Raw genomic sequence first — 284207 nt, 5'->3', positions numbered from 1 at the left:
TACGCATGAGGCTATTCTCACTAAAGACCTTGTGTGTGCCAGAGACACAACAGCCATGATGACATTACAGCTCATTTTGTTTCATTAATAAACCGTTTTTCTTCTAAATGATAACAGCTCACGCCAAACACATTCAGGTCATTTGTTAAAATAATGGAGACGTGAGTAACAGTAGTGAGTGTTAGTATTGGCTCTCATCAAAAACAAAACTAAAAAGCTTTTCGTCACTTCAAAGCATCCTCAGCTTGCTTTATCCCCTTAGCAAGTAAGTACATAAAAATACTCAAATTGAATCTTGAACATGTAGAGAATGAATTTAATACTCGCGCAACGAGCACTGATCGGAAAACAAAAGGCTAATGCTCTAATTCAAGAGGACTTACGGTAAGATTCACCAAACTCAAAACGGCTCAGCATCACCATCACTAATGTCGTGAAGGACAAACTGCTTAACAGATGATTCAGAAAATGTGATTAGACACCAGAGGACTGAAATACTTTGTTTTACTACCATAATCAAAACTTTTATGTGTCAGTTAACAGTCCAGCCAATACTGCTGATTGCACATGAGGGACCAGTGCAATATGGGCACTTCTTCAAATCAGCACGAACATAAACAAGCACAAGGAGCAAAGTCTGGAGAGTTTTTAAGCCTGTCCTTAAGGTGCATCCAGCCTTTAAGTGTCTCTGCAGGATCCCCCTATCCAGTTCACAGGACACTGAAGATGAGAAATGATTTATGGAAAGAACCATCCAGGATTGTTATCGTTTCTGTTGCATGTGTTAAACTATATTTACACATCCGTGTTGAAGGGAGTGTGGGTGTTTCTCAGGAGATGGTGGAGAACTCTTTGAGCAGGACGTCCTGACTCAGCGTGTTCAGGGAGACGTTCTTCCTCACATTCAGGCTGATGGAGCGCACCTGGAGACACGCACATTTATTACAAGGCTTTATGTTTGTGTAAAACATCTCACTACACTCACAACAACCTCTCTTCATCAGTTATGCCTCTGTGATTTCCTGCTGAAGTTTCAACACATTAACGACAGCGACAAATTAATTTATGGCACTGACAATAAATACATCATCCATTCATTTTCTTCCACTTATCCAATTCAGGGCTGCGTGAGGTTGGAGCCTATCCCAGCTACGATAGGGTGAGAGGCAGGCTACACCAGTCTAACACACTTATGTACTCACTTTAACACACATGTGCAATTTAGATTCACCAATTAACCTAACCCCACTAACTATCGTCAATAATTGGGAGGATTTTGGTATCACTCCATGGTCAAATGAGCTTGCAAAGAAAAGCGTCTGGACTTCTTTAAGTTACTTGAAGACGTTTCACCTCTCATCCGAGAAGCTTCTTCAGTTCTAAGGTCAAATGGTGGAGAGTCCCAGATATAAACCTGGTGGGAGTATCCCCCCACAGAGGGACAAAAGGACCCCCTGATGATCCTCTAATCGCCTGAGCCAAGGTGTGAAACTGGGTGTGGGTCCCAATCAGCCAGGGTTTCGGGTGAGCTCATTGTGAAACCTGGCCCCACCTTATCATGCAAATTCCTTAGGTCAGATGGCCCAGGATGTGAGTGGGCATTAAGGCGTCTGGGAAGGGATCTCAAAACTGGATTATAGATGGCAGAGAGTTGGTGTCGTAAACCACCGCCTCTGTTCAAAGATGGTCGCTCACATGGCACAACACAGAAGAGCCACCTCCACAGGTCAAGACTCAGCTGTCCATCTGCATCTTAAGGACAAAGGTCACTCTTTCGAGGATGCCAATGTTCACATTTTGGACAGAGAGGACAGATGGTTTGAAAGAGGAGTGAAAGAAGCATCTATGTCCACTGTGAGCGACCATCTTTGAACAGAGGCCCACTCACATCCTGGGCCATCTGACCTCAGGAATTTGCATGATAAGGTGGGGCCAGGTTTCACAATGAGCTCACCCGAAACTCTGGCTGATGGGGGGGGGGGGGGGGGATACTCCCACTAGGTTTATATCTGGGACTCTCCACCATTTGACCTTAGGACTGAAGAAGCTTCTCGGATGAGAGGTGAAACGTCTTCAAGCAACTTAAAGAAGTCCAGATGCTTTTCTTTGCAAGCTCCTTTGACTACGATGACCTGGATGACTGAGAACCTTCACAGACGTATCACTCCATGGAAGGTGTGTTCTGACCACCTGCATTTGCCAGATATTTTCACACAGACCTCAACTACTGCACAAAACAGGCATAAACTTTTCTTTCCACCCAACTCTAACATGGAGCATTATCAGAACTGCAGTCCTCTGAAGGCTTCACAGTTTCCAATCCCAGAAGCGGTGCACTGGGCGAGGTGAAGCAGGAGCTGTAGTATGTTTGTTTTCCCTTTAGCATGCACAAGCTGTGCACCGCGAATCTGATCAGCAAGGTAGCACTAACAATGTTAAGTTATACTGCAACATCCTGAGGAATCTGAGGGACGACATTCAGTGCACGCAGACCGCTTTGCCTCCTTTTGTTATTTCCCCAAAATGAAATTAGATCCAGTGTGTGTCGCAGAGGCTCGCAAGAGCACAGAATGAGGCATTCACAGAGCAATATAATAACTGTACTGAAAGTGGTCAAAAGGTACACAAGAAGATACCTTGAAGAGGAGATTGTCCCTGTTTACATCAGACAAGATGCTTAATTTTTTTTGATGGGAGTCCTAAAACTTTATAATTGCCTCTTGTCTAAAAAAAAGAAATTAAAACCTCACTAACAGTGCGCTGAGCAATCACCCTCTACCTTCTAGTTGTTGTGTCAATGTGCACTTTTTCTGCTACTTCTGCCTCGTGTCTTGTACTTTCTCCATTAATTTTATAATGAAACAAGCCGGCAAGTAATGGTCTTCCCTAAAAAGAACACAGTAAAATCTGAGAAAATGTTTCTAACACTCCTGAGAGACAGATTTTTGATAATTCTGAGTGAAACGCTGCTTGAGTCAAACATTAGACTGGATGCACTTGAGAAAGAGTTCAAATGGAGTGTATAAAACCTTGAACACTCAAAACAAACCACCCTCCCTCTCTCTTACCAGCTCCTTGAAGAAAGCAGCCTCTTTGGGCTGCTCAGAGTATCTCTCAAACTGGTCCAGGCCATCCTGCAGTTTGAGGGTCAGTGTGTCATAGTTGGACCGTACCACCTCCAACACCTTACAAAAAGATCAGACAAACACAAAATGAAATTAAGTCTCATGTGATTCTCTCAACTGGCTTTTGCATTGTACAGCGAACACTGGGAATGGTTACAGAGCAGTCAAAAATTAATTAGTGTTAAATACTTTATTCCCACACTTTTATTTATGAGGGATCAAGTCGTGTTTCAGAGTTGCAACGTAACATTTGGTTCCTCTCCGACTTTTTCCAGCGATAATGTGCCTCACTGTAATGAAATGTTTCACGTGTCATTTAGAAAAACGAGGTTTTATTGACAGATTTCACTTAATTTAAGTTGTATTTCTTCTGTCCCACTTTCTCAGTGCTGTCCGCGCCTTCAGTTGGGACTCTAACAGGCTTATTCAACTGCAGCTGCTTAATTACTTTGTTGTTGAGCAGACTGTTAAGACTCACGGATTAAAAGCATTTTCACAATGAAAGTTTCAAGCTATGAATAACGCAGAATCGTCAGTAGTGTGTATAAACTGTGGTTACATATGCAGAGGAAAGAGTTGCCTCAGCTAATGTCTAGCTGAGATAAGAAGGCTGGCTAAAATCAGAGGTAATTATACAGAGATTCTCCACACCTTTCAGCTGTGAAATCGCCACTAAGCAGACCTTCTTCATTTCTTTTATTAATGCTCCAGAAAGACTCCACACGGCATGAAAAATTCACAGCAAAGAACATGAGCTGCACTTTGTCATGCTTCTCAGAAAGGCTCCACAAACATGAACGCTCATACATTAAACACCCATATGTTAACTTACATTTAGGTCTTATTTCATTTATGCATAACATAATTCTCTTTTAGCCATGGCAGCTTATTTACTATCCAGCTGAATCAACATTTTTAGACTTATTAAAGGCTGAGACCAGAGGAGCGTTCTCTAATAAATCTACGACTCTGCTTGTGAATAAAAAGTGCTGTTGTTTTTACTTCAACCTCTGGTGGTACACTGATGAAAAATTCATACCCATATCTCTCTCTCGCTCCCTCCCTCCCTCTCCATCTCCCTCCTCTCTGTATGAAAAAGTGGTGGTAGGTTTGAATAGTAAACCAAACGAATGCAAAAAGAAAAAGTAAAGAAGAAAAACATCGAACGATATAACAAACTGTTCAAAAGCAAAAATTTTGATAGAAAGTAAAGGAAAAAAGGGGAATTAAAGGAAAGTGTATGAGGTTGTTAGAAGGGGTTGTTGCTTGTGCAACTGTTTCAGTGTCTAAGCAGATACAATTGTGTGCACACAGTTGTCACTGTCTTTATCTTGATGCGTGGACTAAAAAAGCAGGCTTTTAATGTGTTTTAACTCTAGTATTGTAGTCCAGTTTCGTACTTTGTGTGAGGAACAGAGCGTACAGCAGCTTGTTTCAATGCTGCGTGTCTCTGGAGGCCATCCGTCTTCTGGTGTCACTGTAGAGAGTGAAGTCGCTCCAGAGGGCTGGAGAGCAGGGGGTTTGTGTGTGTCGGTGTGTGTGTATGTGTGTTTAGGACAGTATGCCAAAAGACTGAGGGATCAAAATTCAAAGTTTCTTTCAGTTCATTGAAAAACAAAGAGCAAGGGACAGAAGCAGACAAGAGAAAAGAAAAGAGCTGACTCTATAGATGTCATGTGTTCCTGCTTTCTTTATCTCTATTCTGCTGCATATATGTGAGTCACCGGCTGCATACAGCTACTGAAAAGCAGCCCTGGCTGTGGCTGATCTTGTAATTTACAACCAGAGTAATTATTCAGCCGGCATAAACACACTAACCGAAATATTAATCCCAATAGTGACCATGTTCTTTCCTCCAGATTTGAGTTACAACTTGTAATTACTTTGTGCAGTGAAAGCACAATGGGCATTAATTTTAAAACATAAAAACACATTAAATTATATTAATGGCCTTTTATAATGTTTTAAATAGTATCCTGCGGAGGTCTGCACAATGTTGTTATGACAAAGCTGAGTCAGACGGTTTGGACAGGTCTTGGCATCTTCAGCCTCTCACTGTCAGCGCGTGTTCATGCTGCTCTGCAGTTCATTCACTTACAACCCAGAAACGTGTTTTGGACAGCTGAGACGTGATGTGTTGTGCTTAAGCCAAGCCAGCCACATGTGTACAAAAGCAGTTAAAGCCTAAAATTAGGAGAAGACGAGTAAAAGAGGTTTTCTCCAGCGTTACTCTAAAGAAAATCATTTTTAAACATTTCCAGCTTTCCTCTATCTGTATCAATTTAACCATAGTGGACAGCTGGAAACTGTCAGCTCTTAAAAACAATCAACTGACAGACAACCAAACACGATCACATCCACACCTACCGTCAGCTGAGAATCACTGATCTGAAATGCCTATTTTATAGACTTTCAGAAAGGCAACCGTAGGGCTGTGCGATATGACCAAAATCTCATATCCCGATATAAGAATTCTATCGTCCGATAACGATATAAATCACAAAAATGTAACATTTTCTGTAAATTCTGTGAATCTCGGGCAGCTCGACTTGCGGGAAGTGTTCCTGCTGCGCGTCATGTAGCTGGAGTTGAGTGTTTTAACACATGCATGAAACGATACATTTTTAGACATAAGTTGTAACAGCCGCCGTTTTCTTTGTGAGTATTTATTACACGGCGTGCTGCGGGGAAAAGCCTGTTCTAAGGTTTATTTTTTAGCACCTGGCGCCTCTTTTTTTTACTTCTCATCCGTAAATAATCTGCTCTTTCACGTGATTCAGTTTATTTTGAAAAGTCTCAACGGGATCTTGAGCTTTATTGTGAAAGGTTTATGTGGAACATAAACAAGCGGACACGCGATGGTGTTAACGTCGTTGTTGCTAACCACAACGCATAAAAACAGGCGCTTGTCCGTCGGTAGTGTGGTTATATTAAATATAAGAGAAATAGAGAACTTAGAAATTAATATAGCCACTACAGTGACCATCAAAACGATGAAAATATATTACCGTAAACAGTTTATTTTGCGACACCATGAAATAAACGATAGCGTAAAATGAAACGATAGACGTTTTTATATCGTCATCTGATATATATCGTTATATCGAACAGCCCTAGACAACCGCAGCTTCAACCCAATCTTTGCTGTTCAACCCCTTGCATCTAATGAAAAGGCTGTTAATACCAAAGGTGAAAAATAACATAAAACCAGCCGCAGCTCATTGACACCTGAGTTACCCTCTGGCTTTCCTCTTTGTTGTGAATAAATCTAGTAGATAAAAGCAGAGAGGTAATTGGAGAGAATAATGACCAAATCCATCACTTCTTATCAAGTACAAAAAAAATAAAGTTTTTTTCCTGCTGTTTTCCATCGCGAAAGACTTCACACGAGTCTTAAATGGAGCTTATAGAGCTCATATCAGTTCAGCCTCCTTCCAGTCCCGGCTCATGTATTTCCAAAAATTACTGTTTCAAAAGTCGCCCAAGCGCTTCTGCTTAATGACTCGATCCACACTCTGTTTGTGTTTGCAAACTATGTGGAAAAATTGTCATTATTTCTACAAGAGCAGCTGCAGACACCAGAGAAATGGCAACATTTGTTGTATTTGATGTACAATAAAATCTCAAATGAGAATAACTCAAGCCTGCCTTTCAGTGTAATGTTTCCCTGAATCTGCCATGATGAGTCTGAAGCTCAGCGATGTGTGTGATAACAACTGCTTTTCTGTGCGTCTCATCACCATAACCAATGTTTGAGTCATTCATTTCTGCCACACTGCTGTAACTACGTCTTGATGAATAGGCTTTTTCCCCCCCAACACAAAACTCAGTGAGCTTTTCCTCAAACACTTCAGCCTTGTTCACTGTTTACTGAGAAATTCAGATTTTCTTCTGAAAGAACAAGAGTGACATGTCACTGGAGTTCAGCCCAAACGGCCCCGAGACGATATGGAAGTTCAATTTTATTCACATGCAACTTTTAGTCATGCAAAGTGTTTACCTGCTCTTCTGACAGCTGAGAGATGTGGTTCACTGCAGCGTATGACTCAATCTTGGGGTTGAAGTGGTTGATTATGGCCCTGGAAGAAAAACGCAAAATTTTTTTTAAATAAGCCATGGGAGATAAAGGGGATATCTATGCGCATGTACAGTGGGGCAAAAAAGTATTTAGTCAGCCACCGATTGTGCAAGTTCCCCCACTTAAAATGATGACAGAGGTCAGTAATTTGCACCAGAGGTACACTTCAACTGTGAGAGACAGAATGTGAAAAAAAAATCCATGAATTCACATGGTAGGATTTGTAAAGAATTTATTCGTAAATCAGGGTGGAAAATAAGTATTTGGTCAATAACAAAAATACAACTCAATACTTTGTAACATAACCTTTGTTGGCAATAACAGAGGTCAAACGTTTACTATAGGTCTTTACCAGGTTTGCACACACAGTAGCTGGTATTTTGGCCCATTCCTCCATGCAGATCTTCTCAAGAGCAGTGATGTTTTGGGGCTGTCGCTGAGCAACACGGACTTTCAACTCCCGCCACAGATTTTCTACGGGGTTGAGGTCTGGAGACTGGTTAGGCCACTCCAGGACTTTCAAATGCTTCTTACGGAGCCACTCCTTTGTTGCCCGGGCGGTGTGTTTTGGATCATTGTCATGTTGGAAGACCCAGCCTCGTTTCATCTTCAAAGTTCTCACTGATGGAAGGAGGTTTTGGCTCAAAATCTCACGATACTTGGCCCCATTCATTCTGTCCTTAACACGGATCAGTCGTCCTGTCCCCTTGGCAGAAAAACAGCCCCATAGCATGATGTTTCCACCCCCATGCTTCACAGTAGGTATGGTGTTCTTGGGATGCAACTCAGTATTCTTCTTCCTCCAAACACGACGAGTTGAGTTTATACCAAAAAGTTCTACTTTGGTTTCATCTGACCACATGACATTCTCCCAATCCTCTGCTGTATCATCCATGTGCTCTCTGGCAAACTTCAGACGGGCCTGGACATGCACTGGCTTCAGCAGCGGAACACGTCTGGCACTGCGGGATTTGATTCCCTGCTGTTGTAGTGTGTTACTGATGGTGACCTTTGTTACTTTGGTCCCAGCTCTCTGCAGGTCATTCACCAGGTCCCCCCGTGTGGTTCTGGGATCTTTGCTCACCGTTCTCATGATCATTTTGACCCCACGGGATGAGATCTTGCGTGGAGCCCCAGATCGAGGGAGATTATCAGTGGTCTTGTATGTCTTCCATTTTCTGATGATTGCTCCCACAGTTGATTTTTTCACACCAAGCTGCTTGCCTATTGTAGATTCACTCTTCCCAGTCTGGTGCAGGTCTACAATTCTTTTCCTGGTGTCCTTCGAAAGCTCTTTGGTCTTGGCCATGGCGGAGTTTGGAGTCTGACTGGTTGAGGCTGTGGACAGGTGTCTTTTATACAGATGATGAGGTCAAACAGGTGCCATTCATACAGGTAACGAGTGGGGGACAGAAAAGCTTCTTACAGAAGACGTTACAGGTCTGTGAGAGCCAGGGATTTTCCTTGTTTGAGGTGACCAAATACTTATTTTCCACCCTGATTTACGAATAAATTCTTTACAAATCCTACCATGTGAATTCATGGATTTTTTTTTCACATTCTGTCTCTCACAGTTGAAGTGTACCTCTGGTGCAAATTACTGACCTCTGTCATCATTTTAAGTGGGGGAACTTGCACAATCGGTGGCTGACTAAATACTTTTTTGCCCCACTGTATGTGTATGTTTGTTGAATGACTTAATAATTCAGCTTCTGTCTCTAGCTGTTTTATCCACCTAATACTTTGTTACAGTACATAACTGAGCTGCTCTATAGCAAGTTTCTTATCCTGTGGATTAACTCCAACTTCATCATCATGCACTGCAGCTGCTGATCTTAGCCCTTGTCTGAAGCCTTGGCGAGTTCTGTGTAGCGCCACATAAACCAGTTCTCCACCTGCTGCAGCAGCTGTGAGCTTGAGTGCCAGGTGGAGATCCAGAGCTGAAGGACTAAAGAGGCAGGACTAGCACAGCAGGCAGCAATTATGAGCTACAATCAAATAAATATTCCACACTTGTTCCACTGTCTGGGACATGGGGAAAATAAATTAGATGGTTTAATGTGGAAGAATCTTTCTAAGCTAATAGCAAAAAAGTTGAAACTGAGACCGTCCGATGTTGTCCCAGATTAAAAATGACCAATGCAAAAGAGGTTCAAAGATGGGAGAAAACAAAATGTTTTGCATGATTTAAGAGGTAGCTCCTGCCACAGTCTATCTGAGTTATGTCAAGAAAAGCATGTTTGTGTGATGCATCCTCCAGATTTTATCAAGGGCAGCTCAGAATGGAAATACACAGCAGAGGAAGAACAGCTGTGCCTCTTGGCCCCAGTTCAATAGATATAATCGGCATATAGGCTACAAGGATCAAACCTGACATCCTTGACAGGTTGTCTGAAATCTGCTGAACGCAAGGATGTCCAAATACATTTGGCTATGATATGTGGCACAACATCTTATTTAGATTCAAATAATAATTGATAATTAAATTATATTAAAGGTTTAAATATCTGAAATTTGTATTTTTTGACAAAACGTGTCCTAAAAAATACAATTTGCAGAGTGTCTGTTAACAGAAAAGTCACTTCTGATACGTGTCACTGTCTCCTTTATATTGTTTGGATACACCAGGGAATCAAATCTAAATTCAGAGGCAATCTTCTCCATCATTAGCATTTATTTCCGAGAAATAAACTGCTTTATAGCTCAAGTATGAGTTGATGCACTAAGCACAGCTGAGAGATTGAATGGCTTATTTTGTACTGGCTTTGGCTGCGTCATATATCAAACAGATTATAGTGACAAACATGCAGAGGATTCTCGGCAGTGGTAATTCTGCTGTCATTTATGTATGGGAAGCCAGCCTAGAGTGGAATAAACAAACTGAGTAAAATGGGTTTGGTCCTTTCATTTAAGTTCATTATAAGACCATCTTCTGTGAATTCTTTTGAATTCTGTCTTTGTGCATTTATTCATCCATTCTTTCAACATTTACTCCTGTTATACTCCCAGCCTGCACTTCAGCTCTTCTGACTGCCTTTTTACACAGGGATGCTGTTCTATCAAGAGCCCACTGCACTCGCTAAATCCTCTAGGACTATCCTGTTCATACGGCCGACCTCTGGGGCCTTCGAGCCAGGGTGACCTCAGAGGATCATCTCCCCGGAGAAGATGGAGGAGGAAAGGGAGATTACAGGGAAAAGATTTGAGGAAGAGACCAAGTACAATATCTGTGTGAGGTTGGGGTGAAGGAGATAAAAGCTTAAAATTTATAAAATAGAGGGGCCTAGGGGACTAAAAAAAGTCAGATGGTAGAGAACCCAAATTACAGCTCCGAAGACTTCGCTCACTTTCAGCTCCCTTCAATCCAGCATGACTCATTTCTCCTTCTTAGGATACAGAAATCAGAGTAAAGAGTGTGAGTGCGGGTGTGTGGCTGTGTGATTACCGAACATTGACAAGGGCATGCGTGACTTTACTGGCTGCCTCCTTCCACTGGCCTGTGTTAGTTGAAACTCTCAAAACTGGAAAGCAGAATGACAGAAATACACTAAAATAGGATTTTAGGATTAAGGTTGTATAAAGGTGGCTGTGCGTATTAAATAGTTCAGGAATGCTTTAAAAAAAATTATTAAAAACTCAAGCATGAGGTTACGTACCCATGCAGTAGAGGTTGTCGAAGACCTGATGCATCCGTACGATTTCGTAGTACAGCTCGTCGTAGCTGTTGGAGGTGGGCAGGAATGTGTCGCCGTAAGTTATGAACATGTTGAACAGGTTTACTACCTGGATAAAGAGACACACACTAGGATTAGCTGAACGTTACATTTATAGAAAGTACCCAACAAGAGAAAAATAAACCAAAAAGAGGATTTATAAAGGGAAATTACATTTACACCGCATCTGTTTGGTGCTTTTAATCTCCTTAGACAAACATAAAATTTGTTTAGATTCGTGGTTGAAGCGCCACTACTAGAATCTGTCTTCTTACTAACCCTTACACATACAGCATCTCTATTAAACCAATCCTCACTGTGGTTTGTGGTCTGGTCTTGTGCCTCCATGTGTTTTTTTTTTAACAGTGTATGATTCTCACCAGCAAGGCCAGATGAAAGATGTTGTGCTTGGCCAGCAGTGTGGTCTCATTTGACAGCAGGAACTTCAGCAGGTTGATGAGAGCTAATGCAGAGGGAGACATGCTTGCATTAATGAAATACAGAGGAGTGTTGCTAATCGTCTAGCAGCAGAGGCATATGGCGGCAGACTGCTTTCCTTAGTGTGCAGCTTTATTAAGGTAGATAATGGAATCACAGGAGGGGGGGGGTGCAAATCTAGCCTCTTCATGAGCTTTTATTGAGGCAAACAATCCCACGAGAAGAACCAAAATGTGCACGCACGAAAAAAGCTCCAACACGAGTTGGCACAGCAACATGCTAAAAGAAGACAAACGATCGAATTCATTTTTCTCTCCAGTGTCATTTCATGGTACGCTATTATCTCCACCAGGAAAAGAGAGTCGGGGTTATTCAGGGAATTAAGCTGATTATTGGTCTGATTAGAGGAATCTGTATTCTAATGAGACACAGCGCGATGAGGCCATTACAAGCTGAAATGTTATCCTATTGTTTGTTGACCAGGCTGAAAACAAGGCCACGAGGATGGATTGTGCTTTCTTTAGAGACTCATTATCTGGTTTCAGTGATGCAATACATTTACAAAACAACACTTTAGAAGGAAATTGTGTTTGTTTTGCAAAAGCAGGAACTATTTGCTCAGCTCGTGAGGTGATATATATTTAGCAAATCAAACATTTTAAATTAGTCATATGTTGTCTCTCAGGTCATTTAAACCTAGGATAAAAGTAACCTGTTGAGCATTTACTTATTTTCTGGTATATACATCAACAGTCATGTGAAAAAGAACTTTTCACAGGACTCTAAGTAAATACACCCAATAATTCAGTAGCTTGTAAACCCACCTTAAGCAGCAATAACTTCAAATTCATTTTCAGTTTGACTTTATCCATCTCTCAAATCACTGTGGAGCAATTTTGGCCCACTCTTCTTTGCAAACTTGGTTTGGTTCAGTGAGGTTTGTGGGCATTTGTTTATGCACAGTTCTCTTAAGCTCCCACCACAGTATTTCAGTTGTGTTGAAGACTCTTTTCTTTTTTAAGCCATTCTGTTTTAGATTTGCTCCTTGCTTGAGATCATTGTCCCGTTTCAAGAACCAAAATGTTTAACTGTTGGGCAGAAGTCCCTACATTTGACTCTAGCGTATGAATACTGTTTTATACAAAGGAGTTTATGGTTACTCGACAACCGCAAGGTGCCCAGGTCCTGTCCCTGCAAAACAAACCAATATCATCATCCCTCCACCACCATGCTGACAGTTGGTATGAGGTGTTTGTGCTGACATGCTGTGGTGTTGCGAATTACGACCAAACATCCCCACTTTAATCTCTTCTCTTCAAAGAACATTGTTCTTAAAATCTTTGTTCAGATCCAACAGATGCCACGTCACCATTTCTCCTGGTAATCCCTCTGAATAATCCATATTTGCACAGTTTTTTTCCAGCTGCACTGTCGTGAACATTAACATGCTACCTGAGGCCTGATCTTGGGTTAAATCTACTTGAACGTTCATTCGTGGAAAGACTGCGGTATTGTGTTAACACACCTGAATGCGCCATGCAAGCAAATAACTCAAACTTCTGCTGTTATAGAGGTGGTCATGCTTGCAAATGATCAACAATCGAGTGCATTTGATTAGCAGCACCTGGGTGCTACTTACCTTCTTAACTCTAAAAGCAGTAAGGGTGTATTTATCTACTATCTAAAACGTATCTACTTATTTCAGTGAAAAGGTCATAAATTGGAAATTGTTTTTCAAAGCTCTGAGGGACTGTGCTTTGAGCTAAATGGTATTATCAGCTCACTAATTCACAAAAACTGAGATGAAAATGGAAAAGCTGAGATTGACTCTAAAATACAAGGACACTGGGATTTAAATTATGAGATAACCTGTGATATATAAAAAACAGCAGGCATTTTCCCTGAGAAATAAATCCTATCTGAATGGGGCTTTTTGTCTGACAAACAGTACATAAGCGAGAAGATGAGGTATCATTACCTGACCAAAGCTCTCTCCAGGTGTAGTGTAATCTGATTCTACATTTCTTTTGGTAACAAAGGAGTTTGTGGATGATCTGCACACAGCGCCTGCACAGGAAATAAGACAAGAAACTCTGATTAAATCAATTTGATGATGGATGGGTCATAAAATGTGTAATTTAATGTGTTCTCACAGGTATAAATCCATGGGGAAATCCTTCATCATGTGAGTAACAATAAACTCCACCATCAGATCTGCACAAAAGATAACTGTTAAAATGCATGACCTTTGACTGCGATGAAGTTTAATTGATGCAAAAACTCAGAAGTTAGGCCTTATAGCTAACAGATATCATTGCTGATTTGAATTCATAGTAAAAAGTTAAAACACTCTTCTTACCTAGAACAGCACACACCAGCGGCCGCGACGGGATGTTCTTGTCCACTGCTTTTTTCCTGTGCCTCATAGGCTGAAAAATATAGAAATAGAAAAATATGTTAATATGCACAGATACTCTGTAATTTTAATAATTATAATTGTACAAGACAAGCCTACTTTGCAGTTTTGGAAACAGTTTTTACAGCTGTATGTTATTTATTGTTAAGTGACACAGAGCAGATAATCAGCAGACACTAAATAACAGTCACAGTCAGAAACTGACAGCATCTGCACGGGTATGTAATCCTTCAAAGTACAACTTTTAAGAGAGTAACTCATGTTTTTCCAGATATCTCACTGGCCAGGTTGCTTTTGTGCTATATTTCAATTTTATTTAGCTGTTTTCACAAAGAGGATTTGTGGGAGGTACTCCAATTCTACTGTTTTGAACTGTCAGCAGTCCTCCTTCTGGTCTGGAGATCAGTGAGCAAGAGGGCCACACTAACCAGAATCTGTAGCAGTGGGCAATTTTTCCATGCACCGCTATTCTGAGCTCACAGAGGCTGCAGAGAAGGTCTACAGCCGCCAGCTGAAGTCCAAAATGATGGAGTCTGAGTTTAGCTACAGAACGAGATTCACTCAAGAAGGAGCTGATTATATGTTTCAGTTGACAAAACTAAAACAGTTGATACCTCCAACCAACTGCAGAAACCATATACCACACCCAGTGTCCACACTTGAAATGCTCCTATCTTTCTATCTAACTATCTTTGATGCACAAGAGGAAGCAATCAGAGGGAGTAATATCAGGCGAGGGAAGACAAGTAGGGAGTTAAAAATATCTTAGTAGGGGGAAACGAACCAGCGCACATTTTTAAAGTGTACAATTCACTGTGCCACTGTGTAACATTTAGATTCATCTGTGCTGCAAGATGTTATAACAGAACATGCAGTAAAAAGTCTGACCCTAGGGAATGAATTCAGTTTTCAACCCCCGGGAACAATCAAAAGAGTGATGATCACGGCCTGGGTCACCATCCTGACCTGATGTGTCCCCTTAAAGTGAAACATCTTCCACTGACAGTGCAGGTTTATTACATTTACACTGTGCTATTCAAAGAGACCATACAAATGAGAAATGTCCACACACAAGAGGTCATAAAAACCTGTTTAACGCAGATCCCAGTGTTGACCGTGCACTGTCACACAAAATCCTGACTCAGGAAAGTTACTTCTCACACCTGTTCATGGAAATGACCATGATGTACGCTAATCACGCATAACAGAAACAGGCTGGACTTTCGGATCGCACCTTGTAATTACTTCTATCCTCACTGAGTGTCACTCACACGGCCATGAACTCACCATTCGATGGAGACTGACTCTGAAGTTCATATTGTCATCATGAAGAAAGGCATCAGCATACTGGTCCTATCGTACAGGAAAGGATTAAAAACAAAGATGGTCAGGTTGATGGAGAATGCGGTCGGTGGCATTTGTTGCAGGACGGTGGGTTCTCATACCTCGGCTATGCAGGTGAGAATAATCAGGCACAGTCTGGCGCTGTTGAGTCGGTGCTCATCTTTGAAAACAATAACAGATAAAAGGACTAAACATAAACAACCCACAACATGATGACAGCTATAACAGTATAATAATAAGGGGGGCACTTTAGGACAAAGATGAAATTAAAATGACCAGAATGAATGATTATAAGAAGGTAGAGTAGCAGAGACCAAGAGAAAGAGGATTTAAATCTTTTTGTTACCTTTTGTATCCTGCATTACAATGGAAGCATACTTGAGGAAGGTGATGAGAAGGTTGCTGGTCTGCAGGTTAGGATCCAGAGGCAGTTCTGGGTTGCTCATCACTATAATGCAAATGTAGAAATGACAGTACAGATAAACATCATCACTAGGGCAAAAAAAAACACACACACACACACAGTCAAACTAATTTCCAAAGTTGCAAAAAAGTCAGAAATTTTGAAGTTAGTCCCAGTCTTTAAATTATGGCTCTCCATGAAACCTGAGCCCATCTTAAAGTCACCATTATCAACAGCATGACACTGAAACAACAGCTGTCTTGATGCATTCTCAATCATCCAGGTAAGTTAATCCCAAAAGGTTGATTCTGTTCATCTGGACGTAACTGTTTGACCTCACAGCCCAACTGTTCCTTCAGTGGGCTGGTTTCAGTCATTGTGCAAATGTACTGTTTATATGGTTGGAGAAACCTGCAGTCAGCTGAGACTGAAGAAATCACTTGGATGAGTGACAAAACGTTTCTCCCACTGAAATTGCTACGTCCAGATGAACAGACTCAGCCTTTTGGGATAAAACAGCAGCTAACTTGTTTGGGTGAACGGAGTGTTCATTCAAGCACAAAAAGTAATGTGTTTTTGCCATTACTGTAGCTACTGTATTTAACTGTGCAGTCTAGACAAGCATTTTCATCCATTTAAAAATCTCTGCTCTCTGAAACATCCAGCTTGACTCATGGTTAAATGATGAGCTGGTCATGTCCCTCCACCCCACAAAACCCTCCTGTGTTTCCTTCTTCCTCAGCACACAGCAGGCATACCACCAAAAAAACCAAAAACATTTCACACCATCAGTATACTATCGTGTGAGGCTCGACTGTAGAAGGAAATGCATATTCCTGACATGTGATTACAAGGCACATGTATGTGCTGACGCTCTCTCAACTTTTCATGATGCACACTGCATGTGAAACTCTCATTTGTATTTGAAGCTGGAGGTTAATATTTTATATAGAAAATGGCTCTTGGGTTTGAAGCTAGCCAGAGATAGAAACCTGTACCTTTTAACAGTTACAGCACATGTGCATGCCAAATGAGCTGCTTTTCAATGTGCCAGCATCAACATACACCATCCACAAAAGCTGAAGTGGGAGCTATAAACTCCTTTTCAAAGTGAGATTAGTAAGCAGCTGAAGTAGTATTAATAATTCACTTATTAAGGTGTAATAAATCGAGTGTGTATTAGGAACTCAATTCTATCAGGTAAAAAGCACAAACTGTATTTTTTATTTCTGCCTCTTTGCTTTTGAGTGTTTAAAAGAAAACGTGAACAAAAGCTGCCAGATTTAAAGGGAGTGTTTAAAAATGCATATTAAAAGTTACGATTAAATGGACGCAAAGAAGCAGAGACCATTAACACCCCACAGCTTTAGAGACCTTTGCAGTGCTCTCGGCCTATTCAGGTGCTTTGAAGGGTCATTTTTTTATATCAAAGAAGACAAGGTTACATTTTTTTAGGTTAAAAAACCGAATCCTGTAACTCAGTCTATTCAATCAATTTTCAACCTCCAGACAACGCCTTTAAAACAGTCTGTTGACTGACTACTGCGGTCAACAAATATTCTTTCTAGAAACTTTAAAATGTGCTCCCAAACAGTGATATAAAGCCAGTGAGAGTTGCCCTCCAAAACCAACGATTAATGCCCCTGACATCATGTAAGCTTTTCTGAGTCTACGCGTGTCTGAATCAAAATATTAAGTGTACGGCTTACTGTCAAGGGAGGGCGGCGTTGTGCCAAGGGGCGTCGTAGGGGTGGTTGGAGTAGTGGTGGTAGGTGTGGCGGCAATGTCGATCTCGGGATGGCTCTGTGGAAAGACATGACACACATAAAAACACCTCATTAACAGTGATTAACCTTGCCTAGAGTCTCATAATGTAAAGAAAAGCTGAGTCAGTGAGAAAACAAGAAGAGTAGTAGAGACCGATTACGTTTAGGAGAGTGAAACATCTACAGAACGATGCACTAATCAGTCACCTAATCTCTTCATTTACCCTGAAATATGCAAATAAGCACAACACTGCAAAAAAGCAACACATTTGTGAGCTGGTCCTGAGGCTGCCATCTTATCCTTATTTAGGTTGTTAGCTCAAACGCTTTACTCTTATCAAGTCATTTATACTAAAAGAGCAAAACACATTAAATTGCAAGCAACTCCAATCTTTTCACTTCCGAAGCCTTTATATACGACAAATGCATGTAATTAACTCCCATAGTTAGTATCTTCTCTTCTCTTTTTTTCTCTCTTCTATTTCACTCACAGCCCAGCCAGTCACAACACATGGCCGTCCTTCCCCGGGCCTGGTTCTCTTAAAGGTCTCCTCATGATAAAACAGTTTTTCCTGTGCCCACTTATACATAAAAAGTGATGCCTGTTTCCACTCTTAACCACTGGTCTGCGCATCGGTCGTTATTGGCAAATCATCTCACAGATACCATGTGTAGCAGAAGATTTAAGATTAAAAGGATTTCAACCTTGAGAGGAGGTAAATGATAAGGTTTGCTAAAGATTAAATCATAAAACTCAAAGTTTTCTGAATTCTCATTGCAGTCTGAGAACCTCAGGAACTTTTGGACCTGAGGACCTTTGCTTAGCCTGAGGACCACCTGTAATATCTCTTTAAATTAAATCATAAATGAAGACAAGGTAGTTTCTTACCAACTTTCTGTGAGTTACAATGCAGGCAAAAATGCATCAACACACAAAATTACAGAAAAAGTAAGGGGTGGAATAACTTTTACTTGACCTCTAACATCCAAAAGCTGTGAGCATAGAAGAACACAAAAAAGTGTTGTATGTTACCTGTGCTAAGACAGTGATGAAGTTGCGGTTGAGATGCACAGCCTCATAGAGCGCCAGCAGAATCGCCTCATTTGTCCTTGAAATGAAAGTTAAGTTAGAGAAAACACTTTTTTAAATTCAATAAATATCCAAATTTTCACAAAATAGTGGACTGAGCATTCCAGCCTTTGATCCAGTCAAGCTCAAGGAACAACTGGAAAAGCACTCTGCTGCTCAAAGTTTCTTAACAACGGCTTCACGCATCAGCAGGTCACTTTTTTAATTTTCTGTGTCATTAACTACTGCACAATGTTTGAACAGAATAATAAATCACTTCCCAAATCCCCTCGTAATGCACCGTCCATTTTTATGTTGATAGAAATTGGGACATTAGTCATGTAAAACAACAGTGAGTATTTGACTGCAGTTTTAAACATATTAAGTTAGTTGGCCTGAGCCAAACTGTCCGTACTAAACAATGCAACAGTTTCTATCTTCTACTTTCTTCAAAAACATCATACCACATAAAAGTTATATTGTCTACTGCTATATATTTTCCCCCGTCAGTCTAGACTAAATAACTCACAGTGAAAAAGTGATTATATACCAAGCCAAGAAGTCCAATAAACTTCCTACAACATCTGCTATAAAGTTGTGGTGAGGAATAGACCAGAAGAAGCGTACAAATGATTTATAAACCCACAAACACAGCAGCCCAAAACCTGTGAGATGCAAGAAATCTGAAACAACAAAACTTTTCCTTGAGTTCAACATTAACTCAAAACTCAAACTAAATAGTGAAGTAAAAAAGGTGTAAGAAAAAACCCGACCCCTAACCCTAACGCAGAGATCAGAGAACCTCCTGAAGGAGGACAAAGCATCAGGCCTTGGTGGTAAACCAGCAAGACTGAAGTGACTGAGAGAATTATACAGCAGCTGACTATATATATCAGACTGATCTCAACACTCAGTTTCACAATGTTTTTTCTACTTTTAGATCGGCATGATGTCACAGAGAGCGTGTATACCTACTATGGACATCTTAAGCACACATCTATGTCTGCGAGCCCAGAAGCCCCACCCACCTGTTGTAAAAATGTTCTGTTTGCAAGGGGCATCCAATGAGAACGAAGATGGCTTGGAATGGAACTTATTTCAGAGACAGCATTAACTGAAATGCTAAACTAAAGTCCAGTATAATACAAAGACTTTAAGTCCTGCAAGACTCTAATATTGAACTGAAAATGAGCAACAAAGCAAGAGCAAACAAATCGTCTAATCTGATGACACAAGCACTATTTCAGAGGAGCACTCGGTCTACTCATCACCTGAAAAATGGATGCAAATGGAGCAAAAGCAAAATTATAGTACCTTTATCTAAGTGGTTTAGACAAAGGCCACACTCAAATGCTTCTGTGTTATTATGGCTTACTGGATGTGGACTGATGGGCAAAAATAGTGATTTAATTCCATGCAAGTCCATGCATCTAAATGATGAAATAACATGGCGCGATATCTAAATTCTACCAGATAAATCTTGTTTTTATTAATGAAACTGAGGTTCTGACAAATGGACTTAAAGATATTAAAAACTCTATGTAACACATTGTAAATATAACAGTAAATACTGGGTTAAACTTATTAATATCTGAGTGTCTTCCTTTTGTTTATAGTATTTCAGCCAACCTGTTCATTCGTACTCCAATTCTGTCCTGTTACTTTTAACTTGAGTATAAAGAACAATGAATCTGTCTGATGTAGGAAGTGAAACGGCTTTGCACTTACTGTACGGAGAGCTTCTCGTCAGCATCTGCTATAAACATGCTGCCCACCATACTAGTGAGGGTAGAGAAGAAGCCACCCTGGTTCTCCTCCTCTTTGTCTTTGTACTGCCTAAAAAGAGAAAAAGACCAGATGGACAGAAAGTAGAAAGAACAAAAAAAGAGGAGCGAATGACAAATTAATGAAAGGCAGGAAAGCCACAAAAGAGAGCAATAAAAACAGCCATGCCTAACCTAACACACATTTACCTAACACCTCCTTTTGCTCTCTGCAGTTTATTATCTACGGGCAATCAGTTTATACACAAAAACAATGAAGTGCATTGAGCTACCATCCATCATTTTGATGTGTCTGTCTATGCACGCAGACAGACAAGACCTCCTTCACACACAGCATTTTAATATCTGAACCTTCCCTCATCCAAAAAACATTACAGACTCCCAAAGAAAGCTGTCAGATATAAATAACTAAAGCTATGAAGGCCTGTTTTCTTTTAAGGAGAATAGAAATAGAACATTTGCAGGATACATCAAACTAAACTGATGGTACCAACACTCTCAGCACACTATGTATTGCATCATTAAAAACACCTTTTTGACAGATGGACGTTTTAAATCTCACCTGTTATATTCTGTCAGAGCTTGGTGGACAACCATACCCATTCCCTGGAAAAGAAAAACATCCAAGGTGTCAGTGAAAGCTTTGATTATCTGTCTGATGTAAAGACCACCTACATCAGGCTGGCTATTTATTATTCTGCAATTACAAAGAACAGCTAGTGACAGCATACTTACATCTAGTGTTGGTTCATCATCCACAATGGAGAGCTTTACAATATATGGATTCACAGACTATAACAGAAAAGGAAAAGTAAATACTTTATTATTAAAGACCATGAAAGACCATTCTTTATTTATTATAACTTACTAACTCAAGAGCCTCCTTTCCCAGTACATACACTAACAACCTGCAACATTTAACTGGTCAGGCTAAGCAATGCAATGTTCAGAAATGCAAATAAAAATACATCATCCTTTTTGAAGGTTATTTTTCTTTCTAGAGGGTGAAAATATGGCGTCAAGAAGGGCTTTGGTACAAAAAAATAATGTTTTTAAAATATATACCAAGTGCAGAAAATGGATGCTGGAATATTAATTTTGTCCCCGATGCACCCAAGATGGCATCCCAGTAAGACTACAAATAGAAACAGTCAGCCTGTAAAGTCACCCTGATGATGCACGAAGACATTGTTTTACCCCTCATCCACACTGGCTTAACTAATCAAGAGTGTGGCACCATTAATATTCTGGAAACATGATTTAAAACGCCCAAGTTATTTTCTTCCTCTGAGTTATTTTTACCTATTATTCTCTACTGTTGCTGTGTTCAGAGACTAATAATTGCCTTTAACATATCTTCTAATTTTTAGACTTTACAGAAGAAGATACATATCAGTTTCCAGAAGGAGATTCGTCGGAGAACAGGAGGTTGATCTTTGCTTTTGGATACACAACCCGGTTCAGTCTCACATGGGCTTTATACTGGAGTTCATGACTATTGTAGAAAAAGCTTTATATGAAGAAACACTAGCACAGTCAAAAGTCAGCATATGCACATCAAACAGACCTCATATTTTCTGTAGTTCACCAGGAGAGCCAGAAGCACCACAGCATCATAACCATGCTGCCCTCTGCTGGATGCATCTGACAGAATCTGAGCAGGAAACAAACGGAGAGCAAAGATGAATAGACCAGAGCGGAGGAGAGACTATTTCAAAATATAACTGAAAATCACAGAATTATATTTTCTATTCAAATGGTTTACCTGAAGAATGGCTTCAAAGATGCTATTGATCATCACATATTCTAGTATAGTGTTCTGGCTAATGTTGTCTGTTACCTGTAACACAATATTTCAACAGCTGTAACATTTTGTGTAACAGCAGAACAAGCGTATCAAATGATAATTATCACACATGCTCCATCTCACCGTCACCAAACACAGCAACAGTTTGAGGCAAAGGCTCTTGAGACTCTCTGAGCTGTCTCCACAGAGAAGGCTGTCCAGTCTCTCCATCAGGTCCTGCAGGAGACACAAACAAAAGGAAGTGTATGAATGAGTAAAAAAAACAACTCCACCCAGCTATCCCTTTACATCTTTATTTACTAATCGATTTCACTCAATTTTTCTTTCTATTTTTGTTTAGAGTCTAACATACCTTCATCCTTTGCTCAGCCTTATCAAACCCCATGAGCATGTTGATAATATCAAACCCGGACGCCGACTTGTTCTTCTGGTGGACCCCTCGGAAAAGTGCACAGAGAGTCTGGAAGTAAAGGAGGACACATGGGCTGCTTAACAGATGTTTCATGAATCGGCACGTCTGTAAAGCACCTCACATCATTTTGCATTGGTAATATTTAAATGTTATGCAGATTTTTGAAGATTTACAGCAAGGGGGGATGTCTCAAAGGTGTGGAACATCAGGTAAATATGTACTATATATTTGAGTAGATAGAAGTCATACTACACGGTAATGACTCTGCTGTGTTGTGACAGATCTATGGGCTTTTTGAGTGTGCTGTTTTGATTTTGGATTTTTTTTTCCATGCTTGATGGTGTTTATGGTGAACTCTGCTATTGCTCCCTTTTCTGTTTAACCCAGCTTTTCAACCGATCAGCATTCAACTGCTACATAATGTCAGTGCCACCAGGCTACATGGTGTTGTTTTTTAAGGGCACTGCAGGTGGGTACTTCTGCGTTGGTTGCATACTTAAACTTCACTCTGAATAGAAAAAGACCTAAAAAGCAATACTGATGCCCATAAATCCTGCATGAGACAACAACAGTCATGGGATGATATTGTCGCTGTTACTGCATCAAGGAGAAAAATAGTTTTAGTATGTTTCATTATTTAAAAGGGTTAAGCTTTAATACTGTAGTTATTATAAAATGCAATCATAACACCTCTATGCATATCAACACACTCATTATAGAATGCCATTAACTAGTCCTGCCTAAATATTTTTTATTTTTTTAAAACCACAACACACATTTCCACATTTTTGTGAAATGATATTATAAAATAAAAATATAGAGTCAAGCTAACATAATTTATCAGTCAAAAGAAGCTAACAGCCTGATCAACATACTTAGATTGCTCCTAATGTGATGATTATATACACAATGTGCACGCAGTTGAAAATCCAGGTGATAGTTACCTGCAGGGCATTGACCACTTTGATCTGGTGCTCCTCTCCCAGAGCCTGAACGCAGTGGTGAAACAGAGAATTGATGTTGTCTTGAATGCGCTGGACGTCCTCCCCATCCACACTCTCCAACTTTGACTCCAGGTACTCTAGGTTCACCTGCAGGAAAAAAAGATAAAAGTGTTGAGTGAAAGGCAAGGAGAATTAAACGTTAAGGGTGCATAAGTCATATAAAAGATTCACTTCAAAATCTCAGACTACTCTCCTGTTAAAAAAGCAACAGCCTAACCATTCATAGTAGAGAAGTATCACAATAAATGCAAATTATACTGCCTGGCAATCTTCAAAGTCCTTATCTCTGCAGTATTTGGTTGCAGTGTATTTGATTTGAGCATCAGTACTTCCTCTTTTCTAAAGTATGCATTCTTTAAACTATGTGCATCACATCACTGCTGCAGCTTCACATAACCACAGAGTGCACTGTGAGAGATTTCCTGTTATGCAGCACACTTCTTTCTCCTTACCTTCATAAGAAACAGCTCATCCCAGAAACGAGGGTTATTTTTTGCTGGGTCTTCTTTCTAAATCAAGCAGAAATGACACTGTTAGCACTTGAACATAATGCATTTCTCAAAACTCTCAACATCGACATTGTTTGACTTTCTATGATACTCACTGCAAAAATCTCATCATACATGAGGACCACCTTCTCTTTCAAGGGCTTTTTAGAGGATGATGTCCTCCTCAGCAGCCCTGCCTTCTTCTCCACCTGAGACATGATTAAGTCTGAGAAGATAACCACAGTTAAAAGACATATATATTTACTGAGTATTTGTCTTCTTTTTTCAGCTGCTCCCTTTAGGGGTCACCATAGCAGATTATCTGCTTCCATCTCTCTGTATTCCTAGCTTTTTCCTTCGTCAAACCAACTCTTTGCATGTCCTCCTTCACTACATCCACGAATTGTCCCCGTGTTCTTCCTTTTTTCCCACCTGGTAGCTCCATAATCAGCATCCTTTGTACAATGTATCCAGCCAGCACTCTCCCTTTACCATTCATAGTTCCAACATTTAAAGTCCTCACCCTCACCTCCACACTCTTGTCATTCCTTCTTTCTTGCTGTACTGAATATGCCTCCCCCCTCTCCAGCACACAGTTTTTACCTGTACCCTGCTGGCCAACAGCACCAGAGGTAGTCCTTGTTAACCCAGACTCCCCGACCAATCCAATATGGAAATCTCATCCTTCAAAATCTGTATGTTTGATTTGGCAAAGGATTTTATGCCAGATGTCCTCTGTGACCAAACTTAGGACTGGCCCTAGGAGTGCACTGGCTTGTGGCCCCACAATCGTCAATTGATTATTATAAAAACAAGGCTAAAAATATTCTGTATTGTTTGATCAAAAGAAAAGATCAGAAATAGATAATAGTCTGACCTGTTTTTCAAGATTTCATGCCTTTGTCCCACACCCTTTTTTATAATGAACAGGTTATGAATGTAAGTATACAGTTTTTATTTAAGAAGAAGTTATTTTCCCATAATCAGACCGAGCAATACGTTTAAAATGAACTTGCATTATCAGTTTACATTGCCAACATCTTATGGGCTTGCATCAATTGATTATCTGAGTATCATATATCATATTGACATTTGCTCACACTGATCAGTATTAAGCCAACTGGACGTTGAAGTACTAGCTTGTCAGCTAACATTAGCTTACTAACCACTGCCACCTAACTTGGTGGGATCAAGCAGTAAACAACAAACGGCAACACATCATGTAGCATGCACTGTTGTCCAGCAGACATCCAAAAAGCACTTTAGCGGTTAGGTCATTAAATGTTAATCTAATAAAATGCCCAGATTCCTCCCAGCTAAAGCTAACGCTACGTAGCTTAATATTTGTCACACAAAGATATTAACAACGATTTGGCTGTCAGCTGATATCTGAAAGGGATTATTAGCAACTTTACTGTGTTGTGTTGTTTAGATTGGTGGCTGTCGTCTGTTCTTACCTCTATTAAAGTTTTAAAACCTATGCTGCTATTGCAGTTCATGAATTCTTGTAACAACAGTATCTGCTAGCATACAGTCAGTATCTGCTAACATACGGCTGTCGACACTCTCCTGCTTATCTGCAGGGTCCTAGCGCTACACCGATTGCAACATGTTTACGCCATAGGGCAGCTTTTCCGGGCAAAGGACACCGTGAACATTTTGGCAATTTAACGGAACCGATTCAAAAAATATGCAGCAGAAAGGACAGATGTTTAGCAATTACGAAAAAAACTGGAGCATGTTGTGGTTCACAGAAAAAGTTTTGTTGCACATATAAGTGACGCACAATCAAGCCAAATAGCAGTACAGACCTATTTCACTGGAGATTCATTCATAAAATGCTGTCTTTACTTGTGAGGACATTGCTGGATGGTGGCTCCCAGTTACAGGCCTACTTAGATATGACTTTGGTTTATTCCTGTCAACATGGTAGACAACTAAAAGTCTATTTTTTGCTTGTGTTTTGTTTTGTTTCATTTTTGAAGTGGTGACAATGTTAATTAAACAAAGAGTCTAAACGTTATTTTTACATTTTCTGTAGTTATAGCCAGTGCACCTTTACTACACAGCCCCTTCTAGATGATGTTGATCCCACATCAACCTGGGAAAACAACTATTTGCTTTAATATATCACACAATTTTAGCCAAAGATTCTAAATTACAAAACAAATAAAGTGTTAAAATGATTACAGTACTTTTTATGATGCGACAGATTTGTGTATTCTATTAACACTTAGATGTTTGTGACGATTTATTAAATTCTGTTAAAACTGTGTTTATAAAGACGTTGAGTGAGGCAATAATACACTTCCAGAAAACAGCAAAGCTCATACGTGAAATGGTCACCTGACCTCTTCTCTGGCAGTCATGTTGCTTTTAAACAAGGCAGGAAAAGCAGCAAAACTACATAATCAAACACCCTTTTTTCAGACAATGAAAAGATCATTTTATAAGTCTATTCCAGTTAATGTCAAATTAGTGATAGGAAATTTTAGGTCCATAGAAAATTGAAAGTTTCACTAAGCATTTAAGAGTATCAATGTGTCCAAGCCCCTGATGAGTAAATGTAAAAAATAATTGACACAGCAAATAAATGTTTAAGAGTTTTCTGGCATATTTTCACATATCTCAAAGGTTCAGAGAGAAGAGCATACAGTCTGAAGGGTTAAGGCTTGTCTTAAAGTATGTAACTTTATTGTTTGCCCAGCTCATTTCAGCTTGTGGCCTTTATTACAGTCCAACTATTAAGCTCTTCTTTATACCACAAGGATTGCTTGCGGTAGCAGAAATAAACATTTACCCACCTCTGACTGTAATTTATTTTCAGTACATTAAAATCCCGGAGCTTAATTTCACATCTTAGTTTTATTTCTGTAAAAGTTACAGTCTTTTAATGGCTTTTCAGCAGCAGTTTTCTGTCATATTTATGTGACTGCTTCCTATGGAGTTGTGTGGAAATTATGCAGTGAGTTGAGATGAATGGACTCCCTTTTAACTACTTCATACTGCACGTTCATTTTGTCTGTATCTGTGAATTAGAGCAAGTGCTTTGCCGTCTTTATGGTAGACCTGTTTCTCAGGACCGAGATAATATATTTCCCAATGGTTTTGGCTGTAGTTCAAAGCAGCAGTTAATGCGTCCATATTTTGACCTCATGCATTTTTGGTAAATTAACTTTTACAATCAAGGGGTAATATTTCTGGTAAGGAGTACATGGACCACCTCAATTTCCAAAATAAATTAGACAAGCTCTGCTTTTACTGCGTCATTAGACAGAGAGGGAGACGAAGGAAGAGAGTGGAAGAAAATCAGAACCTAATGAGAAAGGAGCAGAGGAGAGAAACTGGGTTTAAAGAGAGTGAGAGAACATTAAGAAGGTTTTAACTTTGCAGGTGCTCATTGCTTGAAACTCTTTGTTACGGTTAAAATTGATGATGAAACAGAAAGGAAAGTTAAACACTACCGCAGTCATTTCTGTCTGCCAGCCACTTAATGCCAGCACAGCTCAATAGTTCTGTTGTAACACATCAGCAGACATAATGACCTTTGAAAGAGAGTGTTTCACTAGATTTCACGCTAATGAACTGAGTTTTAAATGAAGCTGTGGGCAGCGTCAGACAGCTAATAATGCAAAAATACTATGATATATCTCAAGATAATCCAATAACACAACAATATTGTAACAATGTAGTTAATAAAGAACAAGTACAGAATTAATCTGGAACTGTTTGATGCATCATTCAAAAGTATTTCCCTAATAACTGTTAAAGAGGGGTCTAAAATGTTCTGTACATCAGAATATTATAAGATCCAAATATAAATGCTTGCATGGTTGTTTGCCAGCTTTAAGTCATAGTCAGAATCATGTAAGTCGAGCATTTACACACCCGAGTCACTATTTATTTACTGGGTTCAAACTGCTGAATAATCACAATGAGCTTTATCAACAATCAAGAGGGAACTTGATAAAGAATCAATAATCAATAATATCTTTTCATTATCAACCAATACGTCATAGACAGTGAGTATGTAATAGAAAATAACTAATTACTAGAGATCAAAGTGAGAGACACTACATTAGTGAATCTTTAGTTAATGATTAGTTCATAATTATCCTGCCATAGAGCACAATGATTCATTTTATTCATGAGTCATTTATAATTAAGCCTGTTGCAAACAATGAGCCTCGCAAAAGACTAATACTCGTTATTACTAATTTCTTTAACATATGTTATTCTTTCTATCTGTCTGTCAGACTTGTTTCACTTCATCCACATGCCGATTTGATTTCATGTGTGCTACGCTAGTAAAACCATTCCATAATTATGGGATAAAAACGCCTCACACCCCATTGTCTTAAAACTTTATTTTTAGGGCATTATTTCTTTTTTAATTGTTTTCTATTATTACATAGACAAGTCTGAGATGTCCCAAAAAATAAGTGCAGTTTGAAAAGTAATATTTTAGTTTTTAAATTAAGTAAATGAATGCACATTTGATGTGCATTAAAGGAACACAGTAGAAAGGCGCAAAACTTTCACATGTAGATGTAAATAAACCAAACTAGTATTTTTTAATACAGCAGCCCATTTTACACTTTGCAAAGCCAAACACCAGGCCAGCTCAGGGCCTCGGTTCCAGCACATGTTTGTTTGTTTGTTTTTTGGTCTCCCAACTGTGCATCGTCCCAATCAGTCATACATAAGTTTTTCTGCTGGGACTTACAAAGATAATTTACTCCCCCCAAATCTTCTATTCTGTCCCAACTGTGTGCTCTTTGACCCGGCAGAAGATCAAATGATAGCCTTTACAGCTGTGAAGGTACCACATGGCACAATAAGAGGAATAAATACCTGTTTAAAAATAATGATGGTAGGTAGGCGAAGTGTATGTAAATGTCTGAAGGATGTTGGTAACCCACAGTGAGCCTCTTGATTTGACTTCTGTAAATACAAGTGGAAACAATTTGGAAAAAAACAAAAAGCTTTTTGGTACTGAATGGGTGAAGAAGGCACATTATTGATGTTGATTTGGGGGGTTTTGTTACATAAACAAAGGACTGATGATGAAAGACCTGAATGACAGAACTGTTGGTTGCTCCTCTGATAGGATATGAAATCTGTCTCACCAATAAGGGCAACATTTCTGGTTCCTTGATGTCAGAAGCCTACTGGTTCTCTCTTTTCCCCATCAATGTTATTTTAGATGTGTGTTTCAGGGCACATGTAGACTTGATAGACACCCATTAACCACCCGGTAGGGCAGAATACCTGCAGGCTTTGGACACCCAGAAGGACAGCTTCAAGCCTGTGAGACAGACAAATTCACACTGACTTCTAGAACAGGGTTGGGTTGAGGGATCTGTTTCAGAAAAAACAGAGGGATGTACTATAATTCATAAACTACCGAGGAGACAGGCAGGAGAGCAACAAAAATATTTGTCATCAACGCTTTCTGTTTTTCACCCCAGGCATCTATGGCTACTGTATGAAGGTAGAGAGGACGGGTTCATGATTGTTGTATGCAGAAAACTCAAAACCATTGCTTTTGTTTGTTTTGTTTTTGAGATGTTTCACTAATGCAAAATAATCTTGTGAAGATTTGGAGGGTTTTTAACACTGACAACTACAAAAAAAAAATTGCTACCATTTCTAAATTATTTTTTTATTCTTGCGCCACAAAAGTAAACAGCATACTAAACATGTGGAGAGGCTGTTAAAGGCAGTTTACATGAAGGAAACCCAGAAAGGTGCATTTTTATGGGCTTCCAGAGAGGACATGCTCCAGGTTCTAGGTAATTTAGGTAATTTAACATAAAGTTACATAACGTGATATACCAGAGAACCTGCCCAATAAAGTGTCCAGTTAGGGCCTCTAGTTTTTTAAAATAGTAATCTTGCACAAAAGGGCATTGTTTTTTTTCCCAGTGCATTTTTACAACAATCTAATGCCGCTTAGTCTTCGAGTTGTGATCAAAAGCGGAAAATATGAAACATATTGCTGTAACTGCACTTTTTCTAAACCAGGCAGTTAATCATGTGTTTGGTGAGTCATTTTCTTATGCTTATTAGCTAATATGGTCTCACTTGTCTTGAGACGAAAGCGGATCAGTCTATGTAACACACAAAGTAAAGTGTGTATGTTTTATCCAAAAATAAGCTTTCAATAAACAGTAACCAGATATGCAACAGGGTTTAAGCTGGTTAAGCTGTTTTGCGTTTGCCAAATATTCACTACATAATGTTGTTTAAAATTATGTAAGTCAAAAGGAGACAACATGCAACTAAAACAGTGTCGGCTTAAATAGGTTTGAGTGTAAAATTTAGAAAAATCAACTACAAAGAAGCTTTTTAAAGTGAAAATGTATCTTTTTATTGGTACCATACATTAATTATCAAGGGCAGAAACTAACCAAATCAAAAAAATATATATCAAACAATGATTTTCCTACAGGGTCTGGAGAAGGTACAAGTCACCATTCAAACTCAGTCATAACTGCTGCTGGATTCAACAGTAACAAAATGGAAATGTACAAAACAATGACAGAGCTTCAGCTGTTCATTTATTAGACTTTACAGACTCAGCATTGCTACCAAATATGCAGACTGAACTCAATGTGAGGCTGGTTTAAGAAGATGTGTATGATTCTGGTTATGAATACAAATAAAGACAATTTAGACAGAAAACTTCTTAAAACAAAAAATCTGTTTAGCCAGTGACGAAACATGAAAGTCACCGGATAACTAAAGTTCAGCGAGCACATTCACTTGACATCAAGTTGTAATACACAAAATTGTGAATGTTAAGTGAAAAAAAAAAATCACTTTCTGTATAGATGAATACATGACTGAATTTCTGAATAAATTAAAGAAAATAAACAGTAAAACCATCTCTCTATGGTGGCATTGTACCCCCAGGGGGAGTTGTAATTTACATTTTTAAAAAAGAGGGAGGAGGAAAGAGAGCAGGTGGGAAGGTAGAGGGAACGGGTTCATGAATTTTGTCCTTTTTCCTATTTTTGTTTCTTTACATTAGATTGGGATGGCTTTAGGTAAATCTAAGTAAGAATACATTTTATTACAGTCAGACAGAACTTTGCTACTACCTTAAATATACAAGCACAAATACACAAAAATTCAAAATCTCAAAAGGAAAAAAAAATAATAAAAGGAACAAAAAGACAAAATAAAAACATCCACACTAAAGTATTTCTCTTTTATAAACATAAAAGATAAAAACAATATATTTTAGAGGGGGAAGGGATAAAAGTCCTGTGTTGCTCCTTGGTCTGTAGCTTTTTCAGTATTGGTAGAAAATAAAAAAGTAACAATTGAAATGAAGGCGTTTAATACAAATTAAAAAACATTCTAGGGAAATATATACTGTATAAAAACTCTTAAAATGTGTAACTGTGTGTGTGTGTGTGTGTGTGTGTGTGTAAGACTGTGCATGTGTATGTGTTGTCAATGTTCTGTTTGAAAGACTGCATTCACTGTAGTCTAATCAGAGATATTTGGGCACTAGGGGGACTCAAAATCCTTCAATCATTATGTGTGGTTGTGTGTGCGCGCGCACGCGTCTGTGTGTTTGATGTTTCCCTAGTGCCACATTTCACCTCTCTTATTAGTGTGTTCATTTCAAATGGTTTTACATACCGATTCTAAATCCTGGTCCATCTGCTTCAGCAAAGCCACCATTAAACTCACGCTGCTGCTTTTCTCCTCTCAAAACTTTCACAAACACACACTCACATGCATGCAAGCGCACACACACACGCACACACTCTATTAACAAACGTTATGGGCGACCCGCACATCAGCAGAGCAGACCAGAATCCAGAGGCATGTTTAGCGTAGGAGTGGACGAGTCGTCCCTAAGCGACTCGCCACCATCTTGAAGCCCGACTGCCACCTTCCCCTCCACCCCACCTGTTCCTACATGTGAACTTCAGTATGGATACTTTAGCGTGCACAGTTCTCCCCTGGACTAAATCATCACTCGTGCTACCCGGTTGCCATCCAAAACTGAAAATTGGCAAGAGCAGATGGGACTTTTTGTCTATGAAATGACGAAAAGGGAGCGAGAGGTGGGACACAGTGCCTAATTATCAGGAAGTCACCGCAATAATCGAAATTGTGAAACTTCCTCCAGCTCGGCAAAACAGTCCGAGCCCCCTCGGGCTACCTGTGCTTGAATCTGAGCGCTACAGTGGTGTTTGGATTGGAGAGCAGATGATGGACTGTTACTGTTGCAGTCATGGCTATTGAGGTGGGGTGGGGGCCTAGGAGTGACAGGGAGGGGTTAGGTTGAGGATGCGGGGCTCTGGGCTCTACTGTGATGCCTGTGAGGTGGGGTTGTCGCTCTTGCTCTCCTGGCTGGAAGGAGCCTTGTTGTTCCAAGGCGAGTTGGAGCCCAGCGCCGGAGAGTTGTTGAAGCTGTCCTCGTCATCTATGCCATTGGCAGCGTCGAACTGTGTGTTCTCCAGCCGTGTGATCAGGCGCTCATCCTCGTCGCCGAACTCCCCTCCCATCAGAGTGGGCTCTCCCACCACCATCACATCCTACGGAGTTACAAAACAGCACCAACAATCAGACCACATGAATATCTTAGAACAGATGGCATACGATTTTATATCATACAAGCGATGCATTTAGTGCCTCTGAATCCCCCCCTGTAAAGCCACCTCTCATTTGCACCTGCTGTAGTTTTGGCAGGAACTTTAACCAACCAGCTGTTAATAATAAAGATGTATTTACTGTTAAAACACTTGCTCTGACCTGATTACAGTCAAGCAACATCTAAAATGTTAATTCCAAAAGTAATGGCTATAGACTAATGACAACAACTGAATTTAAAGAAAATTAATACATTTTCTACCATGAAAATGAAAGTATGGAACTCACCCAAGAGTCATAGCACAGTGCTTTTATTTTCCTGGGTTGCTATTAGTAACTTTTCCCAGCTATATTAAAAATGCATTAAATGGCACAAGTTTATCTTCCAGTTAAACAAAACAAGAATGAACCCTGATGAGGTGTTTGCAAAAACTTGAGAGGGTTTAAAAGTGACATTTGTACTTCTACTAGCTCAGTCAATAACAAGACGTTTCAACTGTGTTTTAGTTAGGGTTAGATTACAGAATCTGAGTCAGTCCTCATATTTTTGTACACAGAATGACTTTGGTTTATTGAGTCCCGCTTTTTTGTTGCCACGATTATCTGAACTCACCTTAGCAAATCCATGGAGCAGTTTATCAAAGAGCAAAACGATAATGTGTGCTCAAATGACGGACACTAGATGGCACCAGAGCACTCACCGGAACTTGGCTGGACAGTGGGAAGCCACTACCAGGGCTCTTCTTTTTGTTGTTGTTGTTATTGTTAGTTCCTCCTCCTCCACTGATGGTGCTGCCGCCTGACATCCTACGCTTCCGCCGTTTGTTAGGGGCTTGTCTTGATGGCTCAGCTACAGATAAGGAATAAAGAGAGAAAGTTACACATCCAGTTGCCACATATCAACGTGTCTGTGTGTCCTATCTAATCATGCGGTTCACCTACCGGGTGGTGCCACCATCCTCTGCCATTTCTGGAACAGACAGGTCTTGAGGCAGTCTCTGGGGCTGAGGCTGTAGGTCTTGTGTCTGGACATCAGCTCCTGCATGGGCTCCAGAATCACACACAGCTAGAGGAAGGAACAGAAAGATGCCACAGGTTAGTGATTACCCATTTTTCAAGGTAATTAGAGATGCTCCGCTTGATTTATTACCAGCATTATCAGCTGGTGTTCAGCATTATTAGCATCACTGGTTGACTTGAAAGTTTGAGATCAGACAATGCGATGGGACAAAACATCAAGCAAAACAATTTGTTATCACTTCGCGGCAACGTTAGAGTGGCTTAATCACTACAGAGGCATCTAAAGCTCATGTTCCAATCAATTTTCACATGGATGTGAGGTGGTGCTGCGTGCTGTGTTTAAAATGAGAGGCACGCCAGATGCAGAAAAACAAACAGCCTGCTAGTATCCAACTGGGCCTGTTTGTCAAGCATACAAGAACATTTAAAGCATTACTGTTCTGCAAGGGGATGTCACCAATAACTAAAGAGGCAGTATTTTTCTCATGTCTCACACACAAAATTTAATAAACAGCTGTGATTATTTGCACAGTCGGGTAGAGGATGAAGAGCCTTTTTTTTTTAGAAGAAAATGGGGAAATAGCTGTTGAATGAAATGTAAATTATGCAGACATAGATGCTAGTAAAATGATGCCAAGACGATGACTTATAATATCCCCTTAAAGTTTTAAAGGTTCCTGTCAACAAGCAGCAGCTCCACGCTTGTAAAACAAGAGACTCAAGCAAAGCAATGCTCTCCAGAGCCACTACTAGTCAAAAACACTCTACATACAGGGTCAGTTTTTAGTAATAAACCATTTCAACCATTCTTGTATCTTTACTGTACATGAACACAATGTGCTTATGTTGGTTGTCACCCCACAGGATCTGTAAAGCGTCCAAAAATAAAGTCTCCAGTTTGTACACACCTTGACTACTACATATATTCATTTATAAACCAGAAGGTAATCATTCAAAGTGCTTTAAAAGCAGGAACTGTTCTAAACAGTCTTCTCACTCTACTCAGTGATGCTGTATATAGCATATGCTGCTGTTTGGCAGGTTACTCAATGTCCCTAATTAACTGTTTAACATCCTGTGAAGTTTTCAGAGATGGAAATGTTTTCTTACGAAACTACATCTGGACCACGATCAAGACACAAGGAAAGAACATTTTTCCAAATCCAAATGTTGCACATGTACTGTACTCACTCGGAGGTAGTTGAGGGTGGAGTTCGACAGGCCACATCTTGTTATGTTTTTGGACAGCTGGTCCAGCATCTGAGAGTCTTGGGCCTGGAACATATGGAAAGGAGATTAGAAAGCTAGCAAACAGCGTGTGCCGGTGTGGGTGCCTACTTCCTCTGCATTCACTCACATGCATGGCCAGTATACTACGAGGAATGAGTTCACGGTGTTGTCGGATACTGAAGTGCCACGTCTTTATCCTCATCATGTCGTCAAACATGAACTCCAGGTACAAGCGCCCTTCTACACACACCTGCAGAAGATCAGAGAACTGGAGTTAGTACACAACCGAAGAGAGACGAATAGAATCTATGCAGGAGTGGGTACATGTTTACACATTTAAAGATTACAGTGTTTTTTGCAGCAGGGAATTCATTAAGAAATTTTTCAGAAATACTTTTTAAAATAATTCTTGTTATACAGAATATCAGATTCTCACTACACGAGTAAAACAAATCCCTACGTTGTCTGCAGAAAAGGACAATGATATGAGCCGACTTCATGATCAACAAAGTTGCATGTTGCCTTCCATTTTTGGGACAGTAATTATACTCAAAATAAGAGTGGGGAGAGGTGGAGAGAGAAGGTCACATCTATCATCAATGCAATGTCAACCAAGTTAATAATCACTTGCGGAGAGCCTGGGACGGAGATTCTGTGCACGACAGAATGCACGAAACACTCATAAAATCGGATTAAAACGGCAACTAACCACGTCCTTAATGCTGTGGTAGCATGCAGGTAACTCGAGGAGACGACCAGTTTTTGATCTGCACAATCGGTTTTATTATTTTTTTATTTTATTTCTAAACTTATGTATCTGTATGTTAATAAGAGGAAATATTCCTGATACGTTTATTTCAGGGACACAGCTCTAAACCCAGATGCTCCAATCAGCTGTTTGTAATGGACAGCCAATCAGATGAAAAGTGCCTTAAAGTGAGAGAAGCTAAATTTACATCTTATTGAGTATTAGGGCCAAATTAAGAAAAAAAAACATGTTGATTACTTTGAGAATAAAGTTGAAATTTCGAGATTAAAGATGAAAATCTATTCTGAGAAATAGTCAAAATGTGGAGATTACAGTTATTGTTTCAAGACAGATTTCTATACCCTTTACAAAATGCCTTATTTAGATGAGTTGGTGAAACAAATTGATCAGCTGTCTTGTGATACAGCATACATCCACTTTATTGGATGAGGGTGGAACTATTAATATCCTTGCATCTGTCCACTGCCAGCCATTACATTTTGTGAAAATCCACTCTTCCAAGTGTTTTTTTTTTCCTTCTGCAGCTGCAGCTTCCTGCACCACCTTTTTTGACGTCTACGTGCTAAAAGAAAAATTGTTTCCTTCCTTTTTACTAAAGTTAATTATAAAGTACGATTCCACCGACCCCGTTTTTCTTGAAACAACTTTAATGTCCATATTTCAACTTTATGTATTTAAACTTTTGTCTCAAAATTTAATTACTCTGATGGACATAGACAGAAATATCATCTTTAAATATCACAGTTTTTAGAAGTACCAGCTGTATTTGTCCCCAATACCTCCGCAGACATCCCCTGCACATACACACCTGTGTGAACATGGGTTTTCCATTCTGTGTGACCATAGTGCACTGATCACAGTCGAGGGAGACAAAGTTATTGTGGAAGGACTCCTTGGGATGTTTCAGTACATAGTAGAGCTCAGTGGCACCGCCCTCAAATATACTCCGGAAGTACCTCGGGATTAACGTCCGGCCAATTGCTGTAAGAAGAAATCGGAATCTGAAAAATCTGATTCTGAAAATCTGAATCGGATTTGTGTCATTCAAACAGCTCCCTACTGTAACGTTTGGGTCCATCCTCCAGACAGAAAGTAATGGTCAGCATGGCATCGTCCTCAAAGAACTCTGTAGTAAATGCATCCCACCACAGGTTGTCGCACTCCTACGTTGTAGAGAGGAGAAAGTTATCCATTAAACACCTTTTTGGGGGCGTTTAGCGTCCGTGTATGTGGCTGTGTATGCACACAAACCTCTGTCCAGTTCTGTAGTCGTTTGTTGAGCTCATATATTCTGTAGTCTGTCTGGTTGCCATATGGTGTGTGCCTCCTGGAAGAAACAAATTGAAAAGAACACAAAAGCTGACAGTCATCAAAATGCAGTAGGGTTACAGCTCTCATAGACTCTTTAGATTTAGCAGGGTTTAACCCAGTTGAGGCTTACAGTCTTACTGCAAGATCTCTAGGCAATTAAGATAAGGAAAAAAAAATCTCACAATCTTATCTGTATTTGTATTACTACAGTTTTTAAACCTGTCTTGAATAATGGGAAACAATGTAGTCTTACCCTATTCCTGGCTCCAAGTATGTGGGAGGGTACATTGGAGTGGGGCTGTAGAGAAACAGGAGACAGAAACATTATTACATTCAGCTATAGTGCTAATATGCTCTCCTCAAGGAGCTAGTCTGCCTTTACAACCCGGGGACATGAGCCAAACATGGCAAAAATTGGATGAGACTGTAAATATCAATTCTCAAATGCACAGACACAATCAACAACTGCAGCCGATTTATTTATTTATTTATTGCAAAATGACAACGGGTGGAAAAACAACCAAAATAAAAAAAACCAACTATATTCTCCAACTTTACTGAGCTACACAATTCAATGCAATTTTTTGGCTGTAAATTTTCACCTCATACAGCAGTTAACAGTTTAAACATTGCTCACAGTAGCTCAGCAGGTAATTGCCTTTATAATTCATGGCGTAAACGATGAATGAATAACATTTTTCTACTCTGGATTACAGCAGTACTGATGCAAATGTTCACTCAATGACAGAAGATCAGCGGGCCCCCCTTTACTTAAATACAAGGAATAAACCTTCATATATTAAAGGTGTTTTACCAGTGCGTGGTAATATTGTACAACGTATGCAACACTTTGAAAAATGGCTTATATTTAGGATCTGATACTGGAAGGTAGCATCACTCGGTTATTACATTATTATGCCAATAGATGATCTCAAGGCTTGATGCTTTTTTAAAGCATAATGCATTTAATTATTAATTGAGGTTTGCATGTTCTCCCAATCCCTGTGTGCGTTCTCTCTGAGTGCTCCGGCTTCCTCCCAGAGACCAAAGACACGAATGTTACAGTAATTGGCGAAACTAAATTGGCCATAGATGGGGACGTGAGTGTGTCATCTCTCTGTGTTGCTATGTGATTGACCATTTCAGCTGGGATAGGCTGTGCCCCCTCGCCCGTAAGTACCATAAGTAACTAATAAAAATGGATGGATTAAATAAATATTGAACTAAAGTTTCCCAGGAAAATTCACGCTTCACGCCAGCTTCACTCTAATATAACACACTCTTGCAACACTGATGTGCTCACAGTCACACCTACTGCATGAGCTCATCTCTCTACACACTTTGAAATGAATGTGCAAGCATTGAGTGGCTACACTGATCCCTCACAAAACATGGGAAAACAGACTGAGGAGGATTTCTATCTGTTGGTTTGATTTTAAATTAAAGGCTTAAAGTAATTACGCAAAGATACAAGATTTCCTTCGCCGTGTTTGTAGAGCGGAGCTGAGACAGCTAAAGTGAGGATAATGCTACTTAAGTTGATAACTTATGTTATTGTAAACGCACTGCAAAAACTTTGTGACAACACTTTGAATGCACAGAAGCATTTGAAAAACATTTGACAGCTAACAGAAAACATACTTTAAAAACAACACAGTTGGCCCCATAAGCAGTCAGCTAGACTAATTTTTGGCAAGCTTTACAAACACAGCACAAAAATGAAACTCACCCCACGTCTCTGTCCAGCATGGTGCCGGGGTGGAAAGGGGGGAAAGTGCTACCGTTGGGGGGCTCCTTGGGGGAGTACAGCTTGAACGACTTGGAGGAACAGCCTGGAACAGAAGTGACGACAAATGTTGAAAAAGAAAGCTTTGTGTACGGGGTTCAAATATATTACTATATATATATATATATATATATATATATATATATATATATATATATATATTTGTAATATATATTATTATATTTAACTTATGGCAGATGAAAACTTGTGACCTGACGGAGGACATGACGTGTGTATAGTAAGTATGACAAATTTAGACACAAAAGATAAAAAATTTATTAACTGAAAAAAGTAAACTTTTCAATATCAATAAAGCTGAGGTTATGGAGAAAAAAAACAACAAAACCAAAGATGATGATGTCGAACAGGGGCTGCACGAATCTGTAATACTGAGATTGAAAAGATGCAAAGGCCCACGATACGGCATCAGATCTTGCCTTACCTACTTGAAGCATGCTAGTATAGTAAAGTTGTCATGTTTAAAGATTATCTGGCTAAAAACTGAAGCGGCGATACATAAATACATAGTTTCTTCTTTGGTCCATGATCCAATCATGATTGAATAACTGGACCTGTGCTAAAAATTGTTTTTTTGAAAACCAAAGTAAAAAGTGGAGAACTGTTACACCTCTGATGCCTAATCAGCCTGAAATAACCAGTATGGTCCAGTTTTAACTGCACTCATTCCATGGTCTTCCCTGAATGGCTCATTTTTGGGGCATTAAAATATAAAACAACACAAAGGAAGAAGCCTCATGCTGCACTACCATAGAAACTGCTGCCTTACCATGAAGTACTAAACAGTAAGTCAGAAGGAACCCCAAACAAGAGAGAAAACATACTGATGACACTGACACACACACACAAATAAAGATCCAGTCCCTGTTCTACTCTAATTGCCTGGCTCTCTTATAAAGGCCATCCAGGCGTGGCGGCCTCTGGGTCACGACCTCTGCGTCACCATGGTGAAGCCCCACCTCCTTCATATCTCTCTGTGGTGTCTCTGCATATTAAACATATTTATGTCACTGTATGTCTGAAGGAAAGATATAACCAAAGACGGGGACTTGTCTCAGAGGAAAGTTTGTTATGAAATGAGAACACAGTGACGTAAGACGTATAGTAAACAGTTAAACCAGTAAAAAGTACTAGTAACACTTCATAACACATGTCTGCAGACACACTGTGGTGAGGTGGGCAGACAGAGGCTGCCTAACCTTTAAAGTCACACACATTAGGATGTTGTTCCCATAAATCACTAATCTATGCATCCTTATGAAATCCATTCTAGTGAAAGGAGGAATTGCATTCAAATATGTTGTGAATAACAGCAGCCATCACAGCTTTTACAGAAACATAGGTAAATTAATAAAAAAAAAAGTTTTCCATAAAGAGTATAGAGCCATAAAACATTTCCATCTTTCTAAAAAGTTAAAAAGAAAAGGCAATAAAACACTCATCTATTTGAAACCCTGGCTTCAAATCGAGTTAAAAACAAGCTGTTTACTATGTGCAACACTATGCTATGGGCTGGATGCACCACTAGAAGACTGATAAATAAATAAATAATCGATTCTTTGTGTGTCCATTAGTTGTTGAGAGCTCCATTAGCTCCTCTCCTCTCCCGTTAGCGGTTAATGACAGGCAGTCACAATCACATCAGCTGGACTCCACTTCCTCCACTGGGAATCGTGTTCCTCTCTTTTACAAGCACACAGTACACAATGTCGACAGAAACATACACATTAAACATACACACATCTGCTTGTGGACAGAAACTTTTAGAGCAGATCATCTGTCAAACTGGCACGGTTGCCAAAAAACACTCAACTATTGACTTTTCTTCATGCTCAGCCGCCAAAAATCCACCCAACATCACAACATCAAGTCTCCTCTAAATGGGGATATAACCTGTCGTGGTTGTGCACTCCTGCCACTCAAGACTGCCACCATGATTGGTATAAGGGACAAGATAAGGGACAAGTATCCAAACGGAATTTGTGAGCCGAATTAACCTGAACCATATTGTTAAACTTTGAACGTAAAGTGACACCGGTTTAGGTTATTTCGGCATCTATGCTTCATAAATTTAACTGCTAAAGAAGATTGGATGTAGAGTTGCTACAAAGGCAATTAGAATGGCACCAAGCTAGCATACAGTTGCTAGCTAGGCTAAATTTATTACGGGACTCGAGCGAGCTTAACAACAAAACGCCAAACAATAATAATCTGAAAAGCAATACATTTATGTGAACAAACAACACACAATACATAATCCCGATCCCCTCAACCACAGCGACGGTGACTGTGTACAACACTGCCTCGTAGGCCTGCAGGGTAGGCTAACGTCAGCTAGCCAGAAAACTGTTTGTAACCAGTTAGCTGGTTTTAGCCTTCCTGCTAACGCCTTAGCGTTAAATCCCTTCGCAACGAAAAAGCACTCAAAAAGAGGAGCAATTACACCGGCGGCAGTTCCTACACCAACTGTAAACGCTAAAAAAGCTAAACGTTAGAGTCGAGTAGTGTGTTTGGGGGAAAGGCGACCCTTTACCTGCAAAGAAGTCCAATCAGAAAATTGATGTTTACAGATCCGTGCTGATAGACCGTGTGTACGCTCCGTGCGTAAAAACGGATAGGCCCGCTGGACGGCGGTTGGCTGGACGCAACGTACCCACACAATACGTCCCTTTGAATTGGATCAATAAAAAAATCTCCAAACGGAATAAGGCCTAAATTGCGGGAGTCGGTCGGTTATGTTTTGTCCCGCATGAGGCCTTGTCAGTGGGCTGAAGCCTGCTGTGGGTTTACATATGGACCCCGATGAGCCCTTTGTTCACGGGAGGACATGAACAATAGCTGTAGGCCCTCCTCCTCCTCTCCCTCTGCAATGCATTTGCTCCTCTCTCCTCTGCCCAGCACCGCCAGCCGCCCTCTCCCACTTCTGCTCCTCCTCCCCCCACTAATGCACAACTGCACATAAAGGTTGTCTGGTAAGCATTTTTCCCTTCCTCCTCCCTGCATCCCATATCCCTTCCTTGTAACTGACACAGATGAGAATTGTCCTAATGCAACTCAGTGGAGATGAGCGTGGAGACAAAGATCATGCTGACTGCAAAGTGGCTGTCATGTTTACCTAATTAGTGAACATAGGCTTGCTGCAATCAGCTTGAGCTGAGGCAGTGACAACCAAGACCCTGGGACCAAGCAGGATGCAAACGTGATGCACATACATTTGCAGTGGAGTGGAGCAGTCCCATTGGTCAAAAGTACACCAAGATCTTATAAATTTACACTTAAAGACAGCAGAATAAGTTTGTCAATTAATTCTGCCTCTCAGTTTGTATGCTGAACTGCCCAAGGTGGACGAGTAAATCCCTTAACATCAGGAATCTCTACCCTCTTTTCCTCTCTGAGTCTGCGCGCGCACACACACAGATCCACACACACACACAAAGCACTAAGCCAAAAGGAGAATCCCACAGGCTTCTAAATCTGCTTAAATCGCCTCAAATAATAATCAGATATCCAGATCACAGCCAGCAGAGATCTCACCCATATGTCCAAAGTTGTGATATAAAAAGAACAAGCAGTATTAGGACAGCAATTTTTCCATATTTATGCAAGCGTCATATCTAACACGCAAACTATTTGATCTACAGCATCTAACCCCAAAGGACAGAAAAGACAGATTATCCCATATCGAGGATGTAAAGTAGTTTCCTTTCACCCACTAAAGAACTTTCCCTTCCTGCTGCACTCTTTAGGTTGTTACAGCCACCAGCACGAACACGGTTCTCATTAATACACCACCCATGCACACTGGGAGTGAAAACAATGTTTCATAAATGATTTATTCATAAATTAAGCCGCTGTTGCGAGCTGCTCAGTAAACAGGTCTTCACAGAGGGAGTGAGACTAAACACTGGTGCTGATCAGTAATATGACATTATTGCAACATTATAATAACATTTATCATCATCGCCGTTATTATTATTATTATTATTATTATTATTATTATCATCATCATCATCATCATCATTATTAATACTACATTCATCTTCACCTTTTAACTGCACTATAGATAACACATATAAATGACTGGAAATATATACACCAAAGCGGACATGAGTAGAAATGTGATTTTTTTTTAAGTTTATTTTTACACATTTTGGTATGCAGAACAATTTAAACTTCAAGCATCAGTTAAACAAGTTATTTCAGTAGGTTATGACTTGCTGCCTGTGTCTGATATTTTAAATCCCATTTGTTGTTCTGATGGTGTAATATTTTATCCTGAACCAGACTTGCACCGTGGTGTATTTCCAGTGGTATGCAGTTTGTGAGCCCGTATACATGTTGCTCCATGATTCTTTATTACATTGTACACATGATATAAATACATGATAGTTTTAATGCAATAATCTAATTCTCAGTTACTTATAAGTCATTTAAATGTGTGCAGTAGATATAAGTAAAGATGCAATTTTTGCACATTTTTTAAAACATTATTCTCACATTTTCATCCAGATTATTTTTTACTATTATTACTATGTTATATATTTTAATTCATGCCGGCATTTTGATACACTGAATCTAGGTGTAATACATTTTATTGTATTTTTATTTTTATTCTTTTTTCCATTTATACATTTAAAATACTTGTAAATGTTTTTCAAGTGATGGATCTGTTTGTTGGACATCTATCCCGCCGGGATCTGCTGCTCTCATATGCCCAAAATGAAGACAGCAACTCAAATATGAACCTCTTTGTAGACTCTGATGTATGAAATCCAGAGTATGGTGAAGTGCACTGTCTCCCAGAGCCAGGCATGTAGAGAGGATAAGCCTCTATAAGGCCTGTCTCTCACCCGACCAGCAACAAAGATGCCCGGGCTGACTTTATGTATATTGGTTTGACCATGGTAAGCCTGTGACATGAGCTCTTCACAGCTCACGAGGCTGCTGTCAGTCCTTTGGCAGCATCTTTGTGTGTCTAGTACCAGGGGGAGGTGTAGTCTGTTGTAGCTAAGAGTGTCTGTTGTGGGTGACTTATGTGGATTTGCCTATCTTACATTGGCTGGCCCCTGTCACTATGGCAACATGAGCAATCATTGCTGACACAACCAGAGAGAGAGGCTAAGAAACATCCATGGAAATGGACACACAAGGGTTAATCCTGTGTGTGTGTGTCTCCCCAAGCTCACCCATTGAAATGGTACATGACGGGGTTAATCCCCCGTGCGTGTGTGCGTGGTGGGGTGATGGAGAGGAGGTGGGGGTGGGAGGTGTGTCAGGATAAGGCTTGAAGGGCTTACACACACCATCTCCTTTGCTCTCAGGCATAGGGACAGCCTTATCTTCAACCAGCACCCCAACCAGTGAGGCACACGGGTACACTCACACAGATCTGCCCAACCCTCGCTTCGTCAGCTTGCCTCATTTTCCTGCAGTTAAACATTCACACCTAAAGCCATAAAGCCATGTATAATAAGTGCTCAAAGCGGGCACACATGGTGTTTTCACTAAGCCTACACTTTAAACCCACAAGTGCAACCTGTTTAAATTGACCTTTGTTAAAGTCAATAAAAAGAGAGTAAGAGACTGAACTTGTACAGCATTTTGGTATAAATATGCTGTACTAGTTATTGCTTTTAAATAAAAGACGAATCAGAAATTCTTCTTTTCGACCGTTTTGTTTGACCTCAGAGGTTCTTGTCACCTCGTCAGCTGTGAGAAAGGCAAAAAGGAAAAAGTCAGCAAGACAGACTTACCTCCTTCAGACTCTAGCTGTTCTGACATCGCCATTTTGTCACCTACAAATGCACTTTCACAGCTACACACTGATCTAACTCAGAGCCTGAGTCTGTGTTTTCATGCCTCTCCCACTCTCTGATATCTTCCATGTCCAGACTGTCAGGCTCAGGGGCACGAGGAGGGGGAAGGAGGATGCCTGCAGTCTGTGTGTGTGTGTGTGTGTCTGCCTCGCATGTGCATGTGTGTGCGTGCATGCTATCGTGCACATGTGCAAATGTGTGCAATGTGCCACTTCCACTTACTAGTCCACAGGAAACTCAACTGCACATGCATCTGCCAGAGTTCTGATAAGAACCATTCCCGCCAGCCTCCCTTCAGCACAATCCTAAGCACTGATCTCAGGACAGTTTTGTGTCGGTTTGACTGCAGAAAATGCCCTGCCCGAGCTGATCCCAGCTCAAAGATGAGTTCCAACTGCAGAATGAGTGACATCAGTTAAGTGCTGTTTTTTCCGTTTTTTCCCCAAACAGGAATGAAAACAGAACCACTCCTCTTTTCATAGATAGCATTCACTGCATTTCTTTCCCAAAGCTAAAAGCATGCCTACTGTTTCTCGACTTTTCCCACTTCACAATATTAAATAAGTACTTTAGACACATCAGTGGCACACACTGTCCACACGGAAGCGAGCTACATGTCTCTGGGGCTCGTTTCACTGGTGTCTGCCTGCCAGATTTGATACATTTGGCAGCTCTGGCCTCTTTACTCCTTTATTGGATCAGTTGGGGGGGACAGAGATCTCTCTGTCTGATTCAGCTCTGATAAAAGATCCAAAAGACAAGCTGCCACTTTTTGGAGGAATGAGCTCTAACAGTGGCCAGCTTTAGATCAAAGAGACTGTGAGCCAGAAGAGCTGCAGACACTTAACTGCAGCAGAACTTCAGCTGTAGTTATTTTAATGGACTCAAGGTTTAGGGTTAAAGCAAAATGTCTTATCTCAACAGAGAAACGTACAACAGAAGAAAGTAGCATTCACGTTAATTAGCAGCATGGTGGCTCACAGCAAGAGGATTTCTTTGTGGAGTTCAAATGATCTCCCTCAGCCTGGGAAGGTTTTCTCTAGTTACTTCTGCCACTGAACAGCATCCCATCTGGGCCCAGGACACGCTCACAAAAGAGATTCCTAATCTCAAGAGTTGTTCTTAGTTATTACATAAGGGCAAAGTTGGACAATATGACAATACTGTGAGATTAATAGCAGTCTACTGTCAGTTTTCTTGCCACACTGTTATAGTGTGCCGTTGCTTAAGTGTACTTAAGTGGGATACAAGTGTATCTTGTGCAATATACACTGCTCAGACAGTTTGTTGGGCACACCTTGCTAGTACTAGGTTGGACCCCCTTTTCCCTTCAGAACTGCTTCAATTCTGTATGGCACAGATTCAACAAGGTGCTGGAAACATTCCTCTGAGATTTTGGTCCATATTGATATGATAACACATTTGCTGCACGTCCATAATGTGAATCTCCTGTTGCACCACATCCCAAAAGGGCTCTGTTGGATTTAGATTCTATGACTGTGGAGCACATTAGAGTACAGTGAACTCATTGTTATGATCAAGAAACCACTATAAGATGATTTGACTTTGTGACATGGGATGATATCCTACTGGGAGCAGCGATTAGAAGATGGGTAGACTGTGGTCATAAAGGGATGGAGATGGTAGGCTGTGGCATTTAAACAATGCTCAGCTGCTAGTAAGGGGGACAAAGTGTGGCAAGAAAATATGTCCCACATATTACACCACCAGTAGCAGTCTGAATTGTTGGTAAAAGGCAGGGTGGATCCATGCTTTCATGTTGTTTGTTGTTGCAGCAGAAACAGAGGCAATGTTTTTCCAATCTTGTATTGTCCAATTTTGGTCAACATGTCCAAATCAAAGCCTCAGATTTCCTATTCTCGTCTGACAGGAATGGGTTTTCTGCTGCTGTAGCTCACCTGCTTCAAAGTTTGGCATGTTGTGCATTCAGTGATACTCTTTGGCATTCTTTGGTTGTAATAACTACTGTTACTGTTGCATACATATCAGCTTGAACCCTTCTGTCCATTCTCCTAATATTTATCAGGGCAGAGAACTGCTGCTCACTGAATATGTTTAATGTTTAGAGGATTTTTTAACATCAGTTCAAGATAATACAAACATCAGGTTCTGCTTCTATATCACCTGGTCAAAGATGTGCACAGGTAGCCTCACTCTAGAATTTTAATCACAAAACAGCTTTACTATATATTGTTGGGTGTTTTTGTAATCTTTCTTTACATGAACAACCACTGGAATCAAAAGTTAGAAATAACTGTCTAAAGATAAGTAATTTTGACTTGTGTATTTAAATCACAGGAGACCCCAAAAAGAGGGTGTGTGTGAAAAGCAATATAGGTAATAACAATCAGGGCTAAAAGTTGAAAACCCTTACATTTAAGAACCAGTATCAAATGGTCTTATGTATAAGAATTTTATCCCTCCAACCTCATGTAATACTAATACTGCTGAGTTTGTCAGCTAGTCTGTGCAAAACAGTGATATTAAACTAATTTCAGTGGCGCTTAAGTCCCAACTGGGTCTTATTTTTCTCCCTCTGTGTTCAGATTTAGATAATAAAAAAGATATTGTAAAGCTCAAAGCTTGAATAAGCTTATTTTATCCATTCAGAAAATTATTTAATTTAAAAAAATGTATAATAGGATTAATATTAATAAATTATTAATTTCTCTCTTTATTAAATCATAGATAATGTTAACATCCCCCGTCCAAAATAATGAAGCTTAACACAGGGACTATTGATATTTTGTTCGGAAAAATAAATAGTTTTTAAATACTATAAGTACATTTTTTTAGTGAGGACTTTTACTTTGAAAGGACTTGGCTGCTTTTACTTAAACGATCTAAATCTCTTGCACCCTACAGCTCAACTGTCAGACGGGAAATTGTTATTGATGCGTCTCGTTTGAGAGAGAAAACAAAAGTGCGACAATCAAAACAAGCGACACTGAATATAAATGGATCTGCTGTTGCTCAGCAGAGATCCATCACTCATTCGTCTGCTTTACAGTCAGGAGAAATCACTGTGGAAAATTCGGACTGACCTACAATCTGCAGCTTGTCCTTTGATAGCAGCGCCCTCTCGTGGCCACAGTGAGCCAGTGTCTTTGTTTTCATGCTGCCCTACAGTTTTGTTTTTTTTTCTCACTCACTGGGTGAATTCCCTACTCAGGGTCTTTTTTGGCAGGCAAACACAGACACACTGCAACCTGGGAAGTTCAGCAGCAAGTGCGTCACATGTTATAACAGGCCAAGAGGTGAAGGGATTAAATCGGGAAAAGGCTCAGCCGTATATGAGTGTGTTACTTTAAGTGTCAAAAGAATCACGCATGTGCTGTAGTAACTTAATGATCTATATTATTATCCATCATCTTCACTGTTGCACTCCACCCCCCCACCCCCACCCCCCCGACACCGCCACCCCCTTTTCTCCCTGGCATTTTGCAGGTAGCTTAGATTTAAGTGTGTGTGTGACAGATGTGCGTGAGAGTGTGTGTGGCGGCGGCTGGTGTCAGCTGGCAGCTGTGTGAGTGGAGATGACAGTGCCCTGATGCTGCGTTCTCTGTTCTCTGGGAGCCATTTTGTCTGTCTCTGATCTCAGAGTCAGGTCTGCCCCCCCACCCCACACACCCTCAGCCAATCACGTCACCGCTCAGCCTTGCAGAAAACATAGAAACACAGTCTGATCTCTCTCTCTCTCTCACTCTGTCTCACCCACTCCATCTCCCTCCCTCTCCTACAGTGTTCATCTCCTACTTGCTTCTCTTTTCTTGGCTCTTCTGCCCCCCCCCCCATCACCTCTTCTCCCTCCTTTCTCCTGCTTCCTCCTCCTCCTCCTCTTCCTCCCTTAATCCACATCTTTCCTCGGTGTCTGCTCACTCGCTCTCTCTTCCCCTCTGTCACACCCTCCTCCTCCTCCTCTCCAGACTCTCTTGTTGTGCAACCCGTTTTTAAACAGCTCAGCCTTTGTGCGTTTTTGTCTGTTGCCATTTCAGCCAGAGCTGCAGTCTTTACTCATTTTCCTCCAATCAGGGACACCATGTGACTCTCTGCATGAGAGGGCACAGTCCCTTCCCCCTTCTCTCTCTCTCTCTCTCTCTCTCTCTCTCTCTCTGTGGCTCTCTCTCCTTCTCTTTCCCTTTCCCCGTCTCCCTCCTTACTCCTCCCCACCGCTTCCCCCACTCTAGCCAGCCAGCCAGCCAACATACGCTAGCAATCAGAGGAGTCAAAGAAAAAGAGGGAGTGAGGGGAGGGTGAGAGGGGAAAGAAGGATGAAGGTATATACACAATGCAGACTGAAACTGTGTGGGAGAGGGGAGACAGGGGAGGTATGGGGGGGAGATGTCACAGAGGTGAGGGGGGCACAGAGTAGTGTGGATTTTACTGTAAGGTCAGTGTAGAATAGCATGAAGTCATCTAATTGATCACCAAGCTGAAAACACAATAACCATTGAGTAAAGTTATTCCCTCACGCACTTTGGCTCACTGTTTATGTCATCCACATGTCAGGACACATGCTGTGTGTGTGCATCCAGACGCACACACACACACACACACACACACTCACGTACAAACTGTGAGCCCACACAAGAAGGGGGAGGATCCTTGCGCGTTGAACACGGCTCAGGAATGTAAACAACAGAGAACAAGACGAAAGCGACCGAAAGGCAGAAATTATATTGTTTCACATTTTACATGCTGTTGTATTTAGTCAGCCTTCGCAGAGTCTCTGATCGTGTTTTAATCATATAAAGAGGGTGGCAACTTAAGCGTGTAAATTAACTAGCGTCACTTTAGGGTCAAGCTTTGGGTTCATTTGAAGTTGACTTGAATGAATGGAAGTGATTGTTCTGTTTTAGGACGCAGTGTTTACATTGGTTTTCAGTTACCTCATGTTGTGTATACATGTGTATCTGTGTGAGTGGCTGAAGCTGTATTAATCACACGTATTCTTTAAGGTCACCAGATGTGCACGAGAATGTAAGATTGCACAGTTGTGTTGTCTTTTTAAAGTTTGGGTTTTGCTAAATATGTGTCGACATCTATGAAGCCAAGAACTGAAAAGTGAAAGATGTCACCAGACAAGAAGCTACTTTGTCAATACTATTTTTTTAAGTGAGAAAAAAACAGAAAAATGAGGAGAAAATGAAAAAGAGAATACAAAAGGAAATAGAAAAAAAAGCCAAAAGCAAAAAGGGGAACACCAGAGAGAACAATACGAGAGCAAAAGTGGAGCGCAGAAGAGTGCAGTCATACGTCTTTTTGGAAATTTCCATGACCACGTTGATTAAGTATGCAATCTGACCACAAGATAGCTAAGGCCCGGTTCTAAACAAATGCTCTCGCCTCTGCTGTGCAGGCTTGTTTAACGGCTGAGGTGGCAGCGTTTGCCTTTGTAACACGGAGCGCTGCGCAGAGATTGAAAACACATGATTGAACACACACACACACACACGAGCGAAAACTCTGATGCACCATATTCCCTGTACCATTGTGCGCTCCAGACAAATTGTTATCTGGTGCGTCTAGAGAGTTTGCCCTTGCTGATACCAAATCTGTCTGCCAACACGTTTCTATACTATCCAGCTTTCTGATCCCGTCATCCTCGGTCGTGTCTCTTCCTATTCATCTGTCTACAAGCTGCAACTGTACAAGCCAAGACGAGCTGACATTGTCTCTCGGTTTGCTTCTCCGAAACTTTCCGCCTTTAAAATAATCTGCAATGCTAAAGAGTTTCCAGACCGCAAAACATGGGACCAGTTAGTGCTCCGTCTCTCTAATGACTAAAGTCGAGACTGGCACCAGGGAAATACGATACTCGATGAGCGGTTGGCTAAATTTCTTTATCCACATCCCGGCTGTTTGAGGGTTGACCACTGTGGCCGCTGCGGCCTGGTAGGCAGGAGAAGAGAGGAGGCCACGTCAGGGTTATGCAGCACCCTACACGCACATAAATACACACGGCAGCTCACAACTTTATCACACTTCCTTCCTCCTCTCCTGCTGCTGAGAATTATACAGCAGCAGATTCTGAGAGCATCTATCATGATTATGAATACATTCGCAGCTATAGGATTATATTTCATGTCCTACACATCCTATCAGGAGTGCTACATAAATCGCTGTAACACTTAATAATATATTGCCCGAGGCTGAGCAGTGCAGGGTTTATTTCTAGACCTTTATTTCTCTTGTTCTTTCCACCTCTGCCTGATTAAAGTCAATAACACCAGAAGAATTATCTGTTTGCTGTCAGGCGTCCCACACCTAAACACAACTGTTTGGGGACTGCGGGGAGTTCCTCAGAAGTCGCACACCTCTCAATATGGTGGCCTAATATGACGGATATTACTCCCTCCAGGTCGCTCTCCGTGGCTCTGTTCCCAGAAGCCCTGTAGCCGACACTCAACTTCAACCAATTTTAATAAAATGGTGACATACAACAGTCGGACTGCGGGGCTGTTTTGTTATCATGGCGCAAAATGAAAACGGCCTATGAAGCTACGACTGTGGCGATATGACTGACACTTCTTCGACCCCAAAGACAGATATTTAACATGAATGAAGAAGCCTCAGATGTCACAGAAAGCAGCAGCGAACAGAGAGAGGTGCAAGTAATTGTGTTAGAGTAAGATCAGCGTCTGCCCTTCTCCCACTCGACTGTGCACTTGCTGACCTCGTTTTGTGAACTTAAAGAGAACTTCTAGGTAAAAAGCTCCCTAACAAGGCTATTATACATCCATGCTTTGGCTAAAGAACAAGACTTGAATCTTTAAAAATCACGTCCCACAGATGTAGCAGGGCACTTTCTTCCCCACTTTGATATCAGTGATAAAAAAACTGCTTCTGTACCTGCAAGAGGAGCATCCCCTCATCTCCCTCTTCACATATCCTAAACAGCATACTCCTGTGTGAGCTACGAAACATCAAGCATTCATTAGTAACTCTTCTGTGAGAAGAGGAGCAAAATCAATCATGCAAGCCTTTGATTCATGCCACTGATCTTTGCCCTTTAAATGTCACACTTTGATCCCTTTTTTCCCCCTCCTCTCTTCTTTTCCGCTACCTCCGCTGTCAGATTTCCACTTTGGATGAGAGAGTAACTTATAAAGGACTCTGTTGTTAACCTGGGCCATTAGTCAGAAAGCATCAGCATCATTAGCAACAGCAGAAACAGCAAGAACAACAACTGGTGGAGGAAGAGGAAGAAGTTGCATTAGTGGCGCCACTGCAACAACTTCATGCACAGATGTGCGCGCCGCGAGCAAATATCTTCAGCATTTCATCTTGAAACTAAAAGAGTACGATGATAAGAAGAATGCATGTTTGCTGCATATATCCTAGTATTTTCTTTGCACTTCATCAGCCATCGCAGAGGGTGACCTCCCATGAGCCTTTGCAAACAGAGCCCTAGGGCCTCGGGGCACCTCTTTCCCCATCTCTCTGCCCCAGTTGGTCACGCCACAGCAGCCGCTGCACTCACCAACCAAAATACAACAACAACAACCAGAAAAAGTCAGCGGCTGGCAACAGCAGCAGAGGCAGCAGCGGCGGGGCTGTCGTTACAGACAACCATCACCACGGCAGCTACTTACCGGGACACGCGCAGCCGCCCACGGACATCTTCTCACATGTCTGGTGTGAATCCGATCAGAATGATGGTGGTGGTGGCTCTGTTATCCCTGCTCTCTTCCTCTCCTCTTCTCTCTCCTCGTTCTCACCAGTCACTGCTGCCGCCACTGAGGCTGCTCACATGAGCGTCTGTTATCCCCACGGTTCACACACACAGACACATACACACACATATACACACCGCCAGGGAGCAGAGAGAGAGAAGAGGGAGTGAGTGAGTGAGGGAGGGAGGGAGTGAGTGAGTGACGGCGAGGGAGGAAAAGAGAAAAGAGAGAAAGAGGGGAAGAAAAGGTTAAAAAAAAAAGAGCACACACAAACACACACACACACACACACAAAGGATCAGATTCTCTCAGTTGTAGCTGTACACTGTGAATCACACTGCGAGTGTGTGTCCAAGTGTGTAAGTGAGTGCGTGTTATCGAGTGAGGAGAATACTGCTCCTGCCTCTGCTCTGCCCTCACCCTCATCAGCCCTGCAAATTACAGCTCAGGTGGGAGGAGAGAGGGAGTAAGAGAGAAAGAGAGAGGGAGGGAATGAGTGGCTGAGTGCTAGAGAGAGAGAGAGAGCGGGAGAGAGTGTGTGTGCGAATGTGTGTGTGTGTGAGCGAGCAAGCGAGTAAGCTAGGGCGAGAGAGAGAGTGGACTGTCAAAGTGACCTGAGAGGCAGATTTGAGAGAATAACAACCATGTGATGTGGGTCCCTTTTTTCCCTCCTTTAAATATGTAGAGACTGTTTTTTTCCCTTTTTTTACTGCTGCTGCTACAATGACACACAGACACACACACAGACACACACACACACACAGACACACAAACAGACACACGTGAGCACACACACGTAGAGAAGTGAAGCTTTAAATGATCCTCAGGAAATCTGGCTGTGTGTGTGTGTGTGTGTGTGTGTGTGTGTGTGTGTGTGTGTGTGTGTGTGTGTGTGTGTGTGCGCTGCAGCTGTCTGAGTGGCTTGTTACCATCCGGAGAAGGTCTGCTACGGGCAGGGGGAGGGAAACGGGTGAGGAAAAAGGGAGGAGGATGCAACTGACATGCCTCCTCTCTCTCGCCCTCTCTCTCGCCTCCCTTTCTCACCCATCCGCTCTCTCGCTCCGTTAGTCTTCCTGTCTGCAGTATGTCACACAGTGTTGCTCTCTCGCTTCACTCATCTTCCTGTCTCCTCGGCCATTTATCTCTCCTGCCCTTCCCTCCCCCCTCGCTGTCTCCCTCTCTCAGTCCTTATTACTCTTTCTTCCATTCTACCTTTCCCTCCCACTGCCTCCATCTCGCCCTAATCTTCCCTCCATCACTATGTCATTTCTCTTTCTCGGTCAGACGCTCAAGTTTGTGTCAGGAGGAGAGAGTAGTTAGGCCCACATTAAAAGCGACATGACACCTGACCGCTTAAGGACACATCAGGTACTATCCTACTCTAATTGCCAAAATAAATAAATAAAAGACAGGACTCTGGCAGCGGGTTGTTGCGATTAACAAGTATTTTTTTCCACTCTGCCAAAGAACTATTAAGCTACATCATTGAGCCATGTAGTTATACACGAGCTCTGCAGTTTATCCTGAGTGCACTTCCCTGCTACTCCAAAATACTCAGTTTGTAACTAAATGCGTATTAATCCACAGCTGACAATAGTTCCCAACAAATGTACATCTGCTTTTGATCAAAGCCCCAGAACCCAGTAATTTGAGGAAAATCACATTACCTCTCTTTTGTAAGTTTAGATAGATATTATACTTAAACGATTTAACTTGGAACAAATTGACTTTGTGGCTGAGTGCCACCGACATGGATGGTTGTGGTCTTTTCCTGGCATTTGATATCTTGTAAACTTGTGGTCCCTAGCCAGGGTGCTATTTCAATGCTGAAAAAGTGCCAAAAACTCCAGTTCCTTGTATGACCACTTGAGACTGGCTCCTGAATCAGGTCTGATCCCACAGACTTGCATGTTCAGCCTTTCGCCACAAATAAGTTTGCAGCCTGGCGCGTAAAATATTATTAGTGACAGGTCTGCTTTGATGTAGATGCAAACATAGGCCGCTACAGTTAATGGAGGTCTGCTACACTTCACCTCAGCTAATCTAAGTCACTGAAATGGACTTCTCAAGTGTGGGTGTTGCCGCCTTTTGGAGCACTTTAAGGCAAATGCAATTATAAGACAAATTAATTGTACTAACAAGCTGTCCAAGAAATCTGTGCTCGGGTTTGACATGTGAAGTTCTGTCATTGTATTTATAAGTTACTTACCACTAATTAGCAGTTAGCTGGTTTTATGCCACTTATTAGTTCATAACTTAAGACTTGCAAGTTGGAAGCTTAGGAGCTTAGAAGCTTATAGTGTGTGGCATGCAAATTAACCATTTACTTCCACACTAAGTCAACCAGCTCTGGTTGCTACTGTAGAATTTAGTTACCCAAATTTATCTTTATTTCCATATTCATAATTTTTTGCAGTTATTTTCTCGTAAAATACTGGTAAAATCTTTCTTGTTGACCTTAGAAATAAAATAAACGCCTACTCACCGATCAGCTACACTGCTAAACCAATTATAATATGGTGCTGCAAAAGCAGCTCTGCCCATCAGAATATGTGGAGTTTTCCTGCGATGTCTGACACCTGGCAGCAACTTTGGGTGCTGGGTTGGTCTTGTTCTGGTGCATCCCAAAGATGCTCATCTGGATCGGGATCAAAACATAGGGGCTCTTTATTGTGTTCTTCAGCCATTCCTGAGGTTGGGTTTGGGGTGAGGGCAAGGTCTCTGAGTAGAACGCTGCATCGTAACAAGACAATCAATGTTGTTCACTTCACCTGTCAGTGCTTTTAATGGTTGTGGCTGAGCAGTGTATAAATTGTGCTTATTCAGGGATTTTAGCCATTAGAAAGGTCATGACCCCCACTGACATCCTAAGACTGAATACAACACATTCTGCACATACGCACATTCCTGAGATGTCTAATTATAAACAAGAGCGTGCCGTTTCCCTCCAGAATGACATCACAGAGTTTTGTTAAATCTGGTTCTCTCTTTACATGCAACACAAGTCTGCGTAGATTGCCTCCCCCACATATTCCTACTTGCCTTTTTTAAGACACTTGCTCTTTGTCCCCCCCCCTCCCTCTCTTCCTCACCCTCTGTCTCATTAGGCAGCATCTCATTTTGAGGAGGAGAGCGTTAAGCCAATCAGAGAGGGGAAGAAAGAGCAGAGGAAGGAGGGAGAAGGAGAGAGGGAAAGACGGCGAGGTTGCAGAAGGAAGAGGGCAGAGATGGAGTGAGTGAGAGAGGTGGTGAGAGAGAGAGAGAGAGAGAGAGAGAGAGACGCGAAGGAAAAGAGAGGGAGATGGATGGAGGGAGGGAGGGAAAGAGGGAGGGTGAAAGAATAAATAGCTCTGGCGCACTCGTCCCCCATTACCCCGGGAGGGCACTGTCGCCATGGCAATGTGGCAGAAAAAGGATAGCACAAGCATGATGAGCTTCTACACGCGCAATTTTATAAATGAAAACTGTGATTCACACATGTATCTGCCCACATTAACAGTTTCATGGAGACATATTTGACAAGTTCATACTTTCACGGGCAGAAAGCACGCCGTCTTAAACTCTACAACAATCATTTATACACAGGCATGCGCACGCATTAACAATTTGCCAGTTTGCAGATAGTCAAAGCCTGCATAACAGAGAAATAACCGAGACAAAGGAAGCCGTGGAGGGAGATTACAGCATAAAAGACAGGCAGTCAACACAAAACAAGAAGGTGAAGAAAAGGCACCGGAGAAGAAAATAACAAAGGAGAACAAGAAAGCAGTTTTTTAAATACCTAATCAAGTATCACCGTTGCCTGCTGTGTTGCCTTACAATAGACTTTATTGGATTATGATGCGCATTTCCTTTAACTTGTTTTTTTCTTCTTACCCCCTTTTTTCTCACTAATCTATAAAACAGTTCAGTAAACCCAGCATTAACTGATTATTTGGCGGAAGCCAAAAACAATATTGACAAATTATCACTTCAATAACTTGTTATAGCTAATGCATCAGCAAGCAGTTGCCAATTTATGCACCCCAAAGATGCAAAGCAGCACTAATGTTCATTTGAAATGTTTTTTTGTTTGTGTGTTTGTTTGTTTTTTTGTCCACCTGATGAATGCTAGCTTAATATTTAATCATTTTTTTTTGCTCCCCCGTGATGCCCGACAGCTCTTGAGGGAAGTTTCTCTAGGCGGTCAACATTTTGCTGACTCTGTGTGTGGTGCACAGCAGGTAGCATACAGCAGGTATATCAGGAATTCCCAAGCTGACACCACAAGAGGAACAAAACTGATGAAGTTGCCAGAAATGCTCCTGTGATGGTGATTTTCACAGCCCCACGACTGAAATAACAGGTTGTTAATCTTCATCACCCTCATAAATCCAACATACAGATTTATGGTTTCACACTCTCCCACATCAGCACTATACTTTATTTCTGTTTCACTCTCTGGATTTACAAAAAACTTTAGGTTTGTTTAGTGAAGTTCTAAATAATTGTATGCACAACTGGTTTAGACTTGTACTGCTCTGCTTGTATGTATGTTGAGTTCTTCCTCAATAAGTCAGCTTATTAACTGACCTACTTAACAGGCCCACTTGTACTTGGGCACTCAAAGGCCCTAATACAGCAAGTCTCATTCACCCATTTGTGCAAGCGCTTTTTTTCTATAGAAGTGCTTTTTATCTAGCATTCACACATATTCACACTCTCATGAAAGCAGTATCTTGCCCAAGGATATTTCGGCACGCAGACTGGAGCAGCCAGGAATCGAGCTTAGTTCCTATTAGCGGATAACCTGGACTACGTCCTCAGCTACAGCCACCCCTAAACGAAAAACTAAAATTGCCCGTTCTTTTTCAAATATAGGTTAAAGAGTGTGTTACAGCAACAGCAACAGTTTCTTATTTGTGTCGCATTACTTAAAAAGTATTAAAAATGTTGTTGGAATACGTTTAACAGTAGCTGAAGTCAGTATGCTGCTAACATACTCGTGTAAAGCTGATGTAATGTTTGCCATCTTAGAAAATGCTCAAGTAGATTTTGACTTGTTCTGCTTTACCTCACAGGATATAGCCCATCAAACATTAATATACCAAGTCCTACTGAACCTCTATCATGTCTCTGTGACCCTCTGTGACCTGGATTAAACACGCCACGCGCTTAGGTGCTGCCAGGTTTGACTATAATCAGTATGTGCGCAGCAGCAAAGACAAAAGTTCATTTCCCAGGTCATTAGTCATGCCTGTTAGAAACAAGCCTGTTGCAATACTTTAATAATGTAGGAACCAGCAAATTAGCAGCTACAGAAGCGCTGCTGAAAAATTTTGCTCTAGAGAGTAAAACAAATCACCTAAAGTCAGTAGACTGAAGTTAAAAATGGCTTTAGTGCCACTCTCATGCCTTTGTTGCTGCATAGTTATCTGTTAAAGTTGTTTGGAAGGCAAATGTGGTGGTTAATTAGCTCAAGAAATCTTGTGTGCATCCAGCCTGAGGGCAAAGCAGAGAATGAAAGAGGCTGTTCTGAGCGAGCCAGCCGTCTGTAAACTCTTATGTAAGGCAGAAACTGCATCCTGTTTCTCTCAGCTACATTATTGATGTAGGTTTCTGTTACCATGCCGAGTGTGTTTGTATGCATACGTGCACGGAAACATGTGCACCTGTAAGTCACTATCTCTCGGATACCTCTGGATAGTCTCACCTCTGCTGATCTGCAGAAAGGGTGGTCTCCCCCAGCTGAGGTCTTGTCACTCTCCCTCCTCCCCTTTCCACCTCTCCGCATGCTCTCCTGTTCTTTCTTCACCTCCTTTCGTCTTCTGTATTAATGTAAGTCCCCTTGCACCACCTCCCCCTCCTTCTCTTTCTCTCTCAGGCCTTCATTTCTCACTAACAGATGTTCTCTGAACCATGTGGGAGGGCATTCCTCCACTCTGCTTTGAAAGCAAAGAAAAAAGAAGACTTACTTGAAGCAAAGAAGAAAAAAAAAAAATCAAACGAGGACGAAAGCAACAGAGCTCCCCAACTCAGCAGTCTCCAAAGTAATGCCTGTGTGTCCTGCTTTTCCCCCATAGAGAAGGTGTCAAGTTAAAGATCAGAGTGCTTTTGCCTTTTTATAACACACTGCTCCCAGTGTTACACAATATTTGAAAGGTCACATAAGAGGCACGTAAAACATTGCATGACCGAGCAGCCAAGACGACTGGAAGTCATATAGACAAACACACACACACAGAGAAATGCAGCAAGTGTGAGTTAGAGTGATAAAGGAAAGCTTATACCCGACTCCTTAGACCTCACGGGTTCTTTAAAAATTCAAACATGCCAAAAGAGCACCGTGGGAGTCTTCCTGCAGGTCAAGAGTGAGGAAAAGATGAGAAGTACAGGACAGATGAGGCATGAAAGAAAAGCAGGAGAGCTTTTCTTCCCACCAAAAATGAAAGTGAAGGCTGGCACATAAAATAACTTAGTGAGTGAATTTTATATTTCCCTTATTTTTAAGGAATACATTTAAAAAGGGATAAAAAAAAAATGAAGAAGAAAAAGGATAAAAGTGGGGGCATGTGGTGTGTGAAGAGTGGGTTAAATGTGGGTGTTCGTGATTGTGGGGACATATACTGGCAGGGTGGCTGTGCGCTGGATGCGGCAGTAAGGTGACCCACTTACACAGAACTGCCTCTCCTGACACACACACACACACACACACAAACACTTGCCTCTGCACACTCCTGAACACACTCACACTGGAGACTGGAGGATGTTTTGGCCCCATTTCAGGCAGTAATGTGTTTCAAGAGTTGTGGAAGATGAGGTGGGAGGTCGTCGGTGTGTGGCAGCTGAAGAGACCCGAAGCAACAGAACAGAAGCAGACAGGGGATTAAACTATATAAAGCAACAAAAAGAGTGGGAAACAGGCGACAAGCTGAGCAGACTGCAAGGTAGACATGACGTACAGTATGGGTACATATCGGGCAGACTTATAAATGAGCAGGCTATGTGTGGTACCCTGTTAAAATTGTATATCAGAGAGTACATTTTTCCTCCCTGCTAATCTGGTGCAGCCATTGACTCCACCATGACATTCAGCAGAAAGGTCAGCTCCTTCCTGGTATGCACAAGATAACAGGACAGACACATCCACAGTCCTCCACAGGAAAAAAAAAGACAAGATAATACGAGATAGCACAAACAGAAAGGTGAACAACCTTGACATTTATAATGCAAATGCCTATGGCAATTTAAATAGCTTTAACTGTAGGTGGCTGGTATGGAGTTGAGAATGAACTGATTCACAACTTCTGATATCCAATAGAAAACAAAAGAACGAGTGGAACGTAATAGCAGGTGTACAATATCACCATCTAGTGGGGGAAATACATTGCAGCAGTGGAATATTTCCACCTCCATGACCCAAAACTAGGAACATGAGATATTTCTCCCTGAAATATATTTAAATAGCCAGGACCTAAATTATGTCAGTCACATAAAAGTGTAAAATTAATGCTATAAAATTAATCTGTCTGACTTTCATTATGCTGAGTATTCAATTCAGCTGATTTCAGTTTAATTCTGTTTTATTGATTTAGCATCAGATCACCAACTAAAGTAATCTCAAGGTGCTTTTTATTGCAAGTAAAGCTTCTCTTATATCAGAGGGGCAATCCCAACGATCAGGTGATCCCCTGTGAGCAAGCAGGAACAGACCTCCAGCAGAACCAAGCTCAGGGAGGAGCATCTACATGCAACTTGTGGTTGTTGTTGTTGTTGATTGACAAGAATAAGAGGTGAGAAAAAACAAGAGCACAGAGAGACCACAAACAATAAACACATTGGGGAGTGAAAATAACTTCTCAGTACATTATGGGAAATCCTCCAGCAGTCTGAGTCTATAGCAGCATAGTTAAAAATGGTTTACAGTCACCAGATTGAGCCCTAAATATAAGCTTTATTTAAAGAAAAAGACAGCTGAAGCCCCATTTTGAAAGTAGTGAGGGTGTCTGTTTCCTGCAGCCAAACTGGGAGCCGGTTCCACGAACAGGAGTCTGATAGCTGAAACCTGCCTCTCACTCTATTTTTGGAAATTCTGGAAAACACAAGCAAGCCTGCAGTCTGGGAGAGATGGTGCTCTATTGGGATAATATGTTAGAAGAATTAGCATCACACTCTCAAGGAAATACAGCATGACAACTTGTGCACAATTTTTAAAAAAGGATCTGATGTGTGCACAACAACTTTGACCTTCAGCTGCATATCTCTCCTCTGGCTTGTACAGAGACGAATAATTAGGCAGTTTATCTTAAAACCACTGGATCTCCTTTACGTAAAATATCCAGTCAGTTATGAAAAGCTCATAGCGTGCTTCGTCGCATAGGTTTTGTGAGTTAGTTCAGCACTTGGATGGGTGGGCGTTTAGCTTCTTCTCACCTGGTGGAGATCTAACATTTACATTTACAAAAGACCTTTGTGTTAAATCCTGCACTTAGTGCTAACCAGGTGAATAAAGTGAATAAAAAAGTGAATAAAGATCTCTATTTTTAAAGCTTAATATTTATTAGGTAATAAGAGTCCAGGTCTCTTTATTTCATTTCCTCTTCTCAGCTTATTCACATGCAATGAGGCAAATGGCTGGCAGAGTCAGACAGATGAGGGAGTTCCTTAATAAACTAAAAATCTAATATAATATAGCCACACCTGATCAGAGTCTGAAGCTTCGTGTATTTGCCATCACATGCAGGTGAAGACTCACGCAAAATGGGGAGACATTATAACTACTGACGGTCAGCCTCATCTGGTTATGGTGCAGACAGAAGCAACAAACAGACAACAATCTGTTGGTAGATCAAAACCAAGCAAACTCTTCAGCTCCTGCAGAAATGATTAAGCAATGATTGGCTCAACTTTATAATCAAATAGAGACAAAGTGTAACAGTAAATAGAAAAGGAAACAAGAGGAAAGCACATAGTTGATGTACTGAATATGCAAATGTAATCAACCACAGCTGAAAATACTGATTTGAGCAGTTGTATTTATTACTCAGACGTATAATAACAATTTCTCATATATGACTTAACATGATGTGGAGCTGCACAAGATGAAGAGGAAAGAAACAAAACAAAGCACCAATCACACCGAACTATATGAGTAACAAGCAATAAATACAATCAATCAAACTCATTTAAAGCTTTCTGTGACCTCGAGTCCATGTGAAGACTAAACTGGAAAAACTGGAGCTCACAAAGGTCCCATTTCAAGTTAAACAAGTTAGTAAAACTGTTGTTAATCTCTAACGGAAAGTACTGGCAAAGCAAATATTGTGATGTCTGAACATGCGCACAATCAGTTAGTCCGTTTTGTAGATGGGGCAGAAACCAGGAGGTTACAGTCACCATTAGCTTATTATGGTATCTAACATTTTATGAAGCTGCTGATGCCAAACATTTGCACTGATATTTTTACCACACTCTCAGCAATTATAACACCAGCGATAATAAAGCACTAGAAGATAACTCCCACTTACACCATTAGTGCTCTCTCCATCAAAGCTTCATGCCATAAAACAGATTCAAACAAATGTCAGGCAGCCTGAGCTGTATCCGACTGTTTCTGCCTTTATTTCGCTAAAATGCTACTTTATAAATTATACATATTTGTGTGGCATGTGTCCTTCTCTGCACAAAGTGAGATCTTTTCTCCAGAGCCAGCAGGGAGCAAGAAGAGCAGCGAGGCCAGACTGTGGAGGCTGTGAGGGTGGGTCTTCTTACAGCAGTGGTAGGGTACCTCATGAAATCTTAATGCAAAACCTCAGGAACAAATTAAGAAGAAGAAAGGTATCAGTTAAAGAGCCAGAAATCCTGAATAGTGTTTTCACTTTGCTAGATACTTCACTAGATAGATACTGATGTGAATCAGGTATATTTTATATATTTCACTTATATTCATATTAGAATAATTTATTTTAATTTAACATTTCACTTTGAGTGTATTGGTTTTATAACTTGTTTTTTTATAGAGTTCACATTTTCTATCACTTATATCTATATTTGTACACAACATCTGTAACAAGACTCTTCCGCCACAAGGTGTCTCTTTGAGCAATAACTAATGAATGAAATTTTTAAACCTGTAACAAGAATCAACTTTTAATAAGTTAATTTTTACTTATTTGGTTGAATTGATTATAATTGGGAATGAAAGCAGTCCAGAAACATTTAAGTGCTTCTGAATACGATCCTGTAAAAAGAAAAGAAAAACGATTCCTTTATTAAGCTGCCTTTTATTTTACCTTTCATTTTCAAAACATGCTTCCTTTATTTGTCCCTAATTCGTCTCGCTTTGTGGGTCACTAAAACTATTTTTTAAGCTAAAACTAATTAATAATCAATGAGAAACGTGACGAGCAGATAGCTGACCTGGGATCTGATTTCTACTCGCGTCCTCGCTCTGATTAACGGAGTTAAATCCGATCTCAGATCAGTGCTTTTCGCGCGCTTCCAACCGGTGACCACGTGTCTCCCTCCGGCCTGCCAGCGGACCATGTGGAGAAGCAAGATGGCGGCGCGGTGGAGGGGGAAAGACGGGGAAGTAAATGCCGGCAACAGCGACTTTATGGCCAGCAACACCCCCAACGAGGTACCGGTTTCCTCACTTTAGCTCATCGGTCATAAAATACTTCGCATAGTGGCGGGTTTCGGTGCATTAGTCGGGCGTGTTTCCCCTGCGCTCGAGGCCACATGCGCGAATAACGACACGTGGCTGAAACGAGCTCGTAGTACTACTCAGGTAGTGATCAAGGAGCGGATCGATCCGCCTGTCATTTGGACGGTTTGGATGCGGGAAATGCTAAATGACAAGCTAGTTAATGATGCTGTTCGTGTCTAGTTTGATGTTTATTAGTTTAGACGTTTAAACGGAGGGAAGCCGGTGAGTTCCCGCGAAGGTACGAGATGTTCAGATAAGGCAGCGCCCTCCGTACGACCCACGCTGCTTTACTTCCCTCAACTATCCCTCAGCTGCTGTCCTTGCATGATTGCCGGAAGCCTAATTTTAACATATTTCCAGGCACAGAAATGAACCGCTGCCCTGTCAAGCAAATGCTTGGTTAGAGGAGTGCAGGAAATGAGAGCTGCTTCACTTCCCAGAGGTGCTGTACAGATGTTACACCCGCCTCTAGGGCCTTAGCCGGCTTCCTACTCATTCATCACAACTTGATCTTAAAAACTGAGGTTTCGCTTTCCTGTTCTTTCCTTTAAGAGAAAATCCTTTGCTGTCTGACTGAGTGTCCGCTCCTCTTTGTGTTTAGTTATAGTATATGTATTAACCCCCCAGCACAGTTCTTGATTTAATAGCATGAGCCACATAATCACATTTAGACCCTAAAATAGTTGCAGGGGTCTTTTAAACAGCGGCCACAAAAAATAGGCAAAGTTTGTTAATAACATGAAATACTATTAAACCAAAGATGCGCACTCCTGCTTCTCAGTGAGTTATAAGTGTGCTGTCACAGATTTAAATCTTTAAAAGATAAATAGTATTTTAATGGGTTTCTTAGGTCAAATTATTAGACCCAGTATCCAACGTAACACAGCCACCTTTCCTTTCACCAGCTTCTTGATTGAGCTATTCGTTGTATAGTAATGAGGCGGTGGGTGGGAGTGGTTAAGGATGGCTTCATTTATGTTTAAACTATCCAAATATGCAATTTTAAAAAAAATTTATTTTGTGAATAATGATGTAAGAAAAACACTCATGAAATATGGACAAAAGTACTGGTACACCTACAAATGAAACTTACAGTAAGTGCTCTGGCATAAAAACCAAAACCATGAAGCTGCTGGTGGACGTTCTGGTGCTGATGTTAATGCCAGAGGAGGTTTGGTGCTGTGGAGTTACTGAGTCAGCAGAGCACGTGAGACTTTTGTGCCCTGTGCACCTCAGCGACCCGCTCTGTAACTTTATGTGGTCTGACACTACGTGGCTGAGCTAAGTTCCTAAATGCTTCTACTCTGCAGTAATACCATTTACAGTTGATTGTGGAAAATCTAGGAGAGGAGAAATGTCACAAACTGAGTTGTTAAAGGTTTGCATCCTATTATAGCAGCTCACTCAAATTCATTAAGCTCTTTACAGCAAACTGTTCTTCACGAATGTTTGTAAATGTTTCGCTAGATACTTGATTTTCTGCACCTTTGGCAGAAGGACTGAACCTGAAGATTAAGAGATGTGGTCCATTACTATTGTCCATGTGATGCACTTTTTTTCACTGGCCCACAATCATTGAGATGTTGGTTATGTTAAACCCTGAAATGGACAACATTATGGACAATCTTAATATTTTAGTCACAACCGCTGTATTCCACAAACTAATAAACAACTTAGCTGCACCACCATTCAGCTGCTCTAATGCTACAGATAGTGCTGAGTGCAGTAAGCAATCAAACTATCATGTTCTGTAAGAACAGCATTTCATTTAGGACGATACATAAGTGAGTATGGGTTTATGTGTGATAGACAAGTACTCGCTTTTTAAACACAATTCAAGTATCAGATCTGATCACAATTTTTTGAACTTTTGTCAGAACTGGGACTTCCTGTTTTCGCTCTGGAGTTAGAGTCATGCTTCCTGATCTTTTGGTCACACCCAGGGAAATGGGTGTTTTGGGTTTTTTGTTTTTTTATTAAGCAGGAGGTGTAAATATACTAATGTGTGTGCATGCAAATCAGTATAACATGGACATGGAAGTGTCATGCCTGTGTTTACAGCCAGTCCTGAGCAGGGCAGGTGTGGAAGGCGTGGACATGGACACACAGTCCTGTGTGGATCACTCCATCCTGGCCATCTTGGAAGACTCCACTGTTGCATCGGAGGTCAGAGTCAAAGCAGATTCATCTAAATGATTTCACTCAGTCACACTGGCTGTGTATGTATTTTGATTTGGCGTTCTCGCTTCAGTGCAAGAGCAGAGCTGAGGAAGAAAGCGAGCGCCTGCTGTCCGCCCTGACTGAGATGCTGGATTGTGTGGAGGATGACGGCAGGACTCTGTCTCCTTTCGACACCCTGCCAGACACCAAGTTCCTCAGCCAGGCAGAGTACAGGGACAACACCGTGGTGAGTAGAAACTAGAATAAAGAATTACATGTATTGTCCACAGTCCGTTCTAGTAATCAGAGAAGAAGTAGGAGAAGCGTTTCGACTGTTTCATCATGAAACGAATGATGATCAGCTAAAGTGGAAATTTACAAAGCAGGATTAGTGTGTTAGTGAGGTGTCTGTAAATAAAATAAAGATTTTTCGGCGTCACAACTTCAGCTCTTTTAGATCACCATGGTAACATATGTTTAGGTAGGAAGGAAGTGACATGTTACTCGCAGCAGTTGCAGATTTTGAGACTCCTCTCTCTCATTTTTAATAGGGATCATCGTTTGCTCAGAGACTTAGACCAAGATCTAAAACACCAACTACAGCATCCACAACTCACAGTGATGGGGAGAAAGGCAAGGAGGGCAAACTAGAGAAAAGCGGTCTGTCACAGATGTTTAAGCTACAAGGCCAGATGTTTCATCCCAAAAATAAAAAGGCAGATGCCGAAGTCGAGGTTTTTACCTCGACTTCTCTCGTCAGCCTGGTGAAGCTCATGCATCCCTACTGTCTGAAGCTCCGTGTGGAGGAAGGGGATCAGCCGAGGACACATCCCACCATATTCTCCCAGGAAGAGGTGTGGAAGTACGAAAGACCAACTGGAGACAGTGATGAAGAGATAAACGTAGTATCTGATGACGAGGCGCCTGTAAGAGAGACCAAGATGCGAGATGAGGTAGGTGAAAGAAGAGATAGCGGGCAAGTCCTGAAGAGCGTGCTGTTGAATGGAAACTCCAGATCACCCCCATCCAAAGGGAAGAAAAGAGTGAGCTTTGGCCCCGTTCGAGTGGCTTCATTGGATGAATCGGAAAATGGATTAAATGAGAGCAATCCCACAAATTGCCACACTAGTGAAAGTGAGTCACTTCCACTGAACAGCACAAACACACTTGAAAATCCAGCAATTGAAGCCTCAGCAACATCCTCGGAGGTGAATTATAACAAAACTGAGGACCAGCAGCCTAAAGCTCAGACAAAGGCCAGATCACTCAGCCTCCAACAGTACAGACAGCTGCGCCAGAAGAGACAACCCCTGGTAGAGAAACAGGGGAACTACACTACCAAGTGGCCTTCTGTTCCTGAGCCCCCTAAGGAGCTGACCCCCATCCTCTGTTTGCAGAAACAAAACGGCAGCAAACCTAAGATGCCGCATCACTACCCAGACCCCCGTAAACCTGATCTCAAGTCATCCCATCTTGCCTCTTCACCACGCAAGCTTCACTCCTCAGAAGCCAAATCTTCCACTTATGTAAGTCACAGCAGACTAAATCACCAAAGGACTGAATCCAAAGTCCTCTCGCCTGCCAGTCCACTGCCGGACATTCTTCATGAAAGCCAGAAAAGTCCAGTGAAGAAGCCAACAATACTTAGTAGTGACCCTCCAAATCCTGTCCTCCTTTCCCTGCCAGTTCTTCAGGCAGCATCACAATCCACTTCCAACTCTTCATCAGCACCTAAAGTGGAGTTTCTGTCCAGGGATTCAAGCCTGCAGAGCAACAGACAGCCTCAAGAACTCCACACTGAATCCTCAGCTTCACCTCTTCAGAGACAGACATTTTCCTCAGAGCTAAATCCCCAGGTGTCCCCTCTAATCAAAGATTATAGCCAAGAGAGCATTGCACCGCTTCAGGATACGAAGACAGCATTTAGTGAAATAGCAGATGATTCCTATATCTCTCAGGAACAAGAAAACTCACAGGGCATAAAATCACACTTTCAAAAATGCAGTCTGAGCCCACCCAAAGGACCCCAGCACTTACCAGAAACTCCACAGGCACCAAGTCCTGACGCACAGAGACCAGTAAAATGTTCCTCTGTCAGCCCACATTTCAGTCAGCCCCTCTCTCACATAGATTCTGGAGCAGTAACCGAGGTCCTAACCCACAGTATGAGTCCTCCTGAGGAACCACCGCCTCCTCAATCCAGGTGCAGAGTGCAGGGAGCAACAGCTGACTCAGGTAAACACAAAGGAGTAGTTTCACATTTTAGGAAATATACAGAAGTTGATCGACTGTGAAATAAATGTAGAAGCAGCCAGTTAGCTCGACTTGAAGACTGGAATCTGAGGAAAACATTTTCAAAGGCAAAATATGCCTGATTTAAAACAACAGCTATTTTTTATGTTTTGTGCCAGGAAGCATACTTTCTCCTTTCTTGCTAGTATATACGATGTTGCGATCGCCACAGTGCGGCAGTAGAGCACTTATAAGCTGTTTGCTTTCCACAACGAAAGCAGGAAAGGAACATGTTGCGAACTGCCAGGAAAAACTGGTAAAACTTGTGTGTGACGATGACGTGGAGACAGGTGTGCAGACAGGAGACGCATGCAAAGTTAAAGGCTGTCCAAAGAAGATAAGAAGATGGTAGATTTGTGATAAACTCTGCATACTAGAAGATTCAATCTTCATTTTTACTGTTTTCTCATAGAACAGTGGTTCTTAACCTGGGTTCGATCGAACCCTGGGGGTTCGGTGAGTCGGTCTCAGGGGTTCGGCAGAGCCTCCACCGTGACATGCACGGCTCATTTTGTGCACCAATAAAAAACATATCTATGTCTTGAATTTGAAAAAAATCACATTTTATTTTTCACTAAAGAGGGGTTCAGTGAATGCGCATATGAAACTGGTGGGGTTCGGTACCTCCAACAAGGTTAAGAACCACTGTCAAAGAACATATTAATAAGAAAGCCCAAGGATTTTGAGCTTACATGGTGTTGTTATTATTTTGAGTTAAATGTGATGATGATAGGAGTGAGAGAGAACTAAAGGCGAGCGTCTTCCAAAGCGGTCTTTTCACGTTTGTTCTTTCCTTCATCAGGAATTGAAGCGACTGATCTGACCAGCTTGTTGGAGCAGTTTGAGGAAACACAAGGTGAATTTTGTCAGATTACTAGCAGCGGTGTACTAATGGAGGCTCGCGTCCTGTGATACATAACCTCTTTTTATTTTTCCTCCTCCAGCTAAAGAAGAGAGAGTTTGTGAGAACGAGCCCGCGCTTGTTCGTGCTGCTTCATTAACGGCGATGTCCTCTGTGGGACCACTTGAATCTTTAAGCACTGCAGAAAGTCAGAAACTCCAAGTGTTGGAGGTTGTGGATATCCCTGAGCCCCTCAGCACTGAAATCATTCTGAGCACTAAGCAGCCTGCAAGACGGAAAAATCCTCCATCCAAGGCTATTCAGATAATTGACCCCCGTCCTCTGCCGTCTAGGAAGACTCACACAACTCAGTCAGAGTCAGCTGCAGCTCTTGCTTCTTCTCACATGTTTGCGCACGTATCTGCCGATCACGATTACTGCGGCTCTGTAGATCATTCTCCTGTAAATGCTTCTCAGCGTAGCAGAGCTAAGCCTCCTTTACTCAAGGATGCTTCTCAAACCACAAATGAGCACCATGTGATGACCCAGGGCTCGCAAGCTGCAGGTGAAGAGAAGAACCAGATTACAACTGTTAAAACACAGTCTGTGCTGCAGCATCAGTTCAATCAGCCCAAGGCCAGATCAGAGACCACAGACAGAGCTCTGCAGTTTGCAGACTGTGCTGCCAAAGAAGATCGTGGGAGGAGTGAAGACAAGACCGCTCCATGCACCTTCCCGACACCTCCACCCAGCCCTCCTGTCAGAGGCAGAGAGAAGAGGAGATACAGGAGAAGATCACCACGGTCCGACTCAAGCTCCAGCTCCCGGTCCTCTTCTTCTTCCTCATCCAGCTCTGCATCTCGCTCTCCAAAAAGATTAAGGTACTCATCTTCTATCATTCACGTTCAGCCTGAGCTTTTGCCTTTTGTGGCTACAATATGTTGATCTTGCAGGCTCCATCGCAAGCGTTCAGAGAGCAGCTCGTGTTCATCGTCCCCCTCTTGCTCCGTGTCCCGATCCCCTCCTCGGCGGTACAGGTCAGGGTGCTGCACACCAAGATACAGCAGATCACGGTCCAGATCTTGGTCCCGGTCCACATCCCGGTCCCGGTCGCCATCTCCACAAATATGCCGTAAGCGGTGGAGAGACTTTTGCAGGTCAGTGAATATTGTTGATGAGCTGTAACCATCCAGTTCAGATACAGTGCAGTCACTGCTAACTTCCAAAGAGAACTAGTGCGAACTTTTGACATAAGGAACAATCGCACTGACTTCTCGTTGCCCCTGATTTTATGCGATAACTGACACATTCAGTGGGAGCAAAATCTCACTCTCCATTTTCTTCGTCCGTGCAGCAGCAGAGAGTCCAGGAAGCTCAGGAGAGAGCACGAGATAAGGATTCAGAAACTGAAAGCCATAGTGAGTAAAAATCATCTGATGTACTGATTTTTTTTTTACTTTTCCAGTGGGCGGTAACTATATCGCATTTAATTCTTTCACACAGGACGAGCGCCGGGTGGTGTACGTCGGCCGCATCCGCAAGTCCATGACTCACGATGAACTGAGAGAACGCTTCTCTCAGTTTGGAGAGGTGGAGTGTGTGTCACTTCACTTCAGAGATAGGGGGTAAGCATGCACCATTACAGTTTAACACGTTTTTTATTGGCTTTACAGTGAAATGGGTCACCATTAAACTCAACATCTTTGGTTCCCACAGTGACCACTATGCCTTCGTTACTTTCTACAACATGGAAGATGCTTTCGCAGCCATCGATAATGGTGGGAAACTACGGCAACCTGATGAGCTGCCCTTTGACATCTGCTTTGGTGGAAGAAGGCAGTTTTGTAATACAAACTACACGGATCTCGGTAGGTCTAACAAGCCAGCCAAGACAAACACTACACTATAGTGAAAGGAGAGAGTTACCGGACAAACCGATAAAAAAAAAAAAAAAAAAAAAAAATTTCTCTGAAGAAGACTTAAAAAAATTGCCCTAAAAACCACTGTGTTATGAAACAGCAGGTGAACCTACACACGCTGTATCCTTCAATTTGTTATGACTGTACAGACAGTATACTGTGTATTCTGCACAGTATAAGAGCGCCAGCAGCACATGCAGGCTTCAAGCTAAGGTCTACAAATATAATAAGAACAACTACTCATCTGTGGCGTCCGCAAGGGAATAAAAGCCCGGCCTTATAATAATGTGTGAGAATGGACAGGCTGAAACACGCTTGGTTTATTCTACCAGAATAAGGGAAAAAAAGAAGTTGAATGAAATCATATTAAATGTAGCCAGACAACCAAAAAAAATAATTGAAGTGGTAGAGATGTGACATTGTGACTAAATCCAACAGATTAAAATTGAAAGTTGCTCTCGGGCATTTAAAAAAAAGAAAGAAACCACAGTACTCGTTCAGACATGAGGCTGAGATGTTCAGCACAGGAAAAAGGAGGTTTATACTAGGGCTGTGCAATATGACCAGAATCTCATATCCCGATAAGAATTCTATCGTCCGATAACGATATAAATCACAAAAATGTAACATTTTCTGTAAATTCTGTGAATCTCGGGCAGCTCGACTTGCGGGAAGTGTTTCCAGCTGCGCGTCATGTAGCTGGAGTCGAGTGTTTTAACCGATGCATGAAACGATACATTTTTAGACATAAGTTGTAACAGCCGCCGTTTTCTTTGTGAGTATTTATTACACGGCGTGCTGCGGGGAAAAGCCTGTTCTAACGTTTGAGTCTAAGGTTTATTTTTTACTTCTCATCCGTAAATAATCTGCTCTTTCACGTGATTCAGTTTATTTTGAAAAGTCTCAACAGGATCTTGAGCTTTATTGTGAAAGGTTTATGTGGAACATAAACAAGTGGACACCCGATGGTGTTACCGTCGTTGTTGCTAATCACAACGCATAAAAACAGGCGCTTGTCCGTCCGTAGTGTGGTTATATTAAATATAAGAGAAAGAGAGAACTTTAAGAAATTAATATAGCCACTACAGTGACCATCAAAACGATGAAATTTTTTTTGCCATAAACAGTTTTTTTTGCGACACCACAAAACAAACAATAGTGTAAAATGAAACAATAGACGTTTTTATATCACCATCCAATATATATCTTATATCAAACAGCCCTAGTTTATACCCAACACCTTTTGTTTTTGCTCTCTAATTGCAGAGCCAAAGATGCCACCCCAGAGGTGTCCCAACCCGTACAGTGTGGGTCATCTCTTTGGGTTGGGAATTAAAATTGGTGTCATATATGATAATTGTACACATTTAATCTGTTTCATTACAAACAGAAACCAACTGCTAAAACACCTCATGACTTCCCAGCAGGACTAGCATGTTCGATTCGAGTCTATCATGACAGTCCCCTCACTTCTGTGAGAATAGAGCGCTCCAACAGCACCGCTGTGTACAGCTGAAAACCTTAATCAGAAAGTTGAAGGATGATGATGTAACTAGTGTAAGTTATAAATCGATTAGATGAGTGATTTTCTAACGTTTTGTGGCCGAGGCACCTCGTAAAGGTGAAGGTGCATCTGCAGCTCTAGTATTTCTTAGAAGGGCTGTTTGGTTTAAAATAAACATTCCAGGCTTCAGGGAGGAGAGCCACCCAGCAACTAATCCCTATTGACTTTTGTAGAGGGCACACATCCTCTCCAGTGCCCATAGAAAAGAATGGCCACACAGACAGGCTGAGAGGGAAGGAGGGCAGAGTGGGTATAACGCAGCCTCCGCAGACAGATGAAGCACTTGGATTAAGGGCCAGTGTCACTGCCGGTCAAGAGTTACAGTGCAACAGTGTTATCATAAACGGAAATTTTGAAGCTTCACAAAAGCTGTATTTGCTACAGTGCTCTCACACTATACTGTAATACACATCGCGGACACCCTCCTCACCTTGTTGAACACAGCAGTGAACATGTGCACATCCCTCTCTTTCTCAGATGCAAACAGAGACGCAGAAGCGTCTCCTTCCAGGACCAAGTTTGAGGACCTCGACTTTGATTCGTTGCTGAAGCAGGCTCAGAGAGGATTAAAGACGTAGCAGAGCCGAGAGGACGAACGGCAGCACAAACCTGGAAGAAAAGATGGAAGCGTTTGCTTTGGGGGGGTTTTCCACAAACCTCAGAGCATTGTGCTCATACTGGCATGGGAAAAATTTGTTATGAGTTTTCATGTTTTGCTAAACTATATTGTAAATGCATGAAGGTTTTTATGTGTACAGTTTATATGTACAAATATGTAGCACTTGTATGCATGCAGTTATTCGTGTGCAAAGTTGACATGTAGCACTTGATGTGAGACAAGGTTTTTATGGCATTCCAGAGCACTGAGAAAAGTTTGTATATGAAACAAAGGCAATTTATTGTTTTTCTGTTTACTTGGGATAATTTGAGTGATTAGATATTTTCATGTAGATATTTTCCTCTGACAAGGAGCTTTTGTTATTGTGTTGATTTGTGTTTCTTTGCTGTTCTGGACTGATTTAAATGAACGTTTTTGAGGGCTTGGACTAATGTAGAAGGGGTTCACTTTTCCAGTAGGTCCACATTTGGATCTGTTCTAGTAGTTTATTAGACATTTAGGATTATATCTTCACAAACGTAAACCAAACCTAAACAAGAAAAATTGGGTGACATCATATTGATGTTGAACCAGATCCAGATAATTGTGGCAGACAGTGGTTTGCTCCACTGCTTTACTTTCCATTGGTGAGCTTGAAATAAAGGGTGTGATATATTGCTCTTTATATAGAATAAACAATGTTTATGGCTGTAACCACACTGTATTACCTCAGTTTCATCTTGTGCATTAATCTGGCTGCTATGTTTTTCAGGGGGGTCTCCTTAATTGTTGGTTGACAATTAAAATCATAACCTGTTGAATTTTCAAGTGATTGTCATCAAGTGTGAAATTTATTTCTGATAATTTAATGATTTCCCGTGGGCCCACACAAGTGATTCTTTTGGTCTATGCAGTGACCCCAAAAGTCCATAAAAAACCTCTGATTCAAACCTGTGATTCTGGACTGCAGCATGGCATATTAAAAAAAATCTACATCTAGAATCACTAGAAAGCACCGGTTATCTGTGGAGACTTGATATATTGAGATTTTGAGCTCCCGAAGGTGTTTTTACTGTTATAGACTGTTCAAATATCTTAACATCATCACAGTACTTAGGATTAGACTTCGTTTCCGCCGCCACAAAATCCTCTCCTGGCTTCAAAAAACTAGGGCCAGCAATTTTGTGGACAAAAGTAAAATTAGCCTGATGATTCATTCGCAAAACCACACACTCAGGAGAGGGAGTGGGAGTTCTTTGGGTGATCTCCTAAGAGTGTGCTGATTTATATGCAAAGATCCAGGCAGTTTATTTCAGTAATTAACTACCAAGAAGAACTGCAATTTGTGCCTCAGAAAAGATAAGGGAGTGTGATATAAGGCCATTGATCCATCCTGTCATTGATACAAGACTTGCTGCTTTCATGCCAAATTCTGACGCTACCATCTGAATATTACAGCAGAAATTGAGACTCATCAGATCGGGTAACATTTTCTCAGTCTTCTATTTTCCCATTTTTGTGTTTCCCTACTAACTGTAACCTCGGTTTCCTGTTCTTTGAGTTGACAGGAGTGGTGCTGCCGTGGTCTTCTGCTGCTGTAGCCCACCTAAGTTCAACAGGTTGTCTGTTCAGAGATGCTCTTCTGCATACCTTGGTTGTAACAAACTGTTATTTTTGGCCATCCTCCGCTGACTTTTGCATTCAATAAGGCATTTTCACCAAGAGAGCATCCCTCTAAACCAGGGGTCTGCAACCTTTTACACCCAAAGAGCCATTTGGACTCGGTTTCCACGCAAAAGAAAACACTGGGAGCCGCAAATACTTTTTGACATCTAAAATGAAGATAACACTGTATATATTGTTTTTTACCTTTATGCTTTGTGTGAACAACTAAGGTGTGTTGCTTGTGAAATCCTTGAAGTGCTACAGAGAAAATTACATTTTATTTATGTAATTAACACATTTTGAACTCTTAAAGAAATATAACAAAAGGAAAGACACCGAGCTGAACTAAAATGATCCATGTAGCAAACAAAAACTGTTGTCAGCCACCACCCTTATATCGCCTTTGGGCTGTTGGAGCCTTGACCTGACTTTTAAAAAATAATTGGTAAAAAAGCACTATGCTGCTGAAAAATTAAAAATAGATATTTGCAAAATTCTGCCTAAATATGTATTTACCAGGTTAATGCGTGCGGCGGGGCGTGGTCTGCAGCGCCGCTGCAGGGGAGGCGGACGCACCTGAGCGACACCCGCAATCACGCCTCGCTGCCTTTACGTCTGCGCTATCTGTGCTGTTGTGTTGTTGGTGGTGTATGTCGGGCTGTGAGGTGAAAAGCTACAGCCGGCTGTATGCGTACAGCAACCGTGTGTGAAAAGTGGTCAATAAATAGATGCTGAAAAGCGTGTTCATGCAAACTTCGTCGGTCTGCCGTGATATGTTTACAATAAGACTTATGGTCCCGAACCTCTGCGCACAGCGTCTGCTAATCGGGGCTGTACGAAGTCAGTTTACGCAGGACTGTAAGCTGTCATCTGTCAGGCGTGAGCGGTGTTTGTCTTTAACATAGTTCACGGTGGAGAATAGCTGCTGCTGACATAATGTGGATCCGAAGATCTATAATTGGCCTGCCTGGGGTCGAAAGTCTCGATAAATGCACGGCGTTTCGGCGGGTACACCGGCTTCCGCGACCGCGAGTGTGACTCTTATTTTGAGCGATGAAAAAATAATAGAATATAATTTTATTTTTATATTTCAATATCACAATAATCTTCCAATTTAGAACTACAAGTTAAAAAGAACTAACATAAATAAAATACACTTCAGCTAAATACTAATTTATTTTCCCAAACCACGCGGAGCCGCAGTATAAGGACTAAAGAGCCGCATGCGGCTCTGGAGCCGCAGGTTGCCGACCCCTCCTCTAAACCCTCCAGGTGTTTGTGTGGGAAAAATTACCAGCACTTCTGGCACAACCAGCCATGTTTGAACTGTTGCTCAGTCTGAACTTCAGAGGGTTGCCTTGATTGTGTCTAGAGGCCTAAATGCATTGATTTTCTGCAGTGTGATTGGCCATTTACATAAACTGCTGTGGAATACTACAAATTTTGGTATCAATCTGATACCAAGTAAATACAGGGTCAGTACTACCAATAGCGGTACCGATACAGATACTTTTAATCTATAAACGCAGCTTATCAATGTGCCAGCATTGTGTCATGATTTATGGGATCACTGATGTGCAAATTCTGAACACATATTAAGGGTAGGTGATTTTTACTATCCACAATAATTATTGATTAATACAAAAACCACACCTTTCACTCTTTCTGCTTTACCTGGAATATAAATGTGCCTTTCTCTAAATCACTTTGGGTCAATCTGTAAATGTCTTATAGGCTGTAAATAAAATAGATGTGACAATCAACACAGAAAGTTTCAGACGTTGTTCATATCTTGAGTTAGATGTTTTTCATTAAAAAAAAGAAGAAGAAGAGTAAAACCATTTATTTAAAACTCTTTAGTGGGCTACATGCTGAACTTCAAAGATAGAAACAAAATATAGATCCTGTCACGTTAGACACCAAGACCAGCTTTGGTATTGATGCTTGGATCGATTCACCCAACTTTACAAGCAGCTGCTGGACAGGTGTACTTAATAAGGTTGCTTGTTACATATTTCTATAATTAAGAAGACTAAATTATAGAAATATAATTATTATATTTCTATAATTTATAAATACTAAAATCTAATAAAACCTAAGCTATAAAATAAAAAAAATTAGAGAATAAAAACTAAAACGAAGCAAAAAAAAGAAAGAAAAACCTTCTCGAAACTAACTTAACAAACTATGTTGAAATTAAAACTGTAAAAGTTAGTAGAAGATACTGAACTCCTGTGGCATCCTGCTTGGTTTTTTTTTTTGGTGTGTTGTCCCTTTAAGTTGTGGGCACGCTGTCCCTTTAAGACGTCCACCCGGTAGTCAGACACATGCGTCTGAATATGAGCTGAACTTCAGTTATCCGCACCAAACAATAGCTGCGATTCTGTTTCGACCATTTACAGCTTTGGACATTTATTGGCGTTAGCGCGATGTTGCGCAATGCTGCAGGTGTTTAACCCGACTGTTACTGCGCAAGCGTGAGAATAAGGTGCAATAAATGCGAATCAATTCAAAGGTTGGCGTGCAGAAGCATGACTGTCAGTATCGCCGTGTCACAGCTGGGGCTGCAGACTGAGCATTGTTAAAGTCAAAAAGCAGGAAGAGACTGAATATTACAGGAAAACATGTCGAAACCGGACAGTACCAAGCGACAGCCCGTCACCGGGACTGGGCGCTTCATCAGCGGCGTAGTAGAAGGTGAGCAGACCCGGAATCAGGGGCCCAAACACCGCGGCTCCACTAGATTACAGGTTCTTAAATGCTTCCAGCTACCCGCTTTAAAATGCATCTGATTAATCAATCATGCATTGGTCACTTTTGGTAAGATGACGCGTTTTGTAAGTCGACCTTTGCTTGTTACAGGCTTTTATGGGCGGCCGTGGACTATGGAGCAAAGAACAGAGCTGTTTAAGAGGTATGTGGCACCAAGCGAAGAACTGGAAATGATGAACCCATTCCTGAAAGTAATAACAGCAGCAGCTGCTTTTGACATATGTAATATAGCTGTATTCACATTCATGTATTTATTTATTTTTTAAATATCCAAAACTACAGTTGCGCTGAATCATTTGCATGAATGAAATGACATGCAAGTGATTTGCATTGATTTTACCACAGTTTCTCTTACACTGGCAATTTCGGTTGTTATTTTCTGTTATTACTAAAAGCTTTTATTGTGATCAGGATGCGCACCAACATTTAAAAATGTTGCACTGAGAATTTCTAACCTCTGGCATAATGTTTTGGTTTTGCAGGGAACAGAAGTGGGGTTTGAACACATACCTGTACGCCCCCAAGGATGATTACAAACACAGGATGTACTGGAGAGACTTGTACGCTGCTGAGGAGGCCGGTGAGTCTCACCGTATCACATTCATAATTCAAAACCACAAAAATCTTTCTGGTCTTGGAAGCAGATGAAATTCAGTTGCACCTGTCTTTAATTTTAAAAGTAACACTGACTAATTCCCTGATTTATTAGCAGAGCAGTTGTGCCTCCATGCATAGTCCGCTACCTTAACAAATGCCCATTTAAATAAAAAATCTGTACTATATTTCCTCCTCAGTATGTTAAACAACTTACTAATTTGCAACATCCAGTTAACTGCAATGAAACTGAAACAATGTGTTTCAATTTACGTGTGCATATCTGAGTCTTCATTCAATAGTCGTTCAAAACTCTGGTTATAAATTGAGCCCCAAACAATAAAAGTAAATTAAAACACATAAAATGATAAAAGTTTGGTCATTTTGCAGTTGTCAGCTCTTCTGAACTCATCCTTTTACGACTCATTGTTATCTCCTCAGACGTGTTTAAAGTGTCTTTGGGTCGACTGTCTAGATGTTATCAAAAGAATTACAGTCTGAAGTGCAGTGAAGACGATTTGATGTTTAACCTTTTTCAAACTATCATGTCTTTGATGACCCCTCATCAAGTCAGTGGACTTCAGACCCACCTGTATATGCTCGTAAAGATTCCCTGCAGAGACAAAAGTAGCTAAATCTAAGGTTAAACCATGTCACTTCAACTCTTTGTTTTAAATTTGTTCATTGATGGGAAGTAAAGGGATCATTAACAGAATTTGGTAACTGCATCATCAAATAGCATTTGTTCTTTCTCCCTTTTTCTTTTCATAGAACAACTAATGAGCCTGATATCAGCAGCGAAACAGCACGATGTCGAGTTCGTCTATGCAATCTCACCCGGTCTGGACATTACTTTCTCCAACCCTAAAGAAGTGGCTGCCCTGAAGAGGAAACTAGATCAGGTAGGACTTTGGAAGCAGAGGTGATGGGTGCAGCAGGAAAAAATATAATATAATTTATAATTGGTTGTATCTCACTTTGTGGCTCTCCGAGGGTTTGGACAGCACATCACTTAGCAGTAAAATGGATGCATTTAAAGTGGGGTAGTAAAATTATACAGAGGCTGGTGTAATTCTAGGTGGAATAGCCTTTTTTATGTCATTGGCTGTAAGCAAAGCGGTGCTAACTTTCACTTGACCCTGTTCACTGACGGAAATTACATTTGTTCCTTAGGTCAAGGAGTTTGGCTGCAGGTCTTTCTCTTTACTCTTTGACGACATCGAGACTGAGATGTGTCCAGCTGACAAGCAGGCTTTCAGCTCCTTCGCCCACGCTCAGGTGGCCATCACTAACGAGGTGTACATGCACTTAGGAGAGCCCGAAGTCTTCCTCTTTTGTCCTACAGGTCAGACAGCAAAACAGTCCAGTCCAGTTACAGTCCAGTTAAACAGGGAGCGTTGTGGTAGAAAATAATACACATTATTCTAACAGTTTCTTAATGATTCACTCTTTATCTTCAGATTACTGTGCTGCCTTCTGTACGCCCAGTGTAACCCAGTCCTCGTACCTGAACACGGTGGGAGAGAAGCTCCTGCCTGGCATTGACGTACTGTGGACTGGTAAGATTACACTCAGCCAGAGCCTGAACCTGTTTCCATGATCTTGAATTTCCCAAAGGTTAATTATTCATTTGTTTTTACTTTTTTTTTTTTCCATTTATTTAGGTCCAAAGGTAGTATCCCACAAAATCTCAGTTGAATCCATAGAGGAGGTATCCTCAGTCCTGAAGAGGGCACCAGTCATCTGGGACAACATTCATGCCAATGATTATGATCCCCAAAGGCTTTTCCTTGGACCCTATAAGGTTATTTTTTCTCTTCTTTATTTTAACAGTGTTAGATTGTGTGTATGTACCAGTATGACTCCGGTGTCTATATATTATTGTTTTTTTCAAAAAGGATAGACCCACTGATCTGATCCCAAAACTGAAAGGAGTGCTCACAAATCCCAACTGTGAGTTTTACCCAAATTTCGTGGCCATTCACACTCTGGCGACATGGTGTAAAGCACCTGCCGAAGGAGCACCGAGGGATGTGGAGATGGGTGAGTTTCTGTTAGTCATGATTTAATAAATGCATTTTTTTTTGTCTTTTGTAGAAGGTAAAACATTACAGGACTACCCTCAAGTGCATTCGGCAACTGTGTAGGAAGTAATTTGCAACCATAATATAGTGAACCCAACCTGCTCTTGATGCTTTCAGAAGTGCTCAAAGCCAACAGTCTGGCCTTTCTCACTGGCATCAACAAGGTTTTTTCTTTTCCTTTTTTCCACAAAGAGTACTTCAGCCTGCCTGACACCAACAACCACGTCATGACAGTCAGACGTCATATTTAAAAAGAAAAACATGCACTTTTTGGAATATTTTGAATAGTATTTTTTGCTTCATAAGGCCCACCCCGCCTGAATCACTGTTGTCTGTGGAAGCAACATCAACATCTATTTATGGTGCCGATTTTTTTTTCCAGTTTTGACAGGAAATGCTGTCAGCGTTGTCGTTGTGTTTGCTGGAATCCACTCCATGCTGTCTGTGAGGTCACGGAGCTTAAACCTTGTCTCACTTTCTCTGACCTTCACCTCCAGGTGATGAAGAGCAGGATCCTTGCTACAGCCCACAGAAAGCCCTGAATCTGGCCCTCACTGACTGGCTGGAGGAGTTCATGAGCACAGATCAACCAGGAGGTAGAGTCTTATTAAATATGGTTTAATGATATTAAAAGACATGAACGGGTGGTTGTCACTTTAATACACGGTATGTCTGTGCTTCCAGGCCCTTGTCATCCTCGCCTGAAGAAAGAGTCATCAGAAGAGGAGCCCATGCAGACAGACATGGGTGAGAGCCCCTACGTTCCTGGTCCCGGGGAGAACCCATTGTACACAGCTGAGCCTCTGACCCTGGATGACCTGAAGCTGCTGTCAGACCTCTTCTATCTGCCCTACGAACACGGTACCACAGCCAGGGTCATGCTGCAGGAGCTGGACTGGCTCAAAAACCAAAGTCAGGCAGCAGCTGCAGAGACAGACAAGGTAGTATTTATATACAAACGCAGATCATTTTTCTACATGTTGTCCTCCTACAGCTGTTTTCTGTTTTTTCAGACAGCAGAGTGGTGCTCAAGAGCCCAGCAGTTCGATAACATGTGTGAGGCAGTGGTGCAGATGTTCAACCGCCTGTCAAATGCCCCGAACCGCAGCATCCTGTACGATCTGTACAACTACATCTGTGACATCAAGAGTGGGGTCGGTCTGGCTCGAGCCTACGTGAAAACACTAGGTGAGAAAACGAATATATTCCACTCATATTGCAAACCAACACTGAAAGACGTCGCAGACCCCTTAGTAGCAAAAATTTCCATATCACAATATGGACAAAATAACACTTGATAAACAACAATAAACTCAAATTTACATCTATATAAACAAATATTTCTTGAATTCTTTGAAGAATTCTGAAACTAAGAAATGCTGGAGTACCTCTTTCAGTTTGTGTGATTTTCTGCTCCCACTGTTACCTGTAATAAGAGATGAGCTTGTAAGCATTTTTTTTCCAAACAAAAACTGCAGCAGCCATGAAAATCAGCAGGGAACTGCATTTAGATTATCAGCTCGATGATTAATCCTTCCATCTTTTTAAAAGAAGTGATTATGCTTTGGTTAAATGAGGCGTGAAAGTGTGAACTGAAGCTGCTTACTGTAGCTTTTAATATTTTGTTGTGTGTTGCCTTCCACAGGAGGCCACAGCCAACCCTCAGCCCAGTTATTGAACGATGATCCTGAACCTTGGGGCTTCAGAGGAGGCCTGTCTGGAGAATTCCAGGTAAACAAAGCAGTGCAGTGAGTTGTTATATAAAATCACAGCAGTGATAATAATCAGTAACAAGGCAGGGCCTCCAGCTGATATTTTGTGCTCCATATTTTATTTTTGCACTCCACTAGAGTAGCTTTGCATTATTCACAGATCAAAATAATGCATCTTTATCTTATACTGAGTGCAGCTCCTTGGTTCTTCTACTGTCTCAAACAAGCTGCTTTATATCCTCTTCCTTCAAGCCAGCTTTCATTTGATTGGCTGCCCTTCATAAAGGTGGGCGGGGACTCCAGTGCTGTGTGCCTTGACATCATCAAGGTCCAAGAGTTAAAAAAAAAAAAAACAACTAAAAACAAAAACTGTCTGTGAAACCAAAAGCAATCTGATGTCTGAGCTTCTGGCTACAGTGATTATGTGCACAAACGTTTATTTTATTGTTTTCATGTTTAACGTTACCATCCATCTGTAGTGCATACTATATAAGCACCACCTTGTGATGCTAGATCCACCTGATTTTTAAACTTTGGGTTTATGGTGTCTGTTTTCTTCCGCACAACAGAGAATGCTGCCAGGACATGGAAACAGAGACCTGTTCAGACATCCTCCCATGACAGCAGTTTACTGCATACGACCTTACTGCCCTGAGGACAAGGTGAAGATGCTGATCATCAGTGGTTTAGTTTTCTCTCGATTAAAATTTAGGAGTGTTGTTATGGAGTATTTCTTTTTCTTTCTAGCCAGAGGTAGAAAGGATTTTCAGGGAGATGCAGAAAGCAGGAGGAGGCCACTCTGCTCTGATGGCTCAGTCTCCACTTATCAGCGACAGGTAAGAGTCAGCTACTCTGTTAGTGATGTGACCTCACTAACCACTTTCCTCATGTTGATTTTTGGAAACTGTGGTCCTCGTTATTAAAAGTCCGCGTGATTCACAAGTTGCACAAGCAGGAAGCATGCATCACTCCTCGAGTTCTCAGGAAAAACCGCCCCTCACTTTGAATGTCTATTTTCAAAACACCAAGATGGTAACAAGTGATGTCACGATGGCTACAGCAATCTTTTATATACAGCGGGTGTATTGTTAAAACGCACTTTAAATTACTTGGGATGATAAACCTTTTTTCTTCTGTGAATGTGATCTTCCTCTTCATCTTATTTTTTTTCCCTGGGGCATTGCAGCCTGTCAGCAGGTGAAATCTGTCCTTCCCCTCTCTGTGGTCTTATCCTGGAGGATGACCTCGGGCTGTGTGGTTATGCACTGGCCCTCACTGATGCCAAACCAGCTGCAGCCAAGATCCAGGTGATTCAAAGCAAAATGTGAAATCTTTTCTAGAATGCAGTATAACCATAAATGCTGTCACTTGACTGTATTCTATTTCCAAACTCCAGAGGGCAGTAAGTGGTTCAGTGTTTGAAGAGTTCCCCTCAGTGATTGCTCTGGAAATGCTCCCTCGGGTCACTGATCCTTCTCCAGCCAAGCGCATGATTGGTCAGCTGTTGTCCTCCATCAGGAGCAGTGGTAGGTCAAGATTTCACACTGTGAACTTGATCGTTCTGGATGAAGCTCATCTAACTGCACATGTTGAGGTTTATGAGGCAGAAAATTAACCACATGGGGGAGCAATATCATTCTATATCTATAGATGTTTATAATATAAGCTGCTTTGCTGTTTAAGGGCCCTGTTATGGTCTTTTCCAACTCCACGTGTTTGTTCTTGGGTTCCAGTAGAGTGGCTTTGCTTGAATCACAGTTCATAATAATCTTATGCTGTGTTTCAGTTCATCCTGTATGAAATAAGACATTTAGCTCCTCTTGTCTTTAAAGCTACCCTCAATTTAAGGCAACTTTCTTCTGATTGGCTGCCCCACTCAGAAAGAAAGTTTAAGCAGGAGATAGGTGGGGCTTTGACGACCATACTAGGGATGCATGCAGTCACCAACATCATAAAGAGAATCTGTAGGAAACTGAGTGTTTTGAGCAGGTTGAAGCCCACGCTGTTAGCTCACAGGGGTTACTTTTACACATGCTGACCTTATGATTTGAAATGCGTTCCAAGATTGTGTGTATCCACCATTCTAACAGTGTATGTATGAAAGAAAGTCAGGAAAAGCATAATGGTCTCCTTTTAACACCCCCATATATACCTAATTATAAAGTTAGTGTCAGGATATTTGCATCTGTGGAATACTTCACATAAAGCTTTTACTGCTCCTTTTATTACAAAACTCCAAAGTTACCATTGTTGTTTTCCTTTCAGGGTCCAGAGGAGCCTTTTGTGAGTTGAGGCAGAGCAATCGGAGGATGCTCGACTTTTATTCCAAACTGGGCTCCTTCAAACTCGTACAGATGGACGGGCTACCGCAAGACATCCTTGTAATGGCAACGAGCCTGTGAAAAAGACTGCTCATGAGTACTTTCCTCAGGTTTGAAATGAGGAGATAAACATCTGCTATGTGACCAATCGCTAACTTTGGAGCATGTTAAACTGATTCAAAATGTTTTCACGTTAGGCGGTTAATCGGTGTGATCCTGCACCCATTGCCAAGTCTTTGAAAGGCCTGATTAAATCTGAATACGAACTAATGTATAGTGAAAAGTGTAATGCGTTACTATTGATTTTGTAGACATGAAACTGTAAAATGTATAGGTATTTTTTAGATGAATTTGTTGATTTAATCAAGTTAAATAAATGCAACGAAATACCACAGCAAATGCAACATTAAGATTTTGGTTTCTTGTTTAAATCACGATTCACACGCGAACATTTAAAGGAGAAGAAATTTTATTAATATATTTTCAGGGGATACAGGGAATATATTAATGATTAATTATGGTTACATTAAACAGCTGGTGATTCACATGTTCTCTGGCTTGAGAAGCTTATCATAATTACTCAACACATGTGAGGCAACATTTAAGCTGAGGGGTGTAATAGGAAGCAAGTTTGGTTTAGTCAGGCTTTCTTTGCATAAGCTGGTTTGACAAAACCTTCAGTGACAATTAACGTGTGTGTGTGTGTGTGTGCTCGCTCAGACAAGCTTACACACAGAACATGTGGACAGTACCCCTCTGATCTGAAAACCTTTTATTTCAATGGTTTGTGCAGCAGTGAGCAAAGCACATGTGGAGTGCAAGATCTCTTGCTGGCACCACGGTCAAAGTTAAAAAAAGATGTAGAGCCTGACCACCAACCAGCCAAAAGAAACCAAGAATCCATTGGTTGTGTTCTGATTGGCTAACAGAAAATCAAAGAAGAGGTTATAGTGTGTGTGTGTGTGTGTGTACAGAACTGTACACCTGTTTGTAACTAGACCACATGATTAAAGGCCTTATACATTTCAATCCAAACAATCAATAAGTCTACAGGTTTACTAAAGCTAAAGCGGTAACAATGATACGAAGTAAAGAAATCAGAGTGACATCCTGCTGGAAGATCTGAAAACTGTGAAAGCAGCTTTAGGCCTTTTGCTTCAGGCTCTGTGCTCACTCACATGAAAGGGGGGCATTTGATGTCCTTTGACTCTCTTCTGCACAACATAAACCGATGGAGTGCCAATCAGCAGAAATGGGTCATGAAGTGATATGAAGAACATAAAATTTTTTTCCATATAGTGCAAACTTCATGCTGGGGTTTATTTCTAATATGACAGCTGCGTATTACAGCTTTTAAACTGGATCCATTTAAACATTCAAACTGCATTTGAGTCTGAGAGTTCCTCATAATGAAGACGATATGGGTCACTCAGTCTTTGGTCCGAATTAAAGTGAATAATTGATTTTCTTAAGTGAATATTTTTTTTAATAATTACAGACTAATCAATTCTCTGATTGGTCTTCTATCAGGATGTCATACTGACAGTGTAAACTAGACTTAGTAACAAAGTAAGACCAAAGAAAAACACCTATTTATGCATTTTCTGCATCACTAAGTTGACACAGTTTGTGCCACAGTAACTTTACTGCACTGTTGTTCAGTAGTACCTGAACAAGTTCTATATAAAAATGTATCCCCTCAGACGGGAACGTGTCACTCTTAGAGCATGTCATGAGAGAACAAGTGAGTAAAGCATGCTGGTCTGTAAAACCCAGATTACATTCAGCATAATGATCTCAAACGAAAGTAAAAGAGAAGTCACCTTTGTGACACTGAAAACTTTGACTCCAAACTCAACATATCTCACTACCTGCTTAATTTTGCTGCATAGTACACCCCTCTAGACTTACGTAGCACAACTTATCATTTACAGAACAGCCGATATAAAACACGTGAACATGTTTGGGCCTGTTCTGTTTCTATTATGACAAAACCTCAGTGTATCCAAAAGGATAAATAAAATCCAAAGCAACAAGTGACCTTAAATATTTCAAGTAATGTAAGAACATTAACTTTTATTTTTTTTAAAATGCTCCTTCGTCTCATTTCCCTGAGTGTCTGACCAGCAGAGTTCGGCTGCAGGAAAGGAGATCTACATCTTATCTGGTGTTTAACAGACTCAGTAGTGTCAAACCAGGAAGTTTAGACAGCAATGTAGCAGTGCTTAAATTAAGTAGTAATGCCTTTAAAACATTTGTTTTTTGGCTGCATCAGTCAGCCAGTCTGTGGTTGGCGACACACAGCTACGCTTCAGGGTTTCCCTTTTAACTTTTCTTGTGTCTCTCAATAATTGTGGTTATATAATCTCTGAATCTGGTCACATCATATTGCACAGGAATGCTGCAGATTCAGCACTGCCTCTTTCAAATAAACTCGAGCCCTTCATATTTTACATCTCCTATCTTTGTCTCAGGCAGCAGCACCTGGCCGTCTAGTGTAAACGCTATGATGTAGGTGGCAATCTTGCCTGCATCCTCCTCTGATTTTAGGGCTAGGATGATTTGATCATCTGTGTCTGGGACAAATTTAAAAGAGGAGAAGCCACGTGTGAGGTTGAGCGGTCCGACGCGCTGCACGCTGACGGAGCGGAAGTCTGCAGGGCAGGACAACAGGAGGTTGGTGGCACGCCGCTCATCTGCCGTCTCTTCGTAACGCTCGTGACTGGCCCGGCGAGGGAGGAAGAACCACCGCTGGAGACGCTCACTCCAAGCTGCTGATTCGTGGATAAGGTAGCCTAGAGAACAAAGACAGGTAACGGAAATGAATGCAAGGAGTTGTGGTTAATTTTCACATTTCACAATGTTTTGTCCTTTCCCAAATATTTTGGTTTCAATTATTTTTTAAGCTCTTTGTTTTGTGCTTGAATTTGGCTTTTATACATTATCAAGCTTCCCATTAAGCCCAGTTATACCAGAATTCAAACCCAATTTATGCTTAAAGTCTTTAGTCTCTATAAACCAATGTATAGCAGTAGCTGTGGGCAAGAGACGGGATTATTGGCACGACAAGGATTCAGGTTTTGGTTTCTAGTTTAAATCACATGTGAGAGCAGGCCATGTGGAACGCATAAGGGGAATAAAATGAAACCCTCTCACAATTGTCTGAAGACAACTTAGCTTTGTATAAATTTTTTTTTGTCCTCCAGTTAACCTTGACATTCCCACAGAACAGAAAGTCTTAGCTCGCATATCTAGTTGACTACATCAGAAGACAAAGTGTTGGGAGGACAAAAGTGCAACTTTCTCTGATGTTTAGCCAGTTCGTGAGAGAGAAGTAGTTGACCTCTTACTTAACAAGTGCTGACTGTTACCTGTGTGTTACTGTTCTGTTACATAACCCATAAACCAAATGTTTTTGGCTGCACAGAAGGTAAAAAGAGTAAAAAGTTGGATTAAGCTGGGTTTTTTGGTAATGTACAACTTTGTGGACTGCTGTTGTCATCATAGCAGCCATGCTGGCTCATGAGAGGATTACAAAACATTTCCTGTCTCCGTCTGCATTTCGCTACACTAACAGGGAAAACGGGGCCAGCTTGATTTTGGTCCGACTGTAGTTTCAGAAGAAAACTGCAAATACTAGTCCTAAAAAAAAGATATGAAATCTGTATTTAACAAAAACAAACAAAAAACCTCAAAGCAGTAAATCAGTGATTTTTGTTTTAATTAAATAGGCAAATATAACATAAGCATTTAGCAAAATTTATAGGTTATAAGTTGGTCTACAAGAAGTTTAATAATAAATAGAAATAAAGCCTGATTACTAATTCAGACTGTACTGAAAAACAAAACAAAACAAAAAAACCCAAAACACACCCAACTGTACCTGGTGGTTTGATCCCCGCTGCACTCCGTAGGGCGTTGTAGTGCGGCACCCAGTTTTGATGCTCCACCTCCCCACTGATGCCAACAACTTTTACCCACTCGGGATTGTTGTTGATGACGTCCCCAGAAGTCGTCGTCCATTCCTTCCCCAGGCCTCCAACAAACAGGTGCTCATCCTTTACTGCGAGCCACTCTGCCTTGAAACCTGCACAAGCAAACAAAAGACACATAAGTGAGACATTTTTGGTTGTTTATTTTCAAATGAACAAAGAAAAACTGTTTTGACAGCACCAGTGTTTGACTAACCAAGTGGACTACCATGCAGTGGTTTAGTTTCATCATATTTAATTTATTGCCTAATAGTGGATTTACATGAGCAGTGGTACGCTGAATTATTGCTAAATAAATGGACCATTAACATCCAATGGAGAGTGCATCACAAGTCTCATTACAGCAGTCTCTCTATTGCATTATAAACTGGTTTGAATAGTCTCAACAGGGTGACTGTTCCCTGAAATGATCCCTGAAGTTTTGGAGTCCGTGTTGTGTTTTTAATTTACCAACTTAATTGGCCATCTTTACTCCACCTTAGCATATCCACAGCTGCTGTTATCTGTCTTTATTTCATTAAGAACCATATTGTGTTGTTTAAGACCAGCATATTGTTCAGATTGTTTTCCTCCTCTGGACACAAAGATCCCTATAAACCCAGTAATACATTATATTTGAAAGCGCTGCATTCTGGCACGTTTCAGAAGTCTCCCTGCAGGGACACTTCCTGGTGTATTTTTTCAACACCAGGTTTATCTTTCAGAGAAGCCAGATCAAGTTTCACAGAGCAGGTGCAGAACATGGCAGAAAGATAAAACGAAAACAAAAAAAAACAGCGAATAAACTATTTGCTTCTGAAATGCTCCCAGTGCCGCCTGAAGCTGTGTGAAGAGCACTGTGGAGTTTGTGAGTTGAGACTTCAGGAGTTTTGAAAAGGACTCACCTTTGGAGACTGAGCCATCACCATCAGGTAATATAACCCAAGGAACTGCCTGGTTGCCCTCAATCCTGTACACCACACCTGTACGGTCGTCCACAGTATACAGGTGACCATTGAATGCTACCAGCTCAGATAGCTCCATACCTGCAGAGGAGTTAACACACGTAATTTTAAGCACAAAAACAATATTTAGATGCAACTATAAATCTGAGTTCCTTCACTGAGTTCACGTACCTCGTCCTTTCTCAGCCAGATGACTCTCCAGGGTGACCGTCTCCGCATCCCATTCCACTTCCAGTCTGTCGCCGGAGGCTGAAACAGTCAGGTGACCTCTTTTCATGTAGCTGAACCACGTCTGATCCTTTGAGCTCTGTGATGCTTTGTCCAAGTCTGCAATCACTCCTATGCGGTAACGGGTGCCGTGCAGCGTCTTCTCAGGTGGACTCAAAGGATATGTGTGATTGTACGGTTTTTCCCTCCTCTGCTGGCGGCCGGGTTTTCGTGCAACTTGTCTATTGGTGTCCCTGAATAAGTCATCCTCACCCTCATCGACCATTTGAAAGCTGTGAACTCTGTTCCGGTAGAAACCTTTGGTTGGACGCTCCCAGTCCTCTACAGTCCGGTGCAAATATAACATGAGCACTAAAGCGAACAGGGTCGCCACGGCAATCGCTCGCCATTTTGGGTGGAAGCGCGTGTCGGAGGTAGCAGTTTGAGTCATGGATGCTAAGGCCAGTGGGAGGCCTCGCGCAGCCATGCCAAAGGAGGTCATTGAAGTATCCTTTTCATCCTTACTGTCTGTGGTCTGGGGGTGATTATGGTCTGGAAATGAACACAAAGAGGATTATCAGCAGAGGGGCATGATGGAGGATACATTGTAAAAAGGAAATATAAAAAGTCAAAATCTGACAAAGAACAAAGTGCTTGGAAAAGAAAACGGTTCCTACATCAAACTGCTCAAACCAAGCTTTACTGAATATTTGTGTAACTGCGTTTTGATGTTAAAAACAGAAACTGATGATGAGCTCTCCCTTTCCAACAATGGAAACAATAAACAAATGATATCTACACATATCACGTCAAACATTTCATGTGCATTATGAGGTACTGTAAAAAATGAAAGCTTATAATCAAATTTGCAACTTTGATCAATTTTCAACAAAATATTTAAGTAAAATTTGAGTAGAAAAATGACTAAAACTTGAAATATATAGAAAGAATGAACAAAGGGCAGAGGACGACCAGAAGGAAAACTGGGCTCTTGTTCCTATTGTTCTGTATACACAGCAGGTCTTTGTTGTGCTGTTCGGGCAGAATACCGAGGAGGTAGCTGACCCATCCTACGTCCTCTGAATGGAGGGGGTGCCAGTTACCAGATCTTTGCTCCGTTTATTTCATCCGTTTATTTAAAAATGAAAGCACTGGTAAATATTATTGGTACATATGAGCTATGTGACAACGATGTTTAACCATGTGGAGCTGCCATCCCTGGTTAGACATTTAAGACTTTAAACAATCAGTTTAATAGTAACATAAAACAGAGGCAACATAAAACAACAAGGCAGATTTATCAGACTATATACAGGAAGCTTTTGTGCAATTTAACTCCCCCCCCCCAAAATGTGAACCTTATGTTTCTTTTGTTACTCTCAACCAGAACAGGAACAGGACAGAACAGGAGGGTGCAGAATAAAGGGACTTACAGGCTAAAAGTTAACATTTTGTATGCAAATACGATTCAGCAACATATATCACATCAGGAGATGTGCTAGGATCTGGGTGGTGGTACAGGATGTACTACACTAAGCAATTAAGCAATGTCCCTCTGTGGTTTCAGAGAAAAGCTCATCAGATTACAAGAAAAATGCAATGTCATCCAGTTACAAGCAAGGCTGGGATGCTCAGTTCCTGATAACACAATTTTTTAGTTACTCTGTGACACAAAATTATCCTGGTAAACATTTTTATGATGCGTAGAGGTGTGGTTGTATCAGTTTGTCATCTTCTGCTGGTAGTACATGAAGTGAATGAATGTATTAAAGCTTGACACCAAGAAAAAAGTTAAACAGTATGCTCAATAAACGTTGAGTTCAACAGTAGTGACTGTTTTAACAAACCACGGTCTACTCAGTTAAAAATGGGTACTTGGATCTGCTGCGCATTTCACAAATAGTTAGTAAGTTGCCTGAAGCACAAGAAGTGTGTTTGTTTTGTAAAAGCAAAGGGTGCCAAGGTGACCCTCGATAAACCGGCACAGTAAAAAAAGCTGCACCACTAAAACAGATTGTGCTCTTAATAAAGTATAGTAATAATGTGCCATTATCATAACTATAAAAAATATATTTAGCATACATCTTAAAAGATTACCTTATTTGCTATACAACCATTTGCAATCCGGCAGAACTTAATCCTAAACAGTGAACATTACTACAGCTATAAATTAAACACTGACAGCAGAAATAAATAAAACAAAATTATAGTCAAATTATATCAGCATCATTACAGCAGCATCAATAAAACTCTGTCTCTCTCTCTGTTAAAGAGCAACAACATTAAACAGGAAACAAGCCTATGCTTCGAAAGACTCGCATCTGAAAATTTGTGTAAAAAAGCAAACCAGAAAAGACTTGGCAACATCCTGTTTCGTGTTATTGAAATACTTCACATAATCTCCCACCACAGTTTTTCCAGAGAACTGCCTCTTGAACAGTTCTCTAGACAAGTTCAGACCTCCCGATTAACATGCTCTCCAAACCACATACACAAATACACACATGTCAAATTAGCAAGCACTTGGCTATAAAACAAACCCTTCATTGTTGCTACTGACTATACGGCCCATAATTCACATCCCTGGAGAGCCAGACACAGCCTCACTGTACGCTGTATGAAGTGTTCAATTATTCACCCTTGCCTCGCCTCTTCACTCCTGAACACGCCACGACTGTCATGTTTGTTCTCCTTTGCACGCTTCCCATAATAAACTCCCTGTCCCCCTTCCGCCAGCCCTCGTTCAACATGACTATCTGATCTCGCAGAGTCTCCTCCTTTTCTCTCCTTGTCGGCTATCTCAAATTTCTCCCCCTTCCTGCAGAGCCAAGAAAGTTTCAATAATGAATTGAGGAGAACAAAGGAGCCCTGGTCAGCAATTACAGATGAGTAAGCTCAATGAACTTTTAGGTCATCCTGAAGCACTTTGAATCAGGACCAAGCTTTGCTTTCCAACAATATATTGGTTACATTTTTAACAAAAGTAATGAACAACAGGGAACCAAGAAAGACAAATAAAGGTAGGCACAAAGGTTGGCAAACTCCATTTCTACTTTGATCTTTTTTTTTATTGTGTTCTGTAAAGGACGTTGTAACCATGTTTTATAAAGTGTCCGAATGACAAAGTTTATTTTCTTGACTTTTACTGCTTTTCAACGTCCAATAAACCCTGGTCATTTCTCAGCTGTGTTAACAAAGCTATCACCTAAGAAGTACACCCTGTTTTCAAGGTCAAGATAAAAACCTTTCCGAGCAAATGAAGGAAAATATCATTTTTTCTCTAGTTACCAATCATCAACTTCTTCCTTATCTTATTTAAGGCTGAATAAACAAAGCTGGGCTTGGAACCATGAATGGTACGAAAGATGGGTGGAGTCAAAGTGTTATCACCCACTGGTTTGTGGTCATATTGTGAATTCCTGTTATACAATGTCTTCTGATTGACAAATCCTTAACCAGTGACGATATCCTGGGTAACCCTCCTTTCTGTTTCTCAAAATGACCATAATTATATAAAATAGACTTTGAGTTTTACTCAGTATGACCTAAAAGGAAAAGGGTTGACTGAGGTCAGAGCATAGGGGCAGAGGGCCGTTTTCAACCTGAAGTCCTTTTGCAATCACCTGAGTTGCTTCCTGGTGCTCATTAGAAACAATGCAGTTCCATTTACCACGGGATGGACCATAAAGTTACAACAGTCTGAGGACGTTAACATCTCTGTTGTGAGATCACTAAACAAGAAAAATGAGCTGCACAATTATTAAGTTTGATATATCACAAACTGGGCAGATTAAAGGTTTGGCATCAATAATATATTGCATTGTATTTAATTGCGATTTCTACTTCTTAAACTCATAAATGCACTCTGTTACACCGAACTACGTGTTTAATAACCATTTAATATTACTGTATATATTTTAACTTTAAATTATTTGTATAAGATATAGATAATATAGCCTTTTTTATTCGTAATGACCTTTATCGCAATCTACTTATTAGAGCTATTCAATCTATTCTGTTTAGGTTGTGTTCATTATTTAACATCTATAACAAATCTGAGAGTTTCACAACTTTTGGGATAAATACAATATATCCTGTTTGTTTTATGGCCTTATATTACAGTTTTGTAAACCTCTGCGTTCACTTATTTACTGTAAAGACTAGTTTAGCTGCTCTCCTTTCTGCTCATCATCTTAACAACTGGGACAGATCAGCACATCTCTTTAAGCTAGTAAATACGTGGGACACTGTTTAAACGTGTAAATAAGCACAAAATAAAAACGCTGAAGTCCCAGATGAAGTGAGGTATCTCTCACTAGTTGCCTGTTGAATAACCAACCCCCCACCCCCCCGTCGCTTGGTGCCGACCTGCGTCCACACGGCCACGAAAGCGGAGATAAGGCGACCTGTAAAAACCCAAACAAATCACCCCCTGGCAGTTTGTAAACTTTGCCCGACTTTCTCACACAAGCACAGCCGTAGACTGGAGTCTCAAACTGTGAAAACCTAAAGGATTTAACGTATTTAAAGTAGCCACATAAGAGTTGGCTAAACACTTTATGAGAGTTAGAAACGCACCGGCTCCCGTTAGCCACGCAGCTAGCATCGGCTAGCATCTTAACGTTACTACCAACATTTATTCCTCGGATTTAAAATCAATGAACTTCTTCAAGGGTTCAATAGGTCGAGTTCTTCGCTGAGACTCTGAGGACTCACCTGGTGTAGACAGTCTGTAAATCAGCCCGGCTGTCCATCTTTGATGGGACTGTTCGGTTGGAAGTTTCTCGATGATTAGCTCCTCCTGTTCCGAGACTCCGGAGCAGCTAAACTGGGCGTCTGCACATCCAAATTATGACTCAGTAATCACCATGACTACTAACTTACTAATGATATCCAGTTGACAGGGGGAATGTCATCATAACCACTGTAATCATCACGATCATCGTTTTAAAAGGCTTCAAGATCCACACAAAGCGCTCCTGAACCAACCGAGTACACAACAATTACCCACACTATTACGTCAGTTAAAACAACACACATTTGTGTTTTAAAATATGTACTTTAACTTTTTATGTATGTATTTATGTTTTATTTATGGCATGATTGTGTTATTTAAAAGAGAGCAGGGCGGCTTACAGTACTGCAAGTAATATTAGCATCAAACTACCTTATTACTTTAGTACTCAATATGTGGAATTATTTACATTATAATGTGAAGTTTTTTCTATAGCCTAAACTTAGGTTTTCAACAATACACAAAAAGTATGGTACTGACTGTTTAAAAAAAATATAGGCAGAGCATTTCAAGGGAGGAAAAACAGCATTTGGTGATGTCAATGACTTCAGGCTGTACAACACTGCAGGTTTTCATCCAAGGGTCAAAACAGTCCTAATATTGTGACTTAATCTAGTTGATCCATTTTCTTTTAAGCCTCTGAAAATGAACAGCTATGTGAAAAACAATTGCTGTAATCCTTAAAGACTTTTGTTAAAGACCTTGAATTAAAGATGCAAGTCTGCACCTCAATCACTGCTTGAGTTAAAATCTATCACTATCCAAAATGGGCCAAACTGTACAGTAAAACTGTAAAACTGTTGCTGGAACTGCCTTTAGAACAATAAAACAGCACTGATTAGTTGCCATTTATAGTTTTCAATATAAATGAAGTATCTGTAATATTTTAAAATAGAATATTGCATTAGTTATACTGCACGAACATGTAATTGTTGTTTTCCAAGTAGATTTAGAGTCCCTCGCTACCTTTGCACACTTGTATCCAAGTTTAAATCATTTCCTAAACAAGAAAACAATAAACAAAGATAAATTTGACTGACAGCATTATCGCTTCTCAAATATAAACATTTACTGGTTGTTCTCTTTATAAGTAACGATAAACAGAACACAGTGTACATAGTCATGTAAACAGTTTCGTCAGATGTTAGAGTAATGGCCATAAGTAGTGATGTGCATCAGTTTCAGTTTAGTTGTATATGCAATTTAAAATAACACCTGAATATTCAGATTCTTGAACTAGATTATAATCAAATAAAAACTGCAAAGACACATTATTTTCCTTATCAGCAACAACATATTAAAGTTCCCTGGGTGACATGTAAGCATTGTGGAAGTTATAATAAAAAGCTACATTCGGTTTCATTATTGTTGACATAAGCTCCTATTGTTGTCCCAAAAAAAAGAAATACAATAAAAATTCACAAACCAGACAGACCCCCACACACACAAACACCGGAAATATACCAAAACTAACAATCGACTTTGCAAGGTACGAGACAGGACAAACATTTTAAGAGATTACTTAACAGCTATTGTGCAAACTGAATCTAAAATTATAGTTTTACTACCATTGCCATTTTTATGTGACTTAGTTTTAGGCACACAATTTCATAGCATGGTGGCTGAAACATACAAAGCTTAGGCCTTAAAAAGAAAAAAAGAAGCAGTAACTACAGTGAACAAGGTCATAAATAGTGAAACTAGACATCAAAACAATCCACGGCACCTCACTGACAAAGGATCCAAATGGACACAAAATGTAGATTTACCAGAGTACAAATCTGAAACAATGCATATTTCAGTCAGTGTTGCTGCATGATGGCTCTGTCCAGAGGTGTTCGTTGATACCGAGGTATGTTGATATTAGATGATGGATAAAACACCTCAGCTCTTCCCCATCATCTTCAGGAGAAGCTACAAAGAAACCAGGAAATTAAGATGATGACAAAACGTATAATCCATAAACATGTGCAGAAATTAGGTTAAAATCAACTACATTTGTTGAACATTTGATGAAAAGATAATCTACAGAGATACTTTTTTGACTTGTAAACTTTTAGTCTTTTTAGTAAAAGAGCGGCTGAATGTTAGGAGGTGAAATTTGACTAGGCTATAAGTTAATACAGTATATTGATCTCATAAAGCTTTGAAAGACAGGGTGAGTGGTAAAAAAAGCACTGACATTAATAATCATTTTCAATAACTTTGGTTTTGTTTGCATATTTACCTTTGTTAGGTGATACTCTCCGTCAACCAGCTTCTCAATAATACTGAAGTGATCTGTATTCGCCACATCCTCCATGGTGACATTCAGCCCTGACGCCTCCAAAGTCTTAAAAGGAAATACAAGAGGTAGCAAGAAAAAGAGCAGAGGAAATATCAGATTTGCATAACAACATATTTAGAAAGTATATTGATGTTTCCACCAACAAAAGAAACCCCATGTTTCCGAGTCAGGATATAATGGTTGTGATTTACATCTTAAAAGATTGTTGCTTGTTGGGTGGAGACACCAAATCACCACAAGGCCAGCAGATGATTTAACAGAACATTTTAGGAATACATTAAATGTTGTTTACAAGAACAATGACAAGCATTTCCTAGCTTGAATTTAGATTTTTGGGAGCTTTTCTTGTATTGCAAATTGAATACGAGCTCTAATTGAAAATTGGACAATACAAGCAGTGGAGCAAAGAAAAGGCGTAACAAAGCATCAGAGTTTTAAAGGCTAAATCATTTATCTTGAATTATTCTTATACACTGATCATTAACTGCATCTGTTCTCAGACACGGGTACTGACTTTGTAAAATTCCTCAGACTGCTTGCGAAACTCTGGCGAGTCGTTCTCAGCAACAGCCACAACAATCTGACAGCTGCAGGAGGAGAGTTTGAGCTGAGGGACCAGCTTGCTGGGGCTGTTCCTAACTGCCACCTCCCTGCAAACAGCAGACAGCCACGAGACAGAGGAATGAGGCACTGACTGGCACCACAGGCCAACGGAGGACACACAGACGAACGCCAGGACATTTACACGCACAGTTTCTCCTTTGTGTTGAGCATCATGACATTCGTTCACACAATGCTCTTTACGTCACACGGACTGGCACTTAGAGCCAAATGCAAATGGTTTATTGCAGGAGTCCTTGTACTCATTTGGACAATGAAAAATGAGTTTAAGGACTTACACATTGAGAAGGAAGACAAATGTGCACATCAACCAACCTCAGCTACCAAGTTTGAGAAAGTAAGATATTTAAATTGGGAAATTGCATAAAGTGTTTACAAGTTGTGAAAGTCTAATTACTTTTTAAACCCAACTTCAGTTTGTAAACAATGGGATTACACCACTAAGCTTCCAAGGCAACCTCCAAACATTCAGGTGTGTTAGCACCAATTAATGTAGCCTCAAGAAGAGAAGCAGGCTAGGTCTGGTAACTTATTTCTAACTACACTGCTGAGGTGGTTAAGTGATTGGTTCGGTTTGTGTGTTAGAAATAAATTTTCCTAAAATAGTAAGAACAGAAGTGAGGTTTAACCAAACTTCAAGTGACTCAGTTTTGCAGTTGATCCTGATCCGGGTCTGGATCCAGGAATTTCAGATACGATTATTTACAATTATAACAACCATTACATAAAACACAAGACAACAAAGAAGTTAAATAAAAATTTTGAGACATCATATAAACGTTCTCTAGAACATACTCTTATTATGTCTGCAGCACATGCAGTAGAGTAGGACAGTTTAAGAGGTAGGTTGCTAGCTAATTTTGAAAGGTTAAACTGTAACACCATAATTGTCCCGTTATTCATAAGAGTCCAGCTTACTTTATCTATATATGTAAATATGAAGATACTAGTTAATAACAAATTTTAAAGGGCTTTGAGGCCTTAAGCGCTCATAATAAACAATCAACTGAGCAAAACTGGTGAATTTGGCCTTTATCGGGGCATATTAACTTAGATCTGTTTTTGGTATAATAACCAACTAGAATGTAACTTCAACATTAAAGGGGAAAAAAAATTCCCAGTGATTCACTTTTATTATTAGATCTGGATCATTTCCCCTTTGAATGAACAATGTTGCTGGGAATACATCTGCTGGACTACCAAAAGCACTACAGAGTCCAAGACAGGGCTTCAACAGATGTTCAGTTGCGAGTATACTATGATACCACATTGCTGCATCATTTGCTTTGATTAATTTATTAACTTTTTGAAACCCACCGTCTTTAAGTATAACTACTGTTACCAAGCACAGGGTCTATGTTCACATTGGTGTTTCTAAATTCAGATAACTGTAAAAAGTGAGTCGCAAATGGTGTATGTAGTTGTACTAAAGAAGCTATCCCGCAGTCTGTAGTGTAGTGAGGCACCTACTCTGTCATCTTCAAAGGCTCGTTGACGTAGGTGGACAAGATGGGCAGGAGGTCATAGATGCCACTCACAAGAAAAGCACCTAAAACACAATCAGAAGACCAAAGTGTATCATGTTTTAACCTCCTATTTTGTTAACACTAAATTACTTCTGCCTTATTATATTACTGATTACATGTCCCGTTTCAACTGACAGCCTTCACCTTTAATCTGGGGAGTGATGCTGTACTGCGACCAGTCAGTTGAGAGGACCATTGCGGCCAGGTGTGCCCCAGCAGAGTGGCCACACAGGTACAGACCGCTGAGTGAATCATCAGAACGACACACAGTGCGTTTACAACAGAGACAGTGACATTTTAGTCAGCTGCAAATAGAATTTCATTAGATTGGGAGGCTTTAAGATGACATCCTTCAAGCCTGACATTCTTCATAATCAGGTTTAAAGAACTAAAGAAAGAAAGAAATACAATACAATACAAATATAAAAAACAAGCAATGCTACCTGATGTGAGAATACTGCTGAACGACAGAGACAATACTCCTGCGAACTTGTGATACCATCAGGTCCATGTTACCTGAGAAGAAAGGTCACAGTAGGAAGCTGACATTTTTCAGTTCATATTCTTAAATCATCCTTTTTCACCTGAGAGACGGGAAACAATACTGTCAAAAATGAAAAGACTACCTTTGGGGGCAATGTCGTAACCGACTGCAACCACCACTACACCTTTATCAACAAGCGGAACAGCCATGAACCCAGACTCCTCTTTGCTGTGTGATCACAAAAACCCAAAATGAATGACCCAGAAATCTAATTATGGTTAGAAATGTAGAGATTCCAGCAACATCACAGACCTGAGAAACTGCCAGTAGCCTCCATGTATGTAAACAACAAGGTGGACATCTGAAAGAGAGAGGATGAGGCCTGTTAATGCTATACCAGCTTCTCTGTACCGGGAGGATAACAGTGTGTGGGGCAACGATGCATGTCCGTACCCAGAGAGTTGATGTTGGGTATATAGACGTCCAGTTTCTCTCCATCTCCCTCCCCATATGGGACATTGAGTAAAGTTTGAGCCATGCCACGGGCTCGCTCCGTACCTGAACAGCAGACAGCATTAGGTACAACGCCATGATTACAGATACAAAGAGACCAAATGCATGTTTGTCTACTGCTGACAAATTAACTAGAAATCATTCTGAGCAATGCTGCGAATTTTCATATCAGTATATATATTTTACCACTTAAATTAAAAACATTTATCAAAAATGAAAACAGGCAAAAATGGTGATTTCTATCAGGAAAAAGGTTTCAGGTTTAAGAAAAAATGCCCCAAATATGTTTATAGCCCTTAAAACTACATGTATAATGACAGAGAGACTTATTAGCATTACTTATTCACTGAGGTTTTGTTTTTAAAAAGTACTCACACTACATTAAATATCCAAAATACGTAGTTTTATGCGTAATATGCACAGGTGTAGGATCTTGTAATCTGGCAGATTAAAGAGTAAGTCTTAGAGTAAGTCATTAAGCACTCTGGGTGTTTTTATAAATGCTGCACAATGAAAAAAAATGTAGCTTCTCTGTCAGAATATGTGTCAAGGCTTCAAAGTAAGGCACAAATAATCGACCCGGACACAAATCCCCGAATATCCGACATTTGGCACGACACCTGTGTTCCTGCTGCCCTGCCTGTTCGCCACAGCCGGGTTTCACAGTCGTGTGTATCCAGCTTCACAACAAACCCACCTTCCTTTAAAGCCTTCACGTGGGCTTTGATCACGTCGTCGGCCGACATCCTGGGGGACCACCTGCTGGGGGAATACTGCCTCTCGAGCTCCTGCAAGACAGAGAAACTCCTGAGAGCTGCGCGGCCATGAAAGAACAGACACCAACCACCATCAGCCGGCGACCAGCGACGTAAATACGGTGAACAGCGCCGTCTGCTGCCGCAATTACACCGCTGCTTTGGTGCTTATATTACTCCAAGTTCTTTTTATTGTTATCAGAATGGGAGTCCTGTGATATAGTTGTGACGAAAACATTAAAAAAATATATTTGGAAGGTGAAATAGGTGAGTGAAATTACACCAGGACTGCTAAAAAAGAAAGGAAAAAATGCTACTGAATATTATTAAATGCACACTGCAGGAACTGTCCACAACAGTTAGACTGTGTATATTGGGCATTGTTATCTGACAATTACTTAAAAAAAAACTTTTACAAACTATAGTAATGTACGTGTTATTCTGTTTTATTCTGTTTTATTTTGCTTTGTTAAATTTATTTTAGTAAGGAAGTAAAATGTATTTATATAGCACTTTTAAAGACAGCAATCTATTACAAAGTGCTTTACAGGGAATATAAAGACATGTCAGACACACCAACTTTATAGAGGCACTTCATCACATTATATTCAGCTTTTTATATAATTTCTGTATATTTCTTTTGTTGTAGTTTATTTAAATTTTTTATCAGTCTTTATTACACTATTTAACAGAATTCTTTTTATTTGAATATTTTACCTTATTGAACTATTTTGTTGTGTGACTTTGTATTTTTTATTGCTCTATTCTTTTTTTATTAGACTATGTTGTTGTGGGTTGTGTTTGAGTTTTGGCTGCGATATCGCAGTAATTTCCCAACTTTAGGGATCAATAAAGCATATCTTACAGTCCAAAGTACCAGTATCCGGGTGTTTGCCCTCTATGGGGGATTTAATTGCGCACTCCATTTTCTCATTACACGGAAGATTAAAAAAATAATAGCAGAAAAATATGTCTTATAGGTTTTATATTACTGCCCAAGTCTGTTGTTTCAGTAAGCCAGGTAATTTTGCAGACGGTTCCTAACTCAATCCTGTGCAGGGTGGGTGATCTCTCACACTGAATTAAGACTGAACTAATCCTAATAACACAGAAAAAACAAAAATCATAAAAATTAAGCTCTTACGTCTTTCTTCATCTCTGTCCAGTGCATTATTTTTTCTCCTGTGGTGTTTAAAGTCGTCGCTGGCTGATGAATACAGAAGACGTGCTCTCAACTGTGGACTGAACTTCAGACTGAGACTGGTTTTGGAAAAGTAAACAAATCAGCGATGTCTCTTGTGGACGTGGTCGTTTATAGTTCAGAAATGTTTAACCCGAACATGTCAGACAGGTAGTGGTAGAGGCTTAAAACCGTATTGTTTACTTTACAAAAATGGGAAGTAACGCTTGCTAAAAGCTACATTTTCTTTATGTGTATCTATAGTTCCGGGATTTGATCAAACATGTGACCTAAAGCACAGCTATACAGGAAGTACAGCTTAACAAACAGTGCAGATGACACTGTTAATGTAATGTCGAATAAACCTACACTACAATGAGCCATAGGACAAGTAATAGCATAAACTATAAATTATTCAAAAAAGCTGACAAAACAAGGAAAACAGAGGGTAGCTGGAATCTATTTAGCACAGTCATTTGGATGACCCATGGGGCAGCTGATGGAAAATACAGACTGTGCATTGAATGAAAATCGGATGTTTAATAAATTAAACCTAAATAGATATTAAACCAAATGAAACATTAAAAAATGTTACAGTTAATAGTGGTGAGGTTATTTCTTGAAGAACAGAGATACATGCTTAATACATACACATACAGATGAATAGCATGTAAATACTGTGGGTCTTTAGCCTTGTGAATAAATACTTTGGCCAAAATAAGTAAACATAGGCCCACTGTTTTGTTTCATAAACACCAAAGATAATAATTACTAAACTCCATATACATATCATTGTTTTTATAAAAGGGATGAAGACAAAAAATAAATAAATAAACAAGCTTTGTAATAAGGTGGTGCCTAAATGATGCTCAGTTGCTACTAAGGGGGTCAAACTTCGTCAAGAAAATATACAATATAAAACCATGGATACAAGGCATGCATCCAAATTCTGGCCCTATCTGAATCTCTCAGCAGACAAACGAGGCAGCATTTTTCCAATTCCATTTCATTTTTTCTTCTATTGTCCAATTAAGATGAGCCAATGTGAACTGTAGCTTCAGTTTTCTGCTCTTAGATGAAACAGGGTTGCCCGGGTGTGGTCTCCTGCGCTAGCTTCCACATGTTGTTCATTCAGAGATGCTTTTCTGCACACAGTTCAGTGGGCTGGTTTCAGTCATTATGCAAATGTACTGTTCATAAGATTGGGGAAACCTGCAGTCAGCTGAGACTGAAGAAGTCACTTGGATGAGTGACGAAACTTTTCTCCCAGAAAACGCTACGTCCAGATGAACAGAATCAACTTTTGGAGATTTATTTTCCTGGATGATTGAGAATGCATCAAGACGTTTTCTGCACACATTGGTTGCAACGAGTGGTTATTTGAGTTGTATTTCCTATCACCTTGAAGCTGTCTGGCCATTGTCCTCTGACATCAACAAGGCATTTTCACCCAGAGAACTCCAGTGGATATTTTCTCGTTTTTGAACCATCAAAGTAAAAAAAAAATCCCAGTAGACCAGCAGTTTCTGAAATACTTATGATCACCTTTCTTTGAACTTTCTTTGAACAGGTTGTCTTGACCACCTTGCTTCCATGATTCAATACTTGTGCAAACAACCAGTTGAACCGTTGTACTTAATAAACTGACAAGCCAGTGTATATTACAGTGAAATGTCATCAAGTGGCCCTGCAATTATATCAAACGAGTAAAATTAACCTCATGCATCTACAGTAGATACTCCTTGTATGTTAATGCATAAAATATATGAAACAAAACCTTTTGCTTTTATACTCAACTTACAAACATTACTTACATTATTTTACGTAAGCGCATAGGGGTCTTACTTTACAAATATTAACATAAAACTGTAAATTATTAAATCTCCAAAAGTTCATCTGTTCATCTCGACGTAGCGTTTTCTGGGAGAAACGTTTCGTCACTCATCCAAGTGACTTCTTCAGTCTCAGCTGACTGCAGGTTTCCCCAATCTTATAAACAGTACATTTGCATAATGACTGAAAACAGCCCACTGAAGGAACAATGGGCTGTGAGGTCAGTTCCTTAATCTTAATTATGCAAATTCTCATGACCATTGATCAACAACCACTGACCAAAACCCACTGATCAATTGCCATGAGTACCATTCACAAAGAGTTGGGGAATGGCTGCAATCACAGCATTGTAAGATGGCATTGTATGAATTTGCATAATATTATGCGCTTTTAGCCTAAAAAAGAGAACTTTTCTTTAGCCCTCCATTTTTTAGGCTAACGAAACACCCCTCTTGGCTCTGATTGGTCAATAGTGGCAGACATGAGCGGTTGAGCCTGTTTGGCGCAAACTATATCACGTGACTCTGTGCTGATTGGTGGAACTGTGGATAAATCCTCCGACAACTGCCGGCGCGGCAAATTCAACTTCTTGTTTTCTGACTACGATATCGTTTTGTTGATAGTAGCGGTTGTAATTACCTGGTTTTTTTTGTCTTTTATTTTTTTTTATTACTAAGTTATTGTGTATTTTAAATGAACATGGACTGCGTAGATTTTCCAAGAGTCCTACCAAACTCACCGAGGAAAGCCCGGGGACAAATTCAGGTAGGTGTATACAACAGAAATTACCCTCAGGTAATTAAGAAAATATAAATAACTTTAAACAGTGCATACCTGTGGTGATAAAAACTGTTATCTAACCGACTTCCTAACGTCGACTCTTTGTTGTCGTTTGCAGGTCATCTTTGGACCGATGTTTTCAGGCAAAAGGTGGGTTCTTCACTTATAAACCTAAAGAAAGCATTTTAGAAGCGTTAATTAGCCAGCTTTTTACGTGTCCAATGTGTAAAATTATGTTAAAGCAAACTATATCAAGATTTTCCGCGCAAATCAAAACTTCCCGCCAAATTCTGCATTGTTTATCCGGCTCCCATTCATAAAAACAGTTCATGTTACTGTACAGCGTACAGTTGATACACATTAATACAGCATATGGTACATTTTAACGACCAGTGCACTGATTTTTGCACTATTTTCATACTAATCATGTCATGTAGCATTCGTTACCGCGCTTACGTGTATAGTGTCTGCACTATAGTTTTATGTCCATGTAGAAAATAAACATCGGCTTTAAGTGATGTTTGCAAACTTTATTTATTCTGCAGCACTGAACTGATGAGAAGAGTGCGCCGTTTCCAGATAGCCCAGTACAACTGCCTGGTGATCAAATATGCCAAAGATACGCGGTACTCCGACACGGGCATGGCCACTCATGACAAGTAAGCCTCGTTTTTTCTGTTTACTTGTTGTTTAGCTGAGCTGTTCATATCCACAGAAATACCCTCTGGTTTTCATAATAGGAGGAAGAGGAGACATTAGCCCAATGCAGTTTTGCTTAGTAGTTCATTTTTAATTTGTGCACAGCTGCATGCAATTTTCCGACAAGTACACCTTAGGCTGGAAGTGCTCTTCCTGGACACATTAGTTCTTAACAATAATTTTGTTGTTATACAGCAGAGGTAGAACACCTGAAAGCATAATCCTACTTATTGTCTTCATATAATAATGAACATCAAACGAATACAGCAATTAAGTAATTCTCTAAAAGGTGAGTTTTAATAAAAATAGAGGAGAAGCTGCGTTTGCTGCTTCCTTTTACCTTAATCCAAGTTATGACACGTTAGCACCAGCTGACCTCTAGTGGTGAGACTTCTCAGATGTGCATTTTCCTGTGGAGGAGTTAAGTGTGCAAATGGATTGTGTAAATATTTCAGCAGGTCAGTCACAGCAAATGCAATGACTGTGCACATCATCTGTCTGAAGTTAAGTTTCTTCTCTATGGTACATCTTTTAGAAGCACAATGGAAGCTGTACCAGCAAATTGTCTGAAGGATGTGCGGCCTCTGGCACTGCGAGCTTGTGTGATTGGAATCGATGAAGGACAGTTTGTAAGTCTTTCTATATATTTACATTTTACATTTACCCCATTGTTTTTTGTTGTTTTTTTTTTTTCCTCTCCTTTTTTGAAAAAAATCCTATACTGCTACCTTTCTGACTTTAAAATAAAGTCCTTGTTTTTTATTAGATATTTTGATAGACATTTACTTTGTTTTTATTTAATTTTTCCATTTTAACTAATATATTGGGTTTATTCAGTTTTGTTGTTTTGGTTTCTTACACTCTTAAAATTTTAATAGCCATTGTGCTATTTTTTTTCTTTTTAATTTTCTCTAGCCTTATTTTTAGTTATTTTTTTTAATATATTTTTACTTTTTTCAGCCATTTTCTTAAACTTTGGGATTTAAAATATTTAAAGTAATTTCTGAATTTCATTTGATATGTTCTTATAGGCTATTCTAAACTTACATTTTAGCTTATTTTCAATTTATTTAAAATTGGTCATCACTGAATCTTGTTTTGTTACTTTGTCAGCCATCTGAGGAATTACAGTTGCACTAGCCTGAATGACCAGAATTCTTTGATTTAATAGGTTTTTACTTCCATAGAGACCTTCATTAAATACTCTCTGCTTCCTTCATGTTGCAGTTCCCAGATGCTGTGGAGTTTTGTGAGGAGATGGCTAATTTGGGGAAGACAATCATTGTAGCTGCCTTAGATGGAACCTTCCAGAGAAAGGTGAGTAGTGTCCACATGTCAGTGTGATACAGGTAGACTGTGGCTGCTGCAGGGCAACACCAAGCACCGCTCTGGAAAAAAGGGGTAACAAAATGTCCCAGATGATGAACATTTTTAAGGAAACGCTGAACAATCTGCAGGAGCAGCACTGATGCAGACGGCTCAATGCGCTCATTATTCCACACTACATTGTGTCTATTCTTTTCTTGTAATGCAATTATACCTCTGTTCATTCAGTGATATTGACTGTGCCTTTCTGCTGCCCTGCACATTCTTGTAGGCGTTTGGAAACATCCTGAACCTTGTTCCTCTGGCGGAGAGTGTAGTGAAGCTCCACGCTGTCTGCATGCAGTGTTTCAAAGAAGCTGCCTACACCAAGAGGATAGGAGCTGAAAAGGAGGTGAGGAGGCATAACTAAGGCTGTGATAAAAGAACTCTTCAAAGGGTGGTGATGAGACAGACTTAGTGTCTGTATGTAGTAAATATATTAAAAACAAAAGTGTTCACTTATATTTAATTAGTGATTCTGGATTGAACTGGCACTAACCCTTCTTTGATGAGCAACGAATGAAAATATGCCATAGAAAATCCAGTGATATAAAATAATGAGAATTTTTCTCACCATTTCCTGTATTTTCTCCAGTGCTTTAGAGTTGGAGATGGAGAGTCTGCAATAAATCTGTTGTATACTTATCAAGTCTTGTCTGTGTCACAGGTGGAAGTGATTGGTGGAGCGGACAAATATCAGGCGGTGTGCAGAAAGTGTTACGGAGGTCTGATGGTTGACAAAGAGAACAGTTCTCCCTTCAGGAACGAAACTCCACAAAATGCCCTCATAGGAAAACTCGTGGACAGCGGTGTTCCCAGGAAGCTCTTCTCCTCTCTACACCTCTGAAGACGAAACAAACAAAGACTTGGTGCACAAGTTGAGACATTTAATTAAGTGTGTGTGTGTGTGTATGTAAGCAGATTGCAGAGTAAATGGGTTTTACTCTGCAATATTTGAAATAACTGAATCTTTAATTATTTGTATGTCTGCTAAAGAATTTGATCAAATCAGATTATTTGGTTTGTATTTGGTGTCTATTTGATAGATATATATATTATTTACTTGACGCACTTAATAACCTTGAATCTAAGTAAACAACCTGCTGTCACAGAATTCAGTGTTTTGGTGATATCTGTAACATTTGTTTAGGTTGCCTTTGACATCTTGAACTGTAGCATTAGTAAATGTAAGGTGTTTAACAAATGTACTGACATTCACAAGGCCATACTCAATGGAAACACAGACTCAACGTTTTACTATATATTGCAAGTAAAATGTGTGGTTAAACTCTTTGCCATTTCTGCGGAATTCTTTGCTTTTAAGATGTAAATGTTTAGTGCATACTGTGATATGTAATTAAATACACTCACAAGCATCTGAGGCCTAAAATAACCTGTTTAAATCCTGGCAGAGTCAAAGGCTGTGCTGTGAGCCGTCAAGTTGGGATGGGAAAGTACAGCATATCCTCTGCCAACTATATTAAACTTGTACTACTGCAGCATATGAATGACGCAGCATGCACAAGATGCCTGAACCTATGACTTTATTCAACAGTTGTGCATCTGTGACGTTGACATGAAGGCAAAAGAACAAACTGAAAAAAAACAAAACAGGAAATGATAGAAAAACCAATGAACCAAGCACAATTTGATCAGTGTTTATAAAACTTGCAGACCATGCAAATCAAACCAGTCTCGCATCTAAAACATGAGGCTATGTGCGTTAACCCAATTATGATTAACGTTTAAGCAAAAGCACAAATGCAGGATACTTTGTACTTGATATGTGCAGCAAATAATCACACTTTACATTTTTGTCACTGAGGCAGATATGGCTTACTTTTGAAGCTGCAAATAGGAAATAATGTTAAAGAAAAAAATATAGTTGAATCATTTCAAGCTCCTTTCACTGACAACTACAGGTTGCCAATTTTGATTTCAGAACTTTCAACAGTATGGAAATTAACAAAAATCATTCACGCACAGCAGTGAGGGCAGCTGTGATGCACAGCTGCTTAACCTTAAAATAACTTCAAGATTTAATCACCATCTTACATATGTCATTCAAATTTCTCCCTTTGATGCACAAATGATAAATAAGCAATGTTTTCATACAGTTGGCTTCAGTAATTTATGCACATTTTTAAAGGAACAAACCTTATTCCCCATCCACAGATATAAAAGCAGAAGCATAAGAACAATGTTTAGTGAGTATGAGCCCATCCAACTGACAATTCAGAGTTTGCACACCCAAAACTGATGCCAGGCCAAGTTTTGAGTGTAATCAGATCGACAACAGCTGAGATTAAAAACCAGCAAACATTGTTGGGCACAAAGCAACATTGCAAAACCCCAGATTTTCTAAGTGTATGTGGTGGATGCACATGTTGCAAATTAAGCACTTATTCTGTAACTATTCTAACACACTGGGTATATTTCCTCTCCCACAGTGTACACCGAGAAGCAGATAATAATCAGTGTTGAGGAAACAAAATGTCACTGAGACCTTGGAGGAAGTGTGAGGCTGATCTGTTCACAGGCTAGCAAGAAAGCATTGTAAATGGCAGTTAATAAATTACTCGTCTGTATTAGGATATGGTAAATCTGTTCAATGAATGCATAGTTGTGTGGAGTCTCCTCCCTCTTCTCTATCTTAAAGGTGGGATCAAAGTCCAATGAACGCTGCTGCAGGCTGGAAACATTTAACCAACTTTTTACAAACACAAATCGGCTTTATTTGCCTCAGTCAGACTTGATTAAATTCAGGGAAAAGAATAAATTTATGGATAGATAATTTTATGGTTGTATGTAGACTCCCAAGTTTCACAAAATACAACTCCGTCAGAATTTGGCTTTACAGTAGTTTTTCACACTAACAGTCAACTCGCATTTGCTAATTAAATTAATACCTCGTAAACTAGTTGCATTTCCACAGGATTAATAAATTGAACAAACAAAACAAAACGTATGACCAAATAAGAAAATATAATCAGGCACATACAACCATGAAAATGGCAGTTTTACTTGTGAATTGTTTGTATAAATGCATATCCTCAAGTTCCAACAGATTCATGAGCAACACATTAAATGCTGGCCTCTTCCACTTGTGGCTGTCATAAGCACTCTTCATAATGTCACATTATGTGACCCTCTTCTACCTCCAGGATCTGCTCATTTGAGGTAAAAGTTGCATCTTCGCACAGGGGTCAAAGGTCAGATTACCCAATCATCAGCACTAATCTCAGCAGTCAGCCTGATGTCTTAAGACCTGATCACAGACCCACCGACGTAAACAGCAGTGTTCCTCTTCTCTAACATGGAGTTGCACTGCTCAGGCTCCGTTAAATCGTTAAATCAGCGTGAAACCACATCAATATGATATAGCTCTGCGGGTGTGCAGTGCAACTGCAGTCAGTCCATCGATAGACGAACACCACCTGGCCCATGTAACCTCCCCTCTGTCTCAGTAGTTGGGCGGCTGGTAGCCGGCATCTACCTTGGGCGGGAGGTTTTGGGCGAGAGGAGGCTGCTGTTGGATGTCAGGCAAATTGCTGGGATAGGCTGTATAAGTGGTGGGGGTGTAAGTAGTGGGATTGTAGGAGGTGGGGGCGTAAGTAGTGGGATTGTAGGAGGTGGGGGCATAGGTTGGAGGATAAGGGGTGGCAATATCCGGCACCGTCTCCGTGTAGGTAGGGATGGCAACATCCTTTATACCATGGCGGAAACGACCCAGGGCGAAGTATGTTAGGATTCCCTGCATGATGAGAATAAAAATGTTGAAGTCATTCAAGCTTCTGTGAAAAATGTGCAAGTACCTAATCACACGAGAGGCCGATGAGCAATTTTTCAGCAATAACAGAAATAATGCAAATTTTACACAAGATTAAAAAATTAATGGGAGACACTCATTATGGACTGATGAGCCAAAAACACTGAGCACTCCTGCCTAAAGTGTTAAACCTCTGTTTTCTGCCAGAAGCAGCTCTGACCTGCTGAGGAATAGAAATACAATTTGAAGGGGCTCTGTGGTATCTGGCACCAAGATGTAAGCAGCTCTTTAGAGTGGACTTATTAGGCTTTTCCTTATCCTCTGTCATTGATACACCGTTATCTTAATTTTAATGAAAAGCTACAAGACTGGGGTTAACAAACACATCTAAGTCTTGGCAAGGGAATCAGTACATTTTCTAAAATGTTAAATCACTCTTTTAAATCAGAAAAAAGTACAACATCAAGTACACAATCAAAATATCGACAAAATACTTTCAAAACGAAATTTTACTGAATGATAAAGTGACTAAATCAAAGCCGCAATCCCACTCACCCAGGTGGCGATAGAGAAGAACGAGAAAGCGATGGTGGCACGTGCGGCGTCTTTGGGGATTGAGTGGTCATCGGGAGTTTTACTCCACTGACTGGCCAACAGGCAGAAACACACAAACCACAGGAAGGTCCACACTCCTAAAACAAACATCCAGAGAAACAGACGCACAAATGATCACCTTTTCCTCACTGGATGGAGGAACAGAAGGGTTCAGCTGAAAATACAGATATGAAAAGATAAACAACAGGATTCCCCCGTCTCCATCTGTTCACACGAAAACGCGCCGTTTTTCCAAACTAACACTCTTTTGTTTTCCTGAAGAATGGCTGACTGTGGAAAGCCGATGTCTGTTTATTTTCATCTGAATATGTGAGGTCATACTCCTCCTCCACCCTGCAGCTCATTCCACGTCTAATGTTGCAATGATGAATGCTGCGTTATGTCAGGAAAACAGTCAGCAGCCTGTCCCAGATTACACCAACACTCAGAGGCTTTCGACATGAAGACGTTCACGCTTTAGGAACAGCTTGAATGCATGAATCACTCGCTTTCTTGCGTTTTTGACGATGGTGGTGAAAACACTTCAATCTATAATCTCCGTAAGATGCTCAATTAGTTTGCGATGTGATGACTGCAAAGGCTGTAGCCATTTAGCTCACGCCAAGTGGATGCGAGTATCATCTTGAAAGAGAGCACTCCCATCAGGACGCAAATGATTCAGAGAACCAAGTTTAACTGCACATTTAAAATCCCTGAGTTATCTTTAAAAAAAGACAAAGAAGCGCCATTTCAACAATACGTCTCAGTTTATCTACGTCATTGAAATGAATGAAAGAAGAAACATATTTCTGACCTCAAAATCGGGAAATGTTCTGTTATTTTATTGTTTATCTTAATTTGGTGTAGTATGAATGGCAATAGGAGAGCTCTTTATCCGTAGAAAAAAATAATAAATCTAAAACCTATGTAAACACAGTTAAAATGCAAAAATCTATGCCTTCCACATTGCACACTGTCCAAAGCCATCCAGTGGGCCAGACTTGAGTCTCTATTGGGCCCATTCTGGTCACTGGGCCTTTATGTTTGACACCCTTGCACTATAGGATTAAAGGTGATCACTAAGCGCTACTTTGTATTAACATGTAGCGACCCTTCCCTCTATGTCAGGAGTGGGTAATTCATATTCCCAAGGACAGATGCTCCAAAGGGAAACAACAGCACAAACAGAGTCGAGGGTACAGTTGGGGCGATCGTGGCTCAAGAGTTGGGAGTTCGCCTAATCGGAAGGTTGCCGGTTCGAGCCCCGGCAGTCTCGGTCGTTGTGTCCTTGGGCAAGACACTTCACCCGTTGCCTACTGGCGGTGGTCAGAGGGCCCGGTGGCGCCAGTGTCCGGCATCCTCGCCTCTGTCAGTGCGCCCCAGGGTGGCTGTGGCTACAATGTAGCTTGCCATCACCAGTGTGTGAATGTGTGTGTGGATGGGTGAATGACTGGTTGTGTAAAGCGCTTTGGGGTCCTTAGGGACTAGAAAAGCACTATACAAATACAGGCCATTTACCATTTTACAGTTCGGTGACTCTAATTAGCAAAGGTGAGGCCCAGGAGATAGCAATCACCTATAGCCACCTGTCAATCAAAGCAGCCAACTTTAACTCTTCACAGAATCCAAATGAGTGAGTTATAAAAATGGTTTCGCCCTCTTTACAGCTGCTACGAATAGATAAATTACATCTAGAGGCTGAAACTATGTTTGCACCAGGCTGTAAACACGCTTCTGCAAACACACAAACCACTTTGCATCACCACCAATTATTTTGCCTGTCATTGCCTCGGGTTTTTCTGTCAGTCTCTTCTTCCTTGTGCAATCTTTATAAAAAATAAACGTTCATGCTCACCAGAGAATCCCAGGTCAGCAACGACAGCAAACCTCCTCTCCTCTGCGTTGCTCATAAAAGGCAGGTAAACGTCCAACACAAGGAAGGCCACACATGCCAGGAAAGCAATCACCCCGATACCGACTGCATAATGACACGCCGAGTCGTTGTGATTGAAGATGCATTTGGCTTCAGCTTCGTAGGGGGTGTTGACGTAGCCCTCTCCTGTGATACAGGCAAACACCACCATGGCAAAAATCTACAGAAAAAGAGAAAAGAAGGCGGGCATTAATGAAAACGAATGAAGAGTAAATAAATGTGGAATTGTTGGTAAAAGCTGATGTTTGCGCCGCTCAAAATATCTCAAACTAATCAGGGTCCAGACATCCTCCTGGACTCAATTTATGAATGATGTGTAGGGATATCTCAGCCCTGGCAGAGGTGTCCAGTCTTACGCTGATCTTGTTTGACTTAATGTACATATAAACTTGTGACGCTCATAGCGAATTCAATAAGCTAAGAGTCAACAAAAACAGATATTTTTCTATCATGTGTAACATGTGCCGCAAATCCACCAGTATAATATTGTTGTTTAAAAATAAAATTCATCCAATGTGATGTTCGGCATGTACAACTATGCCCTGGAGAGCTACAATAGGCTAGACGGAGATACTGTGTGAGCAGTTTAGAGATACTTTAGGTTTGTTAAACCAACAAGTTCTACTTTTTTCTTCGTGGTTTAAAATAGAAGAAAAAACCCCCCAGAAAACCCGATAAAAATGCAGCTGCAGCTCTCACTGTCAGCTTCTCGCTCGCTCTCTCTTTAACATTTCTCAGGGTTATTGTCAGTTACAGTAACATTATCATCCTTTACTTGTCTCCCATCATGCACACGGTGAAACAGACCAGAGGAGAGAAACCAGCATGACTTTAAACGACAGGAAAACGCAGAAATGACTCTCATACCAAACTACAATGACAAAAAAATACAAATAAGTTTTCTTGGTTGTACTATGCATTATTTAAGTAACTGATGAATAGTTACATTTATGTATTTATTTACTTGTTACATTTTGTTTCAGTCATTTTTTATGCCATGTCTGATGTTAGCTCATAGTTAGGAATAAAGTTTATGAATTTTACACTGGTATAGGATCGACACTTTGTATTGCCAAGAACCCAACAACGACATCAGTGTCAGTACTAAAGAAGTGCTGTATCACTGTGTGTCTGTGTCTCTGCATCAAGCAGAGGTTGGATATTTAGAGTGAAGGTCACCAAAATTGGCAAAATGGATGAAAAACAACAATCTGCTTTTTAGATATGCTGTTGTTAATAAACATAAAACCCAGAAAAGATCTTCACCTGTCTTTGGATCTGTGAGTTCAGTGTAGCTTACAGAACGTTGGCGTGCAGATCAAAAATTAAACCTGTTGGGCAAGTAAAGAACTTTGTGCTTTCAAGTGTTATTTGTTTTTCAGACCTTCAAACATGTGAAGGTGTTTAACTCTTTGCAGGCATTACATGACCTTTTCAGCTCCTTCCAGACAGCCGTTGTTCTAACTTTATGAAAAATTAAAGTTCCTAAAAAATACATAATGTGCTGTAGCCATGAAGACAACATGTAAAATACTTTTTTAAGCAGCCAATTCTTCAATAATGTGTTTTTGTATGCAACAGCTGGAAGTAGGATCAAAAAGAGGCCTTGTTTTAGAACTCATGTGAGAAAGTTAGCAAACACCCCCAGGTTTGTCTTGTCTTCACACCACATCTATCAAAATGAAATGACACTATTTAGCAACAACAAAGTCACAAAAGCAGGTGACTTTTGTGGGAAATGGACAAGCTACATAATTATAACATCTTTTCTTACTATCAATTCTTGAAATATGGATTTTCCTTCATGTTAGTATGTGGAGTGTTTATTCCCTCTGACAGGCTGTCCCGTGGTTGGCTTCTCTGTGCTCTGGTTACCCACCTAACCATGTGACCTACTTCTGAGTGCAGCTGCCTGCCATGTGATTCCTGAGATGCCACCAGCTTCCTAACATTGCTTATAATGAGATCTGGGAGGAGGACAGAGAGAGACTGTTTAACTGGTGGGAAGGGAAAGAAGGCCAAAGTCCTGCTGGTGGGATGAAACCAACGATACAGAAAATGAGCTGCAGACAGAGACATTGGAGAAGTGAAAAGCGGGGAGGGGGGGTTCCCTAAAATGGAACAAAAGTAAGACGGGGACTTTCAGAGGAGTAGATGGAAATTTTTGTACATTTTTAAAAGAACAGAAAGTGTTTGTCCAATGAATAACAAATGACGCACAAGTGTCACATGTTGATTCTAACTTTCAGTTGTCAATAAGCAACACAAATAAGATGTGTTTGGATGACTTGTTTTTGCATTAAACCTAAATGACGCGCATTTAGTTACATAAATATACTGCAAATATACTGTGTCAGGGAAGGTGTAGCCGCTTTTAATGGCCAGGAGCGAGTGTATGCCCTTTTTTGTTTCAGGTAAGGCTGTTATAGCCCTTCCACCCAAAAAGCAAACAAACAAAAACCCCAAAAACAAACAGGTGTGCAAAAATATGTAACAATACAAGTGATCAAAATAACAAAAATATAAAGACTCTGTGGAAAAGAAACAACTGGACATACCCTTTATACAGGAAATGTCTTTAGTTTGTGGTCAGATTGGTCAAAACTGTTATTTAAACAACAGTTGCTGTTCATACTTAGAAAGGTCTCTCAATCATATGGAATTATAAGTGCAAACTCAGGAAGGCATGCAGGAAGTTTGCCCTGGAGAAGCTACGAAAAGCAGTAAGATGACTGAATGTAAGGTGAGTCATATTTACTAAGAAAACTGGTATAAAATAGGAAGATAAATTCCACAATCATGTTGTTGGAAAGTTTTGAGGAACTGGAGGCGTTTCGCACTTCTCCTTTTCCCATGTTTTGGAGCACACTATGTGGTAATGCGGTATTCCAATAAAGGTTAAACTGTGTTGAATGATATTGCAAAAGTTTTTGTATTAAAATTTTTTTTTGCCTAGTTACAACAGCCGGGCAACATATTCCATTCACTGGTACACAATTCATTTGTTACACACAATTCTGCAATCCATGCCAGCGTTAATGGAAAATGAAAGAAAAAGTTAAATAAAAACTATGATAACACTGGTCCCAGGACCAGGTGTGCGACTCTTATGTGCAATCATACATGCAGGTGTCATTTTCTAAGATTAAAATCACCAGAGATACACAGTGATCCAGCCTGGAAGAATCTGAGATGAGCACAGCTGCACTGCATATGTGTGCGAGTCAGATGGGGAGATCAGTAGCACACATTTACCAAACATAACAGAGTAGGGGGTGTCACCTTACCTGCCTGTTAGCCCCTGTTTACCACTGACACACACATGCACACAGACAACAGCTACAGCCAAGGGCACAGTCTGTCCTCATCTGCCACACTAAAAACTGTTCACTCTGCAGGTTAATGTGTGCGCTCGTCTTTGCCCGGGCCTGTCCTTCACGGGAGAATATAAATCTTCATTTACAAAGCACACGACAGTCAAGCTTAGTACATTCTGTGGAGACGTAGTAGCTCGATTTCAACTAGGAAGTGTTCAAGGACAAAAAAAAGGTCCTTCGGTGTCTGCTCAGTCACTCAGGGTTGCACAACAGTATGTTTTTCACTATATCGACGGTCTCATTGAGATTCATTTAGGACTTTGCGCATAACAAATTCTGCGTGCCTCAAGATTTACCCAGCAACAGGTGATTAGGGCTGTAAAAGTTCCGAGAACTTTCTCTCAGCACGATTTCCCCTTTTTAATGCAAACACCACCTACTCTGTCGCTTCAGCCTCGAATAATAAAGACTTTTAAAAACATCGACTTCCATCCGCTGTGTGAAGTGAAATTATGAGAATGTAATCTCGTGGATTATAAGGAGATAATTATTAATGCCGATATCTGGCAGGTAGTGTTTTCCCGGAAGTGCAGTTTTCAGTCAGCAGCAGCGGGGGTGACCTGCGGCGCTGTCACGGAGAGTCTTGCTGTAAATACGACGCCCGCCGGAGGAAGCGCACAAAGCCGACCGCTGTCCCGTATTAACAACATATCCCATCTCTTCACCTCTGTGCGCGGACTTGCTCACATACCCCGCTGGACCTTCAGTTTCAAACACAAACAGCACTCACCCAGCTGAGAAAGCGCACGATGGTCTGAGGCTGGCGGATAAACTTGTAAAAGTCGAAACCTCCTCCTGCGAGCGCAGCTCCGTACGCACTTACACCGCCCGTCTCCTCCATGTCTGCCATTCAGCCGATCCTCCGGTGCGAGTAGACCTAAGGGGAAAGCAACGCTTCGGTCACAGTCGACTAAAACTACCAGCTACCGCCGCCTCCTGCACTCAAGTGGGACCAGCTCGGAGACACCTGAGCTAGCGGCTGTGCGCAGAAGGGGCGGAGCTACACAGAAAACTGTGGCCAAGTTACTCTTCAGCGGAAAATACGTCGTAACAAAACTTGGTGGCGAAGTATACTATTAGCTACTGTGATTGGTCCGCTCAGGATTACCGACGCTTACTGCGCGTTTTCGGCTATTTTTTCACTGGAGTCTTCAGCGAGAGAACAACAACCATCGCGATAATACGATCATAACAACTATAAGAATGATAATAATAACAGCGTCAACATAAGGACTCAAAAACGCAGACAAACTATCAGAACTGATGAGATATGGAAACGCCAGCGGGACAAATAAGTTTGCCTCTGAAAAACAAACAAACAAACAAACAAACACACACACACACACACATTCATACATCCCATTACTTCAAGTACTTTTTGCACAATGCTCAGTCTTTTTGCACAACCCATTGTTGCACTTTTCTGCTGCACTGTTGTGTGTCTCTATCGTTCAATGTTTGAACACTTGCACTTCATGTAGTTCTGTGTGGAGTACATGAAGTGTCACACACACACATACTTGCCTTTTATATCTAAGTGAGTAAATCTAATTGACATAATGCGTTCCCTAAACCTAACCATCAAAAATGAATGCCTAACCTTTAGCCTAAACCTAACTAGAACCTATCTCTGACACTAAAACCACATTTTGAGCATCAAAAATGCCTTCAAACTTGTGTGGCTCAGAAATTGGTTGGTTACTTATATTAGTAGATAGACCGTAATGAACATGATTTATGAAGGGGTTATACATAAAATAAAGAAATAACTTGTTTTGAAGTATTTTTTAACTCTGCATATTTGTGCCAATATTGTCATCAGTCCAGTCATTTTTGGTTACTTCCAGTAAGTTTTTAGAACTGTGATGTTATATTTGTTACAGTTTCTGCTGCCCCCTTGGCTAGATCTCTCTTGAAAAACACATTTTTAATGTCAATGACACTTTTTACCCAGATATATAAAGAATAAATAAAAGTCTGGTTGCAGCAGCTGCTTTTTGATAGGAATGCTCTTTCTGGCTCTAAATTACTTGATGTGATCGATAGTTTTAGTGATATGACTCACCTATTTTTGACAGATTTTAGGTCAAAAAGCCATTTATAACAGCTTAAATTCCCTCAATCATTTTTTGGCAAATACCGCCATGGTGGTAATGGTGTTGGGGTCATGTAGATTTTCCACTGAAGCATAATTCAGGAATGACCCTGTTTACCTGTTAAAGCTCTACAGAGTTTCCCTGCAGAAATCTACATTTTCTGAGAGCCATTACTTACCAGAATTTCTAGAACTGGACCAATTACACCTACCGAATGGTTCTGCAGAGTTTGAAAACTGCAGTTAATGCACTGGTTCTTATATATAACTGAGCACTCAAAGCGCTGTTATACAATTTGCCTCATTCACCGATTCACACAAGCACTTTTTTCTGTGCTTTTCATCTAGCATTCACACTCCGATAGATGCAGCAGAGCAGACTGGAGCAGACAACCAACCTTCAGATTGATAGGTGACCAGCTCTAGCTCCTCAGCTACAGCCACCCCATTGTATCAAATATGTATTCAATGTTAAATGTATGTTTTGTTTTATTTTAATGTAGTGCATTTTTTATTCCAGGTGTGGTGAGGCTAAGAATAAAGAAGCTTATTTCAGACACAAAAGAAAGCCAACTATAGGTCAAAATCTTGTGTTATTATCTGAAAATTTCACAGCAATGACACAAAATTTAAGTTATTATCTAATTTAGGAAAATACATTTTAGATATTTGAATTTTTAAAAAAGTAGATAATAACCCCAGATTTTTACTCATAGACGAGGTGTAGGTGGCAAAAAAAAGTATTTTTTTCCAGTGGTAGATACAACCTTTCACAAATGGCGGCAACATTGTGCAGAACAGAAAGTGTGCATTTGTCAAGTAACCAAGTGGTTTTACTGACTATAATGGACATAAGCTCATTCATGTACACTTTCCTTCATGTATGACTAAAATTCATAAATTTTATAATGTAGTCAATTATGTGTTTCAAAAGTCTTTATCCAGAAACGAGTTAAGACAAACACGAACGTACAAACGAAAGACGATTTATTTAGAGAATTCTTGTATTAAACGTTTTACCATTCCACCTCCCCCAAAAAATAAAATAAAATTGCTATGCTAAATTATATGCTATCATCATTTTTCACTCCAAAATATAGATGAACTGATAACTTTGTAATAGTTTGACCAACAAATAATTACAATAAAATCATCATAGCCCAGCTGTGTTTTCGTCCTTTCTTCTATTTCGGAAGAAATCTATTTCGGACACAGTCTAAACAAATTTGTTGTTTTTAAATATGTAATATTTAATATTTTCTGCAACACTCGGAGCTTGCTATATCCTGGTCTGTTAGCCAGTTTTCACTGCAAAACATTACAATGTAGAGGTTACGAGTGAAAATGATGATACAAATAAACAAACACATTAATTACCCCACATAACTTTCCTTAATCCGTGCATACAAATCGCCCAATTCCTGTAAAGCATAAAGAAAAGCCGTGGAACAAGTAAACTGACAAACTCATGTTAGAAAATAATTTTGCAATCAAAAATTATCACACAGACACATATAAATATACAACTGGGGTCAAAAATGATTCCACTGGTTAAAGAGAGTTCTTTCTTTCTTAATTTTGTTTCCCTCATCCTCATCAGTATTAAGCTTGGCACCTCTGACTTAACTTCTCCTTCACAATGTTTTACAGATAACTGGTAAAAGTGCTCATGCTGTAAGGATGCTGCAGCACTGACCAAATGTTTATTTCACTACAACAGTTCACGTTTAGAGAGCAAACATCCACGTAGTTCTTTAAACTGATTCATCCTTCAAAGTCTTCTTCTGAATCTGGGGCCATTCATCTTCAGAGGATTCAGATGCCTGAGGGGAGAAAACAAACAAAATACTTCAACGGCTTGTTTATCTCTAACTGGGTGACGAAAGAAACTTATCTGGCCTCACCTGATCGAATTCATCCTCTCTCGCTGCTTTCAGCAGATCAGAATCGTCACTGTGGACTGAAAAGTCCTATAAGAAGACATTATTGAGTGGTGCTTACTGTGCTGGGAGTAAAGTGGTACAATACAATCAGTATGTCATTGAATGCACTAAAGAAATCGCCACTTACCAGCTCGTCCTCATATACAGCTTTGCTTCTCTGCATCTCCAAGCTCCACCTGCAAAGTGACAAAATGCATATGTAGGCTGCAGCTGTCGTAAGAATGATTAAGTGTGCAAGCACAGACATTTTTACAGTCCCATACAAGGGAAGGAGAGAAAGGGGTGTGAAAAAAGTAACCAAATTCAAAAGAACTACAGTTACTTTAATCCCCCAATGTGATTCAATCCCCACAGACTTCCATGTTATTCATTTTATTTCATTCATTATTCATATCTTAAGGTTGTTGAAAGCTGACCCATTTTAGTGAAGTCAAAAATAAGTAAGTAGCATTTCATGTGACATTTTTATAAGACACATTGATCACTTGTTTCAGTTCCATTATCATAAAAAACCCAATTTTTCCAAATTTCCAAAACACAGTACCCCATGTTCAATCTTAGCTCCCCAAATCTAACATGTCATTAAAGACAGGATCGCAAATATACTCATAGCTCTCTGGTAGCACTGTGATGGTGAGTCTTAGCTGTAGACAAGAAGGGTGTAGCATCTAACATACAGTAGAGTTTTTCCCTTGATAGCTTTAATATTTAACCACAAACAAATAAGGATCTGGGCTTGAACATTACATTCATTGTTGCTGTTCTTTGAAAAGCTGCTGTGCTGCAAAAGGAAAACAGGAAGCGGGGGCCACTTTACTTTGTTACTTATAGTCCACCATTGTTTCTTTCAGTGGCCTATGGTGGATAACACCCCAATAAAAACAAAGAAAAACCTGACTCTGGAGGAAATAGCACAGTTCCCTTCACATAGGAAGCATTGACATTATAGTTACTATACTTTTCAGCATTTTCAGAATTAAACAAAGAAATAACTCACAGAGACTTTTCTCCATACTGCCTCTTCCCTGAAACAAAAGTGAATAATGTTATTTCTCAGCAGCAAATGCAAAGGCTGCAAAACGAGATGAGAGAAAAAGCATCTGTACTCACTGAAAATCACTCCAATCCAGCAACAAGCAGACATCAGGACAATCAAAAAGGCAAAACTTCCAAATACAACTCCCACTACAAAGTCAGGAATGCGGTTCAGCACTAGAGGGGGAGGAAGATGAAGAGATGATTCAAGCTGTCACCTGGTATCTGTATGTTTGACTCAAATCAACTGTACCTTCTTTATCCAAATATCGCCTCTTGCTGCTTATGGCGGTGCTGTTGTCGAAGCTGTCTGATACTTCACAGTAGTACGTCCCGGCGCTTTCCCTCCCCACAGATAGCAGGAGTATCGATCGTTGTGGCATCTGGTCCACCACATAGTAGTAGGTTCCTCGATCCCGTAGGAGGGTTTTGTTGTGGAACCACTGATAGTGTGGATGTGATCCCTTCTCCGCTTTGCAGTAGAACCTCAGGCCAATTACAGCGTAGTTTTCTCCAGTGTCGTAGTCATAATGCATTGTCACAGGTCCACTAACAGGGACTGTTGGATGCCAGAAAGGGATGTCAAGACAAATAGATGTTAACTGTAAAAACACATGCTTATCTCAGTAATTTGTTAACAGTTTTAAAAACATACCAACATGCAAGGGCAACCACTGACTGTATGTGGTCTGTTCTCCGTTGCTCGCATGGCATCTGAGAAAGCCTAAGTGGCGGTCCAAGACCAAAGGAAGCTTAAATACGTAATGTCTCTCTTCCACTGTCATGTTGATGACCTGCTCTTTCCCACGGTACAGCGAGTAGGTGATAGGCAGATCTCCTCGTGTTGAGTTACAGACAACCATCGCAAAATAATTTTGTGGCTCTTCCTTTAACACAGTGAAGGAGATGTCAGGGGTTGACACAAACTCTGAAAGAAGAGTAAGAAGAGTGATGTTATTTTGTTGATCTGCTGTCAAAAAAACAAACCATGATGAATTTACAAAAACATGACCAGGAGGATTTTTCCCCACAAAATGAGTGCTAACCTTTGACTGTGATTTCAATTTCAGAGCTGTTGGAGGTGAAGACTGTTTTGTTGAAGACGTTGGTAGCCACACACTTGTAGGAGCCACTGTCTTGAGGATTTGTTCTGAGGGTGACAAAGAAAACTATTCCTGTAATATTTGAATTTATTGTTTCCATAGACTGTACAGGAAAAATAGGTGTCAATATATAGCCAGCAGGGAGCGACTCCTCCAGTTACGTAAAAGAAGTCTAGAGGAGTTCTAGAGTCTATGAGAGATTGACTCTTAAATCATTTTCTGATAAGTTTATGGTCTAATCACACTAGTTTCAGGTCCCTGTTAGTTCCTGTTAGAGTCAAAAGAAGAATATCAGGTATGCTTTAGGGTGGGCCTACCTGGTAAATTAAAAACATTGTATCTGTCAAAACATTTGGTCTGAATGACTGTTTTGTAAATTAGCTGATGATTTCTTAATCAGTCTTAAATGATTATTCTTAATGGTTATGCAATGTTTTCTCTTGTATATACTGACAAACAGGAACATCTACGGTGGCCCTGAGAGGCCAAACGGACTGCAACTTAAGAAAACACCAGCAACAAGAAAAACGCTGCAAAAGCACACAAAACACAACGGAAATAGGAAAAAAGAAAACATAAATAGGAAAAAACAGATTTCCAAAAGCACAAGGGAAGTGTTTCTGGGGAGACAATAAGCCGACGGACCAGTTGCAGGAACCAAAATAGGCTAAGAATTGCGCTGGGAGACACTTAAAAGAAGTGGAGGATCTATCGGTTTTGTGAGGAAAGAAAAGATGAGAGGTAAGTGTGTTAGCCTAACTATTAGCCTAAAAATCCATCATCAGTATTATATGAATCATGATAAAACACACCTACCATGTTTTGGGTTCCTGCAACATGTCCGTCGGGTTATTGTCTCCCCAGAAACACTTCCCTTGTGCTTTTGGAAATCAGTTTTTTCCTATTTCTATTTTCTTTTTTCCAGTTTCCGTTGTTGTTTTTCCTGTTTCCGTTGTGTTTTGTGTGCTTTTGCAGCAAGTTGCAGGCCTCTCAGGGCCACCGTAAAACATCAGACATTTTAGCCCATTCTTCTTTAAAATACTACTTGATTTCATTGAGTTTTAGTAGTATTCATTTACGCACAGCCCTTTTAAGGTCCTGCCACAGCATTTAAATCAGAGGTGTGGACTTTGTGCATTTGCAGCACCTTGATTCTTTTCTTTTTCAGTCATTCTGTTGTAGATTTGTATGTATGCTTGGAATCATTACATGACCCAGTTTGGGCAAAGCTTTAGCTGTTGGACAGATGGCCTCACATTTGACTGTGCAATACTTAGAGATGAACAACTCAATGACTGAAAACATCTGTTGTTGCAAAACCAGCCCAAATCATCAGCTCTCCATCGTGCTTGACAGTGAGTATGAGCTGTTGGCTGTGTTTGTGTTTCACTAAACTTAAACTTGGTCGCACTTGGTGATGATCAGGTAATCAAGTGCATTTGATTTGCAGCACGTGGTTTTTTAGATAATCCTATGCTGTCAGAAGCTCAAATGTAAGTGGACTGTTGATTATTAGTAACATGCACCTGCTGGATTGCTTCATTTGATTGTCACTAACCTGTAGATCGTGAGCTGGTTGTCATAAATACGACGGAGGGAAGACGGCAATACAAGCTGATCATTGTGCAGCCATTTGTAGGAGATATAATTTCCAGCGCTAAGTTGACAGATTAGCTGAAGTGTTTCTCCCTCAAAGAAGTCATCTGGACCAGAATTGATGATCTGTGCACCTTTCACCGGCTCTGCAGGACAGACACAAGAACAGGCTGAGATCCTGGTGCACTTTCTGAACAACAGTAATGCTTATTGATACTGACTACTTTTTCCCCAAACTTCAGCCCCCAACTTCAAAAACAAAAGCAGTTATGTTGTTTTATATCCATAGCAGTACAGGGTGAAACACAATGAAACAGTTTTATTAAAAAAATAATTAAAAGAGAATAAAGACAACACAGAGTGATAGTCAGCAACTGTTTATATGCATATAAATAAAGGGACTCACCGATAACCTTTAAATAGTGTAGGTTGCTGGATGTGGAATTAATATGAGAGATAGAGCGGTTTTGTACGCTAGCCACACACTTCAGATAGCCGTCATAACGCTTTTTGATAACCATGGGAATGTTTGCGGGCTCCCCTTCCAGTGAAGTGTATTCACCCAATGCCTTGTTGGGGTCATCCTCCCTGTAAAAAGGGTAGTAATTAGAAAAATTTCATCATTTAATGTAATGTGTCTCACCACAGTGGTTAAATTGAATGTACCCACTTAAATATCTGCAGCAGGATTTCGTGATTTATCGGGTGGTTCGGCACTTCACATTGAAACTCTACATATGTTTTCACCAAAGCCTCATTGGGGCCATACAGTTGTGGATGCCCCAGAAAAAACTGACCTATAAAGAATAGAAAGAAAGACAATGAAAATATCACAAAAAGAATCAACAACAACACAATTAAAATACACACACTACACACATACAAACAGTAACGCTCACTTACTGCTTTCCTCGAAGCAGCAGCACAACCCTGCAGGGATGAAAAAAGAGAAAGAAATTAAAGAGATTAGAAGATTTTAACATTGCGAAATATTAAGTTTACTGTGGTTCCCTTTGTGTTGCTTACCCAGAATGACCACAAAGAAGGAAGCAAGCATCTTCTGGAAAAACAACAGACTTTAATACAACATTAGTCCTTGAAAATTATTACAGGGAGCTGCTGTCAGACACAAGTGTGACAAATTTTGTCAGTTTTAAACTGTGTGTTCAGGCAATGCATATGGAAAAGTACGCACACACCCTCTTAGAAACATGTGCAAATAACTGATAGTGTTACTCTGGACCTCCCTGCCTCTGTCATATCAGCTTGCTAACTGGTGTTGTTTGCTATGAATATCACGTGAAACACAGTGTAAAGTAAAACTGAAAGTAAGATGTGTTTTTGCATTATTTTAATTAAAAAAAAGCAAAAACATCAGAAACAAAAAGTAATCTAATCATTAAAAATTTATTTGCATCAAAATAACAGTATACAGGAGGTAGGCAATGCAATTTCGCACTTGTCTACAACTGAATGTTCCAACAGTGCCACGTAGAAAGTTCAGTAACCCAAGAACATTAAATATGAACATAATATAAACATTTAAAATTAACTATTGTATTAGGAGGTGAAGGAGTCTTGTGCATCATACGGTGACCTCAGTGATCTGAAAGAGAGAGAGAAATATGTTACAATCACATCTAAGGGAGCTGATTTTAGCTTAAATGGAACTTTTTCTGCTCACTTTTTTCATTCTTGGATCCAGAAAGAACAGTTTTGCATGACTGACAGTTCAAAATAAGTGCCTTTGTGCAGTCGCACATCTAAACACACAAACACACGAACAACAGAGAGCGGGGACCCTCAGGAACTGTTTTTGTTATTAGCTGGCACCACACATGAAACATCAGGGCACAAGCACACATACCGGTAGTTATGCAGGACACTGGTGTTGTGCCAAAAAGTGATTTCCAATGTCTTTCTGTGTTTTTTTTAACGTCTAATATCGTCGCTTATTTTAGTAAATAGACTGTAGTGAACAGGAGTTATGAAGGGATTATACGTAATATAAGGAAATGACTTGTTTTTAAAGTATTTCATGACTCTGCATATTTGTACCAATATTGTCATTAGTCCAGTCCTTCTTGTTTACTTCCAGTAAGTTTTTAGAACTGTGATGTTATATTTGTTACAGTTTCTGCTGCCCCCTCGGCTAGATCTCTCTTGAAAAACACATTTTTAATGTCAATGACACTTTTTACCTGGATAAATAAAGGATATATAAAAGTCTGGTTGCAGCAGCTGCTTTTTGATAGGAATGCTCTTTCTGGCTCTAAATTACTTGATGTGATCAATATATAGTGATATGACTCACCTATTTTTGACAGATTTTAGGTCAAAAAGCCATTTATAACAGCTTAAATTCCCTCAATCAGTTTTTAGCAAATGCCAGTGTGGAGGTTATGGTGTAGAGGTTAAGAACTGACAAATAAATTAATGTTTTGTTGTTACAGTTAGGAACCATTGGTGCAGCTCACTAGTCTGTGGGTTTGGCATCTTCAAAATCTTCATGTAGTTTACACAGTTTGAGTCTGAAAGCTTATGCTATATATTTATGTCTCCTGTACACTGATTATTTGTTATCGGTTTGTTCAAGCATGTGTGATTTCCTATCAGATTCCAAAAATATCCCCCTGAGAAAAATATAGATTTTGTGCTCAGAACAGGAAAACTGACACACTAAGGAAAGTGGAGGAAAAACGTGTTCCTTGTTTTATGTACCAACTGCAGTAGTTCTTTACAGAAATCCTTCAGTAAATTTACATATACTTATTTCTTAATTATAGGAAAGAAAGGGACATTAAGAGTGTGACTGGACACTAACATTTCACTGATCCTGAATAGTAGTATTATAGTTTTTGCTTGCATACCTGATTTTGAACATCGCAATCTGTAGCAGTAGTATCAGCCATATTTCCCCCTGACTGGGGCGTCAGTTCAGACTGAAGTGCATCAGAGCTGGGGTGAGATGGCACAAACATTTATGAAGAGGATGATGTTGCTAACAAAGAACCCTTCCTTAGCGTTAAACAGTTTATAAAAGCAAATATGTAAAGAATGCACATGCAAATAATAACACAACAACAAAAGAGCCATATCAAAGTCCAAAGATTTTAGATATGAGCCCGTTCATGGTTAAAATATTTTTAAAGGCCAGAATATCTATATTCCATCGAAAAGCATAAACTTTGAAAGTTTCCAAGCAATAAGCAATAAGCTCAACTCTGCACTGATCCCTTTGAAAGCACATTCGGTTCAGGTCATTTAAAAAATTGAGCCACTTTGCAGCTGAATCGAACCCGTCTGACTCTTCAGAAATTAAGTCGAACTCCAAGACGCTTTGACTGTAACAGCTTACCTATGGAGGTAAAGCTCAGTGACATTTGAATAATTTTTTTTAAAGCATACAGACTTGCTTTAATGTCAGTATTTCATTGTAAGGTTACTGTATTTCAGCTGTTTTTATTATTTTCTGTTTCATCGTTTGTGTTTTCTGTCTTTTTTTGTTATTCTCTTTCCAGATTTTTACTTATTTTTACTTTTTACTTAATCAATTTAGCTGCAGGGTCTTCATGTAAACTCTTTCTTTAAAGTGTTTCATGAATAAAACAATAAATAAAAATATTTGTTATTATTATCTGTGTCCCCCCCCCCCCCCCCCCCCCCCAATACACTGCAATGAATTGCATGATACATTTTTAAGGAATAAACTGCAAAATAATACCACATGTAGCAAATATGATACAAATTACAACTCTTATATGCAAATTAATATTTAATTTATTTTTTTTACTTCATCAGAAAGTTTGCTAAATACTCCATTAAAACAAGAATTTTCTTGCAATTATTTCATTTTTCAGGCTTTAAAGAATTATGTAAATATAAGAATATCACACTTAGTTATAGTTGGAGTGTTTCAGGTGTAAAACTTACTTTGCTGGAACACTGTTGGTATGAGCTGGAACAACAGATAAGATGACAAGAAGACAAGAAGTTTTAATAGAAATTCCTGCGTTTGTACCAATCAGTGGATTCCTGGTTCTCACACACACCTTGCTCGTTTTCAAACATCTTGTACACGCAGGCAGAACCCACTGCTAGCATGAGGAGAAGGAAGCAACAGAATGCGATGGTGACAGCTTCTGTGATGTTCATGCAAAAACCTGAAAAAGATGAGACAAAGACAGTTTCACACTCTGAGGCAGCACACAGACTGCTGCACAAAAGTTTAGGGTCACCTGTGACATCTACAAGTTTGAATGAACTGCATATTTGTTTTGAAATAAAATAGTATAAACTGTACCAGAAATGTTGCAAATGACAAGCAATAAGCAATAAAACGTTATCAATCAATCATTAATGACTTTTAAATGACAGTTACATTTTTATGCAATTTGTTTTCATTAAAAAGGCTAAAGGCTATTCTAACAAAGGAAGAACATTCAATGCTGGAAACTTGCAGGGCTGAGCAAGAATACAAAGAGTCTCCTGACAGAGACACAAACACCTCATTGTCTCCCTTTATCAAATGTTTCCCACAAACCTCGAGCTGCAAAATTGCTACAGATGTCCAAATGTGTTTGGATTAAAAAGAAGAAAATTTGTGTAAAACAGAACAAATCTGTCAAGCCTAATGGAGGAAATGTTCTGGTTTGGGGTATGATGTGGAGGTAAAGATAAGATTTGTGCAGATTAAAATGGATTTAGCTGACAGACGTTTAGGATCGCTCTTGTCGGGAGCTTCCTCGTACAACAGGTCAATCAGCACAGATCCAAAATATGCAAGAATTATGTAAGAAAGAAACAGCTGGTTGCATGTCTGGCTTGGCTACCAAACACATCTGTTTTTGCCTATTGAGGTGATGTTTTTGCATCTATTCAGTACTCATGAAACCAGTCTCGCTTGTAGGTGGTGCTTCGTGTACAATGGAGTTCACAAACAAAAAGCCTGCTGAAATCCACTTTCTTTTAAAAAGTGCAATGCAAAAAACTCAAAATCTGAAAAAAGGGGGTGAGAGCAGAAGATCGCGATAGAGACTGCACTAGGATCAGAACAGGAAGTTTCACTAACGCTAAACAGCCAAAGCAGGTTATGTCACACAGACAGGCAGAGCTACAGAGGGGTTGGGGGGTGGGGGGCGCAGGTGAACACAACTGACAACATGTGAGAATAATGAGGACTCAGAAGAAGACAACAGGAAACAACGCTGACACAGGGCATAGGAGAAAACATCCTTCAAAGTAAAAGCAGAGAATAACCCAAAGAGACTGGCAGGCATGAATACTGACACCTACTACTAACAAGATGACACAGCACCCTCTTTTAATCCCAAATGCAAGAAATCACAAACCAAAACTTATTACTAAAAACAACAAAGTAAAAACAAAACCAGACCTAAGATTTGTAATACACTAGAATAACAAAGGAAGCATAACAGGAATCCTAACAATAAACATAAAAATCAAGACTTTGGACACTGAAAAAAGGGTGGAAAAAAAGAAAATCAAAGAGTTCAAAAAAAGGAATTACTGACAATCAATGAAGACTGCAATGCTGTAACTCTACTCCTTGGACAAAAGTAGAATTTAAAGGGCAAATTAACTTCAAATTCATTATTTAATCGGCTGTATTTTTCATCACTCTGCACTTTCATCTAATAAATACAAATATTTTAAAATATTTCGATTTTTTTGTTTGCATGACCCCAAACTTTTGTGCAGAAATAAGATTAATAAAACAAACAAAATATTTTTACTTTGACTTGGTGGCGTTTCGGTTGAGGACGCTGCTTGAGACATGGAGTTGACTGAAGGCATAAAAAGTGCAGAAACCCACAGGAAGACACATTTATATTAAATGATGCGTGTGAACAAAAGCCTGGGTTGAACAGAAATCCTTTTTAAAGCATAATTTGGCCTTCTTGGAGAGAGCTAGACAAAAAGCTCAATACCACACTCATGTCTGGACTGTGGCATAAAGATTCAAGGGACGGTCTTAAGGTGGAAATGATCTATCATGGCTGCTTATTTCAATTGGTACTGTATGTTTTCTTGCAGATTAGAACCATTACATGGAGTTTATAAACCTCAATAATAAAGCAAGTTAGTATACTTCCCAAAATGACTACTCCACAAGTTTTACTCCTCTCTTAGTCCTGGTCTTTCACCTGTGACTTGGACCAGCTCAGCTGCACTCTCCACCCAGGGCCCTGAGTCATCGTAGCTGTCCCTGGCCCTGCAGCGGTAATACCCAGACTCCTCAGGGCTGAGCTTAGTGAGGATGAGGGATCGTCTTCGGTCAGCGAAGGTAATGTGAGGCAGGATGGGCTGAGTGTGGGAATCCGGATGAGACTCAGAGGGAAGGACAGAGTCGTTGAAGAGCCACGAGATGTAAGGAAAAGTTCCTCTGCTGACGTGACAGCTCAGCCTTGCTGTAGTCAGTTTGGAATCAGCTGTGTACAGATATTCCACCTCTACTTTCACTTTTCCTCCAACTGGAACTTGACAGACAAAGAAGAAGAAAGAGAGGGTCACAAATCACATAAAATATAGACTTCATGTAAAACATATCAATGCAGAGGTGTCTTAAACATGCAGTCTTTCTAATGGCCAGCAGGGGGCGTTTTGTCTGGTTGCAAAAACAAGTCTACTTGTTTTTGGACTTGTTTTTTGTTAGGTTTAAATCCACTTGTCTTGGTCCTGTGTCTGTCCTTACTTAAGAGTTTTCCTCTTTGTGATTTTCCCTATTCTTGTAATTCTAGTTTCTTTTTTTTATTATGTGTTTGAGCTTTTTATTTTTATCATAGGTTGAGTTTTCAGTTTGTTCCCATGTCTTGTTGTTAATTCTTGGTCTGTGGGAGCCGTGTTTATGTTTTAGTTACTTCCTGTTTTATTTTGGCAGCCTCTATGTATAGTATTTAGTTTTACTTCTCTGTCTCTTCCAGGTGTCTCTCACCTCTTTGTGGATATAGTCGCTGCCTCCCTTTGTCGGCCTGTTCAGTTCAATTCTCCCTATGCTTTATGAGTTTTTCAGACATTTGGATTTATTAGTTGATTCTCTGTTGTGGATTTTCATAAACTTCAACTAGATAACGGTCAGTGTTTTGTTTTGGATCCTTTTTTGCATCAACACTTACTGAAAGCAACTTCAATTCATTTCAGTTTTATTTAGATAGTGACAAATCACGATGGAAATCCTAGATAATCCCCCTATCTGAATCGTTTACACATTGAACTTCATATTGTATTGTAATGTAAGCATCTCTAATGGGCAACAGGAGAAAGAATGATTTCTGGGTTGAACAGAAATCCTTTTTAAAGCATAATTTGGCCTTCTTGGAGAAAGCTAGACAAAAAGCTCAATACCACACTCATGTCTAGACTGTGGCATAAAGGTTCAAGGGACGGTCTTAAGGTGGAAATGATCTATCATGGCTGCTTATTTCAATTGGTACTGTATGTTTTCTTGCAGATTAGAACCATTACATGGAGTTTATAAACCTCAATAATAAAGCAAGTTAGTATACTTCCCAAAATGACTACTCCACAAGTTTTACTCCTCTCTTAGTCCTGGTCTTTCACCTGTGACTTGGACCAGCTCAGCTGCACTCTCCACCCAGGGCCCTGAGTCATCGTAGCTGTCCCTGGCCCTGCAGCGGTAATACCCAGACTCCTCAGGGCTGAGCTTAGTGAGAATGAGGGATCGTCTTCGGTCAACGAAGGCAATGTGAGGCAGGATGGGCTGAGTGTGGGAATCCGGATGAGACTCAGAGGGAAGGACAGAGTCGTTGAAGAGCCACGAGATGTAAGGAAAAGTTCCTCTGCTGACGTGACAGCTCAGCCTTGCTGTAGTCAGTTTGGAATCAGCTGTGTACAGATATTCCACCTCCACTTTCACTTTTCCTCCAACTGGAACTTGACAGACAAAGAAGAAGAAAGAGAGGGTCACAAATCACATAAAATATAGACTTCATGTAAAACATATCAATGCAGAGGTGTCTTAAACATGCAGTCTTTCTAATGGCCAGCAGGGGGCGTTTTGTCTGGTTGCAAAAACAAGTCTACTTGTTTTTGGACTTGTTTTTTGTTAGGTTTAAATCCACTTGTCTTGGTCCTGTGTCTGTCCTTACTTAAGAGTCTTCCTCTTTGTGATTTTCTCTATTCTTGTAATTCTAGTTTCTTTTTTTTATTATGTGTTTGAGCTTTTTTATTTTTATCATAGGTTGAGTTTTCAGTTTGTTCCCATGTCTTGTTGTTAATTCTTGGTCTGTGGGAGCCGTGTTTATGTTTTAGTTACTTCCTGTTTTATTTTGGCAGCCTCTATGTATAGTATTTAGTTTTACTTCTCTGTCTCTTCCAGGTGTCTCTCACCTCTTTGTGGATATAGTCGCTGCCTCCCTTTGTCGGCCTGTTCAGTTCAGTTCTCCCTGCTGATTATGCTTTATGAGTTTTTCAGACATTTGGATTCATTAGTTGATTCTCTGTTGTGGATTTTCATAAACTTCAACTAAATAAAGGTCAGTCTTTTGTTTTGGATCCTTTTCTGCATCAACGCTTACTGAACGCAACTTCAATTCAGTTCAGTTTTATTTAAATAGTGACAAATCTCAATGGAAATCCTAGATAATCCCCCTATCTGAATCGTTTACACATTGAACTTCATATTGTATTGTAATGTAAGCATCTCTAATGGGCAACAGGAGAAAGAATGCACCTTTAAGTCACTTTTGCATTGGCTGCATCCATCTACAGTCTATGGTAAAGACCGAGATCATTCACACATCTTCATACCTACTTCCAGGTTCACGGGCTCACTTGTGAGGTCCTGATTCTCGGTTTTCACCCGGCATCGTGCCTCTCCCATGTCCAGCTCGGGTACTACGACTACAAGGAACCAGGCAGCCAGAGTCTGAGCTGCTGTGACAGAGTCCACTTCTTTACCGTCTAGTAAAAGATACAAGTTCACTGGAGGGCTCCCTCTTGTTGACCAGCACGTCACATTGCCACGGTAACTGGTTCCCTCTTTATGAACGGAGAAGGAGATCTCTGGCTTTGAAACATAGACTGGTGCAGGAGGAAGGAGGAAGAGTTTTTTTTAACTTCACTTAAATATAAAAAATATCGATCCCTCAGTGCTCATTAAAAATGCCCTCTGGGAACATTACAATGGACCTAATTGTATGCAAATCTTTTCAGTAGTTCATGAGATATTTCTGAACTAAATTGGCTGATAGCACCAAGTAGCTAACGTAGTATTTATAAACTTTGTAAATTCTGTTAATATGTACCTTTGATTGTCACCTGGATCTCTGTGCTGCTGGAAATCCTTTTGATCTCATTCACGCTGGACCAAGCACTGCAAGAATAATTTCCAGCATACTCAGGAGTTACCCTCTCCACCAGCAGCTTGTTTTCCACAAAGTGGAAGGGGAGAGAAGTCGAAGATGATATTTCCTTCCTGTTAAAAAACCAGCTGTAGGAAAGGTTGGATCCCATTTCAACGTCACAGCTCAGGGCCATGCGTGACCCCTCGTATGCAACTGGGGGGAAGGGTTCAGAGGTCACTCTGGTATATGATGGTGGAGCTGAAAATCAGGGAATAAAAGACAGTTGGTGAAGAAAAGGGGAAAGTCAGTTGAGTAAGCTGTAATGAACTACCCAGCATCCGATACTCACTGACTACTCTCAGCTTAATGCTGTTGCTGATTTCTCTGGTTCCTCCAGCTGTGGCCCTGCAGTGGTATGACCCTTCTGACGCTGCAGTTACTTTGATAGGGAATGATGCACCTTGGCCACCTTGAAAATCTCTATTGCGGCCAATTCGCCCATGTCCATCCTTTATCAGCTCATAGATGACTGGTGGGGAGACGTTAGGTGCAACACAATGGAAAATCACCTTTGGGCCACTGAAGGCCAGGTCAGGACCCGTCAGCACCGGGTGAAGAGAGCTTGATCCACCTAAAGGAGCAAATGAAACATCTGTGCATGCAAACTTGAAACTATAAAAAAATTTAAAACTATGCTCAATAACACCGGCTAAGTACCGTTCAGTCTATGTTGCTACTCTTACCTGTGGCCTTAAGCTGTGTGTAGTGACTGAAGGAAGATTGTGGGTTGAATTGTAGAAATTAGGTTCTTAAAAAGGGTGACTGGGGTCGGCCTCAGAGACAAGGTGATGAACTCTATTATATGTTTGCTCAGCGTAAAGATGCTATTCAGCATCAACATGCAGCGACCTAGGTAAGTGACTTTGAGCATACAATTGTGGTCAGAAGTTTATTTACAACCTGCGTGGGCATGGATTTCATTGTAATATTGGACTTTTAATGATTTATTTGAACTGTTTTTCCCAGGCTGTAATGTTAGTACAACACTGGTACAAAATTATAGATACCTTTGATGTATGGGAAAAACATGTATGTGGAATTTTTTCCCCCTTCCTGATTTCTTTGTTTTGTTTTGTTTTGTTTAATATTCGTCACTCTTTAAAGTTTCAGATAATCAAAAACATTTTTAATGTTACACTAAGAAGTAAATGCAAAAGCTCTCCAAACCTACCTGGACCTATCTGGAAAGGTAATTTCCCCCGCTTGTTAAATCATGAATTATTTGGGAATTTTTAAAAAGCTGATTTCATTTTCACTAGCCACACCCAGGCCTGATTACTGGCAGACCTGCTGCATCAAGAAATCACGTAAATACAACCTTTGAGATGTGATGTTAGAAGAGATTCAGATTATCTGAGGCAACTGTGTGATGATATCATGTCAAAATGGACCAAAATCTCAGAGGGATGTTTACAGCACTTTGTGGAATCACAAAAGCTTTTCAGGCCATGTTAGGAAAAATTCAATGAGTTGTGAAACAAATTACAAAAAACATTATTTTCTTTAAAATTAAGAGTAATATGTAATCTATTACTTTTCTTTTAGTAACAACCCCAGAAATGGTGATTTGAACCTTACAGGGACCAGACTTTAACTGCTGTTGGCAATTTTGTACATCAATAATAATAAAAAGGTCCTAAATCACATACAGGACACTCATTAATCCATTTTGCTTTATAGAATTTGAAAAGTGTTTTTCCTGGTATTACCAACTACTGACTCATATCTGTAATTACAGCCAGCAGACACAGGAAAAAACAAAGACACATTAGAAGTTTTCTGTTGTGAAACAGCAGGGATAACCACAGCACCACTATGCTGCAGATGTGAAAGACTGATACAACATGAAACATATCAGACATTATTGAATGCTTTTCATTAAAGTGAACAGTAAAACTTTAAAATCCAAAGAAAATATCAACTTTCTTGTTGTTTTTGTTCGAACACTGACTGTCCACATTAGCTTCAATTAGTCCCAGGAGGGACAGTCATGCAGAGTCTTAGTGTAGGGACAGAAGTGGGTTATTACTGTAACCTTGTTTCTGAGAGTATTTTTAAGAAGCAAACATCTGAAAAGCGTGAAGATCTCTGTCATCTTAGCCACATATCTTAAGCTCCCAGTTAACACACTTACTTATCTTGACGAGGAAACTTGCCACAGCTGGAAAAAACAACACACACATTAACAATATTATTCAATAATAATAATAATAAATTTTCCCAGTTTTACATCAAATTAATCGACTCACCCAAAACTGGCAAAAAATTAAGAGCCTGACGTTTCTCCATAACCCTCTCATGTACCTTTGGGCATGGTTTCTTCAGCTTGCCAAGGCTTGCAAGGGTGTTACACATGTGTTGCAAGCAGATAACATACTGGGCTGTTAACTTCATTTTAAGGGTCTCTGTGGTGTCAAATGCAAATATAGCTAAAATGTGCACAAAGATTTTGATCAAATTGGGGAAAAACATGCACAGTCAATATTAAAGGACACGGTGAGGCCACAGTTAAAGTCTTTGAGTGACCGTGACCTCCATACTTTCAACATATTTTGTTTACTGTACAAGTGTATGTGCATACATTCCTTATGTAAAACAAATTGTATCCATAACCTGCATAAATCCACACTACACCCAAGATGTTAGGAGAAATAAAAGAATGAGACTGCTTCCTTTTGATGAATAGTTTAAATGCTTTTGATTAACATGTCAAAAACATTCAATACAGTTAAAGTGGTAAAAAGCTCTGATATAAGTTTTTCATTCATCTTCCATGGGAATAAGTTTATTTATTTAGCTTTTGGTATCGATATTTATTTGTTTATTTAAGAGGGACAGTGCACATTAAGGGACATCAGCAAAAAAGATGCAAACAGGCCAGATTTCAGAAAACTGCTCCGGACATGGGACAGTACACAGATATTGACGTTTCTCCTGTGACATCATGCACACATTGCTCAGGTGTTTTCCACCATACTGGGTGTGATATAACCGTTACTAGAGAAAAATGTGTTTTCCCCGACTGTTTGGCAGTGGTTCTGGAGGTTACTGGCTTTCATCGGGTGAAATCGGTTACAAAGAAGGTGCTGCACCAAAAACCACCTCCAGATTGCGTTGATTACTACCTGGTTGCCTGTAGTTTTCCACGTTTGTCTTCAAACATCCGCTAAGTATTAGGGGTAGTAAAACCTAAAAAAAAAGTGTGACGCAACTGGAAATGGTGAAAGTTTGCCTTCAAGGTATAAAATTGTGCCTTAGAGCTCCAACATGTTTCAAAAGAAAACTTTTACTGTGAAGGCCAATGGTCTCCAGATTATATCCCACTTTTCACTACAGCTCTGAGTAGCTGGACAGTGTTTATAGACAAGTCTATCACTTCCATTTAAACTACCACCTCAGCAATATTCTACCAAAGGGCACGGGTTTTTGCCAACCAGTCTGGAATACTTTTTTTCCCCCTGACGACTGGTGGTTGGCAGCTGATCAACCACCAGTATGACTAAGGCTTTATTCACTTGGCTCTAGAATGGCTGACAAGTTAAGCTCATGTGGTTAGTGGTCACATGTCTGCAAAACCTAAATATAACAAAACTCGCATAAAAACAACAATGCAAAGAAGTTACACAAAGTTAAAAAATTGTCACAGATCTAGTTAGCCTCTACACGGCTCGAATATACCGATTTAACGAAGGCATATTTTTTTACCTACATTGAAAAAAAGCCTTATAATTTAGCAACTATAATTCTTGTGAGTGTGGTGTGTATTGTCAGCATATAGCAAGTACCATATAATGGTTTAAAACACCATGTTACATTTGACCTCTGACCTCTCCTTCAGTAGATTGATCTGAAGGTCAAAGTGATAATAATCTTATATAGAATTATTTAAAATGACATCAAGTGTTCAAACTGATAAGAACATGTTCATATGGGATGCTCTGTAAATATCGTTTATTTATTTTATTATGATGTTATTATGTACAGTAACAGGTTTTAACCGTTTAAATACATAACACTTTGACTACGTGTACAGGGTTCCCCAATAAGAATTTTTTTGGGGAAAACAAACTTGTCCTCAAAAACTTTTTTCACTTGATATTTCTGCCAAAAATGTAATTGAATTTTAATAACTGCAAAATGAGCATGACACATGTAACATATACATAAATAAAAAATATACACAAAATTATGGAAAGTAGATTAAGGGGGAAATAACAAAAGTCCACACTTTGTACTTGTTTTTACTGCACTGCAAACCTCTTGAAGTATGTTTAAAAAGAACAAAGAAAACAGGATGGACAATGTACAAAATACAATACTGTTCCTATAAAAGTAAATACTGCCCAGAGAGTGAGACACCTTGGTGGAAGTTTGTGCTCTGAGAGTGCTTCTTGTTTTAAAGGGCTTTACTCCCATCTGTACTAACACAGTGATGCTCATTAAACCAACTTGTGTCACTCAGGGTGTTAGGTACTTTCAGCTGCTCCCTTTATTTACCCAAGGAAATAATTTGGCAACCCTCCCACTGATCCAGACTTGGGACCGGCACTACTTCGTGACCACCTGAGGCTGGGTTTGTCTCCTCCTGGAATTAAACTTGAGATCCTTAACAGATTAACAGATAAAACAGCAACAAGTTAGTAACATAACATGCCTGGTATTGTCCGTGAACGCTCCCACTGTAATCTGGACTCAGGAAACATCTGTATTCATGGACAAGTGCTGTTGTTTTGTTTGGCTGTCTTCCCTGCCCCGAGGCAGCAAACCCACGCACATTTTTCTGTTTTTATGTGTTAAGCCCACTGAGTTTATATGTAATGAAATGTGCTATAGAAATAAAGTTGTTGCCATTAAAAGGAGGAAGGTTTTTATAGTTAAAGTATTTACAATATAAAAAGGGGAAAAGATTATATTTGTGGCTCTTATCTTTTATAAAGCAAGAGTTAGCCTGCACTTTCATTTTTCATTTGAGCCACCTGACACCTCGGCCTGGCTGTCAGCAGCCAGAACCGTATTTTAGTTTTAAAAGGAAGTCTGTGGAGACCAAAGCCACTTTTTAAAAGCATAGATGGGATGTTTTTAGTGACTGAGCGTGACGTCTTCTTCAATGACCGCAGAAAGAGCTCAGTGGTGCTTATTTCGCTGTCTCAGCATCGTGGCGTGCTGCTTCACCAGGAAACGCTTATCAGAGCTGCTCTGTGGGGGAAACACATACATGCAAATTTTTAAACATTTCCAGTTAATATTTGTACAGCTGCTGTTATTGTGTGTATATATATATTTATATTTATATTTCTTCATACATTCTTATATATTTCTATACTGTGTATTTTGCTGTACAGTTATTTTATTTTCAACTTTAATTTATATATTTTATCTTATTCTTCCCAGTTAAATTTACCCTTTACCCTTCATTCTAATTTGTGTTGTACAGTTATCTCATTCTTAACTTAATTTTTATATATTTTTTTTAATTTTTATATTTTATTTTATTTTATTCCTTCCTGGTTAAATTTACCCTTTTTTATTTTCATATTTATTTCCTATCTTATTCATAGCCTTCTCTTTTTTTCTTTAGGTCACGAGCAGTTGTCCAAGCATTTCACTGCATATCGTACTGTGTATGTGACAAATAAAAATTTGAATTTAAAGAAATGCTTGAATGGCAGTCGTTCAGGAGCCTTTGATGCTCTCGACCTAGCTAGTAATGAGGCATATTGTCATGTAACTTTGCACATGTGCAGTAGAAAAGATTTTATGTAGTTGTAGATATATGTAGATGTAGTTTCTTTTGTTCCAGTGAACACTAAAATAAAGTTATGGCTCTTAAACCATTCACTTATTTAGGAGCTTTAAAGTAACTAGCCTGAAGCATACCAGCTTCCACTTACCAGCCAATATGGTGGAGGGACTGGAAGGATTTTGGACATGTGCTTACCATAACTAGCATGTCTTTCAGTCTCTCAATGGCCCTCTGATTGGCTTGTCTCCGAGACACATACGAGGTTAAGAATATGCTGAGGAGACAAAACGAAAAGTGTTGAAACAATCTTAAAAGAGGGTGAGCTGGTAAAGGTGAACACTACAAATACAGGTTTGATATTTGTATTGGGTGCGGGGTTATTTGCATACTTACATCTCTGCTAGTATTAGTGGTAGGGCGAAGGCCTCAGAAGTCAGGTAGCGGATAGTGGTCTGGGCTGGGCTGGGGAGACTTTTCACACAGTCTCCAGTCACAGTGAACATTGTTTGTTCATTTCTAAATGGACCGCAGGAGGTCCTTGGGATGGCAGAGGCAATGCAAATGAGCAGGAAATAAAGATAAAATATAAATATGGGTTTAATTCTGATCCTAAAAGGTTTCAAATTAAAAATAAAAGAAAGAAGGACGGGCGGTGTTAGATGCAGTTGGAGTGAAAACCTTACGCGTTTCTGCCCTCAGTTCTTTGTAGCGGATAGTGGTTGAAGCCCAGTGTTGCTGCACACATGAAGAGACCAAGCAGCAACATGAAATGGAACAAAACTGAAGAGCTGGACCCTCGAAACATCCGCTGCTCTGGCACACAACACCGCATGACACTGAACTGAAGACACAGAGGTAGAGCAAAAAGGTTTGAACACATTTTATACTAAAACCAGACTTCTATATAGCCATTACTTAATGTACTCCACTTATTTTATCCCCAAATCAGTCAGTTTTTCCTTCAGATTTTATTTGCCAGACGGTTTTGTTTATTTCAACTCACCTGAGTACATCTTATCTATCTCCTTGAAGCTTTTTCCCCCCTGCTGACCTGTTTGATGCTTCTTGTTTGCTTAAAGATCGTCTTCATTTGTGCCTATCTGTTAACAATATTTTTTAAAATCTGATTTAGGATACTATTTTAGTAGGGTTGCTCAAAACACTGGCTGGATTTGCATAAAAACTTTACCAGATGTGGGGCTTGGACTGGAAAGCGATTAACCTTTGGATCTGATGTGGAAAGGATTTATTTTAAAGATCTTTACTATTATAAGAAAGGGCAACATTTTGTGTTACAGCTTCCCAAATGTCTGTTAAATTGTATCAATTGCCTGTGTCATTGTGTTAGCCCTGCGACAGACTGGCGACCTGTCCAGGGCATACCCTGCTTCTCTCCCCGAGACAGCTGGGATAGTTGTTTTCCATCTTTTTCTTTTACAGATTTATTTAACCAATTTACAGATAGAAAATAATAAAGTGAGGAATATAAAGAGTTTATAATAATCTAACCTTTTTAACGTAGAACGTGACAACCAATGAAACGATTCCTATGACAGGCAGCAGAGGGCAGTAATAGACTCCCACCCAGGATACAGTCTGACTGTAAACAAGGTCCAGCACATTGAATGGTATCAGGAAGCGCTGTTTCCCTGATATTCGGGCCAGCGAGGATCTTGGATACGTCTCTTGTACCAACCTGTTAAAGATAAGGGAGATGGCTTAGATCGAATCTGTCCTGCCATCTACTAAGGAGAGACATTGCTGATCTTTCCATTCAAACCACAAAGATGACTGAGAAAGAAAGAAACAGTTAATGTCAATCAAACCCACTTCCTGGGGTAGTTAAAGAAAAAGACACTGAAGAAAGTTGCGAGGAAGTTGAAGATGGACAGCTTGTACATCTCTCTACCAAACTGGTTCTCCTTGCACTGAAACAGTGAAGAGACACAAAGATTTTGTTTAAAATGGATTCAAAAAAATTTAAACCCTTGATGTTGTGTCATTAAAGCTCAGTCTGTACCACCTTGGCATCTTGCTCTGTTGTTGTGAAGACAAAAAATAAATAGATCCCCAAGGAGGCCAGCTTTAAGAAGATGCTCCTGAAGAAAAGAAACAGTAAATATGCAAATACATGTGTGCCTGTATGTAGAGTAAAAGTTGATGTCTCTTTTCAGCTTACCTCAAAAGCGTGACATTCACCTGCATGGTGAAGGAGTAGTCTTCAAAAGATGAGATCTTACGGAAGATGTGGGGCAGGACTAGATTGACAAAGGTGATGGTGATGGGAGGAAAATACTGGAGGAGAAGACTGACCAACCAGTGGTGTCCAGAGTTGTCCTAAGACACACATACATTATCAGCTATTAAGAAAATTCAATAAATACGTACTTGAACAAAGCAAGAATATTTATTTACTTTAGGCATGAGAAAACCAAGAAAGACAAAAGTATTGTTTTAAAAAAGCATATTTGTTAGGCGTTAAAGGAGAGAGGGCCCAAATTCAAGACATGGAAGCACATTAAACAACAAAAAGGCAAAACTTTTATGGCTGTTATTAAAAAAAAGAAAATGGAGACACAGAAAGTCGGCTTGCCTTAAAAAAACAGCTGACATTTAACAAGGGACTGCACAGAGGGCTGATTAGGCAAAGGTGGAAACAATGAACACATGTGGAAATTAATATGGGGCAAACAAGCTCTAAGAAGGGAAAATAGGAGCTAGAGACACAGAGAGTATGTGTGAATAGAAAGTATCAATTAGGAAGGTTAGAGAAATGACTCAGAATTAACTGCATGGCAGTCATAATAAGAGCTGTTTGATTTCTCCAAATACCAAGGATACTGATTCCTTTATTAACTGCTGCAGCATAGGAAACACCAGGTCACCCTTTATGAAAGGAGATCATCCCACATGCCATCCCACAATAATAGTGATGTGCTATCCAACTATTTATGAAAACAGTTAACATAATTGACCAAGTAGCACAGGTCATGTAAATGTTTAAAAAAAAGCAGATAGAGGTAATCTTTTTGGACTATTTGAATGTACCTGGAGAGAGTCCTCAACAAGATAAAACAGGGAGGCTATACCATAGACAAAACAGAAGTAGACAAAGACAAGTGCGGATAGAAATACTAAAGCAATACTATTGCTTTAGTATTTGGCAATACTTGGCATCAAACCATTACCTTTTTCAGAGATGTTTGTGTGGCAAAGTAGATGAAGTAAAAGGCTCCACCAAGCAGAGATAAAGTAATCAGGTTCAGGACGATTCTGAGCAGGTAGAGACGGACCTTCTCTCCAAGTGTCCTTTGAGCCGCCCTTAAAGAGAAACTCTGCTCCTCCAGGAAAAGCTGTAGAGGAGCAGAAACTATTATGATGACCATATCTGATCCACACCGCTACCCGAAGACTCCAGCAAAACATCAGAAGTACAGTAAACACATACGGACCGTACAGAGCCCCTAAACTGTCCGCAGCTTTCCTTTAGAGAGTGCTGACCACTGTGCCACCATGCTGCACATGATTTTACCCCACGGGTGTTAAAGGATGTTTGTGAATGCGATAACTTGAGAACAAGGAGCTGTATTTTGAAATTCAAGTGCATCTACTAATGAGTTCAGATCTCAGTGATCTTGAGTTTCCAGTTTGGATTTGGGAGACAGACACTATCTCTACTTTTAAAATTAGGCTTAAAACTTTCCTTTTTGCTAAAGCATATAGTTAGGGCTGGACCAGGTGACCCTGAATCCTCCCTTAGTTATGCTGCAATAGACGTAGGCTGCCGGGGGATTCCCATGATGCATTGAGTTTTTCCTTTCCAGTCACCTTTCTCACTCACTATGTGTTAATAGACCTCTCTGCATTGAATCATATCTGTTATTAATCTCTGTCTCTCTTCCACAGCATGTCTTTTATCCTGTCTTCCTTCTCTCACCCCAACCGGTCGCAGCAGATGGCCACCCCTCCCTGAGCCTGGTTCTGCCGGAGGTTTCTTCCTGTTAAAAGGGAGTTTTTCCTTCCCACTGTCGCCAAAGTGCTTGCTCATAGGGGGTCATATGATTGTTGGGTTTTTCTCTGTATCTATGAAGCGCCTTGATGCGACTTTTGTTGTGATTTGGTGCTATATAAATAAAATTGAATTGAATTGAATTGAACCTCAGGGTCAAGGTCAGAGGTCACGTTTTGTGAAAATCTTGTGAATGTGGTAAGTCGAGAAGGAAGTCAGGTAGGATTTTCAAATTGATACAATACGTGCATCCAGTAGGAGGCTGAGGGGGCGGTCACTGGTGGTCTTACTATTATATTTATTTCGTTTTATTCTTCTCTGAGGCGTATGTATGAAAACATAGTTAGACTTAAAGACTTCACAAACTTTTCAGAAACTTTACCAGCAGTTTGGCTAATTTACTATGAGGGTGTCAGTGCCTCGCCACTCACCTTGAGGTCATTTCTGATGAAGCCGTGTTTGAGAGCGGCAGCAGTGGGATCCTGGATGGTGAAGTCCCAGCCACAGAAGATCTTATAGCTCACGTTCATGCTGTAACGCTTCCCGAGCATCCAGGTGTGCTTGTAGCCGACTGTTGTTCTATCACAGGTGAATGTACGTAAATAAAACATAATTTTGACCTCTTATGTTGCATTGTTGTGGATCACTTACCTGCGGACCACCAGAATGAGACTTAAAAATATGACTGAGAAGATTCCAGCGAGGTACAGCAACGGTGTGTTCAAGCACTTTAATTCCAGGGATCCTCTTGTATAAAAGCCATAGAAGACAAGGGAACGATTCACGTAGCCCTGCAGAAAAGACAAGGAAAAGATTATGGGAAACATGTGGGGCTATTGCTAATAAATACTACACGTAGATTAGAACACAAAAGCTTACTGTTCCCAAGAAGAAATCTAAAGCAGAGTCATTTTCTTTAAATGTCAACGGTTCTGTAAAACCAGAGAGAATAATTATTTTTAGATGTCAGCTCCTAGTTGTGGTTAATTTGCTGCCATCTGTTGTCGCGGCTGACTTACCATACTCGTCAGTGCGATAAAATATTGATGGACCCACAATGAAACCCCCGATAAGAACGCAGTGTAGCAGGTTCAAGTAAATCAGATATCTGAGGAAAACAAAATAGGACTTCACCCCAACTCCAAACTTGCCTGCAACAAATAATTAGGTGAGTTATAGTTGAGTGGTTCAGTCACAGCACATACTAAGTTAATTCACCACAAATCTATCTCACCTTCGATGGTCCGGAGGGTCTGCCGCCATGGCACCAGGCCAGACAGAGCTTCTTTTATCTGTTCCCTCACCCTCTTCCTGTTGGTGCTCTGGGTTTTCCTCCAGGACTCCCAAAAATTAATATCATTGTTTTCAAGCTTCCTCCTTTCCCTAGAAAATAGCATAAACATTGCATTTAACAAACTCCTGTTTAATTTAACATGGCAGTTTTAGAGGTTAATCATGATATATTTAATCAGAAATAAAACATGTATATAAGCTATCAGACAGTTTATGTTTTAAAGAAATCCAACATTTGTTAATGCATAGCCTCTGACCAAGTACCAGTTAAGTGTGTCAGCAACTGATTGAGGTCTGTACAAAAAAAAGTGCTCACTTCAAACACTTTTTTTGTTGTCTTAATACTTCTGTTAACACTTGTAACTGTCGTATGGTTCAAACTTGTTTAACAATAGCATTTCTCGACCGCAGCTGTAATGTGTTAAGAAGTTTTAGTCAGCTAAGAAGGCTGAAACAGAAATTAAAGAGGAGGGTTTGCTGGACTGCTACTGTTATTCAAGCACCAGCATATGATAATTATGATTCAGTAATGGGCTTTTACTTTAAGCTATTCCTTGGTGCTAATACTTAATTGAGTGATTACTTGGGTAAAAGTTCTAAGAACTTGTTTTGCTTATTTGCTAAACAGCTATTTAGTGCTAATGGTTTTCAGGGCCATGTGTAATACCCTGAAAACTGAGCATGAGCACAGGCGGGCTGAGCATAAGCCTGAAAATCAAGCCGACGGTTAGGATATCACATCCCTGTTTTTTCCAAGATCACCTCTGTGCTTTGATAAAAATCTGGAAACAATCCTGGTAGGTGGCAATGAAATATTCCCTACAGGTGTGTGGGATCATAAGCATAATTCTACTGGGTCTTAAGTAAAAAAAAATGTGGAAACAAATGCTCAAAGACGTACAGACGCAACTGTAATATGTTTCTTTAAGTAAATCAGTAGTATTCTATTTAAGTAATAAGTTAACTGCATGTTTATGCTTGTATGTCAAAGTAAGACGTAGATAAAAAATAAGCAGGTTTGGGAAGTCTGTAAAAAGATTTACTCACTTGGCACCCCTCTTTCCCTGAATACACGTGGGCAAGTTTCTGAGTGGCTGCATAGATGTTTTGTCTCTGGGTCCTCTGGACAGCTGGCCACTCTTTTCCCCGGCCTCTCGGCCACCCTGGTTGGTCTCTTCCGAAAAGTCATGTCTGTTCTGCTCAGGTCGGGAAGCTTGAATGCTGGGCAGCAGGTCAAATATCTCAGTCTGATAGTACTCACATGAGTCTGAAGACAGGGTGGACACTGTGCTTTCCTCTGGGGTGAACACAGAAAAGTAGATTACAGTACAAGTTTGTAAACAAGCTGCTGTACTGTTGCTTGCTCTGTCTGTAAGGTAAGAAAGAGCTTTAAAAATGACTAAAGTAACTTGTTCAGAGTTAAGTTGCTTGCTTTGTAACCAAAGGTATATTTAGCTCACAGTAGAAGATCCTAATGCACATAATACAAACAACGCAATATAACAAAACACGATATGTGCACAAAGTTCCTGTTAACACAAAAAATCCCATAAAACAAACATAAAGTAACTAAAAGGAATCAAGAAAACATTGTTTCTGCACAATCTGTGCAACTTGGATATCTGAGGGATTAAGTCTTTAAATGTCTTATCTTTTCAGCCAGCAGTGCAAAAAACAAATATGCTGTATTCAGTTTTCAGTGAGATAATAATAATAATACATCAACAACCATATCAGTTATTTATTAGTTTGCACCTCCTATTGTTTTGCAAACTTGGAACAGTTTACTTTTTTCTCTGTCGCTTCTGTGTTTGAGGTAAGAATCAAGAAGTTGAAGAATTGTTATTTTTGGACGCCCAAAACTTATGTTTTACAAGATTTGTAGTGCTGGATGTGACCTGTGTTAGATTAACACCATCAGGGAAACCAATCAACTGGCAGTAAACTGCCAAGGGACCGTGTACCGAGCATAGTACAAATGGTCAGTTTGCCATTAAGTCTCACACACTCGTACATACTGTGAGGACTGACACCATGTTAAACAAGCACAGCATTTTGTCACATACTCACACAGGCACATTTGTTTTTTTCATTACCTGACATGAGCCTCATAAAGTCGGCACTTTCGTGCGCCTCCATTTTCCCCTTGAACTTCCTCTTTAATCAAAAATGAAATATAAAAGTAAAAAGTATCCAAACTTCTTACTTCATCTAGATAGCATTTCAACAAGCTTCTCCGTGCAAGATGCAACTTAAGGTTGTGTGAAGAGAGAAGTTACTTCCTCAATCCGCATTAAAAATATCACACACATCGTCACGCTGAAATGAAGACCTCTGAATGGCTGGTCAGGAGTTTGTTTGTTCCTCAAGCTCTCTGTGTCTGGTTGACTGTTTTGTTGCAGGTGACATATGTCAGATCTGTTCACAACGAGGGCGAACGTAACAGCTTCAGGAAATCACATGACAGGATGCACTCCCATCTCACTGGACTGACAAACACTAAGTTGAGAAATTTTTAAGGCAGGCGTGTTAGTGGGTGACAGGCGTGATAAAGCTTTGGCCTGAGACAGGACATGTGCTACAGAAAACCTTTTGGTGTTGTTTAATGTGTTGATATCCACAATTTCATTATTTTTCTAATACTTTCATACATTTTCTAATTTTAAGTACTTTCTAATGATTTCTAACACAGTTCGATCTGTTTACAGCTGATTGCGCCAGTGGAATCCACCACAGTGCAATGCGAAGCAAATATTTATTTTAGGCTAAATTTTAGACTTTGTTTACACAATATCTTTAAGCTATCAGTGAAATAATTGGGTAAACAGTCATCATTTTCTTTTTTCAGTTAGTTCTTTACTGACTAATCAGCTGCACTTGGAAGTGTTGCACCCTTTGCTCTTAGGCTTCTGATTGCCGTAGCAAAGAGGCTCTTTACACCCACTCACCACACATCTAAGTCTTCTGAAATTTCCAGTCAAAACCATTTACAACGAAACATGAGCATGAGCGTCATTTCTTATGCACTCTTTCAACACCACTGGTTTCAGTTCAGTGGAGACTGTAACACTTAGAGTTGATTTTCATTTGTACTGACACACTTTTCAGTTTTATGTGGTGTTACTGGGTTATTATAACAATTTCAGGACTCGTACTTAAAGCACATTTGGATTTATAATTAATCTCCATTGCATCATAGGAGCAGTGTACACACTTTTAGGATGTAGACATTGCCAAGGACTAACACATGGCACACTAAAATGTGCCCATTGCTACTTTTTTCCATTAAATTATAGAGGAGCATCACCTTTTCAGAGGAATATCAAATGTAAAAATCATGATAGAGTTCAAATTAAACTATCCTATGAAACTATGACAAAAACTAGTATGCAAAATACTGAGGTATGATCTAGAAACTGAACCTTTTAAATGAAGATTAACCAGTTCCCCATAGTGTGCTTTACTTAGACATGCTTAAGCCAGCTGAGAAAACCACCAGAAAACCAAAAGAGAGTGGAGGAAATAAAAGATAAAACAACCCAATGTACACATATAAAAACCTATGAGGAAAACAGTTTATGGGTTATAGTTCTACAGCAAAATAAAAAGACAGCTGTGCAAGTGTCTCAACAGCTGGGGGGTGGTAGTTTGTTATTAAACTGAGTCTGCAAATAAATTTATGTACTGCTTTCTATACCCAGATTTGTCCACAGTGGCAGCAAGAGGTCGCATATGTGATCTTCTTAAAACCCAGTTATGTGTTAAGTTAAGTGACATAAAATAAAACTGTCATTCAGTAAAGAGCCTCACGCAGGTTATTTTACAGATGTTTGTACAAGTGCGTAAAAGGGTAAGAATAGATCTCTAAGTCTTTGAATAGTTGTTAAGTCACAGCTAGGCTAGTAATGTTTGTATTTACACTTTGAAGGCCATGTAACAATTTGTGCATGTTCACAAGGAGGCACATGTCCGGTGTGGGGGCACCGAGCCCTCGACAAACACATGATTGACTCTCTGATGCTACATTATGAACATTATTGGGCTGGACTATTGTTAATCTGACAATTTCTGAAACCACTGGCTGAAAGCATGGACGTTTACATTACTTAGGTACAAGTAAATTATGCTGCATTACTATAGATCAGACATCCCAGCATAATATAAATAATTAAAATCAACCAATCTTTAGCTGCACCATTAGAGTGATATACATACAATTAAACAATAATTACGATCCATTATGATACCTGTCACTCAAGACATTTTACATAATGGGCACTTTTAAGTACTTTAAGGATATTTTGATATAACTATTTGTATAACTTTTGTATTATTTAGTAGGAATATGACTTTTAAGTAGAGTCTGAATAAATATTACTTGAAAAAACTTATTTAGTGACACATTTTAGTGCCACATTCAATGCACGTGTATTTGCGCGTTTGTGCGCCAGTTTTCTTCACTGTCTTTATTTCCCCATCATTCACGACCTCATTCTCTCCAACCACATCTACTAGGATGTTCTTGGTGCCCAGCCCTGCCCCACTGAAAAAAAAAAAAAACAACCTGTAAAATTGCGAATAGGACTGAACCAAGAGTGCCAACTCTGTGGGGGGTCAAATTTACATTACGTTGTTACGGGTCTTACAGATGAGTATGTTGAATCGTTTGGAAATCATATCACACAATAAGGTATTAGCTTGGTTTTTCGACGAGTGAAGTAATTTATATTTTATAATTTTACTAGTTTTTATATTAAAGTAGAACCCCAGCATCCTTTAATGGTTTGTCCCCGCCGTCTAGTTTAGCGTGCCGAGTGTTTTGACTGACAGCGGTCGGTTACTAAAGATAAGCGGGTTTGTTACGATTCTGAGTAGGTGAGTGAATACGTTTGGGGACTCTTTTTTGAGAGTTTAGCTGCTGTTTATTTTCATTTGCTCCTGTTTGTAATTTCTATTCAACTTGGTTAAAGTTCAACTTCGGTCTTTGGCAACTTGTCGACCGCCTCTTGTTAGAGTTTAAGCTAACCGACGGCAAAGAGAGAAGTTGGTGTTTTTAAAGGGCTCTGTGACTCTGCTCTTTTTGTTTCTGTAAGCTGTGTTCAGCAGAAAAGCCTGCGGATGTAATTACAGCGTCGAATCTCTGAATAAGCATTTTGTTGTGTGTTGTGTTACGGCAGATTTTTTTTCAACGGTCTCCGTTTCCCAAATTGGCAGATACGTTCAGATTAAAAGGTTGAACTGTGTTTCAGTTTGCAGTTTGGAGCTTAAAATGTTCTCACAGATAGCGCTGCTATGTTGTCAGACCAGTTGTCTGTTTGTCGAGAAGCTGATAATTGATCGCACAAGGTTGGGATGAGTCGGAGCAAGTTTACCATTTACTGTGCTGTTTAAAAAAAAAAAGAAAAAAGTTGGATCTAAAAATCCTCACCATAATTTCTTATCTCCATTCATAATTAAGATCAAGCTTTTATACTAGCTTTTTAATAATTTAGTAAATAGACCTCAAAGTACATTGCACTTCTTTGACCACTCAAAGTGCTTTTTAAGTATTCAGACATAGATACTGTGAGAGATGATAAACAAACATTTTTTCTATATCTCCCAATCTTTCTTTAACAATGAAGAAGTAATAGGTGCACTACTGGCATTCATTTAAATCTGTGTTGTAGTTTGCAGTTTCTGTGATGTAGCCAGGAGTAAACCTATCATTTAGAGTCCTCTGTTCTGAATTAAAGAGACTATTGTGGGCCTAAATAACAGTGTGACTGCTGTGTGTTCCTGTTCCTGCGTGCATACCTGGCTTTGTTAATTGCATGCACATTTGCAATATTGTCTATTACGGTATGATCTTTACAGTTTTTATTGCTCAACATATGCCCATTCGCCCAACCTTTATTTCCTTTACAGTTAAGCAGAGTTGCTGCAAGAAAATCTACCTCTCTTTCTCTCCACCCTTTCACGAGGCTTCACTCAAACTCTGAGGTATTGTAATCCAAGTCTTTGTTTTGCTGCCATGTTAACTGCAGCTTTGGACTTTGCTGCTGCCTCTTGTTGGCTTTTCTCAGTACTCACTTCTCTTTTTGAAAGCTGGAAGGGTGGAGAAATTCCTTTTTGTATACTATCAGACCATTTTATGATATCATACAGTGTGTTGATTTTTGGAGTGTGGTGTCTTCATTGTGACTTGGTTAAACTCCTCTTCATGGCCCTCCAGTTGGATCTGTCCAAATGTTCGTGCTACTTTTTGAGCTTTGTAAAAGACCCTAGTTTTGTCTTTTAGCCCTTCCTGCTTTGCTTTCGTTACTCCAAAAAACCCAAATTCCATCTCCTCAGCTTTTACTTGTGCCTTTGTATTCAGTTCAATTACAGTTGCATTTCAATCTGCATGAATGATTGTTCATATTGACCAAAACATTTGTACTTTACTCAAGAAACCCTACATCAAACTCCTTGTGTGCATTTTTCTCTGGCTTATTTTGTTTGGCTGTCTTTAAGATCAACTTTGACCTCCCTGCCTGGCTCTCTGTTTGAGCCATTCCCACGGTATCCTGCACTGACTGTACGCTCTCAGAGGACTGCCTTAATATTAGTTGCACTTAGACATTGAAATAGGAGAAACAGTATGACAAAATACAGAGAGTGACTCAACCTGAGGAGTGTTGTTTGACCCTGCTTTGTTTGCTTGTTTGCCCTGCAGAAGTGAAAATTTGAGATAGAAATATTAGTTGCATAACAAGCAATGCGCGTGAAATGCATATGGAAAGAAATGGGTGCAGAAACATGATCCTGGAAACAATTTGGTAATTGGAAAAGTATGTTTGAAAGGGAGGGAAACCATATGTGTGCAGTAGATTGTCCTAACAGAGCCTGAAAAGAGCAAGCGCAGTAAAAAAAAAAAAAATTAAAAAATTGGTAATTCGGCATTTCTCAGCCATGGAGTCATTTAGTTGGTGACCGGACTGATATGCAGAGCTCCTCCCAACTCTTTCCATGCTGCATATGTTCACACAGAACAAAAACCAAGAGACCCAGCAATCCAGGTCTTGTCTTTTATGTTTGTGGATCATCATTCATGTGGAATGATTAAACTAAGCACCCTTTGTTTGTTGCTGGCCCAGCAGTACAGTTTCAAAGTGGCAATCACATTAAACCAGTCGTGTCCACCTCTTTTCTGCCATGCCTTACATCAGAAGCTGACGAAAGGATGCACCCCAAAGTTTTCATTGTTATAATAACAATGAAAAATGATCAATATTGAATTTTACTTAAAGATGCATACCATTATTGCAGTAGCATCATGTTTGTTTAGTTTCATTTCATATATTCTGGTTATCTGTGTCAAAAGTTAAGAAGTCGTTTGACATATTTATATACGTCATATTAGGAAAATAAGATGATATGTACTGATTTCAGTGGCTAATATTTATCTTCTGTGTCACTGCAGATTTGCTCTGGCTAAATATGCTGGAATTGTTGAAAGAGTTGAAAATGATCAGAGTGAAAAAAGCACTAAAGAAAAGGGGGAAATGGGGGGGGGGGGGGTAGAGCGTGCACCCAGTGTAGTCATTCCTGATGTTCTTACTGCAGTGATCTGGGTCAGGACAGCCATTTATAATGTGTGTGTGTGTGTGTGTGTCCCTGTTAGCACTATACTGGCTCATCAAGTTTCCCTGAAGAACAAACAATATTGAAGGCCATTTATTTACATGACCGGATGTCACCGGATTAAAAAGTGTGGCACATGACTGATTTTCTGGGTTGTATGTGACAAGGGTAAGCAGCTTGGTAGAGAATGATCTCTCTGGTGGTTGAGCAATAGATTAGTTTGTGGGGATTTCTGAGAATGATTGGAACCTAAGTTTGCTCTTGTGTGGGTTTTGATAGCTTATTGAATGATAACCTTTGCATTATCTGCTAACTGATCTCCACAGAGACATGCAAAGGAAATACTCATATGTATCATACTAGAGCATTATAGTCTTAGCAAACCAGCTCCAGCTCAGCTGTTTTTTATATTTGCTTATCATGAGCACTGTTGAGCTAATGTTTCTAGTGTGGGAGCATGTAAACAGGAAGTGGATCTAATGTTTGATGGAGTTGAAATTGTTTTCACAGATAGCCTCTGTTATGTTGTCTGTTGTTTGAGAATCTGATAATTGAACCCATAAGGTTGAGATGAGTCTGAACAATCTTACCATTTACTGTTGGTTGTTTTGTACTGTTGGTTGTTTTGTTTTTTGTTGTTGTTGTTTTTAAGTTGGCTCTAATTGTAATTTCTTATCTCCATTAATAATTGAGATACATTCAAGCTTTTACAATGGCTTTTAAATCATTTAGTAAATAGACCTCCAAGTACATAGCACTTCTCTAACCACTCAAAGTGCTTTTTAAGTATTGTAACACAGATATTGTGAGAGATGAACCACAAACACAATTTTCTATATCACCCAATCTTTCTTTAACAAGAAAGAAGTAATAGGTGCACTGCAAGCATCCCTCAAACCACTGGACCTCATTTGAGGGAAGTAATTAAAGAATAAGGACAGATTATGCTCCAAAAGTGACAAGTATGTAATAAAAAGCTGTGAACCAGAGACAAACTGACAAAACAAACACCAACATGTATGGGTTTGCTGTTTTGTTTTTTACCACAACTATAAATATGTAAAATATGAAGACATTGTGGAGAGGTGTTTCTATTTTTTTTTTATTATCCTACATTTAATTTTCTGTAAGTGTTATTAATAAAGCTTAGGTATAATTTAGATCAGTTATAATAATGGATAGAGAAGGGTTAATCAGGGACTTTCTTGGCAAATTATTAATCAGAAAATCTTCTAAAATGACATATTAAGCATTAAATGTCAAGAGAAAGTTAGCTTTATAATAAGAATGAGGAAAAATCATTAATTATTGACCAAATTTAGATTGTAAATTGTCAGTCACTGTTACCAAAAGTCAAATGTTTTAATTTATTTTTATTTATTTTTTTAGTTTAATATTACATTTTATCTTCCCAGATGTGTTGTGCCTCCTAGCTTTGAAGTAGGTGGAGTTTGTTTTTACAGTCAGCTATCATGTCCAAAGAGCAGAATTTATAGCTGCTCCAAGGTTAGATTACCGTATGAAGCAGTTGCCCAGAAATAAAAGTAGAAAATCAAGTGAACAATGTTCCATTTAAATGGCAAACAAGCCATCGAGCATGCTTCCTCAAAATCTCTTATATGACACGATCTGATTGAAAAATCGTACAATGTGTTAGTCTGTCTCTGTTCATGTGTCATTCATAAATATTCATGTCACTGGTGACACAGTGCCATCTGACTCTGGCCACAGGCCTTATTATAAACCGCACCACAGTGGAGCTTTCAGAATTGTAGACAAAGTGACACAGTTCCCCACAGCAAGTCTCCCTGATGCATCATGCAGGTCACTTTATTCTCTTTGTAAAGGCCAGGGAATGTTGACAGTGCAGTGACACTTGATACACATTTGCACTTAAGCACACCTGTAACTTTAATAACCTTTCAGGACAAGCAGCAACAAGACCAGGGCAATCAAATTCCAAGCAAGTGCGCTGGCATTTTCTTCCCCTTTATCTCTAACACTAACGCCCCACCTTCTAATCCTCCCCCCCCCCTCCTCCCAGGTAGAAGATCAAACACCATGGTGGAAGTAGAAGGCAGGTCTGAGCAGGCGCGGGTGTGAACCTGAGAATTACACCTGGATACATCGAGACTGTCGGCAGAGAAGGAAAATGTCCCGAAATGTTAACTTTGACCTGAGCCACCCGCTTATGGAAGCTGGACTGGAGTAAGTGTCACTGTAGGGCTCTGTGTCACTTCATGTTACTCTTGTTTTGTTTTCACACTCTTCATTTTGATTTTGTCGATATTTTTTTCTTAGCGTGAAGGCCGTGAGAGTGGGAGGGAAGGCTTAAATGGGAAGGCAGATCAGACTGTACTCTGGTGCAGAGTTTTTGTCTGGTTTTTTCTTATCCTTTTCTTTTTTTTAACAATGCGACCAGCTGCTGAGCTCCACTTTATTGTCCTTGTTTCTGTTTGGTTGAACAGATCATGACTGTTTGCATGCTTGCTTCTTTTAATTCCTGTGTAGAAGTCAAAGTGAAGGGAACTTGCTGTTTGTACTTCTAAAAAGACAAACGGTCTCTCTCGCTGGCTTAGGCGTACAGTATTTAAATCAGGAGTAGGCAACTTTTTTTTTTCTTCTAAGAGGGCCTGACTGACTGGGATACAAGGCAAGGAACCACAGCCCCACAGCAACTAGTTAGAGACAGGACATGGTGCTGAAATATGTTAAAACTAACTTTGTGTCAGTCTGGCATACAGTCAACGTAATGCACGCATTAACTTTTATTATTTAATGCATGGCTGCATGAGTAAATGGAAACAGATAAAATATGAACAACATGGTCACATTTGTGAGTGTGAATTGTCATATTTGTCTGACATTTCTTTTTTACCATCTATGAAACATTTTGCGTATGAAAAGTTTCCCCAGACACAGACTGGTGCCCGACATATCCTCCTCTGTGTGTTTCATACTCGCCGTTGAACCTCTCTCCTGACCTCTGTACATGTCTAATTTGGATTCATTGCTCCATAAGACATGTTGTCGCTGACTTTCATTTCAGTTCCTGTGTAATCTGGCATACCATCCCCTGTTTCCTTTACTTAAGAACAGCTCAACACCCTTCCAATTAAATGATTTCTGATGAAGTTTTGAACAGTAAATGGTACAGTTAAAGAAGCAGATGCAACAATCGTGTTCCGTGGCAGGTCTTTTTTGTTTGTTTGTTTGTTTTTGTAAATTCCTGGCATTTCTTTTGTCCTGTAATTTTCCTGAAAGTTCTATGCAAATCTATGCAAAGTTTCTGGCTTGTAGCTCTTTGGGAATCACTTTGTAGGTAATTTTTGGCATTTTTGAAAGACCTTCAGAAAGCTTGAAGAACTATTACTCAAGACAACTTAAAAAAACAAACTTTGGCTCCTTGGAAGCAAAAATGAGAGATGACTTGAGACTTTTAAACTGGAGTGTGTATTGCGCTTTGTGGTTTGTTTGTTTTGCCCAAATGTGATATAGATGGTGCAGGAAGAGGCTCGCAGCCTCCCACTCCCACCAGGGCCACTGATGACTAAGTCAGAAAGTGTTTTATCTGTAGGTTACTCAGTGGTCACTGGCCCTCAGAGCACTTTGAAGCCTTTGACTCTAGCCTAGTCTGTACCACCCTATTTCCTTTTTTATTGGTCCTCAAGCCTGTGCGTCTCTCTGTCAGGAGCCCGGCAGATGAGGAAGGTGTTCACGATTCATTTCAGCAGCTAATTGCAGAACACAGTGACAATGGAGCAGCATCCAGTGCCTTGGAGCTGCAGCAGCTGCAGAGTGATTTGGATGAGGAGAGTCGAGGTAAAAAGAAAGACTGTTTGCATGTGATGAACTCTTATTTTTCATTTATATAAAAAATATATATTCTCTTTCTTCATGCCTAAAATGTCTTTACCACTTGTAACACCTTTCAATGCTGCGTTGAATTGCAAAGGCATCATTTTCTGTCTATTTGTTTTTCTATCCTCAGACAATATGCCATTGTGTGGCCCTGAACATGAGCATAGGAGGCAGGGGGCAAGTGATTTGGAATGTGATGGCGCTGAAAGAGAAATGGACCCCATCCAAGGTGAAGGCTGGTCCTCGGACACCTTGAAAATCCTGTCCTCCATGCCCAGTCGCACCATTGGTGAGTCCTGCAACAAGCAACTATTAATCATGAGGAGAGCATTATACATAGAAATAAATAAATTAGTTTGTTTTAAAACCTTATGAGCACACTCATCTGGATTACTTTGTGTGTCTAACATGTGTTTTAATATAATTTTGACACTCCTCTCTAGGATTTCTGACACATGCTGATTCAGTGTGGTGACTGTTCATGTCGGGCATGCAGTGCAATCCATCCAGGACTAATCACCAATAGTGTGTTGGCTTAGTCAGATTTAAAACTATGTAACAGCTGCAGAGCTCTAAGTCAGAACATTTTCACGTTTCTTTTACTCTTTAACAAATGTTCTTACAACTAACTTAAATCATAAACAGTCTCACACAGTCTATATGCTGTTTTCCTTTTGTTTTTACATTATTGAAAAATATCAGACTTCTCAAATAGTTACCACAGAATGAGAAATGAGAATTGTTACCACAGTTTGGTTTATGTTGAAATCCAGTCAAAATCCTTAATGCAAAGTGTTCTAGAAGCATGTTCGCCGTAGTTTCTGAGAAATATACAGACCTAAAACACAAAATACTGTCTGAAAGTTGGTCTTGTTCAAAGAGCTTTCTTATCCTTTTTTTTTTTAAAATTAAAAAATATTTAAATTAAAGAAAAAATGGATAAGATCGTCTTTATCTTTCCCAAAAGTTTTTCAATGGCCGAAACATTAACAAAGCCTGTTTTTTTTTTTTTTTTTTTTTTTGTTGTTGTTTTGTTTGTTTGTTTGTTTGTTTTTGTGGGGTTTTTTTGTTTGTTTTTGTTTTGTTTTGTTTGTTTTTTTTCCTTGGGGGGGGGGGGTTGTTTTGTTTGTTTTGTTTTGGGGTTTGTTTGTTTGTTGGAATAGCTTAAAAAATAAACTGATTTAAAAAAACAACTTAAAATAAATAAATGTTATTTAATGTTATGCTGAGTGTAAAATAATTAGGTGGCCCTAGAAAGTAACTTAATGAATTCAGTATGGTATATTCTATCATATTCTAAAGTAACTTGCTAAATAAATGCTCAGTATACCACTGTAGTGGACAGGGCAGTGCTGACCAGTAAAATGAGGTACTGGTGTAGCAGGTGTTATTATGGTGTTACTGCTTAACGTAACATGGTGTTGATGTGTTTCAGCAGGAAGCATTTTGTTTATCACCTTCCTGTCTGTGGCAGTTCAGGAGAAACAGGGTGGCAACGAAGATTGCTTTATTTCTTTGCAACATGGTGCAATATTTTAAGCATGTGAAACACAACTGGGAGATTATATAGACTTAGACTATATACCAGACTTTTAATACACGCCAAGCCACCCAAAAAAGTATGTATTTTTGTAAACCTGCTAGCTTTATCTCTAAGAATGTAACATAATTTATTTATATTTATATTTTATATAAAGAGTAGCTACAGCTATAAAATAAATGTAGTGCAGTAAATGCTTTGTCTCCCTTTAGAGTTACCACACAGGCTGCAGGGAAGTAGCTGCTAGAAAGAGACGAAGTGGCACCTGTTTGCTTGCCACAAAGTTTACAAGAAGTCTGCAAGATTTAAAGCTTTAGCAGTTTATCTGCATCAAACGGTGCTTCTTAATGTACTTCTTCTTTCACCCAACTTCTTGTTTGGGTGAAACAAGAAGTTGGAAGAGCTCTCTGGTTTCATGAAACTCCTTCGAGGGAATAATTGTTGTTCATCCCGTTTCTGCAGGCCGCAACAGGGGAGCCATCATCTCTCAGTACTGCAACAAGACCTTGAAGCTTAGGAGACGCCGGCAGACCAGACCATCCATCCGGGACTTCTCTCCCTCCTCTAGACCGTCCATACGAAGCTACGGCATGGAGGGGGACACTACAGATGCAGAAGGTGGAGGCTGTCAGACGAGTGATGTGCACTGTTTACTCTGATTAAATTATACTGCATTAGAATGATGTAATATAAATGATGTCGCTTGTGTTTATTATAGTGAGTAAGAGGGAACGTCTGGTGAACAACCTGCAGAACCTGCCTGTGAGCGACCGGGTGAGGATGCTTCGAGGAATGCCTCTGAGTGTCGCTGAGAAGAAAGAAATCAGGCATGTTGCTCATAGTCATCGCTTCTTTTGTGTTTTATTTATGTTTGCAGCCACATAAACTGACTGCCTGCTTAGTTCTACTCTTTCTGACATTAGCTGCACATCTTATTCTCACTGTATACTGGATTTTAAACACTGCAAATAAATGTAATGATCTACAATCTTTGCTATCATTAGAGTAATTACAAAGTTTATATTTACTGGTCTGTAAATACTCTTTCACATCATGTCACTGAAAATGATCCTTTGTTGTTTTTTGTATACAGGAATTTAGTAATGCAGAAGGAAAAACGGATACTCTCCAACAAGAAGCTTTCCTGTTGCAGTCAACTTAAATACTACATCATCATTGTAAGTTATCCTTCGTATTTCTGTTTCTGTGATTTTTAAATTCCTTAACAGATACAAGGAAACTAGAAACTGTTATAGTTGCGTTTCTAGGTTTGCATTTTTAATAGTGAGGGGAAAATAGTGAGGGAAAAAACACTGAGTTCAAAACTTACTTTAACTCGTTTATGTCTTTTTTTACTTTGAGAGGGAAAAAGTGTCAATACTTGCATAAAACAAATACAATCAGTATTTATGTTACAGGGTAGGTGTGAAGAGACTGTCTGGTTGTAAAGTGTTAAAGAGACTACATAAAAATAGAAAAAACTGAACCTCAGAGATGGGGAGAAACAAAACAAAAACTAACACGATAGTAGGTGTTAATGTGTGTGTGTGTGTATATATATATATATATATATATATATATATATTTTATATATATATTATATATATATATATCTCGTTTTATACCTTTAGTTGAAGTTTGTGTGAGAAAATGTGACAAATAATATCTTGCTGTGAGAGATAAGTTTGTCCTACAAACTGCTGAGAATTGTAGAGATGACGACCCAAAGTGCACAGTTTGCACATTGTGCTCCCATCATTGTTTTCAGTTGCATCTTGTTCTCCTGCTGTGTCTTATCAATAATCAGTTTCTGGAGTATAACCTCTTTGTCATGTACTTGGATTTTGTGTTTGTGTTTATAAGGTACTGTTCCTTCACTCATATGAACATTACTGTTAGCAAGTCCAAAATAAGAACAAAGTTCGCTTGTCATTGGATGGCAGAGAGGAAGCACAGAATAAAATTCAAAATAAAACTGAAAACAAAACATGAAACTAACACAGACATGAATACTAACACTTATCAGACGAAGACAGAAGGACTGAAGCATGAACATGGAACTAAGACAAAGGAAGTCACAACAAAAACACTCTGAATAGACCACGGCTACGGATAATAATCAGCCTGAACCACAAAGTAACACAAAACTAAAACCCAACAGTAGAATATTTCTAAACTAAACACAGAAACCAAAGACTCAAAAATACCACAACTAAGACTCACAATATACCAGAACAATAAAGAAATCAATGGGAAATGCCTAAAGAAAAACTTTAGCTTAAATATATTTACTAAGAATTTGAAACTCAAATACACAAGCAATCCACATACTTGGCAAGAAAGAACCCCACAAGGCTCAGGGGCTGGTCAGCAAACACATGTCATGTTTATCTCCCATATGTGATTGATTGTGTAAATTGTCAGTACTTGTCTAGTGCAAGATTAAAAAATTAAGTTCTGCTCTAACCACATTTCAAAGCATAAAATCATATATGAGCATATCTGTGTCTCCTCTGCATTCCTTCCTCTGTTTTTCTTTCTGTCTTTCTGTCTGTCTTTCTGTCTGTCTTTCTTTCTAGTTTCAGCTGGGTTATTCCTGTCAGGGTCACTGAGGTGTGATAACATGGAAACATAAGTGAAACTCATAAAATGCAATGTGGATAAATGTACCCAAGGTCCTGAGGTGTAGAGGAGCGTGGGGTATAGGTGTGATATTGTGCAATGTGCAGCTTGTTACTTTGCAAAACTTTTCTACAGAAATTCCAAGGTACTGACAAAATGTAAACCCTACCTGAACCAAAGAAGCATTTGAGTCGCGACACAAGCCTCTCAAACTTTAGCTATGTAGTAAATGTAGCATGATAGCTACAATGTGTAAGAGTGCTTATTCATTATATGGTAGTAAGGGACAGGTTGTTAACTCAGCTTTAATTGTCAGCAGCCCGGGGGCGGTGGGGGGGGGGGGGAGTGTTCGACCTGTCTTCATCTCAAGATCTGTCTCCATCAAAACTTCACAATTCATCCTTTTAAGATCCTGTAAAACATTATTTAATATTAAAGATTTATTCAAGGTGCTCTAAGGGTGTGACATGCTATTGTAAATGTGTCACATGAAAATGGAACGTTTGACTTTCATGTTGCAGCTGGGGTGATTATTTCCTGTAGGTGTTCCTACCAGTGTGATTGCTCTGTTGCCCAAGCATTTATGACTTTCTATATGAGTCACAGCGTCTCAGAAAACCACAAACACATGTCCAATTTGTCTTGTGTTGCTACAGTGATTTATTTATTTTTTCCACCTGACTTTTTTAAACTGTCTCCTTCCAGGCTGCAAGAAAGAGCTGGTACAGCTGGTTGTCCTTCCTGCACTCTCTCCAGCCGTGGCAAACGCTGCTCAAGAGAGTGAGCGGGCGTTTCGGGACTGGAGTCCTCTCGTACTTTCTCTTTCTCAAGACCCTAGTCTTTTTTAATGTCTTTCTGTTCCTGGTTACGGGTGCGTTCCTGGTGCTGCCTCAGGCTGTGCATCCTCCAGACCGGGATCCACAGACGACATCTTTCTCTGGACTGGAGCTCCTCACTGGAGCAGTAAGTTGTCTGCTGCGATGACTGTTGCAGTATCACTTACTGTTTGAAGTGCTCATACTAAAGATGGTCAAAGTTTTAGCAGATGTCCAAGTTGGTCAATGAGTTCAATTCCACCATCAGGCCGGGCCTTTCTGTGCGGAGTTTTGCATGTTCTCCCTGTTTTTGCGTGGGTTCGCCCCGGCTTCCTCTCACAGTCCAAAGACATGCAGTTAGTGGGGATAGGTTAATTGAAAACACAAAATTGCCCATAGCTGTGAATGCGGGAGTGAATGTGAGCGCAAATGGTTGTCTCTGTCTATGAGTTAGCCCTGCGACAGACTGGCGACCTATCCAGGGTGTACCCTGCCTCTCGCCCTAAGACTGGGATAGGCTTCAGCACCCCCCATGACCCTGAAAAGAATAAGTGGATGGATGGATAGATCAACTGAGGAGTTGCACCAAGGCCTAGTATAAGATAAATAAGGATAATTTTGCACTGAACTATACAAAGAAACAATACAATCAAACATAATTTTAGCTGTTTGACTTGGAAATGAGCATAACAAATAGCATTTAGGAGTTTGATATGTTCCCTTATTTACAGGAAGTGTAGTAATAATAAGGACAAAGACGAAAAATTATTTTTCCAGGCAGTTCCTGTTCACAAGTTGGAGCAATGCAATTTGTTAACCTTTCACTGTGTTTGTTTATTTATATTTGCCTGTACTTGCTTGTAAAGTACAGCTAAAGAAGTTTCTGTTCTTGTGTTTGTCTCAGGGCTCTTTCTCACATACCGTTATGTACTATGGATACTACGCTAACTACACACTGCCTAGTCGCTCCAGGGATGAAGGGGGAGGACAAAATGCCTCCACATTGACAAGTGACTCACAGCAGTTCTCCTACAACATGCCTCTCGCATACTTTTTCACCATTGGAATGGCATTCTTCATCACATGCATCATCCTTGTATACAGGTACAGATAAAAACAGACCTCGTACAAGTGAATCCACATCAGTCTTGCTTTGTTGTTGTTTACACGTCATCTCCCAACAGCATGTCGAAAACATTTGGTCGGAGCTTCAGAATCAACAAATCTAATAGTATCTTGACTATGAAGACCTTCAGCTGCTGGGATTTTAAAGTCATCAAGAAAAAGTCTGTTCAGATCATGTCTGAAAATATCGGCACACAGCTCAAGGTAAGCATGCAAACAAACACAATGCTCGTTGACATTGTAGACGCTGACTGGCAGGAATGTGCTGACCTGAAACATTCATTGTGGTCTGCATCTCTCCCTCACACCACCCTTCTCCTCCCCCCTCACCAGGAGCTGCTGGCAGAGCTGACTCAAAAGCATACCAAGAGCACTTTCTGCAAAAGGTTCTGTAGGCTGATGGTTCATGGAGTGGCATGGACAATCTGCATAGCAAGCACCACTGGCTGTATGGCTGGCGTTTACTACTTCTCTGAGTTTATCCATAAGGTGAGGCTGGATGGATTGTCCTCCCCAGTGTGTCATAAAGTCTTTGTTCCATATCGCTCTTTAAACAGGGAGCTTGTTAACACGGGATGTTTCATTTGCAATACTGTACTTCCTGTATATCACACAGATTAGTGACTAGGTGCACGGTTTCAGCATCACAGTAATATCGAAATGTCTCCTGCTGCTTCTAAAATGAATTTAATCTATTTATACATCTTCTATTTCCCACTCTTCTTACAATTTCATTCATTTCAAATTTATATACATCTATGATTATAGTCAGGTTCAGTCATGATATGTATCGACTAAAAATATTGCACAATCAAACCAATATTTTTCAGTAATGTAACTGAACAGCTTATCGACACCTTGTTTCTTCTTGCTTAGGACCTGCAGCAAAACCATCGTAATCTTGATGCGAACCCTTTGATGAAAGAGGCCAGATTGTTGTCTCTGCCTACGGTGGTTTCTGTCATTAACCTGCTGTTACCTGCCCTGTTCAACCTCGTCGGCTGGATGGAGACCTACGAGTCACCTTCTTATTTTGCATATGTCGCCATTGGCCGGTACGAGCAGAGCATTATGTGGTTGAGTAATGTCAGAGGTTAGAGTACAGAACTGATGGATTTGGTTGTTAACAGTCTCACTGTGTGTTTTCTAGGAATTTGATGTTGAAGACGAGCATGCTTGGAGTTCTCTGCTTCCACTGGCTGGGTCGGGTGGCTCCTGAATACAAAAGCATTGGCCTGACGGTAACATAAACAAGAAATTACACTTTGAAGCTACCAGAGTAGACAACTGTGTGAATAAAGGGTTTCTAATCACAAGTTTGTTTTGACTATGTCTGTTATCTCAGTGCTGGGAGGATTTTGTGGGTCAGGAGCTTTATCGCTTCCTGCTCATGGACTTTATCTTCACTCTACTGGACACGCTGTTTGGCGAGTTACTTTGGAGGTGGGTCACTTCAACAAGTTCTTTCTTGGTTTGTCTTTTTTTCTCTCTTTAAATGTAATTAAACTTTTTGTACTTTTATGTACTTTTAGTCAAGTTTTTTTATTACATTAACTCATCTCATGTCTCCTCTGGCCTTTGGCAGGTTGTTTTCTGAAAAGGTGCTGAAAAGGAAGAGGAAACCAGTGTTTGATATCGCCAGAAACGTTCTGGATCTCATCTATGGACAGACGTTAGCCTGGTACAAATCTCTTTAGATATGCACACAGTGAAGTGGCCCTGCTGCGACAAGCTCTTCATTCTGATGGATGAGAATTATGTTTGTGTTTCTTCAGGTTGGGAGTTCTCTTCAGTCCAGTCCTGCCTGCGGTGCAGATTCTCAAACTATTTCTGGTCTTCTACATAAAGATGGTAAATGCACAAAAGAGACACTGACATTCAAAAAGAAAATCAGAAAGCACTTGCTCAAGGTGGAACTGTTTTTTGTTTGTTGTTGCAAAAGAGTTAGTGAGAGCTAATTAGAGGTACAGGGTGGTGGTGTGACAAAGAACCAAACAAAACAAAAAGGAACTTATAACAGAAGGGTAATAGTTAAGCCTGACTCTTAACCATCAAAGGTGAAAAAGGAGCATCCTGCCAGTGTCTCAAAATACTTGCAGTGTGGTGTTTGGGGAAGTGAATTATTACTGTCTCGCCAAAACAAAAATACACAGGTCTTCAAAACAACACTGCCGCCTCAGCTTGAGACCTCTTCTTGCCTTGAGGGTTGGCACAGTGTGGTTGTTTTAGATTGTTTGTCTCTCAGATGTTTTGGGGTTTTTTTTTTTTTCTTTTCCTTTTTTTCTTCTCTAAGGCTTTAGCATGCATGTCAGGGTCTTGTTTTTCGCGGATGTTGTCATGCACATAAATCACGATTTGTCTATGTATTGCACCATGGTTCGTCTTTGATGACCATTAATGGAAAGGGCACACAAATTATTATGAATGCTTTTTTGCATCTGTATGACACACCTGTTTTGCAGGTGTGTCATACAGAGGAACAAAACAAGCATGTTACAGACCTCAACATTACAAGAAATAACATAAATATCCTGGAGCACAGGACATAATACCAGGAAACCTTAAAATCTGGATGCAAACTGGAATGAGGCCAAAGGCACGTTGTTCACTTGAAAGCACGGCTTAAGTTTGACTTTCGTTTTGACTTTCGTTATAAACCAGCTGCCTGGACCCTGATCGGGGTGCTGGCTTGGGCCCTCCTCCAGTCAGGCTCTGGGCAGCTGTGGAAGGTGGGATAAGGCAAAGCAGAGACCCGTGTGCAGGCAGCTATCCAGGACGGATCTGCACACACCAGTTATTATACAAAATGGTTAAATCGTGTGTTCACGTGTCTGTAGACTCATTGTTCGATTAATTAAGCAGCAACATAGCCTTAAAATATTGTATTTTGTCTCTGCTGTCTTACCTTTAATTTGCCTGTAGACACTGAGCTCAGTGGGACACATCTTCACTGTCAACCTTTCTCCTGAGCTCTGACACTTCTTATGAAGGCATTGACCTCTGACCCCAGCTCTTGTGTTATTTCTTTATTCCACAGAGCAGTGTGATGTTGAACTGTCAGGCCCCCAGGAAGCCATACAGAGCCAGCCAGATGACCACCATCTTCATCACTCTCCTTTGCGTCCCCTCCCTCCTCGGCGCCTCCGTGTGTGTCACATATACCATGTGGAGGTACTCGCAAACAGGCAGCTCAAAGAGGATTTAACCTCCTCCTTTTCTCTAGCTACTACATCTGCAACTCCGGCATGTTCACATCAACATTAATGCTGCATGAATGAAACCAGGTCACTTATCTATTACAGTGAAATCACAAATGCAGAATAATCCTAAAAAAAACAACCTGCAGCACAGCACAATCTGCGAAGCACTTTATTAAGCAAACAGTAGCTTTTTTGTGTGTTTATCATTGTCCTACTGATTCCTACACTAATTGTGAAAGAGGGGTTACGTAATTGTTAACACTTGACAAGTCAAACTGTTCTTCAAAGAGCGAATGGGTTTGATTTTGAAGAACAGATTGGTTCTCAGCTCTGTGAGTAACCCAGAACTGATAATGTTCTCAGTCCAACAGCTGGAAACCTCAATGGAAACCTTGGAATTTAAGTGGTACTTGAGGAGATCATGTTTTTGACACTAAGAGGGAGGCAGGTCCCTGTAATGTGACGGTATCCCTAAGAGATGAATAATAGATACAAACACACGTGTGAGCTCAGCCTTAGTGAAGGGTTATAAATTCATGGCTGGGTTAGTTTCAAAAAACTTTTTCCAACAATAAGAAACAGAACTTGATTCGTCTTTTGTTTTCCGGCCTGCACAAATACTCGAGGCATTCACACATCTGTTGTTTCTGTGTCTTCAGCATCACACCGTCTACATCGTGTGGTCCGTTTCGTAAGCTTGAGACAATGTTTAAGGCGGGAAAACACTGGATGGAAATACTGGAAAAAGATAATCCCAGCCTGTCCGTGCTGTCCAAGGCTCACACATATTTTGTGGAAAACCCCTTTTTCCTGTTTGTGGGAGCAGGCATCTTTCTGTGAGCGCACACACACATACACGATCTATATCACTGATAGCAGTGTTATCTTTTTAAACACTTGATTGTTTTGTGATTTTCTGTTGATCAGGATAGTGATCTACTTCCATAGTCAGGTGGTGGACGGTCAAAGGAAGATCATCAATTTACTCCAGGATCAGATAGAAAATGTAAGGCACCACCTAGTGTTCAAATACAGATCTTGGGGGTTTTTTCGGTCCAAGTTTACCACAGTGCTAGGATGTTATACACTGAAATGTATTTGTACTTTTTCTTTTTTCCTGCGTGTCTTCAGGAGGGAGAAGATAAAAAGTTCTTGATCAATCGGCTGCAGTCTGTCCACAAGCAGAAACAAGATGCTGGAAAACGTCTTAAAAGCCAAGTCAGTCACCTTTATAACCACCGACATTTCTAATGCTACAACACCAGACTGCACATCCAACCGTTTTCTTACCTTCCATGTTATTTCCTTTCTTTTTTTTAGGACTCTACATGTTGAGGCAGCTGATTCTCCAGAATACAAACCTCAGTCCACCAAGCACAGAAATTTTAAACCTGTGTGGATAAAACTGGAATACTAACCACTCAAAATCACTATGCAGCAGTAGATGTTTCATTTTGCCAAATGCAGATTGTTGAAGTGTGTGTAGTTAGAAGGAAAAGGGACTGTTTATTTATCTACGTGAATGTTACTTGTGATGTTGCTGGTTTACTTTAAAGATGCACAAACTGATAAAGAGTTTAAGAAAAGGCAGTGTCACAGTGGTGGGACATGAGAGGGAAAGAACAGAAAAGAACAGTCTGAGGAGCTAAACAAGCGGATAAAACAGGTAAATCTTTCTGTAATAAAATGGGCAGCATAACAAGAAATCTTTAGCCCTTCCTTTTTTTAGAAGCACTTTTATAGCAAATGTGAACAAAAGTTTATTATTACTGGAAAGATTCTACTGTGTTGTTAGTATGTATGCTGTAGGTGGATTTATTACTTGTTGGTGTGAGTGTGTTTATGTTGTAAATGATGTTATTTTTTTTTTTCTTGGGTGATAACTGCCACTGTTCTGTTTTGTAAGTAAATTATCTTTTTGTCATATTTCAGCGTGTATTTGTCTTTATTAGTGCGTTTAAAAGGAGTGAGCACTACTACCATACAATAAAATATAAGGCTTACAGCCTGAAGAACAGTATGGACATAATGCACTCTACAAGCATACACTTTCTTTTCTTTCTTTCTTCTTTTCTTTAAACAAACATGCAGGTAAAAAGCCAAATATGTAGTTGGTGGTATGTAGGTGGTTAACTGTGTTTGACCATAAGGAAATATAAAAAGTTCTCTTCAGTAGAAAAATAAATAAATCCTTTAACCGTGGCCTGAAGAACAAAGTAATATTTCGTCTTTATATCAGTAAATATTACCCATTAAATTATCTTTTCCATAAAGAGAAAAAAAAGCAGCATATTTGGTGAAGGGTTGAAACAGCAGCACCGTAGATGGGTTTCTGAACTGGATATTTTAGAGGTGAGCACCAAAGTCCCACAAAGAACATGCTGGAAAAATCCACAACAACAAACTGGGAAGTGTTTCCAGTCTTTCCCATCAAAACTCCGGAGACGGACCTGCACATATAAATGATACAGTACATAAAACTGCATATTTATGGAGGTTATGTTGATCTGATGTGATCTCATATACTGTAGTTTAAGAGCTCAAACACTGGTTTGATTGTATTCAGCTGAACGATATTGTCAAAACTCATGAGGCACTTTTGTGTGTTTATTTTGTTGGTAGATATCTCGGTTTTCATCCACTCTTCTGAAAATGTGTCTCAGTTCCCGTTATTGAGCATGCCCAGTAGCTTCTTGGGCTCCATCCCCTGCTGCTGAGCCATCTTCTGCACGTCGAAGCCCATGTGCTTCAGGAACTGGATGACGCTCATCTCTTGTCCTGTCAGCTGGTCCCGAATGGTCGGGCAGGAGGGGTTGCAGTGCGGCCACGGGCAGCTGTCGATCAGCTGTAGAAGACAACCTCTCACGGGAGGGGTCGTGTGCTTTTGGTGGCCGTGGCTGCTGTTGATGTGGAGGTTGTGATGGAGGCTGCGGTCCCAGCAGTGGAGGGCTCTGGGGAGGGAGATTCCTTTCACTCGGATGTCCGTCCAGTCCCTGCAGTGATGGGAAGACCAAAAGTGATGGAGCAAAGGTTACTAAGATGAAGAACAGTCCACAGGAAAAGTGCGCTCAAGTATAAGAAACTGATGCTTCATGAGTATTTCATTGTTTGATTTCTCAAGTGCATTTAGTAAAATTCATGGAGACACAAGTTGGAGGGGACGGGTATGAATCCCTGCCTTATGTCCAGGGAAACAGACAACTTAACAAAAGGACCTCGGTTTGTTAGTCTGGGAAACTCTCTGGGACAGTGAGGTGCAGCACACGGACCTTTTTAGCCCCGTTCCTGTTCACACTCTATACGGCAGATTTTAAATACAGCTCAAAATCCTGCCACAACTATTCTGATGATACTGCTGTTGTAGCATGTATCAAGAGCAGACAGGGACAGGAATGCAGGAACCTTCAGGGACTGGTGCAGTAGGAGTTTCCTCCATCTCAATGCCCTTGAAACCAAGGAGATGCTGGTGGATTTCTCAGCCATGTGGTGGTGCACTCTTATAAATATCTGGGGTTCTGTTGGATGACAAGCTGGACTGGTTCCTGAACACTGATGTTCTCTTCTTTCTTCTATTTAACTTTTTATGCCCCTTTTCAAAACATTTTATTTATGTTTGGGCAGATTTTAGATTCTTAGATAAATATAAATTACTCTATGGATTCAGATTGAAAAGATCAAGATCACTGGCATTAATTGAATCAATCGAGGAGATCACAAATGCTATAACATCAGAAACAGTATGCAGCTGGATTATTCCTTGAGAAAGCGTTTGATACAATCAATCATGACATATTAATTAATAACCTCATGCTTGGACATTGCTTGTGGTGTTCCACAAGGCTCTGTACTGGGTCCAAAATTATTTATATAAATGATATTCGTAAGGTATCTGATATATTAAAAGTAGTGTTATTTGTAGATGATACAAATATTTTTTGTTCTGAGGGGAATCTAAAGAAGCTGCTGGATACAATCACTTCAGAAATGTGCAAAATCAAAAAGTGGTTTGACAGGAACAAACTATCACTAAATCTACGTAAAACTAAAATCGTTCTATTTGGGAATTCCCAAAGAAACTGACAAGTGCAGATTCATATAGATGATGTGGAAAATGAAAGAGTTCTTGAACAAAAGTTTCTTGGTGTGATGATAGATGATAAAAACAAAGCTGGAAGTCCCATATAAATCATATACGTAACAACATTTCAAGAAGTATTTCAATTTTGAGTGAAATCACTCCACGATCTCTATTGTTCAGATTTCACTGTATTTGCTTTACAGTGCAGAGGTTTGGGGCAATACTTATAAATGTTCGCGATCATCAGTCTTCATATTGCAAAAAAAGGGCCATAAGGATAATCCATAAAACTGATTACAGAGATCACACAAAACCACTATTCTTAAAATCAAAAATACTAAAATTCACAGATCTGGTTCAATTTCTCAACGTACAATTTATGTATAAATTTACCCAATTTATCTATCTATGGTTTGATTTTTACTTACGCTCTCGTGATGAGCTCATGAGACAGGCATGCCGGTGCAAACATCGCCCTGTCAATCAGAAAGAGCAGAGTGTCAGAAAAACAGAAGTCTTATCATATCTGTGAGCATATATGAGCGTTTTTCTTCCTTACGGTACGTCACGAAGCGTAAGCCTCAGCTCCTGCCCCAATTTCTGGATGTACCTCCACTGGCCCTCGTGGATGGGCTGTCCGGTCAGGTGGATGTTATCGACCGTCAGCTGGGCCTCGTCGAAGAGCCACTGCGCCACGAACACCGGGCCTGCAGGGTAGAGAGGACGTTCCGTGGGTCAGACTTTAAATGACGCATCATCTTCTGTCTAGCTGAGAGGCTCGGGTGTGTGGTGACTCACTTTTTAATGTGGGGTAGACTTTATATCCGAAGAAACAGTTCCACTCCTCTCCCACGTGAGCCTGCCTGCAGCTCTCCGGCACCAGTCCTTCCCAGTACCTGCACAAACATAAACCATCGCACATTTTCAAAATCTGTCTGGCCGTCACTCCCACCGTTCTTGGTTGTAGCTTCAATCCTTCATTCATTCGCTGCTCCAAGCTACTACACAGGGATAGTATTGGCCAAATAAAAAAACGTTTAGACACCCTGGTGGAAAAAAAGTCACTATATCACTCCTTGAGCATCGTCTTCATCTTACCTGATGCCTCTCTTTATGGCTTCAGTGGGAGCACAGCTGATTGTATCCAGGCAGTCTGTGAATTTGTACTGTTTGTTATCCAGGAACCATCCAGAATCAGCCAGGCCCCTGACCTGCACCCCTGTATATCCCTGGGTCTCCAGCTGCTCTGCAACCTGGTCCACATTCAGCAGGACACCTGTCCCACCGGCACTGGAGACACAAACAGTGAGTTAACAGTGAGCAGCCGCCTTTGGTGAAGAGCACGGACGCACATGAAGCTGAACTAACCTGCTGCCTGCCAGGAGCAGAACCTTGGCGTTTTCCAGCCCTTTTGTCAGCAGCTCATTCACCACCTCCTTAATGATCAGAGAGCCCATGAACGCATAATCACCTGAGAATAAATAGAAATAAAATATGAATAGAATATAAATGAATATAGTTATTTATAAACATGAGGCCACATGGCACACTGAAGCCTGGATTTATACTCAGTCGTGGAGACAGGCAGCTGAGTAGTCTTGAGCTTACAGTATAAAGTGCCTTGAGGTGACTTGCTGTGATTTGGTGGTATATAAATAAAAGGAATTGAACTGAATGACCTCACACAACACAAAGGATCTACTGTTTTAAGACTGTTGATGCAGTAGGCTGTACTCAGGATGTAAAGAGTGTAGACTGAGATAGGAGACCTTGGCCTTCATATCAGATCAGGTGAGACAGTATAAAGAGAAAAAAGGTAAAGGGATAGGACCATAAACTGTATATTAAAAATGGATACGTGAAAAGTGAAGCGGCTTAAACCTACATTGTTTCTAATGGCCAACAGGGGGCTTATTTTTGTCTGGAAAAAGAGTTTGTTTCTTATAAAATAAATAAATAAATAATAATGCATTAGTATCGAGTCCTAATGAATACATCATGATGCTAATTTTATAATTTATGGTCCCTGTTAGAATTCTTCTTCACAATGAAGCTCGGGGGCTAGTCTTCCCACCTCACCGGGTAAGTGAAAAAACGTTAAGGGGTGGCTGTAGCTCGGGAGGTAGAGCAGGTCAGCTGCTGATCGGCTGGTGGTTCGATCCCTGGCTCCCCCATTTTGCAAATATGCCAAATATCCTTGGGCAAGATACTAAACCCGACTTGCCCATCAGAGTATGAATGCATATGAATGATAGCTAGAAAGCACCATATAGATAATAGTGCTTGTGTGTATGGGGTGAATGCGGTGTGTTGTGTAGAGCTTTGAGTACTCCAGGAGAGTAGAAAAGCGCTATATAAGAACCAGTCCATTTACCATTTACCTGTTAGAGTCAAAAAGGATAAAGTGGCAACTTTATGATTGATAAGTCACTAATGATGATGGACTGTGTCTTTGTTTGTCATCATAGGTTGTCATGAGAACTGCATAGCAACGATATCCTATGATTTCAAAAAAAAAAAAAGAAATCTCAATATTTTGTAAAAAAGATCGACAGCATAAACAACTGTGTAATTGTTGTTTTTGTATTCCTTTGTACATGTACATGTACATATATTTATAGATAGTAACAAATTATCCATCCCCTATTTATTCCAACATGTCCACACTTTGCACTGCTGCACATATAAATGCTATGTGTGCTGATTTTGTCAGTGTTGTCTGTTGTCGAACACTGAGAGCAAAGAAATAATTGCAGCCCAATTCAACAGGGTCAATAAAGCTCTTATTAATTACTTTACATTTTCTATAAACGTTGTGATAATATCATAGATTTCTTATCGTAGTAAGTGAAGTGAAAATCTGTGACAAGTCTACGGGTTAAGTTGAGGGCACAGCGAGTTACACAGAGGACTTCCACAGGGGAGACTGAGGCCTGTTCTGTGTGAAGCCAAAGTCAGCAGTGACTTGTTTGTATTCATGTGTATGAAGCTCGTACACGTGTGACGAAATACAAAAGAGAGGAAAGAGTTGCAGGAGGAGGGGTGAATATTTCTCCAAATGCTGTTTTTCGCCTCCTTTTATTGATTTCTGCAGTTTTAACGGATGAGTGAATGTGGGTTGGTTTGTGATGCTGTAAATCAAAGATGTTTTTCCAAGTGCCTGAAACGCATGTAATAAAATATAATGAGGTTTTCAATAAACCAGAAGAGGAAGCTAAAAAATTTATAGATCTGAGAGCTAAAAGAGGCTCCACACACGAAGCCCTTTGACTCCACTGATAAATCTTTCTTTATAAATCCTTCTCTTAACCAGAGCCACAAGCTCACACACTGGGCGATCACGCACTGGGTCTTACTTTGATCTGTCTTCGGGGTGGCTCCGCTCCACACGTCGCTGGAGCAGTACGGGATGAACCTGTGGGGGGCGCGGGAGAGAAACAAACACTGTTAGGAGAACACGGGCAACCTGGAATCGCAGCCAAACTCGTTTAGACATTTAGATTTGATTATGCTGACAGATTAAAAAGCCCCGTTGGCTGTGTGACAGTAAACAGAACACAACAAGCACAAGTGTGTGCAGACAGCCGGGCAATAATGACAAAAACAACATCACTGTGTATCTTATATTGTATATATTCTAAATGAAATGATCAATAACTGCAAGGAAACTTGCAAATAAACCATTTAAGCTTAAAAGGGTGTTGGCTATGCTAAATTCCAGCTCCATATTTTCATTTTTTGACACACTACTGAAGATGCTTTGCTTTATTTCTATGATTCATTCCTACAGTGGGATAGGATTGGGCTTAACATTCTACATATTTCATTATTTTTGTCTATGCTGAATATATGCTGACCCCATCACTCATCCACCACTGTAACTGTATATAAAAGACAAAAAATGGAAAGCTTTCCAATAATTAGTGCTATTTGTAACTTAGTATCAAATTTAAACAGCATAGTTCTAGGCAATAATCTTCTTTAGTATACTAAATTTGCATTAACCCATGAGAAGTAGTTCACTGTCTCAAGTATCACCTCAGCCATGGCAACACCCTGTTACGTCATAAAAACTGACTCGGTTTCTTTCAAATTAGAGCTTGTACTTCAAAGTAAAAGTATAAATTTAGAAGATCACAAACTGAAAATATTCATATGAAGCAACCAAAATGTTAAAAAAAAAACCTCATTAACATAAAGATTTTAATGCTGACAGAAGTGAAAGAATTATCCCTGAAAAGAAAATGAGAGGGAAAATGCACAAAAGCATTAAATGTACAGAGAAGGAGCGGCATGCTTTCTTACACCATGTTGGCGTTCCACCAGTGAGGGTTTTCCTCCGGCTGCGGAGACAAAATTCCCCTTCCTGTAAAAGGAGGGAAGATGGATGAGATGTGACATGATGGTAACTTTATAGATAAACTGTAGAGTTAAAGAGGTCAGAAAAAGGTCAGATGTGCTGCGACAATTCTTTAATCCTGCTTTGTGTTTTACTGTTGAAGGTGATTCCCCTGCGACAAACAGTCGTTAACTTTCTCTGCTTTGGTCAGCATTTACACGTAGGCACTAAAGAGCCTGTGTGGCTGCTGCACTGCCCACCGGTGTAAAGTACACAGAGTCGGAGGGAGAGACTCATAAACAAACAAGGAGTTCCCTGATGGTTGGAGGGAAACAACCAGAGAGTTTGACTCACGATGATTAGTGCGATCTCAGCTAAAGTGGAAACGCAAACACTTCAATGGATCTCATTCATTCGGAGGAAGTTTTTATTTCCTGCTGAGGAAAGTGAAGCCTCTGTGAGGCTGTGCAGAGAATTCACAAGATCTGCTCAAACCAGGGAACGCCTTCATGCCTGGCTATAATCACTGAACATTTCATTAGGTACAACTCCTCATTAAAGCAAACATCGAATGGGCAAATCACAGTGCATTTTGGCATGTGGACAAAATGAAGGCGACCTGATGAAGTTCAAACCGAGCATCAGAATGGAGAAGAAAGGTGATTTAAGCAGCTTCTTTAAGTTATTATTGGTGCCAGACGGATTGGTCTGAGTATTTTCTGAACTACGGATCAACTGGGATTTTCCCACAAAACCATTTCTACAGTTTACAGAGGAGTGACCCCCCAAAGTAGTTCTTTGGATGAAAATGCCATGTTGATGCCAGAGGTCAGAGGAGAATGGACAGGCTGTTTTGAGCTTCAGCAGTAACTCAAATAACCTATTGTTATGAGCAAAGTATACAGAGGAGCATCTCTAAATGTGCAACATGACAGGCTTCGGCAGCAGAAGACCGCACTGGGTGCCACTTTTGTCAGCTAAAATCATGAAACTGAGGCTACAAATCAAAAACTAGTATAAATGATGCTAAAGGTATTCATTTAATTTAAGTAAAGACAATATTCTTGAGTGTTTCTTGTGGTCAGTGGTTTGATCCCCGTCTGTTTACCTCTGGAAGTTTCTTTGAGCAAGCTACAACACTGTATGTCTATGTAGGTTCTCTCTCATCCACTGCATGAAAGTCAGGAGTGCTTAAAAAGCAACTGGGCTTCTTCAGGTTCCTGAAAAAGTTTTCCTTTTCATCCAAGAGGATGTGTCGGTTCTTCAGAACTACATACAACTAAATACAGTATCTTGCCCAAGGAAACTTCTAGAGGTTAACAGGTGGAGCCTGTTTTGGTGTGCTTGCTTTATTTATTCAGACAGCAGTAATTTTCATTAATTGTCTTTTCTAATAACTACAGCTGTTCTGGCTCATGATAACAAGCATTTTTATTATTTAATGGAGTTTTACTACAGTCAGCTTCCAAGGACACTTCATGATGATGGAGAGGAAGAGAAGCAGTGCCATGTGTCAATTTGGGCAGCCTCAGAAAAGCAAAAGAAATTGCGAGCTGTTAGTAAATGAGCAGCCAGATAGAGACAGCAATGTGTAGAAGTGGATTCCTGAAGCACACACTGTAGGACCTGTACCTGTTCTGGTTAGTGGCCACTTGGTGGAGCTCATCAGTCTCCTCATCGTCTCATACCTGCTCTCACAGGTCTGACTGTCGAAGCAGTACCATCCACCTGAACCACACACACACACACACACACACACACACACACACACACACACACACACACACACACACACACACACACACACACACACACACACACACAGGTTACAAATAGCTTCACTGAGTTCCCCGTGTGTCTGAATCAGGTGTATTTCATCCTCACCTTCCAGGAACAGCAGCCACCTCTTGCTTCCTTTTGACTCCTTGATGTAGTAACTGCACAAGAACAGCAAAACAAAGCAGCGTGAAAGCGCTGATGTATTCACACATTCATGAATGAATTCAAACAGTCTCCACACACTGGGGATGCTTCCTGTTATCCTGAACTGACAGATCTGGCTCTGATCACTAAGCTTCTCCGTAGCCAGGGTACTGCAGACCCGCACATGTCCGGTTGTGTTTTTTCACATAGCGACAGGAAACTCACCATGCTGCTGGCAGCACACACACACTCACACTTGATGCGGGTGGCATATCTCATTCACAGCGATTTAATTCATATTTGGCCCACAATATATTATAATCTACACTTGGAACAGAGTTTAAAAACTTTGACATTGAGTGGAATTAACTGGTGATTCCATAAATCTTTGAACTATCATTAGTTATAATCTTTGTTGTCATTACTCTTAATTTTGCTATATCATAAAGTCGCCAGAGCAAGAATAAATGCCCCTCTCTCTTCCTCGCTCGCACTCTCCCTCTCGTGTACGCGCTAATTTGTAGCGTGCATGGCGCTCTCTCTGATCTGTTCCTTTGATCCATTTTGGTCACATCCGGAGTGACACGGGAATGGAGCACACGGATCTAAACCAGTAGTAAAACGCAGATCGGGTGTTGGGTGTATCTGCCCCTCCGTGTCTCAGATTCTTACCAATTACTGTCAAAACTGTGGTTTTAAATCACGCCTGTAGGTCATTAAGAAACTCTGGAGAATCTGCAGGTCATTCACTTACCCTGCAGGTGACCCGTCGTTGCAAGTCACGGACAAGTTCTTCAAAAAGTGCAGCTTCATGTCCTGGTCCAGCTTTTGCGCAGAGCACGGATAGAGTGACTGCGCTAAGTTCTTTATCTGCACTACAAAGTTGTCCATGTTGCCCTCCACAGCTGTGAAGTCTAACGGGAAGCTTTCTGCTCCTTCCACCCGTTCCCTGTACGGCGGGGGAGTCTGCTGCTGCTGCACCCTCCGTGTTTGCGCCCGACCGCCGCGCACTCTCCTCGCCTCCACCGGTGCGCTCAGGTGGATGAAGAGCAGCAGCAAGCAGGAGCGCACCGCGGACAGTCCAAGTGAATTTCTCGTCACACCACGGCTCTGCATTTCTAATTATTACTGGAGAACGTTCCTCGCGTGTTTGCGTGGGCTCTGAAGAAAACACAGCATATCCTATGAGTGGGTAGATCGACGGGAAGTTCTTCGAAAGCGCATGGAGACTTCAAGCAAACGATCTCCTATACCAGCAGTGCTGGCTAAAAACAGCTTATGGGTCTCCATGGTGCCCTGAGAGATGGGTATCTGGATTCAAAATCATGCAAAATGCGCGTGCAGTTCCAGTTCATTTCCTTAAATTGCGTGCAGTTCGTCCAGTAAACGGGTTCTTCCGTGCGTAAAAATCTCTGAAGTTCCGTCCAGCTCAGTCTATCCAGTGACCTGTTGCCTTTTGGTTCAGGTCTTATAAGCTGCGGATGAAGAGGGAATTTATTTGAGGTCCTCCCCTCTCCTCCCCCCGTCCCCCCTGCCTGCCCCCGTGCTTCTCACTCCCGCGGGCCAATCGTTATTATCGTTGGCGGATGCTCCTTGCGGGGCGTGGGTCTCACACCAAGAGCGCGCGTATGCCTGGCACGCCCCCTCGGTCGGTTCACTCATACCCCCGGCCCCTTTGATGTTGTGTCATCATATGACCGCGCAGCCTTTGAAGTGTCTTTGATTGAACATAGTGTGTGAGTAAAAAACGCAGTTGGACACGCCGTTCCGCTGCAGAAGGTCACGCCACTGATGCACATGTTTTGCGGCTTTTTATGCGCTTCAGAGTTAAACTGCATTTTCTTTGTGTGTGTGGCTCAAGATAGATAATCAGATAATCTTTTGGGCTATTTCACAACAGGAGATAAGGTCGCTGGAAGTTTTTAAATCATGAGTGTGGTATGTGTAGACAGCGATAGGGCGAACAGATATCGCTTTGAGTCACGCTAAAGCATAAATCAACACTTATTACTGACAAGTAAAATATTTAAGCTATGCTTGTGAGTATGTGAGTTTTAGATTATTATGTGACAATTATTAACTCTGTTGTAACTGTTGACTGTATTGAAGACCTTTGACTCATCCTTATTGTAAATGTGAGCCAGCGCTTCATCTGCTCCACTTTTTACTTTTCCTTTACAACCATTTTTTCCAAAACTGACTTCTTATTGTGTCGTTAAACCTCACAGATACTTGAACAGAATCCCAAAGCAATTTGAGAACCGGCACTGGCTGGCCTGGTTGGAGAACTCATCAGTGGTGTCAATGTCATTTTATATGTGACCAATTTAATTTCAAATGTGCTGGGTCAATAAAAACATTGTATGATTCCCCATTAAGACAATCTTTGTCAGTATGAAGTGGTTTGTGTGTTCTTCTCTGGGAGATCTTGTTTTTCCAGCCACTGGAAAAATAGAATAGAATAATTTTGCACATCTAGGCTCAAAAGATAAGAGATTCTTAATCCCTGAAAGCTTCTTTTTCTAAGAAGATGGTGAAACTTGGATAAAATGAATCGTTCGTACAGCCACTGCAATCATGTGATTCATTTTAACCACTTAAAACTCAGGTTAACTTCTGGTGAAGTGAAAGGTTCTCTGAGATTTTCACATCTTGTTAAGCCATCCAGGAGGCCAGACTGGACCTATGGGTGGGACACATGTAGCTCATGAGCCATATGTTTAACACCAGAAAGCTATGTTTTCCATATTGTTTCTTTTACATCTGCTCATCTTTAAAAGTCCCCATTCATTCACCAGATCCACCGTCCTCTGATGACTAACATTCACACACTGCCTGTAATTTGATTTCGATCTTTGATGTTTTTTTATGATGAAAGGAACACTTTAAAAAAAAGGTCTCTCAGCATGTAAAACCCACTGCAGATGCCTTTATAAGTTTGCGCTCTATCCAGACAGTTTTGAAGTTTCAGTCCTGCTGAGCGAGGAAGGAAACCGATTGTTTGTTTGTTTGTTCAGATGGTGGCAATTTCCCACTAGGACTGAGAAGCACATTCATTTCTGTCTGTCTGTCTCTCTTTCCCAGGTGGACTTTGTCTTTAAATGTTGCTGTTGAAGCAGTCAGTCAATCAGTCAGTTGTTCGGCCTCTGAAGCTCTGGCCTCACACCTCTCCATCTGTTGGCACCACTTGTCATGTTGTTTGTCTCGTCTTATTTCAGCTTTGATCCAATTTGATCCATGCTGAGAAAAAACAGCCTTGATTGTTGTTGCTCAAACTGCATACATACAGTACATTAGGTTTTCCATATGGAGAGCAGATTGACTGTGTGTGACTGCGTTGTGGTCAGTTTACAGACAGGATCAATTTCCTTCTCTCATGAGGCCAGATTGTGTTTTCTTATTATGCTTTTAAGGTCAAGGGAAGAGTAATGATCTTCATGTTGTTTTTAGATGCACACTGTACAGTTCAAGCTGTGGAGGGTTTTTTTTTCACAGAATGAATAGACCTGGTTTTAGATTTTTTTTTACATTCGAGTCTGATGTTGTTAACCCACTCAAATTATTTTTTCTAACACAAACGGATGTGTAGAAAAGACCTTCCCAAACTTAAGTCTCCCCTGTCCACCCAGGTTAATGTGGTGACTCTAAATGCCATGTAATTCACATCATGTTTATAATTCATAAATAATTACGTTAGCTGGATTTAGACAGACTAGTCAATAACCCTAACCCCTTTGGTTTATTCTGACAAACGGGAAAGTAAGAGTTGGCATTAATATGATTAATGAGGTCTTATTTTTATGTAAGTGTTCTAGTAAGTTGCCAGTATACACAGTACATAACATGGGATCCAATAATAAAAAATTACAAATTACACCTTATAATATCATACTGACCCATTAGAGCAGTTCAATCTCTAAAAGCAGAGTCGGAGGCAAATCCCTCAGCTATCAGGTTAGCTCCCAGTTTGGGTTCAGGAAACAGACACCCTCCCTACTTTTAGATTTGGCTTCAAACTTTCCTTTTTGATAAAGCTTAGCGTTTGGGATGGATCAGATGAGTCTAAAGCATCTTAGTTATTCTTTTATAGGTTCAGGCTGCTGGGACACTTCACACAATGCATAGACCATTTCTTCTATAGTCCACTCTTTTCACACAGTGGCATGTAAACTGATGCATTTACATGCCACTACTGCATGGCATTAAATTGTGTCTACCCTCTCCCATAGCATGTGTTATGTTTCTGTCTCTCTGTGCTCTCTTTGAGACAATGGTTGTTTTGAATTGGCACCGTATGAATAAATCCAAACCAAACTGAATTTGGTGTTAACATATTTCACTGTAACGTTTTTAAAAAAAGAAAGAAAAAAAAAAGGGGGGGGGGGGGGGGGAGACAATAAACAACTAGCCAGTCTAAACTACAGTAAGGCTTAGTAAATGAGTATATTGTACAAATTGTGTTTTTAGTATATATATATTTTTGCATGTTGTAGCACTTTAAGAGACAAGCAGATGTCTCTTAAAGTGCTATTTGACTATTGCAGTGGGACGCTAAAACATTGTGGGGGTTATTTCTTCTTAATTTTTTTAATGTCTGTATAATTTACATTATTTTGCTTGGATAATAACGCTCATAAAGGTGAGACGAAGAAAATCTTAAAAGTTGAACGAACTGCACCTTTAAGTGTTGCCGCGACAGAGTCAATAAAGCTTATTCAAACAAACACTGTGACGTCAGGACACGCAATGGCTGCTAGTGGCACAGCTGTAACGGTTCTCACTCCCAATGGGAGAAGGCAAACAGTTAAAGTGGCTCCAAACACGCCATTACTGCAGGTGAACTTTTTTAGAGGAGCGTTTCATCTTTACTTAGGTGGACGGCTTATTGAATTCTACGCTTTGGTTACAGAACCGGACTAAATTCGTTTCCTCCGAGTTAGCTTGCTGGGCTAACAGTTGTTAGCCAGTGACTGATCAGTTTGTGTTTTCGTGCGGATGAAATCAGATTATTTGGGAGATTTTGTGGCATAACTCGTGTTGTAACATTTTCCGTCTTCAGGTGCTGGAGGAAGTCTGCAAGAAGCACGGATTTGACCCAGAAGATCACGGTTTAAAGTGAGCAAATGAACGTAGCTGTAAATCAGTTTTTGTCCCTTCAGATTAAAAGCCTTTCACCTGGATTACATCCAAATACACTTTAATACATAAACAATCGCACTGCACAGTAGCGGGATAGTAATGTGTGAAGTATCCGTCTATTTACATAGTTAAAGAAGTTAAGCTAGTTAAATGTTGTAAGCGATTTTCACACATTACACAACTCTGTTTTGGTTTCAGATCGTGTTTACTTATATTTAAAAAATTGGTGTCACTGCAGGAAAAAAAGAAACAAGACAAATTATGTGTCAAAAAAATTAAATCAAATTAAAAATTGATAACTGTTTGTAATGCATTGATCAAATTTAGTCCTCGGGCTCATACATCATTCTTCACAGCTGTCCAGCTACTCCACATGAAACATTTAATTGCTCGCTTTCTCCTCCACTGTTAACATTTTTGGCAGGTTTCAGAGGACTATTGTTGACCTGACGCGGCCATGGAGGTTTGCAAACCTGCCCAACAACGCCAAACTGGAAATGGTGACGAGTACGAGGAAACAAGTTATAGCTGACAGCCAGGTCAGTTCAAACAAAGTGCAGCTTGGGGCTCAACGATTAGTCAGATTTTAATCTGTTATGATTTTGCTCTCTAATTGTTGCGAAAACAAAAATAATCTTAACTATCTTCTTTGCTCCTGGGTTTGTTTGTTTGTTTGTTTGTTTGTTTGTTTTGGGGGGGGGGGGGGGGGGGGGGTTGGTTTGTTTGTTTGGTTTCCTTGTTATAAATCAAGTGCACAGCTTTCATTTAGAGAGGTGTGTTTTTACTCTCCCTAAAAGTTCAGCTTTTAGTTTAACCCCAACCAGGGTGTCTATAATTCAACTTTTGGCTACAAAGATCTAATCAAGGAAGTAAATCTTTTAAGGTTTCTTATGGTGAACATGTGAAAGAAGGTCACTTAATTGGAGCTACCCCAAAGAAGAGTTTGTGTCTACTCCTGACCTCAAACTAGGAATCTTTCATAGTTGAAGAAAATGCCCAGAAAATGACACTTTTTAAACTCCAGTATCTACGCAGTGTCTCTTAATCTAGTGAATAATGTGCATACTTTATAATATTGACCACATTTATCATGATTACGACTTTTCCTATAAGCAAGCAGCCTTGGTGCATCTATGTATGTGTGGGTGTTAGAGAGAGTCAGAAAGGAAAGAAACTCTCCAAATCCAGTGTTTGGAGACTTTCCTAGCCACGCCATTAATTTTTTTTTTTTTTTTTTCAGATTCATGGTGTGCATGAATCAGAAAAAATGTGGAAACAATTCTTTTTACCTCAAGTCTGATTGCAACACAAAACATGCTCTTAATAAAAAAAATTATTAAACAAGAGCTCATTTCCAGGATCGGCATTGCCAGAGTCCTTTTTATAGAAGTACCACAACTCGGTATACCTTTTTGAAATGCCTCCAGTTATTTAAATGGGGAGTTATTTGAAACACCAGAGTGAAAAAATATCTGCTTAACTTATTTTAAGTGACTTTGTCTCGATGAAAGTTTGCCAGACTTTTTAGCCTTGAGTGGCCAAGGTAAACATGTTCAGAACATACTTCTTCACCAGGGTTTTTCCTGTATAAAAAGTGTTTGTGCCCAGCAAAGAGATTTTAGCCTTCCATTAGAGGAAGCTCACCAGGACTTTTATTTTTTACATGTTTTATGTAAGTGGGGTTTAATTAAGTTAAGCTTGAATGGCGCATTTGTTTTTTAAATAACAGGTGAATGCGTAGACTTCTGTTACGAAAGGTCACATAGGCTATTTGCGTGGCGTGCATATTGTTCAATAAATAAAATTAATTTGAGTCCCCTTAGGGCTATTTGTCCCACTCATGATCATGTTTGAATAGCCTTAAGTAGCCTCATGTGTGGGTCAGTCAGCCGTGTGTGTGGGTTTCTTTATTGTCCGTACCTGGAAATGCCTGAATTCTCTGTCACTGCTCTCTCTCTGATTCCTATCCAACAAAACACTTTGTTGTAGCTGAGCTGTAGTTTCCTATGACATCATGGCATCATAATCCATGCCGTAAAATTCACGGCTGGGTTTGATTTGCTGTTTTTGTTCATTTGATGGATGGTTGACTGTTGATACCTGGCAGATTTTATACAGACGCACACATGCAGGCACCTCTGGGGCAGACTGGTTTGTGGGAGTGTTTCGTGTTTGACCGTTGACAGCCAAAGCCCTCGTTTCATCTCTCCCGGTGTGCTGACATGCAGCGTGCTTTCTGTGCCGAACAACACCGTTGCAGAGTAAACAACTCGCAGAGTGACTCAGAGAAAGAGCAACAGAGACTTGCACTCATGTCTGATGTTACTTATTTTCAGGCTGAGGTAGGCCCACATGTGCAGCTTAATCATCTTTGATAATCAAAGATGATTATCTTTGATTATCAAAGAATTTTCTTCCTGCTAAATGTATCAAGACTGATGAGCCAAGAACTTACAAATGACCACCGCAGGGGATTTTCAGAATCATTTCCTTTTCGGCATTTAAGGAGATGTTTGTGAGTCCAACAGCGTGAAGTGCTTGTACTTTAGATTTTATTACTTTTAGCTTCTATCAAAAGAAAAATCAATGTAAATAATTTAAAGAAAATCTTACTGTGATAATTATGTGTTTAAAGGGGCCTCATTTCCTCCTCCTTAGTTTTATTCTTGGGCTGTTAGAGTAGCTATGCATGATGGATAGTCCAAAATAATCCTTATTTATCTTAACCTGGGGCTGGATGCAGGCTCTGTTCATCCTCCATCCAAAACGAGCTGTTATAGGTGTTTAAAGCCAACTTTCTTCTGATTGGCTGCTGCCTGGAAACACAAGATCTAAACTGCAGTTAGCTGGGACTGCTGTGCTTGAGGATGTCCACTTTCACCGACATCATGCGCATCCTAATGTAGGAAAACCTTGGTCAAACTGAGCATTTAGAGCAGTTTGAATCTTGTGCTCTGGGCTCACATCCATTATATATATGCTGATCTACTTATTTTAATCTTCTGTCATGTTTAACATGTTCATCCTCCACTGTAAGATAATAGAAAATAAGGAAAGGCATAGTGGGCCTACTTTTTGGTTGATGTCTTTCTTTTTTATTTATGGGGCATAAAAGCAGTGTCTTACTCAGATCCAGCTGGTGCCCTTTGTTGGATCTGTCACTATCCAACTTACCGTAATAAATGAAACAAATGCTAACCAGAGCTTTGGACTGTCTCATGTTGATAGTTTAGACCTGCTTTTTATTTCCATTATTGTTTTTATTTGGTTAATGGTTAAAGAGCGCCTTTGGTCTTTATGCTTAATCTGTGTTCCTGTGGTTTCATACGTGTCAGGTGCGGATTGCACTACAGATGGAGGACGGCTCTCGGCTCCAGGGTTCGTTCTCCTGTGGACAGACTCTGTGGGAAGTGCTCACACATTTTCCAGAAATCAGGTGTGTGCATGAACATTTGTACAGGGGCAGAATCTGTGTGTCTTTGTAAAAAAAAAAAAAAACAAACAACCGTTAAAAGGCCTCAAAAGTAAATTAAATTGTGTTGAATGCCGACTAAATAGATTTTTATGTTGTTAGTTACTGTGAGAATTTCTAGCATACAGGGCCTCCCTTTTCACCCCTGTTCACTTCACATATTTAGATCATGCAACATGGTTGTATGTTTGTTTGTTTTGGAAAGGGCTAGATATTGATCCATACTTTAAGTGTATTTTCCGATGAGTGAAAAATTGCAAAAAAAGAAGACTTGGAATAGGAGGAACCGCAAGAATATGGTAAACTTGTAGCAGAACACATATCAGATTTAGAAGGCAAGAAACTACAACAAGAAGAAATAAAAGATCAAGAATGAGAAGAACTAAAATAATTACTGTAAGAAGACAAGACTGAAAGAGCTCCGAGAAGAGTTAGGGAAAAAAGACAAGAATATGTATCAGAAGAAGTACTAGGACAACAGGAACAACTAGAAGACTTGAAAGAGGAGCAAGTAGTAGAAGAAGAAGCTGGCAGAATTTAAATAGAAGAATTATAAGTACTAGAATTAGAAGACAAAAGAACTAGTACAAGAAAGAATAGAAGAAATTAGAATACAAAGAAATAAAAGAATTACTGGTAGAGTGGAAAAAATAAGATATAGAGGAACTACAAGTAGAGCTACAAGATGAACTCGTAGAAAAAGAATTACTAGATGATGTAAAAATGTACTGTATTTTACTGACCACAAGGCACACCGGATTATGATGCACACTGTCGATGAACGGGTCGGTTTTCATACATAAGGTGCACCGGATTATAAGGTGCATTAAGTGAAACAAAACAGTCAGATCAGTAAAACTTTAGTCAACTCAGCTGCTCTATTCCCATGTTGTTGCAGTATATTAATGACTAACCTCGTATTATGGATGGATTATCTCACTTGTTCTCCTGACTGAAGTTTGGTCTGTTTACAGCATCCTGCCATGCAATTGCATTTGTCCCTAACCACCAGAAACCCTCACGTTAACTTTTATCGAGTGGAAAAAGGTTAGCGTTCACCCTCCAGCTTGACTGTGTTTATGTTATGCTAACTGCTGTGTTAGCATAGCATAACCGCTAGCTGTGCCGCTAGCGATCACGTAGCACACCATTAAATACCAGCTAGCCCAACTTCAGTAACTCTACAAAAGTCACTGCTAGTTAATTTTCTGTCTTCATTTATGTTGGAAGTTATAGCAGAGTTGTATGTTTTATTTTTTTCTCAGTCAGAACATGGTATATCATGTTTAGGTGGAAACTAGCGAGCTAACTTCCTGCTAACTTCTAACTCTGTTAAAAAAAAAAAAAAAAAACTGTTTTCATGGATGCCTGGATGTTAAACTTAATTGTTACACCTGGTAAAGCAGCAACGCTGATCATTTTATTAAAGATGAAAGAATTTAGACAGTTTTAACTCTCAGTGATGCCGCAGTGTTCGTTTGACTTTGGGACCTGAAGACCACGGATTTTGGACCCAGATTACTCCGTGAGGCTCCTGACTACAGTAATGCTCTGACGTTGCAGCTTAGTAGCTTCCCAAAGTGATACTAAACCCTTTTTTGACAGATTTTTGAGCACCGTGTACCACATAAAATTGGTTCGAGGTCAGTAAGCACAACCAGAATTCATACAAAAGTCGCACCAGATTATAAGGCGCCCTGTCGATTTTTGAAAAAAAATGAAAGGATTTTAAGTGCACCTTATAGTCTGAAAAATACGGTCCTAAAAAATACCAGAGGAATGAGTAAAAAGAGTAATCCTTTGATCAGTATCGCTATTTCGATCAGTACATCGATGTCTTGGAAAGATTTTTACTATATTGGAAAGTTTGGTTTGTAAGTGTAATATTTTTTTAAAAGAATTGAAAAATAAAACTGAAACTGTAGACATGAAAGAAAGTAAACTTTTGTCATGGTGTTACACGAAGAGGTTAATTGACTCAACACTGCATTTCATCCATCTTCCATAGCGTGAAGATTGTCACAATGAAAGCACGCCAGGATAACATTCCTTCTTCTCACCACTCCTCTACTGAAGTTTAAGCTTCATTCTAACACACACACGCCCGCACACACATGCAGCTGTTGCTCAGTAGTTCCAGCTGTGCGGTCCCAGGTGCTCATGCATCCCTCCAGCCCTCATCTCCACTCCATTAAATGACATCACTGCATTTGTTGATACTTTTCCAAGCAAGTCATGCTTCCATGAAATGAATGTTAGCTCCGCGGCAACGTAAAAAGCTCAAGGAATGTTATGAAGCACAGAGGAAAGCTTTGATATTCAGAATTGAAGAGAACAATAGTAAAACATTTATGGTTCAATTAGGTACTACACGGGATTGTGCACACATGGTTTACACATGCTGATAGTGTGCCACTGCATTGCATGAGGTTTTATTGTAAAATCACCAAGCTTATTATCCTCAACAAGGAAAACCACTTGTGGGTTTTGTTTAAAGCAAATGAAAATCATTTTTTAAAGTTTTAATCTCTGTGTGTGTGTCTCTGTGTGTGCGTGCCTGTCATCTCAACGTCACCAGTGTGTTGGAGCTATCCGACTCAGGATCCACTCCTGTGTGTGTTTACATGAGAGATGAGGTATGCAGCGGTCTTTTAACTCTCCCTTTCTCAGGAGATGAAAGTGAATTTTATGATAACACAGCTGCTTGTCCACATGTGCGTGTCTGTGGATGTGCAGGTGAGTGGCGAAGAAGAACTAAAGAAGGCCTCTTTGAAGTCTCTAGGTCTTACCGGAGGAAGTGCCATTGTCAGGTAGGCTGCTAGTTTTCATGCTTCATGCATTTTGTGGGTGTGACTTTATTAATTATGTATTTAAAACATCATATATAGAGAGTCTACAAGATGACTGCAGCTGTGACAAGCAGAAAAGTGTCCTTCAAGATGGTCTCCTTTTGCAGCAATAAACTGCATCTGCCGATTTAGCACCACCTGCTACATTTGGTCACTCCCTAGAAGTCCCTTCTAAACCACTGGCAGTGCTACATCTCCTTCTCTGTGTTTGAAGAAAAGGAAGATGTCTTAGAGAGCCAAATAGGGCTACCTGAATGTCTCGGCCAAAAAACTCAAATGTTTTCAGTGTACTGTGAACAGGTGCAAGATGGTACGTGCCACAAACGACCCTATTTTCTGTCAGATGCCTCAGTATGTTCCAGTAGATATCTTCACAAATCAGTGGTGCCCAACACAGTATAGCAAAGTCTGTACTTGGTTGGCGATGCTATCAGCCAGTAGTTGTAATAGAATGTGTTATAACAGAAACAAGTCTCCCTAATGGGCGAATTTGTTGTTGGAACGTTATAGTATAGTTACACCACAGATACGTCGGTGCAGTCACAAAAAAGGCTTGTGGATGTCCACACTAAGCCAAACATTCATTATCTGATGATGCAATTGATGTCACTTGTACAGACGTGGACTCATTTACGGATGCAAACACTTTAAATGTAAAATTTAAAAAAGATGGCCCGAGAGCACACCGACATCTCGGCATAAGACAACTACACGCCCAGTGCACCTTATGTGGACACTGCAAACTGCTTTTTGTTCTCTGGCTCATAGACAAAGAAATATCAATCAGCGGTGATGATCCTCGGCATGAAGGTCAGGTGGGTTTAACACAAAAGTCGATACTGGCGGGAGTTTTGAGGTCTATGGGGAAATCGTAGTCAGAATGGGAGTAATTCAAATGTAGTAAGAGCTTTAGGTTTGGTCCATAGTGGAACCAAGGAGATTACGTTGAAGGGGAAAGAACTACATTTAACTTTTTTCTTCTTTTTTTTTTTTAAATCACCCTGTATTAAAACAATATAAACTGTTTGGAGCTGGAAATCTTGATTTTATTACTAAGGTTTATGCTTTCTGGTACATTTACTAGCTGTTTTTATGATTTATGTTTAAGGTTTTTAGTCAAAAAGGAAAAAAACTCGGGAGAAAAAGCTGAAATGGATACACCCGCTATGCCAACTACGCCCATTGCCATGGAAACGACACCCAGTTCATCCCCGCAGCCGGATCCCGCTCCATCGGTTCCAGAAATGTCAGCAACAGATGTGCCAAGCCCAGATAAGCTGGCGGAAACCCAAACTGTGCCATCTTCTGCCACATCTACAATCACACTACCCGTTCAACAAGAAGACGCTCCAAACCCCCAGGATGCCGTTCGACCTAAAGACCCTCCCACAGGAAGTCAAACACCAGAGGACGATGGTGAAAAAGCGGGGCCGTCAGGACTAAACTGCCACCCATCATCTCCTACTTCTTCAGCTCCTTTCATTCCTTTCTCCGGAGGTGGTCAGCGCCTCGGCGGTCCAGCTGGAGGAGCTGCACGTTCCCTCTCTTCATCATCATCCTCATCTCTGTCAGCGCTGACCGCTGCTGTTGAGTCACCCAAAGCCAAGAAAGCCAAATCCAGCCACGGTTCAAGCACAAAGGTCAGCCAAACCATGAGTTTACTCGGCCTGCCAGGTGTATGCACTAGATATTTTTTGTTATTAGCTAGTGTGTCTTCTTGGCCCTTATGCTGCCATTAACCAGTTTTCAACATAAACCACAAGCTCACAAAAATATAAAGACGATGAAAGATAAAAGCTGTGAAATCTGAAGCTCATATTGATGTTTTCTGTTAAAGGCATGTGTTCGCACATTAATGAAAACTTACCACCTCAAATCCGATTATGTTGCTTATTAAGGGAATTTTTTGTTGGCTTCAATAATTGTCCTTTTTAGCTTGAATATTTACAGTCCTGATCTGATCAGTAATTGGTGAAACTGGACCTTTTCTGTTCCTTTCAGTGTAAAACCACTACCAAGGTGCAGCATGATAGTACGGGTGATGCGAAGGAGTTCTTAGAGGTGAGTTTGTTCTGTAACCTCTTTATTTCAGATGACCAATTTCTCTGTTTGTGGATTTTCAACTCCTTCATAAATTAACTGTGTTTTCATATCTGCAGTGTTTAGTCAGTTTAAATTGAACTCTGTTTGGTTTTCCAGCTTTGTGTAGTTCGTTTGTGCAGGATTGAACACAGTAAATCACCCACACCGAGACCCTTTGAGAAACCTACCGTACCAATCTATGCTTGCTACTCTGAAATGCAGCAAGACACTATAGATGTGCCAAGGTTAGCAACTAGCCGTGAAATCAACGTAAATTGTCGATCTTCCCCACTGGTCCAGAACGCAGCACCTTCTTCCTATATTTACTTTTGTTGCTCCCCAAACCCATTTGGCCAATAAATGGGCTAATATCCCCATTTGGTTTGTAGTGATGCATTTTGGTTTGCTTGGAGTTCCCTTGGTTTGAGTTTGAATTTACAATCTTATCAAATGATTCAGACCAGGGTAAACGAACTGTACGTTTAAGTCTAGACACCCAGAAGCTGTTTTATTTTATTTTGAAACTCTTATCTGAATGATTGTGGAGAAAGCCAAGAGTAATTTTAGTGGCCACTAGGACTAAAACCTGCATCTGATTTATAAGAAGCTACAGGCTTTACCTCAAAATAAGGTTTATGTTACACTACAATGCATACATCCAGTTTCACATCATTATACATCAATGCAGAGTCCTGAAAGAGTCGACATCTCAGCCTCATTTAACCAGAACACTGAACAAAATACATGCTGGTAAACTTACATCTTTACCACAGTAGATTGGGATGATGATGATGATTAAAAGGGGCTCAAACTGTTGTCTGTGCAATACAAATAGTTTAGAGGTTTCCTGGTTCAGCTGTGGTCTGGCTCTTTGTGGGGGGTGGGGGGGCATCACTGGTGTACAGAAATTGTTTGTAGATGTCTATTGGTCAGTGATTGTCAGCTTTCATACATACCGTCCAATGCCCACTTGCTCTTCACCATGTGGAGAAGCAGGGGATCGAACCGCTAACCTTCTGATTGGTAGATGACCCTCTCTACCTCCTGAGCCCCAGGCAGCTGTATTCACTTTGTCTAAAGAAACCTTTAAATTCAAGGCACATTAAAATTTATGCAATGTTGTGCAGTAAATTCTGAATACATTTAAGAGAAAACTCAGACGATCACTTAGGAGGAGCAGCATTTGGCGATGGTGGGGAAGAAGAACTTTCTTTTAACAGGAAGAGATGTTCAACAGAACCAGGCTCAGGGAAGGGCAGAATTCTACCGTGGCCGAAAAGGGGATAGGGATCGTGAGAAGTAAACAAGACTTCTGCTGTGATAAATAAAGCTAAAATTTGGACACTTGAGATCCAAATATTGTTGCGGACACTCTTATATTTCCCTCTGTCTGCAGCCAGTGGAGAGGGAGCCTCTCATCTACCACCTGGACTCTACATCCCATCAGTCTGAGGACTACGGGGATCTGCCCGACGAGTTCTTTGAAGTGACCGTGGATGATGTGCGGAAGCGCTTTGCCCAGTTGAAGAGCGAGAGGTGGGGAAGGAGGAAATGGTTGAGTGACTGGGTGCAGTATTTAGCACAAATACCTTGTTGCTGCAGAAACACGTCTGGATCCGATGTGTTTCTGCGCTGTTTGGAACAGATAATTAGTCAGTTTGGCATTTGGTCCTGCGGTGTTTTGTCCATGTATAACCCTTAATTGCAAAAATAGCCTAGCAGTGATGAGAGACCATAGGCAGGGAGAATGCTGGGCATCACTGTGTGCATTTTGAAGTTTCTGTATTTTTACTTGTTTATTTTTTAAAATTTATGACCAGTTTGAAGTTTTTAGTTATTTATGAGCGCTTCTTCAAAACAGATGCGTTCAAGTTTATTCTGCAATCTCTGGATGTGGCGTCAGCAGACCACAGCTGTTGAGACATCGTGTGTGTTTGCAAACATGTTCTCATTTATAAGACAACACACAAACACTACAAAAGCTTCTAAATATGGCACGCTGGGAGCAATTAGTAGTTCTGTTTCGTGTAGACGTTTATCTTCCAGCCATCGACCAAACACCGTCAGGTTGAGACCTCACCGCTCGCATCCTTTAATCTCTGTCTGCACTGACATGGCTGCCTCATGGCTACTGCCATGTCAATGACTGCAATTACCAAGGGTGGAATTAAGCCGACCAAAGCAATTTGCCTGTAACACGCACGCACACACACACACACACACGGCCACACACGAGTAGGGGTAGGAAAGAAACAGTGATTCTTTGTTTTCTTTGCACATCTTACTCATTGTGGGTGAAACAACCTGCTTTTTATTTCTCAGCTCATTTCATTGTAACTCTGTGTGTGTTTCTCTGTCCCTCATTCCTTAGGAAGTTTTTGGAGGAGGCTCCGCTTATGACTAAATCTCTGAGAGAATCACAGATAAAGGAGAAGATGGATAGATATCCCAAAGTAAGATCGTACACATAATAACATTTTAATATATGTACGTTTAAAACATACAGACTATAAATGGCCCAATCTGCCTCTCCAGGTGGTCCTGAGGGTCCAGTTTCCAGACAGATATGTTCTACAGGGCTTCTTCAGGCCTCTAGAGACAGGTGTGTGTTTGTGTGTGCCTCCGTGTGTGTGTGCGCATGCAGTATGGAGAGTGTTCATTTCAGCTGGCTAGCCACAGGTATGGCTGCAATGTGAAAGCTACTTGCGGCTCCCTCACCGCATTTATGACTGTAGCCACACCACAGTGACAGAGACTGAAAGAATGAGACAGGTCTGTAATTCCAGCGACGAGATGCACCTCAGCCCGAAAGCAACACGACAACCAGCAGAACAACAAATTGCAGGGAAATTCCTTCTGACAAATGAATTACAGTCCACACAGAGACCGATGTAGCTGCACACAGCGCAGTTTGTGCTTCAGCTGGTAATCTGTGTCTTTGTTTGTGTTTTATGTCCAGTTGATGCTCTGAGGCACTTTGTAAGGAGTCACTTGGAGGACCCTCAGCTCAGTTTCTACCTGTGTAAGTATCGTTACATTTCCCCGAATCGTCATCTTCATCCTGTGAAGGTCTGACCATGTTACAGCATCAGTTTCTGCTTCTGGTTTATTCTAAATCAGATAGGATAATAGTTCTGATCATAATTACAAGCACATTGAAATCACCTGAAAAACCTCAAATCTGATGACTGGCTTAATCCAAACTCCTCTAGTGTCAAATAAATGCAAAATTAACACTTAACACTAACTGCAAAAAATGCTGATAAACTCAAAATTTCTAGAGATCTACATGCAATGAGGCAAACTTTTCTATGAGCCTGGAAAAGGAGGAATTTTCTACAAACGTTTTGGATCCGAATTATCAGTTTGAATTGTTTTGATTTGAATTGCCTGGATTTGGATTTTCTTCAGTTAGATTTTACTGATAATGTCGCTTTTTTAATTTAAACTATGTGCAGGTACATTTGAGCGAGTTTAAGATGTATGAGGTTACTGAAAGTGAGGTTTGGTGACAGCTATCCAAAGCAAAACTTTTTTTTTCCCATATAGAGTAAGCATTTGAGAGACATTTTATTAGCTACACCTTGTACTGAGTCGAACCCCTTTTGCCTTCAGAGGTGCCTTCGTTCTTCGTGGCACAGATATTCAGAGAGATGCTGGAAACATTTTTGATTTTTGGTCCATATCGACATAACATCACACAGTCGTTGGAGATTTGTTGGCGACGCACCCATGGTTTTAATCTCCAGTTTCACCTCATCCCAAAATGATCAACCTTAAAATTATCAGCAATATCACCTGCTTTTATTATTACCATTGTTTTGTTTTTTTAATTTAACTCCACTTGTAAAAATGACAGGAACAGGAACAACCAGTTTTAGCCTTGATATGTGCTGCCTACACACAAAGCTTTGAAACTGTATCAGTTTTTCTGTCATGTTTCCAGATTACAAATCAAATGTGAATTAGATTTTTTTTTTTTTAAAGCATCTTTTTTTTTTTTTAGTTAAAAGTTGCTCCTGTTGTTTTGTAAAAGCTTAAGTCTCTGTGCCGCGTCCATTTGTTTTTCATACATTTGTCAGCATTAACTTTCCTGTGTTCATGTATATGTTGTATTAAAGACTTTTATTCACAGTTTATCATTTTGACCATTTTTCTTATTCCTTTTTCAGTCATTACCCCTCCAAAAACTATTCTGGATGACCCTTCAGCTACACTTTTCCAGGTACGACTCCTCACACTGTCCTTCAATTACCTCGATAGAGCTTCTAAGTAATAATACTCAGTAATAAAACGGCTGAATTAAACCAAACAAACTTCATCACTGTGAAACTGCAGAAAACAACTACAAAACCTTTTTTTTTTTCCTCAACATGGACATAAAATATATCAGCTGGTCCTCCTCTGCTCTTCAAAGCCTCGCTACATTCCCGTTCTCCCTTCTTCCCTCGCTTCTGCTCGCACTTGTTCCCCCCTCTCCACTGTCCTTGACCCCAGCTGGGCTTGATTTTTCCCAGACTGGCACATGGGGTTAATACAGGCCTTGCTTTGATCTCGACACACACACAAACACACCAGCGCTCACACACATACACACACATGCGGAGCGACGGGCAGCTTTGATGCTTTGTAGCCTTTGAGTTTATTCAAAATGTGAAGAGACACATATGCTTGATCACCTCGACACTCCCGCGCACTGCTGGTTCTTGTATTTTTAGACACTTTATTTTGGCAAACATTTTTGTCATCGGCGCCTTTCGTTCGTTCACTTGACACTTTGATTCAACCTGAAGCGCACAGAAGAAGAAGTGGAGGAAGAGGCGGATGTTTGAAGTGATTTTTGAAGTGATATCGTGTTGTGATGATGAGCAGGATTCAGCTCCTCTGAGGGACTGCTTATAAAAGATAACAATCCTCAAAAGTGCACTTTGAAATATGGCTGCGTTGGTGTGTTCATACCCCTTTGGTGTCACGATCGCTCTGAATCACGTCTGATGTTCTGATGTCATTCTTTGTTTTTCATCTTTTCATCCCCTTCTGAACTCTCCCCGTCTGTTTTTTCAGTACTCGTCCCTCTCCTGTACCCCAACTCTGGCTTTCTTTTTTTCTTCTTTTCTTTCCTCCTCCAACTCCAGCACCCACATGGTCCCTCTCTCCGGCCCTCTCCTGTGCCTCACCCCTCCTCTCTCAACCCCATGTCTCTATCCATTAGGGACTTAAAAGCGTTAAAGTGCACAAAAACAAAATCTTTAATCCGCCTTGGTGTCATTTCTCCCATACGCACACTGTCTGGCTCCGCTTCCCTGTCTATACATCAATCATTGACACACACATTTAAAGAATCTTTAATCTTTTTTTGTCATGTCACATAGACGTTGACACACACACACACACACACACACACACACACACATACACACACACACTTTAATCACTTTGTGTCATGTCAGGAAAGGAATGTTTCCCAACCCAGAAGTCCTTTGATACCAGTCATCCCCTCCCTCATCCGTCTCCCCCTCTGTCTTCCATCAGGATCCGTTCTGCCTCTTTTTCCTTTTCTCTCTCCATTCCTCTTCTTCTTCTTTTTTTTTTATTTAAACACATTCACCCTCTCCCTCCCACATACACTGGTCTCTTCTCGTTGGCGTCGTCTTTTTCCCGAATGGAAATGTTACTGCTGCTGCCAGACGGAGCAGGATTGCAGGAATGCCTGTTGTTTCACTGTAACACATTGTTTCCTGCTCACAGGGCTGTAATAATAGCAATTAGGCCAGTGTGTCCCAATTTAGCAACAAGAGAAAGGACAGTGTGTGTGTAAGACGGCCTGTGGTGTTGGGTGAACCCGCCAGACCCCAGCTACAGCCTTTATTTTACGCTGCTGATTATCTAAGAGTCTGGAGGGAAAGTTATATGCAAAATGTTTTATGGCATCATTGCTGCGTCTAATGTATATTTTAACTACTGATTAGAGTGTCTGAAGAGCCTCATTCCTCTAAAAAAGAAAAAAGATATTTGTCCTCCTAGCAGCTCAGCAGCAATCTTAGTTTGAGCTGTCATCTTCATCAACTGCAGTTACGCTGATTATCGGGACATTAAGACTGCATTATAGGGAATCCCAAATCAACAATTTTGACACAATAAACTTTTTTTAAAAAAAAAATTTTTCCCCTTCAACGTTAGTCATTTCTTACTGTTGCAGAATTCTTCTGAAGAGTTTTGGTCCAGATTTTTTTAAATGTCTGGTTTCTTTCTTATTATGTCTTTTCACATATGCAGTTTATGTGGACAGAGATGACCTCTACCATGAAGTTCTTCAGGCACATGTAGGAAACAGTTACCTGTTGGAGGAACTGAACAGAGCCCAGTCTCTACATGATTTAAGTCATTTTGGATCCAGGACAAAGTACAGTCCTCACAAGGATAAAAGCAGGTTGTCGAGCGTGACAAGAAGTGCAGTTACTTATGTTCACAAGCTGTAACAAACATATATTCAGCAGACACATCTTAAATACAGCAGTTAACTTTGCTTTTTAACACGAATATCTAATCGGTCAATCAAATAGCAGCATCTCGGCACATTCAAGCAGGGAGACGTGGTCAAAACAACGACCCGCTGAAGTTCAGGCCGAGGATCAGAATGAGGAAGAAAGTGTCTTTGAATGTGGTACGGTTGGAAGACAACACCAGGTGTCACTTCTGTCGGCTAAGATCAGGAAACTGATCAGCAAGTCACACATGCTCAACAAAATTGAGCAATAGAAGATATAGAGGATATTTTCTTGCTGCACTTTGGGAGCCTTCCCACCAGCTGTTTGGATGGGAAAAGTCTGGATGGGTTTATAACGGGGGTAATCAGCATTTCCACCTCCTTTTTAAATTTTGCTTCTGATCAATATACATTGTTGATGCGAGTTTTGAGATCATTTAAAGGATGATTATTAGAGATTTTAGTAGTATTGGTAAGAACTGTTGAAAGTCGGGATTAAGAAAGTGGATTTTAAAACGGCTACAAAATGCTGCGGTGCTTAGACTGTGTAATTTATGTGAAAAGATGCTCTAAGTGTTGTATTTTAGTGTTCTTGGTTGTGAAATCACATATAAATCTAAAAAGATTTTTAGGAATGGTTTTGGCTGCTGATCCAGTGCGACGCACTTAAATGGAGCGGAGCAATCCTTTTTTCTCTGTCACCTGCTTATAAGTCCGAAAATGTTTATGAAGTTTCATCTGTGAGACTGAAGGAAGCTATTGAACCTCTCTTTTTCAGGGCATTTGTTTACGTGGTAATAAAGATCTTTAGGAGGCACATGTCACTTTCTCACAGCTCTGCACGTATGTGTCTGTGATAAACGGATCAGTTCTTTCAGGATTCCTGGAGCAGAGCGTCTGCTGCTCATCAGTGTGTCGTAAGAGGATCTGTTAACTAGATGAAGGAAGAGGGAAAGCAGCAGAAACATCTTTAGGACTTTAGTGTTTTTAATTTTGTTTTAATGTCTTACATACACACTTACCAATAAAAAACCTTTTGAAGTCGTGAATCGTCTTAAATTCAGCTCGGATGGGTCGTAAACGTTTTAATTAAAAGAATTTCCAGAACCCACCACCACTATTTCTACACACTGGGGTTTCATAAGAGTAGGTAACATTAACTAGCTTTAACTCATGCCTAAAAAACAATATAAATACAAAGAGGCACAAAGTTTGGCCTCGAGGTTTACGACACACTGATGAAAAACCCTGATGATGATTATATTGAAGAAGGCCTTGTTGGCCAGCCTGGCCTCAGGAAGATGTGAATGTAACCACGAATGGCTTAATGATAAAGATTAATCTTGGTTTTAAAAGCTGGTGCCTAGAAATCCTCACGACGCAGCAGCACTAGTGTGCTGATGTCTTTTTTTTTCACCTCCTACACCTCATATCTTTTTAGATTTTTACTTAATACCCTGATTATTGCATTACATTTAGAATTATTTTTGACTGAGCTCTTTAAGTTTTTTCCTGCTTTCAGCTGCTATCCTTATTTTCTTTAGACTAATCTAGTCTTAAATTCAGCTCAGACTTATTTACACCTGCAGACATTGCGGCGATGATGACCACTCACTGAAGCTCCTGTGCAGCAGATGTTGTCTTTCCTTTCTCTTAGTCTGACAGACGTGTGCCCTGCCTGCCTGTCTGTCTGCATTTCCACCTCATAATTGTACGGTTGATAATTTCTGGCTGCAACTGGCCCATTATACCTATTAAGACTATCACTGGAGAGGAATGTGGTGCTTCAGGGGTGAAAGTGTTTTCACTAACCATTTGATTGGTGCTCAATTTGTGGTCGGCTTCAAAGAACCAACGGTTGCTGGTTCAGGTCCCCCGAGCGATGAATCATCCCCAAAAATGAACCTGACTTTGACTTGGATGTGGCGGCAGCTCTCGGTTTGCGTGTAGCGGGAGGTGGTTTTGTTTGGATTCTTTCGTGTTTTGCAGAAATTGTAATGTGTGCCAGACATTTTTAGAAGCTTCCGTTCACTCCTGCTCTGCTCCTCTGTGTGTCTGCAGGCCGACCTGTTTCCTGGTGCGCTCGTGTACTTCGGCTCTGATGTCAAGACAGGTTTTTGTCTGATTTCCTTCTTTCATATGCTGACTTGGATTAGATACTGGTGTATTATCGAGGAATGTAATGTAACAAAACAATAGCTTACATTGTCTGTGTGTGCGTGTGCGTTTCCTCCACAGATTTTTACATGAAGCGAGAACTGCTCGAATCCCCCGTCTCAGCCGTACAAGCAAACGAGTCCATTGCAAGGTATGTGCACGTGTCCGTGTGTGTTTTAAATGTGCAGTTGGTTATGTGTGTGTGTGGGTGTGTGTGTATATATATGCATTTGTATCCCGCAGCAACCAACCTATTTTCCTGTCACAAAGCTGTCATCATTGGAATCCCTTTGAGGTTGTGCCTAAACAGCAGGTGCCCCCATGCGCCCTCATTTCCTACACACGCATACAGATTCTCTCTCGCTCTCTCTCACACACACACACACACACACGCACACCATTTTCCAGTCTGTCTAAAGATAGAGCCAGCTTCCCAAAAGTCAACCCCACCTGTTGTCCTTCAGCTTCATTAACAAGGCCTCTGTTTCAGATCACTATCTCGTTTAGCTTCAAGCTCAGGGTTAGTCAAACTTAAATTTTTCCAGCATGTGTGATTCCTCATAACTTTAGAAGTAAAAGACAGAGCTAGATTTTCATAGGTTTTAAAGATGAAAAGCCACATTTTTGCTTTTATTGACAAATATTTTCTTTCTGACCAACCTTGAATGTCACTGTGATGGAATACATCATAGTTTCAAAAGCAAAACTCCACTTATTTAAGCAGGATTCATGCTAGTGCACTGGGTTTATTGGTGTAGGTGTTATCCAAGGGTCTTGGTATGCATCCTACTCAGACATGGTGGTGTGCAGTCCTCCAGAAAACCAGCAGTGATGGTTTGTAGCCCAGTAAAACATATCAGAGTTCACGAGGTAGAGGGAGAAACACTGAAGTGTGAGAACGGACCGTGGCTGCACATCTCACTTCATCCCATTATATGTTGTAACTAATGTCTTCTCCATGGTTGATTGGAGGACCAACAGCAGTACAGGCAACAGACTAGTTGTTTCACGTTTTGGACGCTGCCCCCTGGTGACAGCAAACACCTACAACTTGTAGATGATGGTCTATGAAGTTATGCATAGGCCCGACACACAGCTAGGCCAGTTTCCAAAGAGATGTAATCATTGGTGATCTGAAGGTTTGATCTGTTTTTTGTGCTTTAGAACAGTTTTGTTTGGGTTTCAGCTTTCAAACATGCATATGATAGAGGTGGTTAGATCATATGAAAGGTATGCTGTCACTTTTTAATTTTGAAAGTGCTTGTTTGAGCGTTATTTCAAACTCTACTCTTTAAGAATTAAGTTCTTAAATATCGGCCACTTCAGTAAATGTTATTCTGTTTAAACGGTGACATAAACAGTCAGCAAGCCAGAGGTAATCCAGTATCGATATTCAGCTGATATATTGGTCTGTTCATACTTTGGTTATACATGATATACTCTCTGATCCAGCTGTGACAGGTTCAGGTGACAGAAGAAATTACAAAATGCATTTTATGTAGACAGTAACTGGAAAAATCACCATATGGGATAAATGGTTGGTCAAAACAAATCACTGTATCTGTAAGATTCCCCTTTTCCTACATTCACTCTGTTTCAAGTTTTCAAATTTAGTCGTATCTTTACATGATTGTAGTTTTTATCTATGAAATTAAGAAACAACATTGGTGTTCACATGTTCTTTATGATAGTTTAGACTTATTCGCTTCTGTCAGTGCGCCCCAGGGCAGCTGTGGCTACAATGTAGCTTGCCATCGCCAGTGTGTGAATGTGAGGGTGAATGACTGAATGTAGTGTGAAGCGCTTTGGGATCCTTAGGGACTAGAAAAGCGCTATACAAATGCAGGCCATTTACCATTTATTACACTGATCAAACAGCTTTGATCCGTGTGCCCGGATCACAGAGGCCCTCAGGATCAGTGGATGATGTCTCCATAGTTTGGCGAACATTCAGTTTGCGACTATTTTCCTTTGGCATAAGATGGCATGTTGCCTTTACTCACTTTACAACTACAGTGGGGCAAAAAAGTATTTAGTCAGCCACCGATTGTGCAAGTTCCCCCACTTAAAATGATGACAGAGGTCAGTAATTTGCACCAGAGGTACACTTCAACTGTGAGAGACAGAATGTGAAAAAAAAATTCATGAATTCACATGGTAGGATTTGTAAAGAATTTATTCGTAAATCAGGGTGGAAAATAAGTATTTGGTCAATAACAAAAATACAACTCAATACTTTGTAACATAACCTTTGTTGGCAATAACAGAGGTCAAACGTTTACTATAGGTCTTTACCAGGTTTGCACACACAGTAGCTGGTATTTTGGCTCATTCCTCCATGCAGATCTTCTCAAGAGCAGTGATGTTTTGGGGCTGTCGCCGAGCAACACGGACTTTCAACTCCCGCCACAGATTTTCTATGGGGTTGAGGTCTGGAGACTGGCTAGGCCACTCCAGGACTTTCAAATGCTTCTTACGGAGCCACTCCTTTGTTGCCCCGGCGGTGTGTTTTGGATCATTGTCATGTTGGAAGACCCAGCCTCGTTTCATCTTCAAAGTTCTCACTGATGGAAGGAGGTTTTGGCTCAAAATCTCACGATACTTGGCCCCATTCATTCTGTCCTTAACACGGATCAGTCGTCCTGTCCCCTTGGCAGAAAAACAGCCCCATAGCATGATGTTTCCACCCCCATGCTTCACAGTAGGTATGGTGTTCTTGGGATGCAACTCAGTATTCTTCTTCCTCCAAACACGACGAGTTGAGTTTATACCAAAAAGTTCTACTTTGGTTTCATCTGACCACATGACATTCTCCCAATCCTCTGCTGTATCATCCATGTGCTCTCTGGCAAACTTCAGACGGGCCTGGACATGCACTGGCTTCAGCAGCGGAACACGTCTGGCACTGCGGGATTTGATTCCCTGCCGTTGTAGTGTGTTACTGATGGTGACCTTTGTTACTTTGGTCCCAGCTCTCTGCAGGTCATTCACCAGGTCCCCCCGTGTGGTTCTGGGATCTTTGCTCACCGTTCTCATGATCATTTTGACCCCACGGGATGAGATCTTGCGTGGAGCCCCAGATCGAGGGAGATTATCAGTGGTCTTGTATGTCTTCCATTTTCTGATGATTGCTCCCACAGTTGATTTTTTCACACCAAGCTGCTTGCCTATTGTAGATTCACTCTTCCCAGTCTGGTGCAGGTCTACAATTCTTTTCCTGGTGTCCTTCGAAAGCTCTTTGGTCTTGGCCATGGCGGAGTTTGGAGTCTGACTGGTTGAGGCTGTGGACAGGTGTCTTTTATACAGATGATGAGGTCAAACAGGTGCCATTTATACAGGTAACGAGTGGGGGACAGAAAAGCTTCTTACAGAAGACGTTACAGGTCTGTGAGAGCCAGGGATTTTCCTTGTTTGAGGTGACCAAATACTTATTTTCCACCCTGATTTACGAATAAATTCTTTACAAATCCTACCATGTGAATTCATGGATTTTTTTTTTCACATTCTGTCTCTCACAGTTGAAGTGTACCTCTGGTGCAAATTACTGACCTCTGTCATCATTTTAAGTGGGGGAACTTGCACAATCGGTGGCTGACTAAATACTTTTTTGCCCCACTGTAATTATGACTCAGACAAATGTGACAACTTTGTTCAGTGCAGCATCCTCTCATACTCACGTCATTAATTTTGTTCTCTTCTTTCCCTTCCTACTTCAGCTGCATGCTCCAGTCCTCAACTCCCTCCTCAAGCTCTGGTGGCTTCAGGGAGCCGCTGCCTCCCCCAGAGCCTACAGTGGAAGCCAGCGGATCCACACAAAACGAGGAAGACCCATTAACACAAACCCAGGCCGCCAAACCTGCCAGATCTGACCCGGGCAAGGTGCCTAAATGGCTCAAACTTCCAGGTCAGGACAGAAAATAGAGCACACATACAAAGAGAAAGGATCCATGTTTAAGTAACACTGTTTTCTTTTAAATAAAGAAAAGACAATTACAGGTTACAAGGTACAATTACTGTTTCACGCATCTTCAACAGCACATAGAATCAACCCTTGATATCATGAAAGTGAGGTGCAGCCAAAAAGTTTTGAGAAAAAAAAAAAAAAACATGGTTGATTTATTATTTCACCCCTTTAAGATCCTCTCCTCGTTCATCTATGGCCCGCTGTGCTGGACTGCTGTCATTTCACACAGACTTCAAATACATAAACATTCACATTAAAAATTTATGAGGAAAAGATTGAAAATTGATCTGAAATTAGTGAAAGAAACTCTGACATTCACAATCACGCCTCTCTCAAATCCCAGTAAGCATCAAACAAATACCAGTTTGAGTCCTCGCTGTCGGTTTGAATAATTAAACTTCCAGTCCTGCACAAAGAAAACCTGTAGGCACAGCAGAACTGCACCAAACACGTTAGCTGCAAAAGCTCCTCTAACACATTTAACTCAGAAAGAAGCATTGCCCCCCACCACCCCTTTTTTATTTAATGTTGAGAAAGAACAGAAGGCTTTGAGGCACACGATTCATGTCATGGTAAACACACACACACACAAACCACAAAACCACAGCTAATAGGACATGGCTTTTTGAAAGCTGAATTTGTGATGACTCAGAGGATCAGGATGCATGTAAGGATGATCCAATTAGTTCAGGATGGTCACCCCCTCCAGCCCATGAGACCACTACAGACACTCATCGTGCCCTGGGAGAGAGCCTGCTGCCGGGCCACATCACACAGCACGAGCCCCTGTGGTCTGTCCAGTCCCAGCGCCTCTCTGTTGTTCTACTGTGGTTGTCTCTGGTGGTCACCGTATTGATGTTTTTGTTTGGTACATGGCTCTCTTCTTGTCTGTCTTCATCTTGTTTGTGTTTCTGTTCATTTTATTTCTGGCTGATCTCCGTGTGTGTCCTTCCGCATCTCTGAAGAAAGTCGTGGCTGTTTTGTCTTTCATGAGGAAAGTTAAAAGAAAAAGTGGGGAGGCTGAATCAGGAATTATAGATTCCATGTGTGGACCACTACAGAGGACACACACACACACACACACACAGAGCATATGAGGCTGGTTGGCATGTCTTCGTTAGTGTGTTCAGTAATGGGCAGAGTGTTTTGATGCTTTCCCGAGGATTCGGTATTAGAGCCAGCACACTTGTAGTGTTCAGCCTTCTGGCGTCTTTCTGGCCCTCGATTAAAGCCCAGCATCTTTTAAACTTCTTTTAAACTAAACTTCTTCTCCTTCCTGTTTCATGATGATCTGCCTTGTGTCGTGCTGACTGGATTTATTGCAGGTTTCATGCTGTGAAGGGTGTTTTGAAAAACAGCGCTGGGGTGGATGATACCAGGTTTGTTTTTAACTGGTTTTCATTGCATCCAGGCTCGGTGTTTGTGTATTGATCTGGACAACAAAGCGTGTTTAACATATTCAGGATATGTTTTCCTTATCTGCTTTAATTCACTCTGTCATTAATCAGCACATGAAGGCAATCATCAACTTTCTGCGTGTGCATTTTAAAGGACAAGTTACAAACAGTTTACTCCTAAATATCTGTCTTATTGATGCTTGTTGGGTAAAGAAAAAGCTTTTGATGGTCTCTGTGTGACTTCAGATTCAAAATGAGACCGTGGTGAGGTATGCTGTAGGAGTGACAGATGAGTTCAAGGTGGGTGTGGGATCACACCCATCACATCGGGGATCTGTTCAGAGCCCCTTCTGTGTTTGCAGTGATAATGGACAGGCTGACCGATGAGATCAGGCGGGAGTCTCTGTTGAATATTGTTTTTGCGGATGACGTCATGATCTGTGGTCAGAGGAGGCAGCAGGTGGAAGAGAGCCTATAAAGGTGGAGGTATGCACTGGAGAAAAGAGGAACGAAAGTTAGTCCAAGCAAGGCAGAACACGTGTGAAAATGAAAAGGCGGCAGGTGTAACAGTGAAGAGTTAGTGAACCTAACGAGTTCAAACACCTGGGTTCAGCCATTCAAAGCAACGGCCAATGCACAAAATAAGTGAAGGGGAGAGTGCAGGCAGGATGGAGTGAATGGCAACGTTTAAAAATGACAGTGAGAGCAGCAGTGATGTAAGGTTGTGAGACAGTACCACTGATAAAAAGACAGGAGGCAGAGCTGAAAATGCTGAGCATTGCATTTTTGATTGATTAGAACAGACAGGTTTAGAAATGAGTAGACATTTCTCAGCCCAGGGACAGCTCCAACTGAGGGTGAGGACGAGGTCAAGGATGGCCTCCGGCCCTGTGCTGCATTTTTTCGCCCTCTCTCCCCATTTTCTTGTCTCTCTTTACTATTTCACTATCCTATAAAGGCAAAAATGCCCCCGAAAAATCTTAAAGATGTAGACACACAGTCTCAAGAAATATATATATTGAGCTGTAAACCAGCTGTTACTGCTGGCTCAAAAGATTTGCATGCATAGAAACACCACTTACTAACAAAAGATAAAATAACATGGTAAAAGAAAGGGACAAGGAGGAGGGGTAGCTAAATGGGAGCTAAGAGAAATACTGTGTATAATTTTTGTTGGCAGTGCGTTTAATTCCTGCTTTCCGTTTCTTCTACAGGTAAGAAGTAAAGCTTCTGCTGTGCTGAGGACCCACCATGACAGACTGATGCAACTTAAATGTTCGCTATGCTTCACTAGAGGCTCGGCTTTGTGACCTGCAGTGGATTTAATCCATCAGAGCTGAAGCCGGGGTTTTAAAATGGTTAAAATAATGATTGAATGCGTTAATTGTCAAGAAGATCGGTGTGTTTGATTCCTGCTGAGAGAAAAGTGTAGTGCAAAGTGAATAAAGATTGATGAACAAATGTATCTGTTGTATTGAATTTGAATTATGCTAGCACTTAATCACATGATGCCACATCTAGGTAAGTTTGATCAAGATCTGCAGTTAATATTTTCACCATCACCAGGGTAAAGGCTGAATATTATAATAATATTTCTCTTGTTATTTATTCGTTGCTGTCTACTATTCATATTTTATTCCAGTAAAGTTGGTGTGGAGCACCCACAATTTTCTTGTACATGTACAATGACAAGGGTTGTTCTATTCTATTCTACAGTTTGGAAATGCCACAAAGTATTGGATTTTGGCATTCAGAGAAGCAGAATAAGGAGACGACATAGGTTTGTGTTGTCTGTGCACCATCTATTAAAGTTGCTACCCCCACACACAACATGAAAAGCAGCTTTGATGATTCTCCATCTGCTTGCACTACACTGCAGCCCTCCTCACAGCAGGTTTAGCAGATAACAGGTGCTGTTTTAAAGGTGAAACGTCCCTGGAGGCTTAAAGACCTTTAGCAGGAAAAGCACAGGTGAGACAAATTTCATTAACGACTGCCCATTTTATGTAAGCGTCCCAGTGAGCTGCGCACTCCACAACCTGGATCGCTTTAGTGGTTTAGCAGTCATTCTTAACTGTGTTTCTCCTGCTGAGGTAAACTGTTGAATGTGTCTAGGGAGGGAACATTTGGGGCAGTTTTTGCAGTCAGAAAATCGATGGACTATTGAAACTTTCTCAGCACATGCCGTCAAGGAAAAGGAAGGACAACTATTTCACCTTGCAGAAGTTTAAACTGGTTTTCAAGTATAATAAATATGTTTTCTTCATTTTGGACGTTTGCAACATTTCTTAAAAGTTTGCAAACTCCTATCCATCCATCTTCTCCCACTTTTTAGGGGGTTAAAGAGGGGCTGGAGCCTGCAGCTCTCATGGGGTAAGAGGCACAGTAGACCCTGGGAAAGGTAAGGAAACTTGCAGTAACCTTCCGTGCTCTAGTTGTAAATCCAGCATGAAGGACAGAGGACAGTGAGGAATGAGACCTCTTGGTCTTCTGCTTTCTGACTGGTTTACCCCCACTGCCATTTCTTCTGCCCCAAGCAACCTATCACCTTTTGCAACGCATTTACCTTCAAAAATATCTTTCTTCAGTCCTCCTTCTCTCTTCCTCCTCGTCGTCTGCACTTCTGCAGGAAGCAGCGTATGACCACCCAACACAAAGCAGCGGCGGTCATCAAAGTGATGAGCAGGACAGCGCCTGTGTCCAAGCTGTGGTACTGGAACCAGTTCAGATTATGTGAAGCCAACCGCAAATGCCTAGCTCCACCATGTCGCATAACAAACTCCAACCAGAAGACGGCAGTATTCAGTGGCGTCACCGGCTGGTCGCGGTGCACCGCCGACAGACGCTGCATGCTGGTCTTGTAGCTGTGCATCATGGGAAACGTACAGGAAGTCACATGGATGTTTCATTGTTAAACAAAAGTGCACTTTTAATGTGAAGGAGCAGGGTCAAACACAGGAAATCAAAATTTAGTAACCGGTCCAAGTGCATGGAGATTGGTCTTTGCACAGAAATGTACATAAAATAACTTTTTCACAGTATAATCACCCTTACCTTGGCTGGTTGACGATGGCATGCAGTGCTTCTGCCAGCTCCTCAGCTGTCACTTTGTTGAAGTCGAGGACGATGGCAGTGCCGAGGTGGCTCATACGGTTAAGATTATAAGACTGATCGCCAAACACCGGCAAGCCGACCAGAGGCACGCCGTGAAACACAGCTTCATACAGACCGTTAGTGCCGCCGTGAGTCACAAATGCTCGTGTCTTCGGGTGACCTGAGGGGGGAAATAAACAGAACTTTTATTGTGAAAGAACCTCACAAATATTTTTGAAAATGTGTTTAAATGAAGAAAAAAAATAGGCCGTGTTAGGCTCTTCTTTTGAAATCACACTGAGCTAAATCAAGGTGAAAAGGTTCGCTTTGACTGAAGAAGTGCTTTGAAACTGAAATTTTGAAGTTTTGCTATTTATTTTTATTTTTTTTAAATGTGTTTCAGAAAACAAATGAATTATTTTGTTGTGGGCGTGTATCAAGAGGAAGAGGCGGGGCACAGACTGATGATTGACAATTTATAAATGAGCAGTTTGGTTGAAGATGGCCACCACTTCCCAGGCTGATGGCAGCCAACAGGTAAACACCATTTCTGATTATTCTATGATGAAATATATTAACAGGTGAATGTTTGCAATATGTTAATATACATGTGTTTAAAAATGTATTATGGCGTCTTTAATTTGCAACTAATGTGACACAGGAGCCGTCTATCATTAGTCTACGCCCTGTCCCTCCCCCTTGATACACGCCCACAACACAAAAGCAAGGTCAAGTCTGAAACTTAAAAAAAATTTGATTCTAATTATTTTAATTCATTTCGCTTCTTTTTAAAGACATTTTTTATTCATTTTAAACGCCACAATAATTTCAGTTTCTAATCACCTTTTCAATTTAAAAAAAAAAAAACAACCTTCCATACAATCCTATAATAACATAAATGAGTCACACCGAGCAGATCGTTCTGAGGGATCCAATCAGAAATCTTTATGTTTGGCGCAAGTGCAGGTGGAGCTTCACCACGGTGACGCCAAATCACCTGAAAGGAATGATATACTCATTGGTTCAAAGAACCAACAAACATCCAGGTAAAGTTCTTGCACTCAAAGCACTTTACTCAGCTTTCCTCATTCATCCATTCGTACTAGCACTTTTTCAATGCTTAAATGCTTTAAATACATTCATTCTGCAATGGATGCAGTGATATGATAACTGTTTGCCTGTGAGTGCCCTGACCTTCTGAGGGATTCGTCCTAAGGCGGTGGCGATGACGTTGGTGCGCTCCATCGTCAGATTGGGTACCATGGAGCCAAAAGAAACGACGACTACACCAGCATCACCTGAACTCTGCACAAAAGCCTCCAGGTCCTGTAAGGTGTGACATCATCATTACATCATCATTTAACTGTGTCATTTCAGAATACAAGTACTGTCAATGATCAGAGCTCACACCTCTGGCAGCTGATTGGCTGGTCTGCAGTTCAGACCACCCACGTGTTTGAAGTTGGGTGGGGTTGGCCGTGGCGTATCGATGTCCCAGAACGTCCTGATGAGCCACACGTCAGCCTTCCCCAGAGTCTCACACACACTGGTGGGAGTTCCTGTCCATACAGCAAATAAGGAGTATGACTTCAAAATAAAAGCTTGGATTAGTTTACTTTTATTCCTTATGCCTCATGAATTCAGACAGACGATGACATCACTATGATTTCACCTCTGACCTTTGATCTCACTGTAGTATTTATCCATCGTCAGCTTCCAGCCCAGTTCAGTTAGCACTGATGACGCCACATATGTCACCAAGTTGATTAGTCTCTCCGTGAACGTCATGTGGTCGTTGTACAGCACAGGAGCTACCGGGACATAAGACGGCAGAAACACAGCGTGGCCACAGTGACGCTCAAAAACACTGCCTAAGCTCAAGCGTAGCGAGATGACGAGCGGCACGCCGAGCACATCAGCCACCAGGTCGCCACACATTACCAAGGAGTCAAGTAGGACGACGTCGAAAGCGGCATCCCGCAGAGTTGCCATCAACTGATTGTTCTTTAGAATCCCGTCACACTGCTGCCTCCCGAAGTCCAAGCTCCGCCCCATGAAGTCGATCAGCTTCATGGCCACTTGCAGCATTGAGGGGTCATGCATGGAGAAGTGGATGAATTCCTCAATGGGGCTCAAATATTCCTCCTTGCTGTATGGCACCTGCAGGGAAAAAACAAAACAAAAACAACCCCTGATCAAGTTATTGATTCTTGTTAAATATCAACACTTCAGAGTTCTTTTGATTCCTCATAGGGATCTGATGGAAGACAACACACTGCTCAGCAGTATCAGTTATCGCCTAGTAAGGGAGTGTTGTGAGTTCAAAGACAAGCACAAACAAATAATGAAAACAGAAAAAAAAAATTAAGACTGAGGTCCTATATCAGGAGGTTGCCCTGGTAGTGAACATTCACTTGAAGTAATGTTAAATCAATATCAGATTATCAACATTATTTTCATTTATTCAATGCTGAAATCACATTTTTACATTTAACATTGAAACAACAATGAAATCAGCATTAAAACGGGACTTTGCAGGTATTTCAATCAGTATCAAACCACTGCAAATCATTTAAACCTGTGGAAAAAATATTATGCATCATGTAAAAAAAAAAGGATAAACATTATCTGTAAACCATTCTGTTACAATTTAACAATTTTTAAGCATAAGGGTTTATCTAATATAAAAATGACAATGGACATCTTTGCATCACTTAAGAAAAAAGTTTATTTTATGAAAACATTTTATTTTATTTAACATATTACTTTAAATTCCCTGTTTTTTGTTTACACCAGGATGGAGGTGGATATCTGGCGTCCTGCACCACCCAACCAATCTGGAGCACTGCCTGGGCAAAGGAAAATTCAGAAACTCAATTTACCCACACCTGCTGAGTTAGGCCATCTAAAATAAAAAATTAAAAGCACAAGAAAGAGAGGCTCATCTGAACTCAGATGATAGCCTCTAGCCAAAACTCTTTAGCAGGGAGAAAGTCGACACACTACTAGGCATATTATCATGAAAGGCAGACAGCCTTTAGGGAAGAAAAGAGAGACTGGCCCACGTGCTGTAGTGTTGGAGTGCCACAGTTTAACAGAAGGTGCGAGGAACAAATTGCGGCATTACTTTGTTAACCTGTTGACTATATTCCAAAGTGATAAGAATTAACCAAAATATTGCAATCAAATGGCTTTCACCTCCTCTTATTGGATCTTCCTATGATGATCTGCTGCTGTATGTACATACAGCAGCAGATCATCATTAAGCAGTTTAACCAAACTGTCCAGCGCATCCTTACTGTGAGGCAAAACCTCAGCATCAACAGGTTCAGTGGAGCAGGACTGACAGAAGCCTTTGAACTCTTGATGGAGGTCCCTTGCTTCTCTTGTTAGTTTTGTCACCATGATTATCAGTTTTTGTAAGGCACCATCTGTTGACAAGAATAAGAAAACTGAGAAATACTGGCTTGAGACGTTTAAGTAGTTTCATCTGCTAAAATTGCATACAAGTTTCTCTTGTTCACTTATGAATAACATCCTATGTAAAATGTCAAAATACAACATTTTAGGACTTTAAAAGTTGCCTCACAAAGTTTCTAGAATCTAAAAAGAGTCAAAATAAAAGGATAATTGAGAAAACTGAAGTTGGTGATTAATCTTAATTTGTGTTTTAGTGGTAAAAATTATAATGAAATTGTGATGAAACTCTCATTTTCAAATACCTTTGGGATAGATACAGTGAGATGCAAAAGTTTGGGCAACCTTGTTAATAGTCATTATTTTTTACATTTTTTATTGTAACAACCAACGATTTATACAGGAAAATAATGACTATTAACAAGGTTGCCCAAACTTTTGCATCCCACTGTACCTTTGAAGACCATAAGTCACCCAAAACAGCTGTTATATTAAAATATCATAAAACCTATGTTGATAATACCCAGCATGGCTTATGAGAATTCTGACTGGTTCATACATTTGCCATGATACGTTGGGATCATTGTCCTCTTCATTGCAGCGTGGACCTTGGATGTTTCTCGAGGAAGATATGGGGGTCATGAAAGCTCCTCTGTCATTATCCAGGAGCTAGGAACAATTTTTTTTGTCACTAATACTGACCTGCATAATGCACCACTTCATGTTTTGTTTTTTTAAGTTATCTTGTCTATGATAACTAGGGGGAAAAAGAATAAATAATGAGTTCATTAACTGGCTTTAGAGCTTGATTAAAAAAAAAAAGATTAATGTTTGACAAAGATGGCAATCAATGTTGTGCTGTCAGGGCATAAAGGATATTTTCTAGTAAAGTTTTGGAGCTTTGTTACACCAAGCCTGCAGTTCAACCGCCACACTCGGTAGCATCCAATTCTGGGGGTACTGGAAGTAAGACTTGTTATACAAAACCTTCAGAAAAGTATTAGCATGTTTCAGCAGTGCCATCTACAAATTGTACTCCTTAAGACAAGGTGCACTTTTCAGTTACTACCTTTCTGTATTGTTCTGAATGGCCTATCTGAGCCACAAGTGCATCATAATGCAGGTGCAATAATCTGTGTCCTTTTTTCAGTTGTGACACCTTTACATGAAGTTTTTCTGAAAACCTTTTCACAGTTTGTTCTAAAAACAAGTGAAGCTTGTGCAAGAAATTTAATTTTCATAAGGAAATCCTGAGAGTTATCTAAAGGCCTAAAGAGTCCACCAGCTGTATCCAAACCAAAATGATGGTATTCCCCACCATCCATGTTTTATCCCTACCATCCATCTTTGGGTAATTCTGGGTGAAACACATGCAAAATGCCCAGGACTGCAGTCAGTGCCACTAAAGAGACTGAAAATGTTGAAGCACAGTATTTTAAACTTGTTATTAGGAACTCAGTAGTTGGAGCTTCAGCACCACCATCAGTATCAGTATGATGTGAATCAACAGCTGATGTACAGCAGTCGTGGGCTCTGTCCAGTGATACAGAAGTCTCACTGACTTCTGAACTCAGCCAATAGTTCCTGCCATTTCTTTTAACTGGTGGCTTGTCTGCAACTGAGTGACAAATGTCTGAAACACCCGACTCCACGCCAGCATTGACCTAAAGTTGCACCTTGTTGACCAATGTAATTCCATTATGAGTGCTTTTAAAAACCAGTTAAAAACTTTTCTATTCAAACAAGCCTTTTGTTGATCTACGTATTTTATATTCTTTACATTATTTACATTTAACCTCTTACATTGTGTATAATGTCTATTGATTGTACTGTTTATTTTAATCTTTGTGTACAGTGCTTTGTGACTGCCTGTCTGTGAAAAGCGCTTAATAAATAAACTTTACTTACTTACTTACTTACTAGTAGTGTTGTGCAAGTTCAGACTTTTATAACAAAGGATATTTTAAGGACTTGTTTATCTTACTGTGAATAACTGGAATCTGAAATAAGACAATGAAAAGATGTTAATAAAAAGAGGGAGAACATAAAATTCAAATACATACTAATTACTTACACATTATCCCCCAGACGTTTCTCGCAAATTCCAATAAAAATTTCACCTTCACAATTCCACCCCTATAATACAGTTAAAATACTCTAATTATCTGAGTGTTAGGTTTGTTTTAATGAATGAGCCCTGAGAATTAATCTAAAGAACTGCTGCTTTATTTCCATCGTTCCACTACTAGTATCTGTGTCTAACAGCTGACCTGTCAGATGTGTAGAAGAATACACAAGTTTAAAGTTACCCATTGTGCAAGTATTACTAGCTTTTGCCTCTGAGCAGTGCTGTGTGTAACCTTTTCATTATTAAAGTCAAAGAAAATAATATGATAGACACCTGTGTGCAGCATCAATAAGTTTAAACTGTTTATTTAAAATCCTAAGAAACTAGCAGGGTTGGCTCTACATTTCAAGGCTGTTGATAACAACTATCGATAACATCGTGTAAATTACGGTACAAAGTGCGTAATTGTAAAATAATAAAAACGTAGTTAGAAAATAACATTTTGAAGCAACTTTATAGCCAGCCATTATTTTTTACTTATCCTCATCAGGGTCACGGGTGTGGGGCTGGAGCCATAGGGCGAGGGGTGGGGGGTACACCCTGGCTAACAACTTTATAGCATCACTGCTAATATAGCTAGCTAGCTTTATGGAAGGAAAATTCTGAAAATTATGACATGAAAAATGTAATATTTTCCCAGATATTGTGTTGTCTAAGAAAAGCATACTTTTCTCCTTCTGTTTAAGCTAACTTGCCCTACTATTTTGTATGGGCTAATTTTAAAAATATTTTTATGCTATGGAACCAATTTAGGTCTAACTTTCTAATAAACTTTTTAAAGGTTTTAAATAAACTATAAACGGCAAGAAATATTCACTTTTTTTCCAATTCAACTTTAAAATAATGGATAAAATCCTATATTCTTACCTGATATATTGAGCGTGGTGCAGTCCAGTGAAGTGCAAGGCTGACTACTATGGTCAACTATGAATGTTTTCAGTAGTGGACACATGGAATGTACCACTGTGAGGCGGGTGCTGCTGCGGTTCAGGTAACAGCAGCTTTAATTTCCCGATTGCTGTCACCTGGTCAACTATGAACAGATCAACAATCAACTATAACGGGACAACAATGAATCAGTGTTATTCTAATGTCATTACTACTACATCGCCAGGTAGCTCTGACGTCACGTAAGAACTACTGCTTGTTATCTGGGTTTCCTCGGAAAATCTGAAACCGAGCAAGATCTGAAGCCCTGGATTGTGTCTTTCAGTTCTGAAGAGTTTATTCTGCTTTTCTGATCAAACTGAGTCTCTTTACTTTTCTTTCTGTTCTCCGTCAGACTACAAACACGCTGTATAACCGCCAGTGTTACCTTGAAAACCAGGAAGTTGAACTTGGCGGCGTCGCGGCTGTTGTTGTAGTTGACAGTAGGCGATGCATCGGGCACAAGGATGGTGATCGAGTGGTTTTTCTTCACCAGCTCTTCTATGATGATTCGCATGTTCAACCAATGGCTGAACTCTCCCGGAAAAACCAGAGCATGGCCTCCGTGTACTGGAGCGACAGAATGAAGGAGCAGGAGGGAGAGGGGAAGAAGAAGAAGAAGAAGAGGATACGTGGGAACCTGCATCGTGTGTGAAACACAAAAAGATCCCCAGTGTGTGAGAAAAAACTAATGTCAGATTGCAGCTGCAGGTCCAGTGTAGTCTGCCTAGAGGTCAGCTACGGGTTAAGAGCTGCACTCTGACTGGACGACAACACACTGTGATCTACAACTGTAAAACAAAAAGAGGGGCATGCCAAGTCGTGTTTACTCTCCCATTCCTTAAAGCAACAGTTAGCTTCCTCTGAGCCCATGTCACCTGAAAACACAAAACACGTTTAGATTCTTAGTTCCACTCACATTTCCTCTGATTTCTCTGATGTTTATCAGCCAGTACTCAGTTCGGATAAAAATATTTACAGTAGCTGACTCTAACCAAAGCCTCAGAATTGCATTTCATATCTGACAGTCTGTGAAAATATAAATAACACCACTCAGAGTAACAGTGTTTGCTGAAAACCCTCTTCTGTGTGACCAACTGTCAGTAATATTTAGAATCGTGAGCAACACAGCACCCAGGAAAAACTCCAGTACTGAAGATTATTTCGAAAATCCTTTATTTTTACAGGTTTCTTACTGAGATCAGGAGCTTTATACCTCTGAGAATGTTCTAGTGGAATAGGAGAGCTTTATGGGAGCTTTATGGGCTTTATGCTTTAATGTGAGACTGTTTCTGTATAAAAATCCAATTTTAAATTTAGAGTTTTGATATGTATTCAGCATGAGGTTTATAACTGTGAAAGGTTCAGATATAAACAGATGGGTAGAAATCCTCAGGTAACCCCATCAACAACATTACTCAGTTTCATCAGAGTTTAGAACACATTTATGATAGTTTACAGATTTATGACGTTTATTAAAAGCACATTAGTTTTCCATCAACCAAATAAGGGAAAGAACCAGTAGTGTAAGCCAGCATAAAAATGTACATTACCTCAGTGTAATACTGATTATGTCAGTAACAAAAGAGATATAAGGATGGAGCCCTGTGATTGAAAGAGAGCCTTAAAAACATTGGAGACTAAGTTCTACCAAACATGAAACCATTTAATGCAGTGTGTTAATCTGTGTCCAAGCTGCGCCACTGTAAGTAGATCAGGTTTTATGCAGACGCCGAGCTTCACCATGCTGCATCACATGCTCCACCCAGAAAACAGTGGGATTCATTTGCGTCACTGTCTGGTCATGCACTGCCCCTCCCTGAGCCCAGTTCTGTTGGAGGTTTCTTTTCTGTCACCAAAGTGCTTGCTCATAGGGGATCATATGATTGTTGGGGTTTTCTCTGTTTCCTTTGTATTATAGGGGGTTTACCTTACAATATAAAGTACCTTGAGGCAACTGTTGTTGTAATTTGGCGGTATATATAAATAAAACTGAATTGAACTGAATAGATCTCCCGGGGGATCAACAGACGGCTTGGTGCTGAGGCTGGAGTGATGCAGATGCTGTACCGGTTTGTCGTGGTGAAAAGAGAGCTGAGTGTAAAAGCAAACCCATCCATCTTCATCCGCTTTATCCGGGGGTGGGTCATGGGGCAGCAGCCTAAGCAGAGAAACCCAGACCTCCCTCTCCCCAGCCACCTCCTCCAGCTTATCCGGGGGAACACCAAGGCGTTCCCAGGCCAGCCAAGAGATATAATCTCTCCAGCGTGTCCTGGGTCTGCCCCGAGGCCTCCTCCCGGTGGGACATGCCCGGAACACCTCACCTGGGCGCCTCCTGGGCAAACCACATCATATATTTGTATCATTATGTACAGCTACTTTAAATACCATATTCATTCAGTCTTTAAATTCAACTCTAATTGACCTTTCCTTCAAACTACTGCTGTCTACTATAGCCCACTTCTTCAAGACTAATGTGATTGTTAGGAGAAAAACCAAGTGATGTACTGATGTCCCTGAGTTGCAGTGTTGTGGTACAGAGTGAGGGCTCAGAGGTGAACGAACAGTCCTCTTTTACTGCCAACAGTGGGACAAACTGAGTGAGAGTACACTGCTGGGATGTGGACTGAATATCTGTCAAATATCAGTGCTAACGCTAATGTCAGGACCGCGCAGTGATCAGTGTATTTATGCTGGATAGCTAGTTACCTAGCACCGTTGCAATTAGCTAAAATGGTCATTCACTCTGGTTTTTGCTGCTGCTCCTCATGAGTGCAAAAGACCAACAGACCATCACGCACCAGCAGGTGGAGACACAGACTTAAGGACTGATCTGTGGCTGCTGCTGTTCATGAGGTGGGCAAATATTAACATTTATGGACTCAGGCTGTTAATTAGAATAAATAGAAAAAACACTGAAGCAACTTCATGATATTGTTTAAGTAAATCTGAATCTCACCTGCACAAGTTAGATTTCACTGTAGGATCCTTTTACTCCCCAGTGACATCATCGTACATGTTCCCAAGCCTCATTTTTCACCCCTCTGATACAAATATTTGTCTTCAAATGTTTCATAAATTCTTATAGGCCCGTCTCTTTGCTACCACAGTTCTCTTCTATACTGGAAAAGATATTTTACAATGTATCACTTTCCCACAAAAAACAATGCACTGTATGAACAGCAGTGTGGATTTAGACCCAAAAGAACCACAACACATGCCTTAATGGAATTTAAAGATACAGTAACTACTGCTACTGAAAACAAAGAATATGCTATCTGGAGTTTTTTAGATAACAAAAAAAAGCATTTGATAAAGTCAATCACAACATTTTACTTAACAAACTATGCACATATGGGGTCAGAGGGGTGGCATTATCATGGGTTAACAGTTCCCTTAAAAACCAGAAACTATTTATATAAACAAATAAATGCCATAAAATCAAAATTGAAACCTGTTGTATGTGGGGTTCCCCAAAGATAAGTTTTGTACATTATTGTATATTAATGACATATGTGCAATTTCAAAGTCTTTGAAAATAATATTATTTGCAGATGATGCGAACTTACTGTACTGTGGAAGTAACTTGGAACAACTTCTGAATGAACTAGAAAACAAATAAATAATCTGAAGACTTGGTTTGACTATAATAAATTAACACTGAACATGAGTATAAAAAAAAATCATGATATTTGGGAATTGCACATATTCTACAAATAGTAAACTGACAATAAATAACTTTGAATGAGAAAGAGTATCTGGGGGGAAAAATCTGTGGTGTGATGATACATCACAAACTATCCTAGATTCACTTATATTAAAGGCAAAATATCAACGTCTCTTGCAATTCTCTACAAGGTTAAGGATCTCATAAATCAAACATCATTATATACGCATTATATGTATTTTCAGTTTCTCAGCCAGATCCGCTTCTTGTTCATGAAACCAACTCTCTAAATATCAAGATGAATAAGGTGAAAACAATTAGCTGAAATCTCTTAATGAGACTTCAACAACCAGTGGGTGATGTTACAGCATCTCCATCCATCTATACCTCATCCTGGCATTGACTAGTAGTGCCTAAACTCTTCAGTTATTTGTTATAGTCAAGATTTATTTGGTTAAATGCAAATACTGAAAAAACAAAAATGAAAACAGGATTTCATGATGTCTGCAGCTTTAATAATAAGGACAAAAAGTTACTTTTGCCAGTGCAGCACTTGGGTGTTCTTTTCACCATGCATGTCAGAGGAGACCTGAGGGGGTACTACAGAGCAAGTTCAGCAAAGCCAGACTTTCTTTGACTCGACAAAACCTAAAAACTCAGCCAGAGACAATAATCGGTATCTCAGTAGTGTTTTTTTTTTTTACTTTCTGTATTAACTTAGGCTTTCTGCTTCATCATTAGCACAGTTGCTGCTGCTGCCCATCTTCTTTCTGCAGTGTAGGACACAAGTCAACACTTGGATTTAATAAACCGCTTGCTTCAGCAGAGAATCGTCCCCATAAAACATACTGTAAATACAAGATAAGGTATTTTAAAAAATGCTCTTCCATATTATTTTAAATGAAACTGAACATAATAAGCTGCCAACAAGATTACTATGGTAACATAAGTTACAATTTTAGCTCTGCCAGGTAAAAAGAGACCCACCTTAATGACACTGAAAACTCTGACTTTAAGCTCAACATAGTTAATTAATGAATTAATCTCACTCTGAAATGAGCCCAGGCCTGCTGGGTAACTAGATAACATCTGGCTTTTATGTCAGCTGTAATAGCTAGACTGAGAATGTATTACATATTTATTCATATTTATATACCTATTTCCAACACCAATATTCAGAATGATTGCCTGTCATGTTTTATTAAATCAAGTCCATATAGTAATAAAAAAAAAGAAGAAATAATGATTTTTTTATATTTTAGGATATATATATATATATATATATATAGATAGATAGATAGATAGATAGATAGATAGATAGATAGATAGATAGATAGATAGATAGATAGATAGATAGATAGATAGATAGATAGATAGATAGATAGATAGATAGATAGATAGATAGATAGATAGATAGATAGATAGATAGATAGATAGATAGATAGATAGATAGATAGATAGATAGATAGATAGATAGATAGATAGATAGATAGATAGATAGATAGATAGATAGATAGATAGATAGATAGATAGATAGATAGATAGATATATCTATATGTGTGTTTCAGTCCTTGAGACTCCTGTTTGCATGTGAATACCAGGTCACTGTGTTTCTTCCAGAGTGGGGATCATCTTAGCATGTGGGGACTGTGTATATCCTCCATGTCATGGTCTTTGGTTTTGAATTTTTATTCCCGAGTTTTATTCTCTGCCTGGGTTTGTTCCAGTTGAGGTCTTAAATTATTCTTAGTTTAATTTGTTCTTTTTTTGAGCTGTAATACTTTTTTGTAAACTTTGAGTTCTGAACCTTTTGTACTGGTTTAGATCACGTTAGGTTTGAATTCTGGGATTTTATTAAGCTCCATTTAATGTTTTAAAGTTGTTGGTCGTGTGTTTAGATCCCTCAGCTTCTTTTGTATCAGGGTTTACAGGTGTCTTTTGGGTTTTTTAAGATTTTTTTTATTTTTAATGTGTTATATCAGGGTTGTCGAACTCCAGGCCTCGAGGGCCGGTGTCCTGCAGGTTTTAGATATCACCCTGGGTCAACACACCAGAATCACATGATTAGTTCATTACCAGACTTCTGGAGAACTTCAAGACATGTTGAGGAGGTAATTTAGCCATTTAAATCAGCTGTGTTGGATCAAGGACACATCTAAAACCTGCACGACACCGGCCCTCGAGGCCTGGAGTTTGACACCTGTGTGTTATATGTTAGTTCTGCTTCCTGTCTGTGCCTTCCTCGTGTAGCACCCCACCCATGATACTGAGTCTAAATCCACTTACCTCAGTTTGGACCCCCTAGGCGGGGTGTTAGGTTCGTTACAGCCTAGATACCCCAAATGGTTCTGGTATAGACAGGAATCAGGGAAACTATCAGTAAACCTTTGCCTGCAAGTTATACTTAACCAGTAGTAAAAGAATCAACCCCAGACAACTCTTTAACACCAACCAAACGTTTACTGAATGTAAGGGCTGGCAAAAGTAATATACAACACACCCTTTTCTTAACTCAATTTAAATGATATCCAGCTTCATAAACAAATGAAACATGCTGTGTACATGAAATAATTCCCTTTGACATTATGTTAAACAACACAAATTATGTTATCACCTCTTGGTAAGTGACTCACTAATATACACTCAAAATATGCTATATAAATCCACTAGATACACAATATTCACACATGGGCCCCACACGCACTCACATTCACACTTGTTGCAGGCCTGTTCGCTGCTCACAGCGGACGATGGAGAAAAATCCTCTTCTCCCCAGTATGAGCACAAAAGTCCAACTTACAGTTCAGTTGCTCGGTAGGTTGCTGTTCACCAGTCCAAAATAAATCCGCTGTCCGCTCTCCCTGCGGACCCGATGCTGTCTCTGCTACAGCGCGTTAGCCAGTCACTGTCCAGCTCTCCGACAGTCCATAGCGGCTGCCTCCGTGGCGCAGCCAAGCAGTCCGGGCTAGCCTTTAGCCTCGGCTGTCGTAGCTAGAAACACAGTTTTTTTCACGGTGGTGCGACAGTTGAAACAAAAAGTCACTTCGCCCGCACTCTGTTGCAACACGCACTCTCTTGTGCCAGTTAACCTCAGTAAACTAGCCGAGTCTCTCACATCTGTTCAGCTAACCTCGTGCATCTCTCCATGCCGTTTTCCTCTCCTCCTCCATTGCACCAGATCACAGGTCCCGTTTTCTGCTACCTTCACGGGCCTCCAGAAAATTAGAACTCTGAACAATACTTTAACTCTCTTCAGAGTTACATACTATAAAATAATACTTTATGATTAACATAACAGTTTCATTGTTCTAATTACCTGTATTTACCTTGTGACATATTACAGGGCAAATTACATTCAGAGTACAATTACATCACATAAACTTAACTGTGAACACCTTATGTTACTGTGGCGTTTAAGTCCATGGGAATTATGAGTATCTACTCCCAAATTCCCATCCGGGCTACACCCTCCCCCTTCTAAATGTGTTTGATGCCCCTATCAAACCCCACAGATTTATAAACAAAAAAATCTGTGCTTTGTTAGTCCAGCTGTAATTTAACACAGGAAGGGCATAGGGCTAGTGGGTGACACCATGATGTCTGGCAAGTGTGATCTCGTGAATGTCTATAAGTGCCACTTCCCACCAAAACCCCATGGCTCAAAACCACTACAGGGTGATCTGATGATTGCCCGAGTTCATCATAACTCAGTCTCACCACAGGCCTCTTTAGTCTCTGTGGGCGGCCCATTGGATGCTCCTCTCCTTCCAGTGACATCCCACTCTCTTCGGTTCCCTCCTCAGGGCCAGTCACTGTAACTGCCTCAGGGTCTAGATGGAGATCTGGAGGGTTATGATCATCTGAATTTCTTTCAATATCTGCCAAATCAGTGGTTGAACTCTCAAGATCCAACACATTTGGCTTTTGACCTCGGCCCCTCAGAAGCTGTTCTGACAGTGACGGAAGGTTTTCACAATCCATGCATGGGAATTGTGTCAGGCATGCATCTTCGGATTCAGACTCTGACGAAGATATTGCATCTCCCTGATTGTCAACTGGTTTAGCCTTGGCGAGTCCCCTTTGGGATCGAGTGACAGGTCTATCAAACACCTCTGGTTCACTATCATTTGGAAGTCTCACTAGATACCCTATGGGTAGTAAGTGGTTACGATGCACTGTTTTCTCCACCCCCAGTCCCTTCTCAGGTTTCACTCTGTATACTGGTAGGCGGGGCATTTTGTCAAGCACAACATAGGGTGCAGTTCTCCACTTATTCTTCAACTTGTGCTTTCCAGTGACACCAAAATTCTTTAGCAACACCCGGTCTCCTGGTGCCAAGGTCTGTTCTTTCACATGCTTGTCATGTGCTTTCTTGTTTCTCCGATGACTTTTGTCAGCAGCCTCTGTCGCTAGGCGGTAAGCTTGTTGCAAATCAGCTTTCAGCTTAGCTATGTACTGGTGATGTGTCAGACTGCTGTGTGTCTGGTTGTTGGTTCCGAAACAGATGTCCACAGGCAGCCGGGCCTCCCTGCCAAACATAAGCAGGTAGGGTGAGTACCCAGTTGCTTCGTTCTGCGTACAATTGTACGCGTGTACCAAATGACTAATGGACTGATTCCACGCCTGTTTCTTCTTGAGATCCAAGGTTCCCAGCATGGAAAGTAACGTCCGGTTAAATCTCTCTGGCTGTGGATCTCCCTGGGGATGATAAGGCGTGGTCCGGGATTTCCGGATTCCCAACACTCTCAGAAGGTCGTGGATCAGCTTACTCTCGAAATCACGTCCCTGGTCGGAATGTATCCGGGCTGGAAGTCCATAATGTACAAAGTACCGCTCACAGAGAATCTTGGCTACTGTGGAGGCTTTTTGGTCTTTAGCTGGAAAAGCTTGTGCATATCTGGTAAAGTGATCAGTCACTACCAGAACGTTAGCATATCCCTGAGAGTCTGGCTCTAGGGATAGAAAATCAATACACACGAGATCTAGTGGCCCACTACTGGTGATCTGGTTCAATGGTGCAGCTCGTTGTGTAGGTGCTTTACGTGCAACACATCTCCCACAGTTCCTTATGTATTGCTCAACTTCTGCACTCATCCTAGGCCAGTAGAATCGGTCTCGTATGAGCTCCACAGTCTTGTCCACCCCCAGGTGACCTGACTCATCATGAAGTGATCTAAGCACCATGGCAACATGCTCTCGGGGTAGTACAAGCTGATGTATTTCCTTTCCAGGTTGTCTCTGTACTTTCCGGTAGAGTACTCCATCAGTGATTGCCAACTTGTTTGCCTCTCTTTGAAGCAACATGGCTTCTGCATTGGAGTCCTTATTGAAAGTAAAGGGAATCGCTCCATTCATGGATTTCTTTACAGGAGCGATCACTGGATCATTGTCTTGTGCTTTGATAAGCTCGGCTCTGCTTATCTGGGTCAAACACCCGTAGTCAAGATGAGTGGGGAAAACAAAACACTCTGGGAGTGCCTCAGGGGAAACCCCTAAAGATTCAGCAAAGCTGACTGTCCCTCCTCCTGCTGACTTTCTACAGGAGATCTGCTTACACAGAGCTTTGACACTGTCCAAGGGCAGAGTTTGCCAATCAGTGTCGTCTGTTGGTAAGGGGTTGCGCGATAACGCGTCAGCATCAATGTTGCTGCTTCCAGGTCGGTACTGGAGAGTGAAATCGTAAGTGGCAAGAGCAGCTAACCACCGATGCCCAGTGGCATTGAGCTTGGCAGTGGTGAGGATATATGTGAGGGGATTGTTATCCGTCCTCACCGTGAACTGTGCTCCGTACAGGTAGTCGTGAAACTTGTCAACTACAGCCCACTTCAACGCCAAAAACTCAAGCTGGTGCACGGGGTAGTTTTTCTCTGATGAGCTAAGCTTTCGGCTAGCAAATGCAACAGGTCGCAGCCCTTCTGGGTGTTCTTGGTTAAGCACAGCACCCAACCCCTGAAGGCTAGCATCAATGTGCAACACATAAGGCTTGGTTGGGTCTGCGAATGCCAGAACAGGTGCATTTGTAAGAGAATGTATAATGTTCTGGAACGCCTCTGTACATGCAGCATCCCACCTGTCCCCAAACGGTTCATTTACCCGATGGTAGGTCTTTTCTGGGACTCTGACAGCTCTCTTTCCTTTCTGAGTTGGTGGGTAACCTTTACATAGTTCGGTTAACGGCTTGACAATGATGGAGTAGTCCTTTATGAAGCGACGGTAATACCCACAGAACCCGAGGAAAGACTGCAGTGATGGGAGATCGGTGGGTTGCTTCCAGCGAGCTACCGCCTCAACTTTGCTTGGGTCAGTGGCAATCCCTTTCTCTGACACTATGTGTCCAACATATGTCACCTGTGGCCTGCAGAACTGACATTTGTCAATGGACAATTTAAGGCCAGTCTCTTCCAGTCTGTCAAGAACTTTGATTAGTCTCTGCTCATGTTCTTCCAAAGTTCTTCCGAAAACAATCAAATCGTCAAGGTACACTATGACCTCAATCATGTGCATGTCTCCCACTGCTTTCTCCATTACTCTTTGAAAGGTCGCGGGAGCTCCTGTTATCCCCTGGGGCATCCTCTCAAATTGAAAGAATCCCAAAGGACATATGAAAGCGGTCTTCTCCTTGTCCTCTTCTGCCATGGGAATTTGGTAGTATCCACTACGCAAATCCAAGACAGAGAACCACCTGCTGCCAGACAAACAGTCCAACGCCTCGTCAATGCGAGGAACTGTGTATTGGTCAGGGACAGTTCTGCGATTCAGGGTCCGATAGTCCACACACATGCGCAACCGCCCTGTTTTCTTTCGTGCCAAGACAATGGGGGAAGCATAGGGACTCCTTGATTCTTTTATTATCCCCGCTGCCAAAAGTCCTTGCAGGTGGCGGCGTAAATCATCCAGATCAGCTGGGGCAACACGGCGGGACCGCTCTCGGAAGGGGGTATGGTCAGCTAGACGGATGTGATGTTGCACTCCTTTAGCCAAACCCACATCCCATTCCTCTGTCGAGAAAACTTTGCCTCTCTCTGCAAGTTTCTGACTAAGCCTCTGTTTCCATTCAGCTGGTATAGGAGAGTCCCCAAAATTAAACAGAGATGGGTCAAGCTTAGTAGAAGCTTTTGTGTTTGGGCCTGGGACATCAGTCACTATATCAGCTACATGCAGGTGTGCAACCACAGTGCCCATGGGAATGGCAGTGTCTTTTAGTGACTGGTTGCGCATGAGCACCAGAAACTTGTCTCTATCAAGCATCTTTGAGAACAATACGGTTGGCTGCACAAGCACACTTGGGGGAAGGGCATGTGAAGCTGCCCGTTCTGTGATGAGGATGCTGTCTCCAATAGTGTGGATGTCTTTGACTTTACAGACAGCTATATGTTCTTTCCCAGCTGGAATGACCAGTGGTCCAGGACCAGTCCACTTAACGTTAGCTACTGCACTGTCATCATCCTTGGCAGACTCAGACATAATGGTAGGTAGGTTCTGAGGCTGCTGAACATTCACTTTGGCAGAGCAAACACTCTCCACTCTCACTTTCTTTCCAGTTGCAGAAATGGGTCTGATTTTATGAACATTGGTGCCCACCAAGACAGGTATGGTATCTGAGCACCGAGGGTCTGGGCACACCAAAGCGAGGACTGGGATAGTCTCAACTTTCTCTCGTGTTTCTTCAGGGAATTCCAATTCAATTTGAATGTACCCCCTGTAAGGATAGCTGGTCTCTGATTCACTTAGGCCCCAAATATCTAGGCCCGTAACAGAGCGTAAAGGCACATGAGACAAGTGTTTTGAATACCAGCTGTCAAAAATGATGGTCACCTGAGAGCCACTGTCTAAGAGAGCAGTGCAAGGTACACCATCTACCTTCACACCGGCTGTGGAGGGTGGCCCTACCAGACCTTCAGGGAAACTAGGCGTCCTGACATTGACAACACTCCGGTTAACACCTACATTGGTGGTGTTCGGTTCTTTTGCAGAACTGGGAGTTTTATTACTTTCTCCCTGCTTCCGTTGAGCCTGAATGAATTTCTGTATCACTTTAGGGTAGTTTTCTGGAGCCTTACACTTGGTAGAGATGTGCCCATCCTCCCCGCAGCGATAACAGAAAAAGTGACTGGGATCTCTGAGTGTTCTTGCTCCCCGCTGAAGGTGCGTGGCAGAACCATGGAGCCTGGGCGAGGGCACCGCAACCCCTGTGCTGGGGTTGAGTGACATGACAGAGATCTGTTTTCTTAGCTTCACCACTTCTTTCTTTAACGCTTGGAGGTTTTTGTCTTCTCCCAAGCCGTCTGCTTCAGCATACTCTGTGGATGCTGCCCCAGGTGAATGGACACCTGGCACCCCTGCAGCAGTGGTGAGCTCATTGACTTGGGTTTTCAGACCTTGTATCTCAAGTCTAAGATTTTCCACGTGTGCCCCTGTGGGTACAGTAGCGCTTTTGACATGCACGACTTTGTTGAGGTTAAGTCTGCGCCGAGAAGCTTCATGCTCCTCTTCAATGCGGACCTCATTTAACAGCTGCAGAAAGGTAGGGGGATTATCTTTTCGTTCCCTTAAACGCAAACTTAACAGCATCAGGTCAGACCCTGTTGCACCTTTAATGAGCTGATCAAGACGTGCTTTGTCAATGAGGGCAGGAGACAGACCTCCCTTTTTGACCACCTTGCTCAGAGATCTCTCCACTCTTCTCAAAAACTCAGAAAGTTTCTCCCCTCTGTGTTGACATAGCATTCGGAAGGCAAAATAGAGTTCCTCTCCTGTTTCTGGTGTGTCAAAAGTATTCTCAATCACATCAATGTATTCTTGAGGTGTTGCTTCAGGGTTATTAAATCGTACAGCCTGTAAAATCTCCAACGCAGGACCCTTTACACTTTCCATTATCCTGATTTTCTTCTCTCTGTCAGGCCGATCATATTCCTCTACCATCAGTCGAGCCTGTAGTATCCAGTTCTCCAACTGCTCCTCTCCTGGGGGTGTGGGAACAACCCCTGAGAAGGTGCGCAACCTCCTGTAGCTGCTATTGTCACTGGCAGGCTTAGAGGTGTTTTGCAGAAGGTCTCCAACAGCTCTGATGATTGCTTCAGGAGTGGAGGCCTGCAGTGTGGCGGCAGGTCCCAAATCAGTTTGAGATGCCTGCCAGTCATCTGCACCCAGCTGGTCATCTGAACCATCCTCCTCCTCTAAGTGGCCGATGATTCTCCAGGGTGAATTGCTGCCATCAGCTAGAATGTCCAGAGGAATGGCTTTAGTGTTTACCTTTTCTCTGCATTCACACAGTACGGTCAAACACTTGCTCTGAGGATCATACATACGTCCTCTAACCTTCACACGTCCAAGAACTTTAATGGATTGCAGAGTTCTTTCTATGACTTCAATCTCTGTGTCCTCGGGAACATCTCTAAGTAGTATGGCATGCGAAGGGTTAAGGCCTTCTCCTTTACACCAGTGCCGTAACTGAGCCATTTCTTGGTGCTGGGTGCGTGTGATTACTGTATGTGTATAGTGTAACACAATACCAAACACAAACTGATTTTGCTCTGCTGTAAATTACTATAACTTCAAATCACTCTCTCTTTAAGGGTTGTCTGGGTCACAAGTTAATGCTAATTACTACCAGTCTTTATCCCAGCGGTGCCTCCATTTTATGTAGCACCCCACCCATGATACTGAGTCTAAATCCACTTACCTCAGTTTGGACCCCCTAGGCGGGGTGTTAGGTTCGTTACAGCCTAGATACCCCAAATGGTTCTGGTATAGACAGGAATCAGGGAAACTATCAGTAAACCTTTGCCTGCAAGTTATACTTAACCAGTAGTAAAAGAATCAACCCCAGACAACTCTTTAACACCAACCAAACGTTTACTGAATGTAAGGGCTGGCAAAAGTAATATACAACACACCCTTTTCTTAACTCAATTTAAATGATATCCAGCTTCATAAACAAATGAAACATGCTGTGTACATGAAATAATTCCCTTTGACATTATGTTAAACAACACAAATTATGTTATCACCTCTTGGTAAGTGACTCACTAATATACACTCAAAATATGCTATATAAATCCACTAGATACACAATATTCACACATGGGCCCCACACGCACTCACATTCACACTTGTTGCAGGCCTGTTCGCTGCTCACAGCGGACGATGGAGAAAAATCCTCTTCTCCCCAGTATGAGCACAAAAGTCCAACTTACAGTTCAGTTGCTCGGTAGGTTGCTGTTCACCAGTCCAAAATAAATCCGCTGTCCGCTCTCCCTGCGGACCCGATGCTGTCTCTGCTACAGCGCGTTAGCCAGTCACTGTCCAGCTCTCCGACAGTCCATAGCGGCTGCCTCCGTGGCGCAGCCAAGCAGTCCGGGCTAGCCTTTAGCCTCGGCTGTCGTAGCTAGAAACACAGTTTTTTTCACGGTGGTGCGACAGTTGAAACAAAAAGTCACTTCGCCCGCACTCTGTTGCAACACGCACTCTCTTGTGCCAGTTAACCTCAGTAAACTAGCCGAGTCTCTCACATCTGTTCAGCTAACCTCGTGCATCTCTCCATGCCGTTTTCCTCTCCTCCTCCATTGCACCAGATCACAGGTCCCGTTTTCTGCTACCTTCACGGGCCTCCAGAAAATTAGAACTCTGAACAATACTTTAACTCTCTTCAGAGTTACATACTATAAAATAATACTTTATGATTAACATAACAGTTTCATTGTTCTAATTACCTGTATTTACCTTGTGACATATTACAGGGCAAATTACATTCAGAGTACAATTACATCACATAAACTTAACTGTGAACACCTTATGTTACTGTGGCGTTTAAGTCCATGGGAATTATGAGTATCTACTCCCAAATTCCCATCCGGGCTACACCCGCTTCCCTGATTGTCTTTACTTGCCTTAATTAAATTCAGCTGTGCTTTGTTGGCCATCTGTCTCCTGCTGTGTAGTCATCTCTCTGTGTGTATGTGTGTATGTATTTCCTGCATTGGTGTGTTGCTGTTTCCCTTTTTGATTGTGAATATTTTGCGTCTGTGTGTTTTTTTTCCCCATTTGGACACATTTTAGATATGCCTCCTCCATCCTGTGTTTGGGTCCTCATCCATCCCCCATACTGATTCTGGCACATACGAAATGAAATAACAAAACACTGGATTAAAAAATGAGGGAAAACAATGGGTGCACAAAAAAGGGAAGGCTTAAGATACAAGCTATGCAAATCAACCATCTAGGGCTGATTATTTGAGCTTAAAGTAACTTTGTATGTTTCTGTTTCTGAGATCCCAAAAGGTACACGTTTAGGACTTAATCCACTGTGACCAGTTTCTATATCTGTCTTTTATATCTGCATAATGATGATGATTATTACAGAAAGTTACTTTTGAGTTCAGTTCTCCTCGAGAACATTTGCTCGCTCTTGGTTATTATCAGTTGGTAATAAATGCAGATATTAGAAATATAATGTGCAGTATAGCTAGATTCAAAAAGTCCTATATACCATAAAACTAAAATGTTAAGCACTTTATTGTCTGAGAGTGCGGTCATGCTGCTTCTGCTCACCAAGACATTTAATGGTTCTGTATTAAATTGATTGATTTAACTAGTGAGTCAGATATTTAACCTGTTTTGTGATTCAGTCTCTGGTTTTCAGCTTCACTGGGGTCATTTATTTCACCTCATTCCACAGGGTCTGCAATGTGTCTGCATGCTTCAGCTCCACGCCCAACCACATGTACACAACCCTCCAACACTCATTTGGTGATGGCCCAACCCCAAATAACTTCCATTCTGGACTGACAGACCAATGGCACCCCGTCCCCTGAGCACATGGGAGGAGAAAGTAAGCGCGAGGGTGCAACAGAGGGAAAGTACGAGGATGAGACCGAACATGCCAGAGTCTGCATAAATGATCCGAGAGTCAAGAGGAGGTTCTGAATCAGCTGAGAGTTTTGCGTGGACCTGGTTCTGATGTGGTCCAGTAGGAAGAGGCTCATCAGGCTCTACAGGAGATTTTCAAACAGTCCTCACGACTTCATTCCTGGTTTGAGTCTGTATATTTGGGAATAATCAGGATAAACTCTCAGAAGAAAGGTGAGTGTGTGTGTGCCTGCCTGCCTGGCTGCTTGAGCTCTGACAGAAGACCTCAAAAAAGTGTCTCCCCCACACGTCACTTGGTGACATGCTTTGATTCATCAACACATAAGTACGACTGTCCTCATCAAGTCGACTGAGAGAGAGAGATGAGAGTGAATAATTCAAAATACCTGAGCGTCTGATGTCCTAACACACATTTACCGGATGTTTGAGCTGAAAGCAGAGGCATCCATTCATCATTAGTGATGTTCTAAGTTTGGAGGCAGCGGTGATTTCCACGCACATGTCAGTGGTTTAATTTTGTCTGAAGGGATGCAAAGCAGAGACTTAAAGTGAATGATGAGAGCACTAATGGAGAGACAAAGGCTGCTTCATGAGACAAGAGAGGTAAACGCAGAATAAGCTTATTTTTAAAGTGAAGCTATACTAGTGTTTCAAATCTGTGAGAGTGACTCTTTCTTTTTTGCTTCTTTTCCCCACAGATGTCATGAAGTGGAGGGATTCAGTCAGATAACATGAGATCATAAAAGACTCCTCATAATCAGAAATTCTGCCAATTCTGAGGCCCTAAAGAAGTTCTGTCTTGAATATTTCACTGTACACTTCCTGGACGGTCATGGATTCCCACAGCGGTCCTTATCTCAACCATAAGGCTCTCTGCTCACCTCTGGGTGCAGCCCGGCTATGTCAGTTAGCTTTGGGCTGTGCTGTGATCGCGATGGTGACCCACACTGCTGGCTACAGCGGCTCACATGGAGTTTTCTGTATGGCGGCGTGGTGTTTTTGCTTCGCCATGTCAGTGCTGGTGTTCTTCCTGGATGCAACTCGTCTCTACAGCTACCTGCCCGTATCCTGGGACAACCTCACAGTCACGTGTGCTGCCTTTGCAACGCTCATGTAAGTCACAGAGTCAACCTTTGAACTGGAAGTTACATTTTGACCACCTTTCACTCGTCATACCAGTTTTTTCACATGCAGCAAATTAATATCCACCCAACAAAACTACAAAAATACATCTAACGGATAAACTAGTGCATAAAAAGCGCCTTGAGGCGACTTTTGTTGTGATATGGCGCTATATAAATAAAATTGAATTGAACTGAATTAAAAAGAAACAAACATTATCTTCTGAGTCCTTTTAGATGAAGAAACAATAAAAATATATGCACACCATGATCCAACTTCTCCCACTGGCAAATTCTCGCAAGAATTAATTAATTAAATCTGCTATTTAATCAACGGTGGGGGAAAAAAAGACAATTAATAATGTAAAACTGCTCCTCAGTGATGAACAGCAGATGATTATCATTCGACTACAGTTTTCTTCAGCTTTAAGAAATATTTTTGCACTTTCCATTGCACTTTTTTTACAGTTAGCAACTGTTGCTTATCACCGTCAGTGTTTTCCAGCATCGGGCAGTTAAAAGAGGATTTTGATAAATCTTCTATATGCTCTGCACTCACTTTTTGCACAGGCAAGGTTGGCACTGAGCTGCTAAATATTTATGTACACAGGTGAAAAGATGCCTTTTTTCTAAAAACTACATTACTTAGCAGGCAGATCTGAAATGTGAGTTAAATATTGGACTCAATTCATCAAGTGTCCCTCCAGATAAATGCTTCTGTTGCTATGCTGGATGTGCTAAATGAATAAACACAGCAAATATTCACCACATCAAGTTTATGGAAAATGGACAGGACTTTCTACTCAGCTTAGCAGTCAGAGCATTTCCTACAAGTGTCATTCACCCACTGACGCCCAAACACTTATTTATAGCGTGTTTTTATCTAACGTTTAATCCCTTTCTAACACACTCACACACACACGCACTGATAAGGAGTCAGGGATCTTCCAATTAGCAGATGACCCACTCTACCATCTATTGTGTATTGTGTTTAAAAAAGCACAAACAAAGAAACCTACATAGTTTTGACTAGATAAAAATATTGCAGTTTGAGGTCTTATAACCTGGCCTTTACTGCTAAACACACTTGGATCAGGTGTTGTTAAATTGTGAGACTTTAGGGATATTTGAACTGTTCTTGATTACAGCCATCTTTAAAGCCAGACTGACTTCCTGCGTAAACACACCTCTAATCAACTCTTACCTATGTGGCCGAAAGAGTCACAGCTTTAACAGAGGTAGAACGTTAACCTTTCATTGCAGTACTGGGCACATAATCACACTACTGTCACTGTGTGAGGTTTTTTTTACGGGACTTTTGATCCTGTACAGGATCAAAATTACATATACAGGCTGAAAAATCTACATATATCTTTACGAATATTTGGTTAAATGTCCCTTAGCAAGCTGTACCTTGGCCAGACCTTTGCAAAGTGATGATACGAATAAATAACTTGTACATGGGTACAGTTGTTTGAAGTGATGATCTTAGAATCTGCAATTGTTTAGAAATAGCTCCAAGAGACTTTCGAAACCAACATTTTGCAAATTTGTTGCAGTCAGAAACTTGTTTCCAGTTATACCAAAGCAGTTATAATGGGAAGGTTAAGGGTCATAATTTAATGCCATAACTTAGAAAATAAAACAAAGGTTCTTGTGAACATAGTTTGACTGCTGACCTATTAAAGACTGCACAGTGTATATCTTATATAGTGCATTTTATGAGACGTTACAGACATAGTTGTAAATGTAACTCTGGTTTTCTCAGATTTAATAAACTCATATAGTTTTTCTTTCCTTCTTCTGCAGGTATGTGACGGCCTCTGTTGTTTACCCTCTGTTCTTTGTGCAATCCGAGTGCCCTTACGCTGGCTGTGATGTCAGAAATTTCCGCATTGCCGTCACCGTCTGCTCCATCCTGGGGACTCTGGCCTACGGGGCGGAAGTGGCCTTGTGCCGAGCAAGACCAGGCCAGATTGTGACGGGTTATATGGCCACAGTGTCCGGCCTTCTCAAAGTTGTTCAGGGCTTTGTAGCCTGCATCATCTTTGGTGCACTGGCCAACCGGAGTCAGTATTCCCAGTATGCAGGCACAATCTACTGTGTTGTTGTCTATGCTTTCTGTTTTGCTCTCACAGCACTGGTGATCATAATGACTGTATGCAAGCGGACCAAGGCTGTGTGCTGCATGCCCTTTGACCGCTTTGTGGTAGTGTGCACCCTCCTCGAAGTACTGCTCTACCTGAGTGCATCAGTGGTGTGGCCAGTGTTCTGCTTTGACACAAAATACGGCTCGCCATGGAGACCGTCGTCCTGTCCACAGGGGAAGTGTCCGTGGGACAGCAAGGTTGTGGTGGCCGTGTTTTCCTTCGTCAACTTTGGACTTTATTTGGCTGACCTGATCTATTCCCAGAGGATAAGATTCGTCTCCTCACATAGGCCCAGTAACTCGCGGGCCTAGCAGTCCTTATTTGGCATTGGTTTAAGTTATTTATTTGCCTCAGTTTATGATTTTTGATATTTAAAACCATAGAAAAGGTAAATTTGTAATGCACAAGTTTCCCAACCCAGGTGCTGCACTTACTCTGCTGCTGAGACATCATGAATTTGAACTGAAAGCACTCTTGTGGAATTTCACTGCCACACCCTACCATGGCAAAACTGACCCCTTCTTTCCTAGGAGCCAGCCTTACCCAGGCAGTCTGGACCCAGTGGTATGTCCTGCCGAATCCTCATAATACAAGACACTCCCACTACTCTTGACCTGTGACACAGCACACACTTCCTTTCTACTTGTATTTCTGGTCAAATAATACATAAAAGTCTTGAATATAAATAGCAAACCTGGTTTTGGCATCCATGGCATCCCTGTCATCTGCGAACCCCACACCAACGATCTACGGACTCAGGCTGCCAAAAATAAACACGAGCCGTCTGCACTCATACTAAAGCCATGACACAGCATTTATAAGAGGCTGGTGTCTTTAAAGCCTCTCTATGAAATGCTTTCCTCAGTCTATACAGATGAGGAGAAAATTATCAGCCGCCATGTAAGATTTAAAGTTTTTGTCAAAATTTCCCCATGTGCCTTTTTCAACAGAGCTGGGGATTTTCCGCATAGCTTTTCTAAACAAACTAGTTTTCTTAAGAAAGCGTAGATTATTTCTGTTTGCACCCAATAACGAAATTATTTCAGAAAATAACAAAGAATTACCAAAATCAATTTACACAGAGTATTAAAACCTCAGCAGTGTTTGAGCTGTTGCTTGAGAAAGCATCATGCCAAAAGCCAAAAGAAAAAGAATCGCCGATGCAAAGCGTGGCATGAATATCCAAAGTTATTACAGCATTTGAAGAACTGGAGAGAGAGGTATCGTGAAGAAGGTCAAAGAGAGCCACAGAGAACAGAACAAGCAATACTCTGGAAAGAAAATGTGATGTGATGTTTAAAGATCCCAGAAACACTGCCAAGACACTATCGAATGACTTAGCCGATTCTGGATGCTATTGCAGTCACTAGAACTCAGCACCCCTGTACTGTGAGATTGCAGAAGAGCTCCACTTCTGCAGAAGAAACACCTTCAAGCCAGACTCAAGTACGTTAATGACAACCTGGAGAAATACTGGAGGCGCATCCTTTGGTCAGCTGAGACAAAACTAGTGCTTGGAGAAGACCATCCCCACAGTGAAACATGCTGCTGGGAGTATTATGCTGTGTAGCTGCCTCCGTTTATCTTAAACTGGGAATCTCTACGCACCAAGGGACACTATGAGCAGGGTCAGGGTGGCCAAGAAATGTTTATACAGTCTCACTGATTAATCACATGTAACTCAATATGTGTGCTTATTTTGCTTTTTCTTGAGTTCTGTCACATATGTACACGTTGTTATGTTACATATATTGTTACGATGGTGGATGCTCATGTTAAACATAGCCAGGATTCAAATAATGAGGTCAAAGTATGTAAAAAAGCCAAGTTTCAGACATCTTTTTTCTACTCTTGGGTCTGAATGATGTCATAGAGAGTGTATATGAATATTATGGTCATCTTGGGCACAGAGCTCTGGCTTCAAACTAACTGTTTGTAAGGGGTAGCTAAGCCCCCAGTATATGGTAAGCTGTGAATCATGCAAAGTTACTCTAGTTAATATTATGGAGATGGAAATGAACATAATAGATCCTGTTTAATTGATAGTTAAAAGGGTTGTACTATCCTTATTAAAAATGACCTGTGTGATAATCCTTGTAAACCGTATTGAGACTCTATGTGATTTTACATTCAAATAAACTCAGATTTGTTGATTTAAAGCTTCTGTAATAACGTATCTTCCCATGAGTGAACTAATTAGTGAATCTTTGCTTGGTGATCTCTGATATTTGTAGAGACCAAAACAATAATGATAACACCGATTATTGTCCTTGCTTTTGTTTTTGTATGGAAACTTGATTTAAAATGAGCTCTAATGTTGCCCTGCACACCCTCTTTGATAACATCCCGGTGCTGTGTTTAAGGCTTGTGCTGCCACCAAGTGTCAAAATAAATAATGAATTCAGCGCACGATATTATATAAAATATGTTTACATGTGTGGTGAAAATAGTCTCTACCTACATTCCTATTTCTCTGAGCAGAAAAAAATGTCAAACCTTTGAGCTAAACTTCAGTGAGTTTTGTTCAGATTTTTCATTCACCTCTGGAGTCTGCAGACATGAAGCCAAATGACCTGCATCATGCTGCCGCTGCCACACGACTGAGGTGGTGAAACACAACCTGTGTAATGATGGGTGGAAGTTTGTCAGTGTGAGGCTTAAATGATCTCCAACACAGGACTGCTTCTCTATGTTCACAATGTGCCGTCTCCTGTATGAGCCTCTTTCCTTTTCCTTTCCTCTCTTTAACGTCTTTCTAATGTGCAAATTCTGGATGACATCAGTCATTTTGAGCGTATGACCCATCAGATCTCCAGACACACTCTTCAGGCTTTGGTTGTAGATCATTAAATTGCTAGACGGTCTGATTTTTTACGCCGCCATATCTGTGCACCTTCAGGGGGTAAAAAGGCGCAAAGACGGGTCTTTCTCTGTCTGTGGTGCTAGCATTCACAGGGATAAAACACAAGAAGAGATCTGATCCGCTCAGCCTCTCTTCGCTCTCCTCCATTAAGATTTCTCTCTCCTCCACATTTTCACACTGCCTCCCTGGATTTATTTCTCACACATCATACCAGTTACCTCCTCCTCCTCTTTGCTTTGGTCACCTCAGTGAATCTCATCTCTCTAATCCAGGATCAATGTAGTGCCCTGTCACATCTGTGAGTGCTATGGATGTATTATAATAAGTCCTCGGGAAGCTGCTGTGGCACAGCATACGTCTCGCAAAAACTGTTCTTGCTGCTCAGCAGCAAATCCGCCACCAGTTGGCTGCTCTCATCTCCAAATCTGTCTAAGACAGCAGAAAACGTCACTGTGCGACTTGGAGATTTGCTATTTTCAACATTGTGCCAATTTATGGAAATTAGTAAGTAAATACAAGTAAATAAGATGTACCAGATTATCTGAAGAGGGTTTATCTAAACTGCTGGGTTTTGTAGCAAAAAATAACTCTGTATTGTTAAAGTAATATTTTTATGTTGTGTCTGTTGCTCTGAAAGCATTTAGATCCTCTTATATATTCTGCTCAATTATTTCTGTTAGCTAGCTCTCTGGAGGTACTGCTTGATCCATGTGTACTCTTCTCTGGGGTTATATTTCCAGAGTGAGATGTAGCATCAGTTAAATATGACAGAGCCCAGAGAAAGCTACGGCTGAAAATGATGGACACTGTCACCACAGAGCAATCTGCAGCTCAGTCGAGGCCTGCATTCTGCCCGCTCCTCGGCAGACTTCTATTCAGCAGCTGTTCCATGTTTGGCACTCATTTTTCCTCTCTATCCCAAGGGCCTCTGTCTTAAACATAGCAGTGGATGAAGTCGCCTGACAGAGATGGGATGCGGCAGGTGTCCATCATAACTGTCCCCTCCTCACCTTCCTGCTGGGGGCACATGGAGGGACGGCTGGCTCACTGTTGTCACTAATCTCTGATGGCACATGTTGTTGGTGTCAGATTCCCCCTGCGGATCTCAGCTCCCGTTTTGCCAAATGTTGGGTGGAACAATGCTGAAGTCTTGATTTTTGGTCCCAGTAGATCTCAGTCTGCTACTGTATGCAAAACAGTGTGTGAGCTTAGTATGAAAGCAACGGCATGGTACTTAACAGACACATCCAGCATTATGTAATCAGCTTCAATATTGATTGCATATGTTGCTAGGCTACTGAACTGCATGCCATCACAGTGTGTGGTGTTGAACCTATATTGTGAAAATCCGATGTGTTTATTGAATTGTGTTTTGTTTGCCTGAATGAAATGACAGAATAGAATGGAAATAAAACAGAATGCAATGATTTGCAAATCTCATAGACCCATATTTCATTCGCAATAGAACACAGAAATAATATTTCTCATAAAAAAAAATACTGAATATTTAATCTGAGAAAATGCACCATTTTAAGAAAAATATCTCATTTTGAAATTGATGGCAGCAACATGTCTAAAAAAGGATTGGGAAGGACCATTTTTACTACTGTGTAGCATCGATTCTTCTTTAAATAACAGTCTGGAAACTGAGGAGGACAGTCGCTGAATTTTTAGGAGGAGAATGTTGCAACGCTTGCCTCAAGGCGCTTTATATTGTAAGGTAAAGACCCTAACATAATACAGAAAAACTCCAACAATCGGACAAATTACTATGGGCAAGCACTTGGCAACAGTGGGAAGGCAAAACTCCCTTTTAACCGGAATAAACCTCCAGCAGAACCAGGCTCAAGGAGGGGCGGCCATCTACTGCAACGGGTGGGGGATGAGGGGAGGGAAACAGGATGATGCTGTGAAGAAGAGCCAGAGAATAATAATAACTAATGATTAAATAGGTTACCGAGTGGCATGTAAGCACATAGTGATCAGGGGGAAAACTCAATGCATCATGGGAAGCCCCCAGCAGCCTAGCCCTATTGCAGTGTAACTAAGTGAGGAAGCAGGGTCACCTGATCCAACCCTAACTATATGCTTTAGCAAAGAGTAAAGTTTGAAGCCTAATCTCAAAAGTAGAAAGCATGTCTGTTTTCTGAATCCAAACTGGAAGCTGGTTTCACAGAAGAGGGGCCTGAAAGCTGCATACCATTCTACTTTTAAATACCCTAGGATGGCAGCATATGTTTCTCTAAAACCTTTCAGCTTGCATTGTGCCTTTCCAGATGTACAGACTGACAATAGCAAACAAGCACCCCCAAATTTCTACCTCTATAAAATGCAAGTGTGATGTAAATGTTTGAACTGAGCGTTGATGAAAACTGGTGAACAAAAGACAAATATTTTCTGGTGACCTTTAGACCACAGTTTGCTCTCCTCAGACCTCTCATGGCTTTATCCACACCACACGAGAGCTATAGTCAAGCGGTAATATCATCCTGGTAAGCGGAATACAGGTACCAAGGATAGAGACACAGAAGGAGTATATTATTGAGGCTTCTCTCCCACAGATTCTTCTGGGATTTACAGTCTGATTTGTTCCTGAGATTTTGAGATGTGCTGTGGGAAATCCTTTATTGGTTTTGGGTTTGACATTCAAATGAAAGCTGACATTACACTGGATGCCTTAACTTCCCTGCTGCCATTTCCTTTGTATTCTGTCGTTGCCGCTTATTCTTGTCTCAGACTGCAGGAGGGTGACGTATGGCAACGCTTGGGAAAGATTTCTGTCTGTCTGTGATATTAAATATGCACATCTCCCCTCACTCACCAAAGCTACTTTTCTCTCTCTCGTTCTCACATCGTGAAGAACACAAGCACGAATACACACCTCGGGCCCTTAATCACTGCAAGCAACAATTTGTTGTGAACGCTTCACCTAGATCTGCTTTCTGCTGTTGCTGAAAAGAGAGAGAGAAAAAAAAAGATTTGTGCTCTACGGGTATTTTTAATAAATCTCTCGGGGTTTTGTCAAAAAAAAAAAGAAAGACAGAATGAGTGTTGTCACGCCTCAGCACACATACCGAGTCTGAGTGATAGATAGAGCAGAGGCAGGCAGTGGTAAATTGACTTTGTCTGTCTGTCAGACTGAGAGGCAGCGTCGTGGGGATATATCTCTGTAAATTTCAGCTAGTTTCAGATTAGGTTCATGGAACAGATTTGTGGGTAATTAGCTTATTCTGCAACCAACAAGAGAAAGAACACTGACACTTTGAATCATCAGAAGGGAATATTTTTCCCTAATTCCCAACAATTTTCCCTTTTCTTCTGAATATAAATGCATACAAATGCAGAGACAATCTTCTTCTCACTCCTTCTGCAGAAGGAAAAAGTGTCTGTGTTGTTTTAGGGATATTTAACAAGCTTGAGGAAGAATGCACATTTTGCAGTTGCACACAAAAAATAAATTCTTTCCATTCAAATATACTCAAATTTTATTGTTTAGGTAAGGAGAGTGTTTTATCTGGGGAGACATGGGGGTGGGTTTGAATGTACTGGTCTCCTGAAGGCTTTATGGAGTTCGCATGTTCTGCCTGTGTAGATTGTCTCCAGGTACTTCAGCATCCTCCAACAGGTATGTGTGGATGTGAAGAGTGTGTGGTTGTCTTACTTACTAAATACAATGGCAACTAGTTCAGGTTGTATCCCTCCTCTCATCTTGGAACAGCTTGGAAAGGCTTCTGTGACCCTTTGGCAATCGAAAATCTTTGTGACCTAAAGTAACTGATCTAAATCTGAATTTTCATTTTCTGGGTGGTTGGCCAAATGGTTTCTAGGCCTTTGTGAGTGTGGATGGATGGATGGATGGATGGATGGATGGATGGATGGATGGATGAATGGATGGATGGATGGATGGATGGATGGATGGATGGATGGATGGATGGATGGATGGATGGATGGATGGATGGATGAATGGATGGATGGATGGATGGATGGATGGACTTTTGAGAGGACTCAAAAACGTTAATCACCCTTCAAGGCTTTTTGGAGGTAATCCTTGCTGACTTCAACATATGATATACTGATATGTAGAACCATCAGCTGCTCAGTCCTGGGTCTATACTACACAATGTCAACCAAATGATGGGCATACTCAAATAATGTTAAGGTGAAAATTAGTATCATGGATCACAGTGATGATGGGTTTTTAAAATGTATTTTTTTTTATCATGCATATTGTGTTGTAGACAAAATCTGGAAACGTTTCTGAGTTGCTCCTACAGAGATGTTCAAACATAAATACAATAATCTTAGAATTTATTTTGAGTCATCCACAGTGATTTCCTCACTTCTATGAAGGTTGACCAACAGAGATGGGCAGTAACGCGTTACTTGTAACGCGTTACTGTAATCCGATTACTTTTTTCAAGTAACGAGTAAAGTAAGGGATTACTATTGCAAAAACGGTAATTAGATTACCGTTACTTTCCCGTAGGAACGCTGCGTTACTGCGTTACTAAAACCGTGATTTTTTTGCGAGAATGTCTCATGACAGTGACGTAAGCGAGTGCGACGTTCATGACAACAGCTGTGTGCAGATCAACAATGGATCATATATCGAGTGCAGAGAGAATATGAGCGTGCAGCGTTTAAAGCGTGGAAGTACTGACCTTACTTTGAGTTTGATTCCATAAAAAGTGACAAAAACATTAGTGTCCGTTGTGCGTGGGAAGAAAACTTCTTTTTACAGCGAAAAAAACCCCTAAACTTCCAAGCAAGCACTGAGTAGCTACGAGGTAATGGGAAAGTCACAGAAACTCGCGGATTCTTCCACTGACCGCTGCACACCTGCACCAGGGTAAACCTCCGCCTGCCTTAGTCCTGCTTTACAGGTGAAAATAGAGCAACAGGACCGCTAGTCTGTGACTTTATTTATTTTCTGCTGTGTTTTACTTGCATCTATTTGAAAGACTGAGTGTAAACACAAAAAATATTTTATTTTATGTGCTGGAATGTGCAGAAAATAGGTTTAAATGTTAAACAAATTTCTTCCAGTGAGAGAATGTTGCATATAATTAAATTTTTGCTTGATGCATAAAGTTAAAAGATTAAAACTAATAAAACAAGTTTTAAAAAGAGACTTTTCCATTTGATTACATTTTGTATGATGGATTATGCGTAAGAAGTAGAATTGGGCTGAAAGATCTATCGCTTTATCACCTATTCAGGTTGGAAAGTGTTTTTAAAAAGTAACTAAGTAACTAAGTAATTAATTACTTTTGAAAATAAGTAATCAGTAAAGTAACGGGATTACTTTTTGGGGGAAGTAATCAGTAATTAGTTACTGATTACTTTTTTCAAGTAACTTGACCAACACTGTTGACCAATATTAACAGATCAGAGTGCACAGATTTCGCAGCACTCTGTTCTTCCCTCTGCCAACAATGAAACTCAGTTTTATACACATGCCGATTTCCTTTTCCTGCAGGACTTAACACCTTCTGTCAGTGCCACACAGACTGCCAAAGCTACTACAAAATGTTTGCTAACCATGTTATTACTGTGGTTGACCGACCGGCCAAATCACCAGACCTGAAACCCACGAGGAATCTGGGGAATATTGTCAAAAGAAAGACGACAAACACCCGACGCAAAAAGAAAGTGAAGTCTGCTATCAAAGCACCCTGGGGTCTATTAACACCTCACCATGGATTACATCCATGCCACACTCCACTGATGCAGTGATTCATGTTAAAGGAGTGCCGAGTAAAGTAAATAAATAAATAAATACTTTTCAGGAGTTGGACATTTGTTTTATGATCCTCTGCACAACATTTATTGCCATATCTATAAAAACTTTACACTTTAAGTACATTTTTAGTATTTATAATCATTAATAATCAGTATTTAGAATTTTACCCCTTTAAATGAGTAATATTTTATTATGTATTTCACTATTTTCTCACCTACACTAGTGCTAAGATTGACCTGATACTGAAGATTTAAAGACACGTCAGGCAGAAATTCTCCACAGTCTCCATTTATCCCACATTTTCTGTCTAAACAGGTAGAGGAACACTGTGTGTTTCATCACTTGCCACACTGGTGGGTTTAGTACTTTTCATAAAAATACACAAAAGTACTGATATTTATAGAGGTTTGTCTTTGTACTTCAGAAGTCATCACCTCATTTTTGTGATTCTGTGCTGCAGACAGCAAATCTTTTACAAGATTGACGTTTTGATCAAATGCACGGAAAGCATGAGTCATCAAAACATTGCGGGTTACCAGAATTGGCTTGAGATATTTTAGGGAGCTGAATATGAATAGACGATTGTTATTCTAACAGGAGACTGCGGACCAGCTCTTTTTTTTCTTTCCCCTTAGAGTTGACAGAATTTGAAATAAAGCAGAACTGAATAGCACATACGCTAATGAGCTATGGAGTATGAATACAGTTTGGCTGCCTATCCCTTGGTATTTCACCAGCACATATTCTCAGAATTAGCCAAGAACTTGGCCTGTAACTGTCAGTTTAATGCTAAAATCTCTCCTCTCCACATTTTAAAAGGTTCAACCCTCTACTTGTCTATCATGCCTGTCTGTTCCTTTCATGTTTCCCATTCCATACCAGCCTAAATTTACACACTACGGGAAGAAGTGATATGTCTTCTTCACGGGACCACATTCCATTTATTTTCTCACAGGAATGCACACTGAGGGATTGCTTATGCTCCTGTCTATATATAAAGCAGAATGCAAGGGTGAGCTCTGAAAGCGCCAGCTGTTCAGATACTCAGAGTCCTCAGTGATATAATATGTTTGGCTAAAACTGAGATGAGCCCAGATTTAACTAATAATTCAAGTAATATCAGAGTCTTTGTACCAAAATTTATACCCAAAGTATTGGCAAACAGAGCACTAAAACAAAGAAACAAGAAAAATAATCTTTATTTGTGTTTCAAAAAATGGGGTTATAGGTTAGGGTTTTGTAGATCTTAGACATTTTTTACTCTGTCATCAGGAGTTAAAATGTTATGTATCTATCTATCCTACTAACTTTCTTCATGTCACGGTCCGCCTGGCAGACCGTGGGGATGTGGAGGAAAATAGGACCCAAAATGTAGGACTCTTTGATGAAGGCAGTGCGTTTATTTACAGTGATGTAACAATCCAAACAACAATAAATCCCCAGTGCGATCCCGACTCCCGTTCCGTATCTTCTCCCTACTCCCGTGCTCTGTCTCCGTTCCTTGTGTACAGTCCATCTGCTGCTTCCTTGTTTCCAGGGGAAACAAGTATGTTTCTTTGTATGTGTTTCACATACAAAGATGTATGTGTTACAAAGGCAGCCATGAGTACCTCTACATAACGGCAGACTGGCACTTACTTTGCACATTTACTGAGAACTGACGGAAAGTCACTGAACGATCCAGTGTCGAGGAGCTCTCAGCCACACTGCTTTGTAGCTCCCCGATGATGCTTGATCAGCTGCAGGTGTGTGATCATTTCCTTAGGTGTGGCCAGCCACCTGGCAGGGTGGCATCAATAATGACAGTGTGTGAATGTGTGTGTGAATGGGTGGATGACTGGATATGTAAAGCGCTTTGGGGTCCTTAGGGACTAGTAAGGCGCTATATAAATACAGGCCATTTACCATTTACCATTTCAGCCCAAAATTTTAAATTTGGATTAAGTGCTTAAGACCCTTAAGACCTGATATCACTGAATTTCAGTTCAGCTCTTGTGTAATTTGGCATACCTCCACATTTGTCCAGTTTCCCTTCCTTAAGAATGGTAGACAGCCACCCTTCCACTGAGACCATTTCTGATGAGGTTCTGGTTGAACAGATGGATCAGCTGAAGGGTCAGATGCATCTTTCAGGTTCTGTGTCAGGTCTTTCCCCCCCCCCCCCCATTTCTTAAGGACATGACTTTCAGATACTGTTCATCTTATATGAATGTTTTTTAAGCTTGCCACTTCTTTTAACCTTCATTTTTTCCAGTTTCCTGAAACTTGTAAGGACACACTTCAAACCACTATATGCCAAGATTTTGGCTAATAGCTCATTTTTAACACCTTCTTAGTGCTAAAAACTATTTCATCCCTGCCAATTTGTGTAATCGTTGGCATTTGTTCTAGATTCGACTAAAGAAATACAAACAATTTGTGTTTTTGTGAGAGGATGATAGTAATAAAGTGCCTAAAGGTATCATTTAAAATTGCTTCTTAAATAACTTTTTATTTTTTTAATAATTCATGTGTTTGAGGTATATTTAAAGGTATATATTTTTCATTTCCAAAAATATTTTAATTTCAATTCAACACTAGTATTAATCCAATATTAATATCAGCATTGGTATTAATACTATCAATCCAGGCACATCTCTTGAACACTTGAGATCAGGGATGCGAAATCATGGGCCACGTACAACCCACTTTGATCTCAAGTGGGCAAAACCAGCAAAATTCTCCCTTCTGTCAGTGTAAATATTATGTCTCATGTAGTTTTTCTACATAATAAAGAAATGCTGCTGTGGTAAACAAGCAAAACTGTCAGCACAAATGTATAAAATGGCAGAAAACGCTATGGTAGTAATTAAGATAAGTCCCACACGTGGAAAATTTGTTGTATCGCAGAAGAAAGTGGACAGTGCAAAGTTACAGCAGCAAAAATTAAGAAAAACAATGGACTAGGATAAGATAAAACGAATAACATACTATATACAATAGAATAAAATACTATGTTGTCAGATAAAAAGTTACACTTAATGTTATTGTACATGTGTGGATGTGTGTGTTTGGTCAGCTGCAAAGTTTTTGTTGTGTGTTCTAATTTCAATTAAAAGAGAATAATTCACATTAATTTACAAAGAAAAAAATAGTTTGGTTTCCTCAATGGACTCATGGCAATATATATATATATATATATATATATATATATATATATATATATATATATATATATATATATGAACATGACCTACTTTGAAACGCACAGGGTGACCTGTATTTTTCCCGGGATGAAGCTGATGCAACTCCACCCCGCCCATATTTCATAGTCAAGCATCTCCATTGGTCAGAGACTCCGAGTATGTCTGTCGTGATTGGTCCTCTTTGATGTCTGCTGCTGCTCTGAGCTCACAGTGGGCTGAAAAAAAGGAAGCCACGTTGACACAAAAAAACGGTTTTTTTGACACCGGGAAAGAGCGGGCACACCGACACTTTATATCCATCAACGCAGAAACATCAGTTAGAGCGTCTGGATAAGGTATCTGAGCATGTTTAATATGTATCCGCCATATTTCTCAGTCATTTATAGGTGTAAATCTAGCTAAAAAAAAGTTAGCTGGGAAGGGAGCTCAACGGCTAGCTAATGGCTTTATCATTTCAATAAGGATAACGCTTCATAGATTAACGCAACCTAATAGTCGCTAATTGGTTGTGTAAGTCAGTATTTAACACTGAAAACATGTGAAATCGCGGTTTACTTGGATTTGAACACTGCAGACACAAACTCAGTGCCTTTAGCTCCGTGCACATTCAAATAAAAGCTGAGAGTATTTGTATGATATACGGCATTTAGATGGGTTTTATTTAGATGTAAAGCTCACTGTAAATCAGTAACTGCACTCATATCCTGCTGGAGTCAGCCATGGGTGCTGGAAGAGTGTCAGATGAGTCTTTGGCCATCATTTGTTGTCCGGGCCAGCTCCAGGACGTTTTCTCTCTGCTAGTCAGGCGTAAAATGTGAAAAGTCTGGTGGACTGAGATGACTGTCCCCCCTCCTCCACTGTAGGACAGAAGTGCCACATCATGAGTGTTGGATTCATTGGAGCGGGCCAGCTGGCTCACGCACTGGTGAAGGGCTTCACTGCTGCAGGTGATATGAGTCTTTTAGCTCTTTTTCTCCACTTTTTCCATCTTTCTTGTGACTCTGGGCCTCAGTAAGGACTTATTTTACAGCTGTTATTTATTCCTCTGCTTCCACCTGTCACCAGGTGTGATCGCCACACACAGGATTACAGCGAGCTCCCCAGACACAGACCTGCCCACGGTATCGGGGCTGAGGGTGAGAAGTTTCCACATAGTTATTGTGATATCACCTGTCCTTCCCCGCCTCTTCACGTCTTAACATCTGCAGTTTTCATGACAAGTACCCCTGTCTTTTTTCCTCTTTTCCTGTAGAAAATGGGAGTGAACCTGACAACAAGTAACAAAGAGACCGTCAACAAGAGTGATGTGCTCTTTTTGGCTGTAAAGCCCCACATTATCCCCTTCGTTCTGGATGAGATTGGGCCAGACATCGAGGACCGTCATCTCATAGTGTCTTGTGCTGCAGGTGTTACCATAAGCTCCATAGAAAAGGTGAGCATTGCTCTCTTAGTTCCGTTTTTCAATTATAATAATAATAATAATAATAATAATGGATTGGATTTATATAGCGCTTTTCAAGGCACCCAAAGCGCTTTACAATGCCATTATTCATTCACTCTCACATTCACACACTGGTGGAGGCAAGCTACAATTAAAGGGGCTGTACCGGCACTAATAAATAGATATAAACTAAAATATGAATAATGTTGCATTAAAATTGGTCAAATTATTTACAGCATGTTCTCTATGTGGATGATTGCATGTTTGTAATTTTCCTGGGAGTAAATTTAATAGCGACACCATGATTTGAGTTAAGTTTGATAAAGTAGGTCTTTGTTGTACTTTGAAAGGAGGAAAAGGAGGAAATGTACACACTTAAATGCTCCAAATTTGTTTTACATCTCCTGACTTGTTTCTTGCATATCACTAAGTTAAATTATGCTGCTCTGGTGTGATTTCAAACACGTCTCATTTACTGACATCGCCTACATTTCCTATTAATTTTACAGAAGCTGCTTCAGTACCGCTCAGCTCCTAAAGTCATGAGGTGTATGACAAACACTCCAGTGGTGGTGAAAGAGGGAGCTACAGTGTATGCCACTGGGACACATGCAGAGGTAAAGAGGGATGAATTGCCTCGTGTTTACTGTCAGGAAAGATAAGATGTATGATTTCAGTTTTATTTTAACCCCATTAACATACATTTTGTCACTGTGGCATTTTTATCAAGGTGGAGGATGGGAAATTACTGGAGCAGCTGATGGCCAGCGTAGGCTTCTGCACGGAAGTGGAGGAGGACCTCATTGATGCTGTCACCGGTCTGAGTGGCAGCGGACCTGCCTACGTAAGTCACTTCGGGGGTGGTTTTGTTTCCCGGAAGGATGACTGTAAAGTCTGATGGATCCAGGTTTTGGCTATTACAGTGAGGCCTGGCACAGATGAAATAATCTGAGTAATCCTTCATCCTAAAATAGACTACATTGGAGCCTGGTGCAGAATTCATTCATTAAAGAGGACCTGTTATGCTCATTTTCTATTCTAGCCCATTATAACTCTGCTAGAATCGGTTTTTTGTGTGTAAAAATGTTTCTATGCCTCCAAAGAAGTTGTAGTCTTTCCCAAATAGAAAATCACCAGCAATCTGATAAACGTAACCCTTTTTTTTTTTTTTTTTAAAGTTATTCTTGTTTCATTTGCTCAAGGTTAAATACATTATCTCCAGACAGCCAGTAGATTTCAGGTAACAGTGACATCTTGACTATATGTGGACATGTGATGCATATGTGGGGTGTGAGCCCCCCTAAGGACAAGCTTGAGCCAGGTAAAGGGGTTCAGTTAATTATTAATCAGTTATTCCCTTTAAACTGTGCTTTTATCTAAATCCTCAGTTCACCCACTGTCTGAAAGGAGCCGTTTTAGATCCCTCTTAGTTAAACAAAATCTGGTATTCTCATTTCCAGATCTCTATTTCTTTCTTATTGGACTCGTCCAAGTAGTAATAGTTATGCATGATGGAAATACAAAGTTTGTTTATCAGGCCCTCTGTACAGTCTAAAAAAAACCCCCTCTTAGCTTCTGGGCTGAACTTTTGTAATCGGTATATAATCAGTATTTGATCAGTATAAAACCAACCAGACAGCGTCGGCCGCTGTGCCAGACTGAAGACACAAGTGTACGATCATGTCAGTTTTTATCGCAATTTCAGTTATTTATCAGTACATATGCTTAGAGGTTTACACATTATACAGAGGGAGATGTTGCAACACTTTGAAAAGATGAGACTTCCTGGAACAAAAAACAACTTTGAAAAGAGAAAAAATGACTTCCTCCCCTTTTTATACCACCAATGACGTCGAGATTTTGTATTATTAGTATAATACAAAATCTCGACGTCATTGGTGGTATAAATTGGTGGTGCGAGTACTCGCACCCTCAGCACTGGTATTTATGATACAGAGCAACATCACTGTAAACATAACACTTTTTTTAAAAAGTGTGTTATTGTTTTATTTGCTCGAGCTCCACTCCAGCTCCTCTGCAACCCTGAACTGGATAAGGAGAAGAAAATTGATAGATGGGTAATAGATCCCCTTTAAAATTTTGCAGCATCCTTCGTCTTACAGTGGGGGAGGAATTTATTTTTATTTTTTTATTTTCTCATTTTGCACTCAGAGCTACTGGGATTTATGTCGATTGATGCAGGAATGATCTGATACGCTGTATTTTTCGAAGACTGGTTGCTATTACTTCTGTTTATCTTCAGCTGTCAGGCTTCACAGCCTGGTCTGAAACTAATCATTAGCCTTTGATAAATTATTTAGTCTATAAGATGTCAAAAATAATGATGTGAAGCGTTCGATTCATGACAGGATGTTGAGAAAAGTAAGCACTTCTTCATAGATGTAAGCAGAAAATGTCTCTTTCTGATTAGGGTGATTCAAGAACACATTGTTTTGGCTTTGTACCTGCTAGTCACGACTGCGCTGACTGTTTAGAAACCTTTGTGTGTTCACTGTTTTTCAGTGACTGGTAATATTGTGCTCATGGTCTCAAGCTTGAGGTCTAGATAAAGGAAAAAACATTGGCAGGTATGTATGTATATATCCTGTCCATATAAAGGACCTTTCATGTTTGCGCTGTTGTGGTATTTTTGGGCAGTTTTGTCATATCCTGTCCTTGGTAATTACCTATAGTGCCACGAGTGTGTTTCCAAATTTCAGTCCTCTCTGCTTTCGAAAATGTCACATCAAATTTCGTGTGTAGCAGGCCGATGTAAGCACTGGTGGAGGAAATCAAGAGTAAATGTGTCTTTGGCTGATGTCTGCATAGAATCTGAGCTTGAGCAAAGATCTTGTAAGAAAGCGGACTTGAAAAATCCTGACTTGATATCTTTGCAGATTTTCTTTTTCTTCTTGAACGATGGTGTTGGTGTTAGAAGTAAAACGTTCATGGGGAAAGAGGTGTTTAAAAACTTTTGTAGATGTTTTGTATTAAATTTGAGTGTTGATTCTTTACAAGCAGTTTAATTCCAGTGATAAACAGAACATAAAAGCTTTAAAGTTACTTCCAAAATGAGTCACTAGGGGCGTTTAAAAAGGCATGCCTTTGGCGCGACTTGCTTGTAGTGGGACTCTGGCTTTGGGGAGGTATTTCTAAATACCTTTGAAGGGCTCTGAGGTGCAGCACTGTCCAAAGACATACAGTTTCTGGGGATAGGTTGATTGATTAATCCAAATTGCCCATAGGTATGAATGCGGGAGTGAATGTGAGCGCGAATGGTTGTCTGTCTTTGTGTGTTAGCCCTGCGACAGACTGGCGACCTGTCCAGGGGTGTACCTGCCTCTCGCCCTGTGACAGCTGGGATAGGCTCCAGCGCCCCCCGCGACCCTGAAAAGGATAAGCAGAAGCGAATGGATGGACAGGCTCTGAGGAATATTTTCTTTTTTCTGAGCTAGAATAAAGGAGACGCATAAGAAAACTAATCAGTAGCTTAAATTGATCTCTAGCCTCGCTTGTAGTTTGTTGTCCGTCATTGTTCCCTTCCCCATCCAAGAAGTCAAGGCAGATTGTTGTGTCTCCTTGTTATTCATTCTGCTGTTAAAAGGGAGTTCTTCCTCCCTACTGTCGCCAAGTACAACTCAGTCGATCTTCTTACCTTATATTATAATGGACTTTGAGATCACTGTTATGAACGGATGCTGCAGGAATAAAACTGAATTGAACTGTGAGGAAAATATAACATTGTGCAGTGCAACTATTGCCTCATGTCTTCTATTGTTGTGGTGCTGCTGGCCAGTTTAGACCTGGTTGGATACATTTCTGCCTCCCAAAAAGATTTTCCCATGGCACTGGATGATTTGCAGATGAAGCTCGCAGACTGTGTCCACCATGATTTTATTCCTTCCTCAACTTTTTCTGCATACCGTTATGTAACATTGTATTTCTCAAATCTGTTGAAATGTGGGGTGGCTCTCAAAATAAGCCAAGGGAGGAATGGCTCTGGTCTGAAAAGGGCGATGGCGAATTTTTGTGATGGGTTTAGATGCTTTTAAGACATGTTGATGACTTTCTTGTTGCTTAAAATAATAGAAAATGTTGTGTTTATACAGGCGTTCACAGCCCTGGATGCTCTCGCAGACGGAGGAGTGAAGATGGGACTGCCGAGGAGGCTCGCTGTCAGACTTGGAGCTCAGGCCCTGTTGGTCAGTAGTGCTAAATCCGTGTGTCACATTCAGGTCTCTTCTGTTGCACTTATTCTAAATATTAAGTTTCCTTGATCTGCTACGCTGCATGTTTGGAGGCAACAAAATTATTAAGCTTGAGTTGCTGTTTTCAGTGCATCCAGCAATTTTGCCGTCTGATAACTGCTGACTTTTGTTCAACGAAAAAATAATGAAACCCAAGAAAAATAAACACCTGCGGGGCACTCGGGCTTGCCAAAAGAGGAGGAAAAGAAGAAGAAAAGGATATATTTTGATCCTGCAGCTCTTTTTCTGCAGGGTCTGCACAAATTTTAAATTGCTCTTTTTAACATTAAACTTAAATGTAGTTTGATTCTGTTTATACGGCGCTGTTGGGATGTGATTAGGCTTTGGCAGTTTATCAGAGACATTACTGAAAATTACTCATTTCAGTTTTTGTTATCATGGCAGTTGCTTCAGGCTTCGTGTGTGTGTGTGTGCGCGCGCTTACAAGTTAGATGTTATTATGAATTGTTTTCTACACATTACTTGAATGGGCTGCACAGATACATCTGGGGACTCATTTGGCCTTTTTAAAAAATAAATAAATAAAATAAAAATGTATCTTTTTCAGCCCTTTAGTTGAACAATAGCATCCACAGTTGGTTTACTCGAGGATAACTCCTTAGTCTTTTATTGAATGGGCTAACCCATCCAATCTCATGGTTTTGTTTTGGGGGTTTTTTGGTGGGGGGGGGATCTTTACACTGCTGACTCGCTGGCGGGGGGCTATTGTGTCAATATCATGTAGCTGCTTCTTTGCTCCATGTTTGGATGGGTTCCATCTCCTTTGTTTTATATTGCAGTTGGCAGTGAGCTCATTTGAGCTCCTAACCAGAGCCTGGTTCTTGTGCTGTTACCCTGAGCTTTGTAAGGCTGCACAGCAGAACAAGGACTGCTGTTGACGTATGCAGCCCAAGATGATTGTATTCCAAGTTATATATTTTTGGGGGGTGGGTTGGGTTTGATTGTTTGTTTTTGTAGCCGTTGTTGTACAGAAAGTAGGGACAGAGCCGGGAGGAATGACATGCAGGGAAGACTCAAACCCCGAGCCCCTGCAGCATTTCGGCGTACGGTTCGCTCACTCAACCACGTGAGTTAAAGTGACACAGAGTTTGTGTTGAGCTGAAGAATTAGAGACAGTTCTTGGATTAAAGGGTAATGATATTGTTCTTTTTTTTTTTCCTTTTTTTTTAAGTGGTGTTAATTTGTTTCTTACTCAGTAAATTAAGAGAAATGGTAACCAACCAATCATCCAAGGTGTCATTCAAATATTCACTGTACACCAGCATGGTGCCGGAAAAATATTTGGCTGGGGCCATCAAATGTGATTCTGCATTGCATACGTGCTCCATTTACAACAGAAGTGACACAGGATAAAGCAGATCAGCAGAATTTGCAAATGATAAGTGAGAGAAGACGCTGAGAAGCAGGAGGTTAAAGCATCACAACCCCTAGTGGCATACAGAGCAACTTTATATTTGAGCTACGCCTCAGACTTTATTCTCTTGTCAATGCTCTATAGAAATGGATGCAAACACCTGCACTGTTTCTGCAATACCTCCTTTATTTTTACATATTTCTCATGTCCCCGTTTCACTTTCAGGGAGCAGCAAAGATGCTGCTTGAGTCGGAGCAACACCCCGGCCAGCTGAAGGACAATGTGTGCTCACCAGGGGGCGCCACCATCCACGCCCTACACTTTCTGGAGAGTGGTGGCTTCCGCAGCCTCCTTATCAACGCAGTGGAGGCTTCTTGCATCAGGACACGGTGAGAAAATCAGAAAGTTGTTTTTAAAAAAAAAATGTAAAAATTGCAACTGTATATTTCTCAATTGACCCATTTTCCCATTCACTCCACTTTTTGTCCTGACTCAGTTTTGTGATATTTTAAATTGTGTGTTTTTATTCTTTAGTTGTAGTTATCATGGCACACACAGACAAGCCTTCAATTTTACTGTACTCCTGACATTAGTATTTCTCTTGTCCTCGCAGGGAGCTGCAGTACCTGGCAGACCAGGAGCGCATCTCTCCAGCAGCCATTAAGAAAACCACGTTGGACAAAGTGCTGCAGCAGCCTGGAGTCACAGTCGGTGGAGTGGCTAATGGGAACGGCAAATCAGGGCTGAGCTTATTCAATAATCGCGGCTCTGGGCTCAAGAAGAAGAACTGAGTACACAGAGTGGCAGACACACACACACAAAGACACACAAACACGTTACAAGTTTAAGTGTGCCGGCACGTGCACATGTGGACCTTCATGCTGAACATCTATTCAGCCGTAGAATTTCAAAGACAGACTCAGGACTGCTCCGAAATCGAATCCAAATGACTTTGCAAAATTATTTATTGATACTTGATTGACGTGCGGACAGCGGACCTCGTGATAACATCGCCACATTACACACAAGCACAGATGTGCTTGTGCACGCTGCTCACAGTTATCGCCTTATGTTGTGATGTGGGATTGCTGTATGCATACACTCACTGAAGAGCAAAAGTGCATTAACAATCTGTCTGTCTGTGCTTTAGCTCTACGGTCTCTGGGGCTGTTAAACAGTAATGACCCAGTGGGCCATCATGAGGTCCTGGTGCACGCCAGGCAGCAGATGGTTGCAACATCAAGCTGTTAATGTACGTCTTAAATGTGTGTCTTTAAAAAAGAAGTGAAACAATGTAAATCATCATGTACCAAATAATTATCATTTCTCTTTGTCTGACAGTGTTACAAAGACTGAATGCAGATGGAACAAAAATGTTAACTTTTTTCTTTGTTGTCTGTCACATATAAACACTTAAGGACATTCAAAGATCATTTCAAACGGTTATACCTCTGACTTCAGCATTGCTGTGCTTTATAAAACCCAAAGGCACTAATTAATGTATTTTTTTAATTTCTTTTTTATGGAGAACAATGTGATGTTCCTATATGGACGGGCAACAAGAAAGCTTAAATCATCTACACAGTGCATCACAGATCATATGAATTATAATGGAAAGGTATTAGGCCTGCGATCAGCCGGTCCTGTTTACTTCTGTATTGCTCTCTGAATTTTTACCCCCATAATGTTACATATAATGTCTATTTTACCTGGTGCATCAGCCACTGAATTGGTATGCAAGTCAAAAAGTTGATATTAAAGAAACGGAATCTGTTTTCTTTGTTCATCCTCTTTTTTTTTTCCTTCCCTGTTTCCCGAACGCCATTGTGCATGTTTCATTTTTATAGTTTACGCTTATGTCCATTAGCTGGTAATTAATGTGCACCCTGGCCTCCAGATGGCGTCCTCTGATCAATGTGACCCATTTAAGCGCGGCTGTAAAGATCAAATTACCGTCTTCACGCTGCTGCCTGTTAATAGAGGCTTAAAAATCAACCTTAATATAGCATCAAATATAACTAAACAACCTCCCTTATTGGAAAAGAGCATTAGCTGTAGTGCTACTATTGCATGTTTTATACAATCTCCATTCTAAACTGTCCCCGTGTCGCGTATGGTGTCCTCTCGTAGGTCACCGCCTTCTGAATTCTTTCCCAATCAGATCTCTGTGTGGTAAATTTAGACCTCGTGTGTGCTTTAAATAATGAGAGGTAGACCGGTGTTTCCTTGCTGGCCTCGAGATGCATTGTGATTGGTTGTTTGAAGAGGAAACGCACTCCAATTTTAGACACCTGTTAGCAAGACTTATGACCAAAGGGTGGGGACGTGGTTTTTCTCTCCAGATTCAGTCCTCGTGTGTCCTCAGTCCTCGACGAGATCAGAGACATGAGTGGGGTGGAGCAGGTGATGGTAGGCTACTAAAAATACCACTTAAATCTACGGAGGACCAAAACTGCCAAAATAGAAAAATAAATAAATTCTCAGTGAGAAATAGTTTTAGGATTAAATGTACCAGATATACACAAAGCTATAAACTTAGACATGAGTTTATTCAAAAATGTTGAATAAATTATTTTCGAAATATTTTTTAATGAATCTCAACATGACTATTACTGATTTATGAATGTGTAAATGTTTAGTGTTTATTGATGTGGAGCTTGTTAGATTGATCAGTTCAGTGGTTCCCAGCGCAGCGTCTAACCAGAAAGCGGTTAGCTCTAAGAGGTCATGAGATATTCTGTAACAGTTTATCACCCAAAAATCTGCATCACTTGTCAGATTTCCCTGTATTCAGAGAGTGACGCAAGCCCTAAACTGAATTCACTTTTCGTGCGCGTTATTAGTGTATTACTCATTTTTTCTGCCTGCGTGTGTATTTTGTGAAGTTCTAATTTACACTGCTGTTAGTAACCGGGTTGGTTATTAGTTAAATGAATTGACCTGTGTTCAGAAATTGGATCACTCTTAGACGATCCTCCCAAATAACCTCAAACTCCCATTTGTGCTTTTTCTTGTGATTCCCCCCCATACAACCAAAAATGAAGCCCAGTTAATACTCATAGAACTGGAGTTACGTCCAGTAACTATTTTTCAAGCAGAATTTCTTTACAAAATGTTTGTTTTTGATGGATGATGCTCCCATACAGACAATTTTAACCAATAAATAAATTCTACACTCATCAGTTATTTTATCAGGTTATTCAACTGTTCACCTTCTTGTTAACACAAATATCCAATCAGCCAATCACATGGCAGCATCTCAGTGTATTTAGGTATGTAGACATGGTCAAGATGAACTGGTGAAATTCACATCGGGGCCATGTGGGTATTAGATGCCTTGGTTTTGTGTTGTGTTTTGTCCTGCAGGAGCTAACTGGAGGGTAAAAAGCCTCATAAGTTCTACACTGGCCCAGTGAGCTCTGTTTTAAAAGCTTACTCCTTCCTGCAGACTCTTACCACCGGCTGCTTTTTAGTTTCTTTCTTCTGTTTTTTGCAGACACTGCTACTCATCCATACATTCTTTGCATCACTGTCTTGCCCATAAATGCAAGTTCTTATAAGTCTAATAAGTTTTTGTAAATGAATTCCCATGTTTTTAAGTCTCGTCTCCCATTCCCTGTCACAGTCTGTGTGGTCCACTGTGACATGAGTCAAGCATGCATAAATATAACAGTGAGTGACCAAAATAAATTAACTCTTTGGCTTACAGAGATTTTCCACAAAGAAAAAAAAAATGAACAGGACATTATTTTCTTTGCCACCCAAATGTAAGTAATGGTTTCGGGCTGGAAACCCCTAGAAAAATGTTCTTGCATGTGCTAATTTGCCCTGCTTAGTAAATCTGTCCCTAAATATCGAGTTTTGAATTAGCTGATAGAAAAGGGCAGAAGTTCAGGTGCATTTGGGGAAATTAAGAGACAGTAGCTACTGCAGACTTCAGGTCTGTAAAGTACTTTTCCGATTTTTGGGCCCATCACTGCGCTCCAGGCTGCTACATTTTGGATTAACAAATGGCACTTTGTGTTGGAATGAGATAGGCCTGTGGGTGTATTCAGCCAATACACAGGTGCATAATGGCGAAGCAAAATGATGGAAGAAGGGTGATGGTTTGTGAAGAGCCATGTCCTCATTATAATTGAACAATTTATAGCTGTTGTAGGATTAGTTTATTTTCCTTAAACTAATACACACACCAGTGTCCCTTGATTAAATTGCGTCCCTCATGCTCTCAGCGGACTCTGGCTGTTTATTTGTGCGTGCAATGGTTTTTCTCTGCCGCTGAAGTGTCTTGGTAATCCCTCTTTTATTCCGTAAGGTTATTCTCCGCTTGCTCCCGCCGCTGTCCGTTAAGATTAGCCATTCCTGAAGAGACTTCCATTTGCTTCTCATTATTAGACTTCTGTTACCTTTCGTTGGTCGGGCGGCTTTCGGCGGCTCTCTTCCACCCAAGGTGAAGAGGATGTGCTCTGTGTCAATCATCTTGACACTGGCTGAGGGTCTAAGATGGCAGTTCAGTGGTAGTTAATCCTGAGTGGAAAGTTTGTGCATAGTGTGTGTGTATGCGTGTGTGCGCTCTCGCTCAGCATGGGATTTCTGTCCACAGGTAGGCCAGATGCTACCTGTCATCCCCATTCAATCAGTGTAATCACTGACCTTTGCAGTAACACGGTTGTTTGCATATTGTGTCAAGGCCAGGAGGAGTGCCAGAAACCAAGAGGAGTGGATAGATGGAACAAACATTCATTTAATCCTCTCCAAAATGATAAACTCACACAGACAAGCGAGTAAATAGGTGTTTGTTGTTCAAGTTCCCCTGTTTTTGCTTTCTTTGCACTCAAGTGTGGTGTCAGCAATCTGTGTGTGCAAGTGTGTGTGTGTTTGTGTGTGATCTGAGAGCTGATACAGTATCAGCTTTGTGCAGCTGTATGGTGAAACGGCCCCAGAAAGAGGAAACACTGACGGCTATCACACAGCCAGTGAATCTGCAGTATGGGCTTCCCTCTATTGCCAACTTGCAAAGTACAGAGCGAAAGGATTCCTGGAAACGCTGACCTTTATTTACCTGATACTTATCAAGGAATCAGACAGGTGCACAGGTGTGTACATGATGTACCAAAAGCATTAATAAACCAGCTTTTTAGCACCCTCTCTACGGTTTTAGCAGTATTATATAGAAGTACACTTATTTGTTTTTCATGTGTGTTGTTCTCATTAATAGCTTTCATATAGAACAAGAAGAGTAAAAACAAATAAAAATGAAAATAATCAAAATTACTTCCAATTTTACTCTCACCCTGTGGCTTGCAGGGTTTTTTTTTTTTCATCTTTCCTCTCTTCAGAAGCTGAAAAAAAGCCCACTCCAATCCATTTTCTTCTGCTTATAAAATTCAGGTTCTGGAGCGTACCCCAGTGATCACGGGGCAGGAGGCAGGGTACACCCTGGACAGTTCGTCAGTCTGCTGCAGGGCTGGCACAGAGAGACAGACAACCATGCGCACTCATATTTACACCTACGGTCAATTAACCTAAGATGGGTGTTTTTTGAACTGTTGGAGGTTTTTTGTGCTCCCACTGTCAAGACTCATTCTCTCATTCTCAATAATACATTTCAAAATCACACATTGTGAAAGCATAGGGTTAGCAGTTAGAGGTAGGGTGCTTCTTACAACTACTTCGTCATGGTTAAATGCACGAGTGAGTATAATCAGTTACTTTCCACCACTAGCTTTGTGGTTCAGGCGTTCCGTTTTTGTGTGGCCCCAAAACCAGTGGAGGAGCAAGTAGGTAAAGCTTTTAATTAAATTAAAAAAATAATGAATTTTCATTATGCAGACTGGCTTATTTCACACAAAATATACATATAATAATGCTGGATTTGGATTAGCATAATTTTAATATTTTTACTAAGAGTGGGGCTGCTTCGACATATAAAGAGCATTAACACTGTGTTTTTCCTTGATATCCTATACAAGGGCTCACATTTTCGTCAGCAGTCTTGGCATGGGTAGCTCTTAAATCAAATTCTACACTGACCTCATGTATATATTAGTCATTTTCATAACAACCCCCCTCCCTCACCCCCCATTATTATGTTCACTTTCAGCAGCCTGGTAAAGATTTACTCCTCAAAGGCCTGTGCACGGCCAAGTGGAAATAATCGGTCAATGAATATGTAATACCAGCTATCCCCTATAAACTGAGTGGCATTATCTGGAAATAGGCTGCTAATATTGGCAGAGTGCTTCCTTGTCTTGCATGTGAAGCCGTTAATTCCTCAGAAATGCTAATGGATATTGATATACTAATGTACATCAGCCCTTAATTTTGTTTGTACTGTAAGCGAGGATTGGTAGCTCATGGCTGTTTTATGTGTTACAAAACAGGGAAGGAAGTGTTGCATGACTCTGACTACTGGTCAGACAGGTGCTCTTCTGCGGAGCAGAAAAGAGACAAAATCTCATGTGAGAGAGGCTAATATTTCAAACAGTGCAATTTATTATGACTTGGTTGATGGAAAAGGTGAGCCAGCGTGTCCAAGATTGCACTAAAGTAAGCATCAATGAAATCTTGAATTGTCAAAAAATAAATCCTCATTGAGTATAAGTTACACTCAATAAGAAATAATGTTTATATTACAAACGTTTTGTTTTTCCAGTTTCATGGCTTTGCATGTCGTGGCCTTTTAAAGGTGACGTGGCAGCAAACCATTAAAAAAAGCAACAAAAAACTGCAAATCACTACAGTTAGAACTGGATATTAAACACATTAAAAAATACTTTGCTCTTCTAGCCCAATATGTGTAGCACTGCAGTCCGTTTCTCTAGTAATTGACAAGCTAAGTCATTAATAATAATGCTGTGTCACATTGACACATCCTTTTTTTTCTTTTAAGAAGAAGAAGAAGAAAGAAAGAAGAACAAGTAAATGATTGTGATATGCCCCCATGAGAGTTAGATAGGGACTCATCACAACCTGTTTGAACTACTGCCTTAGAGCAAGCATTGCTTGTAAGACCATCAAGTTAGGGACAAAGAGACTCATTAAGAGGCATCATCACCATCATTTTGTCAAATACTATCGTCATATGCAATATTCATTTGCTAATACAAGGCATACATTTGAGAATTTTATATAGCGTGGTTCTCTGATACACACTCACTGGTTATTTGGTCAGGTCATTTGGTCATTTAGGCATGCAGACGTGGTCAAAACAAACTCCCAAAGTTCAAACTAAGCGTCAGAATGGGGCAGACAGGTGGTTTAGAAAGGCAGTGAGTTCACTGTACTCAAATGACCTCTGCGGTCACCAGATCTCAATCCAATAAAGTGCCTCTGGGATGTGGTGGAATGGGAGATTCACATTATGGATGTGAATGCAGCTAACAAATCTGCAGCAGCTGTGTGATGCTACCATGCTATCGTGGACCAAATTCCCAGAGCAATGTTTCCAGCATCTTGCTGAATTTGTGACATGAGGAATTAAGGCGAAGGTGTTACAAGCTGGTACAAGCAGGGTGTAACTTATTAAATGGCTGGTGAATGTGCAGGCTATATAAGCATGTTAATTACCTCCTTTCTTCTTTAGCACCTTACAGAATAGTGAACTAATTTGAGTGTATTTGGTACATTTCGTTACACATTCGTGCGTTTTCAAACTGGGGAAAAAATAGAGAACCTCTTCTAAAAAGTGGCTGTATTTTGTAATTTTCTATTTTGTATTTCTCTCTTGCCCAGGGATGTCAAAACCACATACAACACACTTTGATCTTATGTGGACCGGACCAGTGAAACTCCCCTTTCTCTCAGTATACAGAAATTTAACTACAAATTTAATAAATCAGATATCTCAATATAAGAAAATGAAGCAGAATTTAAATGGTATGTCTGAATTCTTACACGCTGCTGTAGTAAATCTGTGACTCTTTGGGCTTAAATTATACGAAGTAAATGTGTAAAATACAGAAATCTATAATTTAATTACTTTGGGGTAGTATAAAAGGCCACGAGGAGGTCTTTATCGGTAGGAAAGGTGGGTGAAAACGTGTACATAAATTATGTCCTCCCCTTTTTTCAAAGCCATCCAGTGTACCGAATTTAATTCTTTGCCGACCCACTCTGGCCGTGGGACCTTATGTTTGACAATCCTGCACTAGCTTGTAACATTAAGGTTTTTTTTTTTAAGTGGGTAAATATTTCGCATTGAATTCTTTATTTTAATCTCTTTGTTTACCCGTTTTCATACCCTAGTCCCTATTTCAGCTGCATGTTCAACACAAAGGGGGGAAATTTCTAAAATACACAACATTATTAAAAATAAATGAGTCATAAATGTGGAGGGCACTGTCTTTCACTTGTCGGGTGATAAATTTCCCATTGCCTCTCAGAGCATCGCTGCTTCAGTGTTAGATGGTTGTGTCGCCGCTCTTTGTCCTATTGTTGGATCAGAGGTTCAAATGTTAGCTCTAAGTATAGAGATGTGCACAGCTGTCGTGTCACGCTTTCCACGCTGCCTGTTGTTAAAGCACACAGTAGTAGTGTCTCGTGTCTCTTTAAATGCGGGTTGCGTAGATCCTTCATGAATGAAGCCACGTGATCCAAACATCATTTGACGTCTGGCGCCTCCGACCATAGACTAAAACAAGCGGGGAAGGAGTGGATATATCTGGAGACCTGCGAGAGAAGGCGTGAGCGGAAAAACATTTCTCCAACTGTCTGTCTTCTCCACACCGGGTCGACGAACCGTCGGCGGACGTCAACCTTTCGAAGCTGCGGGTGGGCGAAAGGCGCCGGTTTGACTTCTGGTGAGTCAGCTTTGTCGAAATCAAAACTGAAATGTCTTCAGAAAGTGCTGAATGTAGAGGTGTTTTGCTGAGTGTGCACGGCCGCCGTCGCTGCTGCTCAGTGCGGGCGCACTGCCGCCTGTCCCGGTGTGCGCTGCCGCCGCCGCCGTCGCCGCTGCTGTTGTTTAAAGGGCATTAGTCTGGCAGTGCTGAATCATCATCACCATCATCATCATCCAGGTCTTTGGTACATGCGCTACTGAAACGCGATCGGTCGCTCTAGCTGCCACGCACTACCGACCAACCGGTGATTTCATAATAAGACAGACAAAGGGGGCAGGATGAGTGTGGCTGTCAGGCTGAAAAAGAAGTGTCGGAATTAGATGACCGCGCGGAGACGCGGCAGTGCCCGGGGATTCCCTTGTTTTGTGCCTGTTAAATTTCTAAATGTATAGTGTTTACTTAAAGCACCGAACCCCCCCTCGGTAACGGCACATAACCTCAGCTTTTTCTCTGGCTGTGCCTTGCATTTGGAGCGGCGGCAGCGGCGCTCACATAGACCGGACACATCCAGCTGCTGGTTCAGATGTGATATGACCGTTAGTCAGCTGTTTGTTAGCTATGTTGGGATTTAGGGCTCTCATATATGAGCGTCTCGTTTGCTCTCTGGTTGTTTAGCTGTAGGTGGAAATATCAAAATATGTAAAAAAAAAAAAAAAAAAAAAAAAAAAAAAAATCTTTCTGTTTTTTTTAAACAAGGCAAAACACCGCTGGATGTCATGCTGGAGCGTCGGTAGCTGTCAGACGCCCAGCGGCTAGCTACAGAGAGAGAGAGAGAGTATTGTGGCCGAACTGCCCGAGTGACTGTTTTGACATTTGCTTTGTGTCAGCCGCTTCACACAGACAGCCGCTCGCTTCGCGTATCACTCAGCAACAGTGAGTATTTTTTGGCGTTTTAAGGACTTGTACTACCGGGTTTACTCGGTTTTCCGGCCGCGGTGCTGCTGCTGCTGCTGCTGGTGGTTCACCGGCTTGGGCTCGCGGCAGAGATGCTGATTCATCACAACGTTCGTATTTCTCAACGTTTGCGCGAGCAGAGCGGAGGCACGAGGGAGCCATGGCAACATGGCACCGGCGGCAAGCGGGCGGGCGGACAAAGGTCTGGCGTAGAGGGAAGGAAGGAGGTCTGTTCACGGCGGTGAAATTAGACCCGGTCACGGAGTCGGGGTCAAGGATAGGTGTTTTTAAAATGGTCCTAAATGTGTACATTTTTTGCAGTATTCAGCAAACACTAGTTAATTTATGTGCACTGGAGCACGATGTTTGTTATCTAGTGGCTTAACCCCATGATGTTTGAGTCCCCCAAGCCTTTGTTTAGGGTTTTTTTTTCTGATTGCCTAGACTTCGGATGTTTAAAAGCCAAAGTAATTTTAATAAAAATCACATTCTGATAAATTAGGCCAGACTGACGGCCAGAAGCCATGTGAAGTCAGTGACATTCAGCGTTTACGAGCGAAGAGGGGCGAAATAACGGTTAGCGACGTGAAATGGGCGGGTCTACCGTCGAACTTTTCTCAACTTCAACGGTATTTAACGAAGAAGCCACCAATGAGAGCGGAACATGCGGCTGATTGACATTAGATAGTTACCTAGGTAACCGGAGCTTGGGTCCACTGCATACCAGGGTCAGATACAAAACGAGCGAATGGACGGGGCTTCAGACCTTATAGAGTTAACCCCTCAACCTTTATTTCACTTTTTAATAAAATAAATAAAGTCTGGTTTTGCCAGATTAAAAACAAGAACCTCCTGTGTAAATATCATTAAAAATACAGACACAAATGAAGGCTGAGGGGAAGGACTGATTCCCATGGCGGTTAATGAACCCACACTGAGACGTGTGCTAAAAAAGGAAGCTATAATGCTGTGCAACAGAATTTCCTCTGATTGATCTCTTGCGGATGGGCCATTATCTTCTGCCTATGAGCGCTGCAACTCTTAAACACTGAAGAGTAATAGGGAAGCTCTGTGGGCACAAGAAAAACAGAAACTTCACCCCCCTAATGACTCCATATCAGCAGCTTTAGTTGGAGTCAGCACTCTGCAGAGTGTATCAAAAGTATGTAGTAAGCAAGTTGGCAAGTACTGTAATAGAGGGTCATAATGATGAAACAGTTGTATCAGTATTGGAGAGAAGAGCACCACCACCAACCCTCCCTCTTCACTGTCTTTCTTACGCACACACACACACAGATTTTTCCCATTTCCTTTTCTCATTGCATGTACGCACGCACACACACAACCTAGGGGCTAAGCTTTTTATACTTGGTATCAGTATTTAATCAGTGCTTGAAGTGCATTTCTCTGTCAAGTACTTTCCCATCCTTCCCTGGTGTTCGCGGTAATTGAACGCTGACCAATGCTTATGTGTGCAACTTTGCTGATGGTGGCAGAGCGGCGAGGCGCGCAGAGCAAAAGGGGGGGATGAAGGAAGAGGGAGGAAGAATGAGAGATGGGATTTGTGGAGAGATTGAGAACAAGGACCTTTTTGTCTTCAAGGCATTCCCCTGAAAATGCTGAGGCGAAGCAAATGCGCTCTCGCTTGACAGATGGCGTTTTCACTTGTTACTTACCACAGCTAGTTTCTTTGCCTTGTCGTGTGTGTGTGTGAGTGTGTGTGTATATATACATGTGAGAGGTTGCAAAGAAAGCAGGAGATATAAAACACCTACAAGAAGCTAAGATCTTCCTGCTGTAGGGCTGTGTGTGTGTCTGTGCGTATGCCAAGCACCAAGGTTAAAAGCTGTGTGTGAGTTCTTGCCTGCACTGTTGAGGCGTAGAAAGGAGATGTAACTAAGGGAAGTGATTTTACTATCAGTTGGCCATTACAACATTTGGTGCATGGTGGTTGATTGCGTTCTATCTCTTCATGTCTGTCTTGAAGCCTCGACGAGGAAGGAAGTATATGTGTGTTCATATACACTGTTTGATGCCCTACGTGTACGGTGGTCAAGGTGTTGAAGCATCATGCAGAGCAGTGATAGTCATAGTAAACAAAGGGCCTCACATGGTACATCTGAATAAAAATATCACACACACGTATTGCTGATGAATGTTAAAATCCATTAATTTGGGTAGATATAACAGATTGCCTGAATGTTTTAAATAATCCCAAAACAAGCCTGAGACAACTAGTTCACAACCCCCATGCTTTTATTTTGAAAGCTCAGTCACTACTAAGGTCATTCTGCAGTCCAGTTCAGAACAAGATCTAATGCAGCTGGGGACAGTAGCTCTTGTTCTACTCTGGAAATCCGCTGTGAGCTTGAGGGTCACTCATACTGAACCTGCAGCAGGTGGAGAACGGGTGCTGCTGTGCTCTAACTCACAGAGGCTGCAGAGCAGAACGAGGAGCACCAGCAGCAGTTGAAGTCAGGGTTCCCGTGTGCCTCCTTTCACGCAGTGTTTATTGATTTTTGGGTGGTTGTTTAGTTTTCTTTTAAGGTTGTAGGGAGTCGAATTGAGGTGGCCGTCAGGCTCTGCTCATGTGTGATGTAGAGCCTCATTTGGCTGTGTTTATAAGGAAGGATGATTTACTGGGCTACAACAGGAGTTGGGTATATTCAAGATGGTCAGCACAATCTATAGACAGAGGTTAAAGTGGAATTTGGCAGATGAAAAAGACTGCTTGAATTGCCCAGCACTATCAGCAACACATCGTATGTGGATCCAGTGAAAAAAATTCTAGAGAGACTCTGTGTATTTTTATATATATATATTTATATATGTCCTTTAAATTTCCTTTCTGAGCATTTCTTAGCTTCGAAAAATAATCCCTCATCTTCGCCGCCTGTCCTTCTTTTTTCCATCTGTGAGAGTGATGTTATCAAACTTTTGTGGAACTGATATTTTTTCCTAACTGATCAAATGTTCTGAGGCTGTTGCCAACAGCATGCCTCGGTTTTGTTACTAATGCTTAGAACACATATTTTATTTATTGGCCTAGAACTGTAAATCTAGTTTTCCCCTCTAAAATACATCAGCACCTATTAATTTGGTCTTAAACTGAATGTGGACACATTGATGTCAGTACCAAAAGGTTATTTTAGATCCATACCCAGTAACTGGGAACAAAGTCTGAGGACATGATGTTTAATGATGTTTTGGTTCTAAAGTAAAGAATTTTATCTTAAGGTTTTTTTTTCATGATTTTTGTATCCATTCTTGCTCTGAGATTGCATTGAAAAAAGAGACTGCACAAAGGCAGCGTTTATTGCAGGGCTACAGCTCTGGATTGCATTAGATTGCACAGGTGTTTCTGATATTGTGTCCACCTCCTCTGTATGTGTGTGTATGTGTGTCTGCGAGGAAGAACTCGGTGTTTGTGAACATAATTTCTAAGTAGTGTTTGCATGTTTATGGTCTTGTTTACTACTGGGAACCATTTCAGAAGTCTTGTTTTGCTTGCAGATTTCTAAAAGAGTGAGAGGGAAGTAAAATGCGATAAGTAAACACGGGAATAAAAGATTGAATTGCAGTGAGCGGGAGAGAGAGAGGAAGAGAGAAAAGGAAGCAGTGGGGCAGATCAATAGTTGAGTGTTTTTTCTCCACAGTAATGATGAAATATGGTGTAAGCAGATCTGGTGCATAATCATTGCTGTGCTCCACTGTTTTTTGTTTTTTTTTCTTCCAGTTTTCTTTTTTGCTTCGATGTGAGTGTGCAGCTTGTCCTTGTGTTATTCTGTCTCCGAGTCTGTGTGTGTGCGTTTAATGTACCCGCCCTCCACAAGTGCTTCAACTGCTTATTTCATAACCTCCCTGAGAACCAGAAAGTGTATGAAAATGAGACAAATCTCATTTTAGCATGTCAAAGGAAGTCGAAGGGATTTTTTTATTTTATTTTTTTTAATGGAAAAAAGTTGAAGTTCAGTTTAAGTTGTTGATCTAGATTTCGGTCCTGAATCGACTGTGTCGTGCACTTCAGTGATCGGTGAAGTGATATTGTAGTCTTTGAGTAAAGTTATCAAGTTTTTCCTTTGTGGGCCTTTGGGCTTATTTTGGAGCTTTTAGAGATGACTCCAGTTAAAAAAAAATAACACTCACACATTCATTCATTCCATACCTCACCAGTGATGCAGCCATGAGATATTGTGATTGGCTTGTAGCGGCGAAGATGCAAGGCCCTGGTAACAGAAGTATCCGCACCAGCGGTTGTCTACCAGTTGCATCATCTCTATGCCAACTTGCCGCATTTTTTAACTGCAGTGTGACGATCCCAGGATTGTGGTATGAATTTCTGAAGCTTTAAAACACACACAAACAGAGTGGATCAATGCCAAGGAGCAAAGAGAGGGAACAGAGATACGTGTGCGTTGAATGTGGCGCCGGCTTTGCTATCACCTGTGGCATTAAATTATTTCCAAGCAACAATGGTCCTCCGGTGTCTCGACTGAGTTTTCATTTCCCCTCCTCATATTGAAGGCTGGCTTGCAAAGTAAACATCAGACCTATTCTCAAACAAAATGAGTGCATGTTTTAGATCTAATCACCTTCAGAGTGAGCAAATGTAGCTGATGAGGAATTAGCGTTTAGGGCCTGCTGAAGCTATGGAACCTTTGTTTCATTGTATTTTCTGCATCTTTTTTTCGTCTTATAGTCATGAAAATATATATATATATATTAGGGGTGCAATGATACTCGTATCGATATTGAACCGTTAGATACAGTGTTTTCGGTTCGGTAGCATATGTATGAACAATACAAAATTTTGAATTTATTTTATCAACTTTTCTTTTGACGATGCTGTCTGTGTTGAGCACTCAGTGGATCTGCGCTCGACAGTGCAGCCTAGGCGGAGTAGTCGAACGCAGATTCACTGAGCACAGGGCAAGCTAGGAGACAGAAGTTAAGCTCTCCTTGCAACATGGCAAATTGAACCTCCCCCACCCTAATTCAGATCTGGCGTTTGGAACTATTTTGGTTTTCATGTGAGGTATGACCCTGAAGGTAAGCGCGTCATGGACAACTAATACTCAATTACATTGGTGGGAACTAGTGCATTAGCGCAGTTAGCTCGTTAACGTGTTGGCCGTCCAGCCCCAGGCACGGGGCGATCCGCGGTAGCTCGTTAACGGAGATTTGCCGTGTTGTGGCGTTAACATCATTTCAACGAGATTAACGCTGACAGCACTAGTGTGAACACATATGACTGCACATTTACTCTGACATCATCCTAGTGCAAAGACAAGTGGAAGCAGACAAAAACAACAAGCACGCATGCTACAGACTTTACCCGAGTCATTTAGACAGCCGTTAGCACATGATTCTCCTTATGGGGACTTGATATGTTTAATATGCTGCTGAGAATATAGCCCAGAAGAAGTGTATAGTATCGCTTTTATTTTGGAAAGAGCCATTTCTCTGTAATAAACTCTCTTTTCCAAAGTTGAGTGATTTCTTGATGAGATAGATTTCTTTTTTTATTACTTTGTTGTTTCAGCAACATTAAATTTAAAAACTGTACTTTTGAGTTAAAATATATATTTATAATTTTAATAAATGACAAATTAAAAAGGCATGAACATTTTCTTTTTTGTATCGAAAAAATATCGAACCGTGACACCAAAGTATCCAACCGAACCGTGAATTTTGTGTATCGTTGCACCCCTTTTTTATTTATATATATATATATATATATATATATATATATATATATATATATTACTAATTCCTTCTCAATCTGTTTGACCTTTTTGTAGAAGCAGCTGACTGCACCTAATGATTATTTTCACCACCAAGTAATGTTACTGCAGTAATCTGTAATTTCTTGTCTGAGCTGTGGTAATGATTTTTCCACAGTCCAAGGTGACATCTTCAAATGCTTTGTTTGTTAGACAGTCCATAACAGATATTAAAGTTAGTTCCACTAATTGCCATTTTGGAAATGGGCTTTTTGTCTGTGACTGTCAGATAAATACAAAATAAAAGAGTAGAAAAATCTACTTAAAACTCACTGTTTAGAGTAAGCTGAAGCTTTTGGCTCACAGGCTCAAAGAGGATGTTACTCGGTGCCTGTACAAATATTTTGTATTTATAATGTCATATATACACAAAGAAAAAGTATAATGGGTCCAGTTTTAGCCTGGGAAAAGCTGGAAGATAAGGCTTTATAAATCAGGAAGTTGTTTCAGCGCTATTCACTTCACAATTCTTGGCATTTAATTGTGTAGTAGAATTGTTTATGGTTTTTATAAGTGAAGTTTTGTTAGTCATGTGTTGTTTTAAATGGCTGCCTTTGGCAGGAGGATAAATATTAGATTGAAAGGAAGCAGGCAGCACTGCTTCGGTAAAATGTCCACATACTCTGCCCCTCTGTGCGCATTTAAATATATCATAATACCTATCATACCATCTTAAAGGAAAACCTTAAAATAGTCACGGAGAATGTCGCAGTGCAAAAGAGACCACTGCCCCCGAGTGCACCTCTGTAAACCACAAACACGTCTCCTCCTCCCTGTGGTAAAGGTTTTCTGATGATACTTTCCCATTAATGTGACTGATAATGATGAATGCCTCCCCACAGAGTCACGCCGTGCTTACTTTGCTCTTGGACTCGAACTTTCTCTTTGTCTCGAGTTTGTATTGCTGACCTGGGATGCACGGCGTCTGGGTGAAATAAACTTATAGTGTCGTTTAACTTATCCCTGTCTCCCTTGCAGCTCTCTGTTTGTATGCACACACACACACACACACACATACACACGACTTAACCTGCGCTACATGCTTTCTCTCTTCAAAAAAAAAAAGCACTTATGAAAAAAAGGCGCCAGAGCTCAATTGCCTGACAGTGCAGTTTTTTTTTGCTTGTGTTGGGAAATTTGTCATCACACTCCGACTTACTACCTGGAATGGGAAAAACGTGTCGACGCCAGGACTTTTTCTCGCCTTTAATAACGCACTTGTCTCACAAACACACACACACACACACACACACACACACACACACACACACACACACACACACACACACACACACTGCCCGTTTTAACTCTCAGTAAACTGTGAAAGTGATTCCATATATGTTTATGAGGGGCTAGAACATCAATGTCAAAGTGATTTTAATTACTAATAATGACTTAATTTGTACAGCACTTTTTAATACACACAGTGCTTTAAAAAGAGAAATGCGTAAAAAGTGTGCATATGCCAACATACAGTACATACAAACACACATTCACTGGCAGGGACCACATCCTCAATTAGATTTGAAAACATGTTTTGTAAGAGAATTGCAGGTTCAATAAGAATAGTTCTTTAGGCTGTGTTTTGAAGAGGACCTCAGTGGAAACTCAAGCTCCCAGGTGAGGCAGATCCACGTGTGCTAAGGAGGGGTATGTGAGATGAGAAAGTGGATGAGGGTGGGGCACGAACTACTCCTGACATTCAGATAAAGGATCTTGAATTCAAGAATGGCTACATACAGGCAATGGTGTGACCCACAGCAGAAAAATAAGGGCAAAATTTAAACTAACCTATGGAAATTAGTTGTGTTAACAACTCTGCCTCCAGCACCAGCTTAAAAAAACAGAGAGCTGAAGGAAACGTACATTTTTTGAACGCCAGCAGTTGTGACGTTACTTTCGATGTACGGTGTCATACGCTCATGTCACAATGCTGCTGCTTTTTTTTTTTTCTTCAAAAGTTGGAGTAACTACAATTTTTTTTCTGACTTGGGTGGGCTGAGTTGAACCATTTTGCAGACCGGTTATGGCCCCCAGACCACATGTTTGACACCCTTGGTCTAGACTCCTCTTCTCCATGACTTTTCCTGTGTTTTCTCCATCTCCTCATTCTGTCTGTGTTATCATGCTTATTTCACGCTCTGCATAACCTCCAGTTAATAGCTTCCTTTCCCAAAACACACACGCGCGCACACACTCTCAAACACACATAGCCCATACTAGTGACTTCTCTCCTTGTCACTCCTCAGCTCCTCAGACCCAAGGTCCTGTATCGCTGCTCCTCCCTTTTCTCTACACACAGGTTGCCATTATCTCTGATCTGATTCCTAATTCTCAATTAGACTCCACACAGAGCTCATCGTTAATTATTTACAGACTCCCTCACCATCTTCGGCCCACACGGGATCAATGAGAGCTACTCGCTCTGTTTTTTAACAAACCCAAGGTGGACTGCTGCCAGGAGCTGTGTTTTGTAGCTGTCTGAGGTTTCAATTCACTCTCCCTACGTTTTGCTCCCTTTATGTCTTTCTGTCATGTCCTCTCTACGACCTACTGTGCGCTTCTACTGCTTCACTCAGCTGCCATCCTTTGTGTTTCCCCCCCGCTATTGCTTAGAGAAATGCCTGAGGGAGAAGACACAGTTAAAGCAGTTGTTATTGTCGGATTATTCAATAAACGCAGCAATGCCACTGCATCACAAATGACTTGTGACTCTTACAATCTATTCTTGATCATTGGCTATATATGCTGACTTGTTTATGCGCGCAAACACCCACTTGTAGCAGCCCCCGGGTCATTTTTGGAGCGCCTAATCTGGCCATTTATTTTCCACTGTGTGTGTCTGCAGCAGGCCGCCGGCTCTTAAATAGGAAGTCTCTTTCTAAGAAATTCCTCTCTGTGTGGCAGTAGAGGCCGGGGCAAAAGGTTCTCGCAAACAAGATTAATTAGAGCTCCGTCTGAAGCCAGCCGCACAGAGAGAGTTCATCATCCTGTTTGTCTGCGAGAGAAAGCAGTCTATGTCTCATCATGCTGTGTCCTTTGTTCTTTTTAATCTATCTTTATTAGCCCCATGATCACATCCTGCTGCACTATTACCCTGGTTTTCATCCTGGGTGCAAGACAGAATGATAAAAAATAAAAGTCAATGGCAAAACTAAAATTAGGAAGCTTGATTACCAGCAAGTAAGAAGATCTTACGTGTAATGTCATGGCATAAAAGAAAATCATTGCAAATGCATTGAGGTGATTTAAAGGAGACTGCTAGGAGGCTGACCTCCTCAGGCAGGTTGTTCCAGTGCAGAGGGGTCCTGATGCTAAAAGCACAGTCACCTTTAAGCAGCGATTATATTCTGCTGCAGGGTGGACAGCTGGAGACACTACGGTTGACTTGTAACTCATTTCATAGTTCTTTGAAGCCAACTACACATGCATAGTTGGTGCAATGTCAAGTCAAATCTCTGCAGACGAGTCTGCATAGTCATGCAAATCTGACAGACATGTGGAAGTACACTAAAAACCTTATGCTCACCTTATGCTGACAAAATACACATCGCCTGGACCCTAATAGCCTAATGAATGTGAAAATTGTAAGACGCCTATTCATGTGGTTAAGCGACCCTAGCCCCCTTGAAAAGGTAGGCCTGAGACAGCGCATGACTATCTCAATAAAAATCTCTTTAACTTACTACCAAATACTTTGACACTATGCAACTGTTTCTGCAATGAATCCACAAAATGCATAAAATTATTAAAAATTTATGAAGCTCTGCGAGACTGATGTCGGAAATGTGTGTCGAAGGAGAGCAAAAACGTGCCTCTTCCCAGTAGATCATGCAGTCATGCCTTCTGTGAGTAAAGCCAGGAAAGTTGGACCCAGTAATCTAATAGTTCACATCGAATGTGAAGAGAAGTTTTGCCTAGCATCACGGCAGCAACCTGGTTGAGCTTTGGTCATACGCGGATCGTTCTCTAAGTGTTATAACTGCGCTGTTACCAGGGGGCGCTGTCAAAAACGACCTGCCTGTAAGTTATTCTCGTGCTTTATTGTGATGTTGTTGGTTATTCAGCTTAGCTCCTTCTATTTAACAGAGAGAAGTTAAAAGAAACAAAGAACTTCTCTGTAGTGAAGTGAAACTGAGTGTTAAAAACAACAGTATTTTCTATGCTTCTATCTTTGTTTTGAACTTTGCTGCTATTTCCTTTTCTGTTCAAGGAAACTTTTCAACCAGTCAACAGTCTACCTTTGCATAGCATCATTGCCGTCAGATGTGCTGTTGAATACGTAGGTTGCTTGCATGCTTATAATACTTCACTATGCATAGCCAATGGAAAGACAGTGTTATGAATACAGTCAACTGGAAAAATGATAAATATTTGCCTCTAGCAGGCAACAGGGTAAGGAGGAATCAAGGCTCATACAGGGATCAACGTGTCTCTTATGCAGATTGGGGAACAAAAGAAAAAGGCCTGAATGAAGGAGGATATGTCAGGTTACTTTTCTCCCAATCAAGAATGTTTAATTTCATTTTGCTGTAATCGATAAAAAGGGTAGTATAAAATTATTCTTGGACCCACAAGGAGATTCAGAGGGCGGTTAACTTCTATCATTGCCACTTTGGTTTGTGGAAATTTTTTTGTTGAGAAAGGCAGTCAGCCGACAGATAGTTGTCGCTGAAATGTTTGCCGGGGAGTTGCAATATGAGCCTTGGGGAAAATAAATGCTTGAATTTATTTATTTTTTTCCCAAGTCTGAGTGTGGATGTATTGGTTTTATTATTTATAGCTCTTATTTGCAAGACTATCCCCCTTGTCCCTTCTGTGGGATTTGATTTGTCAACAGGAAGTATGTGAAGTCTTTTCTTTATTGTTGTGTGTTGAAGAAGGTCGAGGGGAGAGGGAGGTGGTCAGCAGTGGTTTCATTGCATTGGATCAGCGTCAGAACTTTTCTAATTGGAGGTTTTAGTTGTGGTCGTTGCTGAGTTCAGGGTTTTTTTTGGGGGGGGCTTTATCCCCCTACTCGTCCTCCTCCTCTCTCTCCCCCACTCTCTGTACTCCACAGCTAAGCTCTTACAAATGTGTTGAGGATGCATTTTCACCGAAATGCTTTCCCACCCCCCTTCCTCCTCTGTCCTTCTCCTCCTCCTGCTCCTCCCTATTCACTTGCTTCTCTTTTTCTTCTCTTCTTTCTCCCTTGTCATTTGCACCCCCCCCTCGTCTCCTCACACCCTGTCCTCTCTCCATACTCAGCATTTTTCTCGGCTGTGGGTGTGATGTCTCTGTGTAACGCTAATCAGCTCTGGAGACGTCAGCATTCTTTCAGTCCTCCTTCACCACCAGCGCCCCTCTCCTCTTCCTCCTCCTCTTCTTTTCTGTCTTCACCTTGCTATCTTTTTTCTCCCTCCTGACTTTCTCATCTTTTTTTTTTTTTTTTTTGCCTTCCAACCATATTCTACTCATCTTCACCGCTTCTCAGCTCTTCTGCCATCCCTGTCCTCACATCCCGTCCTCCGTGTTTGTGTGTGTGTTGTCTCTCTGCTGTAACCGTAAGCAGCTCTGCTCTTGAGTCGTCAGCGTTCTTTCAGTTGCTCCATAAAAATACAGCCTGCCACAGCAAAAAAAAAAAAAAAAAAGCTCTGTTGTAGCAACAGTGGCTGTGGCATTGACCACACCGCAGCGATCACCTAACAAGCATGATGGGAAGGACACCTCTGGTCCTTTGTGTTTGTGTGTCCACCCAAGATGAATGGCGATGCCTTTGCTCAGCAGATGATCCTTAACCTGGGTGACTTACAGATGCCCCAAAAAGACACAGTTTTATCCTCTGGTCTTAGTCCGTTTTTTAAAATTTGTTGTTGCTGTCTAACCATGATGGATTAGGACATACAGGTTTTTGTTTTGTGTTGCTTTTGTAAAGGTGACACAAGGTAACGCAGACTCTGATTTACCTGTTTGCAGATAAATTATGCTTATGTATGCAGTCACCCTTAAAGAGCCAATTAATTAATGCTGAGTGCTGCACCCAAAATTTTTATCACTGTGTTTTTTTTCTAGTGGTTTTGCAGTTTTACACACTTTTGTGTGTATACAGGTGTATACAGAATGTTAAAAATACAAACAAAAACCATTAAAAAAGTAAAGTGATGAAGTTCTGGGGGTTTATACTGTGTCTTTTGACACTGCTTGTAATTCCTCAGTGTTTGTTATGGTTTATAAATCTGATTACATTCGGTGGTGTTGTGATAGAGCAGAATGATTCAAGAATAGACCTGGCACCTTTTTGGAAATTAATTGTCATTTATAAAGTGGAAAACTGATTTAGAAATGTCTATGAGCCACAAATTTATAGCCAACACAGGATCACCAGTTAACCCTAACTGCTTTGAATTGTGGGAGGATGCCAGTACACTCCACACAGAAACACTCCAGCTGCCCTAAAGATTCAAACAAGGAACCTTCTTACTGTGACTTGATGGTGCTAACCACTGCACCACCATGCCAACCTTTTATGTTGCGTATATAAACATCTAAAGTGCCTTTTAAAGTGCTTTTAATTACGACTTGAAATGTGGTATCAAACCTCTGCAGTATGCAAGTACGACATTGTTTAAAACGCTTGTGTACTCGCAGTCAACCATTTTGCATGTGTGTTTTATTGTGCCCCGCTGGCATGGCAGCAGGGTAGTGTGTGTGTGTGTGTGTGTTTGGCAGCATGCTTTTTGTTTCTATGTAGATGGAGGATGGGGGGGTTTGGGCACAAGGGAAATAAACCAGTGCCTGTCAGGGAAACAGCCCCCTTTATGCCCCCTCTGTTTGCATCAACCCAACCCCCAGCAGCTAACCTCAGTCTTCATGTCTTTGATTCATCTTTTGTGCGAGCGTGCACCTCAGCTGTGGGAGGCTGCATCGTAAAAAAACAGAAGAGTGCAGCGGCACATTCAGCTCTCGAGAAGAAGCTCTTTAATAAAAGATTGTGTTTAACTGACTGATCGTAACTCATTAAGAAGAACCTTAAGTGCTGAAGTCAAATTATTTAAATGAAGTTGTGCCATTTCTCCATCGGATTAAGCCTCGCACGTTATTGCGCGTTTTTTGTTGTTGTTGTTTTTCACTCTTCACCACTTCCTTGAGTTTTAAACTGATTTTTTTTAACTTGCTGTGCATTTGACATGTTTTTTTTTTTGTGTGTGTGCATGCATAATTATTTGTATGTTTTTCTTTGATCTGCAGCTGTTTATATCTGTAGGATTTGTGGCAGTGCATGCACAAACACTGAAGCCCCCTCACAAACAGACAGGCAGGCGGTGATGCATTGTGAGGGAGGCTCACTAACACATTTGGTGTCTTTTGATAGAAAAAAAATGAAAAGAGTCGTGTTGCCCGGTATCATTTAAATGCCATCACACCTAAGAAAGGTGTGATAACGCCTTCGTAGAAATTAGTCCAGTGAGAAAAGTTTCCACCTGACCCCTTCAGAATAGCTTTATTATAATGAAATGATGCAAACCACCATACTATGAAACTGTTACGTTTGAGTTACAGGCCCTCAGAGTGCATAGGGGTGGATCTAAAGCTGTTTTGTTTTCCAGCATATTTGAGTCCTCATAACTAAGAGTACATGAAATAACCACATAAGACAGGACTGAAAAAAACATTTAAGCGTTGTTGAAAACTGCAACCAAATCCATTTTATAACCACTCCAAATGATTCTAGTCTAAATGAAAACATTTTTTTCTATAACTTTAAGCATCAATAGCAGGGGATATATCATAGAGCCTGGATCTTTGATCTGTTTTCTGATAATTTACTGGAGAAAACTTCAAAAAGTACATTTTAGGGTAAACTTTCAACTTATAACACCATATGATAGGATAGGTGGCTGGTCAAAATATGAAAGGTCTCCTTTGTTACAAGGCTAATCTTTTATCTTGGATTCTTTTTGAGTCATCCAGGGTACCAGTTCTTGTTTCTGTTCTTCTACGCTGTCTTCTTCTTTCGGCTGCTCTCCTACATCATAGACCTAAAATTCCAACTTCTACAACTACGACTTCTGAGGTAAATGAAAGGCAGCATTCATCTGTCATATATCCCGTGACAATAATGCTCAACGTTAATAAAGAAACCTTTCTGGATTGTGACACTTTGAGTGGATTTTTTTTGTGTGTGTGTGTGTGTGATTTTGGGGGCTTTAAGACTGATGTAAATTTTTACATCGTCCATTGCTTTGTAAGGTCCCCTTGTGAGGCTTTAATCTGAGAATTATTGCCATTGCTGTCTCTGTTTTTAAAATGGATATGATGACTTCGGGCTTGATTTGACTCTGAATCTGAGGGATGCTGCATGCTCATTGGCTAATGACTCGTGATTGACAACCATATCTTGTATTGTCCTCCCCTTAAAGGGAAGAAGGGAAGAACAAAAAGTCAAGAGAGGAGAGCAGAAATTTGTGTTGCAGGAGAGAAGGGAGGGAGTGAGATCCGGAATCTGCTGCGTCATCATGACTGGTCTCATGATGATCGCTCAGCACCAGCTACAATAGCCGCCCTTTATGAACACACACAAACACACAGGTCACCAAACAAAGATTCTCATTGAGAGCTTGCGGAGATGCTCATCATGGAGCCGTGCGCTCTAAGGGCTGATCTCATCCTTTGCGTTTCCACGCTCGGTCTTTGTTGACTTCTGATTCACACATTTGTATCTCCATTCTTTTTTGTCTCGTTTCCACTTTGGTGCAAAGGCATCAATGATTTCGTTTTTATCCCCAGTAGGTGTAGGTCTATATCTGTTTTCTGCTCATCTTTGGTACGGAGAATGTGTGTGTGTGTGTGTGTGTGTGTGTGTGTGTGTGTTTGTTTGTGTGGACGTTCTAACAGTTGGTTTTCCCCTGGAGTCCTTCCCACAGTTTTTACCACTTCCTCTTCACTCACACTCATTTCATTCCTATTGGCAGAAAGCCAGCCAATAAGAGCGCAACAACACAAAGGTAGTGGGCAATGTCAGTGTAACCACAAGGAAACAGGAAGTCAGGAAAATTCTAAGAAAAGTTTCTGTCACTTTCACTCATACAATCTCACCCCGATACAACAGTGGAACATGCTCCCACAACATAGTAGATATAGATTTGCCATGTCTCCACTCCTCTTGGTAGGTATTGGTCTGCAAGTTTTTTTTAATTGACTGTTAGAAGAGAGGGTGTCCTTAAACACAGTTTATTTTCATGTTTTTTTCTGTGATGTTTCTCTGCTTATGTATTGTGCTCTCCTGCATCTCCACAGGTTCATTCAGAAGAGCAAGGCTCTTGTGGCATGACGACGACTAACAAAGGAAATAAAGCCTTGAAGGTAAGCAGGTGCATGTTTCAATTTTATTTTAGTTATACAGGGTAAGCTGTTGGGTAAGTTAAAAACCCTACAATATTCTAGAGAAATGAAACGATCAGATGGTTCACTAACAGCAGGACTTGGCAACTTTGGGAAGAGACAACTCTCTTTTAACGGGAGACCTCTAGCAGAACCAGGCCCAGAAAGGAGTAGACATCTGCCCTTAAAGGTCGGAGAATGAGGGGAAAGAGAAGAGAAAAAAGAAAAGGACACAGAGCCCATAACAACATACGGGGAAAAACACAAAGTAGTAGATTACAGATAATGATATGCAGCAGTGGCATATAAATGCATGGCAGTGGGAAGAAGTGCTCAGGTCACGGGAAGTCCCCAGCAGCCTGAACCTATGACTGCATAACTAAGGGATGCTGATACACCAGTAAATACTAATTTCATATTTATTCACAATGCCATTTATATTGAAAGGGAAAAACCCCAACATATTAGAGAGACAATCCCATATGAGGTGGTGATGGCAGAGAGGAAGAACGCCTTTTAACAGGAAGTTGACTGTGGCAGAACAAAGCTCAAGGAGGGGCCGTTATCTGCTGAGATTGGGTGAGGGGAAAGCAGAGAAAAAAGGAAAGCATCAAAATCAATACCCCTATCCCTAATGGACAATTTTGTCTTCTTATGCTTCTCCTTTAGTGATTACCTACCCCAAACTCAGTACAGTTTGAGGTCAAAGATCAAATGAGAAAAGAAAACTTTCTCAGAGGACCGCAGAATTTAAAAAATGCCCATCTGAAGCCAAAATGATGCTAGAAGGAAGGCACACCTCTAGGGCTTTTTGAAATGCCTCTGGGCAGTCATTTTAAAGGATTATGTAAATGAACTTGAATTTAAATAAGCAGATGGGAAGGTGAGGAGGGAAAAGAAGAGACAAAAAGAGAGCGCAGAGATATCACAGACAAGGAGAACAAAACACAAACTACAGAGTAGAGAAGAAAAACATCATTCACATGTTGTAGCGGGATAAACACACGAGGCATGAAAAACATATGCTCAATGCTGGGAAGTCCCCCCAGCAGTCTGACTCTCACGGCATAACTAAGGGATGGTTCAGGGTCACCTGATCGAGTCCTGGGATGTGGGAGCTGGTTACATGGGAGAGGGACCTCCTATTCTACTTCTAAAAACTCTTCTTTGAATTTATCCAAAATAAAATGACTAAAACCATTAAACACAACCTGTGACAAAATAATTAAGCATCTAAATGTAATTGAATAAGGAGCTTGAAAAGAAACACACACACGTGTGGTATTCATATCTTGTGGGGACATCGAATTGACATAATGCTTTCCCTAGCCTCTCACCCTAACCCTAACCATCAAAAATGAATACCTAAATGAGTCCCTAACCCTTACTAATCCTTACTAGCCCTTACTAAAAAACATTTTGACTCTAAAAAATGCCTTCAAACTTGTGGGGACCAGGATTTTGGTCCCCATAAGGGCTGCTGGTCCCCACAAATATAGTGAACTTCCAATTTTTGGTCCCCACAAAGATAGGAATACATAGTCTCTCACACACACACAAAGTCCTCTGCTGCTTGTCCAGGACGTGGTGCAGAGGGTGATCCGGGTCCATTTATGTCTGTTGCCATTCACCACAGTCATCTGCTGACCTCTGCATCAGCTGATGGAGGAATCCAAACTGTGATGATTAAATCAAAGTTGAACCCTGAATTCATGCAGTAATGAAGGGGTTTTTGTTTTTTTGTTTATTAAATCTTTCCAATGCTGCATGTACTCATTTGTGTTTTTGTACAAGAAATATTTTCCCGTTTTAAAGCATGACAAAGTCTACATTTGCAGGCTTGAGGGTTTGGTGGTGGAGGGAATGACTTCACCTCTTAACTGAGGCCTGAGTCATCATATGTGGTAACCCTAACCCAGTAGTTTGGAGAAAGCAAAACAGTGCATGGTAGGATGATTATTTTCTTTGTTCCCTGATTGTCAACACTTAGAATAACAATTTAATAAAAACTCCAAGGGCCTGAGTTTGTTGGGGTTAAGCTTGGGTTCTTCGGGATTTAGAAATCGGTAAACCACAAACCACTGTTTGAAATGTGGATGGTTAAATCATGTCACAGATTTAACACGTGAATTATTTTCAATATGTTGTTAACCAAGCCACCTTTAATGGTAATTAAGTTTAGAGAAAGGTCATGGTTTGGCTTAAAACACAACAGCTGCCACTTCTTCTAAATCTCGGTTTTCTGGGTTGGCAGGGTGACACGTGGCCACTGAAGAGTCTGATACAGGTCTGAATGTTTAGGCCACATAAACATTTCCTGGCAGTAACAGATAATGTGAGGCCTTAAAGGTGTCAGGCGGGGCTTTTTACAGTCAACTCATTGCTGCTTTCTCTCTCTCACTTCTCTCTTTTTCCTGTGTCCTGCAGGTGAAGCGTGAGCCGGGCGAGAATGGCACCAGCCTCACAGACGAGGAGCTGGTGACCATGTCGGTGCGGGAGCTGAACCAGCACCTCCGAGGGCTCACCAAAGAAGAGATCCTGCAACTGAAACAGCGGCGGCGCACCCTGAAGAATCGTGGCTACGCCGCCAGCTGCCGGGTGAAGCGTGTCACCCAGAAGGAGGAGTTGGAGAAGCAGAAGGCTCAGCTGCAGCAGGAGGTGGACAAACTGGCCAATGAGAATGCTTCGATGCGCGTTGAGCTGGACGCTCTGAGGTCTAAGTACGAGGCGTTACAGACCTTCGCCAGGACTGTGGCACGAAGCCCCACTGTCGGGGTCGGGGTCAGGGCTGGAGGGGGAGGGGGAGGGGTGGCGTCATCGGTCATCGGTCCGCTCATCCCAGGGAAGGTGGCGACGGCGACGAGCGTGATTACAATAGTGAAGTCAAAAACAGACGCACGGTCTTGAGGGAAGGGAAGGGAGATGAAGGTGCATCAGGATGGAGCTTAGCTGCATCTGAGTCAATCTTCCCCTCTGCCGGACTCCTCCTCCATCTGCACTGACAGACAACCAGCCGGGCGGCCTCGCTTGCATCGCCACGGCACGCTCCTGTCACGTCATCACTTCTGATCAGTGCAGATGAAGGAAAGGATGGAAGCGGAGGAGAACTCTTGTACCAATGCAGGACAAATACACAGGGTTCCTATGGGCACTGAAGACCCGGAAATCCCAAATGATATGAAAACTGTCTTATTCCTGATCAAGAAAATAATCTGACATTTGTAAATACTCAAAATGAGAAAATTCCAACAGTTTTTATTTGGTTTTCGGTGCTCAGTGCTGGTGAAGTAAGTACATAATAACCATGTCACGAATTTGCACACAGATTTGAAGAGGTGCCTGATCGAAATAAAATGTATAAAACTGAAATTTGGTACATCATCAAACAATCCTAAACACATATGAGAATCAGAGCATTTATTCTTGATTAGTTCTATGGAAATCATTGAAATTTAATGTGACCTGCTGATTTGAGTGGCTGCAGAGAGGCCCCATCTTGTTCCACCTAGCCAAGAACTTTTTTCAGAAAAGTACTATAGAAGATATATATATTATACAATGGTGGTAACTGTATTTCTACTGTTTTGTACTGTGTTGTCATTCACATGAGGTCCAAGGTGTATTCTCTGTGTGTGAATTGTTATATATCAGGAATTCTGTGAAATTCTGTGGCGCGTGTTCGTTTTGGTATTGCTATATTTGGGTAGCTGTATTTTTACTTTGTTTTTCTTATGGTCTTTTTACTTTCAAGTCAGACTCTCGCGTTCTCTTACCTACTCTTTTCTCTGTCCTTCGATTTTTTCAACTCCAACTGGCTTCCATTATTACATGCAGTACTTCCTGAATTTTATGAAAGGAGGAGGGGAAAAGGAGGGGGGGGGGCAATTAATATTTACCAAAACATATTATCGGAAAAGGAGATGACGTTGTTTAATTCGCCGACCTTATTTTAGTGTGGGAATTTTCAGGGAAATGGTCATATGAAGATAAAAGCCTCTTTGAGTTTTGCTTCAAAGTTTATTATTCAAGACATTTGGAAGGGCAAGTGCCTTTTTCTCCTAGTGATATGCATAGAGAAGAAGTCAAAAGGATAATTGATTAACAAATAATGTGATAACTTGTGGAAGGATGGTGGAGATTCAGTGTAGATGTGTTGCGTATGCTTGTGCTTTATAGCATAAACCGACCAATCAGGAGTCAGCTAGTGACAGCATTTAACTCTTCCCGTACACTGTTATTTAAGCTGTGTAATAGCACGTAATGATGATGATGATTATTAACAGTTATGTACCTTGGCAAGTCATTTGTTTAAAGTGGACCTATTCTGCTCGTTTGCGTCTCTATATGTTTATTCTTGGACTCTAGAGAAGCTTTGCATAAGTCTCAGTGCAAAATGATCCCTATTTATTCAACACTAGTCCTTGATGCAGCCCTTCAGGTCATTTCTGTGTCTGACATGAGCTGCTTTAGCTCTTCACCCTTTTAAGGCAACCTTCTGGTAAGCAGAAGGATTGACAATGAGTTGAGAACATTCAAAACATGGTTTCATAGAGTGGCTTTGCATGATTCGGAGTTGAAATAATGCTTGTTTATCTGATACTGGTCCTTTATGCAGCCCCTCAGTTCAGTTATAGCTCCATTCCCTTTTCATTTAGGCTGTATTCTGATTGGCTGCTAATCCTAAATAGAAGATCTTTGTCTGTACTCACAGTCCAAACTATGTCCCTGAAATTACCAGGGGAATCTGCTCTCACTGACATCATACAGGGCCAGAAGTAGAAAAACAGTCTAAAGCTGAGCCTTCTCATCTGTGCGTTTCACTCACAGGTTTTTTTTTTTTCCTATTTGCTATTTGTCCATGATAATGTATACATATTTAGAAAGTAAGGAAAAGCACAATAGGTCCTCTTTAAGTGAAAAGAAAAAGGAAAATTAGCAACAACAAAAAAAAGAGCCTGAATTTTATTCTTGCTTTTTTTCTCTTTTTTTTTTTTGGTCTTGTTTTGGATTTTTTTTTTTTTTTTTTTTTTTGCATAAAATACATTTGTCGGTTATAAACAAAGTCTGCTGTAGGTTACAACACCTGCAGGAAAACCTTTGCCTCAAATCAGAGCAGTTTGGGTTGCACTTTTCTTTTCTTTTCTTGTTTTTACCCGCAAAACTTACAACTGCAAACTGCAACTGTGATTTCTGACAGTGCAGTCAGCGGGCATGGGTGACAAACATTTCTCTGAATTTCACATATTTCACGCGGGCTTTACCATAAAAAGTAGTCTTACGTGGTGTTCTATACTTAAAGAATCTTTGTCTATGTATGGTGGAGTCTGGATTTTTATAAAGACAATTATCTTTGCATCGTTTGTAATGACATGTATAAAAAAAACAAAACAAAAAAAAGGTATAACAAAATCTGTTTGATATACAGTATCTCTCTATTTTGCAATTGTACCAAAAGTGGCTTAACTACTGAATAGCTTTGTTTTTTCTCTAGCTACTAGGCACGTGTGTGTAGCCGTGAACTAGTGTGTGGTGTGCTGTGTAGGTATGTGACGAGGTAATATAACGTTCCCTATTTCATGGATATGACTTTGATACGTGTTTGATTTCAGGCTGAAGCGGGTGATGACACAGTGAGTAACTGCACTCTTTCTCAAATCGTAAAGTCTTTGTCCTCCCCGGCCCTCATCGTTCAGCTCCAGCCCTGCAGACGTGTTAGATCATTTGCTAAACTGCACTTTGGCAGAGTTCACGTTGGCGACGTATTTCTGAACAGGCCTCCGTGTCTTTATTTTTGGTCTGTGCAGCCTTTTGCAGATAAAGTGACCAACGAGATGAGGAAGTTTTATGGTTAACCTCACACACTGCGTTGTGTTGTGTATTCAGGTCATCAGGCAAAGTAGCAAATATGTGAAACTCTGCTGAAGGCCTTTGTGGCTGCATCACACCCACTCCTTCAATAACTTATTTTTATAGTGTGTGATTAAAAAAATATTTTGTTTTTGTTTTGTTTTTTTTGCTTCTGTATTTTACACGGTTATGTGTATTTGACATCGTTCCAGTTGTATTTGTTTTTTGTTTGTTTTTTTAACTGTTCTTGAAGTGTCAGGGAAGTGAAATAACAATTGTTATATGGTGTTTTATGAAGTGAAAAAAAAATCTATTCTGCTATTTAATGGTTTGTCTGTCAAAGAGTGAGGTTTACCTTTGAGTACAATTGCCTCAAATATTTTTTAACCTGATTTTAAAGCTGAAAGAGAAGCAATTTACACAGATGAAAACATTACATACATGCAGCCTTTTACCTGAACCGCTACTTCTCCACTGTGAAGAAAAATGGGTTAGCTCGCCTACTGCTGTGCAGTTACTATGATAAGTAAGGAGTGTCTTCATCTGTACAGAAATAGAAGTCAAACTGGTGAACAGTGAAAAAGGCGCAGGAGGATAAATGGGTTTGTGATTGAAAATATTTTTTCTCCGTAGTCTTCGAACGGATAAACGTTCACACGTTCAGTCAGGCGTGAAACCAGAGAGCTTCAGATGTCAAATGAAAATCACTTATCACACCTAATGGTATTGAGCAACAAGCAAATTTCAGTATCTCATACAGTGTATTAACGTGTTTTCTCCATATTAAAGAAAACGCCCTGTTTTGTACGTCCTGAATGCCGTTATCTGAGTTTTAGAAATGTATTCTGTCCCTCTCCATCAGTCTGCTGCTTCCTGCCTGTCTCACTGATGTTTTTCACTGGCCAGCTGTGCGTGCATGCGTGTGTGTGTTTCTGTCTAGCCATCTTTGTGAGGACCGAAATCTGCATTCTACTATACTTGTGAGAACCAACAGTCACTTGTGAGGACACACACCAAATTCGAAGGCCTTTATGAGGCTCAAAATGTGGTTTTAGTGTCAGGGTTACAACTAGGTTATGGTTAGGTGTAGAGAAAGTTTGGGGCTGCTGGATCATCCAGACTCTCCTTTAAAGTTCCTGTTAAGCTTTTCTGCTCCTCTTCTCCTTCCTCCGACGGTCATCTTTGGCATTGTACTGTAGTCCATCCCTTCTGACTAATTGATCCATGTATTAAGCTATTGTGGAGATATTCAGCTTTTGAGCTAACAGAAAGAGTGGTATCTATTAAAAAATCAGCTAAAAACATGATATTAAAGTCAAAAAGGTAGACAGGTCCCCCTAACCCTGTGTGGAGTGGATTTAGCCTCCACAGAACACTGAGTCTTTTAGTTTTTGTGCTTTATTTTGTGCTCTTAAATCAATTGTGAGGTCATTCACTTTTTAGTATTTATTAATATCCACACAATTTTCTGTTAGTTTCATAAGTAACACTTTATTTACACACTCTATAATATACATGCAGTCTCAGTGGAAGGGGAACCTGTCTAAACCATCCGATATCAATATAATATTTTTTTTATATAATTATTTTAATATTTTAACTAAAAAATTAATTATAAACCTTATTTCTTACACTAATAGAGCCTTGTTGTTTTTTTTGTTTGTTTTGTTTTTTAGGGTTAGGGTAAGGGGCTAGGGAAACCATTATGTCAATGAAGGTCCTCACTAAGATAGCTGAATGGGCTTGTGTGTGTGTTTGTGTGAGACATCATATAAAACAAGAGGAAACTCAACTTGTGTTGAGACTGTAAGTTTTGTCAAATTGTACAATTATGTGTGCTGCTTCTCTGTGTTTTTATGCTCCTCTGGTTTCAAAAAAGAAAAAAAAAGAGAGAAGCATTCTGTGTAAACATTAACGTGTCAACATGTGGCTGCTGTTAAATAGACACATCTAATTATGCAAACCGGCAAAATCCAAACTCCTGCCTCACAGGAGCACTGACGCTATCGTAGTCGTTTGTCAAGTTGTCTGTTTTCCTGACTGTACAGTGTGATGTGACGAGGTTAAAGAGCTAATGTGCGGTGTTTAGCTTCTTCTTCTTCTTCTTCTTCTTCTTCTTCTTTTTAAATATACCTGGTCAATTAAAATGTCAGCTTGCCTCTGTTTAAATCTGGCATATGTGGTGTGGCTTACCCACTTTCACTTAGCGGTTAACTGTGAAAACACAAAGTCTTCAAATTTATTTATTTAGGATTTTTATGTATTTTATTTATTTTTTTACAGGGATGCACCATTTTTATTGGCAGATATTGGCTTCAACTCCCATCAGTTTATTCAACAAATAAGACAGCATTCAAAAACTGCAGCAACTGATGTTTGTTTGTTGTGCTCCATCAGTTTGGTGTCCATTTCTAGCTTCGAATGGGTCTCTCACATCCATATGTGCATATGTGTCTGGACGACACTTAGAATACAATATTTTGTTTTCTGAAACTAATGATGGCTTCCTTCGCTTAGATTGACACGTCTGTTGACCCTCATATTTCGATTTCAAGAGAACAGCAACCAAATGCAAATGCAACAAAACCACTTCAGACCTCAATGAGGCTTCATTACGAAAGAACTGGCATCACCTGGCCATAAAACTGTTCCTCGGTCGATAACAGTATTGGCCTGTTATTTTTGGCCATTTGATAAACAAAAGTACACTGTGTGTTTTTAGTAACTCAAACCCCCACTTTAGATGAGTAACGGACTTGTAAGCAGTTTATCTCTTATGTCATATGAAAAAGGTTGAAGTCTTTTACATCTGATATTCAGATATTTGTATTTGTAGAGAATCCACGTCAACATTTGTTTTAAAATTTGTGTTGTTAATAAAAATATAAAGGACAGTAACTACAATGAGAGACAAACAAAAAAGAGAGTGAGAGGACTACAGAGTATAGCAGCGATGCAGTAATACAGTCACTACAAAAAAACAAAGCAAGATTTAATTAAATTCCACAAAGAACATCCAGCTCCTCTCAGGCTTGTAGAACTGCAGCAGCCTGTTCCTTTGATAAGTCCATAAAGTCCTCAAACCGCTTCACCTTACTGCAACACGTTGTTGTTTCGAGTTTGTTAAAATGATTTCATTTGACTGTGCAATTATTTCAGAAGCAAAAATGTGTTTCAGAAACCTAATCTTAACCCTAGCTGAGTCACCAGTGAGGTTAAACATTGTTATCTGCTTAAAATTTCACAACTGGTGCATTCTTGTGTTTTTATTTATTTTATTTTTTTAATCAGTTTCTAACCGAGAATGATGCAGCCGACATGCAAGGCGTCCTGCTGACCTGTCGAGTTCTTATTTTTATCTTCCACATTTAAACGTCTTGTGGCGTTTCCAGTGAGAAACCATGTGCCAGATCTCTAAACAAACAAAAGGTTAAACATTACACAAGTTTAATCCAGATTTTCACTCAGCAGACACGGTCAGCTGACACCTCAGACCTCCTGTGATTGTCAAGCAGGGCGGCGTGGTGCCATTTCATAGCAGAGTTTGAGCTGTTTGACACGCTGACCTTATTTTTTGCCACCCCTGCAGGGGTCGAACCCTCGCCATAATGAGGCTTTTCATCACAAACCCTAAAACAACCACTCAGACTACATCTATAAATATTTTACAGAGACAGAAAAGGAGTGGTGGAGATGCGTCTGATAAAGCTCTTAACCATTTACCACTCTACTTATTCTCTCCTGCTTTAGTTAACTCAGCAGCCTACCAAGCCCTTCTTCAAAACCCACACTTCTTCCAGAAGATGCAAATCATTAACTCCTTATCTTGCTGCTTGGCCAATCGGTATGCAGGCATCCAGTGATTTTCCTGTGTAGTGAGTCACGCCACTGGACTCTAAAAGCCCTTTCACCCACCGCTGATCCTGATCGATAGGAGTAAATGAACCAAGGATTCCTTTGATCATTTTGTTTGGTGTTTGCATCAATAGTGATGTTTGTTTTTTGCGTCCCAGGTTCATACCCAGCCTGCATCAAATGTACAAATAAAAAAAAAAAAAACATACAGAGTTCAGGTATCAGCACATTTAAATTAGTATTTATTTATTTTATTGTAGCAGTGTCCCCGTCAAATTTGACTCTTGATGCGAGCATTCAGCCAGGTTCATCATGGGATTTTTTATTTTTTATTTATTTTTTTGTGTTTCTAAATCTTACACATGGAAACACAGTATAAATAATGGTCCGTTTAAAGCCTTTGAAAAGTAGTGAGTTTGTGTGAATATGGTGTAACCTAATCAGAAAAGCCCTTGTAATAGGAAAATCTGTGTTTTGTAATATTTCTGTAAGGGATGTAATAAATTATTCTATGGCAGTACTTTCTATGGGAAACTACTTAAAATGTGACAGTCTTTGTTAGTATTTAT

The 284207-nt window shown here is 40.6% G+C and overlaps 18 protein-coding genes across 27 annotated transcripts in view; 8 read left to right on the top strand and 10 right to left on the bottom strand.

Moving 5' to 3' along the window:
* armh3 (armadillo like helical domain containing 3) overlaps window positions 1–25397 on the bottom strand; it is a 25653-nt gene extending 256 nt beyond the window's left edge. The window contains exons 1-25 of the mRNA XM_087842023.1: window positions 25305–25397; window positions 23964–24073; window positions 23812–23868; window positions 23300–23446; window positions 22296–22403; window positions 22067–22159; window positions 21902–21976; window positions 21704–21790; window positions 20872–20928; window positions 20699–20742; window positions 20081–20188; window positions 18317–18392; window positions 17227–17320; window positions 15461–15562; window positions 15216–15274; window positions 15058–15123; window positions 13714–13783; window positions 13508–13568; window positions 13333–13421; window positions 11297–11379; window positions 10860–10986; window positions 10649–10724; window positions 7126–7204; window positions 3069–3185; window positions 1–923 (exon numbers count right to left, since the gene is read on the bottom strand). The exon at window positions 1–923 is cut by the window's left edge and continues 256 nt beyond it. Of these exons, the coding sequence (XP_087698149.1) occupies window positions 831–923; window positions 3069–3185; window positions 7126–7204; window positions 10649–10724; window positions 10860–10986; window positions 11297–11379; window positions 13333–13421; window positions 13508–13568; window positions 13714–13783; window positions 15058–15123; window positions 15216–15274; window positions 15461–15562; window positions 17227–17320; window positions 18317–18392; window positions 20081–20188; window positions 20699–20742; window positions 20872–20928; window positions 21704–21790; window positions 21902–21976; window positions 22067–22159; window positions 22296–22403; window positions 23300–23446; window positions 23812–23868; window positions 23964–24065 (2070 nt within the window). The 5' untranslated portion in view covers window positions 24066–24073; window positions 25305–25397 and the 3' untranslated portion in view covers window positions 1–830. The remainder of the gene's footprint in view (window positions 924–3068; window positions 3186–7125; window positions 7205–10648; window positions 10725–10859; window positions 10987–11296; window positions 11380–13332; window positions 13422–13507; window positions 13569–13713; window positions 13784–15057; window positions 15124–15215; window positions 15275–15460; window positions 15563–17226; window positions 17321–18316; window positions 18393–20080; window positions 20189–20698; window positions 20743–20871; window positions 20929–21703; window positions 21791–21901; window positions 21977–22066; window positions 22160–22295; window positions 22404–23299; window positions 23447–23811; window positions 23869–23963; window positions 24074–25304) is intronic.
* A 4798-nt stretch (window positions 25398–30195) lies between these two features.
* Window positions 30196–44498, bottom strand: ldb1b (LIM-domain binding 1b). Of its 2 annotated transcripts, none has more exons than XM_006790676.3 (11): window positions 44351–44498; window positions 38523–38625; window positions 37047–37091; window positions 36734–36809; window positions 36543–36645; window positions 36291–36463; window positions 34841–34963; window positions 34675–34758; window positions 33406–33529; window positions 33165–33313; window positions 30196–32408 (listed from the first exon to the last, which is right to left on the bottom strand). In XM_006790676.3, exons 1-11 carry the CDS (start codon window positions 44382–44384, stop codon window positions 32178–32180), a joined length of 1245 nt encoding a protein of 414 aa, XP_006790739.1. In that variant the 5' UTR covers window positions 44385–44498; the 3' UTR covers window positions 30196–32177. The 2 variants fall into 2 exon arrangements, with proteins under 2 accessions (XP_006790739.1, XP_006790741.1); XM_006790678.3 differs by lacking the exon at window positions 44351–44498 and adding an exon at window positions 41131–41495.
* Window positions 44499–62629: 18131 nt separating this feature from the next.
* Window positions 62630–72999, top strand: LOC102794899 (uncharacterized). Of its 2 annotated transcripts, none has more exons than XM_087842022.1 (11): window positions 62630–62728; window positions 64859–64963; window positions 65049–65204; window positions 65509–67192; window positions 68052–68105; window positions 68194–68971; window positions 69044–69247; window positions 69448–69508; window positions 69594–69715; window positions 69807–69958; window positions 72051–72999. In XM_087842022.1, the coding sequence occupies exons 1-11, from the start codon at window positions 62633–62635 to the stop codon at window positions 72149–72151; spliced, it is 3513 nt and encodes a 1170-aa protein (XP_087698148.1). In that variant the 5' UTR covers window positions 62630–62632; the 3' UTR covers window positions 72152–72999. The 2 variants fall into 2 exon arrangements, with proteins under 2 accessions (XP_087698148.1, XP_087698147.1); XM_087842021.1 differs by having other exon boundaries at window positions 69445–69508.
* A 3157-nt stretch (window positions 73000–76156) lies between these two features.
* ogal (O-GlcNAcase like) lies at window positions 76157–83723 on the top strand. The gene is made up of 17 exons (XM_006790680.3): window positions 76157–76533; window positions 76699–76750; window positions 77091–77188; window positions 77974–78104; window positions 78376–78547; window positions 78663–78761; window positions 78867–79006; window positions 79101–79245; window positions 79784–79882; window positions 79971–80227; window positions 80300–80474; window positions 80932–81017; window positions 81568–81660; window positions 81746–81834; window positions 82185–82305; window positions 82395–82524; window positions 83264–83723. Exons 1-17 carry the CDS (start codon window positions 76461–76463, stop codon window positions 83398–83400), a joined length of 2097 nt encoding a protein of 698 aa, XP_006790743.2. The 5' UTR covers window positions 76157–76460; the 3' UTR covers window positions 83401–83723.
* Window positions 83724–83770: 47 nt separating this feature from the next.
* cant1b (calcium activated nucleotidase 1b) lies at window positions 83771–93422 on the bottom strand. 2 transcript variants are annotated; one of them, XM_006790682.3, is made up of 5 exons: window positions 93179–93422; window positions 88427–89014; window positions 88196–88336; window positions 87203–87406; window positions 83771–86114 (listed from the first exon to the last, which is right to left on the bottom strand). In XM_006790682.3, exons 2-5 carry the CDS (start codon window positions 88962–88964, stop codon window positions 85744–85746), a joined length of 1254 nt encoding a protein of 417 aa, XP_006790745.2. In that variant the 5' UTR covers window positions 88965–89014; window positions 93179–93422; the 3' UTR covers window positions 83771–85743. The 2 variants fall into 2 exon arrangements, with proteins under 2 accessions (XP_006790745.2, XP_006790744.2); XM_006790681.2 differs by lacking the exon at window positions 93179–93422 and adding an exon at window positions 91101–91266.
* Window positions 93423–94309: 887 nt separating this feature from the next.
* Window positions 94310–100900, bottom strand: afmid (arylformamidase). Its single transcript, XM_006790683.3, has 11 exons — window positions 100588–100900; window positions 99386–99476; window positions 98629–98733; window positions 98488–98536; window positions 98318–98403; window positions 98135–98207; window positions 97836–97933; window positions 97636–97714; window positions 96059–96194; window positions 95485–95589; window positions 94310–95171 (listed from the first exon to the last, which is right to left on the bottom strand). The coding sequence occupies exons 1-11, from the start codon at window positions 100612–100614 to the stop codon at window positions 95142–95144; spliced, it is 879 nt and encodes a 292-aa protein (XP_006790746.2). The 5' UTR covers window positions 100615–100900; the 3' UTR covers window positions 94310–95141.
* Window positions 100901–102958: 2058 nt separating this feature from the next.
* On the top strand, window positions 102959–106676 carry tk1 (thymidine kinase 1, soluble). The gene is made up of 7 exons (XM_006790684.3): window positions 102959–103221; window positions 103355–103386; window positions 103782–103895; window positions 104471–104564; window positions 105163–105252; window positions 105533–105652; window positions 105968–106676. Exons 1-7 carry the CDS (start codon window positions 103150–103152, stop codon window positions 106145–106147), a joined length of 702 nt encoding a protein of 233 aa, XP_006790747.1. The 5' UTR covers window positions 102959–103149; the 3' UTR covers window positions 106148–106676.
* Window positions 106677–106745: 69 nt separating this feature from the next.
* On the bottom strand, window positions 106746–115966 carry syngr2b (synaptogyrin 2b). The gene is made up of 4 exons (XM_006790685.3): window positions 115704–115966; window positions 111519–111756; window positions 109625–109761; window positions 106746–109054 (listed from the first exon to the last, which is right to left on the bottom strand). Exons 1-4 carry the CDS (start codon window positions 115821–115823, stop codon window positions 108764–108766), a joined length of 786 nt encoding a protein of 261 aa, XP_006790748.1. The 5' UTR covers window positions 115824–115966; the 3' UTR covers window positions 106746–108763.
* A 2307-nt stretch (window positions 115967–118273) lies between these two features.
* On the bottom strand, window positions 118274–124030 carry LOC102792971 (platelet endothelial cell adhesion molecule). The gene is made up of 13 exons (XM_006790687.2): window positions 123772–124030; window positions 123649–123675; window positions 123416–123542; window positions 123152–123333; window positions 122708–122891; window positions 121093–121196; window positions 120702–120974; window positions 120300–120605; window positions 120122–120223; window positions 120009–120036; window positions 119139–119187; window positions 118973–119038; window positions 118274–118891 (listed from the first exon to the last, which is right to left on the bottom strand). Exons 1-13 carry the CDS (start codon window positions 123800–123802, stop codon window positions 118823–118825), a joined length of 1548 nt encoding a protein of 515 aa, XP_006790750.2. The 5' UTR covers window positions 123803–124030; the 3' UTR covers window positions 118274–118822.
* Window positions 124031–124133: 103 nt separating this feature from the next.
* Window positions 124134–134525, bottom strand: LOC148102598 (Fc receptor-like protein 5). 2 transcript variants are annotated; one of them, XM_087842018.1, is made up of 12 exons: window positions 134381–134525; window positions 134266–134292; window positions 132421–132702; window positions 132033–132329; window positions 131536–131808; window positions 130327–130659; window positions 128913–129245; window positions 128502–128552; window positions 126798–126908; window positions 126679–126703; window positions 125616–125703; window positions 124134–124351 (listed from the first exon to the last, which is right to left on the bottom strand). In XM_087842018.1, exons 1-12 carry the CDS (start codon window positions 134523–134525, stop codon window positions 124331–124333), a joined length of 1986 nt encoding a protein of 661 aa, XP_087698144.1. In that variant the 3' UTR covers window positions 124134–124330. The 2 variants fall into 2 exon arrangements, with proteins under 2 accessions (XP_087698144.1, XP_087698145.1); XM_087842019.1 differs by lacking the exon at window positions 128502–128552.
* A 1541-nt stretch (window positions 134526–136066) lies between these two features.
* On the bottom strand, window positions 136067–145591 carry tmc8 (transmembrane channel-like 8). Its single transcript, XM_087842017.1, has 16 exons — window positions 145273–145591; window positions 144224–144473; window positions 143118–143266; window positions 142903–143034; window positions 142763–142815; window positions 142535–142674; window positions 142315–142462; window positions 141063–141227; window positions 140054–140211; window positions 139898–139973; window positions 139705–139802; window positions 139384–139570; window positions 138558–138715; window positions 138268–138411; window positions 138070–138148; window positions 136067–137327 (listed from the first exon to the last, which is right to left on the bottom strand). Exons 1-16 carry the CDS (start codon window positions 145313–145315, stop codon window positions 137256–137258), a joined length of 2052 nt encoding a protein of 683 aa, XP_087698143.1. The 5' UTR covers window positions 145316–145591; the 3' UTR covers window positions 136067–137255.
* Window positions 145592–147970: 2379 nt separating this feature from the next.
* tmc6b (transmembrane channel-like 6b) lies at window positions 147971–165870 on the top strand. 3 transcript variants are annotated; one of them, XM_035907690.2, is made up of 22 exons: window positions 147971–148051; window positions 149084–149158; window positions 152826–152989; window positions 154473–154603; window positions 154773–154931; window positions 156645–156800; window positions 156901–157009; window positions 157276–157360; window positions 159510–159767; window positions 160524–160723; window positions 160804–160948; window positions 161078–161233; window positions 161621–161799; window positions 161895–161985; window positions 162090–162187; window positions 162330–162425; window positions 162520–162595; window positions 163782–163915; window positions 164604–164780; window positions 164872–164950; window positions 165076–165162; window positions 165265–165870. In XM_035907690.2, the coding sequence occupies exons 3-22, from the start codon at window positions 152934–152936 to the stop codon at window positions 165277–165279; spliced, it is 2487 nt and encodes an 828-aa protein (XP_035763583.2). In that variant the 5' UTR covers window positions 147971–148051; window positions 149084–149158; window positions 152826–152933; the 3' UTR covers window positions 165280–165870. The 3 variants fall into 3 exon arrangements, with proteins under 3 accessions (XP_035763583.2, XP_006790753.2, XP_087698141.1); XM_006790690.2 differs by lacking the exon at window positions 149084–149158 and having other exon boundaries at window positions 147983–148051; XM_087842015.1 differs by lacking the exon at window positions 149084–149158 and having other exon boundaries at window positions 148006–148051; window positions 152830–152989.
* notum1b (notum, palmitoleoyl-protein carboxylesterase b) lies at window positions 165744–175737 on the bottom strand. Its single transcript, XM_087842016.1, has 11 exons — window positions 175039–175737; window positions 174246–174298; window positions 173994–174089; window positions 172328–172388; window positions 171379–171437; window positions 169391–169493; window positions 169121–169312; window positions 168821–168918; window positions 168582–168729; window positions 168451–168498; window positions 165744–166937 (listed from the first exon to the last, which is right to left on the bottom strand). Exons 1-11 carry the CDS (start codon window positions 175398–175400, stop codon window positions 166604–166606), a joined length of 1554 nt encoding a protein of 517 aa, XP_087698142.1. The 5' UTR covers window positions 175401–175737; the 3' UTR covers window positions 165744–166603.
* A 3274-nt stretch (window positions 175738–179011) lies between these two features.
* aspscr1 (ASPSCR1 tether for SLC2A4, UBX domain containing) lies at window positions 179012–203296 on the top strand. Its single transcript, XM_006790694.3, has 17 exons — window positions 179012–179120; window positions 179344–179399; window positions 179848–179962; window positions 182759–182859; window positions 185474–185531; window positions 185632–185705; window positions 186853–187384; window positions 187746–187805; window positions 189223–189362; window positions 190198–190279; window positions 190362–190428; window positions 190786–190848; window positions 191999–192051; window positions 196375–196426; window positions 196552–196621; window positions 200187–200374; window positions 203046–203296. Exons 1-17 carry the CDS (start codon window positions 179031–179033, stop codon window positions 203054–203056), a joined length of 1812 nt encoding a protein of 603 aa, XP_006790757.2. The 5' UTR covers window positions 179012–179030; the 3' UTR covers window positions 203057–203296.
* On the bottom strand, window positions 201904–212198 carry LOC102794613 (UDP-glucuronosyltransferase 2A1-like). The gene is made up of 8 exons (XM_006790692.3): window positions 211785–212198; window positions 206604–207084; window positions 206335–206483; window positions 206119–206250; window positions 205834–205921; window positions 204886–205105; window positions 204398–204695; window positions 201904–202324 (listed from the first exon to the last, which is right to left on the bottom strand). Exons 1-7 carry the CDS (start codon window positions 212040–212042, stop codon window positions 204416–204418), a joined length of 1608 nt encoding a protein of 535 aa, XP_006790755.2. The 5' UTR covers window positions 212043–212198; the 3' UTR covers window positions 201904–202324; window positions 204398–204415.
* A 14742-nt stretch (window positions 212199–226940) lies between these two features.
* Window positions 226941–232455, top strand: LOC148102597 (myeloid-associated differentiation marker-like protein 2). Of its 2 annotated transcripts, XM_035907705.2 has the most exons (4): window positions 226941–227144; window positions 227458–227534; window positions 227630–228044; window positions 229862–232455. In XM_035907705.2, the coding sequence occupies exons 3-4, from the start codon at window positions 227764–227766 to the stop codon at window positions 230511–230513; spliced, it is 933 nt and encodes a 310-aa protein (XP_035763598.1). In that variant the 5' UTR covers window positions 226941–227144; window positions 227458–227534; window positions 227630–227763; the 3' UTR covers window positions 230514–232455. The 2 variants fall into 2 exon arrangements, with proteins under 2 accessions (XP_035763598.1, XP_006790758.1); XM_006790695.3 differs by lacking the exon at window positions 227458–227534.
* A 9721-nt stretch (window positions 232456–242176) lies between these two features.
* On the top strand, window positions 242177–250829 carry pycr1b (pyrroline-5-carboxylate reductase 1b). Its single transcript, XM_087842014.1, has 9 exons — window positions 242177–242328; window positions 242857–242940; window positions 243059–243129; window positions 243246–243425; window positions 243944–244051; window positions 244165–244278; window positions 247544–247636; window positions 249282–249445; window positions 249670–250829. The coding sequence occupies exons 2-9, from the start codon at window positions 242874–242876 to the stop codon at window positions 249845–249847; spliced, it is 975 nt and encodes a 324-aa protein (XP_087698140.1). The 5' UTR covers window positions 242177–242328; window positions 242857–242873; the 3' UTR covers window positions 249848–250829.
* A 6827-nt stretch (window positions 250830–257656) lies between these two features.
* mafgb (MAF bZIP transcription factor Gb) lies at window positions 257657–278951 on the top strand. 3 transcript variants are annotated; one of them, XM_006790697.3, is made up of 3 exons: window positions 257657–257857; window positions 273853–273918; window positions 276364–278951. In XM_006790697.3, the coding sequence occupies exons 2-3, from the start codon at window positions 273883–273885 to the stop codon at window positions 276841–276843; spliced, it is 516 nt and encodes a 171-aa protein (XP_006790760.1). In that variant the 5' UTR covers window positions 257657–257857; window positions 273853–273882; the 3' UTR covers window positions 276844–278951. The 3 variants fall into 3 exon arrangements, with proteins under 3 accessions (XP_006790760.1, XP_087698139.1, XP_087698137.1); XM_087842013.1 differs by having other exon boundaries at window positions 257657–258772; XM_087842011.1 differs by lacking the exon at window positions 257657–257857 and adding an exon at window positions 273389–273721.
* Window positions 278952–284207: the final 5256 nt, after the last annotated feature.

This window comes from Neolamprologus brichardi, chromosome 6 (genome assembly GCF_056152115.1).
Source record: "Neolamprologus brichardi isolate AB-2024 chromosome 6, ASM5615211v1, whole genome shotgun sequence".
In the NCBI taxonomy this organism is placed as follows: Eukaryota; Metazoa; Chordata; class Actinopteri; order Cichliformes; family Cichlidae; genus Neolamprologus; species Neolamprologus brichardi.
The sequence above is the reverse complement of the archived record's forward strand: the minus strand, read 5'-3'. Positions and strand labels throughout refer to the sequence as shown.

Excerpts from the sequence above, each read along its gene's own strand:
- ldb1b (XM_006790676.3), bottom strand. The coding sequence starts at position 44,384 with ATGGCGATGTCAGAACAGCTAGAGTCTGAAGGAG. Across the intron at positions 36,464-36,542 it reads GGATGGACCCAAACGTTACA|CAATTGGCCGGACGTTAATC; the intron begins GTAGGGAGCTGT and ends TTCTTCTTACAG. Across the intron at positions 32,409-33,164 it reads CACTGTCCAGCCAAGTTCCG|GATGTGATGGTGGTGGGAGA; the intron begins GTGAGTGCTCTG and ends GTAACTCCGTAG.
- LOC102794899 (XM_087842021.1), top strand. The coding sequence starts at position 62,633 with ATGTGGAGAAGCAAGATGGCGGCGCGGTGGAGGGGGAAAGACGGGGAA. Across the intron at positions 69,248-69,444 it reads CGGTGGAGAGACTTTTGCAG|CAGCAGAGAGTCCAGGAAGC; the intron begins GTCAGTGAATAT and ends TCGTCCGTGCAG. Across the intron at positions 69,959-72,050 it reads TACAAACTACACGGATCTCG|ATGCAAACAGAGACGCAGAA; the intron begins GTAGGTCTAACA and ends TCTCTTTCTCAG.
- ogal (XM_006790680.3), top strand. The coding sequence starts at position 76,461 with ATGTCGAAACCGGACAGTACCAAGCGACAGCCCGTCACCGGGACTGGG. Across the intron at positions 81,018-81,567 it reads GCCTGTCTGGAGAATTCCAG|AGAATGCTGCCAGGACATGG; the intron begins GTAAACAAAGCA and ends TCCGCACAACAG. Across the intron at positions 82,525-83,263 it reads GTCCTCCATCAGGAGCAGTG|GGTCCAGAGGAGCCTTTTGT; the intron begins GTAGGTCAAGAT and ends TTTTCCTTTCAG.
- cant1b (XM_006790681.2), bottom strand. The coding sequence starts at position 91,212 with ATGTTGAACGAGGGCTGGCGGAAGGGGGACAGGGAGTTTATTATGGGA. Across the intron at positions 88,337-88,426 it reads TCTGGCTGAGAAAGGACGAG|GTATGGAGCTATCTGAGCTG; the intron begins GTACGTGAACTC and ends ACTCCTCTGCAG. Across the intron at positions 87,407-88,195 it reads TGATGGCTCAGTCTCCAAAG|GTTTCAAGGCAGAGTGGCTC; the intron begins GTGAGTCCTTTT and ends TTGCTTGTGCAG.
- afmid (XM_006790683.3), bottom strand. The coding sequence starts at position 100,614 with ATGCACTGGACAGAGATGAAGAAAGAC. Across the intron at positions 99,477-100,587 it reads GGACAGAGATGAAGAAAGAC|GAGCTCGAGAGGCAGTATTC; the intron begins GTAAGAGCTTAA and ends TCTGTCTTGCAG. Across the intron at positions 97,715-97,835 it reads CATCACTCCCCAGATTAAAG|GTGCTTTTCTTGTGAGTGGC; the intron begins GTGAAGGCTGTC and ends ATTGTGTTTTAG.
- tk1 (XM_006790684.3), top strand. The coding sequence starts at position 103,150 with ATGAACATGGACTGCGTAGATTTTCCAAGAGTCCTACCAAACTCACCG. Across the intron at positions 104,565-105,162 it reads GAATCGATGAAGGACAGTTT|TTCCCAGATGCTGTGGAGTT; the intron begins GTAAGTCTTTCT and ends TTCATGTTGCAG. Across the intron at positions 105,253-105,532 it reads ATGGAACCTTCCAGAGAAAG|GCGTTTGGAAACATCCTGAA; the intron begins GTGAGTAGTGTC and ends ACATTCTTGTAG.
- syngr2b (XM_006790685.3), bottom strand. The coding sequence starts at position 115,823 with ATGGCAGACATGGAGGAGACGGGCGGTGTAAGTGCGTACGGAGCTGCG. Across the intron at positions 111,757-115,703 it reads TCGTGCGCTTTCTCAGCTGG|ATTTTTGCCATGGTGGTGTT; the intron begins GTGAGTGCTGTT and ends CTTTTTCTGTAG. Across the intron at positions 109,762-111,518 it reads TGCTGACCTGGGATTCTCTG|GAGTGTGGACCTTCCTGTGG; the intron begins GTGAGCATGAAC and ends TGTTTGTTTTAG.
- LOC102792971 (XM_006790687.2), bottom strand. The coding sequence starts at position 123,802 with ATGCTTGCTTCCTTCTTTGTGGTCATTCTGG. Across the intron at positions 123,334-123,415 it reads ATCCTGCTGCAGATATTTAA|GGAGGATGACCCCAACAAGG; the intron begins GTGGGTACATTC and ends CCCTTTTTACAG. Across the intron at positions 120,224-120,299 it reads GCGATATTTGGATAAAGAAG|TGCTGAACCGCATTCCTGAC; the intron begins GTACAGTTGATT and ends CTCCCCCTCTAG.
- LOC148102598 (XM_087842018.1), bottom strand. The coding sequence starts at position 134,525 with ATGAAGTTAACAGCCCAGTATGTTATCTGCTTGCAACACATGTGTAAC. Across the intron at positions 130,660-131,535 it reads GCCCGTGAACCTGGAAGTAG|TTCCAGTTGGAGGAAAAGTG; the intron begins GTATGAAGATGT and ends TTGTCTGTCAAG. Across the intron at positions 124,352-125,615 it reads ATTGCGATGTTCAAAATCAG|ATCACTGAGGTCACCGTATG; the intron begins GTATGCAAGCAA and ends TCTCTCTTTCAG.
- tmc8 (XM_087842017.1), bottom strand. The coding sequence starts at position 145,315 with ATGGAGGCGCACGAAAGTGCCGACTTTATGAGGCTCATGTCAG. Across the intron at positions 141,228-142,314 it reads TCATCAGAAATGACCTCAAG|CTTTTCCTGGAGGAGCAGAG; the intron begins GTGAGTGGCGAG and ends GCTCCTCTACAG. Across the intron at positions 140,212-141,062 it reads CACAAACATCTCTGAAAAAG|GACAACTCTGGACACCACTG; the intron begins GTAATGGTTTGA and ends TGTGTGTCTTAG.
- tmc6b (XM_035907690.2), top strand. The coding sequence starts at position 152,934 with ATGTCCCGAAATGTTAACTTTGACCTGAGCCACCCGCTTATGGAAGCT. Across the intron at positions 159,768-160,523 it reads TGGAGCTCCTCACTGGAGCA|GGCTCTTTCTCACATACCGT; the intron begins GTAAGTTGTCTG and ends TGTTTGTCTCAG. Across the intron at positions 164,951-165,075 it reads TCCAGGATCAGATAGAAAAT|GAGGGAGAAGATAAAAAGTT; the intron begins GTAAGGCACCAC and ends GCGTGTCTTCAG.
- notum1b (XM_087842016.1), bottom strand. The coding sequence starts at position 175,400 with ATGCAGAGCCGTGGTGTGACGAGAAATTCACTTGGACTGTCCGCGGTG. Across the intron at positions 174,090-174,245 it reads GTGGCTGCTGTTCCTGGAAG|GTGGATGGTACTGCTTCGAC; the intron begins GTGAGGATGAAA and ends TGTGTGGTTCAG. Across the intron at positions 169,313-169,390 it reads CTGCTCCTGGCAGGCAGCAG|TGCCGGTGGGACAGGTGTCC; the intron begins GTTAGTTCAGCT and ends TTGTGTCTCCAG.
- aspscr1 (XM_006790694.3), top strand. The coding sequence starts at position 179,031 with ATGGCTGCTAGTGGCACAGCTGTAACGGTTCTCACTCCCAATGGGAGA. Across the intron at positions 192,052-196,374 it reads CTTCAGCTACACTTTTCCAG|GCCGACCTGTTTCCTGGTGC; the intron begins GTACGACTCCTC and ends GTGTGTCTGCAG. Across the intron at positions 196,622-200,186 it reads GCAAACGAGTCCATTGCAAG|CTGCATGCTCCAGTCCTCAA; the intron begins GTATGTGCACGT and ends TTCCTACTTCAG.
- LOC102794613 (XM_006790692.3), bottom strand. The coding sequence starts at position 212,042 with ATGCAGGTTCCCACGTATCCTCTTCTTCTTCTTCTTCTTCCCCTCTCC. Across the intron at positions 207,085-211,784 it reads TCAACTTCCTGGTTTTCAAG|GTGCCATACAGCAAGGAGGA; the intron begins GTAACACTGGCG and ends TTTTCCCTGCAG. Across the intron at positions 205,106-205,833 it reads CCCTCAGAACGATCTGCTCG|GTCACCCGAAGACACGAGCA; the intron begins GTGTGACTCATT and ends TTCCCCCCTCAG.
- LOC148102597 (XM_006790695.3), top strand. The coding sequence starts at position 227,764 with ATGGATTCCCACAGCGGTCCTTATCTCAACCATAAGGCTCTCTGCTCA. Across the intron at positions 228,045-229,861 it reads GCTGCCTTTGCAACGCTCAT|GTATGTGACGGCCTCTGTTG; the intron begins GTAAGTCACAGA and ends CTTCTTCTGCAG.
- pycr1b (XM_087842014.1), top strand. The coding sequence starts at position 242,874 with ATGAGTGTTGGATTCATTGGAGCGGGCCAGCTGGCTCACGCACTGGTG. Across the intron at positions 243,130-243,245 it reads CCACGGTATCGGGGCTGAGG|AAAATGGGAGTGAACCTGAC; the intron begins GTGAGAAGTTTC and ends CTTTTCCTGTAG. Across the intron at positions 244,279-247,543 it reads GTGGCAGCGGACCTGCCTAC|GCGTTCACAGCCCTGGATGC; the intron begins GTAAGTCACTTC and ends GTGTTTATACAG.
- mafgb (XM_087842011.1), top strand. The coding sequence starts at position 273,389 with ATGTGTGTGTGTGTGTGTGTGTGTGTGTGTGTGTGTGTTTGTTTGTGT. Across the intron at positions 273,722-273,852 it reads CCATGTCTCCACTCCTCTTG|GTTCATTCAGAAGAGCAAGG; the intron begins GTAGGTATTGGT and ends GCATCTCCACAG. Across the intron at positions 273,919-276,363 it reads AAGGAAATAAAGCCTTGAAG|GTGAAGCGTGAGCCGGGCGA; the intron begins GTAAGCAGGTGC and ends TGTGTCCTGCAG.